General features: G+C 48.9%; 3 protein-coding genes and 2 pseudogenes across 4 annotated transcripts; 3 read left to right on the plus strand and 2 right to left on the minus strand.

The window, feature by feature from the left end:
• The first annotated feature begins 17,571 nt into the window (after positions 1-17,571).
• Positions 17,572-202,531, plus strand: GALNT10 (polypeptide N-acetylgalactosaminyltransferase 10). Its single transcript, XM_024576959.4, has 12 exons — positions 17,572-17,886; positions 101,438-101,540; positions 103,957-104,095; positions 126,485-126,651; positions 172,085-172,270; positions 175,194-175,377; positions 180,710-180,827; positions 192,875-192,982; positions 197,744-197,965; positions 199,390-199,506; positions 200,914-201,063; positions 201,590-202,531. Exons 1-12 carry the CDS (start codon positions 17,728-17,730, stop codon positions 201,746-201,748), a joined length of 1,812 nt encoding a protein of 603 aa, XP_024432727.2. The 5' UTR covers positions 17,572-17,727; the 3' UTR covers positions 201,749-202,531.
• On the plus strand, positions 50,247-52,858 carry LOC112319613 (5'-AMP-activated protein kinase subunit gamma-1 pseudogene; annotated as a pseudogene).
• An 11,513-nt stretch (positions 202,532-214,044) lies between the features above and the next one.
• Positions 214,045-214,590, minus strand: LOC112319742 (large ribosomal subunit protein eL33 pseudogene; annotated as a pseudogene).
• A 1,658-nt stretch (positions 214,591-216,248) lies between these two features.
• Positions 216,249-227,194, plus strand: SAP30L (SAP30 like). Of its 2 annotated transcripts, XM_053926676.2 has the most exons (5): positions 216,268-217,114; positions 220,765-220,887; positions 223,068-223,166; positions 224,032-224,207; positions 226,338-227,194. In XM_053926676.2, the coding sequence occupies exons 1-4, from the start codon at positions 216,917-216,919 to the stop codon at positions 224,158-224,160; spliced, it is 549 nt and encodes a 182-aa protein (XP_053782651.1). In that variant the 5' UTR covers positions 216,268-216,916; the 3' UTR covers positions 224,161-224,207; positions 226,338-227,194. The 2 variants fall into 2 exon arrangements, with proteins under 2 accessions (XP_024432793.3, XP_053782651.1); XM_024577025.3 differs by lacking the exon at positions 226,338-227,194 and having other exon boundaries at positions 216,249-217,114; positions 224,032-224,277.
• Positions 227,195-241,948: 14,754 nt separating this feature from the next.
• HAND1 (heart and neural crest derivatives expressed 1) lies at positions 241,949-244,229 on the minus strand. The gene is made up of 2 exons (XM_024576732.3): positions 243,693-244,229; positions 241,949-242,053 (listed from the first exon to the last, which is right to left on the minus strand). The coding sequence occupies exons 1-2, from the start codon at positions 244,227-244,229 to the stop codon at positions 241,949-241,951; spliced, it is 642 nt and encodes a 213-aa protein (XP_024432500.1).
• Between the last annotated feature and the right edge of the window lie 41,742 nt (positions 244,230-285,971).

The raw sequence follows: 285,971 nt of genomic DNA on the forward strand, positions 1-285,971 counted from the left end.
GAGAATCGAATGTCAGAGGCAGGGGCCTAGGAATCTGCACTGATAAGGATGCCTGGTCTGTGATATGAAAATGTGGGCCCCTGAAATGAACAGGCAAGCTACCCATAAACAAAAACTATCCAAAGGAAAAGCCAGGAACCTAGAGGACAGACTTCTCCAACACGTCAAACTCTGCCAAGGGTGGGGCTGATTGTGGAGGGAGCCCCATCAGATAAGGATGAACTAACCAGGAAAACACAAATAACAGCTGGCCTTACAAAGTACCCTACTGTGCAGACGCAGCCCTAAGGCTGGATAACCTCTTTATGTGCAGGCACTCCAATGATCTCCAGTTAACAAACAAGGACACTGAGGTCAAGGGAGGTGACTTGCCTAAGGAAACGGGTCTGGAAAGCGGCAGTGCTGATGTTTGTCTGAGTCCACACCCCTGATTACCACCCGACAGCTTGATGGGGACCCCGGATCCAAACCTCCGGAGATCCAGGCTTCTTCCTTCATCTCACTGAACAGACACAAAGTTGCTGTCATTTAACTGTGGAACCAGCTTTCACCCTGACTCCTAGGAGGAGAGAGATCTGTCTAGGCACTTTTGGGGAGTACTAACCCATCCCCAGCAAGGAGGGGCTACTTGGGGCTTCCAGGTGGTGATTCTGGTCCCAGGGAACCCTGCAGACCCTCAGGGATCAAGCAGTCTTGCTTCCCTAGGCTGCTCACTTCACCTGGTCACTCCCATGCTCAGGCCCGTGCCAAACATTTGCAGGCCTGAGCAAGAGTATGGATTTGAGGCCTACACATCACACATCTGAATAGAAGTTATAAATTAAGTAACAAAGTATTTTAAAAAATACATGTTCTATCTTATTATGTTGACAAATATTCTCTCATTGTGGCCTGAAAGGCCAAGTTCAAATTTAGAAATTGAAGGAGCTCCTCCTAACAGCATGGCAATGTGGAAGAGCTGGCCCCCAGCCCTGGCTCCTGGCATGACCTCCTTTTGCTCCACCCCCAGCCCTGCCATACACCCCAAAGGCACCATGTACATGTGTGGGGACACCCACAGCCTGCACATCCCAGCTCTGTCCACGTGACCTGAAACAGCTATACCTTGGCCCCCATGGGCTGGGCAGAGTCATTTTGGGGAGCTCTGTCTTGCCCAGCCTGCTCTGGTCATGGCCCTGTCTAGCTCTCTCTGCTCCCTGAATCCATTTGCTGCAGCAGCCAATCATAGGGGCTGGGCTGGAGGAGAGCTCAGGACACAGCAGCTCCTCAGGCCGCCTACATTAGTATGCCACTCAGCCACCTGGGGGCCTGCAGTCCATGCTCTTAGCCTGGCACCAGGCCTGGCAGAGGGGGCTGGGAAGCAGCCCCTCCCAGAGTAAATGAAGCAGCAAGCAAGGAAATAAAGTATTGAGCTATTGCTCCAGGCTGCAAATGAGAGAGAGAAAGAGGGGGGAGAAAGAATCTATACTTTAGGGAGGGAAGGAGGTCGCCTAGATCATGAGATCATATTTACTTCAAACCTCACCTGAAATTTGCTTATTAAATGTTATTGTCTTTGGAATTTAAAAATACTGCGATGCCTCTCCCTTGGGAATGATATCAGCTGCATCCTACGGGTCAGTGATTAGCAAAGTGCTGTCAGGACCAACTGCATCGGCTTCACCTGTTGTTAGACATTCAGGTTCTTGGGCCCCAGTCTGACCTGCTGAATCAGAAATTCTGGCAGGGTCCCAGCGCTCTGTGTTTAACAAGCCCCCCTAATGATTCCGGTGCTCACTGAAGTCGAGAGCCACCGATGTAGGCGATGCAGTCATTGATGGTTTCGGAGCAGAGTACCTGTTCCATGAGAGCCGCGCTCAGAGATTTGTACTCATTCAAGAAACACCTACTGAGAGCCAAACACTGTGTTAGGTGCTGGGAATTCAAAATACAGTCTCTGCCCTTTAACTGCTCTGAGTCAGCTCAGAAGCAGGCAAGTAAACAGATCACGAGGGTGGGACAATTGCTAACACAGGACAGGTGGAGGGCGCTGTGTGGCAGAGGAGTGTCTGATAAGACTTTCCAGAGGCAGCTCTGCCTTCACAGGAACTTGGAGAAGCAGGCATTATCAGAGGCAGAGTGGAGCATGGTAATATGTTCCTGGTGACAAAGACTCTGGCCTTGATCAAAGTTTAGGCAGGCTGCTCTGAGCCCTCTTCTCCGCTAGGCCTTGACCTTGGCCCCCATCTCATCTGCGGTCCACCCAGCCTAGTCTTAGTAAAGAATCCTGCTGAGTCATTCCCCTCACCCTTAAGATCTGATTAAATACCTCATCCCTGGCCCATGATGTTTAAGCTCAAGGCATGCCTTTAGCAAGAACCCTGTTAGGCCAGTTTAGCAAGAATCCCCTACACTTAAAGTTCCTCAATAATTTTCCACCACTGACTCCCTCATCCCGCTCACTGGCTATAAATCCCCAGCTGTCTTTGTGTATTGTGAGCTCAGCCCTATCGCTCTCTCCTATCACAACACCCTATTACAATAGTCCTGAATGAAGTCTTCTTTACCGATTTAACAAGTGTCAGAATAAATGTTTTTTAACACTGGACAAGGGAGCAGGTGCACAGGGGCTCAGAGGAAGGAAAGAACATGACCTGTCCACTTTAGGCCCTTAGTATGGCTCATGTGTTAGAGCTGAGTGAGGGTCAAGCAACGGGGTAGACCTTGCCAAGTCAACAGGGCTTGTGGGGGTTGGGGTTTGTCCTGAAGGTAGTGGGGAGTAGGAGGAAGTTTTAAGCAGAAGAATGTCATGATTAGGCTTGTGTTCTAGAAGGACCTCTCTGGCAGGCTGCCTCACAGTGAGTGGATTGGGCAGCCCCAAGAGACCAATGAGATTGCTGTGCCCAGGGGAGAAATAGCGGTAGACAGAACTCGAGTAGGGCAGACAGTTGGAGGGAGGTAGAGATCTTAGAGGTCAATGCAGAGAGGAGCGGCACATCAGATTCACCTGGGAGACTTTTTAAGCATAATACTTGCCCAGGTCTCCATCAGAATCCCTGCATCAGAAACGTAAGCATCTGTATGTTTAAAAAGCCTCCCTGGTCATTCAGTCATGGCCGAGGCTAAGAACCACTGAGGCAGGACGTGAGGAGACAGAGCTTGGTGACAGGATGGCAGGGGAGGGCAGGAATGATGGAGAGGAAGGAACGTGTATGTATTGGTGGGAGGTGTCCCCAAGAAGTCAGCGAGAGTCATCAGAGGTGCCAGGCACTGTTTTCCGAAGGTGAACCATGAGACTGGACTGGGCAGTCAGGGTCTGGAAGCTTCATCCTCTTCTTCCTAGGTGCACAGGAGATGCTCTGTGTGTGTGTGTGTGTGTGTGTGTGTGTGTGTTTAATTCCGGAGAGAGATGGAGGTAGGGGGAAGAGAGAGAGAGAGGGAGAAGCAACAATGTGAAAGAAACATTAATTGGTTGCCTCCTGTGGGGGCCCCAAGGAACCAAACCCGCAACCTAGGCATGTACCCTGACCAAGAATCAAACCCACTACCTTTCGGTGTATGAGCCAATGTTCCAACCAACTGAGCCACACTGGCCAGGGCATGGTGGGTTTTGAGAATAAATGCTACATCAATGATTAAAGGAGTTGAAGGGGTTAAAGGGTTTGATTAAAGGGGTTGAAATAAGACTCACTCATTCCCTTCTTTGTTCATTCAAGCAATGCCCCGTGAGCACCTACTATGTACTGGGTGCTGTGCTAGGCGATGGGGTACAGTGATGAGCAAAATTAGAGATGGTCCCAATCTAGTGGGCAAGACCAACTTTATAAATAGTAATGACTCTATAATTGTGCTAAGTGCCATGAAGGGGAAAAATTTGAAAACATATTGATATAATAGGGGATGTGACTCAGACTGGTCTGGAAGTCTTCTATTCTCTAAGACAGTACCACGTGACCAGAGGTGCAAAGGATGAGTGAGAATTAGCTAGGCTGAAAGGCAGGAGGGTGCTACAGACAGAAGGACAGTATGCAAGGACACTAGGCAGGTGGCATTTATCTTCACCTGTCCGGCCCTTCGCAGGTACGTGATCCCAGGTCCTCCCATCTATGGGAGAAGCCTCCTGAAGCAGCAGCCCCTGAGATCCCTTTCTAGGAAAGCCCACTTTGGAACTGGTGCTAAAAGAACACCCCAAGTTTCCCACCAGGGGGAGATGGCCAGAGGCCTGTGTGCCAGTGGTCTGTGGTGGCCTCCCCCAGGCTGGCAGGACAGGCCCAGGCGTGTGAGCCCGACAGCCTTGCTGCGAGGTCAGCCTGCTGTCTCCACAGCAGCAGCGGGAAGTGCTTCCCGACAGCTGCTCTGGAGCCGTTCTCCTTCAATTTCCATTTTATAGCTGCTTGTTCCCTCCTCAGCAGCGGAGGCTGTCTCCAAAGATGTCAGGCTGACATCGCAGGCTGCAATTACCGGGCCTTGGCTGGGCTGAGATTCCCTGGTCATCTCCCACCTTTGGGGCTGACCTGTCTCTGCATTTATTCCACTGCACAGATATTTATCCATTACCTGGTGGGTGCCCATCACAGAGCTGGGTGCTACCGTGCATGGGGATGGATAAGAAGAATATTCAGGATGGCTTTTTCATCACTCAACCTGTAGGTGACTCCACATAATCAATCAGCAAATGTTTATAAAGTAGAAATAAGGACTTGAGGTTTGTGGGTCTGATTTTAAGTCCCAACGTTACCCTCCAGGTGATTGCTGCAGAAAACTGGCCATCGACTGAACTTTTCTGGCTTTAGTATCCCCCTTCCTGCCACATTCAAAGTCCTCCTCCTCCCTGCCCCATTTCTATCCTCAGTCTCTACCCTTGACTTTTCAATTAAATAAAGTAGTGAATGTTTTTCCTTCTTTTTCTCTTCCTCTATTTATTTGGTTATTGCCCTAATCTCCGGGTTGCTTTGTTTAACTTGGAAAAATCTTGAACATGGTTTATCTTCGAGGATGCTGTGTTCCTTTTCTTTTCTTAGCAAACTCCTATACATCCTTCGAGATCCACCCAAACATCACCTCCCCGTGATCTCATCCATGTGGCCCTGGGCTCTCACGGCAGCCTGTACACACTGCATCTGTTCAGATCCCTGTGTTTAAATACTCGTTCATCTTTGAACCCCTAGTGCCTGTATCAGGGGCTGACACAGAGTTTGTGTTTGGTGAATGGGGGAATGGATGAATATATAACCTTCCTCCTCCTGCTGTGACATGAGCCCCTTTTTCGGCTGCTCAGAAAAAAATAGAAACCAATTTGTCACTCTGGGAGAAGCTGGGAGTTTAGTTTTTACATCAAATGCACACTTTGAAAAAGTGTTGTGTGGGCCTAGGCTGCGAAGAATCAAATGTTCTCATACTTCAGTGGTAGGAGCACAGAAAGATTTGACCTGATAGTAGGGAAAATCAGGCAATATCTTTCAAAACCAAAGGAGTGGTTATGCTTTGATCCTGCCGATCCTAACTTCTAGGAATTTCCCCCGTAGATTCTTCTCCAAATCACTGCCGAACAAGACACACACAAGGCTATTTGTGACAGCATTTTAATAGCCCAAAGTGAAAACAGCTCTAAATGTCCACCCACAGGGGACTGTTTGAATGTTGATTTATTCAAGCCATGGAGGACTTTGTGACTGGAAAAAAGAGTGGACAATCTCTGTGTATTTTTATGGAGTGATCTCCAGGGTCATTTATGTGGTCAAAGCGAAGTGCAGCATGGTGCGTGGCGAAGTGCTCTTCAAACTCGAGTCCCCCAGCTGAGGACAGAGGGGATGTGCAAAGGCCACTGCATTGGCTGTCTCTGAGGGAAGGACCAGTAGAGCTCCTGCTGCGTGTGCATGCATGTGTGTGCGTGTGTGTGTGTGTGTGTGTGTGTGTGTTAGCCAGTGTTCCGGCCTGCTACAGGAAGCGGCAGGGACTTGTTTACTGTAGACCTCCTCCAGGGACAAGCACTGCCCGGAGGGCCATGGGCAAGCCCAGCGGCTCATTGGAACAGCCTAGGTGAGTCTCACTAGTACGACTTTGCAGGAAGAGTGTCGGAGTTCGATTCCAACAGTATTAGGTTCCAATACCAGATCTGCCCCTGCCAGCTGTGAGGACCTTTCTTCTTCCTCCCACCTAACACAATTGTCATTTGTGTGTTCATTCTTAGAATGCCTTTTCCACCACTGGAACATGAGTTCTGTGAGACTGAATGATGTGTTTGCCCACCACTGAATGTAGCACATCCCATAGGGCCTGGCAATGGGGGGGATTCTTACAAAATATTTATTGAATGAATGACTACAATGAATAAATGGGCAATGTATTGAACGAATTTAATGTAGTGCCTAGGCATGGTTAAATGTTCGATTACAGCTAGTAGCAGTTTACTTAGTGGTAGGGTAGTGGTGTTTACAAGTTGTATGACCTGAGACAACTTAATGAAATCCCTGAGCCTTGCTTTCCTCACCTGTGTCATGGATGCAATAATTCCAGGTGGTGTTGTGAGCATTAATGAGATAGCACATGCAAATCACTCAGCGTATGTTTTGGCATATAAGAGACAATAAGTGGTGGTTATCATTAAAGAGACATAAGCAGGCGAATCTCTTGACTGATGTTAACACGTGAAGGCGCCGCCTGAAGAGGCTCTGCCTTGCACCTGCTGCTGCCTCTTGTGCCGGGTAGCCATCCACTCTTCAGCACGCGCGGGTTGAGCAATCCTCTGCGCTGGGCACCATACCAAGAGTAGCCTCAAAAAATGAGCAATTAAGAGGGATGCATTTCTTTGGGGGGTAATGAAAATGTCCCAAAATTGTGTGGCGATTGCGCACAACTCTGAATATACTAAAAACCATTGGCTTGGACACTTGAAGGGGGTGAATGAACTGTATGTCATGTAAACTCTACTCAGTAAGGTTGACATTGTAAGAAGAAGGGGAAGAAGGAAGAGGAGGAGGAGGAAGAGGAGGATAACAGACCTGTAACCACCCTACTTGTGTGACTTGGGGCAAGTCACTTCACCTCTCTGCTTCAGTTTTCTCTTCTGGAATACAGGAATAATAACAGAACCTATTTCATAGGGTTTTGATGAGGACTAAAAAGATGTTTTGAAAAGTACTAGTTTAGACTTTTGTGTGTAAAAAGAGCTCCGTAAATGTGGGCTAACATCATCACCATCATCTTTGTTAATATGTAGGTGCTGAGACAGAAATTACACAGTAATATGGGAAACAGAGGAAGGGGCTCTAACTTAGCTCCCCTAGGTGGGAGCAGGAAGGAGTCAGTGAGGGAGGGAGGAGGAGGTGACATCTAAGCTGGGTGAGAATTCGTACCCACAGAAGGATGTGAAGAGTATAAGCAAAGGTGTGGGTGAGAGACAACATGGTTAAGGTGGGGACCTACTAGCAGTTTGTCCTACAAAGGACAAGGCCAGCAGCTTAACCTTCATCGCAAAGACAATGCAGAGATGACCAGCAGAAAGCAACATGGCGGGTTTGCATACCAGGATAATCCCTTCAGTGGGGAAGGCGAATTTTAGGAGAAGGACTGAAGTGGCAGAGAAGTTGGGAGACTATTGCAACAATTCGAGTGAGAGATGACCAAGGCTTTAACTTGGACTTTGAGATTATCTCAGAGTACCGAGGCCAGGGCTTCTCTGATCGTAAGGGGCAGAGACTCCACTCATCACTCCAGAAAAAGGCTATTCAGCAGGAAACCTCACAGAAACCTCAGGGCACTGTTCTAGGCAGGCATCCCAGGGACCAGGACTGGAACGGGAAAACTAGGAGCCAAGGCTGTATCTTTCCTAGTTTCCTGTATCAGCATCTCTGCTCCGTTGTCTTTTGTTGACCGATGCACTTCCTGTGTGACTCACAGTTTTTGCTTTCTCCTAATTTCTCTTTGTGGGTGACCCAAGAGTAATCTCCACCCTGACGCTACCTCTAGGGACCACCACCAGCTGCCTTCTTTCCTCTGGGCCACTTGGTTCCAATTCAAGACAGGATCTGAGTGGCTCCGCTCAGGGGAGGAGCCCTCCATCCCTTTTTTTTTGATCCAGAGCAGGCACATCATAGGTCAAGGGTCAGCCCATAGATGAGGGTGGGGTTGGTCCACAAGGTGGAGGATTTGGCTACTTGGGGTAGCAGGGTTCTGATAAAGGACCCTCCTTGCAGGTACCTGAAATACATCTCATACAGTAGGCCTTCAGGGGAAGTGGTAACTTTTAAATTTATTGGGCAATAAAATCAGTGTTATTAGGTAATTGTTTGGATGTGGGATGTGAGTTGGACTGAAGATGACATCAGGGGTTGGCTTGGGTGACCGGGTGATCTCTCAGCCCCACTTTCTCCTGTGTCAGTGCTGCTCTCATGTTCTCGGGAAGCTTTTCCACTTCATTCAGTCAGGGGCTTGGCAGGGAATGGGTGGCTGTCTCACACCGGGAGACCGGAGGAGTCTGAGTCAGAGGGCAACAGCATGAGGTATAGGATAACCACAAGGGATAGCACAGTGCCTTAGGGATAGAAACAGCAGCATGCTGTGCAGTGTTAGGCCAGCAAAGAATGAGGAGAGGGAGGCCTGCCAGACACAGCCAGCCACGGTAATAGGAAGCTGGGAAGGCAACACCCTGCCCTGGCTCTCCAAGCACTACCTTCAACAGGGAGACAGACAAGGAAGCCCATTGATATATTCCATGCAGCCTCCCTGGGGCAGGAAGGAGAAGCGCTGGAGGAGAAAAGGAAAGATATCCAGTGCATGCCTCATGGTGGGGTTTATAGCCAACCTTCTCAGCAATACAAGCTGGAAGGGGCCACTACATCCTGATAGCCCTGACCTAAAAACCATCGTTCTGGTTTGTTTGAGTAGGTCAACTATCTACCCTTGGATGAGTCACTATATGAAAAAGGGAGAGTGTGCTCTGATCAGCTAAGCCAGAAGCTGCAGGTGGAGTCAGCTCTGATGCAACCTCCCAGCTGAGATGGGAGAAGGTAAATCCCCAAGGAAATCAGGGTGTTGTTAACTGACCTGATAAAAGGAAAAGATGTCCACTACTGTCCATAGAAGACCCTTCAAAGACTTTTACCTGGGGATTTGTAGTACCTGCTGGGTTGGTTGGGGGAAAGAGAACAGAGTGCAACTGGTGAATGAGTGAGCCCAGCCACAAGGGATGGAGGGACCCCTCCCCTAGCAGGGACGGACCTTAACATTGTGCGGCTTCAGTGCTCACCAGCAACTTGTTAACCAACTGGGTCAGCCTTCTCATCAAGAGTGAGGACCCCTCGTTGCCAGTAGAGACCACCAAGCCTTGTTTTTTTAAAATCCATTCCTTGCAGTTAGACCTAGGGGAGACTTCTCTGCACCCACTGAAGTTTGCTGGAAGGTGCCACCTAGTGGAACTTCAGATGACCTGACACAGATAACAAACAAACAAACAAACCGAACCCACAAAAACAAAAAATACCTTAGGAGGATTTTCGCACCCCAAAAGCCTTGAACAATGGTTCTCTCACCTGATTGGAGATTAGAATCACCTGGGGATGGCCAAGTCCCACCCCCAGAGGTTCTGACTTAATTGGTCTGGGCTGCAGGGAGGGCATCCAGAGTTTTAAAAGGTCCCCAGGTGATTCTGTGAGCAGTCGAGGTTGAGGCCACTGGGTTATAGAGTTCCCAGCCTTTTCTTTGACTGAGATGGGGATCACTTCCCAAAGAGTCTTAAGCTCCCAGGAAGCTCCCCTCCCCCTGCACCCCACTACCTATTTGTGTCTTTGTACAACTTTTTCCTTTCTGCAGAAATGAAAAGTCATTAACCAGGAAGCACTCTCATTCCCAAGCCCTGATATTTGTTTTAGTGGCAGTGTCAGGAGCGGGACGGCTCCCTACACACCTGGTATTTGCATCTGACCCTCTGACTAACACTCTGTTTGAGGCGTACCCACCCGATGACGTAGTATATTTACTCTTGGAGATTTCTGGCCTTCTCTGTTTGCTCTCTCAAAGTGTATCCTACTCAAGGCACCTTCCACGTCTACTGTCTTGATTCAACAGCATTGCCTTATAGTTGGCAGGATTGGTTTTAATTGGCATTTCACTGTGGAAATGACAAAGTAGACGCCAAGAGAGAGACAGGCAATTTTCTGTCTAGAGGTCATTTCAAATAGGCATCCTGCAAACCCTTTCTTTTTACTCAAACTAGGAATTGAAATGTCACTGAATGCGCACATTGGACTGAATCACCTGAGTGGTATTCTATGTCTGGCTCCCCTTCTCCCATCCTACCTTGCAAGATTGAGTCTTAGAATTTTAGACATAAAAAGACTGCAAAGAGCACCTGGTTCAACTGCTTTATTTAATGCAGCCATATTCTATATTTATTTAGACATTTGCAGTTCCTGCTACCACACACACTCATGACATACCTGCTGCCCAGAGAATCTGAGCAACCTGTCTGAAGCCACGCAGGAAGTTAGGGGCAAAGTCTAGACTGGTCAAGGCTGATCAGATCCAGGTGGGGAAATTTCAGCTCCAGGGCCTTTTTTTTTCTCTTCCTCTATATTAGAAGTGACAAACCTGGTAGAGATAGTAATTTGGGTCATTGTCACCAGTGTTAGTGAGTTTCCCAAGTGCAGGTTTTAAAGAGGTGAGTGCTTGCTTGCTTGATTGATTCATTTATCCAGTTCTCAAATGTTTGCTGAAAACCTGTTTTGGGCCAGTTGCTGTATAGGCATTGAGGATATGCAGGGGGGAAAATAGTCTCTGACCTCATGGGGGTTAAAGGCCAGGGGAGGAAACAGACATCGAGCAGTCATCTAATAACCATGAACTCTGCGACTGTTAAGGAAAGGCACTGATAAGAAGTCACATAACTGGGGGAGCTTAGTCTGTTCAGGGAGGTCCGACAGGCTTCTCTGAAAACGTGTGATTATCTTGATGATCTCCAAGGAGAGGAGAAGCAAGAGGCTTGTGGCTGCAGCAAACAGGGAAGTCCAACACCAATAGCTTCTCAGCCTTTGCTTAGGGTCAAGCATACCTCTCTCTCACCACCCAGGAATTATATCATTACAGAGTCACGATTATCCCCGTTTCACAGACGAGGGGTCTGAGACTCAGAGCAGCCAAGGGACTTGGCCAAGGTTAGACTGTTAAAGGTAGGCCGACATGCAGACCAACACCTCCTGACTTGCTGATCTGTTCTACTCTTACACCCCCTCGGCTCTGAGAGAGGCCCGATCAGGCTGGAGGTCTAGCCCTTGAAAAATGGGGTCAGCAACAAAGGACCCGCAGAAAGCCAAGGTGAGGACATCTGGTAGGAAAGGTTTTCATGTCCTCATCAGGAAAGCTAATGGCCTGCACTTGTCACCTATTGCCTCTCTTGTAGCGGACCCTTCTTGCTGAAGTGCCCTATTTTTTGGACTATAAGATGCACCGAACCATAAGATGCACCTAGGTTTTAGAGGAGGCAAATAGGGAAAAAAACTCGCCCTCCTGCGAGCCAGGTAAGCTACATTGGGACTATAAGACACACCCCCATTTCCCTCCCAAATTTGGGGTACGCGTCTTATAGTCCAAAAAATACAGTATGTCTCAGAGGATATTGAAAGATATGCCTGTTACTGATGACAATGGTGACAAGAGGGAGAGAATAAACAGCTCACCAAGAATGGAAGGAAGGGAGGGAGGGAGGGAAGGAGAGAGGAAGGAAGGAAGGAAGGAAGGAAGGAAAGAAAGAAAGAAATAGAAAAAGAAAGAAAGAAAAGAAAAGAAAAAGAAAGATAAGGAAGTAAAGATGGGGAAAGACAGAAGATGCTCATCATTCACCAAATGTATGTGTTAAATCCTTTATGTATACCAGAAAAACAAGTAGATAATCAAATATATAAGATTTTGGCCAAGAGGAATATGCACTATGAAGAATGGATAGCAAGATGTAAAGTATGGAAAATACTATATGATTCCACTTATTTGTGGAATCTAAAGAACAAAATAAACAAACAAACAAAATTGAAAAAGACTCATAGCCACAGAGAGTAAACTGCTGGTTGCCAGAGGGGTGGGGGGTGGGGGCCTGGGTGAAAGAGGCGAAGGGATTAAGAAGCACAAATTGCTAGTTACAAAATAGTGACGGGGATGTAAGTAAAGCATAGGGAATGTAGTCAATAATAGTGTGGTAACTACATACGGTATCAGTTGGGATACTGAAAATATCGAGGGGAACACTATGTTAAAGTATGTGATTGTCTTATCCACTAAGCTGTACACCTGAAATCAATGCATAATAAAATTGAAAGAACAAAAAAAGGATTGAGAGAGCACTTCAGGTGGGTCAGGGAGGGTCTCTGTGAGGAGGTGACGTTTAGGCTGAGATTTGAAGGGTGAGAAGGAGCAGCAGCAATAGAGGAAGATGCAGAGAAACAGCCTTCCTGGCTGAGACAGAGGCTAATTCAAAGGCCTTGGGGCTGGACTGGACATAGTGCCCGCAGTGCCCAGGAATTGCCTGTGGCTGGTTTGGAGTGAGTGACAGGCAGGTGATAGATGAGATTGGAGAGGCCTGGGCCACACCCAAAGGTTTTTGCCATGCAGCTGAAATTCCGTTCATCCCTCCTCAATATTCTTGTTGGTGTTTGGCTTTTATTTCGGCCACAGTTACCAGTTTCATTGGGCCAGCCTCTGTGGTATGCCCTTCATGTACATTATCCCATTTAATGCCCACCATGGGCCTAGGACAGCTCAGGCTGAAAGTAACATTTCTTGTTTAATTCAGTTGATGACCTGATCAGTTTTCCCAGAAAAACAGCCAGAGCTAATGGGCTGCCCACATGTCTCAGATGGCATTGTCTCAGTGAGTGGGATAAAGCCCCAGGAGTTTCCTCTCCCTGGCATCTCGCATTGTAGAAGGAGATCAAAGAGTCCAGGATTAAAGCTGGGTTAATGGGTTCGAGTTTCTATTGAGGGCTGACCAGGCTGGTGTGTAGTTTTGATTAACAAGTCACTCAGTAAGACACAAGAAAAAGCTCAAATTCAATTTTGCACAGAATCCTCTAGGGAGCTGGAAGAAGAGCTAGAGAGGAGAGAGACACTGAAGGTTTTTGTGTACCTGATCTCAGCTGCTAACTTCACTCCACCACAATTACTGAGCATCTACAGTGTTTCAGGCCTGGGAGGGGCCACAGCTTAGCTTCTGTGGTTAAGAATGAGACTGAGCTATACTGTGCATGTAAAAAAACACAAAGTTCCTTCTTGCTTAGAACTCACAATCTAGAGGAGGAAATAAAAAATGATACCTGTTCCAAAGAAAAATCAAGCAACTGGTGGTGATGGGGAGGCTCTTTGATATTTTAGATCAGTTGGCCAGGGAAGCTGTCTCGGAGGCAGAACCTTTGATTTAGTTCCTGAGAGATGGGAGGGAGAGAACCAGGCAAAGGTTTAGAGGAAGAGATTTCTAGACAATGGCACAGAAAATCTGCAAAGGCCCCCCCAGGCCATCTTCAGCTTGGTTCCTTTGAGAGATATAGCAAGAAGGGATATAGTAAGTAGAAGGGAAGGAGAGAAAGCAAAATCTAGAAGTCAGGTCAGGTCACGTAGGGCCTCATGGGCTGAGATAAGGATTCTCACAGATTATTGTACATAAAGGGAAGTCACAGGTGAGTTCCCAGGAGCAGAGTGAGCCTCCTGTTTGTAAAAGGGTCATCCTAGCTACTCCATTTTGCTCCTGGTGTGGAGGCACATTAAAGGGTTCTGCAACATCATCTTCCCCTCTAGGAACTTCCGCTTCTGTCAGAGAGACAGGATGGGAATTCAACTATATAAATACTGTATATTAGCTGCAGTATTTTTTAAAAAGAACTATTTATAGCAATATTATTCACAACAGCCAAAAGGTGTAAGTAATCCAAATATCTATAGATGGATGAATGGATAAACAAAATGTGGTATATACTTACAATGAAATATTATTCAATATTATCCCATCTTAAAAAGGGATGAGATTCTGATACATGATACAATATGGATGAGCCTTGAACACATTATGCTAAGTGAAATAAGCCAAACAGAAAAGGACAAATCTTGTAAGATTCCATTTATAAGAAGTACCTAGAATGGTCCAATTCATACAGACAGAAAGTGGAATGATGGTCACCAGGGTTTGAGAGGAGGGGCACTGGGGAGTCAGTGTTTAATGGGGACAGAGTTTCAGTTTCGGAAGATGAGAAGTTCTGGAGATGGATAGCTGTGGTGATTGCATAGCAATGTGAAAGTACTTACTGCCACTGAATGGTTAGAACGGTAAGTTTATGTTATGCATCGTTTGCCACAATAAAACAAATATTTTTAAAAGGCATAGGGTAAGGATTAGGGGTAGAAGAGTGGGCAGTATCTCTAGGCAGAGATAACAGCAGAGGCAAAGGCCCGGAGAGGGGAATGTGCCTGGTGTTCTCTGATGAACAGCAAGGAGGCCCATGGGTTGGGGCATAACGAAGAGAGTAAAGGGTGAGGGCCATCCATATGCAGCCTTGTGGGATCTTGTAGTTCCTCTTAGAAGTCCGGTGAGAGGTGGGAAGCCACGGGAGAGATTGCAACAGAGGGTGATGGTATCGGACCTTTGTTAAAACAAGATCATTCTGGCCTCTGCTTTCTTCACTTTGAGTCTCATTTGCAAAAGAAAATCAGAAAAGCGTTTATCTCACAGAGTAACTGTGAGCATTAAGAGAGGTAATGCATGTCAAGGCTTTAATGTGGTGCCTGACACAGCATTCAACAGAAGGTAGGCATTACTGTGACAGAGGTCCAAAGCAAGCAAGCAGCCCCCTGAGGAGTTTTGGAGGACTTCATGAAGGACATGAACGTTCGACTAGACATGGGAAGATGTACAAGAGTTCCACCGACATAGGTGGGAAAGTGGAGAGGGCTTTCTGGGTGAAAAGAACTAAGTGGTCAAGGAAAGCAGCCAGCAAGTAGTCAAGGCAGGGGAGGACAGAATGTCTGATCATCCCCAGCAGGTCACAGTGAGGAGTGCGGGCTCTAGAGCCCGGGTGATGGGAGCATTGCAGGTTTTGTGGCAGGTGTCAAGATCTATGTGTTTGGCCATAAAAATCCTAGAAGAAAACCTAGGCAGTAAAATCTTGGACATTTCTCGTAGCAATATTTTTTCTGCTATACCTCCCCAGGCAAGGGAAACAAAAGAAAAAAATAAACAAATGGGACTACAGCAAAGGAAACCATCAGCAAAATGAAAAAATAACACACTAAATGGGAAAACACATTTGCCAATGATACAGCTGATTAAGGGGTTAATGTCCAAAATTTATAAAGAACTTATAAAATTCAACACCAAAAAACCCCCCAATAATCCAACTTAAAAAATGGGCAAAGGACTTGGACACTTCTCCAAAGAGAGGACATACCGCTAATAGACATATGAAAACAGCTTGTCAGTAATCACCAGAGAAGCACAAATTAAAACCACAACAAGATATCACCGCATACCTGTCAGAATGGCTATCGTCAGCAAATCCATACGTGCCGAGTGTTGGCGAGGATGCGGATAAAGAGGAACCCTCATGCACTGTTCGTGGAATGCAGACTGGCACAGCCACTATGGAGAAGAGTATGGAGTTACCCCCCCAAATTAAAGACGGAACTGCTTTATGACCCAGTGATTCACTTCTGGGAATTTATCTGAAGAAATCTGAAACACTAATTGAAGAGAATATACATAGGCTACGTTTACTGCAACGTTATTTACGATAGCCAAGATGTGGAGGCAGCCCAAGTGCCCATCAGCAGATGAGTGGATAAAAAAGCTGTGGTACATTTACAGAATGGAATACTACTAGGCCATAAAAAGGAACCTTACCTTTTGTGACAGGACGGTTGAACGTGAAGAGCATTGTGCTAAGTAAAATTAGCCAATCAGAGTAAGTCAAATACCATATGATGGTATTCACTCATATGTGGAATCTAATGAACAAAATGAACTAACAAGCAAAATAGAGACAAACATAGAGAGCATGCTGACAGCTATGTGGGGTGGGAGGTTCTTGGGTAAAGGGGGTGGAGCAAAAAAAGAAAAAAGCTCATGGACAGGACAGCAGTGTGGTGATTGAGGGGGTAGGGGAGGGAATAGATAACGGTTATGGCTGGAGACTTCAGCTGGGGTGGTGAACACACAATACAGTGTACAGATGATGCATTGTAGAACTGTGCACCTGAAACCTGCATAATTTTGTTAACCAGAGTCACCCCAATAAACTCAATAAAAAAGTCTTAACATTTTTTTTTTTTAAGAATAGAAAGCAGAAAAAAAAAAAAGACCTATGAGTGTTGGTCTCAGAAAACTCAACCCCCATTGCTCAGCCTGGAGCTGGAAGAACTGGGAAGCAGAAGTCATTAGGACACTAGGGGCCCACGGCCGCTAGGCAGCGGCAGGGCTGGAGATGGAGAAAATCCAGAGGACGCTTCTGGCGTGGAAAGGAGGAAGGCAAGCAGGAGGGCCCGTGGCCCCTGAGCATCAGAGAGGAATCAATTAGGTGAAGTGCACTGAGGAGCGACAGGCATCACCGTCCAGCTCCTTGGCCCTCCAGAGTCCTCCCCGCGGTTACAGACACTTTCCATAGTCGGATGCGATTCTGTATTTAATGTTTCCACTCCCAGAGGTCAGGGCTCGAGTCTGTTTCCATTTCATCCTTGTGCCGAGCTGAAGGGCTACCCGGAGACAGACCCACAAGAGGTTTCAGAAAAAAAGGGCTCCGTGCGAGCTGATTGCCTAGAAGTACGCGTGGGACTGGAGGGCAGACCAACTCCAAGGACGTTGGGCTTGCGCGACTAAAGTCCCTACAGAGAGGCTCCGGCAACCTCCCCGCCGGTCTGCAAGGGGTGACAGACAGGCGGCAGACAGGCAGAGCTCCAGTTTACACAAGGCGTTCGCACCTAACGCCAGGAACTCCGAAAGGAAGAAAACGAGGGACGGCCAGCCGAAAAGTGCGCGTGGAGCCCGCTGCGGCCCCATTTCACAGGGGTGGCCTAGGGATACAGAGTCCCCGGAGTCACATTAAGTCCGCAGGTTCTCAGAGCCGAGGTGGGTGGGATGCCACAGTTCCGGCGACTGCAGGCACGGAGCGTCCGGCCTGGCTCTAGAACTATCTGCATATCCCCGCGGAGCTGGCAAGCTGTCGACGGGAACGCTGAGCGGAGGTTACGGGCCAGGGCTTTGGTATCCCCGCGCGTGTCCCAGCGCGCGAAGACACACTAGCGTCCAGCCCGCACCGGTGAGCGCCCAACTCGCCAACTCTCGGACTTTCGCAAAGCTCCCGCGGGCGGGGGAGCCTCCGAGGAGCGGACGGCACCATCGCGGCCCGAGAGGGGGAAGCGGTCTGCACCCGGACCCCGCCGCGCCCGGGCGGACCAGAAAGAGCTGCGAGAAGGCTGGGGTATGTACCACACGGAGCTCAGCAGATGATCTGCAGGAGGACGTCAGGGAGCGAGCGGCTCGCCTGGGATTGAGGCGACGGGGACGGCGGGATGCGTCCCCCGCGGCGGCGACGCGATGGCCGAGCCCGGCTCCCCGGCTGGCGAGCGGCGGAAGTGCCGCGGAGTAGGAGCGGGGCCGGCGCCGCGGCCGCTTCTCCTCGCCGAGCTGCTGCAGCCTCGGGGCGGGCTGGCGGACGGGTGGACGCTTGGAGCTGGGGGCCGCGCGGCGGGACCGGCGGGACGCCGCGGGGCTGACCGGCCCCGATGAGGCGGAAGGAGAAGCGGCTTCTGCAGGCGGTGGCGCTGGTGCTGGCGGCCCTGGTCCTTCTGCCCAACGTGGGACTCTGGGCGCTGTACCGCGAACGGCAGCCCGACGGCACCCCCGGGGAATTGGGGGCGGTGGTGCCCCCTGCAGCCGGACAGGTGAGTCCCCCAATTGTCGTGTGGTTGAGAACACTCTCTCCCCAAATTTACTTGGAGGTTTTGGTTCCTTTCTTCGCCTTCCCCTGCCTTCTCAGAGTCAGCGCCAGAGACTCTTCTGTTCTTTCCATTTTTGGGATGGGAAATTGAGGTTTGGAAAAGGACTGGGACTTGTCCAGGGTCCCACACCCGTCGGAGACAGAGCCAGAACTAGAATCCTGGACTCCTAGTACCCGGTCTGGAGGTCTGTTTCTTGCTGTAGGTTACCATCCTTTTTTCTGTCCATGTCCAGGCATCCCCTTTCCACTTCCAGGCTCTCTCTTCTGGAGGATCCTGTCTGCATACCTGTATCCCAGGATAACTCCTCCTTCTGGAGATCCCGGTGTTTCTGCTTGGTGTCCAGGTCTATTCTGTTTTCCCCCCACCTGCTGATCCTGGTGTTCCCTACTCAGGTCAGCCCCTTTCCTGTTTGCCCATCTGCCCAAAGAGACACCTGGGCCTCCCTGCTCTCCCTGTCTGTTCACCCTCCCTCCTTCCCAGCCTTATTTCTTTCCCAGATCCTGTGGTATCCTTGGAGGATGCAAAGATCATGTTCCCCTTGGAGCTTCAGGCCCTAGAGATGGGATAGGGGGTGAGCTTCTGGTCCTTGAGGGGCCTGCTGCCTCTGATCTTCTGGGGGTCCAGAAGTGAGGGCTCTGGTGGAGGGACTCACCAAATTTCCAAGGCTATTTGTGCCCAGTGCCCTGAAAATGGACTATCCATATGCCTTCCTCCTCCCTTCTCAGAGTACCCGTGACCCCTCTGAACTTGTCCAGTCTAATTTAGGTGTGGTGTTCCTTAGAACAAGGACTAGGATCTTAGTTGTTTCTGCCTCCTCTGAACTCACTCATGTATGCATGTGTTTGCGTGTACTGTGTGTTGCACACACATGTGCACTGATAGCAGAAGCTCTGTCTGATCACTGCTACGCCACCAGCCCCTGGCTCAGTAGGTGCCCGTGGACGTATGCATGGGCGAACTGTTTCACACAGTGGGGCATTTCAGATTCGTTCCAGGATTTCCTTGTCCCCATGGGAAGCGGATAGTTTGTGCATAGGAGTCAAATTTGACTGATTGTTGTTGGCAGGATGAGCAAAGAGGCTGACTTTTAAGCTGATGGTTTTCCTTTCTCTTCCCAATATCCGGCTGCCGTAGGGGCAGTGTGGCATCTCAAATACAGAGGGTGGGCTCCTTATGACGGGGCTGACCAATTTTGAGTGTAGCCTGTCCCTCTGGTTATTGTTGCAAACCATCCTGGAGGCCCTGATGATCCTTCTGCTAGAGCTCACTGTTTGACACTAAGGGGCCCAGCTCATTCCTAAATCCCTGGTTCGAACCCTGACAGCCGACTTAGACACTTCTCCCTTAAATACTGTATTCAGATGGGTTTTTCCTTCATGAGATCTTTCTTCTGTTCCCATCCTGTGCCAACATCAGGGTCAAGAGGTCAGAGTTCTGTCCTCTGCCCTACCGTTAACTTGCCATGTCTGTCCTTCAGCACCTCCCAGGTCCCTCTGTGAGCCTCCCTTTCTCCTTATGTACAATGTGGTTGTTGGTCCAGGTCCACCATTCTGTGATGCAGTCAATCAATCAATGAGGAGTACACTGACCACTTTTCTGCTGGGGTTGGAGCCCCTTGTAGTATCTCTAGCTGTGGGGACCCCATATTGGACACAGTCCCAGGTAAAGGGGGGAGACTGCCTTGCCCAAGTGCAAACTCTCCTTTGTAATAGCCCTAGCCAGTTCTAAAATAGCTTATAACATTCTGCCTCTGCCTGGAGAAAGCCCTCATATTTCATTTGCTGTGGATGCCAGAGACGTCCTGATTCTCATTTTCTATAGACCCAGATGTGTAGAGAGAAGGTCAAGGTTAACCGCCAGTTTGGCCTGAGCTTTCAAAGTAAATTACTCACTTGTGCAAGAGGGAGTTCACAGAGTAAGGCAGCCTTTTGGACAGAGAGAGAGGGAAGCAACAGCTTGGCGTTGCTCAGAGCCCTTAACTGAAATGGACAGATAGGCACATCTGGGAAGGTGTAGTTCTTGTTCATTTCTTTTGCTGTGCACTATCATGAAGAGGAGGAGGAAGAAGTGGTGAACTGGGTTCGGAGGGAATGGTAGGGGTTGCCAACTGATTATCCTTGCTTTAGAGGGAATCGCTTTGCTTCCTGGGAGCAGCAGAATGGAGTTGTTTCCCCAATGATAAGCTCTTCTAGGTGCTACAGGATTCTGCATTCATCTGCTGCCCTTCAGGAACGCCCTGCCAAATTTCCACACAGTCCCCCATTTGTTCCTCTCTCCTGCAGATGCACAGCACTGGGCTTGGCCCCCAGTCCTGTGTTTGAATGTCAGCTGGCCTTGAGGGAAGAGGCTGAGTTCTCACAGCGACAGTGCTTCGTCCCTCGTCCCAGTGCACTGGAATGTGCACGGAACACGCCAGGCTGCTGTCTGGGGAGTCTGGCATCTTGAGCTCACAGAGCTGCTTTCGACAGGGCTGACCAGTTCTGAGCTCAGCCTGCCACTCTTGTAATTGTTGAGAATTATCCCAGAGCACCTCGTTGATCTTTCTCACAGAAATAACTGCAGAGGCTCTGGAGGGAAGTCTGACAGGACTTTATCCAAATGAAAAATACATTCCTTGTGGGTTAGAGAGAAGTTTCTTTGAGGGTAACAAATGCACCATTTGAGCAGTCCTTTAACTCCTTGATTTCTCCACTGGATTGAAGAATACAGAGTTTTAAATGAACAGCATTTATCATCTGCCACAATCTGAAGTCTCCATAATTGTCACGTCGGCTCATTCTGGGTGCACCTCTGGAGCTGGGTAGGGCAGCTGATGTATAAGGGACACATCATGCTGGTAGGATTTCAACATTCATCTGGTCAGACAGCTCAGCTGGCTGCTTTGAAAGTTGCAAAACCAAGCAAGAAAGGCCAGTTTTGAAGCCGTCTTCACTGTAATTTGGGGTTCCCTCTCATTCCTAGCCCTCATCTGCTTGACATCTTGGTTTGATTCTGCAATCTATTTCATACTCCAGACATGGGAACTGGCCATTCAGATCCCATGCTAGGAAATAGGATGCAGTCCCTCCCCGTGTCTGAGCTATGATCTCTTGTGAGAAATGACTTCATTGGATAATAGTGACTGTGGAATAGAAATTGGTGGGATAATGGAATAACAATGACTTAGGGTTCAAGTGTCAAGAGTTTTTTTCATTGTGTCTTTATTTTTCATCGTAAACTTTCTTCTTAGAACATCCAGAAATCAATACTTTTTCCCCTTTGTCAGTCTTCCTGGTGGCAGAGCCTTACCAGTCTGAAAGTTAAGTGCCATGGAAATGGAGCCTTGAAATGATTTCCTTCATTTTCCACTGAGGGGCTGGGATCCTTTAGAGGGCTAATCACTTCTCTGTCTGCATGCTCAGCTGAAATCTGATGCCACAGGGGAAGGATTGTTGATTTACCTGAGCAAGCCTGGCAGCCTGCATTCTTTCTCTTATCCTGCCCAGCTGAGGAAGGCCTGGGAACAGAGGCCTGGGTTCTAGTTCTCTGTCCTTCCCTAAACTTACTGTGTGACCTTAGGAAAGTGGTTTAACCTCTCTGGGCCTTGGATTCCTTATCTGTGATGGGAGGGCTTAGGTTCAGAAGGGGAAAGGTAATTGTGTGTTACATGGTGCTGTCCCTTCCCTGGCTAGGGCAGACATCACTAAGCAATCTCTTTTCCATTAAGCCCAGACTTGGCCTCAGACTGTTTCTCAACACTGCTACTCAAGTAGCGCTAACGGCATGTTGAAACTCATTTGTGTTGTAGGGAATGGATCCTGTTAGGACTTTTCCAACTGTAACATCCTGGATTCTGTGAGTTTGTTTGGAAGCATGTGTTAGAAAGGCCTGGAGAGTAGCAGTGTGTTCGGCCAGGCTTCCGCATCTACCCTGTCATGAGGCCACTACTTAGGGACGTGTGTAGCCTGATGCCTTCTCTCAGGCTGTAGTCTAAGGATGTTCCGCTTCTAATCTGTTGGCTGCAGTGACACGATAAAAAAATAATGGAATCAGGAATGAAAAAGCAAAAGCCCATTTAAAAGATAACCATCTAGCTTGCTAATTGTACCTCGTCCACAGTCAACTTTTACACAGAGATGGCATCAGGATCTCATCACTTAAACACTCCTGGAGGCAAACTTGGCAGCCAAACTTGGATGCTGTGTGCAGTGTGTTTTTATTTTGCATATATCTGATGCTCTATTCCACAGATGTGTCAGAGCCCGTAAGGAGAGCTGCTGGATAAGGCTCTGCCCCCGGGAAGACAGAAATAAGAGTCTTGCTTCTCCGAAAACCACTGCCCTCATGCCCAGTGGAGTGGGGCAAGGAGGTAGCCTATACGTGCCTGAGTCCCTGGGGCCAAGGAGTGCATTGTGGCCTTCCCTCCCAGAACATCTTAAAGTAGGAACCACATCTTCTAGCACAGAGCATACGGCTTGGCACTCGGAAAACAGTCTGAACATGTTTGCTGAGTGATGAGACGTCTCAGAGCAGGAAGGGGACTCCAGGAGTCATCTGGTCCAGCCCCCTTGTTTTATTGGTATGGAAGCTGAGGCCCAGGAGAGGGGAAATCAGTTCACAGAGAGAGGCATGCAGAGCAGAACTCAGTTCTTCTCCAGATTCTTACTCTATTCTACTAGGAATATTTTTCCCTCCACATACTAAGACCCTTCTCCACCATCATTTCCCTCATGAGCCAAGATTATTACTCCCAGTTTTGGAAGCTGGTACTTACTGAGACCAACTCTCCACTGGAACTTAACTGGCTTTTAAATTTTCCTCCCCACATTTTATAGTTTTAAAGCAAGTAAAATGGATTAAATTTTGAGGTGGCAAAGCGATCCAGCAGGGAATTAGAGGAGTTCAAAGAACGGAGCTAATCTCAGTTTAAGAGCCGCCTCAGATTGTCTGTCAGTTGCAGGAAACAATGAACTAAGCCAGGTGGGCTGACAGGAGTATGGGAACTTATTTATTAGCTCCTGTTACTGCAGCTGACCGAAGGTATGGTGTGATCCAGAGGTCCATATCCTAGACTGAGCCCCCACGGTAGCAAAACACAGCCGCAGCTCTCTCTGATCTCATATCCACTCCCAGACCCTAGAAGTGAGTCTAGTCTGTCTTCCCCGATAGCTTCTGTAGGAGAGAGAGGAAGCTTTATTCCTACAAGTCCTACCAAGATCTCCTTAGGTATTATTGACCCCGTTTGGTTCTAATGTGCTCTCTGAATCCATTGCAGTTTATGCTGATAGATTTAACTTGCCCTGAAGCTAGGGGTCAGGTCAGGCCACCCAAATCATAGGAAGAGAAACTCCCCAGAGAAGAATCTGGGCGCTCTTGTGGGGAGGAAGGGAAATGGAATCCAGGCAAGAGGCCAACAAATGTCTTCTTCAGAATCCTGCCGACACAGTGTCCCGGGCAGCTACTGTTGAGGAATCAGACTTGGCCCTTTGCCATCCTGGACTCAGTTTTGGTCACTGAACCTGCAGTCTGGAGGTCTGATTCTCATCTCAGCTCTGCCCGTTCCCCCCTCCCCCACCCCCCCTTGGCTGTGATGGTTAACTCTATGGGTCTCAGTTTCCTTCTGTGGACAGCTTCGGTGCAAATGCTTGCCCAATCCTACACTCAGGGGTTGAGCTGAGGAGCAGTTGAAAGCGGCCTTTATTTCATCTTTCTTACGAGTTCTGTTGCCTCCTTTCTTCTCCCTCACAGACGCCCTAAGAGCTGCCTCCCGCTTCCCCGACACATACACATTAAGTCAATTCATTGAACATTTCTCTCCAGTTGAACAAGAACTTCTGTTTCTTCAGCTTTGACTTTTTTCCTGCCTGGCCCTCTGAGCTGGAGGAGGCGGAGTGTTCATACTTTGGGAGACTCGGGTGGGTGGGTGTGTATGTATGAGTGTGTAGCTTTCTCTCCCTGTGTCTCTCTTCTGTCTTATCTTTGGGTGGTTCCTGTTTGCTGCCCTCTGCTGCGTACAGATAGGAGAAGGAAGGGGAAAAGGCAGGCCCGTTTGTTTCCTTCCCTTCGGTTTTGAGAGAATTCTGAGTGTCAAATGCTGAATTTTCTTCGGGGTGGCGATAAAAGCCACGTCATAAAATGATACTAAGAACGACGATGCTGAACACGATAATGTTAATAATAATAGTGGCTACCATTTATTTAGCACTTGTTCTGCTAGGCAATGGATGAACTAGGCCCTTTACCTGTACAACTTGTCAAGGAGTAACAATGGTTCATGGGTAGGAACAGATGAGGGAGCCGATTCTCCTGGGCTGAGATGCTGTGGGGCAGTTTGTAGGGCTGTGGCAAGGTGGGGAGGGATGCTAGATTGTTGTGGTTTGAAGGGTGAGCAATCACAGCATGGCTGGTTGGCCTAGTGGCACAGGCTTCAGAAGTGGAGCAGGGCCAGGCAGCCTCTGATGCTTGGGTGTGGGGAGGAGACTGCACGCAGGCTGCTCCAGGAGCCCTGCTCCCTGATTCTTGGAAGTCTGGAGCAGTTGTCAGGGAGAGACAACTCCCTGAGTTGTCAAGAGAGCTTGCTGCTTCCTGCCCTGGGAGAGAACCCCCATCCTTTGCTTCCTTCTAGGAAGTATTCTTTGGTCCCTTCAGCCCTCGGGTTTCTAACAGGTCTTAGAGCCCCCAAGTGTTGAGTTTCTTACCTGCCTACCTCGATCAAAGACCCTTCCAGGGAGATCCAGCCTGGTCTTTTGTCCTGCTTCTCCCCTCCTGCACCTGCCAGTGTGTTCCTGGTGCCTCTAGGACTCCACATACTTGCTCCCTTGCCTCTGACATCCTTCTTCCCTGCTATCTCCCTCCTAACCTGGCTCACCCCTGCTGTGGCAGCCTGGGGTAGCAAGGGTGAGTCAGGCGTCTCAGAGTCCCTTCTATAAATATATCTTGCAGTGTAGTAATTGTTTTTAATCTGTCCAGACTGGCTGCTCCTGAAGGCAGGAGCTAACCTCTGTCTTGCTCGCCCACTCATTTGCCAAGGCAAGTGAGTGGATGATAGTGTCGGTACCCAGTAACTGCTGGCCTGGTGCAGGAATGGTTCTTCTCCACCTGCATGGTGCTTCAGAATCCCTGGGGAGCCTGTTAAGTTGGAGACTGCAAGGCCCCTGTGCCCAAGGGGCATGATCTGGCCATTGAGGGCTGGGCCGAGGAACCCTGTATTTAACAAAAGCTATTCAGAGTGCATTCGGGAATGCACTCTCTTCCCTCTGCCCACGTCCCCAACTTGCCAGCCCCCCCAAGAGGCAGACTTCGCCTTCCCCAAGGGCTCACACACCTCTCCCCAGGAGCACCTGGGGACCTACATTTGAACTTCTATTCCTGGGGAGTGGATTTATCTGCAGTTTCCTGAGTTGCCAGCCAGTGCTCCCAGGGGAGCCCTGTGGAGCCTGTTAGCAGTGGCACTGTGTCAGGGAAAGCAGCTCAGGGTTTGGATCTGAGATCTAGATCCGGGATGGGCAGTACACTTTCAGAATCCCTCTGCTGTGGGCTGCATGGTCTCGCGGGCCCTAAAGCTTCGTTTTCCTCTGAAGTCCTTGGTCTTCAAGGAAGGGAGCTCTGTGGTGGTGGGGGGAGCAGGGGTACTGAACTTGGGGCCTCCCTGGGAAGGGGTGGCATTATGCAGATCTTAAGAACAGCTCCCTTGAGCTGGAGAGAGTGTGGCATTGGGAACCAGGCCCACCTCTGCCCCTTGCGAGCTCTGTGTCCAACCTTTGGAGCTGCAGCCTTCTTCTCCGAAAATGAGCACAGCGACCGCTACTTCATAGTGCTGTGGGCATGATTAAATTACATTAAAGGTGAGAACGCTGAGGTGCAGAGGGTTCAGTGACATATCCACAGCTAGAAAGCAGCGGCAACAGGATCCCAACCCCAGTGTCTCATGCAGAGTGGAGCACAGAGCCTGAGGCTTCCTTCTGCTGCCTCGCCACCCACTGGCCCTGTGACCTCGTTGAGTCCCCCGTCTCCCCCTGGACATGAGACCACAGTGGGAGGTTATTGCCCAGGGCCCCGTGAGCCTTGGCTCTGGAAAGCTCTTCCCTCAGTTGCATGCCCGGGTGGCAGTGCCAGGGCAGGTTACAGCAGCCGCCCACGCCTCCTGGGAGCCTCCCTGGGCAGCCTCCGGAGAGCCCACTTCACAGCGCTGTGTGTTTGTGGGGTCTCCTCCATGGGTTACAATGTCGACCTCCTTGAAGAGACAGGCTACTGAGCAGAGGGGGCTGGCTCCTGAGCAGAGAGGGCTGACAGGGGCTGGAGGAAGGTGGTTTCTTAAAGGAACAGGTTGGAAACATCTGGCGGGGGAGTATGTGTGAAAATTACTTCCTGCTGCTAAAGCACATTGTATGTGCTCAACTGAAAACTGTTATTTTTGCAAGTTCCCTCCTGAGTATTGATCAGAGTCAGCTGCTGACAGTTAAAATGTGTATGTGTGTGCACATCTATTTGTGAAATAACCAGTTTCTAAATTTGGTGCCTAACTTTAGTGAAAAATTAGTGACTGTTGTTGGGGCATCAGGGTCTGTCGTCTGGATTCCTGGTTATTTTATTGATAATGAACCTTAAAGGCTGTCTTCTTTGGAAAGCTTCTTTTATTACTTTATTTGACCTTTATGTTACTTTTTAAAAACCTTATGTGTACACTTTAATGGAGATTGTAAACCAGCGGCCCGTGGGCAGGTGTGGCCCAAAGACAGGTTTTGTGGCTCACCTAGTGCCAGCCCCTAGATGGCTGGGTGTCTTTATTTTAAATGTTAGTAAGTTATCAGTATGTAAACATTGGAAAATATTTCACACTTAAAAAGAATTCTCCTTTCTGGCTTTTGGGGGAAAACTGAAAAGTCTAGTGTCAGGGCCCAGGTTCACAAAAAGTGGCTGGATCCTGGTAGCAGCTGCATCCCCCCACCCCCGTCCAGGCCCAGCGCCCCACTTGGCCATGGCCCTGATGTACTTTGTGGTCTCAGACCTGGATTATCTCATGGTGGAGGCAGGACGGGGCTTATGGCCCCCTCTCTGGAGATGGAAAAAACAGGGTTCAAAGAGCATAGGTGGTATGACTGTTCACAGAGCCAGTAAGCTGAGGCTGATCCTTCTCACTGCCAACTTAATGTATTTCTCAGGAGAGAAAAAAAAGATGGTTACTTGGAAATGTAAATACAGGGTCCAGCCTAAATAACTCCCCTTGTTTACTACAAAATCATAAGCATGTAATTCTGTAACATAACCATATCACACTCAAGCACACCATATGACATTTTAGGTGAAATGTTCAAACTAAAACTAAAAATTATTACACCCATATTACACTCAAGCAGGCTTTACTTCTGTCAGATCCTGTAAATAAACCTTAGGCTCTTGAACAGACTCACTTAAGTTTACATCCAATGTTCCTGCTCCGTCTGAGCCCAAGAAGAACTCACCTTGCTTCTCTGTGTCTGTAGGTACTCTGAGCTGGAGGTCCACCCTGCCTAAGAGTTTGTTCCAGCTGGGTCAGGGGCTGCTGTAGGTTTGGTAGAAGTGGAGTGAGCACAGGGTCCACTTTGTTTTCCACCTGTGCTTCCTGGCATGTCAGGAAACCTCAGAATGTGCATTTCTGTTCCTGGGGGGTAGGGGGGTTGCTAGGAGTCCATGAAAGGAGAGGAAAGATGGCTTTCCCAGCAGCAGTGGCACTGCCCACATTCCCTGGGTGAGGGGGCCTGAAAGGCACATGGGGGCGGCTCAGGAAAGGAGGGAGCCTGTGTGAGAGCAGTGCGGGCCCAGAGCTCACTGGGTGAGGCAGCGCAGCTGAACACAGCCACGTGTGTCTGAGGCCAGGGCCCTTTGCCAGGGCAGGAGTGGCTGCAGCTCCACCCCCCTTCAGGAACCTTCCCTTCGAGTTGCCCGTGGCTGCTGGTATGACAGTGGGTGTGGTGTGGGGCACAGTCCCAGGCCAAGAGCAAGGCTTTTCCTGAGTTCTGGCTCCACAGCAGTAATGATGACGACCATTAGTTTATTGAGCAGTTGCTGTGTGCCATGCACTGTGCCCAGCTCCCTGCACCAGGGTGATAACCCCGGGAGGTGAGTGCAAGATTACATTTGCATACAGGAAAAGTGAGGCTCAGGAAGCTTTAGTAAGTACCTTCCAGGGATGCAGAGGAAGTAAGCCGTGGGACTGAAACTCGGATTTCCGGCTCTCAAATTTGTGTTCTTAACTACCATGCTTTATCGATGCCTGTGCAAGTCATTTCACCTCTCTTGGCCTCCATGTCCTCTCCTGTAAAGTGGGAACAGTACCTTCCTGGCCTGAGCAGAGTGCAGATAACTCTCCCCTTCCCCCTGCACTTTGGGCCATTGTCAGATATCGCTGTCTGCTGTGAGGCTGCCAACGGCCCTGCCAGGGAACAATGGGCACATTAAGAAGGCTGCTAGGTGCCAAGCAGGAGGTAATTAAAGGGACATTTGATTAGTTTTAACCCTAATTGTCAGACTTTTGTCCTCTCTTTTTTCCTCTGTACCATTTAAGAGGGAAAAAAGCCTGGTGTGGATTTCCTGCCTCTGTGGTTGTCTGGCTCTCTCTGACTTCCGGCGAATGTCTCTTTCACTCCTCCCCTGTTCTCACCCCTTTTCTCTCCCCGTCTCCGTCTCCGTATGTCTCTCTGTCTCTCCCTCTACTCCCACCGCCTCTGCTGCATGTTGCCTCTCAGCAAATATGATGAGGGATGAGACTGAAGAAGCCGCAAGGTACCACTGTGGAATCCACAATTCCAAGGGACAGTCTTTCATCTTGTCCCATCTCCCCAACCTCATCCCTCCCACATAGTCAGCGGTCTTTGGCTTGAACACCTCAGCGATGGGGAACCCACTTCCTTTAGTTCAGCAGAGTGCTAGATAATCTCCACTCTGGCTCAGGGTGACATAGAGGACACCTCTTCTAGCTCCTCTCAAACTTTTCTCTCCCAGAAAGTCTTCTCTGATCTTCCCAGTGAGGACTAATTTCTGACTTGTAGAAGTGCGTATAGCATGTAATGTGTCCATTAGTGACATGGATGTTATAGTGCTGTGCTTTGCTGCTTCTCTAGGCAGAGGAGGTAATGTTGAAGGAGCCTTCTCAGCAGGACAGCCCCTTGGGTGAGGTTCCAGCTGAAGAGAAGAGACCCCAGACAACTGCCACGTGGGCCCAGGCTCCCTCCTTTTTCTAGAAGGTCCATATCCAAGAGTATTTTATCTGTTCTTTCAGTCGAGGGAATATCTTAGGTGTTGTGGACCACATGGGCTCTGCTGTGACTACTCAGCTCTGTCATTACAGTGTAAAAGCAGCCAGACAAGACCTGAATGAGTGAGCATGCTGAGTTCCAATAAAACTTTACTCGCAAAAAACAGGCAGCAGGCTGGAGTTAGGAAATAGGGTCACTGCAGATGTATCTAGTTAAGATGAGGACATCCTGGACCAGGGTAGGCCCTTAATCCTGCGTGACTGACTATGCCCTTGTAAGAGGACAGACCCAGAACCGAGGAATGCTTGGGGTAGCTGGAAGAGGCTTTGGAGGGAGTGTGGCCCTGCCAACACCTTGATTTCCAACTTGCAGCTTCCGAAACTGTAAGACCATATGTCTCTGTTGTTTTAAGCCCCTGATTTTGTGGTACTTTTTTAGGTGGCCTTAGGAAACCAACACACAGACCACCTTCCATTTTCATCAGATTGTTTTGTGTGTGCGCACACGAGTGTGTTTTTGTGTTGTATTTGGGCGGAGTGGATAAGACACTTTGCAAAGGCAGGATAATTGTCTTAATCTCTTCTAGGGATTTTGATTCCTTTTTAATTCATGAGAAAAATCTTCTCTTCCCATAGAGGATTAGCGTATTTCCCTGCATATATGCATTCTTTAACTAAAGCTACTCTCCTTGTTAGTTTATTTATTTTATTTTTTTTTAATTTAAACTTATCTATTAGCCTTGAGTACCAATGAATAAACACATGGTACATACTGCCTTTTACTTAACTTCTTTACCATATTTTGCCATATATAATTCGCAACTTTCGCCCAGTTTTTTGAGGGAAAAATAAGGATGCTCATCGTGCATGGGTTACAATCATTACATACCATGGGTGTAGCAACGGGCATAATAATCCCCTGGATAATGCGCACCGAAACGTGGGTGCACGATACGCATGGCAAAATACAGGATCTTTCTCTTTCTGAGTTCCAACTGCAGTTATTTCAACAATTTATTTTCATCCTGGGTCCCAACACAGTTGATTTGGGGGGCTACAGTGTGATAGGTATAGGAAACAGCCCTCGCCTTTAGAGAGCTCCTTGTCTGCAGGGGGACATGGACAAGTTCAAGGTGATGTAGTGCACAAGGCAGAGCATTCGTATACTGCAGGAGGAGTCAGCCTGGTGGTGTGGGTGTGAGGAGGAGCAGAACACACTGATTGAAGTCCGGGTGGACTTCTGAAAGGTGGTGGCCCTGAGAAAGGTTAGGAATTTGGAAAACTGTACACAGTAGGATCAGGGCCTCTCTGGTGGCAGAAAGGAACCCGTTCCAGGAGCAGGGAGTAACCCGGAGTCACTGAACCTTCAGATGTCTCTTAGGAAATAACTGCGGGGAGGTGGGGCCCTGGACTTCGGCACACGGGGAAGCCATCGACAGTTTTTGTGTGGAGAAGGACCTGGTCAGAGGGGTGCCTCAGAAGAGTGCATATGGCAATGCAGGGGACCTCCAGTGGAGGTCAGGGGACCAGTTCAGAGGCCATGGGAGTAGAGAGAGAGGGTGAGCCCACTCATTCACCCACTACGTCTGCTGTAGTCCAGACACCTTGTCAGGTGGTGAGGCCCCCAAATACATAATCTGCAGCCTCTCAGCTTCAGACACTCATAGTAGTAACTATTATGTAGGCTGCTTCTTCCAGTCACAGTGTTAAGTGCGTTGTATATGTCATTGTTCTTAATCCTCATAGCAAACACACTATAAATACCCCCATTTTAACACGAGGGCACAAAGCCCTGGGCAGAGGAAATGTTGCACCCAGGGTCACCCAGCTGTTCACTGATGGAGCTGTGACTGCCCTGCAGAGTTCTTAGCCTTTACTCCGCCCTTGGCTGCCCTCACCAGGCAGGTCGGGCAGAGTACAGGGGGATCTCTCCAGTAGCTGCAGGTTCTGTGAGAGTCCTTTCACCAGGTGGGCAGGGCAGGTGGAGGTTTCGGAGGGAGGGGATCCTTCCCTAAGGCTTTGAAGCTGAGTGGGCTGGTTTAGCCTGGCAGGATAAGGGCGGGGGGCAGGGTGAGGAGCACAGCCTCAAGCCCAAAATGGGGAAAACAGCATGGTGTGGGGAGGGTCTCCCAAGTGCGGTGTTGCTGGCTCCTACAGGGTAAAGCCAGGAGCAGGCCTGGGAGAGGCAGGAACGCTGGTGGGGCCAGATCCACAGGCCCAGCACCCTGCAGTTCTCACACGTGCTGGGCAGAGAAATCATGGGAACCGATTTGCTTTCTGATGGGTCCTGCAGTTCAAGAATTGAAAGAGACCCAGGAGGTCATTTTGTCAACACTGTCAGATGTCTGCTTGTGAGGCCAGGTGAGACAGAGGAGCTCCCAGGACAGGACTAGGGAGGCCGGAGTGCTCCAGGCAAAGGGATGCGACTGGAAGTCTCAGCCTGTTTAGCTGGCGTTTGTGTCTGAAGTTCTGCTTCCTTCAATATGTCCTTTAGCCAGCAGATTTTGACTGAATACTGAATGTGCCCAGGCTGGCTTTCTGCTAAGCACTTGACATTCCAGGAGGAAGGGACATGGTCTCTGCCCTTGAGGACCAGCTGGACTGCTAGGCAGATAGTTCCAGGGCAGTGGGGTGTGGGCAGTCAGTGGAGTGGGCACTGGGCACTGGGCTCTGAGAACATGGTGGGGGACGCACAGTAGCCTTCCAGCAATCTTCCTGCTGCTTCCTCTCTCCTCACCCCCTCCCCACCTCACCCCCAGGCTTGCAAGGCCACAGGTTTGCCTGAGTTTGAATCCAGCTCTGCCCTTTACTAACTGTTGGGAAAGTTCCTGAATATCTTTGTTTCCTCATTTCCTCCACTTCAAAATGGCCATGCTAGGAGCATTTAAGATCTTCCTCCCTGGCCTGTGTCTTGAGTTTGGCTCAAATAAACCAGAGTCGGGTTGTCTGTTTCTTCCCCTCATATTTTCGCCAGTGCCTTACACAGTGCCAGGCATATGGCATATTTGATCAAAGAAAACAATGAATGAACAACCTCGGATTAGGTTCTGAATCAGAAAAAAAAAAAAATAGCCATGAAGGATATTATAGGAACAACTGGCAAAATTTGGATATGCACTTATAGGTTGTGTAATAGTATTATATCAGTGTCAAATTTCTGATTTTGACGTCCTCTACACACTGAAGAATTTAGGAATAAAAGCTTATTGTGTCTTCAACTTTGTGTCAGATGTTTCAGGAAAAAATTACAGCTATAGATAGTTGGAGGAGATGGCGAGACAGATGATAAACGAAAGTGGAAAATGGTAGCATTGAACATGGAGGAAAGATACATAGGAGTTCCTTGTGCTATTCTTGCATCTTTCCTGCAAGTTTGGAATTATTCACTGTAAAAAGTTATTAAAAATTCAGTGAAATACATGAACAAAAGGGGAAAGGGATGCTAAGAGGAGGACCCCTTGCACCCAAGTGCACAGGCAGGAGGGTAGGAAGGGGCTTTGCCCCTGTGGGGCGCTCCGAGGAGGGCTGTGTGGCTGCCCTATGGCCCTGGGGCTGGGGCGGGAACAGCAGGACGGAGCTGCGGCCCTCCTGCTGCTGCGCTGAGGGCCCTCGCCTCGTTTGAGGGAGTGGAGTGCTGAGCTGTGCCGCCAGCCTCACTTAGCTGAAGAGTCCTCATCTCCACTCCCCGCCTCTCCTTCCCTACGGTGATTTCTGAGCCAAAGCCTGAATGCACGAAGCTTGCCCATCTCTAGACTTTCATCTGATTTCCCTTTTAGTTTAATAATAGGGAAGCTGTCATCCAAGTATGAGGATTGTTCCTTCTCCCCTAAAACTACAACTTTCCCATCGTCTGCTTGCTGTGAAACTCCCATGTGGTTCCTGCTTTGGCTATATATTGCTGTATAACAATTATCTCAAAATTCAGAAGCTTATTACAGCACACGTTTATTATCTCACAGTTTCTGTGGGTCAGGAATTCGGGCTCAGCTGGGTGCTTCTGGCTCGTGGTCTCTTGTGGGATTACAATCAAGATGAGGGCCAGGACTGTAGTCATCCGAGTCTCAACTTCCAAGGTGGCTCACTCACATGGCTGTCGGCAGGAGGCTTCGGTTTCTCAGTGCCCGGACCCTTCCATAGGAAGCTTGAGTGTCCCTTTCCTGTGGCAGTTAGCTTTTCCCAGAGCAGGTGGTCTGAGAGAGAGCAAGCCAGAAGCCACAAGTCCTTGTCTGAGCTAGTCTTCGAAGTGGCACAGTGTCATGGACACCTCTTGAAGGGAGGACTCTGGAAGAGCTATTGGACATCAAAAAACCACCGCAGCTCCCAAGGGCCTGCTGCGTGCTTGGCACTACAGGTGATCCAAGGGATGCAAGCCACGGAGCACTGCCCACCCTGCAGAAGTTTACATCTGCTTGGGGAAGCGAGACATGCTCTGATCTCGGTTATAAGAACCAAGGTAGCCCATAGAAAACTAAGTCATAATGGAGCACAAAGGGGAGCTTTCAGAGCGGTGGTCGGCCGTCATTATTGGCGCCGTCCGTACAATGATCGTGAGTCCTGACGGCCGCATTTGGGCATTTTCATTGTGGTGGGCGCTGTGCCAAGCAGTACTGCCTTGCACCACACCCCCATTTGTGAACAACACTCCTTAGAATTGTGCAATGGGCAGTCCCGATGCCAAGTGCTTCGTTTATGTTATCTCATTTATTGCTTTGAGCAGCCTTAAGGGGTTGCTATTATTATTCCCATTTTACGGATCACAAAAGTAAGGTTTAGAGCAATTAGATAACTTGTGCAAGATCACACAGCCAGTAAGTGGCAGAGGGGTTCAAACCACAGGCCCCTGTAGGTTGAAGTTCCAGCTTCTCTACTGAGCACTTTAGAGCCTTGAGCAAGTGATTTTAAGCTCTCTGCCTCGGTTTCCTCATCCGTAAAATGCATGTAAAACTGCTCAGCGTCCTCAGCACAGCGCCAGCCTGTGGTGAGCATTCGCTGCAACTGCTGTTGTCACCAGCTCAGAGTCAAACACACAGCTGTGCTGTCCTCAAGTTCTTTGTGTTTGGTTCTTACAGAGGTTTGAGACAGAGAAGCCCAGGCGGTGGCCACGCTGAGGCTTAGGAAGCAGAACTTGAGTTGGCAACTTTCTTTGGAAGTGCTTTTCCTTTCGAGAAGCAAGGAACACTGGACTGAGAATCAGCAGGATGTCCTTGAGCCAATTATTAAGCCCTTCTGGGCACTAAGGCCTCTTTTACAAAAGGGGCTTGGCAACACATCCCCTCCAGAGTTCTCCGTTAGAAAGATGGAGAGAGGGTGTGTTTTGAAAACCATAAAATTCTGGCAAAGAGCTTTGGGACTCTTCATTCCCTTCCAACCGAGGAATTGTGGCTTCTTAAGCGATTGGAATACAGAAAGGCTGTTTGATGGAAGTCACTCCTCCCTCCTCGTTGCCACCTACACCCTCTTTGCTAAAACATTTTTGAGAGAAATCAGTTTTGATCTGAATTTTGAGACTCAGAACAGCCTCCAAACACATCAAGAACCAGATAGTTCTTTTTGAACATTCAAATCTGATAACCAACTTGGAGGACATATCTTTTAGAATTAATCTTTTTTTCTTTCTTAATGAATTGGCATTTGTCTTCTGTGCTGGTTCATTGTGGAATTCACCCGAACGTTTCATTCACTGTGATCTCAGAAGCTGCGTGCACTTGGCCTCCACTCGTGAGAGTAACAGAACCTACTTTGCAAAAAGGGAAAAATAAAATCTTCCTCCTTTCGTTTTCTCACTTTAAAACGCTTCCTTTTTTAAATTTAAAAAAGGGACTGTTTTTTTTTCTTTTTAAAATTCGGATACACATGAGCCAATCTTTAAAAAAGTGATTGCACATCCCAGTATATCCCTTCCCCACCAAGGTTATGAGTAAGCCCTCCCTGAGTCACCTGGTGGCACAGAGTGATGGGGGGGTGGGGAGCCAGTCAATTACCTGTCTAGGAGGCTCCTTCTCTGTCTCTCCTCCATTTTCCCATTGTTAAACTGTAGTCACTGGAAGGCAAAAAGGGGAGAGGATAAAGGAAGAGGAGGAGGAGGAGGAGGAGGAGAGGTGTCAGAGCGGAGCCTGGAGCCCTCAGCGATTTCTGCTCTCAGCTGTCTGACCTCAGAGCAATTACTTAAACTCAGAGGCCCTGTCCCACCTCTAAAATGGGAATGCTGACAGTAACGGCCGTGTTGCAGGGCTGCCGGGATGATTACCTGCGAGAACACGTGGGGGGAAATGCTCTGTAAACGCCATTATACAGCCGTGGGTACTGAGATATGATCACGTACATGTGTAACTTGTGTGTTTTTTTAAAAAAATAAATTTTAAAGGGTCGCTTTTATTTTTAGAATCAGAGGTTGAGTTGGAAGAGAACCATAGGAATCATTCAGCACACCGTCTCGCCCTGGGGAGGCATCCTCTCTGCAGCAGCCTTCAAAGGCAGTCTGCTAGTCTTGCCTTGAATAGCTCCAGGGATGAGGAGGTCACCACCTCTCCCTCTTCTTTCTCCTAATCCCCCCAGCCCTTCAGTTCTTCTAGACAGAGGGTAGATCAGTGATTTTTCTTCTCCCGAAGATAGACAGCAAAGGAATAATGGCGTGGTTGAAAATAAAGGAGCGTGCCGTGGCATACGTTGTGCAGCTCTGCCTTCCACACATTACTGCAGGTGTGTTAGCTGCTCTCCGAAGTGTTTGAATTGCTTGTGCAGGGGGATCCGGTAGCTCTGTTCCAGAAACTCCTGAGTTACAGGGCCGAGGGTGCAGCCCCGGAGCAGGAGGAGGACCTGGCAGGACCCTCCCTCTTAGCTCTGGGCATCTGAGTACCTTTCTCTGTTTCAGCTGGTGGTTTTTCTAGCTCTAGGTTTGTGGACTTGTCTGAAAAGGTACAGTCTGTGGCAGTAATTATTACCTTCTCTCCTCCCGCTCCTCACTTCCTCCTCTGAAGTTGGGGAGGTGGGGAGGCCTGCATCTGCCACAGGGATTTTCCTTTCTTTCTGTTCAAGATATGATGGGGAGGCAGCGGGCCAGCGCTGGGAGGCCTCAGAGACCATCCCAGCCAGTGCTGTCTGTGGAGGTCCGAGTGGGTGCTTCAGGGACTCTGTAAACATTGTTTCAAATGCTGTTAACTCTTCTTAACGCTGCACCAATAAGAAAGAACATTTTTTAAAAACCACTTCTATGTGTTGTTATATGTCACATTTTTAAAAAAAGATTTTGTTTATTTATTTTTAGAGAGAGGGGAAGGGAGGGAGACAGAGAGAGAAAGAAACATCCAGCCTGAAACTCAGGCATGTGCCCTGCCTAGGAATTGAACCAGTGACCCTTAGGTTCTCAGGCCAGCACCTGGTCCACTGAGCCACACCAGCCAGGGCTCTATATCACATTTTTACATGTTGAAGGTCACCAGCTTATTCTTCCAGTGTCTGTTTAATTGACTAGAAGCCAGAGGTTGTAGGGCAAGCTGTGTTAAAAAAAAGAAATGCATCTACTTATTCATCAAAACATCAGAAAGGTTCTCAACATAAAGCAAAATAAAGAAATGGTACTTTGAGGCAGATGTAAGCTGGAAGCTCTGTTGTCTTTAATTCCTGAGGTTAAATTGTTTATGTCGATCAAAACAGCCTCATTGTCCTCACTGGTTAACTTACAGTAAAGAATGTTATTAATTTGAAAGTTTTAAATTTATAATAAAATGCAACTTTCTCCATTTAGACTGTACTTACTGAAAACCTACTAGCCTTTCAAAAAAACCAAAGGTGGCATCTCTTAGAGTAGTTCGTTACCCTCTTCTAGTCCACCCTGGCTTACTGATTAAACTGTGCCCCAGGCAGGATGGATAACAACATGGTACAGTATTTGCTTTCGAAGGCTTACCTACTGGCAACTCCATTTATATTTTCATGTTCATGTTCAAGCAGCTGCTTTTTACTTGTGAGTGGATCCTGGCAGACTTTTCCTGCTAGATTTTTGTTTGACCCATGGGGGGCGGAAGTGTCCCTCTCCTGTCATCATGAGTGAGAAATTGTCCCCTTTGCCCAACCACAGGTTGTCATGCTTTAATTATAAGATCACCATCTTTTACCTGCTGCCCACTGTCTCTCCCATGTGCGCAGAGGCCTGTTGGGTAGCTGGCCCATAAAAACCACCGCAGCAGCTACGCAGCACCTGCAGTGATGCACAGACCGCCCCAGGCTTCCTTGAGGCCCAGGAGCCGCCATCTCCTTCCTCTGCCTCCTCTCCCTGGACCTCTCTCCCACCTTCTCCCCAGTCTGGGCGATCTCACCGACTCTACTCCTGTCCTTCCCAGCCTCTGTGAACTACAATGGCTTCAGCCTAAACCCCTGTGAGGCTGATGGAGCCCAGGATTAGCACATTCTGTCACCTCTGGCAGGTCAGGTGGCCCTCCTGGAAAATGAGGCTATCACCTCCTGCCCCCTGCTCGCAGGATGTGTTGTGTGAGGGCAGGGAGGCGGAGGTAGCATGGGGCGCTTGAGTGCTTTGAGGATTGGAGGTTCTGTAGCCTCTTCCCTGGGTCTGCTCTTGTGTCTGTCCCTCCCTTTCTCATCTCAGGAATGCAGGTAGGAGAGGAGATGGAGAGAGGTCCAGCTTGCCTCCTAACTGAAATAAAATTAATGCAAGTTCCGTACATACATAGTTCCATACATACATACATACATAGTCAGAGCACCCCTCCTTCCCCCGTCATCCACCCCGACTTGGTGAGGGGGTCTCTCGCTTGCACCCCACCCCCTCCTCAAGCAGAACAACGGCCCAGCAGTCAGAAAGGCTTGGATTTGGACCTTGGCTCTGTCACTTGTCATAGTTGTTTGAACCTTAAGGAAGATGCTTAAACTTTCTGAGCTTCAGTTTTCCCACCTATAAAATGGAGATTATGGGCACCCACTTTATAGACTTATGCTAAAGATTCATTGCGAGACTTTACAGGCAGGGCTATTGCCTGGCATGTTGTAAGGTCTCAAAAATAGCTGTTTGTTTGTGATAACAGTGTTTGGAAACTGTTTTCCTTTCTACAAATGAACTATACAGTTTAACTCACCTGATTTGCCCTGGGTAGAAATGTTGGGGGTGGGGTGGAAGAAAGGGAAGCATTTGAGGCGATCTGTCCCTCTTTTCCTGCCAGCACCTTTCCCATCTCAGCCTGGACCCCCCTGTTCCATTGGGAGCAGGATTACCCCACCTCCCAAGAGCAGAGAAGGGCCTCAGCTGCACAGTCTCAGGCTTCTCGGAGTGGATGTTTCTCAGCCAGGGATGACGTTTCCTATCAGGCTTACAGCATCTTCTCCCTCCATGCCTGGTAGCTGGTCCCTCCCTCATTTCAGAAGCCCTCCCAGGACTTCAGGATGAAACACTTCCACACTGGGCAGATCGTTTTCATTGAATTCTCCAGTACACTGTCTCCAGTGCTGAGGAAAGACATTTTAATTAATTACAGTCCCCGTGGGCTCAAGGATCAATAGCAATAAAGAGCTGTGGAATGCATTCCTAGCCTCCGCTGTCTCCAGCTCTCTGTGTATATTTGCATCGGGTGCTGAAGCCCTCTGGGCCTCAGTTTCCTCCTCTCTAAAATGGGAGTGTCTGGTTCCCAGGAGTGTTGGGACCCTCCAAAAAGGTATGGTGATCGAAAGTGTTGTAAACTGTGGAATGCTGGCCAAGTAAATTGCTATTAAGAGTGCATTTCTGTTCCCAAACGCAAGCATGAGGGGTGTTTCTCTTCTGAGCTATTTCTGGAACCTTCTTGCCTTTTCTTCTTGATACTTTTAAGACCAACCTGCAGGCTCCATCTCCCTTCCAAAGACAGACAGAAGCAAACAGAAGGAAGCAAGCAGCCCAGAATTAAGCAGGTGGGTGTGTAGGTGAGGACTGGTTACTGCTTTCCCAGCCCCAAGTTTCTGTAGTGGGACCTGGGATAAGAAGCCAAAAGCTGGGCCCCCCTACTCACTGTGCTGAGCACCCCCAGCACTGAGCCTTTGCAGCCAAGAGCAGCCTCCTCCCGCTGCCTTGTTCCTGCAGTGTATTCAGCACGCAGCAGCTGAAACACAAGTCTGGTCATGTCTTTACCCTGCTCGTAGCCCTTGCCTTTAGGATAAAGTCCAGCATCCTTGGTGTGGCTGCCCAGGCTCTGCATGACCTGCCCCTGCCAGCCTCTCTAGTCAGCATCTCCTGGTTTCCCCCGCAGGCCCTGTGACTCCAGCTGTAGCCCACCCACTCCCCAGATGCAGGTTCTTAGGGTTCCCAGGCTTTGGACTTGCTCCCACCTTGGGCTTCCCCCAGCCAGGTCCTCTGCGTGCTTCAGGTCTGTGCTGAGTCCTCACCTTCCCCAGAAGACCCTCCCTTGACTACCCAGCTCTCCTCAGTTTGGGTGGGTCCCCATGGCACCCTGTGCCTGTGGGTGTCATGGTCCCAACCCCATCCTTGGTTGCCTCTCCTCACAACCTGCCTTCCTGGAGATGTGTGCACTTCTCTTCTCCAGAGCTGTGTCTGTGTGACTGGCTGATTGTCACAGCCCCAGGCTCCCAGCATACCTCCCACCACAGAGTGCATGCCACAGAATGGAGGGGAGGAATGGACTTAGATGGGAAGCCTGGGGGTGTCAGACTCTCCCGGCACCTGTCAGACACCTGCTTCCTGGCCCTACCGCAGCCCTCCAGAGGAAGGCTGTCTGCGGGTGTGCCCGAGCATGTGTGTGTTTAGCAGTGTGCACACGCGGCTGGACTTCTCGGTGGTCTGGCCCAAGCCTCCCACTTCACAGAACAGGAGAGTGACACCCAGAGACAGACAGTGAGTGACTTCTGCAAATTAGCGCTCTCTCTCGCTCTCTCTCTCTCTCTCTCTCTCTCTCTCTCACACACACACACACACACACACACACTTGTGTGAGATGAAATTAAGGCTGAACTTTTTCCCTTCTCAAAACATCAGTCTTCAAGAAAGCCATGGGAAGCGCAGGACAGAGAATGTCCTTGTTTTAACCTTAGGTCTGAACTGGGAAATCTGGCAATATTGTTTATTTCCTTTCCACAAAAAATACTTAACCTCAAAATATGCACTACTTTTAAAATTTGAAATAGTTACTTTCACTTACAAGACTTACATAATTTTTTAAAATGTGGGAAATCCCTGATGTTTTCAGGAATGATTTGTGAAGAGTGGGAATTATCCTGCCGTTTGTATCAATATGAGGCTGGTTAAGACTAAAGCCGACAGAACATTTCACTGTTGCTTGTAGCACTTGATGGCTGTGCCTCTGTTTAAAGCCCGTCGGAGGAGAGAAGCCATGTAGGAATGTGTGTTTGCGATTAATTCGACTTACTGGGCCAGAGTGTGCAGAGAAAATCCAGCCGCTCCGCGTGGGGCGGAGCTGAAGTAGAGCCCGTTCAGGGGAAAGCCAGGGGCTGAGGACCGTGTGTCTAAAGGGCAGGGTGAAAGAAACTGTGGGTTTTCATAGGAGAACCAACCAGTGGCTGTGAATGCCTCAAATGCTAGAATGGGGGGGGGGGGGGACGTGGAAAGAGGGCATTCAGGCAACACAGCACCTGGATCTGGGGGTGGGAAGACCTTCCACTGGAATGTAAGGAAGAACTTCCCGGCCCATGGATTTCTGCCAGTGTGTTCTCAAAGGGCGTGAGTTCCCCACATCAAGAGAAATGTTCAAGGCTGGGCTGTCTTATGGGCCTGTCGCAAAATGTCTGGACTGGATGAAGTCCAGGTGCCCTCCTCACTGACTCGAGAGCAGACCCCAATGCCCCCCAGGCCGGAGCAAGTGGCTGAGTGAGTGAAGGCTTCTCTGGTGGGCGCTGTGGGCGAGTAAAGAAGGGGGCTCCCGCTGATTGCTTGCAAATGTGGGTCCAGTGAGGCCAGATCTTTGGGTTTTTCAAGAAAAGACAGACGTCTGCGTTTTTTAATATAGTCTCTCCTGAGTTTTGAATATTGTGGGAGCCAAGTGAAGCCATCCATGCCCTCAGTCTTGGCCGTGGCCTGGCGGTTTTGTGACAGGAAAGCTAGACCCCATTTTAAGAAAGCCTTGCCGGGCCATAAGCCCCCACGCTAGCTTCCGCGTTCTGCTTCCGTGAGCGCCTGCTTCCCGCCTTGCACCGCGCTCGGCCCCACCTTTTCGCGCCCCTAGTAACGGGCAGCCCCTGCCTATATAAGCAGGCTTTCGTCTTGCCCCGGAGCCCAGAATTTGGGGACTGCGTCCTTTGGGTCCGCATGCGTGAATAAACTCCACTTCGCTACCCCACAACTTCGTCTGAGTCATTTTTCCGTAACATTTGGTTCCCTGACCGGGAAACGACTCACGCGAGCAGGCTATTGCCTCTGGTGAAGGCGACCGCGGGCGGCGGGTGGGGCCCAGCAGCGGAGAGGAAGCGCACGGCCCTGTGATTTCGGGTCCTCCGAACTCCGGGCTCCGCAGGCACGGCCCGCGACACTGCTCTTGACCGGGGCTGTTGGGGAGCGAACTGGACCTGGAATCTGGGAGGCGCCGCCCCGGTAAGTGCCCTGGGGACCAGAGCCCGAGACCAGGCCCACCCTTGCGGTGGAAGGAGAGACAGATCACCTCTCACGCCGAAAGGCCCCAGGCAGGGTTCCCCGTATCCGGAGGGGAACGAAATAACTTCTGGAACGTGGTGAGAGTGAGAGAGTGTGACTGTGGCTCTACTGGCGTCAGCCTACGGAGCATGCGTGGGCCCTCACCTGCGGTTCCTCGGCCTGTCGTGCGGCATAACAGCGGGGAGTTTAACCCGAACCCTACGCGGGCAGCCTTAGCCAAGACAGACCCAAGTCCTCGCGAGAGGAGAGGCCAAGCGGGCGACGTGAATCCCCCCGGCCCCTTGTCTGTCGCAGCCCCCGGGAGGCCTCACTATGGGAGGAGGGTCCTCCACTGTTCTAGACTGCGAGTGGTGGAACTTTCCCCAGTTCAGGGGACAGGACCCGAGCATGGACGTGGGTCGATTAGAAACATCCTGCACCTCAGAATGGCCGACATTTGGAGTAGGCTGGCCCCCTGAAGGGACCCTGAATTTAGGCATCATCTGGGCAGTACATCTAGTAGTTACAGGGAGGCCAGGTCACCCAGACCAGTTTATCCTCATAGACCGTGGGCAGGAATCAGCGCAGGACACGCCTGGCTGGCTCCGACGGTGCACCAGGCGCAGGGCCAGGGCTGTGGGGACCACGGGCAGCCAGCGGAGGGCAGGGCGGACTTGTTGCTCCCGGAACCCCAGAGAAAAGACCTCGGCCCAAGTCCTTGTAGCCCAGGCCCGCCGGCCACCCATTTTTTTTTTAAGGGGGAATCCTTTCTGTGACAATTTATTGTGAACCATCCCCCGCCTGCTCTGTAACAGTTTTTGGCAACCACAAAGGGATGATAATTGCCCGTGTCAGACCAACCCCCCCCCCCCCCCCAGGTATGGGAGAGTGACACTGCGGAATCTTCCCAGTCTCTGAGAATTTCTCTGCACCCCTCACGCCCGGAAAGGTGAAAAGGAAATGGAACGGGGGACAGAGCAGGGGAGTGAAATGGTTTGGTTGGTACGCTCCCGAGGAAAATAGCTGGGCTCACCAGGCAGGGTGTCAATGATCTCCCGGAGGAGAGTGGGGGCTGCCAGACGGGAGAATATATGTTCCCCGGGGACAAGCCAGCAGCCTGGTGAGACAGGGCCACGCCCTCACCCACATGGGCAAGACCTCATTAAAAACCTGCTCAGGAGGTACTTCTACTTCCCCAACCTGGCAAAACTCTGTGCCTCCGAATCTGCCCAGTGCTTAACCTGTGCCCGGAACAACGCTGCAGGGCACCCAGGAAGGGAACCAGGAAGGAGTACAGCATAGGGGGGAGCAACCACTTGAGGACTTACAAGTAGATTTCACTGAAGTCAAGCCCAGCCAGGGATACAAATATCTCCTAGTTATGGTATGCGCCTTCCCTGGCTGGGTGGAAGCCTTCCCCACCAAGACAGAAAAGAGCCCAGAAGTTACTCGAGCTCTCCTCAGGGAGATCATCCCTAGATACGGATTGCCCCGACCCTTGGGAGCGATAATGGGCCGGCCTTCGTTTCCAGTGTTGCACAAGAAGTGGCCAGGCTGTTAAATCACCCCCAGAGCTCAGGTTTGGGGAGGAAGCGCACCCCTAGGCTCTGTAAGCCGAGCCTGCATGAATGTTGGGGATTGGACAGCAAGCCATGTGGGTGCGTCACCATTTTGGGTAAATGGAGGATGAGCCACGTATCTTGGGTGGTGGGTCACCTGAGAGTTCCGCCATCTTGGGACTGGCGAGGTGGTGGCCTGAGGGTTCCCTTCAGGTCAGGTGCTGTGTGTTGCTGCTGTGTGGGCACTGCACCAGTCAGGTTCTCTGTGCAACTGGCTCTGATAGGGATAGCTCTGGTTCTGAAGGTCATGGACTGGGGTCCAAAGGATGTTGCTGCGAATCTAGGGACTTTTAGTGGAAGGTGCCTGCAGTGCTAGGGACTTCTGGCTGCCGGATACTGAGTTTAACTACTGAGTTTAAGTATAATCCTTCCCAGTGTGGGAAAGGAGCAGGGATAAAAGGGAATTGTGGTTAAATCTGGATGGGCAAAAATATGTAGAAAGGTTGTGAAAGTTTTAAACCTGGAGGAAAGGAAACCTCAACTACTTGTTTTCTGGTTTTATGGGAATGTGGTTTCATTTTGCTTCCGTTTCTGATCAGAAACCCCCTGTACCTGAAGACCTGTTTAGGGTCACCTGAAGCCTGTTTAGGGTCACCTGAAGACCTAGTTGGGGTCACCTGAAGACCTGTTTAGGGTCACCTGAAGACCTAGCGAAGGTTGCCTGTAACCGGTTGGGGAGCATGCCTTTGCCACTCGGGACCCAGGAAGGGTCATTTGGGCCTGATGTGTGTTTCAGCCTGAGGCAAAGGAGCATGTCTCTGCCGAGAGACCGGACCTGAACGGCCTGTCTCTGCGGAGGCCCCAGTGGACGCACTGGTGCAAGAGGATGCCTCTACCTGTGTACTGTTCTTATGGAACTCTGTCTGTGTTTTGGATTTTGTTCTGTATCTGCCCTGAAAAGAAAATTGAGGATTCCAGGGATGGTTAAAACTTCACACTCTGTAGGAAAGTGAACAAGGGAAAGTAGAAGTTATGTAAATGAAGAGGGTGTGTAAAAGGTTATAAAAGTTTGTGAAAGTTTTGGAAAGAAATTATGTGGGGTTAGTAATGGAAGGTATAAGGCACGGAGATGCAATCTTGGTGAATATCAGAAGGAAAAGGATTTTCCTTCGCACTTGGTATTTTTCTCCCTACCTGATCCCTCCATAATTTGGCATTCTGAAGGAGTGAGTGATGACATAAGGTTTCTCTGCATAAATCCATTAAGACCAGTCATTAATGGTGGTTTGTTAACTGGTACTTTGACTGGAATGTCATGCCTGAAGGAGGCATGTTTGGGTTCTGGTTGTCACCAGGAAGCCCTGAGGAACTGGGATTGACTTGTGAAGCTAGCAAAAGCCCACGAGAAGAAGCCTGGTACCTTGGTTGGTTGTGCGGTTCGTGGCAGTCTTTCCAGGGAAGGAACAAAGGTGGCTTTCCTGAAAGATGGCTAAAAAGGAACCTGTAGGCACCACAGAAGCCTCAAGGATTTGAGTGAAACAACTCGTACAGGCGAAGCCAGGTGGTGGATGTGTGGCTCTGCTTCTGTGCCCCGAGGGGCGGACTAAAAAGTCAGTCTAAAGGTTCCCTGTGTGAGTTCCAGGAAAGGGAACTTAAAGATCATAGGTGATCCAGGATGCTCTTGGTGTGTTTATGCAAACAGACAGGCAGAATTAAAAGTTGGACTCAAAGTAGTTGCTTTAATAACGATGAGGGTGATCTTAGGGAGAAAAATCATGGTCTGAGGAAAATCACATGCTCAGTGTTGGATATCAGAATCGTGCAGCTGTCTTGAAAGTTTGTTTTCATTTGAAAGTTGAAACTGGGTTTGTAATATCACCAAAGATGTTCAATTTACAGGCACAAAGGACCTGTCAAATTGCCATTGTTAGATGTCATCGCAGCAAGGGCCTTGCAACTGAATGTCTTCCCAAAAGACAGTCTCACTGCCATAGAGACTGGCTTGGGAGTGGTTGTGTGAATTAACCTGTGTGTTCCTCCTTCTGTTTTCAATAGGGCGTGGGACTATGGCCTCATTACCTGAGCGATTGGTTGCAATATAGGCCTCACTTAAGGAGCCCACCTTCATCATCGCCCCCTGAGACTCAACGGTTTGGTTAAACTAAGAGGTTGGGTTGGTGAAGGGTTTGGGTGGTCTGTGGGCTTCACTTCAGAGCTGATTTTCCCTTTTCTGTCCTAATGGCCTGGACAGAAAGGGCCCAGAAATCTGAAAGGAGGGAAACCCTGATATATTCCCCTCAGCCTGAGTGAAGTGTAGTGAGCCACAAGGGTTTTGGATAGGTGTAGCATGTCCCATACACCTTCCTCCAGATAAGCCATTCTTTACCTAGGTGCCTGCCTTTGTTATTCAGTGATTATGATTTAATTGTTCCTTCAGCTCTCTTGCCAAATCTGTCACCTCCAGAATACGGCGAGGATGCCAACTGTCCAGTAATGCCAGCCTTTGGACACCGAGCCTGCAACTTCCCAGTAACAGCCAACTGACTTGGATTCTATGAGGTCCTTCCCCTTACAGGAAAGGACTCCCTCCATGCTGCACCCCCTTTCAGGGCACCCCTGACTCAAGGTTAGGTAGGACGACGTCCATGTCCAGCCGGAAGTAGTTACAAGAAGATGAGACCTTCGTCCATTGTCCTTTATATGATTATAAAGGGGTTGTATATCTGAAAGGAGGGGTTGAAGCAGGGTGCAGCCAAGAGGAGGGCCCCGAGAAGGGGTTTGTGATAGGGTCCAGAACTCAAGGTGCCCAGGAAATATTAGAAAAATATATATAGGATGTCCTCACCCCCCACAAGCTTGAGCCCGGAAAATGGGACACATGGAACAGGGCCATTCAGAGCTGTTTTGGGGAGCAACAGCTTTGCAGCTAACCCCTGGCATGGTCATTTAACATATCTATAACCTTTAACTAGTTTCATAGACATGTTAAAAAGCTGTGGCCTTGCTTTGAGCCAGGAGGGTGGGAGCGAATTCCACCCAAGATGGGACTGGGAAGCAACTCCCCCTTGTTACAGGGCCTGCGAGAGAGCTTGGAGATGGTTGGCTCCATGCCATGGGGCCACACCTGCCTGGACTTACTATGGCAGCCCAGTAAAGCTGGAAGAATACGGGGATGCTGGCAGGTGTAACTGACTGGGAGAAGTCAGAAATGGGGCTCCAAAGGAAGATGGGCGCTGGGATTTAAACCTAGGCACGGCAGCCATAGAAGAGAGGACCATGTGGTTTTGGAGTGCTGCTTTTTTGCCACGCAGCTTAGGCAGCAGGAGAGACGGCTGGGACAAAACGGGAGGCACTTGGATGCTCCTTTGGGAATGCTGCTATTTTGTAAACCAGTCAGGCATGAACAATAAGGGTGAAGGAACTAGAAGATATAAAAAGGCAGACCCAAGAACTAGGAAGCTGGAATCTAGGAGTTGACCCACAGGTGTGGCTAAAATGGGTGCTACCATACCTGGGCCCCTTACTCATAGTCTTTCTAGAGATAAGCCTAGGGCCCTGTGTCCTGCGGACCCTAGTTCAGAATCTGGAAACCGCAGTCACTCGTAGGGCAGCAGCCAAGGTGCTAGCCCTTCAGAATTATCAGCATCAGCACCAGAAACTACGGCAGTTTACCGATACCCAGGACTATGGCCAGCTCTATGGTGATGCTAAAGGAGCCGAGAATGACTTAGCATCGAAAGGGGGGAATGTGACAGGAAAGCTAGACCCCATTTTAAGAATGTCCTGCCAAGCCATTAGCCGCCTCGCTAACTTCTGCATTCTGCTTCCCGCCTTGCACTGTGCTCCGCCCCCCATTTTCATGCCCATAGTAACGGTCAGCCCCTGCCTATATAAGCAGGCTTTTTTGTCTTGCCCCGGAGCCCAGAATTTGGAGACTGTCTCCTCTGGGTCCACATGCGTAAATAAACTCCACTTCGCTACCCCGCAACTTCGTCTGAGTCATTTTTCCGTAACAGTTTAACCCCTGTGTTCCAGGGTCCTCAGGGCTATGAGAGTCCAGTCCTTCAGTCGGGGTGGAATGAGTGAAGTGGGCAGGACAGAGACTGCCTCTCTGTCCTACAGGTGGGGACACCGGGACGCCTGAAGGGGAAGGGGCTTCCAGGGAGACCAGTGCAAGGTAGCAACAGGTGAGGGCTAGAAACACAGGAAGCAAGATGAATGGGCAAGATAAAGAATGCTGTCTCCTTCCAGCCTATTCCACTGACATCAATTGGAGGCTTTTCTCTTAAAATAAGGTTTGGTAAAGGGAGCGCTGGGTAGGCCTGGAGCAGGGTATTTGGCCTCCCAGGCACAGTGGAAGGAGGAGGGCTTCCTTTTCCCCTCCCTACACTGCGCCAGGGGCTCCACATGCTTCAGGGCGACTGAATGGCGCCCCCCTGGGGTTGTGCTGTGCTCAGTCTGCACATTGATGTCTGGAGCCATTTCAAAGCTCTGCCTCTCCTTTTCCCCAAGGATTCGTGTCTTTAGCCTCCAGGTATGCCTGAAATCACCCATTATAAATAACTCTGCTTTTTGGCGAAGGCTTCATGGCATCCAGGAATCTGTTTCGAAATGCACACAGGAAAAGAAAAAGGGCCGCAGGAATGCAACCTGACATCTGTCTCAGGCTCGAAGTATCCAAGAATTGGACTGCCAGGGATTTGGACACTGAATAAATTAGCTTTGCAGAAGCCAAACTCAAAAAGCCAGTCATATGCAAACCACATTTTTGGCACTCCCTGCGGGGATCTGAGGCCTGTCTGCCTAGCTTCCTGCCTCTTGGCCTTCCTGTCACTCTTTGTGCTGAGACTGCACTTTCAGACCAACTTTAAGCTTTGCTTACTTCACCAGTGAATGGCTTGCTTGCTTTGTTTTACTTTGTTTTAAAATAAGTTTTTTTTAAAAAAATATGAGTACTTTTTTTCATACAACTTTGTTGAGAGGTATTTGAAGTATAATAAACTGCACATTAAAAAAGTATGTAGCTTGATCAGTTTTAACATATGTATAAACCTATGAAACTATCATCAGAATCAGAATAATAAACATTTCCATCATCCCGCAAAGATTCTTTGTGCCTCTTCGTAACCCATTCTTCCCTCTGTCTCTGAAACCACGGGCCTGCCTTCTGTCTCCCTAGATGAGTTTTCACTGTCTAGAAATTTATGTAGAATTCATACAGTTTGTGTTCTTTTGCCTGCCTGTTTTTCCCAAGCAGGATGATTCTGAGGTTCATCCTGCGCTACTGTGTGTATCAATAGCTTGTTCCTTTTTATTGCTGAGTAGTATTCCCTGGCATGGCTATACCGTCATTTCTTTATCCACTCATGTTGATTGACCTTTGAGTTGTTTCTGGCTTTTGGCCCTTCCAAAAACAGTTGCTGTGAACATTTGAGTACAAGTCTTTGTGTGGTTATGTGTTTTTATTTTTCCTGGGTAAATGACTGGACTGTCTGGGTATATAGTAGGTACGTATTTCATTTTTTTAAGAAACTGCCAGGTTGTTTTTCTAAGTGGTGAGTTCCAGTTGCCCAACATTCTTGACAAGGCTTGCAATGATCAGTCTTTAATTTAGCTATCCTGCCACATTTAGAGAAATGAAATACACATTTCTCACAAGAAATTTACATGTGCTCACAAAGAGCATTTTTTGTATGTTTTATTGGCCATTTTGTATGTTTTGTGAAGCATCTTTTGGCAATGTTTAATTGGGTTGCTTATTGTATTATTGTTACAGAGCAAGGGGGGTGGTTCACGATAAATTATTACAGAAAGGATCCCCCTTTCTGTCTCTGGAGGTTCCTTCCCCCACGCCTACCTGCTAGGTTCGAAATGCCCACCGCCAGAGGAAAGACGTCTCTCAATGCCAGAGACTGGTGAAAAGGAAAGGAATTGTTTATTTAAAAGTTACACAGACTTAGAGTAATGGCTTAATGTCTTCAATAAGATACTAAAGTCCTCTAGAATACCCACAGATGCACAGTCCTTCCCTCTCCCTGTGCCCAGTCCGGGGTACCGTGTCTCAAGAAAAGAAGTAGAAGTCCGTAATTCAGGCTCCCGGCACCATCAGCTGTGTGGCTGCTGCAACCTCCAGTTAATCCAAAGCCATGTGGCACCTTCTCATGGCCCAGCAGCAAGAGTCCTTTCTCCCCTTTCTTCCTGGCAAAGTCTCTCCTGCTGCCTAAGCCGCGTGGCAAAAAGAAGCACTCCAAAACCTCTCTACTCTCCTTCAGAACCGTGTGGTCCTTTTCCCCATTTCAGAACCTTGTGGTTCTCTCTATTTACTTCAGAACCATGTGGCCCCCTATTTACTTCAGAGCCGCATGGTCTACTCTTTTTTACTTCAGAGCCACGTGGTCTACTCTCCTCTATGGTTTTAAATCCCAGTACCCATCTTCCTTTGCAGCCCCATTTCCGACTCCTCCTACAGTCAGCTACACCTGCCAGCATCCCCGTATTCTTCCAGCTTTACTGGGCTGCCATAGTAAGTCTGGGCAGGTGTGGCCCCATGGCGTGGAGCCAATCATCTCCACGCTCTCACGCAGGCCCTGTAACCAGGGGGAGTTGCTTCCCAGTCCCACCTTGGATGGAAGTCACTCCCATCTCCCTGGCTCAAAGCAGGGCCATAGCTATTTAACATATCTATGAAACCAGTTAAAGGTTATAGATATGTTAAATGACTGCCAGGGGTTAGCTACAAAGCTGTTGCTCCCCAAAACAGCTCTGAATGGCCCTGTTCCATGTGTCCCATTTTCCGGGCTCAAGCTTGTGGGGGGTGAGGACATCCTATATATATTTGTCTAATATTTCCTGGGCACCTTGAGTTCTGGACCCTATTACAAACCCCTTCTCGGGGCCCTACTCTTGGCTGCACCCTGCTTCATTATTACTGAGTTTTAAAAGTTTAAACAAACATGTTCTGCAATAATACGTCACTGATATGTGTTTTGCAAATATATTCTTCAGTCCCTGGCTGTGCCTTTTTGTTTTCCTAATAAGGTGTCAGTATCGTCTAGTTAAATCTGGAGCATTTGGGGTTTCCAGAGGTAAGAAAGACATGGAATATTTAACAAATGCAGTAAACTTAAATTCTGTAGACCCTGAAATGTGGTACCAACATGAATGAGAACATATTGATATCATATTAGCTCTTGATTTGGAAATTACGTAATACAATTTGAGAAAAACACTGTGTGAGGCAACATACTAGGTGCTGGAAGAGGTAGAAGCAAGGGTACAAACATCATCAGATGTGAAGAGTAGTGTTCTCAGGGGGCTCACATCTATGGACAGGGGGCAAAAAGCATGCATTCTGATCGTGGTTATTAGCTGTGATGTATGCTCTATTGGCATGATCTTACTTAATCTTCAGAGCAACTCTCTGATGTAGATTTCCCCCATTTTACAGATGAAGAAACTGAGGCTTAGAGAAGGTAGGTAACTTCCCCAGTTCATACCGCTAGGACATGGCAGAGTCCTAGCTCTATGACTCCAAAGTCCACGTACTTAATCTTTAAGTTAAATTGCTTCCTAAGCAGATTGTAGGATAGGATGTGTTAGGGATGATAAAAGAGTTGGAAACAGAGTGTTATGGAACAAGAAGTGAAAAGGTGAATTTTTTACTCTGTGCCTGAAAGCACCATGGAGGAGTTAGCATTTGAGCGGGGCCCCGAAGTATGTGTACAGCCTCAGTGACAAGGATGGCAGAGGGGCATGGCAGTCAAAGGGAACAGCATGAGCAAGGGTGCAACGGTGAGAACAGCCATAGCATCTGCTCACTAAAGCCCAGCGTTCTTCAGGGGGAATGGTGAGAAAAGGTGATTAAAATGAACTCTCAGAGAGCCTTGAATATCAGGCTAAGAAGGTCAAATCTGAAAAAAGCAGACGCACCCAACAGACGGACGCCTTCCGCAATGGAGATGGTCACTTCTTCAGATAGCTCCCCAGCTCTGGAAAATGAGCATCTTCAAGACCACCCAGAATCCAACAATAGCATGTATACAATAGCATGTATACTTCCTTCATGAAGTCTCATCGCTGCTACAACCTCATTCCCACAAGCTCCAAATGGGTTGTGCTCGATACTTCCCTGCAGGTAAAAGGAGCTTTCTTTGCTTTGGTGACTAATGGTGTACGAGCCGCCCCTTTGTGGGTTAGCAAGCAACAAAGTTTTGTGGGCATGCTGACCATCACTGATTTCATCAATATCCTACTCTGCTACTATAAATCAGCCTTGGCACAGATCTGTGAGCCAAAAGAACACAAGATAGAAACTTGGAGAGAGGTGTACCCGCAGGACTCCTTTAAGCCACTTGTCTGCATTTGTCCTGATGCCAGCTTGTTTGATGCTGTCTCTTCATTAATTCGAAACAAGATTCACAGGCTGCCAGTTATTGACCCAGAATCGGACAACACCTTGTACATCCTCACCCATAAGCACATCCTCAAGTTCCTCAAATTGTTTATCACTGAGTTCCCCAAGCCAGAGTTCATGTCCAAGTCTCTGGAAGAGCTACAGACTGGCCCCTATGCCAACATCGCTGTGGTCCGCACTACCACCCCTGTCTACGTGGCTCTGGGTATCTCCATACAGCACCGAGTCTCTGCCCTGCCTGTGGTGGATGAAAAAGGGCGCGTGGTGGACATCTCCTCCAAGTTTGATGTTAGTGATCTGGCAGCAGAAAAGACCTACAACAACCTAGATGTGCCTGTGACCAAAGCCCTGCAACATCGGTCACATTACTTTGAGGGCGTCCTCGAGTGCTACCTGCATGCAACGCTGGAGACCATCATCAACTGGCTGGTGGAGGCAGAGGTTCACCGACTTGTATGGCGGATGAGAATGATGTGGTCAAGGGGACTGTGTCGCTCTCAGACATCCTGCAGGCCCTGGTGCTCAGGGGCAGAGAAAAGCCCTGAGCTAGGGGGAAGGGCCAGGTGGCACCAGGGGTTATGCCCACTCACTGCCTGCACAAAGCCCTGGGAACCACTGGCGAAACCTTGAGAGAATTGTGACTCCCTAACCTTCTACCTGGGAGCCGGGGAAGGTGTGGAGGAAGGAAGAATGGATTTTTAGCTGTCCCATCCTCACACATACACTTGAGGAAACCTTGCAGCCTAGCCCATCCTAACCCCTGACCTCTTAGACATAGCCCCCATACTGGGTGAACTGTGGGCTCTCTGCCCCTTGGACAAGTTCTGATCTCTAAGAGATCTCAGACCTCACCCAGCCTTTGCCTCTGTGTCCTTCCCTGACTCCCTCCACCCTAAGATAATAGCACAACTCTTCATAAAAATATTTTTATTCATTCTGTTTCATGGTGTATGGAGGAGGCTGAGTCCATTTAGTGACGTGTCTTCCCATAATGGAAATGGGGAGGACTGTGGGGAGGAGGGCCTTTGGGTTCCTGTGCTATATTCAGTGAAGGGAGGCGGGGTTAGGTGGAGGATAGTAGCATGGTTAGCTGAAGTTACTGCTTTTCATGGCAAACCTAATTAAAATGACAGGAACCTCTTCAAAAAAAAAAAAAAAAGGTCAAATCTCCTTCCAGAAGGCAGCTGAGTAAGAGGGAGGGGTTTAATGACACGATGACTGTGTGTCCTGATGAGGTCGGGATGGACAGGGAAGTGGAGGAGGGGCAGGGAGCAGTCTGGGACCTTGTGGCCCCAGCTGTAGGTGTTGAGGGCCCCAGACAGGGCATTGGCCATAGGAATGGCCGGGAAAGGATTAATTCATAATTCAAAAGTAGACGCCACCCCTCGTCTATGACTTTTAGTGAGCTCTTCTATATCTGAGACTAATTCTACCCAGTGCCTGCTGCTCCTCCTTCATTGTCCATATTTCGCACACTTCATTGCTTCCAGGCAGTGGCCAGGGAGAAGAGAGGAATTCAGTTTGTCCAGCCTGTAATTTGTTGGCTAATTCAGATAAATGAAGTGGTGCCTGGAGAAGGCTGACTTTTGGCCAAAATAAAGCTTTATATTATTCATACATTCACTTACTCATTCAATTAACCAAATTTATTCATTTGCCCTTCTGACATGTTTTCCACCACCACCAAGCAATTCCCCAATTCTCAGCAGACAGACTGAACTCACTTCCGGCATCTGGAGTTAGTGTCGGATCCCACAGGTTAAGGGCTCAGTCCTATAAGAAGACCGTCTCTACTTCAGATGCCAATCACAAGTCCAGGTTGTCACCTGTATTTCTGAATGGTCTGCTGTAAGTCAGAGATTCCTACAACCTCCTCCTTGGGTTCAGTTAATTTGCTGAAGTGGCTCACAGAACTCTGAGAAACATCTACTTATATTTCCCAGTTGATGATAAAGGATATTGTGGAGGATACAAATGAACAGCCAGAGGAGGAGGTACACAGGGTGAGGTTCAGAAGGGTCCCTAGCACAAGAGCACAGGTCTCCATGGAACTGGGGTACACCACCCTGTCCTCTTGTTTACCAACCCCAGAGCTCACCAAATCTCCTTATTCAGGAGTTTTTATAGACCTTAATCTGCAGTACTTCCCCTCCTCTTCCCAGAGGTTGGTGGATGGTTTTTCTGGTGACTGGCCCCATCCTAAGGCTGTGGCGGGGGGCGGGGGGGGCACCCTAAGTCACTTACTTAGTATAAACTCAAGTATGTTCAAACGGGCTCCTTATGATTTGTCCTTGGGAGTGACAAAAGACACTTCTCTCACTCTGGATATTCTAATGGTTTTAGGGCCTTTGTGCCAGGAACCTGGGGCAAAGACTAAATATATGTCTTATTACACTGTCCTTTCGTTCAAACGTGTATGCATTCGGCAAACTCGGTCACTTGATACTGTCAAGTACCTAACGCCTGCTGGATACTATAGTAGCGCAGAAGGTACAGAGAGGGGCGTAACGCGATCTCTGTCCACAAGAAGTTCACGGTTTACAGAAGGATTGTGTCTGCCTTTTTCCGAGTTTTCTTTTTGTTCTTACCTTATGTTTCTTTCTCTTTTTTTCTTGCGTTCTTTTGGATTTTTTTTTTCTCATTTTATTTTCTCCCTCTCTGCTTCTAAAATTCAGTATTCTGTTTCTACACTTTGAATAGATAGCCAAGAAATTTTAACATGCATTCTTGAGTCTAATATTAATATTTTACGAGGAACTTAGCGAAGACCTTGCCTTTGATCACCCCCCTCGCCTGACTTACATGCTGCTGTTGTCGTGCATTTTAGTTATTTTTAATTCCATAAGGCTGTACTATTATTATTTTATGCAGGCTCTCCAAATGGAACCATGTTCCTTCTGCCTAAAGCATATCCTTTCAAGTTCTTTTGACCGAGTGTCTCTTGATAGCCAGCTCTCAGGTTTTGCTTGAGAATATCTTTATTTTGCTTCTGTTCTCGCTGGGTATACAATTCTAGTTTGACAGTTGTTTACCTTCAGCACATTCAATATGTTATTCTACTGCCTTCTGGATTCTATTATCACTGTTGAGAAGTCAGGGCTCATATAGTGATTATTTCTTTAAATCTGTCTTTTCTCTGGCTACTTTTAAGATTTTTATCTCTGCTTTTGATGTTCTGCAGTTTCACTTGATGTAGACTTACAAAAACAACTTTATTGAGGTATAATTGGCATGCAGGAAATTGCACGTGTTTAAAGGGCATCATTTTGGTAAGTTTCGATGTGTATATACCCGTGAAGCCATCACCACACCAGATAATGGACATATCCATCATCCCCTAGATGTCCCTTTGTATTTGTGACCCCTCCCTCCTGTCCCTCTTCCCACCTCCATTCCCCGGGCAACCACTGATCTGCTTTCTATCATTATAGATTTGGGGTTTTTTTAGAATTTTGTGCAAATGGAATCATACAGTATGTGCTCTTTTAAAAATCTGTTTTCTTTTACTGAGCATGATTAGTTTGAGGTTCACCCTTGTTGTAGCATGTATGAATACTTTATTCCTCTTTTATTGGTCAGTAGTATTCCTTTCTATGGGTTACAGTTACTTATTGATGGATTTTTGGATTATGTCCAGTGAACATTTGTGTACAAGTCTTTGTTTGGACATACGTTTTTATTTCTCTTGGGTAAATACCAAGGGGCGGAGTGACTAGATATGTTAGGTGTATGTTTAACTCTTTGAAAGCCATGGCGGTGCCCTCTTCTGTTACCAGCAGCGGTGTGTGAGTTCCAGCTTCTCGGGGTCCCAATTAGCACTGAGTATGATCAGTGTTTTTCATTTGAGCCATTCTAATTTGTGTTTTTCTGACAATTAGTGATGTTCAGCATATTTTCACATGCTCTTCCGCCCTCTGTATGTATATCTTGTCTGTGATGTGTCTGTTCAAATCATTTGCCCAGCCTTTAAAACTTGGGTTGTTTGTTTTCTCATTATTGAATTTTGAGAGTTTTTTATATTCCGGATACAAGTCCTTTCATGGATATGTGCTTTGCAGTATTTACTCCCAGTCTGTGACTTGTCTTTTTATTCTCTTAATGGTGACTTTTGAAAAGCAGTCATTTTAAAGTTTGGCGCTCTTTGATTGATCAGTTAGTTCTTTTATGGGTCATGCTTTTGGTTTCCTAGCTAAGAAATCTTTGCCTAACCCAAAGTCACAAGGAATTTTTTTCTTGTGTTTCCTTCTAGAAGTTTTATTGTTTTCGGTTTTACATTTAGATCTATGATTCATTTGGATTTAATATTTATGTGTAGTATAAAGTATGGCTCAGCATTGTTCTTTGCATATTAACGTCCAGTTGTTCGAATATCGTCAGATGAGCAGGCTGTCATTTCTCTACTTACATGCCTTTGCACAGCTGTCAGAAGTCAGTTGCCCATATACGGGTGAGTCTGTATTTGTACCCTGTCCTGTTCGTTGATCTATTTGTTCTGCTGCATTCTTCGTGGGATCACTTTTCGCTAAATTCTCAGTTTGAAGTTTTTCAGACCTCCCAGGTCCTCTCAAACCTGTACTGAGAGCTGGCTGAGGTAGCAACTCCTCAAGAGAGGTTCCCTCCCACCTCATTTACTCATTGCCATGATTTGAGCCATTGCTCTGGTGGGGTAGGTTTACTTCTAGTTTATTCTTGCGCTGAGGGTGTAGGGAGTTCCTTCTATACGTGAGTGGTGGTGTGAATGCCCATCACACTCCCCCCCTGCACCGTCCTCTGGCTCTGTCCTCAGGCTCTGTCCTCCGTCCTGTGTTCTGAGAGGGTGGGCACGTCCACACTTGTGTTCACCTTGTTTAGTAAATGCCTCAGGCAAAAGCCAGTTTCAGTTCTCTGGGTTCCTACCTTCACTTGGTTTTTGGTCTCTGATTATTTTTTACTTTCTTGAAAGCATATTGATGCATTAAAAATGTGTGATTGTTTTTTTTCTGTTGTTGCTTTTTATTTTGCCTTTTTAGTTGTTTTCAGTTTCTGGTGCGGTCAAGGTATCCAGCCTGCCACACTGTTGGGAAAAGAACTTGAGCCTCAGACTTTACGGTGTGGTTGTTAGAATCGGTTCCTTCTGTGGGATTGACTGCAGTGATGTCAGGTGTTCGTTCCCATGGCCCTTGGTGAGCCCTGGGAAGCCAGGGGAGGAGGGACTTTATTTTTCCTGTATTGGTGATGTCTTCACTGTGGTTTTACGACCACTTGATGAATCCCTGGGCTTTCTACCCTTCCCTTTTACAGCCCGTCTGTGCCAGCACAGCTGAGGTTTTGTTTCAGTGCGATTTAAATGCCTGCACTGGGCCACACCTAGAGTCCGTCCGTACTATACACTCTCATACTCTGCTCTGCCTCTCCTTCAGATGATCTGTTCCAGGGAAAGCAAGATGATGATTTGTATGACTGCCGGATCTCAGATCTCCCTCCTCTGCTAAGAACATGAGGTCCATGAGACCAGGGACCAGAACAGTCTTATGTCCCATGGTCTCACTGTTTTCTAGCATGGTGCTTGCATGGAAGAGCACTTGGTAAACAAAATGAATGAGCCAGTGACAGGTTTCGTCAGATAACACTGAGGAAGCAGCAGTTTGAGTAACCCAGGTTAGTCCCACAGCCATCGCCAGAGCCCCTGCGCTGTGTCAGGCCCCATGCCAGGCATGTTTGGGGGTTGCAGAGGTGAGCAGAAGCTGAGTCTCACCCTCCAGGAACCCACAGTCCCGTGGAGAAAAGGCAGCGTTTCCATGATTGGAATCTCCAAATTCAAATGATACATTCCTCATCTTGTGAGTGGACCATGTTGAGCTGTTACCTCGCTACTGACAAACTATCCAGGGTTTAAACACTGTATTCCTGTGTGCACACAGCTTTGTGTCCCCAAAACTGCCTGATGTGGACACCTTGTGCTGAGATGCCCAAACACCTGACTCAGCCCTCTTCTTAGTGCCATTAGTTACTGAGTGCTTGCTTCTCTGTGCCCAAGACTGCACCAAATAGTTTAGGGAATTACAAGTCTAAAATAATACATGGATTCCTCTCCTAAAGGAGTAAATTTGTTTGGGAAGATGGAGATCAGGGGCAGCAACTACTGGACCTGCTTCTAGAGGACCCAAATGGATATAAGTAGAAATTCCTAAGCCCTTAGCATAGGACACAAGTAAGGTGACCCTACCCTTGGAGCACAGCAAGACTTTCAAGGCCCCCGATCTGCACCTTAGGCCTCTGTGTCTGGCATGCCGAGGCGCAGGCTTATGGTCTTAGAGGTTGTTTTCTAGGTGTTGAGAAACTAGGTAACAAGTTCTCTGTTTCCCAGACCTGTGACTGTCTCTTGCATGGTGCCACCCAGATCCCTGGGTCCTAAATGTGCCTCTGGAAAGAAACAGGGTAGTGGACAACTGTGTGACCACTGCATCCTTTTCTCCCGTGGCCGCCTCTGCACTGCTTTTCAGTGGTTTCTGGGGCAAACCAAAGTTAGGTGACTCTGCACTCAATCCAGGTACGATTCTCACTCTTTCTGGAACCCAGTCCAGCCCGGGGTGTCTGGCTTAGCCCAGGAGGATAAGATGCAACATTTGGTAAGTAAAGGAAAGTCAAGCTCATTTGGCACAGCCTTTATGCACCTGTCTTCTAGGCACACACCAGGCAAGGCAGGCCTCGTGGTTCCTGAGGGCCTCTCACCAGCTTTGGATCTCGGGGTTGTCTTCTTGTTATTTGAACGTAAGAGGGATGGGCTGGATCCGTCATTCCCAGTCACTGGCCCACAGACTCGATCCAGCTGTGAAAGTTATCAGCAGTCCAAGGTAAAATGAAAGAGAAAATGAAGAGAGCAGGGAGTTTGTTAAAGAACTCCGTGAGTTACTGATCTTGAGTGGGTGTCTCTCCAACTTTGTATAATACATCCTTTATTTTATGTAGTATGTTCGTATGTCTTTTGTTTTATGAAGTGATAGTAGACGGTGGGTTGTTTGTCTTCTTGACTGGTTTGATTTGAACTTACGGAACAGAACACAAAGCTGACGACACTGCGCCTCTTCCCAACTTCTTTTTTTGCAGGGGCTGTGGGGAGCTCTTTTTAAGTTGGCTGAGTTCAGAAGTCGGGATTTCCAAGTTAGACTGCAGTTGAATACCCTCAGTTTTTCCAATGTGTGTATTATGTGGAAGGGGAGAGATGACCTTCTCGTGCTTCTTACTAGCTGTAAAGTTTGGGTTTGACTAGTGTAACTGTTGGGAATGAGAATGAAGCCTGCCTCTTGGGGTGAACGAGACCCTTGTGGGGCAGCCTCGTGGGTCGTCTCCTCAAGGTCGTACACGTGTTTCTAGGTCATGCATTTGGTAGGGGCCTTACTGCTGGCATATCTCTGCCTACCCCCTTTCCCTTTGTGGGGTACAGATGAGCCCTTTGACACTCGCAGGCTTGCCTTTGCTGAATCCTAGAACCCAGGTTCGAGTGCCAATCAGCTTTTCTGCCCAAAAGTGTATGTATGAAGGATTCTGGGTCCATCGGTGTGGATTAGCTTCACCCCAGAGAGCCCGCTAATTCATATTCCCTTGCAGTGTGTCAGCTCAAAGAACTGCAGCAGGCACAGGCGGTTGAGAGGGAGAGCCAGAGGGCTCAGCACGCAGCACAGCAACCTGTGGGAGCCTCTCAGGCAGGGGAAGAACCTGAAGGAAAAATATTTTTAGCAGATTTTTATAAAGTTCGACAGCATTAGAAAGCCGAGTCACAGGTGAGTTCAAGGTCCAGCCCCATCTCTTATCGCCGTGTGTCTTCAGGCAGGCCACTTAATTTCCCTTTATTAATTTCATCCTTAATAAAAGTAGAAGACTTATCTGTCCTTCTACATTTATTTGATTATTGTGAGGTTATTCGGCTATTGTATGTAATTTGGTTATGATAAATGAATACTGGGAGCTTTGACAATGGCAAATGCAAATGAGATTTATTTTTCTTATTCAGCGCACTTATTACTAAGTGCCCACTTACGTGCAAGGCACAGTTCTATGGAGTAGAGGTACCCTGGTCTGAAAACCAGACGCTGCCTTCAGGAAGCTTACATTGTAGTGAAAGAAACAGACAAGCAAGCTCTGGCTGGTGTGGCTCAGTGGGTTGTGCGTCATCCTGCAAACCAGAAGGTCACCGGTTTGAATCCCAGTCAGGGCACATGCCTGGGTTGCCGGCCATATTCCTGGTTGGAGGCGTGCAAGGGGCAACCACACATTGGTGTTTCTCTCCATCTCTTTCTCCCTCTCTTCCCCTCTCTCTAACAATAAATAAAATCTTTTTTTAAAAAAGGAAGAAGCAGACAGACAAACATATCAGGAAGACAGTGGTCATGGTGCTGTAATGAAATAAACAGGCTGGTGTAGGAGGGATTTAGAGGAAGTCTCTGTGAAGAATCGGTGGTCAAGCTGTGATCTGAAGGTTGAGGAGAAGCCAGGAGAAGAGTGTCCAGGCAGAGGGAACAGCAAGTGCAGGGACCCTGGAGCCACGGGAGCTGGCTCGCTTGAAGACTGGAAATGAGGGTCGTGCGGCTGGAGGCTGTGGCTTACAACAAACATATGGTTAATTTCTATGGGTGTGAAGTAGCTTCAGCTTCTTTCCATTGCATTTCTTCCTGTTCTTCAAGCTCATCTGTCTTGGGGAACAAAAATTAATTTACAGATATGTTCTGGATATTAAAATCTTTCTTACAAATAACTTTAGAATGTAGAAGGGAGAATACTATATAGTGGATAGTCTGTGGGCCCAGTAGTCAGTCCTGTATGTGTATGTGTATCTGTCTGTCTGTCTCTCCCCATCTCACCAGCTCTGCCACTGATGAGCTCTTCAACCTTGGACAAGTTACTCAGCCTTTCTGAGCCTCAGTTTCCTTATCTGTAAAACCAAGATAGTAAACCCTGCACTGCATCCCTCTGAGGATCGTTATGGAAATAAGGGTTTTCTTTTTAAAGGGAGCGTTATTAATGGGAAAGAGGATGCCTCCGCGCCACTGGCTCTTTGCCTCCTGGGCTTGTTTGGCTGTCGATAACTGGGTCCTGTTAGACAAGATTTGCCGTGTGGGTTCAGTCAGTGTTAGCTGGCAGCTGGGAAGCCTGTTCCAGGGCCATGTCCTTCACGTGCAGCAGCAGGGGTATTACAAGGAAATAAATGAATAATAAATGAAAGACTCCGAAGTCAGGCTGTTCCTGCAAGATTTCTGTGCTCAGGAACTCAGACTAAAGGAGGTGGCCTCATGGTGCCATCTGTCAGGGGAGGCAAGCTCTCTGCTGTGGCCCCAGCAGAGAAGAAGCTCTGGTCTCTGAAAACTGCATGGTTTCCAGGGGTAGAGGCTTTGTCCTGGATGGCCCATGGGTCAGTGGCAGTGCTGGGATGAGATTGTGGCTCTTCAAAGTGCCACCCCAGTGCTCGTGGTACCCTAGCTCTTGGCCTTAGCATCCTGAAACAGTCATTCAACAACACATGGTGTTGCTCCTGGTCCTGTGCTCACCCTGGGGATGCTGGGTAGACAGGGCTGCTCTTGTGGCGCTTACGGGCTAGGAGACAGACTGTAGTTTGTGATGTCAAGAAGGTGCTGGGAGTGCTTTCATGAAGCAGGTAGGGGATACAGTGGGAGCAATAGTAGGTACCAAAAATTTGTTTTCATTTGGGGGATCCAGGGAAAGCTTCTTGGGAGCAGTGCTATTTACATGAACATCCAAGGGCTAAATTAGCCAGGTTGGAGTATGGGGTGATGGGAGGGTGCCAGGCAGAGCATCCTGCAGAGGTATGGCTCGTCTGACTGGGGCTTGGTCTGAAAGGGCCAAATGGTGAGATTTGGGCCAAGACAGGATAGGCGGTCCTGGAAGAAGCCATGCTTCCTGGTGAGTAGTTTAGGTTTTATCCCAGTGGCAGTGGGGGGAGGGTTTACATGGTCAGGTTTGCGTTCCAGAAGGGTCACTGCATCTACTCTGTAGAGACTGGCTGGATGGGGACCGGGGTGTCAGTGGGACAGCCATCTGGGAGGCTGGGAGGCCCAGGCAGAGGACCCTGGGAAGAAGTAGACACATTCAAGGGTTAGCTTCCATTGGACTTGCAGCTGTGACTGCCTCCTTGGGCAGTTTAACTTTCCTGCTTAATATTTTATCCGGTCATCAGACCTCATGCACTATGGTGCTGGCCAGCGTCGAATTTCCACAAAGCTGCTGAGCCCCTCCCTTCTAAGGGCCTGAGAGGGGCCCTAGCAATATGTTCCATGGTCACATGTTCTCTTAAAATTTGCCAAAGTGAGGTGGGTTACTCACTCCCAGGTAGCGCTGCTGTCTCTCTCACCTCTGACTTCCCCTCTAGTCGAGTGGTGTGGGGGTGGCCACAGGCATTTTTTGGATCCTGCAGTGGGAAAGTTGAGTTGGGACTACATCAAGCAGCATATAAAAAATACTTTGCATGCATGCCTTAACTTCATCTTCTTTTCCTTACAGAGCCTCTCCTCTCCCCATCTCTACCCGCCATGCCCCAATACGTAAACTTCAGGTCTCATAAAACTGGGTCTGACCTTGATGAGATGGTGGCTGTGACTTTTCCTACCTGTGGCCTTAGTGGCTGGCAGTGGTGGCAGGAGCCAGCACCTTTGCTCCAGGTGAAGAGAAGCCTTATGAGGCGATAAGAGCCTTGGCAGGTGTCGAAAGGGCAGGCATGGAGATTGCTGCGTGTGCTTCTTTTCTGTCTGTGGTGTGCAGCTGGGGCCCAAATATGGTAGCGTTTACTCTGTGCCAGACGTTCTGCTGAGCACTAATCATAATGACACATTTCATTCTTAGAGACAAGTTTACCTCCCTTTTGCAGAGGAGACTAGTGCTGGTTAGTCAGGGGGATCCGAACCCATGGGGTCTTCCATCAGAATCAGGCCACACGGGCTGTGACCAGGGTAGTCGCTCGGGGCCTCGTGCCCAGAAGGGCCCTGCACTTGCTCCCCTGGTGCCATCTTGAAATTCTTAATAATTCTTGAACAAGGGTCCCTGCATTTTCATTTTTTAAAAGATTTTATTTATTTTTAAAGAGAAAGGATGGGAGGGAAAAAGAGAGACAGAGAGAAACATCGATGGGCCAGAGAGACATCACTCCATTGCCTCTCACACCCCCCCAAACGGGGGACCTGGCCCACAACCCAGGCTTGTGCCCTGACTGGGAATCAAACTGGCAGCCTTTCATTTTGTGGGACAATGGCCAACCCACTGAGCCACACCGGTCAGGGCCCTGCATTTTCATTTTGTGCTGGGTCCCACAAGGTGTGTCCTCAGTCCTGGTCAGGGTCTGTGCTCCAAACCTCTCGCTCCATTATTCTGACAATAAGCAGAATATGGAACTAGCTGCCTCAGGCAGTAGTGAGTTCCCCATCTTTGGGGGTGTTCAAGCAGAGCCTGGATGATCCCTTTGGCAGGAATAGTTTAGAGGGGACCTAAGTGTCAGATGGGAGGAAGGGGGAGGGGTGGGAGGTTGGAGTAGACAACTTTTAACACCTGACATGTTCTGAGCCCTGAGATTCTTTGATTCTGTAACTTGCCCTTCACCAGCTTTACAAAAGTCAGAAAACAGAGGAAACAGGGCTGGAGGGAAATAGTCCAGTGCATAGAATTTTGTGCAAAACTGGGACGGTTCCCAAAGGAAAGAAATCTGTGGAAGGACACAGAACCTGGAGACAGTTCCTTAGATAGATGGCAGTGGCACTGGGCTGTGGCCCCTTCACAGCCCGGCTCGAGGCCGCGCCTCCCTCCACTCTCATCAAAAATGTTTCTGACCAGCTGCAGCCAAATCAAGTGGGTATCAAACAGGGGCCTGTGGATCTTAGCAAGCCTGCAGTTTCCACCCCGGGTCACTGGCCACAGCAGCTGCTGGAAACACGGCGCTGAGGGCAGCACAGACCGGGCTCTCTCTGAAACCAGGAGGTCACTTGCCCCCGAAGCCACGCTCTTCGCAGTCTTTCCTTGCCACCTGGAGACTCGACACTGAGTTGAGCTCCAGCACTAGGAAGGGACCTTTGGTGATTTCCCAGGCATTCTCAAACTGTTAACTGGAGCACTAGTGGTGTGTGTGTGTGTGCACACGTGCGCATGTGTGCTGGGGACTGAGGGTAGGATTGAGAACAGGAGGGACCAGTGCCTCTTCAGACCCTCTGTTGTGACTGGCACTGACTCTCAGTTTTGCGACCCTGATAAGAGAATGCAGGTTTGCACTCAATTTCATACGTACTATCTAGGTATTTCCATTGCTAGCTCAATTGGACGGTGCCTTGCGGTTTGCAAGGAGCTTTTTGCATGTGTGATCTCACTAAATTATCTTAACAGCCAGAAGGTGGTATCGCCCTCATTTTATTGCCAAAGAAACAGACTAAAAAAGTCAGGCCTAACAGAGCATTTCACAATAATAGGGATCCTTTGTATTTTCTAAGTCTGTCCCTTTGTTCACTGTGCTGATGACAGGTTCCCCCAGTGTAACATTTTTGGGGTCCCCAGACCTCTCGGAGCGCACATGGACATTTTGCTGAGGTTTGGGGAGGCCAGCGAGGACATCTAGGTCCTGAGCTCTGAGGCCAGACCTCTCATATCCACAGTTCTGCTGTCTGTCACTCCCCAGCTCTGTGATCTGGGACAAATGACCTAACGTCTCGGGACCTGCACTACCTCATGTCCCCGAACAAGGACAATCGCAGCACCTACTACATGGACCTGCCAGGAGTATTCAGTGAGATGACCCCTGTAAAATGCCGATTAGCCCAGTTCCTGGCCCCAGCTTCGCTGCCATCCCTCCCACGGCTGCAGTTGTTAGCACTTTCACACCGAATGCGCCATCTTCGTTCAGATGGGCCACTTCCTGTGTTTTGGCCGTTGTACATTGTAATGAACTGGTTTTAGGCTTGGAGTTGTGGGCTCTTCTGGTTTTCTTTTTAGCATGTCTTAGAAGTATTTTTCAAAGCTCTGCCAGAATTCATGGGGAGCCCCTGTAAATCCACTTGAAAGCAGATCTCATCACTAAAAACCCACAAAACACCTCAGTGAGAGTGGAGGAGTCGGGCTGTAATTTATGGCGTTCACTTCGCGCTGCCATTTGGCATTTTGCAAACTGCCACTGCCATTAGCCGTCACTTCTGAGTATTTATGATTCTGCGGTTGGAGCGCTTTGATTCTCATAACAGAAACAGGGTCACGTTTAGAAAACGTACCCTACACCGAGCTGGAAAATGAGATCCCCCAGGGGGGCTGATGGATGGGGCCGCGCAAGGAAGTGTGTCCTGCCATCCAGGCTGAGATGTGCCCTCTCCACGTGCTCCACCTGGAAGCTGGCCTTGTGTCTCAGGCCTCAGCCTGCCAGGCCTGGACTTGCTGCTTGGCAGTGGCAATGGGCTAGGGCAAAAGATGTGTCACTAAACACCAAACCATTTTCCACATGGGTGCCTTTCACTGCCACAAGGTTGGCAACGATAGAGCTAGGATTTGGCAGGAATTCCTCCGTGATCCTAAACTGGTTCTTTGCATCCCTGGTAGCGGGAGAGTTTTGGGTACTGCAGATTAGGAGGTGGGAATTAAGTGTGGCACCAGCCTCCTACAGTGGCATTAGGCATGGCACGGTCTCCTGCTTTGGGCCTCAGTTTTTACTGCACTCGGTGGAAGGATTTGGGATGGTGAGCTCTGAGGACCATTCTTCCGGCAGCCCAGTGAATCTCTTGATTGCCATGAGGCACTTGGCTACCAAATTATACAGGATTTTTGGTCAGTAGAAGCTGAGGGTTTTCATAGGAGGAAGGAAACTGTATCCAAGTTGCAAGAGACACGTGTGAAAAGGAACACCATCTCCATCGTTCTGTAACGCATCAGCTTGCTGGTGTGAGTCTTGTCTACCAGGAGGCTCTGCCGGAGCTCGGGCTGGTCTTTTCTCTTCCTGAACCCATCCCTCCCTCAGTAAACCCCTGCAGGATGCCGCTGACATCAAGTCACCATGTCTCCTTAGGCTCCTGTTGGCCGGAACAGTTCCTCAGACTTTCCTTGTTTCCGATGACCTTGACAGTTTGGAGGAGAACAGGTTGTGTGTTTTGTAGAGTCTCTTGGGGTATGGTTGACATTTTCCTGATGTTTAGATGGGGGTATGGATTTCCGGGAAGAAGACTACAGACCTAAAGTGCCATTTTCATCATATTATATCAAGGCTGCACACTGTTAACGTGACTCACCACCGTTGGCGTTGACCTGGATTACCTGGCTGAGGTAGCGTTTGTCAGATTGCTCCACTGTGAAGTTACTCCTTTTTCCCCTTTTCACACTGCACTCTCCGAGGGAAAGTCACTACGTCCTCCTCCTTTTATTACCCTGTACCGGCTGCTCCCTACATGCCTGGCAGATATGGAGCCCCGTAGAACATGGCCTCTGCCCTCAGGGAATTGGGGGTCTAGAAGGCAGAACAAGGAAGTCGCTTTCAGCCACCAGGCCCTGTGGGACAGCGCAGTCAGCACAGAGCAGGTCCCCTCACACCAGGCTTTCTGTGCTTCAAGTGAATTTTCCAAGTGCTCTTCATTTCTTTCAACTATAAAATTTTAAATGTTAAAAGCAAAACAAGGCTAGCTTATTTCCTGTCCACAGACTCCTGGATGTTATTGTTTTCTAAAATACTTGCATAGCACTTTCCATGGGGTAAGCATTTTTTTTTTTTTTTAGTCATTAGTAATCCACATTAATATGCAGATTGAATTAATCTATTTCAGGCAGAAGTTGGTCTTGAGGAAACAAAATCGCTTCAGTGTTATTCCTGCCCACCTGCTTCTCTTTCTCCCCTGCACTTTCCCCGGGTCATTATTAGGATTATTGCCGTGATAATTAAACGCTGATTGAGCACCACAAGTGTCTGCGGTGCTTCCGAGAACTCAGGGGAGGCCACGTCCCTGCACTGTGGACTCGGAGCTGCACAGGAGCTGCCATGGGGGATTCATTAGCGCTCGGAGACTGAAATTGGCCTCATAAATAGTCATCCTCAGGAAACAGTCTGACTCTCCTGTTTTTATTTTAGTTGCACTAAGCTGAATGCCTTTTTGGCTGTGTTATTGTCTGAGGAAGTTGGCCTCTCCCTTAAGAAGTGTGTCCTCCATAATATAACTGCCATGTATATTACTACAGCAGTTACTATGCTCTTACTATGTCCTGGGTGCTCAGCATACCTTATATCGGATTCACAACAGCCTCCTGGGGAAGGCCCTGTTGTTTTCCTTCCTGTGGATGAGGCAGCTGAGGCTCAATGAGATGGAATCTCAAGGCTGGGAAGTGTCAGAGCTGGAGTCTGAACCCTTATCTATATGGCTCCAAAGCCTTCCCTCCTGATGCCTGTCTTTGGTCCGTCGTTCAGGGCCTTCCCAGCCTCGCGGATCCCTCTTCCCCTCAACCACCCCATCTCCCCTCCTCTTCTCATCAGTCTCCAAGGGTGTTTCATTTCTGCCTCATTTCTGCAGGGTAGGTCCTGTCTCATCTCTGTTTTAGAGGCGAGGCAGGCTCAGGAGCCCTCTGCTGCTCAGCTCAGAGTTGCCATTCTGGGCAGGGAAGGTCTCCGGCATCACCAGCCATTTGTTAAACACCATTTGTTGTCTGGTGCTGGGGTCACAGGTGTAAACATTCATCCCTGCCCCCAGTGAGTTCACATTTTATTGGAGGAAGAGAACAACGGTGAGTTCTAGGTATCCTGTTAATTGGGGACTTGGGTTTCTGGCCATGTAGTAATAGATATCTATGTTTTAACAAGCACTTACTATGTGCCAGACCTCCTGCTCAGAGATTGATATCCCTGACTCTTGTTCATTTCTCAGACCCTGCCCAAGAGGTGAGGTTGTTGGAATCCCTACATAACAGGTGAGGAAAGTGAAGCTCAGAGAAGACTGAATTGCCTGAAGGACAGACACTGAGGAAGTGGCAGAGCTGATATTCAAACCCAGGCCCATCTGCATCCAGAGGCTCCTTTCTGAGTTACCCAGACGGCTTCCCTCCAGAATTGCCCCGTGTCTGTGTGTGCGTGCACACGTGCAGATGCAAGCTAACGCTTACCGTGTATCAGTCTCAGGACTCGGTCAGTGAGAGACACAGTCCTGACCAGGACGCCTCCCCTGTCCGTATGGGCCTGAAGGCTGATGGGGTGACATCAACACAAAATAGCCCTCATATAACGACCGAGTGTGCTAGGTGCTACAGGGCAATTTCTGGTTCTGGGTGACCTTGAGCAAGAGTCCTAACTTCCCTCAGCCTCAGTTTCCTTTCCTATTAAACAGCGGGGAGGCCCTGGCCAGGTAGCTCAGTTGGTTAGAGAGTGGTCCTGATGCACCAAGGTTCAGGTACGATCCACAGTCAGGGCACATGCAAGAATCAACCAATGAATGCATCAGTCAGTGGAACAACATATCAATGTTTCTTTCTCTCTTCTTTCTCTTTCTCAAATCAATAAATAAAATCTTAATTTTTTTTTAAAAAGGTGAGGACTATCTCTCAGGGTTACCATAAGGAGTAGAAGAGAGAAAGTGCGTAGAGTACTCAGTACATAACGGGTCCAACAGTTACTGTATTTCTCACTTGTCTGTCTCCTGTGTATGCTGCACAGTGCGCAGCGGGAAGTGGGGTAAAAGCAGAACTGTCCCTGCTCTCTTTCTATAAGTGGCATTTAAATTTCTGAAATGTTTTTTCCTGATTCAGCTAATTTGAGTCTCTCTTTTTTCTTAGTCAGTCCACCTAAAGTTTTATCAGTTTTGCTGAACTTTTCAAAGAACTAACTTTTGACTTCATGATTTTCTCTATTTTTTCATTACTTTTATTCTAATTTTCTCTAATAATTGGCTTGTCTAATTTACTCTCTTCCTACTCCTTAACGTGAGTAAATTTCTGAAGTGTTTGAGCTCTGAGTTCTAAGGGGCACTCAGAGAGTTTCAGAGACCCAAGCAGGAAGGGGCTTGTTTGCTGGGAACCGCCCTGCCTGGTTTCAGAGACTGTAACCCCCATGGCTAAGGCTGAGTGAGAGACCTTGAGACCCTAAGCCACCTAGGAGACAAGCGTATCTCCCTGGCAGGAGATACGCCCACTTTACTACACCCTGCCTGGCCCCCCAGTGCATGACTGGTTAGCCAATGACAGGTAAGATTCCTCAAGGGAGGGGTGACCTAAGACAGACATGGTCACGAGGGGGCCCTCAGGGAAGGACTTGGGGGACTATGGAGAAAGGGGGTGATGGACCTTCGCCCCTTGGCTTTGACATGGCCTGAGTCCTCATTCTATCTGCAAGAAGTCTCCTAATCTCTTGGCTGCCTTACTTCCCCTGCTCGACCTAAGCCCGAAACAATGCCGGACATGGGTGTGGCCCTGTGCTGGAAAGGGCGGGTTCCCCAGGGCGATCAGGCCTGAGAAAGAATGCATAAAATCCTGTGAAACCTCAATTTACCCTTAATTTAATACCCTCAATTTATTTATATGTTTTTAATATATTTATTGATTATGCTATTACAATGTCCCATTTCCCCCCTTCACTCCACTCCATCGCGCCCACTCCCTATCTCCCACATCCCCCCCGTAGTTCATGTCCATGGGTTATACTTATAAGTTCTTTGGCTTCTACATTTCCTATACTATTCTTACCCTCCCCCTGTCTATTTTCTACCTACCATTTATGCTACTTATTCTCCGTACCTTTCCCCCCTGTCTCCCCCTCCCGCTCCCCTGTTGATAACCCTCCATGTGATCTCTGTTTCTGTGGTTCTGTTCCTGTTCTAGTTGTTGGCTTAGTTTGCTTTTGTTTTTGTTTTAGGTGTGGTTGTTAATAACTGTGAGTTTGCTATCATTTTTACTGTTCCTATTTTTTATCTTCTTTTTCTCAGATAAATCCCTTTAACATTTCATATAATAAGGGCTTGGTGATGATGAACTCCTTTAACTTGACCTTATCTGAGACTTTATCTGCCCTTCCATTCTAAATGAAAGCTTTGCAGGATAAATTAATCTTGGATGTAGGTCCTTGCCTTTCATGACTTGGAATACTTCTTGCCGGCCCCTTCTTGCCTGTTAGGTCTCTTTTGAGAAGTCAGCTGACAGTCTTATGGGAACTCCTTTGTGGGTAACTGTGTCCTTTTCTCTTGCTGCTTCTAAGATTCTCTCCTTCTGTTTCATCTTGGGTAATGTAAATATGATGTGCCTTGGTGTGTTCCTCCTTGGGTCCAGCTTCTTTGGGACTCTCTGAGCTTCCTGAACTTCCTGGAAGTCTATTTCCTGTGCCAGATTAGGGAAGTTCTCCTTCATTATTTGTTCAAATAAGTTTTCAATTTTTTGTTCTTCCTCTTCTCCTTCTGGCACCCCTATAATTCGGATGTTGGAACGTTTCAAGATGTCCTGGAGGTTCCTAAGCCTCTCCTCATTTTTCTGAATTCTTGTTGCCTCATTCTTTTCTGGTTGGATGTTTCTTTCTTCCTTCTGGTCTACACCGTTGATTTGAGTCCCAGTTTCCTTCCCATCACTATTGGTTCCCTATACATTTTCCTTTGTCTCTCTTAGCATAGCCTTCATTTTTTCATCTAATTTGCGACCAAATTCAACCAATTCTGTGAGCATCTTGATAACCAGTGTTTTGAACTGTGCATCTGATAGGTTGGCTATCTCTTCGTTGCTTAGCTGTATTATTTCTGGAGCTTTGATCTGTTCTTTCATTTGGGCCATTTTTTTTTGTGTCTCTGCATGCCTGTTACGGAAAGGGGCGGAGCCTTAGGTGTTCACCAGGGCAGGGTAATGCTAGTAGCTGCCCTGTATGTAGGGGAGGGGCCGAGAGGGAGCAATGGCGCTTGCTCCACTCTCTGCTGGATTTCAGTCACTCCTTCTGCTACCCACAATCAACCTGGGCCCCTCTAATGCTGATTCCCGAGAGGGTGGGTTTGTGCACGCTCTAGGCTCCTGTGGGTCTCTCCAATGAGCTCTCCTGTGAGGCTGGGGGTTTCTCCTGCTGCCGCCTCAACCCCCACGGTTGTTTTCAATCAGAGGTTTGAGGCTTTATTTCCCTGCGTTGAGGCCCTGGGTTGCGCAGTCTGTTTCGCTCCCCTGCCGGTCCTCCCGGTTTATCTATGCGCGAATGTGGGGCCGCGGGGTCTGCTAGCAGTTGCATTGCCTGCCCCGTTCGTTCCACAATCCGCCACCTCGCTGGGTCCGGCTGCCCGTCTCCACCCCTCCTACCGGTCTGGATGAATGTTTCTTCTTTATCTCCTTGGTTGTGGGACTTCCGTGCGGTTCCATTTTCTGTCAGTTCTAGTTGTTTTTCGTTTTTAAATTGTTGTTGTCCTTCTTTTGGTTGTGCGAGGAGGCGCAGTGTGTCTACCTACTCCTCCATCCTGGCCGGAACCCAATTTACCCTCAATTTAAATGATAAGGGTCCAAGCATGAAATAAGTTTGTTTCCCCAAAGTTTTATGGTCCTTTAACTATCTGACCCTGACTCAGAATAAGCCCTCAGAGTTCTTTGAATGTTTGATCATTACTGCCTGACAGTGATTGATGAGATTTCCATATACGCCCTGTATTCCTGTGTAAATTAAGCCAATAAAAGCCTGTCAAGGCAAGGGTTGGGGCGCTCTCCACTTGAGACAGTGGCCTGGCTGTGCCATCCCTTTTCCTCCACAGGACTCGGTGGTCCGTGTGAATTTGTCCCGTCTCAGCCACAACGCTGTAGACTCTGCTTGCCGATGTCCGCAACACTTGCCCAGGCCCCTCTGAGAGTGAGTGGCAGTGCCAGAAACCAGAAGCCGCCTCCAGCCTGCCAGTCGGATCGTGGCAGCAGGCCCTTAGTTTTCGTTGCCATGTTTCACACCAGTTGGGGATGAGCAGGCTCATTTTCTCCTAAACCGGGGGCTTTGCCCAGGCTGGAAACTGCATGAGCACCTGGTGATGGAGGCGTTACGTAGTCAGGTATCAGTCATGTGGCCTGCTTTGCTCACTGCATAATCACAGCTGCATTTGTATGAGAATCAGTGCAACCTGCTTCAAAAGGAAATGAGATTCCAGCCCCAAAAGGCGGTTCCAGAGAGTACCAGAGCAGCTTTGTTCTGTGAGCCCAGAGGGCAGCACTGGGACTGGTGATTCGGGGAGTTCAGTGTTTATTCACTTAATAAAGAAGTTCAGAATGTGTTCTCTGTGCCAGGGAGGGTGATAATCCACCAGACAGCAAGGGCTGGGCAGATGTGAGAACACAGAAGCCCAGTAAAGTGGAACAGGTGCTGGGAGAAGCAGGTGCAGCAGCCTTAGGGGGGCAGTCACTTCCACCTGAGAACAGGACTTCTAGGAAGCACCAGGTCTGGGCTGTGCCTGGAAAGTGAATGTGGATTTACCAGGCAGATGGGGGTCAGGCACTCCTGGCAGAGGGAAAAGGCCAGCATGTTGGTAGTTCCAAAGGTCTTAGATGTAGACCATGGGGTCAGGTTGGGGGAGGCAACCAAATGTCAAGTAAAGATAGATGGGGTTGCTGACCACCGGGGTCCCTGTGGATTCTGCCCAGGTGCTGGCTGGACCCTGAAAACTGGGGAGGTACTGCTGGCATTCAGGAAGCTCGCACAGCAGAATGAGCAGCTCAGCCGTGCACTTAAGAGAGCTCACAGGGCTATAAGCCTGCAGAGCAGCCTGGAGGCCCGTGTGAAGGCCTGTGTGAAGGCCTGTGTGCTGGTGCTGGGGGACGAGATGAGGCCCAGTCCTGCTCATGGTAGTGGAGATGAACCTGCAAAGATGGAGATCAGAGACTGGCTGTGGGAACAGTCAAAGAGGTACAGGTAACACGACTTGGTCACCTGTTGGCTATGGGGAGGAGAGGGGCAAGGAGATGTTGAGGAGAGCAATGATAAGTGACATGCAGTGAGCACATAGCTCTGTGCCCCTGGAATTGTGCTTCAGTTGGCCTGGGATGGGACTAAGAATTTGCATTCTTACCAGTCTCTGGGAAATGCTGATGTGGCTGGACGGGGGCTGCACTTCCAGCACCGCTGCCCTGGGTGCTCTGTTCTCTCTGGGTTTCGGGCTCCATGGCTGTGGGCGGGGACACACAAGTCAAATTGCACTCCAGTATCAGCGCCAGAGCACATTCAGCCCAAAAGACAGCTTTCAGCCCATGAAAGGGTACAGTCACCCTGCCCTTCCATCCTCTTCTACCCTTTTCTATCCTTTCCCCACCGCCAGTGACCCTGAGTCCAGACCCTTCCCCCAGACAACTTGTTTCCCTGTCTGGTTGGTGTTCAGGATGGCTGGGTCAGTGGAGGAACCCTACGTACCAGCTATTGTCAGGACCAAGGCTCTTGCCTTGAGCAGGTGATGGATTAAAGAGACCCAGGACAGGCACCAAATCCCTGGAACGCAGGAACTCACCAGCTTGAGAGATGAAATTTCCAGTAGAGTAGCCGGTAGGCTAACTTCCCACCTTGGCTGCAGCGGCCATAGCCTGAGTATGGCCATGGGGGCAAGGAGAAGAAGAGCATCTCTCTTCTTGCTCTCCCCCAGATCGCCTGGCTCCGCCGTCTTGGCTTTCAGGCGCATATAAGGTCATGTGTTTTCCCGACCCCACTCCACACATGAGTGGCATCGTGCCTCTCTGTGACCCTGCGCTAGAGACCTGGTAAAAGAATTCTAGGGAGACAGATGGAGATTACATGGAAATCAATCACACACAGCTGACGTTTTCTGCAGGCAACTGTTCAATTTTATTTCCTTTTCATTTTTCTCTCTGTTCCCTGGGATCAACTCCTTTAAGAGCTTGACACCAGCTAGACTTGTGAGATTAAGTAGTAAACTTAAGCTGGCTGCTGGAACCTTCTCTGTGTTTCTACGGAACTGGGAAATTGATCAGGGCAACCAAAGATCATGAGTCCTCTGGGCCACTGAGTGCATGTGGCATTTCTTGGAGTCTTACCTATCGGTGGTTAGGTGGGTTTTTAAATTATTTTCCCTAAAAATCCATTTATAATTTTGGCTGCTTTGAGCTGCAAGTAATAGAAGACCCAGATCATTTAAATGATGTGGAGATTTATTATCTCCTATAACAAGAACACTAGCAGAAGGGCAGTTGTGAGATTAATTAATTCAGTGGCTCAGCAACATCACCTGAGATTTGTATTCCTGCTGTCTTTCTGCCGTAGTGCTGCCATATTCAGTATGTTCTCCCCAAGTTCAAGTTCCTCATTGCACAAAATGGTTGCCATAGCTCCAGACATTACATGTAGACACATAAACCAGTAGGATGGATAACTGAACAAAATCAGAGTTCTGTTAAGAAGGAGGAAGGGATTGCAGTGAAAAGTGACCACTGGGTGGCTTGATCCAGGTGTCAGTTCTTGTTAAAAAACCTTTACCCTTTCTCTTGTACCAAAGACATTAAGTGCAAACATCTTGTCCAGGCATGGTGAGACTTCCATAGTATGCCCTGAACCTACCCTTAGCAGTTATATCTCCCCCTAATCTCGGGGTGGGGCCATTGGGTAGCCAAATTGGAATGAGGAGTTTGACAGAAGAGCCTGCTGATAGCTTCCTGAGGTCCCAGATCTACTCCCTACTCATGGGTAACAGATGCAGATCCCTAAAGGGGCCACTTGCATGAGTGATGCCTGTCTGGGTTAGAGAATGGGGTGAATTGGGGAGGCAAGTTGGAGAACTTGTCTCCCCCAAATCTAGAGGGTCATCTGCTGGCAACCTAGTTGCTGCCAGTTGCTGCCGTGCCGGAACACAGGGCCAGGCTGCCAGGTCTTCTGGTCATTCATGAGAGGCTGAACATTTGGCTCTTTAAGAGAACTTTCTAGTAGCTAACGACTATTTTTAGTAGTTACCAATACTTGTTTTGTTTCATTTCCACAAAGCACTGTGCATGTGGCCCCTTGTAGATTGGAGGTGACCTCAGCCCTCCTGATTGAGACCTCTTTTCATTGATTTGACTTATCTCATTTGATTTTATCTATTTTCATTCATTTCTTTCATTTATTTATTATTTCAGATCACCAAGTGAGTGAGGTTTTCCTGGTGTGTTGCAGGAGCCAGCTTTTAAAACCTAGTACCAGATAAGCCCCCAGAAGTTCCATTAGTTGAATGTAATTGTGTTGCTAAACGTTAGGAATAAACAGTTCCATGAAAGAGGGGGGGTTTGTGATGAGGTTAATAATCAGGTATCTGGTTCACATAGTTGTCCTCCCATAGTGGCGCCCTGTTTGAGTGAGATTGCTTATTTCATATTCACCACAGTTGATGTGAGTGCTTCTACACAGGCCCCAACTGCTGCTTCCCCAAACCTAGCTGCTCACCTCGTCTCCTCCCGTCTGACCTTGTACCCAGCAAAGGGAAGAGATGACCCTACTTGATGGCTCAATGCTTCACTGTTCCATTCATTGTCTCTTCCGCTTTTCTGTGAAGCGTGTGAAGTTACCACTCCCATTTCCAACAAGTCGAAACCGAGGCTCAGAGGAATTCAGCACTTGCCCAAGGCTCTGTTTCTGGCAAGTTGCAGAGTCAATTTTGAGTCCCATTTGCTGGCCTCAAAACCAACGTTCTATTGACTTCTCATGCTTTTTTTTTTTTTTTAAGATTTTATTTATTTTTTAGAGAGAGGTGAAGGGAGGGAGAACGAGAGGGATAGAAATATTGCCGTGAAAGAGAAACATGTGCGCCCTCATACACGCCCTGACTAGGGGCTGAACTGCAACCCAGGCCCACACCGTGACCAGGAATCAAACTAGCAACCTTTCCCTTGTGGCACAATGCCCAACCAACTGAGCCACACTGGTCAGGGCTTTTTATGCTTTCTTGCCCTTATGACTGTATTTTACCTGTGTGGGATTGCCTGCATCCTGGATCTTAAAGTTGAATTTTAGAGGTTAGAAAACCCCACTTTATATCTGCTTCCTAGCATTTTCTTTCTTTCTTTTTTTTTTTTTAAATTTATTTGTCTTAAGATGCTTTCAGCTACAAGTTACGAACTTCTCACACTGACTTAAGCAAGAAGGGAATGTATTGGATTATGTAACTGAAAAGACTGGGGATGCACTGCCTTCAGGCATGGCCGGATCCTGGTTTAGATGTATGTCTTCAGGGATCTCTGCTCAGAGCCGCTGTCCCCTTCCTGGCACCCGAGGCCTCCTGCAGCCCCAGGCAGCCCCAGCCAGCCTTCCTACAGCTTACAGCTCCTGCAGAAAGAGAAAGGCTTTCTCCTGATCCTGCAGTCAGGGTCACTGAACCAATCTTCTAGGTCTGCTTTGAGCTGAGTACTTGCCTCTAACCCTTTCGTTATGGTCAAGAGAACGCCATCCTCTTGGGGTCAACTTCCCATTTATGAAACTGAGGGAGAGGCCAGTCCCCCAAACATCATGTACTGACAGTGGGAGAAGGCTGGTTCCCCAAGATCAGGGTGAGGGTTCTCGAAAAAAAGGGATGAAAGCCGAGCATTCAGTTGCCTGCTTTTACATTAGAACAACAGACATCTTAATGTTCATTATGTGTCTCAAGGACCAAGTAAACACCCTTAGTCAAGATCCTGGCTTTCCAAGAAAAAAGGACCGAATGCAGAATTTTAATACCATTTCAATCTCTTATCAGCGGTTGAGATATTCTCTTTAAAAAATGAAAGGACTGTTGGGACATTTGCCAAAGTGACACTTTTCATAATAGAAAAAGAAGGGGCAAGCTTTATTTTCTCATGCATAACTAATATACGTACAATATGAATTTCCTAGGGTCTTAACCCAACTTCCTACCAGAGCAGCGCCTCATTTATCTGACATCATTAGGGAGCTAGGTTTCCTGGATGAGTGGATTTTGCGGATATGTTTGTGTTTTTGAGATTTAAATGTGTAAAAAAAAAATCTTTCTTAAAGCACTTGCTTGTCCTAACAGAATACACTGATGTTGTGAACCTAAATGAACAGTTTTAAAGCCATTTTGCTCCATGCTTCTAGAAGTCAGGATATGTGACACAGAACCCATAGTTATGAGAATCCATAGAGTAAAGATGACCCTTCTTTTCTGGACGTGACTTATGGGTGGGTGGGTGGGGAGGGCGGGTGACCATCCTCAGGAATCTTTCAGATGAAACCTGAGCTGATTTCATTACTAACTGGATTCCATCTCTCGCGCCTCTCCCATCCCGTGCCTCCCGTTCATGTTCATGTGCCTTTAGGAAGAAGCAGACCTTCCACTCATTCAGAGGCTCCTTTCCTTAGGCCCTTGGCCTCTTCACCAGGATCTCTCAGCTGCGGTGCTTTTTCCTGCTTTAGTGTATATTGACTTGAGCTGTTCTCCAGCACTGCTTGGTCTTTTCTTTATTCTAGAGAATAATTGAGCCTTGCCAGGAGAAACCAGAGAGTCAAGCTTTTTAAAATGAATTGCATAAAATTCATTTTATGGCCCAGTGTGCCAGTCACTGGGCTAGAACTAGGAAATACAAAATTCAGAAGACACAATCCCTGCCCATTAGCCCTCTGTCTTTTCTTTCGGAACAGAGAGGACTTCATCATCTAGACCCAAGGAAGAAACATGAGCAAAACCCCCCAAAATTGACTTTTGGGGGAGAGATACTTGAGGATATTTGGTTTGTGTTTTGAGCGAGTGCATCGGCCGCTTTAACCTAAGTAGCCATCGTGTGTTGCTCCAAAGCAGTTCCTTTTCCTCTGAGAAGCGTAGGTGCTTTAGAGGAAAAAACAGAGGCAGAGAGACCGTGGCAACCACTCCTGCCCAAAGAAAGAGCCACCCTTTGGTGTCTTTGATTCTCCTTCCCAAGGCCGAAAGACTCCAAATTCTCGTCCTTCATGGATGAGGTGTTCGAGCTGTCCGCAGTCCCATTGTTATTCCAGACACTCGCCACCTGCAGGCCTCACGCCCAGGAGGGAGGCTAGGCCGAGCAGGCTGGAGCTCGCTCAGCCAGGCATCTGCCTGCTCCTGGCAAAGGAGATTATGCCTCTGGAACAGAATTTTCTGGCTGAGGCTTTGTTACTTAATTAGTCTCCTGTCTCTTTTCCCTTCGGGACCGTGGAAGGATCCAGGACGCACCCCTCACCCCACATTTAGATGAATGCAAATATCTCTAACGAAGTTTTTTAATCATTCATTTCAAACAAATCAGAAAATTGTCAAAACTGCTGTAGTCACAGGGAATACAGGGGTAGAAATAACTTTTCAAGGCCTATGTTTCTCAAGGGAGTAAAGTAGCAAATACCATCTCTTTAAATTCTGTTTAGCATGAAGCCTTTATTGACTTCTCATGATGGTTCTGCACAATTTAATGCTCCTTTAAGTGAATATTATTCAGCTTCTTCACTCAAGTCAATGCGGCCTTGTGGATCTGTAAATTTAAATGCTGATCACAACCAGAAGTCAATGTATAAAACGGTTACAATTTAATTAACTGATAATAGATCTTATCCAATGTCAGGTTAAAGGGAATGTATAAATATTGCTTTATGAACCGGCCTTAGCAGAAAGTGCAGACACCGGCCACTCTTCTCTCTCTCTCATGGGATGAGTTATGGGATGGCCCTATTAACTGCAAAGCAGTGTGAGGTGTGCTGGAGGAGGGGAGGGCATTCTTAAATGGCTGTGTCCAGCCAATCGGCCTCGAAGAACTTGACTTCAGGGGTCAATAAAGCTTCCTGACACTGTGAATTTCATTTTATGAGGCACCATTGAAAGGCATCAACTCATGGTTTGTCTTTGGCTTAGAGAGAATGTTTTGAAGGTTCATATGTGCATTTGAGCTAAAGAGCAAGTATTATTTCAACCTAGTCACCTTACGGGAAGGAGGGAAGACCAGGAAACTGAGGCCCAAGAGAGAGGGACCTAGCTCTTGGCCCTGTCCATCAGCACCACATACCGCCAGTAAAGTCCACTCGTGGAGTTTACTCAAAGCCAAAAGTCCCTTGGAAGTCTCGCGCTAACTTCTTGGCTCTTTAGGAGCTGAGGCCCTAGGGCACTGGAGTTCCTTCGTTCTGGAGCTCTGATTTAGCACCAAGGAAAAAAATGTTCCATTGCCCTTCTCCAGCCAGGTAGGCTCCAGGAAAGAGTTTGATTCTTACTGCCTGAAGCATATATCTGCCACAACCCTGGTAGACTAGGAAGAGCCCTGGGCTGGGAGTCATGCCCTCTGTGAATGATACCTTAGGCAAAACCCTAGCACAGGGTTTTAGGGGTCCCTGCATGGGCTCCCTGCAATTCCCTCGGCCTAGCGCTGCTTGCGTTTTATTGTCACTTATTTGTGTTTCCTGCCCGACTGAAAGCTCAAAAGGGAAAATTCCTACCTATCTAGCTCCACGTAGTGCCCCCAGGGCCTAGCACAGCACCTGGCACGGTGGTGGATGCTTCATGATTATTGTTCAAGAATGAATGAGATGCCCTGGGCAACTCACTTGGTTGGAGCGTCATTCCGATGCACCGAGGTTGCGGGTTTGATCCCCCATCGGGGCACATGCAGATGCAGGAGGCAGCCAGTGAATGCGTGGATGTGCGGAACAACAAATCAGTCTCTCTCGCTCTCAAATCAATAAATAAAAACAGTCTTTAAAGAATGAATGAGTGAGCCTCAGATCTGTGAACCTTCACCAGCAAAATGAGAATGATGACTTGACCCTTTCTGCCCCGTGTGGGGCCGAGGGGGTAACCTCTGCAGAAGAGCCATGGGGTGTTGTTACATGAGTGTGACGAGGTAGTTCCTGTGAGTCACTAGTAGTGTGGTGACCTTGGAGGCATTAGCTGTGTTGCATTTAGCTCTTCCTCTGACTTCCCTTTGATGAGAATGCATCTGATGCATTCTAGGCAGGAACTGACAGCATCCTGCCTAGAATGAGAGACATGCCTTGATGTTCACAGAAACCTCACATGTCCCTCTACCCCCGCGTTATAGATTAGGGAGGAGCCCAGAGACATTGACTTAGCTGCCCAGCGCATCCTGGAGGGAATCTGCAGCTAAGCCAGGAGTAGGTCCCTGGTTCCCTGGCTGTGTCCCCCCCCAGCTCCGTGCTTTATCTTCATTCCTGTGAGAGAGGCTCTGGAGGATTTAATTAGCCGCAGTCTGAGATGTGATACATGTCAGAGCTTGTTACTGTGGTGGGGCTGGTGGGCTTTATTCTCCAGTGCCACCCCTTGTAGTTCAGCGACCCCAATTAACTCTAACACTCAAAACACCCTAGCTAGGCAGGTGTCACCAAGGGCTATCATGAGGCTGGCCCCCGGGTTCCCCAGTGCCCCTCAGACATGGCCTCCTCTACCTCAGCCTGACCCACTGTCCTTCCCCAGACCCCCCTATGGGTGCCAATGTTGGGAAACATTTTTCAGTTCAAAGGCACGACATCATTTTGTTTGGCACCAAGCTGGGCTCCAGCCAGAGCTCTTACAAAGCTAGGCTGTCCCCTCCCTGCAGGCTACACCCTTGGGGCTCCCAAAGAGCCAGTACGACGCACAGGAGATGGGGCCTCAGGACCCACCGTAGTCAAGGGTGATTCTCTTCTCTGGACTAGGTTCTTTTTGTTACTTTCATGTTAACATCCGAAAAGGTGAAAGAAGGTTGGGGAACTGGTCCAGATTAAAGAAAATGGACATAACAAGTAAATATAGTACAGAATCCCTGGTTGGGTTCTGGTTGGAGGGGAAAACAGCTGTGAAAGCAGTTAGGAGACAGTCAATGACCAGTGTTGGGGAGGGTCAGGAGAAGTCAGAACTCACTACCGTGCAGACGAGCCTGTAGAGTAGTACAGCTGCTTTGAGAAATGGCCTGCAGTTCCTCTAAAGGTAAAACTTGGAGTTACCGTATGACCCAGCGATTCCTCTCCTAGGTACACGCCCAAGGGAAGTGAAAACATCCACCCACGTCCTCACTGGTGTGGCTCAGTGGGGTGGGCATCGTCCCACAAACCTAACCAACGGTCACCAGTTTGATTCTGGTCAGCGCACATGCCTGGGTAGTGTGCCGGGTCCCCGGTTGAGGATGTGCGAGAGGCAACCAGTCGATGTTTCTCTCGCACGTTGTTTTTCTCCCTCTCTATCTTCCCTCCCTTCTCCTCTCTGTTAAAAATAAATAAAATATTTTTTAAAAACACATCCATGTATAAATTTCTACATGAATGTTCATAGCAGCAGCATTATTCATAGTAGACAAGAGGTAGAAACAACCCAAATGTTTATCAAATTACGAATGAACATACTAAATGTGGTATAACCATACCATAGAATACTAATCGCCTATAAGAAGGAATGCAGCGCTGGTTCGCGCTACAGTCTGGATGAACCTTGGAATATTATGCTACCCAGAAGAAGCTAGATACAAAAGGCCGCATATTATTTGATTCCATTTGTATGAAATGTCCAGAACAGGCAAATCCATAGAGACAGGAGCATAGATTAGTGGCTTCCCGGGCCTACGGGAGGGAGAGAGGGGCAGTGACAGATCCTGGTCTGTCACGTGAGCGGGGTTTCTTTTTGCAGTGGTGACAGTGATTTGGAATTAGTGGTGAAGATTGCACAACTTTCTGAAAACACTAAAAGCCACTGAATTGTACATTTTAAAAGGGTGAATTTTATGTTATCTGAGTCATGTCAATTTTAAAAACAAATAAAAAGTAATTTGGGGGACAGGAAGGGAATTTGAACATGGAGTGCGTGTTAGATAATAGTTGAAACCGATGTGGAAATGGGCGTGTGGCTGTTTAGGAGAGAGGCGTGCCTCGTGGTCCAGCGTCATGACATCTGTAATTTACTTTCATGGGATTCGGTAAAAACGTGTTTAGATAGGTTTGTGGGCAAATGTGAGATATTAATAATTGGTAAAACCTAGGTGAAGAGTTTCCTTGTTTTTACTATTCTTACAACTTTTCTATTGAAATTGTTCAAAAGAGTAGGTTGGTAAATAAAAGAGAGGGAGGTGGTGAATGGGGTTCCTGGTCCCAGTTCCTCTGTGTGTGTGTGTGTGTGTGTGTGTGTAAGCAGTGGCCTGAGTGAGCATTCTGGTTCCCAACAAAGAAACTCTTTGAAAAAAGGGCTGAGCTGTCCCCAGGGTTTTTATGGAGGCTTTACTAAGTAGGCATGATTGACTGAGTCATTGGCCATTGGTGATTGATTCAACGTCAAGCCCCCATCTCCTGTCCCCAGAAATCAGGGGTGGGATTGAAAGGTCAGATCCTCTAACCACTTGGCAGTTCACTGTCCACCAATCCCCTTCTGTGGATGGGACCCTAAAGTCACCTCATTAACATAACAAGAGACACTGTGTGTTCTCAGCACGTAGGAAATTCCCAGGGGGTAGGGAGCTGTGAGCCAGGAACTGTGGCTGAAGACCAAATACATGTAAGACATCTGTATCCGTCATCCGAATGAACATACATATATATAGTCTTCTATATTTCACAGGTGGAAATGTTAGAATACCAAGGGACAGCGACAAGTCAAAAGTCTTTCCAGCTTTCCAGCTTGACCCGTTAGTCTCAGTCAGGATGAGACTAAACGAACTCTCGTTTCAGCCTCCCTCAGAGGGAGCCCATTCCATTCCATTCCATTCCGGGCCGAACAGAGCCCACTCACCCGTTCCCAGGGAGTGCCTGGAACCACAACCACACACGTGGGCCGGTGTGTGCAAGGTCAAAGGGGAGGGTTGGTTCTGATCTCCAGTGAGCCTGAAGTGACACCAGGGGGCTGCCAGTCACGGCTGCCTGCTGACCTCACTCCTAGGGTGGGGAGGAGGCATGGCAGGGGAAATGTTTTTTCTCTCTTCTGCAAGGGAAACACTACAATAGCAAACATGATTTCTGAGGAGAAAGAGTTTCCAGGGTTAATTTTCTAAACCTTCCGTGCTCTTCCCTGGTTGGCAGGATCTGTGTTTGGGGTGGGGTTGTACAGAGCCTCGAGGTAACTTGCCAAGATCCTTGTTTCTTGTCCCACTCCTCCAAGTGTGGGAAAATCAGCAAGATCTCAGGCAGTCTTGAGACATGAAGAAGGACTGAGCCACATTCCTTCCAGAACACATGGTAGAACCAGTCATCAAGAATGTCCGACCTAGAAGGGACCTCAGATCTGCCTCGTTTTCCCAACGCAGACGAGGCCTTCCGCAAGAAACCCACTGTTCTCACACCTCGTGCCCGCCCAGGAAACAGAGTCAGGGGCATTGGCAGAAGCACTTACACCAACTGCTTTTACAGTCTGCAGGCTGATTTTTCAATGTGCAGATTTGCTATGAATTTATAGAGTGTTTTGATTCTAAATTCACAATGTGCATCTTTAATGGCTCCAAGTTTGGATAATTTCATGCTGTTTATATCCTGGCAGCCATGGTTTATGCATATTTCCCAAGTTATTACCCTCCTAGGAGAAGAGTGAACAACCTCCTTTTACAAAAGACAGTCCCATATGTCCTGGTTTAGTGCGTCTCTTTCCAGGGGCCGTTTCGCATGGAGATGTGAGGAGAGCCTGACAGCTGGAGGAGGCCCCGCTCGGGTTTGCAGGCAGGTGGGTGTCCAGGCTTCCTGGACCCTGTTGCCTGGCTCCCAGATGGTCCTGCATTTGGAAATTACCAATTAGGTACTTTGCAGTTTCCTGGAGTTCTGCTTTTGAGACATTTTTCAACCTCATTTACCAACAACAAGAAAATGTTGCCCACCTTGATTTCCCATCAGGAAAGAATTTTGTTAAGGTGCAATGACAGCCTCAAGAAAAAACGGTCCAGGTATTTTCTTTCTGAGAGTCCTGCCTGAGGAGGGAATCAGAGATGAGAGATGTACAGGATATTTTTTGAAAGTTAAAAAAATATTCTTACTGTATTAAAATATATGTAATATGAAAAAAATTAATAATGGAAAATTGGATGCAATTAAACATCCAGCAGTTGGGGATATGATTCATCCATGTATTAGAATATAATACACCCTTTGAAAATACTTTCAAAGAACTTCTAATAACAGAAAATTTCTCTTGACACAATGATAGGTGTAGAAAGCCAGTTCCAAGACCCCCAATTAGGCCTTCGAATTTCAGACATGTACGTTGAAACAAGATAAAAGGGGTCACCACATAATTATTAACAGTGCTTATTATTGGGTTGGTGGGATTATGACAGGTTTTTTAGAAATTTTTTATTTTAAGATAACTGCAGATTTCACATGCCATGGTAAAAATATTACAAAAAGATCATGTTTACCCTTTACCCAGTTTCCTGTGGGGGGTTTAAATGTTCTTTTCTGTGCTTTTCTCTTTTCCAAAATCTATAGCCAGGGAATAAAAGGATAAGGACTGTCATATTAAACAAAAACAAAATAAAGAAAAAAACAAAACAAAACAAGCCCTACCCGTTTTTTTGGAGAACCTCGCTCCAAATTGTGTGTGATCTCCGCTTTCCCTGTGCTGGCCTTGCTGGGCCTGTTAGGCCACTGTTCTGCGTTTAGCACCTGCTCATACTGTAGTTGATGGGATCTTTCCCTGTGTTCGGGCTTCCGTACAGTGAGTTTATGTTAAAGAAACCAGGCACAACTTCCAGAAGCAATGGGTTCACTCAAACTCTTTGGGAACAACAGAAAAGAAACACTTCTACATTAAAATAAAGTTAAAGTAAGACATACATATATCAAAGTAGAAAGTAAGATTTGAGATAAGAGCTGAATATTTCAGATTAAGCACAGTGCTGTTTGAGAAGCATGCTAGTAGATGTCGAAGAAATGCTTCTCGAATTGAATTATGCCGTCTGCTGCTTCAGCTGGCTTCTTGTTCCAGGGGGTGGTGTCAGGGAAACACACAGCGCTGTAGGGAATCACCAGGGAAGGGGATGACTGGAGTCGCTCTCCTTAACTTTAAAAAAAGCCATTTAGATTTTCTCTCTGCCCTAGGGCCACAGGTTGCCTGAATGCACACTGCCAGGGAGTCAGGGTCTCCGGGTTGGAATCTTGACCCCCGTGCTGACCTCTGTGGGAACCTGGCAGGATATCTCATCTCCAGGCCTTTTTTTTCCTTGCCAGCCCTGGAAGCCGATCAGACCAAGATCATCATCGCTCAGGGCCCTCTAACTCTTAAGACGCTAAAGGTCAGTCAGCCCAAAGCATGTGTCATTCACAGGCTTTCCAACTCCTCATACCTAATTGGAAGTGCACAGGGAACTTGCAAGGAAGAATTTAAGCATCCTTAGAAGTCAGTCTTCATTGATTTGGGTATTTCTCTGCCTCCTAGGTGAACCTTCCTGTCAGCACCTCTCTTTTGTCATTTAAAAGAAAGGCCCCAGAGAAAGAAGGTTGTAGAAGCAATTAAGAGGATACCCCTCTCTTAATCACCCCTTTCTTTCTTTCTCTTTTTCTTTCCCCTCAAGATTATCTTGGGATGTCAAAAGCAATTTTTATAGGCAGGTTGGTCTTTTACAAGAGATGTGTTTACCAAGCATGAAATTAACATTTTTGCAGAGAGCCAAATAATTGCTTATAAGATGGTGACTTTAGTAGGAAGTTTGCAGCTTGAGCAGTTATTAGCGAGGTCAGCTGGCACATGCAATAATGCCATAAGCAGACTCTTCCATCACCAAAGCCAAGTTAGCACCTTGTGAGGGCATAGGTTCCTCCCCCTGAGGATTTCACTCATGAGGGCGTTTCAGATGTTGGGAGCAGTGCGGTTTATTGGCATTGCAGCCCACCGAACACTTCAGACTTCCATCTAGCTGCAGGCTAGTGTGTGACTGGATAACCCGTGATAGACTTAACTGAACTTAGCATCATTTTGTCTCAGAACAAGGGTCAGGCCAGGCTGGAGATGGGTGGGATCCACAGACTCAATAGGCTTTTTACAGACAAGATGGGCAAAGCGATTTCACATCTGCAGCAGAACAACATGAGATCGCTGGTTTTGTGGGCGACCCAGCTCGGAAGGTGGTGATGATGGCTCCTGCATTCTGGCCCTTCATCGTTACAGAATGCTTTCATGTTCATGCTCTTTTCTGAGCCTCTGTACAGCTGGCGAAGTAGCCTGGGGAGCCATTATCTTCCCCCTTCTTCAGATGAAGAAACTGAGGCCTGGCCATTAAAGTGTCAAGCTCAGCAGGTGGTCAGTGGGGATTAACCTGCTGGGAACAACTTATGTTGCTCACTCTATGCCTTGAGTAAGAGAGAGAGAGAGAGAGAACTTGGACTAGTGATGTGTTTGAAGGAACAGTAGCCTGAGCAAATATTTAATTCCTGTAAAGGAGGGTGAGGCTTTTTGTAGAGAAAATACTGCTCAGTGTGCTTAGTGTGGGATGTAACAATAGAGTCATGGGCTTCTTTAGACCATTTCGCTACATTTTAGCCTTCCGAGGCCAAGGGTGTATGTGGGTGTGTCTGACTGTCCTACGTGTCCATTTCTATCCGGTGGAAAGCTGAAGTTAATCTGTCTATAAATTTTGTGTTCTTTGAGCCCTGACATTTCAGACAATGACCCAGTAAGTGCCATGTGCCCGGTCATCTGTGACTCCTTTAGGAAACTAAAATGCAGTCTGAGAGGAAGGGGTTGAAAGCCAGGAATGCATGTAGAGTCCATGTGCAGATGCAGGTCAGCTGACAGAGCGTGTTACCTAGGAGTTAAGCCCTCTGCAGTAGGAAGACAGAGGCTTCCACCCTCCTGTGCCTCCTCGTATAATATTTGAAAGCATGAAATATGAAATGGAGTCATTCACAGATGAGACGGCTGTTTTCTCAGGTCTCACGCCTTCCTTTTGAGTAGCCCGTGTAATACGATGTATAATTATTCCCTGCCTAGGGGCATATTTTTGCCTTCTGAGTGATAGTTGAAATTTCTTCTTTTTTTTAATTTTTATTATTGATTTTTTAAAAGAGCAGACAGACACTGATTTGTCTTTCCACGTATTTATGCATTCATTGGTTGATTTTTGTATTTGCCCTGACTGGGGATCAAACCCTCAACCTTGGAGTATCAGGATAATGCTCTAACCAGCTGAAGCTTCCCAGCCAGAGCTGATAGTTGAAATTTCTTGGCAAGTGAATGCCATCAACAGGGAGCCTCTCTTTTCACACCTCGGTTCCAGGTGGCCCCTCTGTGGCCATCTTCCTGGCCACACTGGCCTGCAGGGCTGGCTGCCTGCAGTAAGTACTTCACTCATTTCACCATGAAAGGGCTTCCCAACCTCGGTGCTTATCCCAGGAGAACAGGGAGGGCTGTGCACCTCTCCGAAGGGAGCCAGGCCAATCTGATTAATTAAGGTAAATAGGGGAGTGATCGGCAGTGGCTTAAGCTCCAGGCAGGTAACCTAGGCAACGGCAGGGAGTCTGCACTTCGGCTGACAAGTAATGTGGGATTAATTTCTTCACAGATCTAGGGCCTTCTCTTATGCTCAGAGTCCACTTCAAGAGCCTTGAGAGGGAAGAGAATTGCTACTAGTCTTCCGGGGGCACTGGAGGTGTTTTGTCCCTTTCAGGAACACGATGTGGGCAGTGTAATGGGCAGATGTGACATCAGAGGCCTTAGAGTCAAGAGCAACTCCTCAGCTGTAGTGACTTGAAGAGTTCCCTCCTGAGTCTTGGGTTAGCCAGCTCCATGTTCCCATGCCAGCTACCACGTCCTAGTCAATATTCTCATCTATAAAATAGGACATCAGTAGTGCCCCTTTCTAGACTTGTGAGGACAAGGCCTGTAAATTGCCTAGCATAGCCTGGCACATAGGAAGCCCAATGAATGTTGGCTCTCTGGGTTTTTTCTACGAGAGAAAGAGGCTCTGGCTGCTCTGTCCTCTTTGCTACGAGGCAGTAAATGGGCTCAGCCTGGAGACGGGTGCAGAATGGAAGGCAGGTGGGAAAGGGGGCTGCAGATAGGGAATGCTAGGAGAACAGGGGTACAGCAAGTAGGCAGGGAGGTTGGGAATGGGGGCAGCAGCCTGAGGGCCAGGGACCAGGGAGAAGTGGGCAGCGTACCCAGAGAGGAACCAAGGCTGCTGGAGGGTCTTTTGAGGCTGAGGATACAAAAGTGTTGCCCCTTCCGGGACTTTGGTTCCAGCCTGGGTCCCGTGCCCTGGCCCAGACCACTTGCTGAGCATGCACTGTTACAGCTGCCACTCCTGGCTTGAACACTGCCCAGCTGAGACGCAGTTCTAGTGGTTTCTCCACCCTATGATGCAAAGGCCATGGGGAAATACGGTCACACGAAAAAGGCCTGAGATTTTCCTGTTCAGTGAGTAAGGCCAGAAGATGCATAATGTGCGGTTTCCGAAGCTGCAGATGGATTGGGGAGAGAGTTTGCAATCTGTGGAAACATGAAAGACTTGCAAGTTACAAAGGAAGAGAGAAATGTCTGGAGTGTAACATCCAGTAAACAGCCCTGGCTGAATTATCTCAGACAGGCCAACCTCAGGGGCTCAGTTTCCTTATTAAAAATTCTGGAAAGAACACTCAAGAAACTGTTGAAAGTGGTTGTCTCTAGGGAGTGGGACTAAGGGTTGGGAGTGGGGAAACATTTATTTTTCATTGTATGCTTTTTTGACTTTTTGTATCTTTCACCATGTGCCTTTATTATCTTTAAAATTGCAAATCAAATTATAGGTTTGCCTTTACAAAGTGCAAGGAAGGGGATGGCTTAAATCATTGGTTTTCAAATTTGGTTTGTGTTTTTGTTTTCTTAGCATCGGAACACTTGTCATATAATCTTACTTGAAAGCCTAATGAATGTATGACGAAGAGGAGATTGGAGCTCCTCCTGCCAGGACTCCCCCCGCCCCCAGTTTCCATGCAGCATCCGGAAGGGATCCATTGAACACAGCTGGAAAATAACGGAATTAAATGTTTTCTCTCAGGCCCCTCCCACCTCTCTAGTCCCAGTGTGCAGGCTGCTGCCTCCGCAGCAGATCTGCCCTGCCCTTCCGTGGAGCGGCAGTGCGCAGGCTGGGTGTCACTCAGACTCTGGGAGGCAGGAAACAGCTCACCCTTGGATTGCTTTTTCTGGGTTGAAATGATAGGGAAATGTTTAAAGGTGGATTTTGCAGCCGTTTAAGGTAAAACTGACCCTGGGGCTTTGATAGGCAGGATGCTAATGGGACAGTGCAATGGTATGACATGGGAGAAGACCATTCACCTTGTAAAGGTGTGGTTGTGAACACAGGCCCACTGCCTATCCACACTATGATCTTCGCAAGTCACTTAGCTTCTCTGTGTCTCTTGCTGAATCAATGGAAAAGGGGAGATGCTGGTGCCTGGTATTCCTACAACTGTCCCATCGTATTCCTACAACTGTCCCATCCTATTCACAAGTTCCACCCACACTCGAGGGGGAAGGGAATGTAAGAGGATGAGGGTCACTGGGAGTCATTCGTAGAATCGTGCCTACCACAGATGGTTTGGTTCACAATGAGTGGGAAATTAAAGCAAAGTGGTTCTTCCTCGCAGATAGTCTGAAAGCATTGGTTTAGAAGCCAGTAGAAAGGAATGGCATGGATACAGATGGCTATAATTTGAGACATTAAGTGCTGACTTCCAAAAAGAGAAGGGGAGAGAAAATGCAGTGAGTGGTCAACAGGAGGAAAGATTATTATTTAAGTGGAGGGGAATAGAATTAGGGTTTCTTGAGGCTATTGTACTTGAACTAAGCTTTGAAAGACAGGTGTGAATTGGATATTTAAAAAATGAAGCAGGAGGACTGGATTCCAAGTTATAGTTCTGTGTTGGCTCCTTTGTGTGCAAAAACAGAGCTGAACTGAATTCTCTGGCTCCTAAGGTCATTTTCGTCACTTCTCATCACCACAAACAGTGCTGCGTAACAAAGCACCTCAGTACTCGGTGACTTCAAGCAACAACCATCTACTGTTGTTCACGGGTCTGTAGATTGGTTGGGTGGTGTCTGTGGTCTGGCTGTGTTCTCTGCTGCACCTCTGGTCAGCCATGGTGGGCCAGAGGGCCCTGCTGGCCTTGGCTGGGTTCTCTCACGTCTGTCAGCTGGTCTAGGATGACCTTGGTTCTCCACGTGCCTCATCTTCCACTTGCCTCGCACATCTTCCACTTGCCTCGCACATCTTCCTTGCAAAGCAGCCTAGGCCGGTCCCCTTAGAGGAGGCAGAAGAATGAAAAACGGAGTGAAAGAGTCCAAGCTTCTCATTTTTTAGCCAAAGCAAGTCACATTGTTTTGACCAAAACGAGTCACAAAGCCTGCCCAGATTCAGAAGGTGGGGAAATAGACCCCAACTCTTCTTAATGGGAGGAGCGCATGAGTCCACAGCAAAGGGTACTGTCAATCAACCTACCACAGCCGTCCTGAGAAATCTTCCTAAACTCTCTAGAATAAAAAAAGAGCCTCTCTCCCAATTTTAAATGCATTGTTTCTCAAGCTAAGCAAGGGTTTGGGGGAGAAATTTACATACGGGAAGCCATTCAGAAAATATAAAGTGACCTGTGACCAGAGCTATAAGAAGCAAGGCTTATAAAACAGTCTGTAGTCTTCTGTGTGGCTAGAAGACAAAAGAGCAATATTCCTGGGCAACCTTATCACCTTTACTTCTGTGGTACCTTGACCAGCCCACATTATACTCATGAGTCAATGCCCAGCCCCAAAGCCCTCTGCAGAATTGTTCCCAGAACAATTATTCAAGGAGAATAATTCATGCTGCTTCTCCCAGATCCCAATAGCAATTTTTAGAATGAAATGATCTCAAACCTGGCCTGTAACATAGAAACAGTATATTTTATGATATTCTCTAACGCACCTAACCCAAGGCTAACCAACAGTAGCTGCACAATAAACACTTACTGGGTGAATGACTAGCTAGATGAATGGAGGGGTGAGTAGACAGGTAGATGGCCTATGCTTTCGCAGTTGACCAGTGCCTGCCTTTAGAAAAATATTAACATAAAATTTATTTCTCTCCTTTCACATTAGCATGTCTGCTTGAAATCTTTGTGTAATTATTCCACGTCTATATGCTTCAAAGAAAACAGACAAAACAGTTGCGCGTCACAGAGGGGAGGAACTGTGTTGTGTTCTCCCTCTTAAACCTTGTTGTTATTAGTGCACTTTTCAAAACGAGGTCCCTGAGTTCCCTAGGATGTTAATCATTCTCCAGAGGGTGGGGGCGCTTCTCAAATAAATGTGTGAAATGCTGGATTAAACAAAGTTAAGCAGCTTTCTTTTCTGTGCGACTTCACAGACTGTAAATATGTTAATATACTTTGTGAATCTCCAAGAGGGCGTGAGAATGTGTAAGGGTTGAAAATTGGAAGGATTAGCTTTCTGGTGGGTGAGGGACATCTTAACAATCTCAAATCTTCTGATCCATAAACATGATGTATCTCTCTATTTATTTAAATGTTTGGTTTCTCTCAGCAGCATTCTGCACGTTTTTGTTAAATTTATCCATCAAATATTTAACTTTTTTGATGCCATTGTAAATGGTGTGTTTTATTTCAATTGTCAAGTTTCACTAGAAATACAGTTGATTTTCATATGTCAACCTTGTGTTCTGTGCCACTGCTAAACTCACTAATTATACTAGCTTTTGTGTAGATTTCTTAGCATTTTTTTTATAGATAATCATGTCACGGACAGATACTGTTTTGACCTGCATTGTCCAGTCCGAGAGTGTAAGGCAGGACCCGCCTCCTGTTCCATTCTTCCTAAAGGCAGAGTCAGCAGTCTGAAGCCTGGGTCTCCAGATCCCCCCTTTCAAGGTCCTCTCCACCACACCAAATTGCTTCTCAGGCTTTCGGGCTTCACGAGAAGCTCGTATCGGTTAAGATTAGGTTTGAACGGCTTAAATACAGTAGGAGTGTGTTTTCCACTCACATAGAAGTCCAGAGGTTTGCAGTCCAGGGCTGATGTGAAAGTTCTGCTCCATAAAGTCCTTGGGGACTTAGGCTCCTTCCACTAGTGGCTTCACCACCTCAAGAGCATGGACCCCCACCTTGTAATTCAACATGGTGGCGTTTGCATTCCAGGCAGTAACATAGACGGAATAAAGAACAGCAGCGAGGTGTACACATATGCCTATGGTTTTTTTTTCAGGTAGGTCCCATGGACTTCCTCAACACCTGTACTCACAGCTCATTGGCTAGAACCTAGTCTGACCACATCCAGCTGCAAAACTCTCTGGGAGATGGCATCTCCGTTCCGAGAGGTCCAATTCCCAGCTAAAATTTCCATTACTGTGGGAGACAAAGAGAACAACTCCTGGGGGATGCACAGCAATTTCTGCACAAACCTTAAGGTTAGGAATGCAGGCAGGAAACAGCTTGAAAATGAGGGGAGGAGGAAGGTGGAAGAGTTCAAAGTCTGTTGCATCTTTTAGAAATCTTTTTGGGACCAAGTGAACCAGTTCTCTCTAGAGTTTTGCAGCTCATTAAGTCGACCTGAGGCCATTTAGTAGGAGGGTGAAGTTAATCCTGAGAGCCCCTTTATGCTCTTAAATCCTTGTGACTGTATGAGACATGTCCAACCATGGATGACTTTCTTTCATCTAGAAAAGATAAAACAAAAGATGTCTCTGCTCATTCATTTCATTCAACACAAATTGCTGTCTCCTGCCCTTATGGAGCTCACAGTTTGGGGAGAGACAGACGATAATGAAATAATCACTCAAATGAATGTGGAATCACAGAGGAGCGGTAAGGATGCCGTAAGGGCACACTCGGGGACGTTGTCTAGTCAGGGAGGTCAGGGAGGCTTGCCCGAGAGTTTGGAGTCCTCCCTGCAGGAGGGTCTACTTTCAGGGCAGAGAGGTGCGCTCAGAGAAGACCATCCGGTGTGCTCTGGCGGTTGCACCTTGGATATCCTGCCTGGGGCACCACACGTCTAAGAGACCCTTATGCGAGAACAAGAATGTGTGGTGGGGGCAGCGGGCAGCATCAGAGCGGGGGATGCCATCAGTCACCTTCTGCTTCCCCACCCTGCCTCACCCCACCTTAGGGGACCTTAGGAAGCAGGGAACAGCCTGCCAGCTTAAAGATCTAAGGTTGTAAAAATCAACCAATGGATCACAACCTGGCAGGTGTACCTGGGAGTTCACTCTTCCAGCTCAGACAGATGTGGCAGATGGGTCCTGTCCTCTGGCCAATGCTGGCTAACTGGCGAGGGCCACAGGGAGCACAGGGTTGAGAGGAATTCTGAGTCTGGGACCTGCAAGGAAGAATATTATGCTAGGTCGGTGGTGCCTGCCTTCACCCAGTGTGACTGTAGTGAAGAAAGGGGATAATACAAGTCAAAATGCTTGTAAATTGCAAAGTACTATTCAAACAATAGCTAAGAATGGTAGCTATGGTTTTTACTCCTCCCTAAATCCAAATGCTGCTAAGAACTTTCACTTGCCGTATCTCATTTAATCCTCACAGTAACCTTTGTACTGGATACTGAGCTGTGGTACAAGGTCAGTCTCTCTGACTCCAAAGCAAGGGCTCTCTTACACTTTTCGCCATCTTCAGAAAGCAGGGGGTGATGATTGATGATTACTATTGAGAGAACAACTACTCTATCACTTGTGGGCTCAGTCCTAATTCCCCAGCTAGAAGACTAATTGGATGTGTTTGCAGTCATTTTTCGGTTCTTGAAAGGCTTGGAACGTGCCTTCTACTCAGCTTGCCAATTTTGTCTGCATCTGTCTTTACCCGTAATAACCCTCTTTTATGGTCAGTTTGCCGAGCCTCCAGAAAGAACACTTGTTAGAGGGTTTCCTGTGGTTGATTGTACATCTGATTCACATAGACTTTCAAGACCCCTTGTGGACAAGGTGAAGGCGAGTGATTCATTTCAGCCAATTTTCCTTTCCTGGAATGGACTACGTGCCTGGCGTCTTTCTAGACACCGAGCAGACGTGTGAGGTAGGAACTGTTAGCTGTGAGGATCACAGTCAGGTGGCCGGCACCTTGCAAAACACTGTTCATACCTGTTTTCTCCCCAAGCCTCAGTTTGGTCATCTGTGAACTGGATAGATAATATAGTCAGGTTTCACCTTATGAAAGGGTTGGGTTATAATAAACACACCACTTTAGGGGAAAATAACATAAAGTCAGAACTGGCCTCGATGATCGCCCATGGAATGTAAAGACAAACCACCTCTCTGAAGTCCAGTTTAGGTAGTTTCTCCTCCACCATTAAAGCTGATGACTTTCTTTGGTTGAAGTCATCACAGTGCCTTCTGTGGTCATGAAAATCCTTATCTCCCAAGAGTAGGCTCACTCAGCCCCCAAATACCCACACTCAGAGGCCACAGAGAACTAGACCTCTGGGGATACCCTCCAGGGCACAGGCTCACTGAGCATGGGGATCGGAGGATCGCCAGACCCTCCCCCACTTTCCGACTTCTTTCTTTTCTTTTTGTCCATGTGTCATTTAATTCCCAAAGGTTAAATATATGTCTGATACAATTCTGTTAGGTCTGACTTGCCCTCTGTGAACAGGATTAAAACTTGAAAGTAACACGTGATGAAACAAACACCAGGCTAGGTGAGGGGAGATCGGGGCTCAGTCCCCAGGTCAGCTGAACCTGCATCCATGGGACCTTGAACTTCCAGACCTTAAAGATGAAGTTATCACCCACATGTTCAAGTTCTCAGGCTGCATTTCTTGACTGCAGACCTAGACAACCCTCATGCCTATTTTAAAAAAGAAAACAATCGATGTATGTCTATCCCCACTTCTGCCTTCCAAGCCCAAGTTGGTACCATCTCTGCCTTTGCAGCTGTGATAGCCTCCGCCCTGGGTTTACCCTCCCTTGTGGCCTCATAATCCCTTCCCCACCTGGCTACCAGAGAGCTGTCCACATGCAGCCTGTTCTTGCCACCTCCTTATATAAAATAAGTGGATTTCCAAGTGCTTCAGGGAGAAAGAAAAAAATCCACATCCCTGCCCACCTCTCATCCCCACCAGGCTTCCCCTGCTTCTCTGTGCACCACACACTCCTCTCTTGTTTCAGGCCCACCTATGTGTCCTATTCCCCCAGCCACAGGGCCTTTGCACAGCCATGCTTTTCCTTCTGACTGGTATGCTCTGTTCTCTCTCTGCTGAATTAACTCCTAATTATACTGTATCCATTTCCTCAGGGAAGCCGTTACTGACCTCCCTGAATAGATCAAATCACCTTTACCAGATCTGAAAGAAAGGGACTTTCCTTGCACCAGGTACCTTTCTTTTCTGCACATGCCCCTGTAACTGCTGTTTGTGGTTCTGTGTTGAAGTCTGTATCCCTATGCCACACACAGTCATGTAAGGTCTGTGAGAGCAAGGCCCTTGTCTGTCTCGCTCACCAGTGTATCCTGGTCACTTCGCACAGAGCCTGGCGTGTGTGTGTACTCATTGTGCAGTTAAGTGGGCGGAGGTACTGACTGATGAATGGGTGGGTTGAGAGACTCAACTGAACCTTGTCAAATGACATTATCAAATGGTCGAGCAGAGTATATCTGTTTTTTCACCCGGCGATAAAACATTTGGGAACTTCCTCAAGAAAATGGTTCAAGTTGCAATTGTCATTTTAAAATGGTAAAGTTATTATATGTTTCATTTGCCCTTTAGGTAACAGACATTACAAAATGTCTTGGCTTTTTTTCCCCTCTGCTGTTTAAAAAAAGTATTTTAATGAGTATTCACACCTTAAGTAGCATGCTAATGACCTTGTCTAGAGCCGTCTGTACAAAAAGAGAGGGTGAATTGGATGAGTGGTACAGTTCTACCCTTGGAAGTACAGCAGGTCCTTAAATAATGTTTCACTCAACATTATTTCTCTCTTTTTTTAAAGATTTTATTTATCTAATTTTACAGAGGGAAGGGAGGGAGAAAGAGAGGGAGAGAAACATCAATGTGTGATTGCCTCACGAGTGCCCCCTAGTGGGGACCTGGCCCGCAACCCAGGCAGGTACCTGACTGGGAATGGAACCAGCGACCTTTTGGTTCACAGGCCAGCACTCAATCCATTGAGCCACACCAGCGGGGGCCAACATTGTTTCATTATAATGTTTATGAGCGGGAAAATGGGCTCTATAGCACTTGCACGTTGTCCCCATGTCCGTGTGGGTTTTGTCCAGCCCCCGGTTTCCTCCCACGTCCCAACGATGTACACGTTGGGCGCCCTGGCGTGTCTGCATCACCCAGTCCGAATGAGTGCGTGTGTGTCAGCGGCCCTGCGACAGGAGGGCGTCCTGTCCAGGGTTGGCTCCTGCCTTGTGCCCCGAGCTGCTAGGATTGGCTCCCACCACACACGACTCTGAACGGGAATGAACAGGTTGGGAAATAGTGATCTTACTTGTTTTTATTATTAATCTTTCTTAAATGTATATATATATATAGCTCACATTTATTCCAGTGCTTAATATTAGAAGTGTTTTGGTGATGCTTTTTGTGACTAGAAATATGCTGTAGGAACTTAACTCCAGCCTGTGGTAACATTGGTTTCATTGTACAGCTTTTCACGTGAAGTCCGTCTTTAGGAACCCATCGATGACGTTAAGTGAGGACTTACTCTACAGGATCAGCCTTTTTAAACAACGGTTCCCATCTGTGAATGACCTTGCCCTCTTAGGGAATGAGGCCCTGCCCAGAGTTCCACTCCCAGCGTCCTGGTGTTAAGACGACAGAGTTACTGGTACGAGGGAAATCGACACCCCGACTGCCAGGTGGAACAGAAGGACTTGCCTGGCCTGGGCCCAGCAGACACAGGCAGTCTCGTGGTTACTGAGTTAGTGTGTCTGCTCACTCATAAATGGTACCCTTTAGGTCTGATGGTTTTCTCATACAGCGTGGCCCTGGTTGTAGTGAAAGGTAGGTTTTCTCAGAATAGCAGCCTGCTGGGTAGGGGCTGGGGTTAGGTCAGCTTGTCTTTAGTCTGACTTGTGGAATGCCAGAATGAGAGAGGTCCTCAGCCTGCAAAGAGGGAACATTTCTTCTGAATGAAAACCAAATTGTCTTTCTCCCTGAGTCTCTCCTGAGAAGAGGGGATTAATTGCAAGTGGATAGGTAACTACACTGTATTTTTGGAATTCTACTCCAGCCTGTTCCTTGCTCAAACACCTCTTGGGGCTCCCACCTGCCGCCAAATGGCTCAGACGTAAGGCCCTTGGATTGTGGTCCAGGCTCCTGCCCTCGATGCCCATGAGTCTTCTGTGCCCCACTCCCGCCAGCCAGATCAGGCTCCTCGCTGTCCGGTAAACATGCCCCTTACTTTCTAACCTCCACCTCTTCGTCCATGCGTTCTCTCCAGCTGGATTCCGCCCTTCCATTGCTAACAGTCGAAATCCCACCTATCCTTTCACGCAACTCTCACGGACCCTGCTTCTACAAGATTCTTCCCTGACCATTTCAGGTAGAGTCTCTTTGGCTCCTGTGAAGCTTATCCGTACAACTTGCAAGGCACTTATGTTACAGCGTTGTGTGTTTTCCCTTTCTTATGTATTAATACTTGTATCCTATCTACGATCTTTGTTGAGACCAGGGACTATCTTATTTACCTTTGTCTCCCCACAATTCTTTAGACATAGGAAGCCCTCAGTTCATCAATGAAGTTATCCTTATTTGTGGAATGAAAGAATAAATACATCAAAACAATCCAGCTTATGTCCTCAGAATTCATGAAGAGCGTACATTTATCCAACTGTCCAAACTCCTTTGTTTAAAGTAACTTTCACTTTGGCCAGCCAAGTCCTACCTGGCCCTCTTTGAAGTACAACCTTGAAGGCAACCTTAAAGGGAATGCTATGTTGGGAGTGTGCGTGCGCATGTATGTGTGTGAGTATAGGCAGGATATTAGAATAATCTACTTAGCAGATGAGCAAACGTTTGGAGTTATACAGAGTCATTTCAACCCCCAACAAAATGATTCCAGCCCTCTGTAGGGCTAGCTGAGAGGAGGGCCGGGTGGAAGCCATCCTGAAATTGGCAGCAGAATCTGGCCTGTGAGGCGCCTTCAGACCCTGAATAACACCAATGATCTCCTCGGCTTTCCTCTCAGCGGTGCCGTTTGAGAGGGTACAGCTCTTCCCCCTTTGTTGTGAAGACACTAGCCAGCTCGCCTAGGGACGCCAGTGTCCTCTGGGCATGCACTTGAATAGGTCTTTCTTCTTGGGCAGAATACAGTTGACTCGCTTCACCACCTCCCTTCCCGCCTTCCAAAGGGTGCTAGGCATGCTAAATAGTGATTATACAAAAGATTAAAATTCTATTTGTGTGTGTGAGTTTGTGGCTGTTTGAACACTAATCAGTTCTTCCAGGGGAACATTAAATAAAAGCACACAGATACCAGGAGCAGTTATTTAGAGGAGCCAGTCAAAATCCATTTCCAATGTATTATTTACTGTGATTTCCATACCCATTCTGCCTGCCCCCTCCACCCACTCTCCGTCGCCTCTCTGGCCATGCTCCTTGCCAGCCCCTTTGCCTCCTGTAGCAAAGGGGCACCTGCAAACCGAGGGCCAGGAAAGTGGCAAGAGGGAGCTGCTGAAGGAAAATAAGCACTGCTTTTACAGACAGATCTTGGAGTCTGCGAAATTAAAGAAACTTAAAATGACCTGTGGACTGCAATTCCAGATGTGCTTTTTTGCATAATATTAAATGATTGTTATTGCATAAGAGTTGCTGTCTTTTGAGAAGCATTGTCTGAGCCGTTCTGGTTGCTAAAGGTCTTGTGGCATTTGTTTCTATTATAGAATGCCACTATTAATTAAGAGCATTTTTTTCCCCCGAAGAACACTGGATTTCTACATGGGCATACGACCTCCTGTTAATGAGGAAACTCTCTAAATTCTGTTTTCAGCAATAGCCAGTTGAATTGGCTCAGGTGTTAATAGGTTGCCTCTGCAGGTCTCACAGTTTTATTAGAAGTTTCCCATCCATTTCCTATTGCCCCTAAATCGCCATTGCAAACATCATATTGTAACCTTTCTCTAAAAATAATGTATTAGTACTAGCATTCCTTTTCTGAGAGGGTCTAACTTCGTGCCAGACACTAAGCTAGGTGCTTAGTGTAGATTAGTGCAGTTCATCCTCCCAACAACAGAATAACAGGTTATTCTGTTTTCCCTGACTATCAGTCAAGGAACCTGGGGTCCATCTGCCCAGGAAGCGAAACCTAGGTTTTTCCAACTCTGGAAGCAGAATATCTTGAGTCATTAAACTAGACTGTCCCATCAATGAGCGCTTGTTCATTCATTCACCCGTTCTGCCGATATTTGTTGAGGGCCTAAGGTGAGCCAAGTATTGGCCTAGGAGAGCACAGTGATGGACCAAAACAGACATGTCCCTGCCTTCAAGAAGCTCACAGTCTATCGCAGAGAGAGAACAGCTAGATCTGGTTTGGTTTTGCAGGCTAACAAGATGGGATTTAGGGCAAGTCTGTTCTACTCTGTTAGTCTCAGATTTCATATCTGTAAAATGCGGCAGCTGGATTTAGACAAATGTTTTCCACCATTATTGTGAATCAGAATCATATGGGAAGTAGGTTTTAAAACACATCATTCTGGCCTCCTATCTTGACATACTTTGACTTAATTGGTTCAGTGTGGGGCCCAGGAATTTACATCTATAGTGAGGGCCCAGGTCTCCCCAGAGCCACCCTTTGAGAGAAACTGATCTGGCTATAACCTCCATTAGCACCTACACAGGGTCTGTGTTGTCCCACCTGTACCTGCCGGAGGTGGGGCAGGTGCTGCTCTTTCAGGGACTGCGCTCTGCGAACCACTTCAGATTGGCACCTTCCGCCAAGGCAATCTCCGTCTGCAGAGCCTCTTTAGTTCCACCAGTGACTCAAAGTAACCGAAGCTCCCAATCTTTGGGTAGCAGAAAAGGGAAAAGGTCTCGGGAGGGAGGGCTGGAGAAAAGATCGCTAAACAGCTCATGATCAGTCAATCCCGACATTGAAATGTGCTTGCTTGGGCAGGTCCCTGCCCCACCCCGAGGCTCAGTTTCCCTCACTGTGAAATCAGGAAGGGGCCCTAGCTCTGTTTCCCGGTATATGTACATGTATTTGTTCACTTGTTTAGAGATTTGATTGTCATTTTGTTTTTAGCAGAGGACCTTTTCAAAATGAAATCCCCCCCGGAACCCCAGTACAGAAAACAGACAGATGCGTTGTTGGTCTGATTGAAGGGGGGTCCAGCTCCGACTCTCAGCCTCCCCCTTCCCCAGACAGCACTGCCTAGCCTCCTGTAGAAACATAGCTCAACCCAGTCGGAATCCACCGAAGCAGGCGCTTCCAGCTCAGCTTGATTTCTGTGAATGCTGGAAACTGTTTGTGGGCACATTGCCTTTGTTTTCCCAGTTTTCTCTCCCTCTCTGACCAAGACATCCAGCACGCTGACTTTCAGAATTTTCTTCTTGCCAGTCGGGGAGGAGCCACAAAGGGCTGTTCTTATTACTAGATCTGTGTAAGGATACCGCGCCGTTGTGGAAAGTCTGCGAACTTGAGAATCAGCCAGAGACTTAACAAATAGGCATGTGGATGATTTTATCCTGGTGGCTTCTTTCTCTTGCTAATGTTCCAGCATGTCACGCATTCAGGGTGTTTGTAGTTAATTACATGGGAAATAGAGCTGTGGATTCTCTGTGCCACAGTGGCAAGCACTGCAGGTCTGCAGGATCTTCAATGGGCAAGGTGATGTGCGAAGCCATTCTCACCCGCAGGAACACTGGAGATGCCTAAACAGTGTTACCTTGGGAGGTTCTGACTGAGTCTTCAGATTGACTGGGTGTGGGAGAGCATCTGGTACCTTCGGACAACCCCAGACACTGGAATGCAGCCTCGTTTAATTAGGGAAACTGGTTCCTAATGGGCCCACCAGGATGGGCTCACCTCCCCAGCTATGCAATGAACACCTTCCGAGCCAGGCCCTGGGGGCTGCTCTCTTGGGGGTATTGTATAGTCCTCCCCCCGCCCCCAGCCATCCAATTGCTTGTTCATACATTCCACACACAATTGCCAAATGTCCACCTTCTTTGAGATTGGCGCCCTTGGGAACTGTAGAGATGGCCAAGGCTAAGCCTGGTTCTGCCACTTTATCAGACCTGGAAGTCTGTGCTCAGGACATTCGTCTTGCCTGCCTCTCATGTCTGCTCCTCTGAAGCTCATCCCAAATGCCCTCCTGTCCACAAAACTCTCCAGTTCTCCCAGGTGGACATGAACTTCTGTAGCAATTTCTTGAGGATCACTTACCTGCCCAATCCTGTAGCTGTTGAGCACCTGAAGGGGGTCTGGATTGAAATGAACACAAGGGTAAAATACACACTGGATTTTGAAGACTTAGTACAGAAAAAAAAGTAAAATATGTCAATGAATTTTTATGCAAATGAAAATATGCATCGTGAAATATTTTACATAGAGTATATTGGGTTAAATAAAATACGTTAGCTAAACTAACTTTACCTGTCTCTTTTCCCTCCCAGCGTGCACACTAGAAAATGTGAAGGCACAGACGTGGCACGCATTTGTGGCTCGCTGCCTTACATTTCTGTTTGGCAGCGGCACACTTCCTGCTTTTTCTCTTGAGAAAAGAATGTTTATCCATCTGGGTTTTTTTATTTCCTTCTGCTGGCTCTTGGGTTCCGAGAGGGTGGGCAGTGTGTGCCTGTCATCTCCCTGACCTTTGCATACCTGGGTGGCACATGGCAGGCACTAACAGAGTTCTGTCAATGGAACTAATAAGTGAACACTTGATGGACGTTCAGTCAACACCAAAAGCTCCCTTAGGCAGCGTCATTTCTGGGTCTCTGTTATTAAACTTATTTTCCCTTTTCTTTTTCACAGTTTTTGTCTTTTTTTTTTTTAAGGGATCACACAATCAGCAAAAGAAGATATTATTCTTGGGCGATGGGCAGAAGCTGAAGGACTGGCATGACAAAGAAGCCATCAGAAGGGATGCTCAGCGTGTAGGTACGTCCACGGGCAGGTCCCGTGGGGAGGGCTCACACGTGTGTGTGTGCGCGCGCGTGTGCGGGCACATTTCATGGGGTGTCCGGACCTCCTGTTGGCTCGTCTCTGTCTGCCGCCATGCCTTCTGACTCTGGAATCCCCCGCTTCACCTGTGTGCTGACCCCTTCCTTTCTCTACTCACATCACCAGAGCCACTGTCTTCAGGAATTTGCCCTGCCTCCTCTGATGGGCGATAGAAGGTATCTCCCCCTTAGGAGATATTTTACCACTAAAATGAGAAGCAGTAAGAGTGGGGGCTAATATTCATGAATAACTACCAGGAGCAACGCCCATGATGCACACTGCATGTTTTCACGGCAACCCCCCAAATCAATCTCTATGGCCCATGGGGTGAGAAGGGACCTGTAGTTCAGAGGGGTGGGCAAATCTGCCCACAGCCACACAGTGAGAAAGAGAAAGGCTTGGAATCTGAACCCAGGTCTGCGTGCAAAGTGGATCCGTACCCAGCACTACAGTCACGAGGGTAAATGAGTTCAGTGGGCTTCGGCTAACGTTTTCTTTGGCTAATTAGTCTGTGGAGCAGTTTCTATTACACTGGGGAGTTGGAAAGGGAGATGTTGTGGGGAATCATTTGTAGAGAGCCTGGGCTAGGAGTTCAGGACAGCAGCCCTAACACTTCCTATCCGCTGTGTGACCATCACCTAAATCCCATAATCCTTGAGCCTCACTTTTCCCATCTGTCAGTGGGGCTCATGCTTCCTAACCTTAGGGCTTTGATGTGAAGTAGTTTTATACTAGAAAGCACTGTAGAAATACAAGGGATTCATATTTTATTCATTTTTATCTTAGTAAAGGCACCCACTATTGATTTTTGTTAAATTACATTATGCCACAATGAGATTACAACAAGGCTTTGAATTGAGCTGAAATGATAACTTAACTGAAGTTCAGGGAAATCTGAAGACCTGACATGCATTTTTCCGTATGCCAGTAATTTACAATGAAAGAGGGGGGTGCTGAAATTAAAAAAGGAAACATTTGAAAAGAGCTGATTTGCCAGACCATTATGCCAGGATTATTAGAACATTGGCCTAACTAGCATGAAAAGAGTAAGCAGAGGAGAAATCATTCAGAATAATCATGATCAGGGCCGACTAGGTGCCAGGCACCTTGCCCTGCATTACCTCCTTGGTTACCATGCTGCATCTCCGTATCCCAGTTAGTGCAAGGGCAAGATCCAAGACATAGACGGACTAAAGGCGTGCCCCAGATGACCGAGACGGGGAGCAGCAGGACTGGACCGCAAATTCCACTCTGCCCGGCTCCAGGGCCTGAATCCCTCGCCCCGTGTACCGCCTTCCTGAGGCTTCCCGCCCAAGGGAGATGCTCTTGCTGCATCGTTGTCCCTTGTGGAATCTGTCCTGTTCTCAGGCTCTACCTCTCAGCTTGCACCTTCCCATCAAGCTGATGTTGTCACAGTTTACTTTACGAACTGAATGGGGTGACTGATGCTCAGACCACAGGCTCCAGAAGATGAGATCATTTCTGACCAATGACTCCATTGCCATTTCTTCAGGCCCCTCGCCAGTGGCAGACTTCTGGGCTGTTATTGCAGAGCTTGGTGTGGGCATTCCCACTCGCCATCTGCACCCCGAGAACCCAGGGAACAATTTCCCAGAGCATCAGGGACTCTCTCCCCAGCTGGATTATGCAGAGAAAAGAAAGAACAGCACTTTATCCAACCAACTCTGCGATTCCAAGCAGCACTTTTCAGGCAGCCCCAGCTGAGGCTAAGCAGATCTTAATTCATTTACTGGTTTTAAAAAAATCAAAGCATCTTTTATCACCTGTGGCAATTTTGATTCATGTATAAAGTTTACTCTGCTTTGAGAGTGATCATGATATTTCCTCACCTTTATGTAGTTACAAAGAGCTCTCATCTACACAGCATCTCATTTGACTCTCTCAACATTCGTGGGCACCAGAAGGGAGCCGCTGTAGCTCAGAGAGGCCATGTGACTGGCCCGGGGTGGATCAGCTCGTGTGTGGTGGACCTGGTCTCCTGGGCAGACGTGTTTAGGGCTCCTGGCAGACTGGAGGGATCGTGGGCTTTGGAACCCGCAGCCCTGGTTTCATAACCCTTCTGAGCCCCGTTTATCCTGCTGCAGGTTGAAGGCGCTCACGTCCACCCCGCGTGCTTGCTGTGGTGGTTATGTGAGGACAAGGTTTATGAGGTGTGTGACTCAGCTGTGACTGAATGCTCATTCCTCCTCCCCTCCGTGCACTTGCCCCTGCCAAATCTGGATGTACACTCTGTATCAAGCCTCAAGTTTTATCTTTGTGGTTGATCATACTTTTCATCCTCCTTCCCCCACTCCATTCAGTTAGCAGCATTGACTTTGCTCTTTGCCCCTAGGAAATGGAGAACAAGGGAGACCTTACCCCATGACCGATGCTGAGAGAGTGGATCAGGCGTACCGAGAAAATGGATTTAACATCTACGTCAGTGATAAAATCTCCCTGAACCGCTCTCTCCCTGATATTCGGCACCCAAAGTAAGTGTAACATTGCTCATCCCCTGGGATGTAAGGATTTTGCCCTTGGCCCTTGTTGAGAATTAATTAAAGAAACAGGGACACGAAGCGCTGCCGGAGGAGAGGCCCTCCTGGTACATGGGGCCTTTGTGCAAAGGTTCGTGCGAGCAGATGCTTCTAGAGTGCAGAGCTGGTGTGTCGAAGGGACAATGATGCCTCCCCGAAAGAGCCAGTCACCCTTCCCTGTTCAGACAGTGGGAACATGGAACTCCCTCCATTTCCTTTTTGCTCTGTGCCCCACCCCCCACCCCGGGGAAGTTCACACCTCAATTTAGAAGACAGTTGCAGTGGCACTTTCAACCCTCACTCCCCCCACTTTCTATGTGTGACGTTTCTGTTTTTTTAATCTTTATGTTAGCTATCCTGTGTGCCTGAGCATTCATGTCTTTGTTATAAGCTGTCTCAGGTCATTTGAGAGAGGACATATTGTAATGATTAAACTGTGACAGCTAACACCCTTTGAATAGGCATCTTGTGCTGGACACTTTGCATCATCTCAGGTGGGTCGGCCCTAAATGGCGCCAGTTTTACAGACGAGGAAACTGAAGGCTAAAGTCATAAGTCACATAAGGTGATTACAGATCTGAGCCAGGCGTTAGGCTCCAGTTCACCCCAAAGCTTTATGCTGGACCTGAAGCCATCCTGCCTCCTGGACACGCTCAGCAGGGTTGCTGTGGCGGTCACGGTGATTTTCTAATAGAGCTATTGTCCTAAGGCTGACATTAGAATCGTCAGCTGTTGGAACAGGGTGTCGAGCTTCACCCCTGTAACTCCCGACTCAGTATATCTGGGTCGAGACTGAAGAGCTGGCACCGGAAATCAGCGCCCAGGGGTGTTTGTGCAGCTTGCCTTTGCTCGCACTTCGGGAGCCACAGCAGGTGGATTTCCAAGTGTCTGCACCCGAGGACAGCGCTGAGCAGCACCAGAGTGCGAAGTGTTCTGTTAAGGGGCTAAAAAGTAGAGCCCAGGAAAAGGTAACAGCTAACACTTATTAGGTGCTTCCTGTATGCAAGGTATTATTCTAAGCCAGTGGATCTCAAAGCATGGCTCCCAAACCGGCACACCAGCGTCCCCTAGGAGCTTGTTAGCATGCAGATTCTCAGATCCCAGTCCAGATCTGCCGAACCCAAAACTCTGGGATGGGGTGCAGCACTCTGTGTTTTAACAAGCCCTCCCTCCTGATGCTTCCGATGCCCACTTAAGTTTTATGTTCTGGAAACATTCAGTGCATGAGCTCAGCCAAACTTTCCAAGAACTCAGTGAGGGAGGTACCTTTATTATCACTGTCTTACAGATGGGGAAGAGGCACAAGAAGGTTAAATAATTTGCACAAAATGACACAGCTGGTAAGGGGTGGCACCAGAATTTACATGCAGAAATTCTGACTCTGGAATCTGTGTTTGTAATCACTGAACCGTAAGCCCTCTCCACCTATAAGAGCTCAGTTGGTAGAATGCAGTAATCAAGAATTAATCTTAGTAGTGTGTTTGACTATTCCCAAAATGCTTTCAGCCCCGTTACATCTGTCAGCTCCTGCAACAGCTCTTTGAGTCGGCAGTACCGTTATCATCTCCACTTGGTAGGTGAGGAAACCACACAGCTACAGGGTGCACTGCCTGCCCAGGACTGGCCCTGTCTATGGGGGTTTCTTGCAGGGAGGGGAGGGAACAGGGGGACCTCGGTGTGCTCGCCTGTGGGGTTTGCAATTTGCTCCATGGTCTTCCCTGTCAGGCCTGAGAGTTTTTTCCTCTGATCTGAGAGTGTAGTTCAGATATTACAGATGTCTCTGGATTCGGAGCTGCGACATGACTCTGAGGGTCAGGAACTCGATTTATGCATTTAGCCCCTTGCAGAGTTCAGCGTTCTGCACTCAAGTCACCTCTCTGGGTCTGGGAGAGAGGCTCCTCTGGGACCGTACACCCTCCCCTCAGCTGTCGAGTGGCGCTGTGGGCTCTCAACTCAGGCTGTGACTGGAGTGCTTTTAAGAACCTACAAAGGCCAGGACACCACCCCAAGCCACTGGAATCTCCATCTCTGGGGGCGCGGCCTGGGTCTCAGTATTTTCTCCCATCCAAGCACTAAGCGAGCCCGACCCTGCTCAGCTTCCGAGATCAGATAAGATCCAGCGCGTTCAGGGTGGTATGGCCATAGACTCAGTGTTTTCTAAAATTCTTAAAAGCCATTCTCACATGTGACCAGGGTTGAGAACTGCTGCTATGAATTAGGAATATTTTTACAACGAGAGAGAGCAGCTGAGTGTGGTCACGGCTCTTTCCTCTACCCATCCATCTGTTCATTTACTAAACACAGGATGGGGCAAATGTAGGTTCACAGGTATTCATGTGGAAAATCATAGAGTATTAATAAGTAACAGTACAAGAACAACTCTGTGTTTCATGTACTCACAACTGTAAAGCTACTTTTGCCCCAGCCTGTATATAAGTAACGTGCCAAGCCCGGTGCTGGACACCAAGAACCCAGCGGTAAATGAGCCATAATTACTGCTTCGTGCAAGGGGTGGGACAGAGACGCGAGGAGGCCAGTAGGCCACAGTGAGGCCAGTCATGGTGTAGGCAGAGCATGCTCGGGACCTCGGGATCCCCCCACCAGCCCTCAGGGGAGGACACTGCAGGGAGAGAGCTGCCTGGGGAAAGGCCTCGGGCAAGTCAGTGCACAGTCTTAGGCTTTCCAATGACCAGGGTGAGTCTTCAACTGGCCAGAAGTGGAGCCAGGACAGGGGCCCGGCCCCCTTGCTCCCAGGGCGGTGCTCCTTCTTCGATTAGATGTGCAGCCGAGGAAAGGAAAGGTCTTTTTAATCTAGGAGTCCTGCAGTCCATGGGGAAAACTCAGGAGGCTTTATAAACTTGGAGAAAAAAAAGTTGCCTTTTTATTTTAACCTCTAACTGAATGTGGTGGTCCCTGCAGTGATGACTGTGGGCGGCAAAGCAGCTGTGATACAGTCACCAAAAGAAATCATGTACCTTCCCATCACTTCACAGGTATCTCAGAATGTCCTGGACACCCGTCACTCCTTTGAAGCGAAGGTAGTTTTTAGAACTACTGCTACATCTTGTGGTTTAATGTGTTCCTGAAGAAGCACATTTATTACTGTATTACAATTTTTTTATTATTTCCATAACTATATTTCAGTCCAGTTGGGTTCCTTTATAATCTTGTCTGTTTTATTTTATGAATTATAAGCACTGTTCTCAGAAGCATCCATGTATTTTACCAGCCTGGCAGAGGGGTCCAGGACATCGATAAGGCAAGGAACCCCTGCTCTGGGTGGATGGGAATTGAGCCCAAGCACAGCACAGACCCCTCTGTTACCAGCCCACCCACCCAGCCAGCATCCAACTTACAGCAAAAGATGTTGCCAAACCCAGAGCTCCTGACAACACCCCCACCCCCACTTTTTTAGAATCCCCAGTGGTGGAAGCTGACTTTTGAGAAATGAGTTGACAGATGTCTTGAAGAGCTTTCCCTTTTTTCCAGGGGGGAACTTTCCTGCAGTTTGACAGCAGCAATGTGTGAATAAATTAGAGCAGTTGAGCTGCTCATTCCCTCCCGTTTCTTTTAGCTTAAACAACTTCCCCAGCAGGAGCTGAGGTTTATGTTGCCTTTATTCCTCCGAGCTGAATTTTGGCAGCAGCACGTCAAGAACAGGGTCGAGGGGCTGTTTGTTTGTGCCAGCTGCATTTGCTTCCACCAGAAGCCTCACTGGAGAGCGTGCAGCCACAGAGAATGGAAACGAGAAAGTTCGGCCTGCCTTGCTGGGCTTGCCTGTGGGAGGCAGCCAGCTGGCTCTGAGCTGGTCTGCCCTCTGCACCTCCTGCCAAGGGAGCAAAACAGAGGTTGGCTGGTGGGCTGGCCCGCTTTCCTGGCTCCCTGGTGGGCTCTGTGGGCTGCCTGACAACCACCCGTACTTGGAGGCCCCTCTAGGGCACAGAGCTGATGGCAGTGGAGCCCTAGCAGCCGAAGTGACCTGAGTCTGAAGGTTCCTGTGCAAAGCCCTCTGTTGGTGATCAGTTTCTACCATGTAAAGACTGTCCCCAGGGGAGCGAAAACAGTCACAACCCCGACTGCTCCCCCCAGTCCGTGGGGCTAGCTAGCTTCCAGAAATGAATGAACCCCGAATGGGCTCTTTGTTGCAATAAAAGGCCCAAGTCTCCCAGACTCCTGGGTCCATGCTCCTTTTTGCTTTTTCCTTTTTGTTAAATTAACCTTGTTAATTTATGGTACATGCTGAATTTCCTGAAAAGAACTTACAAGCTCGTATTACTGTAACATTCTATTGAGCACCTTTACGCCCCCAACAGTTTATAAGAGCCACAGTGGAGGAAGGTATAGCCTGTTAAGGTTTGACAAACATTTATTAAATATGATCTCACCTTTAACTGGAACATAATAAATAGAAAAAAAAAGGAAACAAAATATAACCAGAGACATTGAAGTTAAGAACAATCTAACAAAGGACAGGGGTAGTGGGGAGGGGACAGTGAGGAGAGGGGATTACAGGAACTACTATAAAGGACACATGGACAAAATCAAGGGGGAGGGTGGAGGTGGGGGAGGGAGGGGGGAGAAAAGGCACACAACTGTAATTGAATAACAATAAAAAACTAAAATTAAAAAATATATATGTACTCTGAACAAAAAAAGATAATTTGGAAGTACAGGAAGTTAAAGCCAACCACATTTGTAGTTGTTATAATAATAATATTGGTGCCCCAATACGAATGTAAACATAGACATTACAAATGCTATTTAGGGGCCAAGATGGAGTAACAGGGACCAGATTTACTCGCCTGCCTGAAACAACTGAAAACAATAAAAAGACACTGGACACCAGGATGTGAAGGACAGTAATCCCAAAGAGATGAGAAGCAAATGAGGAGAGCAATACATGGTCTGCGCTTATTGCCTTGAGAGAGTTTTCAAGACATGATGCAAGGTGCTCGGCTGACCCAGGTAGAGCCCTGAGGACTTCCTGAGTTGAGTTGATGGGGCTGGGAGTCCAGAGAGACCAGAGGCAAAGCGTTCACAGGGCGATGTACTGAAGAGGGGAGAGCTGCATGGAGATTGAGCTGCAGCGACCTGCAGAAAGTTCCCTGTGTACTCAGCAGAGTACTGATGAGCTCCTTCCTGCAGGGAAGCTACCTGAGGGTGGGAGAGGGACCATCCAAAGGGATTCAGGGGAACACTGCCAAGCTCTCACGCAGGCCAGGAAGCGTGCCTCTTCCCTCGTCATTCATCACTCGTGGAGAATTGCATTGAGTACTTAGAAGAGTTTTACCTCGGTGGGATTAATTAGTCCTAGACTGGACAGTTCTCTGGACCAGACTAAAAAAGCATCAGTTATAACCCAGAAGGATCAAACTGTTTCTAAGTCACTTCACTGCATCCCAGGACAAACCTCAAAAATTCTTATACAAAACAAAAATATTCAGCAACAACTGAGGTAAATCCAACCAAAGATTATCGAGCCTGCAAAGAAATAGAGAAACATGACGAATAATGAGGAAAATAATCAAAGCCAACTCAGAGGTGACACAGGTGCCAGAATTAGTACAGGACGCTAAAACAGATATTATAACTGTGTTCCCTGTGTTCAGAAAGTTAGAGACATGGAAGATATGAAATGACCCAAACTGAACTTCTAGAAAAGAAACCAACTGTGTGTAAGATGAAAAATACAATATAATGGGATTGGTGGTAGAATAGATATTACAGAAAAAAAAAAAAAGATTAGTGAATCCGATGTTATAAAAAAAAGAAACTACTTGAAACACAGGAAGAAAAAATAATTTTAAAAAATGGAGAGTATTAATAAACTGTTTAAATAGTTGAATATTCACGTAATTGGAGTCCATAAGGAGAGGAGGAAAAATAGCCAAACGTTTTTCACATTGAGTGACAACTATACACCACAGATCCAAGAAGCACAGTGAAACCGAATCTCAAGGGACATGAATAAAACACCAAGGCACATCATAATCAAATTACTGAAAACCAGTGATGAAGAGAGAAAATTTTAAAGCAGATAGAGAAATAAAGCATATTATTGACAGAGGACCAAAAGTAAGGATAACAGAATTTTCATTGGAAACAATGCAAGCAAGAACACAATGTAGCAACATTTTAACTACTAAAAGTAAAATCTTTGCCAATCTACAATTCTGTATCCCATGAAAATATCTTTTAAAAATAAAGGCAAAAAAAATACTCTTCAGACATCAAAAAAAGCTGAAAGAATTAATCACAGCTGTGATGTAATGTAAGAAATGTTAAAGGAAGTTCTTTCAGGGAAAATAAAAAAGATACCAGATGGAAATAAGGATCTTTATTCACAAAGAATGAAGATCACTGGAAATAGGAATTATATAGGTAATATATGCCATTTCTCTTATTGTTTAAATCTTTTAAAAAGATATTTGACTGTAACCAAAAATAATAGCATATTGTTGGGTTTAAAACATGTAAAAGTAAAATGTATCCCAACATAAAAATTAGAAGGGAGAAATAATAATACACTATTGTAAGGTTCCTGTACTACTTGTGACGTGGTGAAGATAGACTTTATAATTTAAAAGTATAGGCTATAAATCCTAAAACCAAGCACTGAAATAGCAAAACAAAGAGCTACTGCTAATAAGCCAATAAAGGAGATAAAATGGAATCATGAAAAATATTCAGTAATCCAAAGGAAGGCAGAAAAAAAAGGAAAAGGGAACACAGATCAGAACAGAAAAATTGAAAGCACGTACCAAGGTGATGGAATTTAACCTAGCCACATCAGTAATCACGCTAAATGTAAAAGCTCTAATCATTTCTGTTAAAAGGCAGAGATTGTCATCTTTGATAAGAAAGCCAGGTGCAGCTGCATGCCGCCTGCAGGAAACCCACTTTCAATAGAAATATACAAGCAAATTAAAAGGAAAAGGATAGAAAAGGTCTACCGTGCTAACACTACTTAAAAGAAAGCTAGAGTGGCTGTGTATTAATATCAAAGTAGATTTCATAACAAAGAATATTACACGGGATAAAGAAGGTCATTTCATAGTAATAAAGGGATCATTCATCACGAGGACATAGCATTCCTAAATGTTCATGCACCGAAAATAGAACTTAAAAGTACAAGAAGCAAAAACGCATAGAACTGCAGGGAGTTGCAGACATAGCCACAATATGGAATTGCAACACTTCTTTCTCGATAATTCATGGAACGAGATGACAGAAAATCAGCAAGGATGTAGTAGACCTGAACAGCACCATCAACCACTGTGACCCAATTGACATTGACAGAACGCTCCATCCCCTCGGTTCATTAACAGCAGAATATACAGTCTCTTCAAGTGCACAGGGAATGTTCACCAAGATTGGCCGTATTCTAGAGCAGAAAACGAGTCTCCATGAATTTAAAAAGTTTCAAGTGCTACCAAATGTGTTCGCTGACTACAGTGGAATAAAATTTAGAAACCAGTAACAGACAGTCTTAAAATTTCTAAATGTTTGGAAACTGTATAACTAATTTATGAATAACAGATGGGTGAGAGAAGAAATCAAAAGGAAAATTAGAAGGTATTTTGAACTGAATGACAATGAAAACAGAATAATACCAGAATTTGTGGGATGTCACCCAAGCAGTACCTTAGGGAAATTTGTGGCATCAAAGGCTATGTTAGAAAAGAGTGGCCCCAAATGGATGACACCAGCTTCTACTTTAAGAAACTCGAAAAAGAAGAGTAAGTTAATCCAAAATAAATAGAAGGAAGGAAATAAAAAAGATCAAAACAGAGATCAATGAAATAGAGAGTAAAAAAACAATGGAGAAAAATCGATGAAACCAAAAGCTGTTTGTTTGAGATGGTCGATTAAATTGATTAACTTCTAACCAGACTGATAAGGAGGAAAAAAAGAGAGAAAGAACAAATTACCAATAAGAACAAAAGAGATGATACAACTACAGATTCTGTGACTATTAACAGAATGATAAAAGAATATTCTTAACAACTTTATGCCTATCAATTCAACAACTTAAATGACAGATTCCTTGAAAGATGCAAACTACCAAACCTTACTCAAGAAGAGATGATTAATTTGAATAGCCCTATATCTAGCAAAGAAATAGATATGGTACTTAAGAACCACCCTGCCCCAGATGGGTTCACTGGTGAATTCTACCAAAAATTTAAGAAATAACACAAATTCCATACACTCTTCCGAAAAATTAAAGAGTACCTTCCAACTCATTGTGAAGCCAGCATTACCCTGATACCCAAACCAGACAAAATGCAAAAAATTGTACAAGAAAAGAATGTCACAGATCAACATCATGAAGAGATTAGTTAGGTGCTGTTATTACCATCATTGTTCACTTTTTTTCAGATCAGCAAATAGAATCAAGGGGTGTGGTGTGGTATGTGTGAAGGGTGACCTGTGGCCAAAGTCACACAGGTGCACCTTCAGCAGGTTGTACCTGGAGCTCAGTGGGAAATGGATTTGTTGTTATGGTTTGGCAACCACTGCAGCATCTAGATCACCTGGATCCAAGGGCCAGGATTCAGAGGAGCAAGATCACTCAGAGGCAATCGCTCCCTGAGCCCAGGAGAGCTGGTGGCCGAGGTTCTATTTAGGGACCACCACCTTCCCCCAGGCTCATGTGGCCTTGGTGATGCTGAGGGCTTGAGACCTAGGAAAGCCTGATGTTTCCATATATGCCCAGAAGCATAGGGGGAATCTTCAGGAATGGTGATGGAAGCCTGCGCAAGAGAGGCCGGCGGTGTAACAGAAATTGAGCTCGAAGGCATCGCCAGCCATGCGTCCGTGTTGGGGACACTGGGGACCAAAGGAAGCTGTTGGCAGAGCTGCTGCCTATGTCCTTAGGCTCCTGCCCTGCATGGCCACTTCATGTATATGTCCAGGGCCAATTAAACTGGGAACTTAACCTAAGGCCACTGTGTACTTGTGTTAGAGTGTCCTTTCCCACTCCACCCCCAAGCTGTAGCCTACCTGACACGCAGCCGTCCTCTACTCATTTGCACTAAAATGACATGGTGTCAGTCTCTGCGTTGAAGAGACCTCAAGCTCTCAAACCTACTAGTTGTTTGAAACTGTCTCTGCAAGTCATTCATTCAGCAAATATTTATTGTGTGCCCACCATGGGTGCTCACGGTGTGGACTAGGCCCAGGGGAACAGCACTGAATAGGCAAAATGCCCTTTCCTCTTTGAGCCTACAGCCCACTGGGGGGGTCATAAACAAACAATACATATGTTAGTTTTTCAGATTATGATAAGTAATCTAGGAAAAAAAGACATACAGTAAGGGGTAGAGAAAATGATGGGAACGGGGTGTGTGGTCCCTACCACCTCCGTCCAAAGGTCAGGGAATACCTCTCTGATAAGAGAGATAAGAAGAAATGAGGGATTTAGCAGGGCACTTCACTGGGGGAAGAGCCCTGCAGGCAGAGGAAACCAGTGCAAAGGCCCTGAGGTCAGCGAACTGGACTTATCTTACAGAAACCAGTAAGCCAGGAGGAGAATGATGAGAAGCAGCACTAGAAAGGTGTTTGGGGTGGTCAGGGCCATGGTGTGCTTTGTCTTTTACCAAAGTGAAGGAGATGGGAAGCCCCGGGGGGCTTTGAGCACAGAGCGACATGATCTGATTTTCATTTTCAAAGAACTTTGGTTGCTATGTTAAGTATAGACTGTAGGCAGCCAGGGGTGGAGGCAGGGGAAGAGTTAGGGCGTATATACAGCAGGGCAGGGAGGTGGCAGTGACTCAGACCACGGTGGCAGACACAGAGTAGTAGGGGCCACCTTCTAGAAGTTAGACACAACAAGATTGACTTCCAGGCAGTGTGGATATGTGAAAAAAGAGAGGAGTCAAAGGATAACAGCAAGGTTTTTGCCAGAGCCACTGGGAGACGCCGTTTACAGGAATGAAGTCTTTGGGAAGACTAGGTTTGGGGGAAATCAAGATTTTCCCTTCAGTCAAGTTTAAGACGTTATTAAACATCCAAGTGATTATGTCAAGTAGGCAGTTGAATGAATGGTGCCATTTGTGAAAAATGGAAATGGTGACAGGATCCTTTGCTGATTGCTGTGTTTTTATTGTGGTTTTAATTAACTCGCTTTCCTCAAATAGCAAGAAATGCCTGAGGCATAACAGACGTAAATCTGAGCAAGTCCCAAGATCAGCCATGGTCTGTGGCATGGCCGGTGGCATTTGTGTGCCGTGTTCCGGGCAAGGCGAGGGTGGTGCCCACCATCTGCAGTGAAGACGGATGGCGGGAGCCTCGGGCCCGCCCCTCCCCCACTGCACGCCCACAGTGCCCAAAGGTTTGTCAGACCCTCCGGAGAGCAGCAATAGGCTGGGAAGACATGTTTTGTACATATTAGCAGTTTTCGCCCTTTTTACCATAAGTCATGTGGTGGAGTGAGCTTGCTGGACACTTTTTGAATGGAGTACTTCAGGGTAAGATTAGCGGCCAGAGCTGCCCAGGACGTGGTTGATGCAGACTACCTCGTTTGAGAAGTTGTTAGCCAGGCAGTTGTGTGGGGAGAGGGAAGGGGAGGAAAGAGGGGCTTGGAGCCTGAATGATCAGTGAGCTGTGAAAGGAAAAAGTCCACGTCTCTTTGGAGCATCCCTGGTTTTTCAGGAGCCTGAAATCGGCTCTCTGAAATTGCATGACTCCTTTCTGAACAACGGTCTTTCTTTCAAGACAACAGTTATCGATCCTTCGGACCCAATGTTGGGATTTAAAGGTGCTCATAAGCCTTAAAATAAAATGGCAGCCACTAAAATTTCTCAAATCACGTTCTTTTCTGTAATTTTAAAAATGGATTTCACTGAATTCAGCCTTTGGGTTGAAATTGGCTTACCAGCAAAAATGGCTACCTGTCGACTAAGAATCAAATGGGCATGTGTCCCAGCGATTTATGTGGGTAGAAACCACCCAGCACCCACATACGCTGATATGTGGTTTGAGGTTTCTGTCGTTTCTGCAAACAGATGCATTTTCTTAGTCTAACAGAAATGGATGCTGTGCTCGCCATTAATAGTAACGTTTCCCATTTATCGTGTGTTCATGAGTCAGGCATCGTGCTGAGTGCTTTACCAGCCCCGGCTCACTTGTTCCCACTTCGAGGTTTTGTGTGATGATCCCTTTCATCCTCTGTGTCTCAACATTATCTCCTCGTTTACCAAAACATTATCACAGCTCTCGGTGACTCCAGCCTGTCTGAAATGTATCAAATGGGGTTCGCTAGCTCCATTTTCCAGATGCACACACTGAACCTGGGAAAAGTTCAGCTCTTTGCTCCAGTTCACACAGCAGTAGAAGGCAAAGAGGACTCAAACCTTGATCCAGGCATGTGCTCTTTGTACTGCATCGTGCCCAGATTGAGACCCATTCCTCACAGAGAAGGAGGGAGATGGGTTTTGGTTTTTTGTTTTGCTTTGTAGTCAATATATTTCTTTAAAAAAAAATGTATTGTTGACACTGTTACAAATGTCCCCCATTTTCAAGGGAGAGACGTTTTTAAATTCTCATCCTTTGTGCATGAAAGTTCTTGCAGGCAGGAACGGCTGGATAAATGGACACAGCCAGCAGACTGCTCATGTTGCATTTCCTTTACCTTGCTGAAGGTAATAGATGCTTGCCCAGGAGCAGATACATAGCACTCAGTAAAACTGGCTACAGAGATGAGTTTGATTGGTGAGTGCTATTGGCCTTGAAAGGGTTTAAGTAAAGAAAGAATGATGACTGGAAGATAAAGGTGATTATCAGTTCTCTCACTTCGTTAAGATGGTATCAAGGGCAACATAAGATGAGCAGCTTAGTTTAGAAACAGTCTTACCTGGAGCAGAACCTAATTCCCTCCTAACTGGAAGCCTCCTTTTCCAGGAATGGAGAGGGGTGTGTATATGGTGGGGGGAGAAATCAGTAGTCCCCCCACCATATACATACCCCTCTCCATTCGTAGATCTGCCCAGGTAGTCAGTGGTAACAGTTTAGCTTTCTGTAGTTTTTCCTTTGTTTATGCAACATAGATAGACATGTGAAGAGGTTTGGGGGTGGGGTTTGTTTCACAAAAATGGGGCTTTTTACTTTATTCTATAAATAGCTTTTTATTCCATAAGTAGCTTTGTTTAGTATGGTGGCCACGTTTCTAAGGTGTCTCTAGCAGCTGTGTAATATTCCACAGGACTGCAATCTACTCCACCATTCTTCTGTTGACGGGCAGACAGGTACAGCAGGCAGGTTGTTTCTCGGCCTTTGCTTCAGGAAACAGCGGTGAAAGCATCCTTGAACACATATCTTTACATCTTTGTTGCTTCTTTTCTCCTCTTTCGCGAATCATTAAGAAGCTTGATATGAAAGCCCATTTCTCCTAACATTTGCCTGGCAGCTGACGTCTAACTGAGATCCGAGGTGTGGTCGTCACAGTTACCATTTCATCCTGGCAATTCCAGGCAGACCGTGTTGATTCCCGGAGTCCCTCCTTCCTGCTGTCAGCCTATGGTTAAAGTTTGAGCAAGTGGGATGCATTGCCTGTTGGATCTGCAGGAGGACCAGTTTTATCACGTGGGACAGCTGGGTGAAGAAACTTGTCAGATTTTGCTGTGGGCTTCTTAACATTTTTTTGTTGTTGTTTTTTCACCTGTCTTAAAGATAGATGTGATCTGAACAAAGGGGTTTCCAAAATGTGAGTTCAAAGGGGAAGAAAAGACAGCACAACCAAGATCCTTTAAAAACTGCTTGATCTGAAGTCCCTGGTGCAGGTAAGGGGGTGAGAAACTGATGATGAACTGCTGGTGCAGAGGTGCCTAATTAATATTAATAAACCTCTGTTATTCTCTTACCTGTCTGTTGAGAAGAGGGAAGAGCAGCTGAGTGCAGCAGGCTCTCGGCAAAACCTCCCCTGATTGGAACAGGACCTTCGCAAAGATGTCAGCCCAGGTTCAAACTGTCACACTCATCATCCAGTCCCTCTGACTCCAGCCAGACGGTGTTAAAGAGAACCCAGCGCCTGTCTCATCCCCTTGCTAAGCCTTACCCCCTCATTTGGAAAACAGAGGGGTTGGGCTAGACCCTTCTAACTCCAAACCAACCCAGCAACCGTTCTTCCTCTGTTCGCATCTGTTAGGCACAGGGCTGGGCATGTGGGTGCGCCACTCACAACGCCTTCACTCTTCATCTTTCCAGGCCGTTTTCATTCTATTTTCACCTCACACTCATATGCAAAGAGGGAAAATTATCATAATTTATTACTGCTTATATTATTTGTTTGCTCCTCCATTCAACTCTGCATCCCATGGGCGAGGGACAACGGCTTGTTCCTCACCATTGTAATCCCAGGGCGTACGTAGTACAGAGTGTGTCACATAGTAGGTGCTCAGTAAACATGCCCTGAATACACCAGTGATTGCGGGCATAAGCAAATGAGAATAATTTGAGCCGTGAGCTGGCTGAAGCCTGGGGGCTGAGAGTGGGATACGTGTTTGCAAGAGCAGAACTCTTATCTGAGCCTCACTGAGGCCATGTGCCCTTTCCTGGGACGGCTGTCCCTGAGTCCCAGAGAGCTGAAGTCAGGAGCACTCTCTGCTGTGAGTTCTCCCCCTTGACCCCTCTCCAAGGACACAGCTAGCTACTTCTGCCTCCACAGGACTGTTTTAAACGTATAGCCTCACCTAGTTCTCATGACATTCTTATGGTGTTACCATCCCCGTCCACAAATAAGGAAACTGAGGCTTGGCAAGGGGTAGAACCCTGCTGTGGTCTCACAGCTACAGAGTGGCAGTCAGGATTTGAACCCAGGTCCAGAGCACTCTTAGTTCTTTAGGCATGTACAGTGTCGGGTTTGTTCATTCGGTTGACTTGCATTTCAGTTTGGCCTGTGGATGGTGTCCCATCCTAGGGAGCTTATAGTTCCCTTCAAAGTGGTTGGATTGTTCTATCACAAAGTTGACTCTGAGAGAAGGTTTTTGCCATGCTTCCCTTTGGTTTTGACTTCTTGTATATTCTAGCTTGCCATCAGGAAGCCCTGAGGGCGCATCTTAAGGGCCTGTATATGAGGTTCATCTTTGTGTCCCGAGAGCTCAGAATCCTTTAGGGAACAGTAAATTGGGGGCTGCTCTGTCACAAATGAGCTCAGTCATCTAGCCCTCCTGCTGCCTCCTGTCCCCCACCACAGCCCGGAGCCCAGGCCACTTTCTCCCAGTCGGTGACTGAGCAAAGTTCTGGTCCTGCAGCAGGAAAGAGCGGCTGCGCCCTTCAGGCTGAGATAACTCCTGGGTAACAGTAGTTTCTGCCTCTGGCCTTCAGAAGCCATCATTAGGTCCCAAACAGATTCATTGGACTGAAAGGGCTTAAAGACCATCCAGTTACAGCAGCAGGGGTTCTATTAGTTACAAGTGATGGAAACCTAACTCAAACTGACTTAAGAAAAGAAAATATACTGGTTCATGTGGCTGAAAAGGCCAGGAGTAGACCTTGGCTTCAGCCTCAGCTGGATTCAGGTCCCTAAATCATGCCAGCAGGAGCCTCTCTCTCCAGCTTCTGGCTCTGTTTTCTATTCTGTTAACCATTTTAAGACAGGGAAGAGTCCACATGGGGGCCCCAGGCAGGCCAGACTTGTACCCTCCCATGTTGGGTTTCAGCAGAAAAGAGCCTGCCTCTCTCCCAGTTGTCTCGGCAAAGATTTACCCTGACTTACAGATGCCCAGCCCTGAACCCATCACTGTGGCTGGGGACCTGCAATGCTCTGATTGGCTGAGCCAGGCTCCCTTGCCCACCCTCAAGAAAAGGCAGGCACCTCCCCACAAATCTTCCGGAAACGAGGGGTGGGAGACTCCCTAAGGAAAATCGGAATGCTGTTACCAAAAGAACGGGAATACAGGACTAGGAGAAGGAGTTCAAAGCAGGCACGCAAGACTTGCCCATCACATCCGTCCAGCCCCTCACTGACATAAGATCCAGTGAGAAGAGGGGACTTGCTTTGTTACATGGCAGAGCAGGAGCTAGAAGCCAGGGCTTCAGACTCCTACTTAGTTCCCTCAGTTTTTGTTTTTGAGCTATTTGTTCTTCTTTTTGCTTATGTAATTACTAGCATGGATACATTATCCTTGTGAAAATATAATATGTATAAAGGGCAGATGCTGTTGACCAGCCCTTACCAGCTATTTGACCTTAACAGCTTACTCAACTTCTCTCTACCCCCGTTTCCTCTTGGTACTGACGGCAATGATAGTCCCTGCTCCTAAGAGCAGTGGGACAATTAAGTGACTTAATGCATCTAAAGTGCTTAGAGCATCCCCGGGCATAATGGACATCCTTTACAGATGTTTTCCGTTATCATCATGGTCATCTTCTACCTTATTTTTTAACTGCTTACCAGTGTTCTATAGATTGCATTTTTCACATTTATGTAAGCTTTCCCTATTGACAGGTATTGTTTGCACCCCTGTCACTGTTTCAGCGTGTGTCACACCTCTTTGTCCTCAGGCTGCATGCCTCTGACTCAACTTTGCCCTGTTGGGAAGGGACCTCATCAGGCCGTGAAGCCGGGAGTACGTGTGCAAAGGGTAGAATGTTTCTCCCTCAAGTCTTAGTTGGAAGGTTTGAAACTCCACAGGTGTTTCTTCTATGGTGCCATCTGGGGCCAGAAACAGTGAGCTGAGGGGTCCTTGAGATGGATGTGTGCTGGAAGCGTCACCGTGTCCCTGCTGTGACCTCTGGGAGGGCATCGCTCTGTCTGATCCTGCCCGCCGGGGTGTCTTCCAGGCGTCTCAGGAAGCCGTGCTGCACCTGGGAAGGCACAAAGATTTGGATGCTGGGTTGTAGAAACAGATACATGTTCAGAGAAAAGCGCAGAGGCCAGCCCGGGTGTCCTCTTTGGGCAGGTGCCGCTGTCAGTATCACTTGTCCTTCAGTCTCTCTGTGTTTTCTAGACTTTTTTTACACTGAGCAACTACCACTTCTGTCATCAAGAAATACACACACACAAATGTTATTTTAAATAGATAATATCTAGATTTGAGTCCTGGATCCAAGCCACTCACCTTTCTGGGCTCTGTTTTCCTTATGTGGAAAACGGGGGGAGCACTCCCTGGGTCCTCTCCCTCCCAGGGGTTGGTGTGGATGAGAGGAGGGAGAGAGAAGAGTGCTTTGTATGCCGTCAGGCACAGTGAAGTGCGGGGAGGGGGAGGTGGTTATTGTCGGGTCAGAGCCAAGCCAGCCTCTTTCACTGGGAGCAGTGCCCTAGTTTCCCCTTCCTGGAGACCACAGTCCTCTGGAGGCATTGGCAAGGGGACGCTTTGTGTTTACTGTACACACAGGAACTGGGCATATGCCACTGTCCAGTGTTGTCATCTCAAGACACAACAGGCAGGCAGGTCTTAAAGGGCACTGCTCAGATGGGGAGGTCTCTGTGTTGGGTGGTGGCCTTCCATCCACCACCCCCAGGCCTCCTCTGTCTGCTGGGATCCGAGGCCTAATAAGGGGCGGAGAAATGGGGCCTTTTGCACAAACTCCCAACAGGAAGATGGCGTGTAGGCAGGTCTGCAGAACCTGGTGTCCTGGATACTGGAAGGGTTCATTTTAGCACGTCACACATTTTTCTTTTTTTCCATTTAAGCAAAGAGCCTCTGCTAAACTGGGATCAAATTACTAGCTGGTGCACACGGCAAAAGTCAAAATGCCGTTTTGTGCTTGTTTAGTAAATAAGTGGATAGATGAATAGAAGAGGGAGAAAAAGAGAGGAGACCAAAAGAAGAAAAAGGCACACGTTCAGGGTTGTGATTCAAGCCAAACCTTTTATTCGAGTTCTGAATAATCTCTAATTCTATGATTGGGTTAAATTAGAAGTGAATTTAGTCTATTTAGTCTACTGTGGCATTGTTTAACTCCCTCACTATGTGATGGTGTTGACGCGTTACCTACTGGCAGGCTCTGGGGTCCAGCTCTGGGGTTTCAGAGAGCCTGGGCTCTCTGCTGCGCAATAGCTCTATTGTATTTCACCCCTTGGACTCCAGGCAATTTATTACAGCTAACCACACCCCACCCCCACCCCAGTGCAGCTTCAAGCAAGCAAGCCTCCTGTGAAATTGGATGGAAGGCAGGACTTCTTGTAGAAAGCTAAATGTTGCCTATTTTTCTTGGCCACAGAGGACTCAATTGAGTTAAGGGGAAGAGATTTTTAAGAAGAGGTGCTTTCATTTATTTGTGAGGGCTGATATAATGAAGCTGGAGAAGGCTGGCTGAAATGACCAAAGGGGTAAGAGCAGTGAGGAAAGGGGCGGAGAAGAGCTGTATGAAGCCTGAATAAAAACAGTGCAGCCAGATGGATGAGCAAGAGAGGACATGCGAGAATTCCAGAGGTCCCGAGGGGAAAGAGAGAGACTGACTTGTCCATCAGAACTGGACTGCCAGAATTAGAGGAGTCTGCTTCACTCAGCTGGAACTGAGCTCACTGCCAGAATCCCCCCAGAGTTTTAATCCTCTACCCCAGCTTCTGTTGGTGCTAGCAGAGAGAATTTGACACTCAGGTGACCATAAACCCTGACCCAATTTTTCCACCAATATTTCTTTTTTTTTAAATCTTTTATTTTATTTTTTAAAGATTTTATATATTTAATTTAAGAGAGAGGGGAAGGGAGAGAAAAAGAGAGGGAGAGAAACATCCATATGTGGTTCCCTCTTGAGCAACCCTAGTGGGGACCTGGCCCGCAACCCAGGCATGTGCCCTGACTGGGAATCGAACCAGTGACCCTTTGATTTGCAGGCTGGCACTCAATCCACTGAGCCACACCAGCCAGGGCCAATATTTCTTTCTGAAAATTATCAAACATACAGAAAAGTTGAAAGAATTGTACCCTGAAAGTTCATCTTCCCACCATTTAGATTCTGCAATTGACATTCCTCTACATTTGATCACGTCTATCCATCCCTCTTTCCCTCCATCAATCCATTTTATTTTTGATACATTTCAAAGTAAGTTGCCAAGAGACCTGGGCACCTTCTGACAGTTAAACAGTGAATTGCAGTGCCATACAAAAGGAGAGATTCTGTTACGTTCATTGCCCCAGATGTCACAAATTTGCCCCCCAGACTTCTTACCATTCTTGTGGAGCTCCCACCCATGATGCCTTTTATTTCTGGGCTCTCAACTTCAAATGTCTCCAGGCGCCCGGAGGTAGCAAGAGTAGGGGAAGCAGCCCTGGCATACAACTGGGGAGTGTAGGGAGCTGAGGGCCCAAGAGCACCTGCTGTCAACTCCAGCCCATTGCTGCCATGTGAGACTCATGGGGGTTTCCATGTCAAATCTTTCCCTTTTTAAATGTTTTCAAATGATGTTTACATACGAGGCGAAGGGTATCTAGGATGACTCCTTGTGTGTGAGTTTTCTAACAGCCATAACACATTACCATAAACTTAGCAGCTTAATCAACACAAAATCATTCTCACGGTTCTGTAAGTCAGAAGTCCAACTTGGGTTTCATTGGACCAACATCACAGCGTTGGCTGGATGTTCCTTTCTGGGGGCTCTAGGGAAATCTTGATCTTCTGCATTGTTAGCAGAATTTAGTTCTGTGGAGTGAGAATCCCATTTTCTTGCCAGCTATCAGCTGAGGACCATTTCCAGCTTCTAAAGGCCACCCACCTTCCTTGGCTCACAATGCCTTCCTCCATCTTCAAAGCCAGCAGGGCTGGGTCGAGTCCTTCTCACACTTAAAATCTTTATTCCTTCCTTCTCACTGTTCTAACCAAGCCAGAAATGTTCTCTGCTCTGAAGGATTCCTGAGTTTGCATTAGACCCACCTGGATAATTCAGGTTTCTCAAAATCATCATCTCAAGGTTCTTAACCTTAGTCACGTCTGCAAAGTCCCTTTTGCCATGTGAGGTAATGTGTTCACAGCCTCTGTGCATTAAGGCTTGGACATATTCAGGGACTGCTACTCTACCTACCTCAACTGACTTCTGGATACAAGGGTGACAGTTTTCTTATTCCCTTTGAGTCTGCCTGGTCCTCAGATTGCCTCTTCTGGGCCCTTGGGAAACCTCCTAATATCCCTAATGAAATAGATTCCACAGATAGAGAGAAATGAAGGACAAAAGGAATCTTATATTTTTTATAATCATTGTTAGCAATAATATTGATATTATTTTGCTGAAACTTATATATTGTAGGGAAAAAAGTAAGTAACTATGTTCATGTTAAAAACCTAGATTTTTAGCGAAAGAGATAAAATATTTAAAACCAGACTGACATTACAAGAAAACTACACACCAATATCCCTGATGAATATAGGTGCAAAAATCCTCAACAAAATATTAGCAAACAAAATTCAGCAACAGATAAGAAGGAGTATACACCATGACCAAATAGAACTTAGAAATGCAAGGCTGGTTCAACATATAAAACTTAATCAATGTAATATACCCAATACTATATTCATAGAATAAAGAACAAAACCCATATATGGTCATCTCAGTAGACACAGAAAGCACAGGGCAAAACCCAACACTTTTCATGATAAAAGCATTCGACAAACTAGGAATAAAAGGGAACTTCCTCAACCCAGTAAAGAGCATCTGTGAAACTTCCATACTGACATTTACTTAACGGTGAAAGACTGAAAGCTTTTCCTCTGAAGATTAGGAACAAAATAAAGATGTCCGCTCTTGCTACTTCTGTTCAACATTGTACTGGAGTTTCTAGCCATAGCAATTAGACAAGAAAAAGGGCATCTCAATTGGAAAGAAAGAAGCAGAACTATCTCTATTTGGAGATGACACTCTCTTGTATATGGAAAATCCTAAGAAATCCACACACACAAAAATTAGAATTAATAAATGCGTTCAGCAAGATTGTAAGCTCATTTCTACACACAAGCGAGGAACAACTTAAAAGTGAAATACGTATTTACTAGACATTTCTCCAAAGAAGAATACAATTAGAAAACTGCAATAACGAGATACTACTTCATGCCCACTAGGATGCCTATAATTATAAGAATGGACAATAACAAGAGTTGGTAAGCATATGTGGAGAAACTGGAACCCTCATAATTGCTGACAGGAATGTAAAATGGTGCTTCTGCTTTAGAAGACAGTTTGGTAGTTTTTTTAAGGGTAATCGTGGAGTTACTTTATGATCCAGTAATTCTAGTCCTTAGTATCTACCCAAGAGAATTGAAAACATATGTCTACACAACAACTTGTACATGGATATTCATAGCAGCATATTTATAATAACCAAAAGGAGAAACAACCTAAATGTCTATCCAGTAATGAATGCAGTATATCCATACAGTGGAATAGTATTGTGCCATGAAAAAGAATAAAGGGAAAGAAACCAGACACAAAGACCACATACTATATGATTCCATTTATATAAAATGTGCAGGATAGGCAAATATGTGAAAACAGAAAGCGCATTAATGGTTGCCGAGGACAAGGGAAAGGGAATAATGGGTAGTGACTGCTCCTGTGGGTGGACTTGCTTTTAGTGGTAATGAAAATGTCCTAGAGTCGGAAAATGGTGGTAGTTGTACAACTTTGTGATTATATTAAATACTACTAAATTGTATACTTTAAAAGGGTGAATTTTGTGGTATGTGAATCATATCTCAACAAAAGGAGATGCAATATAAAATTGAAGTTTAGTAAAACTTTAATCCTAAATATTAAATATAAAATCTCAGCATAAACTCATGATGTGTCTATTAAAGTATATTTCTAGCTCCGGCCGCTGTGAAGATGTAGAAACCACAACCAAGCCAGCAGTACTGAGTGCCCTTCGTGCCCAGGGTCTGAGTGGGGGTGTTGATGGTATTCAGGAGCCAGGGCTCCTTGGCAGAATGGCTGGTTCCAAGATAGGGCAGGAGGTGTTCAAGCTAAGCCTGGAGAATCTTCTGGTGTCTTTTATCAGAAAGTAGAGAAGCTATCAGTACTCTGTGGTTATCTTCAAAGGACGAGGGGCCAACTTGAGAAGACTCCCTTGGGCTAAAATGGGCTTATTTGAGAACCAGTAAGAATAATACTTACACTGAATTGAGACATACTACTTATGTTAAAATTTATGAATTCATAATGAAAACCACTAATTGCCATCTTTGGGGGATTCTGGGAAACCAAGTCATTCTAAAAACTGGGAAACAAAGAATCAAGAATTTACGCCGTCTTTCCTATACTTTGGGATAACTAAATAGTTGGTGTGGTCGTTTTGCATGATAAAGGTATCCCAGCTAGTAAATGAAGAATGATTGAATTAGGATATCATCATTTTTGCAAACCCCCCATGAAATAAAGGGTTCATCAATGGCCACCAACATCACAAAAGGAAAGACAACTGGCTATTGCATATTTCCCATGGGATACTCACACCTATGAAGAGGTTGGTAGAATGTCTCATCCAGTTAGGTCAAGCCTCGAGATCTAACTCCCAGTTTATAGGAACTGGGGGTTGGAGGGTGGACAGAGAAACGTTCAGAGAACCACAACGAGGCAAGCAGCAAAATGCAGACTGTGGGAAATCCAATAGGACAAATGACCCCGTTTCTTCAACAAATAAATTGTAAGAAAAAAAGAGATTTAGGAGACATATCAGCTAAAGGCAGTGTATGAGCCTCGTCTTGATCCTGATTTATACAGACCAACTATAAGAAGACACAAGAAGATCCAGGAAATTTGAACACCAACTAGATGCTCCGTGATAATAAGGCATTGCGGTAATTCTTTTTGGTGTTGCAATGATATGAAAGGCCCGCAGGCGCAGGGCCTCCCACCCTGAGGCTTACATGGGGCTGGTGGAGAGCGGAGGAGAAAACGTGCCCTTTGTTGGAAGAGCCCGGAGAGGGAAAGAGGGGGGGGGGGCTGAGCCAGTGAAGCCTAGTTTATACTTCCAAACTCATAGATAAATGGTTTCTCCTCCACTGGAAAGGAATGTGCAGGGGTGGTGGGAGAGGCCAGAGTTGCTGAAGGGCTGTCCTCCACATGGGGTCGTGAGGATGGGCACCCATGTTCCTATCACGACTGAGGCTTAAACAAGGTAATGCATGTGAAGCATGGAACCCCCGTGCAGCTCCATCAGCACTGGCTGCCCTTGTTTTGGGTCTTGTGTACTTATCCCCGTGTACTGTGTGTACAGGGGTTGGAGGCAGGACTTCAGGATGCCAAGTAGAAGAAGGTTCTGGAGTGATGGAAGTGTCTCCAGCTTTCACTCATTCCCTAAATGCTAGAGAGGAAGTGGGATTTGCATTTGACCAAAACATGTGCCTGAGTTCTCTTGGCAAGATGAGAGCTGAACCTTTCCTCTCCCTGTCCCCCGTGTCTCCCTCTAGCTGCAACAGAAAACGCTACCTCGAGACGCTCCCCAACACCAGCATCATCATCCCCTTCCACAATGAGGGTTGGTCCTCCCTCCTCCGCACCGTCCACAGTGTGCTGAACCGCTCACCCCCGGAACTGATTGCCGAGATTGTGCTGGTTGATGACTTCAGTGATCGAGGTAGGGCCCGTTCCACCCTGTTCTTGCCCTCAGTGTTCCATCCTGGGACTTCCTTGCCAAAGAGGTGGCAGGTTTTCCCTTCTTCAGCAGCACCAACATAGGGGCCACCATTTACTGATGCTTGCTCTGTGCCCGGCCATGAACCTGACACTGTATACACATTGTCTTGTTTAGTCCTCACAGCAACCCATGAAGTAGGTTTTATTTTTATCCCATTTTTATCTCTACAGAAATGCATTATACTGTAACAGAAAACTTGATAAACAATAGCTCAGACAGGTAAGGGTTTATTTATTTATTTAATCATTCATTTTATAATAAGATTCGGGATTGGTACAGCTACTCAAGGCTATCATCAAAGAACAAATCAGGCTTCTTTTTTTCTGCTGCCTCATCTTCATGGTCACAGAATGGCTGCTGTGGCTCAGGAAGAAGGAAGAAGGGCAAAGAGAACAAAACTTCTTTCTTTCAAGACTTTGTCTTATTCACGAAAGACTTTTGGCCACAATTCTGCCATCTGGGCACCTGTATCTGCCAGGGTGGCTGGGCCATAGGAGTGTTTTGATTTTAGTAGAAGTAGGAAGGTGGATTAGAGAAGGTGTTCAGTGAGTAATATCTGCCACGCTGTTCAAAGATAAGGAAACTGAGACTCAGAGGAAGAGTGTCTTAGCCTTATGTGATGCTGTGGTGACCAAACCTTGTCTGTCTGTCCCCAGGCATGTGATCTTAGTGACTGTACCACACTGCCTTGCAGCCAGTAGCTTCAACCTTTGCATCAAAGGTTTTACCAGTTGCAAAAAAATCAAGAAAAATCCTCTCCGCTGCTCACATTCTGTAGAGGCACTGATCAAGAGTGAAGGGAGGGAGTCTAAGTGCACTCCAGAGCCATCAAAGCTGACCTCCCTGTTGACCCATTTTAAGACCACGTTCTCAATTACATGCCTTTAGTCAGAGGCCTCAGTGGTGTGTGTGTGTGTGTGTGTGTACACATACTCTCTCATACACACACACACACACAACTTTAGTTCCTACTACCTCTAAAATCCTTCCCTAACTCTTGACCTACACTCATTGTCATGAAACCCTTTGTTTTTCCTTCTTAGCACTTATCACAGGCGGAATTAACATACAAAGACATATAATGTGTGAACATTATGTGTGTTAACATTGGCTGGGTTGCATGTCTCCCCTACCAGACCGTACCTTCCAAGATTAGGGGCCACCACATTGGTCTCGTTCACTCATCAAACACATGTGTCCGATGAGTGAATGATCAGAGTTCTTTCCCTCTGTCCCCTTAACACTTGGTCGCCATGGTTATGTAGCATCTAGCACCTTATATGAGATGTATTTGTGTCCTTGAAGTGAGGTCCGTGAGCCCACTGAAGCCAGGGTGGTGTCTCCTGGCCTCCACAGCCCTGCTCTTCAGTAGAGAGTCTGGCAGTAGTTACATCTTTGACGCTGGGGCTGCCACGTACCAGACCCAGTCACCTGACCTCTGTGCTCCAGTGCCGTCCTCTGAAAAATGGGGCCACAACAGTACTTACCTCTTAGGCAGCTGTGACTGTTAAAAGAGTTTCGTGTAAAGTGCTTAGGACAGAGCCTGGCACATAGTGAACATTAGAAGTGAACACTGGGGCTTGGTGTTACTGTCATTATTATTGATATTACTTGTGACTGGTGGTAGGAGGGGAGTCAGGGTAAATAGACAGACATGGAGGTGCAGGTACAGCCTTCCCATTTCTGTGGGTGAAAGGGCTTTGTGAATCATCAGACACTAAACAAATGTTCTGCTGCCTCACCTCCCACCTAAATTGTCTCCTGCCCATTCACCGTGTAGGCGGTCATTTGAATGCGCCAGGCCCATACGTTGTCCCATTTGTTCTTGACAGTGACCTCAGAGGAAGGCCTTGGGATCCTTGGGTCTCTGATGAGGAGCTGAGGTTAAGTGACTTACCCAGAGTCACGCAGCCAGTGAGTGGCACACCCAGGCCGGGGGATTCAAAGCCCGGGACCATTGCTCTGTGTGTTTGCGTGTGCCGTTGAGTCAGCTCTGACTCCTGGTGACCCTATAACGAGCGGTGTCCACCCTGCCCTGTCCTCAGCAGCCCTGCTCAGCTCCTGTAGACTCACGCCTAGGGCTCCTTTTATGGGGTCTGTCAGGCCCATATTTCATCTTCCTCTTCCCCTGCCGCCTTCTATTTTCCCAGCATTATTGTCTTTTCCAAAGAGTCCTGCCTTTTCTTGATATGCCCGAAGTAGGACAGCTTCAGCTTTGTCATTGTTGCCTCCAGTGATATTTCAGGCTTAATTTGCTCTGGGACCCACTTGTTATCTTTCTGGCAGTCCAGGATATTCGTAAAGCTCTCCTCTAACATCATATTCCAAAGGAAGCCATTTTTTTTCCTCCTTGCCTTCTTCACTGTTAATTTTCGCTTCTGTACATAGTAATTGGGAGTACGAGGGTGTGGATGATCTCTACCACTGCCTTTTTCTCCCTCTTCTGCTTCCCTTTTCCAGTCTCCTCTCCCAGTGTCAGCCTGCTTCCAGGTTGGGCCCACCACCCATGGGCTCGCAGCCGGACCGTGAAAAGGAACATAAATGGGCGCATTGCCCATGTGATTACTGGATTCCCATGTACTGCGCTGCAGCAGAAACAGCCTCTGCTCCTTGGGGCAAACAGTCAAGGTTCTCCGTACCCCTTGGGGAGCACTGTGCAGGGTATGGAGAACCTTACAGGTGCAGGTGGGGTTCAGGTGTCTCTCCTGGCATGGTCTGTATTCGGTTTCTGAGAAATTGGTCCACTGCTTAGAAATGTACGGAAACCACAGGCGTATCTCAACCTGCTCGTTTTACAAGTGGGGCCCAAGGCCTGGAGCAGTGGGCACAGCTAGCTGCTAGCAGAGGAGACAGGAAACCCATCTCCAGGCTCTGAAAACAGTCTTGTCCTTCCTCGCCTCAGCTGGCTGTGTGAAACATCTGCAGAAGTGCATTTGTGACTCCTTTCTGTCCCCAGGGACACTTCTCAGTAAATTACTTTTCTGTTGTATTAAAGAGCAAACTTCCTGCTTAAAGAGCTCATTATCAAGGACGGCCAGTCCTATACCCTAATGGTTTGTACCTCTAATATCCCAGTTTCCTTAAAGTTATATTCAGGGATAAAAATAAAATGACCCCCCACCCCTACTCGCTCCCATAAAAAAAAAAAAAGTAACAATCTTGAGAAAGAAAAGGTCAATTTATAAGAATGACACTCTTCAAGTGCATCTGTTTCTCCAGAGAGCAAAAATGTTAATGCAGTGTGGTGCCACACCCACACCCCAATAAGATAGAGGGGAGACTAACTGTTCCATTTCTCAGGTGACAATGAAAACCAGTGTCCCTGATCATTGCCCCGTTCTCTCGATGAATCACATGTAGAACCCAGAGGAGAACTCTCACCTCACCGCCTCCTGTCCTGCACATCAGCCGTCAGAGTTGGCAACTGGCATTTTTCAGAAGAACAATCATCATTCCTGTTTCAAGAAGCAATTCTCAAGGTGGCTTTGGAAGAAAACTTACTCCACAGTGATTGCTTTAAAAATGAGATGTGGGGGTAGTGGTTTCAGCACTACAGAGAGGCCTGTCTCAAGCCCAGCAAATGTGGGCCTTTGCAGAAGGCATTTCTCTGGGCCACGAGCAAGTGGCAGTTCTCAGAGTTGAAATTCATAGGCGCTAATAACTAGAGGCTGCATTGGCACTGCCTAGCTGAAGGCATTTTCCTCTGAAATGAGTCTCCTCCAGGATCCTCAGGGCAACTAATTGAAATTCAGCAAAGGGTCGAGACCTTGGGTAGGAGACAAAATTGGAGCAGGCGAGTTCCTGAAATAAGATCCAGAGCTCTGTGCAGGCAGCACCAGGGACTAGAGGGGAGGCAGACGCTGACACCGGAAGAGCCCTGGCGTGCTTACAAATAGGCCACTGCAGGTCCAGGGGTCTCCAGAAGTTCTTCAAATGTGCGAGCTTTGCTTGAGGATTAGGAGGTCAGGGGGCTGTTTCTACACTTGGGAGAGATCTGTGAGGTGTCAGGCAGCAGACCTGCCTCCGTGTTTCACTGCCCGGGTAGGAGATTTTTATTAGGAAACACAGAAAGCCCTTTGTTCATTTGTTTCCGTCTATTGCTCTTCTCCTTCCCCTTCCCACTTTTTAACAGGGTTGATTTTCTAGAAGAATTGGATATGTAGTCCATGGGAAGGATTATCTTCGGGTGAACTATAGGGGGCCTGGAATGATGAGATACAGAAAGGAAAGGCCGTGGTATAAGCTCACTGATAGCATGTTCCCCACCCCAACTTTCTGTCAGCAAATAAACAAACAAAAATGTGCACAGGGCCCTAGCAGGTGTGGCTCAGTTAGTTGGAGCATCGTCCCGCAAAGCAAAAGGTCGTGGGTTTGATTCCCAGTCAGGGCACATGCCTGGGTTGCAGGTTTGGTCCTCAGTCAGGGTGCATACAAGAGGCAGCCTGTCGCTGTTTCTCTCTCTCATTGTTTCTCTCCCTCTCTCTCTCTTCCCCTCCCCCTCTCTCTCAAAATCAATAAGCACATCCTCAGGTGAGGATTAAAACAAATTTTTTTTACATGTATCCAGGGAGAGTTTCCCTAAAGGGAACTCCTTAAGCAAGTACTTGCAGAGCCCTTGGTAGTTGTTGGCAGTGAGTAGTGCTGGAAGCAATATGGACATGACAGGGCCCATAGGTTCACGTGGGAGAGACGCTCAGCGAGCCCGGGTCAGAGGTCCTCTTTCCACGATGGGCTTAGTAACTCAGCACTCTCACACCACGCCAGTCGTGGGACACGTCACGGAAATCTGTGTGCCCTGACCCGATCTTCATTTCAGCATGCTCTTGGCACTGCCCCATAAGCATCCATTCTTCAGTTTTTGCCATCTCTCTCACGGCCTTAGTTTGCTCCCGTTATCCCCATCACGTGGGGTGGCCGTCCTCCATGTTCATCGTATTGCTTGAGTTCTTTCAACTTAAGGTTGCTTGTTTCCTCTACATTTGTCCTGCTTTAATTCATACCCATGTATTCAACAAAATTCATGCAGTGACTCTGCTGGACTCTGTACTGGGTGCTGGGGATACAACAGAAATGAAGTAGACTCCCCTTTGAAGGCTTACTTCCAGCAGGGCAGACAGACATGGGGAGGGGTGGCCACTTGGGGGAGGCCCAGGTGCTGCGGGCACAGAGAAGATCAGGGAGGACTTCCCCGAGAAAATCCTCGTCAACTCAATCCTCAGGGATAAGCAGATGTTACTCCTTGGGGTGGGGCGGGGGAAGAAGGTTCCAGGCAGAGGGAATGGCACACAGGCTAGGAATCCAGGAGAAAACGTGGAAAATGTAGGAAGAGCCGTCTGTAATCTCCTCACTTGAGCAATTACTGTTAACATTTAGCGCCCACCCATGTTTGTTTGTTTGTTTTAGAGACTTGATTTTTAGAGTAATTTTAGTCCTCCACTCCACACACACACACAGCCACTCCCACACTGCCCCCTCCGCGCCCTCAGTGTCCTATACCTGCACCAGACTGGGTGGTACTTTTGTTACAACGGATGAACCTATGTTGACACATCATGATCACTCAGAATTCATAGTTTATATTAGGATTTACTCTTGGTGGTCTACATTCTGTGGGTTTGGACAAACGTATAATGACGTATAGCCACCAGTATAGTATCGCACGAAATAGTTTCACTGCCCCCCAAATCCTCTGTGCTCTGCCTGTTCGTCTTCCTCCTTCCCATAACCCCTGCCAACCGTTTGCCTTTTTTTCTGTCTCCATAGTTTTGTCTTTCCCAGAATGCTTAATATAACTGAAATCACACAGTGTGTAGCCTTCTCGGATTGGCTCTCACTCAGGAATATGCATTTAAGGTTCCCTCATGTCTTTTTATGACTTACAGCTCATTTCTTTTTAATGCTGAATCATATTTTGTTGTCTAGATGTCCCACAGTTTATCTGTCCACTCTTCTGCTAAAGGGCATCTTGGTTGCTTCCAAGTTTTGGCAGTTATGAATAAAGCTGCACTAAATATCTGTGCATGTTTTTGTGTGGACATAAGTTTTCAGGTCACTTAGATAAATACCAGGGAGTACAACTGCTAGATTAGAGCGTATTTAGTTGCATGAGAAACTGTCAGACTGCTTCCAAAGTAGCTGTACCATTTTGCATTCCCATCAGCAATGAACAAGAGTACTTGTTGCTCTGCATCCTCGTCAGCACTTGGTGTTGTCAATATTTTGGACTTTTGCCATTTTAACAGGTGTTTAGTTGTATCTTATCAATGTCTTAATTTACAGTTCCGTAACGACATTAGTTGTTGGACATTTTTTCATGTGCTTATCTGCCATTTGTATATCTTCTTTGGTTTCCAATGTCTTTTTATTTCCATTTTCTTTTTACACTCTCCCAACCCCCCTCTAGTTTCACCCCAAATGAGGTGACTACCTTTAACAGTCTGGTGTGTATAATAATACTGACATGTAACAGCATGTAACAACAGCTAATACTTACTGAGCATTTACTGTGTGTCAAATACATTGACTCATTCATTGTCACAGCCCGATCCTGAGTTCGTTCCATCATTCCCAGTGTGAAGACCACTGGACTCGATCTCAATGCCTTTTTTCTACTTAAAATAAAAAAGAGGTAATAATGTCTTTATCCCCGTTTACAGATGACAAAACTGAGATACAGAGGTTAGGTAAGTGGCCAGTGTGGACTTAGCTCAAAGAGGCAGACCTCTGATTTAAAAACATGCATTCTGATCCTAGAACCTTAACCCCTAATCTTTACATGGTATTTTCCCCTTTTAATGGGATCAGACCATACACATTACTTTTTCTTTCCTGCTAATGTATAACAGATATCTCTTGGGTCAATGGAAAGCTAACTTACCTGTTTTTTAATAGATAATATTCCATAATGTGAATCCCATTTAATCCCTTTACATTGCACTTTGTGTAGCAGACATCCAATCGTATGTAACTTTATACCCCTGGTTTCTTTCATTTGACTCTCAACAATCATTTCCCTTGTCATTATAAAGTGATGATCACGTCTTTCCTCCTGAGTCAGTGGTGAAACAGAAAAAGGAGTCAGATGACCCAGAATGTTAACTGTGTTGTTAGACTGACCCAGCGAACACGACACGGATCTGTTCCAACCACTTCCCTCCTGAACTAACCGACCCAGGGAGAGGCCCAGCAGCGGAGGACCTGTGGGCCCCCCGGCGGGGAAGAGTCTGCACAAGGAGAGCATCCCAGGAAGGAAAGGATAAAGTGGGCCATGCAGATAGAATGACAGTCCATACATCACCTGCCCTGCACATCCTCCCAGCCATCCGAGACGTGAAACACTGTTGCCCAGGAGTGAAATTTGAGGGCAGCGGAAGCAGGTCCATCTTACAGGTCTCAGAGAGAGTGGTGGTAGGTAGTCTAAACTGCTCGCTTGCCTTAGCGTAGGCTCCTCCTCGTCAGTCATCCCGTCTGATGGAAGGGATTGGGCTGCCCACAATGGGTTCTATAATTTTAAGAATCCCACGTCTTCAGGATCACTCTGTTGGGTGTCTTCCCACTAAGAAAATTCGTAGGTTTCTTGAGTCTCTTCTTTAGTATCTTTGACATCGTCAGGCTTCCCTCTCCGACTCCAAAGGAGAGAACTGCTAAGAAGATTTAAGCTGTTACTGAATATCAGTTATATAGTTTCTAATGAGGGAAATCGACAAGCGTTTTGGTGGATATCTGGCAGGCACACACAGAATGCAGGGGGCGTCGGTATGTTTATAGGATATTTTGTGCATCTTATAAAAACTCAGGATTTTGTGACTCAAGCACTGTATAAATGACTTACTGGGATAGCAAAAAAAAAAAAATCAAACAAATCGCTCAGATTGCATCTGAAGCATCAAAAGCTCTGATATTTGGGAAAGAATCGTTTCTGTTGTGGAAAATAGCTGCGTTGTATTTTCAGAAAGGTGATGCTTCTATTGAGGCAAGTGAGCCTTCTACATTTTAAGAACTTGGCACAGCAAAACTGCTAAATTACTGATATTCTCCTGATTTTCTCGTGAGGATTACAATCTCACCTTTTCTTTTGTGTTATTGTTTCCTTAAAAACATAGTGGCAGGAAGCAGAAACCCAGTGGGGCAGGTTTTGGAGGCCCTTGGAATAAGGTCCCCAGGGAAAGAGTCTCAGAGCTGCGCCCTCCTGTCATCGTCAAAGGCTCCTGGGCCTTTCTCTTGGCTCAGGTCGGATTGAATTGCTATTTACTCAGGGTCTGGAGGGAGAAGAGGTTTGAAACTGAAGTAGAAGTAAGATCTAGTATGAACCAGCCGAGCCCCTTTCCTGTCATTCACATTTCACTCTGTAAGTGGGGAGCTGAAAGGCTGATTTTTTCCGAATCTCAGAGGGGGATAGACGTAGCAGCAATAATGACACCACCTGACACAGTGCTTACTATGTGCCAGACACTGGTGTAAGCAATTGAAACGTAGATCTGATTCTATGGGAAGCCTCTTGTAGCCAACATTCACCTAAAGGAAAAAATCACATTTAGCAGAAAGTTTAAACCAAACCGAAGTACAAGAAATTCACCTCCCCTCCACACCCCACTGCCTAAATAAAACAACTTTGAGGTAAAAACAAACAAAACTTTTAGGTGAAGATACGAAGTGCTTGGCCATGACATCGGATACATGCTCATATCTCTAACAGGTGTGTTCCGCTGCTTTCATTCCCTATAAAGATTAGCCAGAACCTCTAAATGCGGTTGGTTCTAGAAGGCTAATGAAGCACATCTGCTCAAAAGTAGGCATTACTTGTAACCTGCCCAGCACCCAGCCCACGGGCAGCTGCAGAATGGCGCATCGCACACTTACCCTGCCCTTGTCTGTAAGAGGCAACCAACTTCCAGAGCCAATTTTGGTTTGATTTGAATCCACAGACACCTTCAGATGTCTCAGTGTAAACACCGGAGGCTTAAAATGTTACCAGTGTTCATAGCCAAAAATAGGAAATGCTCACAGCTCTCAAGATCAAAAAGGCCACATCCACACGTTTGTGTATCAGGTACTTGTTCCAAAAATCGAAAGGAGGAAACCATAGCAGTCAAGCAATATAGTGTTTATGGGCATTGAAAGTTTAGCTTCCCTTTTCTCTTTTTATTCTCTGGCTTTACTATCTCAAGTAGAAAAATCTCGTGTACTTTTTGCATCATTATATAGAATACAGCGAATAAGCAAACACGTGTGAAAGACATAGTGACTAACACCCTTTCCTCTCGTGTGATGTAGGAACGTTGGCTCCTATTAAGTGTTAACAGATGCACACTGCCTTTTCCAACCTTTGGGGTCCTTCTCCTGAAAGACAAAAATGCTCATCCCTCCCAGAATAATTAAAAAAAAATAATTTTGTTTGCTTCATAAATGCAGACCTCTTCCAAGATGCCCACATTATTTATGAGCAACCAGGAGCCACAAATAACCAATAACTCCCACCATCTCCTGTTCGTCCTCCGCTCCTGTGCGTGGTAGTGAATGGGGTTATTGGGCATTGCTAATAATCTGCAGTGAGAGGGGAAATAGGTGGGATTACAAGGCTATGTTTTCTGCCCAGAGTTCTCAGAACCTGTTAGGTTTTTTTGGTCTGTATGCTGTCAAAATATATGGTCTAGAATATTCTAAATAATAACTGCACTCCAGCCTCTGTTAATGGAAAACTCAAACTAACAATTACCTTCCCAGAACCTCCGCATCAGCCAGCACAACTGTTGCAACCAGGCGGGAGGAAAGAGCAGCTCCAACCTTTCTCAGAAAACACGTCCCTGCTGCCATAGGACAGAAGCGGCGCTCATTCACGAGTGGAGGAAATGACTTATAGATAGACCCTCTTCCTGAGCAGAGGTTACTCTGAATGGTCTCTGTAGTAGATGCAAACTGTCTCCCCCTTTTTTGGCTGAGGGAAAATGGGGGACATAGTCAGTTCGGTGAACGGCTCCTCGTCTATCACCTGTCTCTTGTGATCCCTGGGGGAACAGGCAGTCGGTAATGCTGCCCAGCTGTGAGGTGGCTCCAGCTGTCTGGCCAGTGGTATCCCATCTTCATAGCCATGGTGATTCACCCAGGGGGCTGACCTGTGGTGCCGGCCAAGCCCACCCTAAATCCAGATGTACTTCAGGCCAGCTCCACCCCTGTCCTGTCCTTTCCCCATCCCATAAACTGATGCCTTCCCTGCTGGGTAAGCTAATTGGCGCTGCTTTCCATCACTCAGGCACATGGTCGAAGTTCAGTAAACAGTCCTTGTTAATGATGCTGTGATGGCAGCTGTTATTATTACTATTAACAGAAACACGGGATGATGAGCACTGAGCTGCCCCATCTACCTCAAAGTCTTGTTATGGTGATTAGATGAAATTGGAAATGTGAAAGAGCCTAATGAGCCAAAAAGTGCAATAGGATGCTGTCAGCTGCAAGAGGGTGCTGATTTCCATGGAAGGAAAGAACCCTGGGGAGAACCCTCTAGTCTGGTGGCCAAGAAGAAAGGGACCTCAAAGGCAGACAGTGCACACCTGACGTGTGTCCCCCAGTCTCCAGTTCCAACTGGCTTCATGCAGTGGTTCTGAGCTCTCATCCATGTCCACATCAACCGAGGAGTTTGTTAAAATGCAGGGACCGGGGCTCACCCACAGCCATTCTGATGCAGCGGTTCTGGGATAGACCCAGTGATCTGCATCCTTGACTCGGCAGACACTGGATGATGGGAACAGCAGGCCTTGTATCACACGGCGTCGTGGGACCCGCTAAGTTAAGATGCCTTTAGCCTCGGCCAGACCCTGTTTTCCAGGATGCCTTGTCATAAATACTTGTCACACGGTAACAGGCCTGTGTAGATTTATGGCCCCACGTTTAATTTCAACTGCTTTTCATTAATCCTGATGATCTCACTTAAATTATTAAACAGTCATATTCCATTTTCGAGGGCACTAATTACATCCTCGAGAGGCTGTTATTATCTGGATGATCACATACACTGAGCTGCCACCAGACTGTTTTCTCCCTGCTCATCAGAATTTTACCCTTTTTCAGGAATTGCTCTAGTTGCTGAATGTGCATGCTGCGTACAACAGGATCTTGGAGCTGAGGAGTTATGAAGTACTAGAACAGGGGTTCTCAGATGTTGGTGTGCCTGAGAAGCACCTGGAAAGTGTGTTTAACACGCAGGTTCCCGGGCCCTTGTGAACAAGGGTCCAGGTTCTCAGTCGTGGGGGAGCCCGGGAATGTGTGTGATGATGACCAGCTCCCTGGGAATTTTGGTACAAGGGGTCCTGGGAGCCCCCGAGGGAAACTGAAGCCCAGGGAGGGAAAAGCTCCCGTTCGAGCCCCACAGCTGAGCCACAGCCTGCATCTCCGCCCTATTGTAGGGATCAAATGAGATAATAGATGAGAGAGCACTTTGGAAAGTATTCAGCACGATAAATACGAAGAGGCACTATTATTTTCAAGCCAGAACGTCCTTGTGACAGAAATGGCCGGTACTTTCTCTCTAAATTACCATAATCACCTGTTTGAGGCCCCAACCAAGCCCATAACTCTGAATTCACCAGGCATGGAATATATTCCTCCTGAAATGTCCAATAAAAAAATATTTTTGATGTGAAAATGTGCTTGGGTCTCTGCCTGGTCCTCAGTCAAGAGCTCCCCACCTTCTCTGTTACTGGTCCCGCCTAGTGTGGGGTAGACCAGGATCTCCTGAAACCTGGGGGTACCTGATGTAAAAGCCCTGCTCTTCAGCACACAGATTTCTGGCCTTTCAGGGGACATTTAAAACTCCCCTGTGAACATTTTTGCCCCCCAAATGCTTCCTCCATGTGAACCCACTTCGACCACTTCCATGGCTTAGGCAATGGAAAAGCTCGAATCAGGGCAGTCCGGGCTCTGGTTCTTCCAGCTCAGGGTCCTCACCTGCTCACCTTTGCTGCCGAGTTTCCTGTGAGGCGAGACAGGCAATAATGATGGACAGCTCTCAGGAGAGTTTTTCCTGATACTGAATTAAAATCATCCTCTTTGCCACGCCCATCAGTAGGGTCTTTTTCTGCCCTTATCTTTCCATGATTCCCTCCAGGTTTCGGATGACCCTGTTTGCATCCCCACCCCCAACTTCCTTCCATTGCAAAGTATATTTCAAAAAAAACATGGTAGAGTAAGTTCAAGAACAGACACTTGGTTCTATTCACATTTCAACCTTTCTTTTTAAATATTTCTGCCACACTCCCATGGATCCTGTGTCTTAGCAGACTCTCCACATCCAAGAGCTCAGGTTCAGTCATTTGCAAGTTACCCACATGCGAAGCCTGTTTTTAAACCTGGAAGAAATCAAGGCTTTCCGCTGATGGCAGGAAGCCTCAAGTTCCCCGTGGCGTGGCTCCAGACCTCAGGGGATTTCTGCAGCATCGTCAGGGACCTGTACCCCGCCCGCGCATTTTAGAGAAGAGAAATGAAGAGAGCCATCTCAGTCACACATCTGGTTGATGACAGTCCTGCCCCCACTCAGGGAGCACTGTTGCTGGGCAGGCACAGCCCCTCCAGCAGTCAGGTCCCCAGGAACACGGTTGTGTGCGCTGGTCCAGGGTGTCCCCAGTGGGTGCCGTGCTGCTGGTGGGACCATCCGCTGTGCTCGAAGGGCAAGGCTGCAGCAGTGGGCAGAGACACCTGACTATGTCCTCTTTTTGTAAATCTTGGCTGACTTCCTATATGGGCCAAAGATAGTCCTTGAGTATATCCCCCAACGAGTACAGTCAGATATCTACCCCATTCTAGCATTTTAGCCAATCAGCGACACAGCGCATGCCGTACACTCAACAGGACTGAACAGCATTTTTAGTCATCTGACAAAGGCGTTTGCTCTCGATGGTTTCTCTGGGTGTTTGCCAATGCCTGCAGCCAGCTTCATTGCAGAAGCCCACCATGGCAGTACCAGGGGCCAAATTCTATGACCACCAATCCCTCTGTAGATCCTACTGTTTTTATAACAGCATAAAATTATGCATGTGCAAATTATGTTTTAAAACCTAAATGCAAAACTTAAACCTCAAGTTGTCTGAGCTTTGAATCCTTGGCTTCTAAGAGCCCTAGCTTTAGAGTCAGGCAGTAGAGTGACAGACATTGAACTAGTACGTAACCTCTCTGTGCCTTGGTGAGTAAACTTGGGCTACTGCCTTAAAGAATTGTGTGGATTAATTGAGAAATTGCATGTGGAGGGCTTAGAACAGTAGCTGGCTCCGAGTGACCATGGCTTAGCCATACCATAAGCATTGACTTGGATTCCGTAACATTCCTCAGTATGAAACTCTGTGTTCCTTTGTCCCCTTTTCCTTCCCCACCACTTCAACTCCCTTTGTAACTATACCTCGAAGACCCCAAAACTTAAACTATCATTATTAATAATGGATGAAAATAATATATGCCACCATTTATTAACACTTATTATATGCTAGGAACTGTTGATTGATCTCACTGGATCCTATGAGACTGGCATTATTGTTCTGATACTACAGATCATGAAACAGAACCAGAAAGACCCAGTTCACACAGCAGGCAAGTGGTAGAGTCAAGATCCAAACTCAAGTTTATTTGGCTCCAGAGTAATATATTGGGTTGACCAAAGTTTGTTTGGTTTTTTCCATACGATGGCTCTAATAGTGCTTAATTGTCTTTAACTTCATTGAAAACAATTTTGTTAGATTGTATTGTAACAGCTGTCATATCAGTGTACATTTAAAAAAAACTTAAAATTGGTGAATTTTTGTGCAGCCATTTTAATATTGAAGATGGAAGAAAATACGCAACATTTTCGGCGTGTTATGCTTTTTTATTTCAAGAAAGGTAAAATGCAATTGAAATGGAAAAAAAAGATTTGTGCAGTGTATGGAGAAGGTGCTGTGACTGATCGAACATGTCAAAAGTGGTTTGCAAGGTTTCTTGGTTTGCTGTGGGGCTGTCTTATGCATTGGGAAATGTTTAGCAGCACCCCTGGCCTCTGCCCACTAGAAGCCAGTAGTGGGAGATAGCCGACATACTCAAAATATGCAAATTGATATAAAGTTATTGGTGATCATGGAAAAATGTGTCTTTTACGAAAAAATTAAACGGACTTTTTGGCCAACCCAATATTATTATGTATCACCTCCTCTGTGATGGTAGGAACAACATGTAAGGATTTTAATGCCTCTTACTTTCCTCGGTTATTTCTCATAGATCCATTCACTGCTCGCTCTTTGGCTTTGAAAATCAGAGGCGAGGTTGGACTGGAACGAAACATCCACTTATCGGGACAACGAGTGAAAAACTGGGTATTTTTCTGCCAGAATTCCCACAGTTGATTTGCTGAGGATTTTTTCTCCCTCTAAAGCCGAGTGTGATTTTCTTTGCCTTCAACCTTCATGCTGCTGGAAAATTTTAAATTATTCAAGACATTGAAGGTTTATTATCTGCTGGAAGGCTGTAATGTAATTGCAAGGTGTCATTTAAAGAGCTGCCTGTCTGTGTGAACCACCTTGTTCCGAATACCTGCTCCTGCATAGAGTGAGATGTATATTTGTCTACCAGTGGTGGCTTATAACTGCCTTAGATCAATCCTATTATTCTTCCTCCATGGTCCAGGCCCCAAAATAAGTGTCTGGTGATGTGCAGAGCGTTGAAATCATTTGTGTATCATCAGTCGTTTATTTCTCTTCTGTCATTTGCATCATGATGGACAGCCAGGTGTTGGGGGATATCATTTTTATCACAGTCTGTGATCCCATTGTCTGTGTGCCATACCGCCTTGGGTACTAATCACTCCAATTAAAGAATGCCCTTTCAAATATTGTACCACCCCCAAGCCGCGCTGCTCACACCGTGTTTGTCAGGAAGATATAAATGCCAGCTCCTGTTTTCTTCTTCCTTTTGACACCTGTCTTGACACAGAGAGGGATCCCTTCCCAGTGTTTATCTTCAGTGACAAGAGAAAATATCTTCATGAAGGGGCGTGGGGAAGATCCATTACCCTTTCCTCCATCAATGCCTCAGCAGTTCTCCGGCACTGTGGAGTGAGCAGCTCATCGAGTACCTTTTTCCAGGTATTGGTATGAGGACAAGGGGCCAGTTCTGGTTTCAGCCCTGCCAGGAGTTAGCTTTGTGCAGACCTGCAGCAGATCGCATCATGTCCTGGGCTTCAGCGTCTGCATCTGTAAAGTGTGGGTGGCTTCTGAAACCCCACCAAGCTTTACGTCCTCAAACCTGAGGAGGGATCGTCTCACTTCTTCCCCCAGGCTTTCAGGTTAGAATATGATGCATAATGGTTGTGTTCGTGAGTATCAGTTACTCTCAAGAACCACGGAGGTCTGAAAGAGTATCGCCCGGGCACAAAATGACCTAATGGCTCTGTTTTCCGAAGCCCAGGATTGGCGTTTATACTTCCTTTCTCAGCCTTTTCCTTTGTTGTATTACTCTTGTCACCTCCCCTGTGTCTGTCCCCAGGAGCCCTTTTCCTCTTCAGCTTTGGGATAAGAAATCCAGTATTCAAGTTATGCTAACAGAGGTTGTTTTATCTAAAATTCAGGGTATCAGTTTTAGATAAATGAATAATCAAGGAGGGCTTTCTAGAGGAGGTGTTATTGCCTAATGAAGGATGTTCCCTGGGCTAAGGGAGCAGCATGGGCAAAAGCACAGAGGCAGGGTGGTTTATCAGAGACAGATTGATAGTAGTGATTTGGGGGAGCCTGTACCCCTTGAGTGACTGATCTCTGTGCTTCTCTAATGAGCTGGGAGCACAGTATCTCCCAGTCCTTAAGGGGACGTAACCTGACAAAGGATTCTAGGCAGGAAATGCAGTCTGGGAGAATGTAGTTTAAATTCTGCAATATCAGAATTTCCAGAAGGGGAAAGTTAATGTGTATGGATCAGTGGGAACAGAATATTTGAAATCCAAGCTGGTGCACAAAATGCAGGGCCTCCGATCACCACGATTAGCAACTGTAGAAGCACCTTAAACCTCAGTCCCTCCGAACCCCTGGAGCTGTCTAATACAGTAGCCACCAGCCACTTGTGGCTCTCTAAACTTAAATTAATTAAAATCCAATACAATTAAAAGCTCAGTTTCTCAGGCGCCCAAGATACATTTCATGTGTTTGAATGCCTCATGTGACTAGGGGCTACCACGTAGGACAACACGGAGTATTCTGTGGGCTAGCACAACTCCCTAAGGCCAAGTGTGAAACTCGTGAAACAGCAGTTAACATTTGGTCCCCACAGAGCTTAGGTGGGGGGAAGGGGAGGCTGGGAGGGGCGCTTGGTATGAAATGTCAGCATTTGCCCTGGTCTTCAGCATGGCTGGGTCCTGGTGCAGGATCCTGGGCCCACAGTCCATAGCTCAGAAGTCCGCAGTAACCCACCCAGTGAAACAAGCTTACCCTACTCTGCTGGTGGGAGTGTAAGTTGCCAGTATTATCAGAACTCCTTAAAACTACCCTTTAATCAAGCAATTCCATCTCTAGAAATTCTTTTAAGGAAACAAGCAAAGGTAAGCAAATAGCTGTTCGCTGTGGTATTGTTTATAATAGCAAAACCAAGAAAATAACCAGTGCTGTGCTGTGAACGTTAACAACAAGCTGGGCTGGAGGTGGGGACTTCTGATTCGTAGCATTTGCGGGTTCCTGTGCTGTAACACCTCCCTCAGTGGCTGATTGGAAGTAACACAGAGTCAGGAAGAGATGCTTACAGTTGCTTCTGCTGAGCCTGTCCTCGCTGCCGCAGCATCCCAGTAGCAAGGAGTCTGACTGTCTGAAAAGAGGAGATACTGAGTGAATCATGGTCAAAGATGCTGTGAAGCCATTGAAACCAGGGGTTCTCGGGTGTGAGTGTGCGTGAGAATCACCAGCAGGGCTTGGGCCCCACGCTTAGACTTTCTGATCCTCTAGGTCAAGGTCTGAGAATGTGTATTACTAGCAAGTTCCCAAGGAAGACTGACTGACCCCGCTTGCCCTGAGTCCATACTTGGAGTACTATTATTGGAGAAAATTTGATGACATAGTTGTTGCCAAAAAGGTCCATTTTATGAGTAAAAGTGTTGTGAGTTATGTACATGTATAGTAATAACAAGAATTACACCAATAGCTGCATCTATTGAGTCCTTCTGATGTGATAAACACCGCGCCATGCATTTAACATGCATTAGCTTATGTAACCCTCATGACTGTTCTACGAGGAAAGTAATGTTAATACTGTCCTCTTTTTTCGTACAAGGAAACTGAGACTTCCAAAACTGAGGAGTGTTCCCTGGGGTCACACATCCGGCGGGAGGTGGGCCTGGAGGCGTGACTTGGCCCACTCCAGCAGGCTGCCTCACACAGCCCCACCTGCGCCTCACTGGTGGCCACGCAACACTGAACACGCCCCAGGACCCATGGTTATTTTTGATGATGGGGTCATAGGCAATTTCTGTGTTTTTCTGTGCACTCTCACGTGTTTTCAAAACTCTCTGCACTGCAATATTGTTGCAATCAGAAAAAACTAACAACATAGTAAACCGAAATAAGAAGGGCCATTGTACTCTTGATTACAATGCATGCCTTGCCCTCGGGAGCCTTTGGGAGAGAGGCTTCCGGACTTCTGTTGCCCACAGTCAGCGGGGCTCTGCTCAGCCACCAGCATTTGTTGACTGACCGCTGCACACAGAGCTCTCACTCTGGGTAGCTTGCCTGACCCTCACGACAGTCCTGTGGGTTAGGTCACCGACTGCTCCATTTCATAGATGAGGCAACTGAGGCTTTATCAGGTGAAATGATTTGTCTGACACCTAAACAGAATGGTTTTCCCTTTGGTTATGACCCGTCCATGTTCCGGCTCCCTCTGCTGATTGGCAGCGTAAGTCAGAAGTTACCACGCATTGAACACTGCCATTGTGCCAGGTGGTCTGCTTCCAGGACTGCACCGACTTCACAACAGCCCTGAAGGGAAGACAGTGCCACCTTTTTAGAGAAGAAAGTGAGACTCCGAGAGGCTAAGTGGCATGCACCAGGATACCCAGGCAGTTAGGATTCCGAAGCTCATTGATTCATTTGGAGAACATTTGTAAAACACCTGCTGTGTATCTGTTCACCTGATCCCTGAATTTCTGACATCAGCCATTCATGACCTGACTCTGCACCCAGCACCCCCACCAGGCCCCATGGACTCAGATGAGGAGGGAGAAAGGGTGGGGAATCCGAGGTGTGGGTCTGAGGGAGGGAGACCCAGCCTCCTGGGAACCCCAAGTCCTCCCTGCCCCTCTGGCCTGCCAGCAAGCCCTGCCCCGCTCTGACCATAGTTTTACCATCTGTAAAATGAGGAAAATGGCCCACATGCATGATTTTTCAGTCTTTTCTCTTTTGTCCATAGTGAAAACTTTGTTCAAAAGAAATCTTACCCTAGAGGCTGATGTCAAAAATAAAGCATGCTTCTCTCCCGAAGGTGGGAGGAGAGGCAGGTTCGGCTCCACAGCCCCAGGGGGCATAGGTGGAGCCCAGTGCCACCATGGTTTCCGAGCCCTGGGCCTGGGGGAAGGAGAGGCCATGGGGTGGTCTCAGGTAAAAAGGGGCTTCACAGGCTGCGCCCAGGAACACTTTGGGTTCTAGGGACCTGTTGTTGTTCCTTAGACCAGTGTTGTCAGATTGGAGCTCAACAGATCCAACAGTTAGCTAGCACTTTTTAAATTTACCTTTTGGTTTTGATGTTTAATCTTTTAAAAAAAACTCTTTACCAACCTAAAAGACTTCTCTTTGCCATGAAAATTCGCACTTGGAAGTCAGAAGCGTGGCTTCCTTGGTTAATGTTTCTGAGATAAATCCATAGATGTGTGCATGGAAGGGGCCGCGGTAGTGTTTTTCTTTTAAGGGGGACTGTTCTTACTTAAATTTGAGAAACGCTGGCTCAGTCCATCCCAGAAAAACCGCCGAATGAGCACATTTTGACAGAGCAAAGGGTTTGGCATTAAGAGAGCCACCTGGGAAGTACAGCACGTCGAGATTAGTAAAATTTAGGGGTCAGTGCAGGGAAACAAAGGCCACAGATTGGTATGCACATCTGGGCCCAGTCCTGTGAAATACAGAAACTGAGCAAAACATCTGCAGCCACAGGTATATTTGTAAATGCTTAGAAGTGTATAGAGCAAAATGTTAGTAGTGGGGTGGTGGAATCCCACATGGTGTTTATTGCTATCTTTCTTCTGATCCATTAAACTCCTTTGGTCCTAGAGCACTCCATTTGGTAAATTACTCCCTCTTTGCTCTAGGTCATAAACTTCTGGCTTTGAAGAGTTTGTGTTCCAAAGTGCTGGATACAGCCCCTTGTTTGGCCTTCGAAATGATTTGTAAAATCTGATTGAATTGCCGGTATTTGAAGTTGAGAGAATTCCCATAAAAATCGGTACTCTGGTTCTCCTGTTATCATCTCTGGGCCCGCATGCCCATGAGGCCCCAGTTGGGTTTGTGAGTTTCTGTCTGGCCCATTTCACACTGCCCTCAGCTGCCCGGTCCCAGGAGCATATGGGCACCGCCCCCCTCCATTTGCTCCCATCCTGAGGCCTTTTGAGCATCCCTTAGGGTCTGCTTCTCCTTTGAGCTGAGGCCAAACTTACATGAGGCCCAGGGGCTTCCAAATTTAGGGTTTAGGCCTCACAATTGGGTTGGAGAAGAAAGCTTCAAGACCCTTTTTGCACAGCACTTTTCATAAAATAAATGGGAGAAGAATAAAAGAGTTGGGGGAGCCTCCTCTGACTATATACTCATTAACTACTGAATACTAGACCAAAATTAGCCTCAGTGAAGTGTTGCTACCGCTGTTACAGAACAGACCCAGGGTGGGGGAGGGAGTGAACAATATACTATTACCAAAAGGACTCCCCCTTTTTCTCCGGGGCTTCCCCCCCCACCTACTAGGTTCGCTTTGCCCCCAGTGAGAGGAAAGACGCCTTGCAATGCCAGAGATTGGTGGAAAGGAAAGGAATTATTTATTTAAAAGTTATACAGATTTAGAGTAATTGTAACAGGGTGCAGCCAAGAGGAGGGCCTCAAATAGGGATTTGTAATGGGGTCCAGAATTCAAGGTGTCCAGGAAATATTAGAAAAATATATATAGGATGTCCTGACCCCCACAAGCCTGAGCTAGGGGAAGGGACACGTGGAGCAGGGCCAGTCAGAGCTGTTTTGTACAGCAACAGCTGTGCAGCTAACCTCTGGCATGGTCATTTAACATATTTATAGAGGTGGGGAGAAAATGCAGACAACTGTAATTGAACAAAATAAAATAATTTTTTCAAAATCTATAATCTTTAACTGGTTTCATGGATATGTTAAACAGCTGTGGCCATGCTTCCAGCCAGGGACATGGGAGTGACTTCCACTCAAGATGTAGCTGGGAGGCAACTCCCTCTGGTTACAGCACCTGTGTGAGAGCTTGGAGAAGACTGGCTCCACGCCATGGGGCCACACCTGCCCAGACTTACTATATCAGCCCAGTAAAGCTGGAAGAATACAGGAATGCTGGCAGGTGTAGCTGATTGTAGGAGGAGTCGGAAACGGGGCTGCAGAGGAAGACTGGCGCTGGGATTTAAACCCAGGCACGGCAGCCATACCTGGGAGAGGACCACGTTGCTTTGGCGGAGTGGGGACCCCGTGGCAACAACAGGGTGGTGCCAGGAGCCTGAATCACGGACTTCTTCTTCTTTTCCTGAGATACGGTACCCCAGACTGGGCACAGGGAGAAGGAAGGACTGTGTGCATCTGTGGGTATTCCAAAGGACTTTAGTATTTTAATGAAGACATTAAGTCATTACTCTTAAGTCTGTATAACTTTTAAATAAATAATTTCTTTCCTTTTCACCAGTCTCTGGCATTGAGAAATGTCTTTCCTCTGGCGGCGGGCAAGGTGAACCTAGTAGGTGTTGGGGGGACCCCCAGAGAGAAAAAAGGGGGGATCCTTTCCATAATAGTATATTGTCCACCCCCCCAGGTCTGTTCTGTAACATAATGACTTACTGTCTTCATTAAAATACTAAAGTCCTTTAGAATACCCACAGATGCACACAGTCCTTCCTTCTCCCTCTGACCAGTCCGGGGTACCTTATCTCAGGAGAAGTAGAAGTCCATGGTTCAGGCAGCCCCTTGGTTCCAGCACCATCCGCTGTGTCGCCGCCACGATCTCCAGTTAATCCAGAGCCATGTGGCACCTTCTCATGGCCCACCAGCAAGAGTCCTTTCTCCCCTTTTCTTCCAGGCAAAGTCTCTCCTGCTGCCCAAGCCACATAGCAAAAGGGAGCACCCCAAAGCTGCGTGGCCCTCTCTGGTATGGCTGCCTCGCCTGGGTTTAAATCCTCGTGCCAATCTTCCTCTGCAGCCCCATTTCCGACCCCTCCCACAATCAGTTACCCCCGCCAGCATTCTGGTATTCTTCCAGCTTTACTGTGCTGCCGTAGTCAGTCTGGGTAGGCATGGCCTCATGGTGTGGAGCCAATCATCTCCAAGCTCTCACTCAGGTGCTGTAACCAGGGGGAGTTGCTTCCCAGTCACATCCTGGGTTGAAGTCACTCCCATCCCCCTGGCTCAAAGCATGCCCACAGCTATTTAACGTATCCATGAAACCAGTTAAAGGTTATAGATACGTTAAATGATCATGCCAGGGGTTGTCTGCAAAGCTGTTGCTGTACAAACCAGTTCTGAATGGCCCCGCTCCATGTGTCCCATCCCCCAGATCAGACTGGTGGGGGTGAGGACATCATATATATATTCTTCTTTAATATTTCTTGAACACCCTGAGTTCTGGACCCCATTACAAACCCCTATTTGGGTCCCACCCTTGGCTACACCCTGTTACACTGCTACCCAGCAGTTCATATTTTTAAATAGGCCAGATGGAAGACCGTCTTTACCACTTTTCTCCCTAAACACTCATGGAGCACTGGGAAGTTCTGTTTAGGACAGCCAGGTGCCCTCTCTGGCCCTGACTGAGCAGAAGAAATGGAATGTGAAGTGTTCTGTCTGGGGTGGGGGTGGGGTGTCTTTAGAAAATGTGAATTGAGGAGGTAGGGTTTTCTTGGGGGCCCCAAGATTGATGTCATTCTTTCTGGCGTGGTATAGCAACAAGACACTGGCCTTGCTGAGCGCTCGGTCCACATCATCTCGTTTCATCCCAGTAGCTAAGAAAGGGGGCTCTCTATTCTCCCTATTTTTTCAGCTGAGGAAACTGAGGGTTGGAGAAATGTAAGTCACTTGCCAGAACCGGTCTGTAGAAAGCGAGACATTGGACCTAAGTCTGCCTGGTTTTGGAGCCTTGCCCTTCACCACTGCCGCTCTCTGAGTCCTATCCCCGTGAAGATGATGATAACGATGTTCCCATTCCCTGCAGCTTTAAGCACCCTCCTGCACCACTGTGCTTCCTGGCAAGCAGGAAAGGAGCTGCCATCCCCATTTGACAGGAAGGAAAGAAACGGAGACCCAGAGAGGGAAGGTGACTTGGGTGGGGTCACTCCACTATCTAATCTTAAGTCCCCGGAGCCTTCCCAGGACGCCCCCCCCCCCCACCCCGTAGTGGCAGTGCCCTCCCAGTCACCGTCCTTCAGAACCTGTTTTCGCAAACCTCTGCCTCATTAGATGTGCAGTCGTCAGCGTTGGGTTTTTCCCCCCGTTTTCCGCCTCCGCATGTATGAGCCTTGCCACAAGAGCCTTATTAATCATTTGGAGTTGAAGGTTACCAAGAAAAATATGCCAGAGTGTGACAGGCCATTAGTATTTGTGTTGTAAGGAAACCAGTAATCATCCTAATTGGTGCACACTTTGGAGCAGAGCGGGGCTGCGTTCTGAAGGGTTGTCTTCCCCCATGTACCACTGACGCGTTAAAAGCCACGGTAACCGCTGCTGTCTGCGGAGGCGTTTTGCCCCTGGGTTTCCGGGCCATCTAGTTAGATAAGCCTCTATACTCAGAACAGCTGGGCAGGAGTGTTTGGCCCCAGGAGAGATTTATGAGGGCAGTGGAGTGGCCCTGCCTCTGGCCCCAGGAAATCCGTGTCCAGTGCCGGGGTTTTGATAGTGACCAGATTTGCCTCCTAAAACCTAAGTGGCCCCCAAGGCCAGGAGCAGCCTGGGGGAAAAAAGAGTGTGGTCCTCCTACCCCACCCCTGTTCACTGACCCTCACCCAAATCCTAACAGGGCTCTATTTTTTCCTTCTCCTTTTTTAAGCATTTACTTCCCTTCTGAAAAGTTGCAAGTTCTGTTCTTTCCCTCCCCGTCACCAGGGATTCTTGGAGAGGTGGAGCCTGGCCCGCTCTTTGGAAGCTCTTGGTGACGTGTCACCCCAAGCCAAGACTTTGTCCACCCCTATCTAGCTTGTATCATGAAAACAGTGGCTATTTTTAAAAATAGTTTATTATATCAAATGTGCCGTGTAAAATATATCTTCTCTCCACCCTTCACCCCCTCTCCCTTCCTTCCACGATCCTCACAGAAACTGCTGTGCTGGGGAGACTAAAAATTAGGAATCCTTCTTTGGAAGTCATTTTGGCAGTATCCAAAAAATCTTAATGTGCGTATCCTGTAACCCAGGAGTTCCGTTTTTCAGAGTTTCTCCCAGAGAATTTCTCACCAAATACCACCTGAGGCACAGGTGAGGATGCTCACAGCAGCACCGGAGCAGCACCAGCTCAGAAGAAGCAGCGTCCGTCAGCAGGGGGAGGGGCATAAACCACAAATAAATACGGTGCAGCTATCAAAAACAAGGCATTGGCCCGAAACGACGAAAACAGAACCCTAAGATCTATTATAAAGTGTAAAAAGCAAACTGCAGAACCGTTTGTGCGAATGCACACACGAACAAAAGCAGTACTTTATGTTTTCAGTGTGTGTGCTAATGTGCAGGTAAACGTGTGCAAAAAGGCATGGAAGGATATACTCCGAACCACTAACAGTGATTACCTATCAGACAGGAGAGTGAGCCAGGATTAAGGATCGCGGCAAAAGAAACTTTACCCTCTCTTGTGTTTGTAGTTTGGGTGTTTGATTTTTTAAAAGAGAGAAATGTGTATTATTTCTATTTAATTAAAAAAGAATACTGTTTTGAAGCAAAGAAGAGGATTGGCCCAATAATTTATTTTTATGCAAGGTTTTAGAGATCTTTCATGTTTCTTTTGCGGGGACATATTTGTGTCTTAATTAACAGGATATATTTTTGTTTCTTAGCAAAGCCTTTATTTGATACTCGTATATACTTAAGAAATGCCCCTTTCCATTGAAAGAAATCATGAATTACTTCTTCACTGTTTAACAAGATTTATCGTCGGTGAGAAGACATTGGACTCTGTCTAGTTTTCTGGATACTCCACTGTTTTAAGGCTGTTTCCTTTCCACGGGTTGTTCTTTCTGCCTAGAATGTCCTTCCCTACCTGACCACCCTGATGATGCCATTGAAATTCCCCTTGGTCCCCTCCCCAAAGTTAATTTGGTCCCTGAGTCCTGCTGCTGGTTTTTGCATATTCTTCCGCTGTTGAAGGAAAGCATAGCAGTCAGGAGCAAAAAGCAACCTGGACTCAAGTCCCTGCCCTGCTACTTACTAGCAATGTGTAAGATCCTCCAACTCTCCAAGCCTGCGTTTTCTCATCTAAAACGAGATGATGGTCTCACCTTGTAGGACCATTGCGGACATTAAGGTAATACTCGTAGGCTGCTTAGCACCGTGTCTGGTACACAGTCACTCTTGCCGTGTGTCAGCTGTTCATGTGTTTCTTGTAGCAGAAATAGCTTCCTCAATAGACCTGGGGCTGAGCTTGGTCATCCTGGTTCCTGATCGGCTCGCACCATGCCTGGCAGATAACGGAGGCACAGTTAAGTATTATTTTGCACTGACCTGTGCAGTAAGGAATATGGAAGGATGACCTTTGGGACCATGGTGGTTTTCTACGAAGGGACTTAGTAACCCCAGCAGACCATAGAGTGGGTTAACTGGTGATGTTTCACTTACTTTTTCGTATCTTATTTATAAGAATTTCCAAAATAAGCATGTGTTATTATTTGTGTAATTTTTTAAATGCCCATCCCCTAAGAGGGAGGCAGTGCTAACTCACAGGGACGGTGTCACTAATGGGAGAAAGTCAAGGACTATGACAGACCCGAATAGAAAAGGTACTGAGGAGCCAGGGGGCATTACTGGCATGCCTGAGACCCCCCACCTGATTTCTGGGTGATGCCAGTTGTCTGTGGCTCCACAACCCAGACAGCCCCCAAGGTTCCCACATGGGAACAGGCTTCCTCTCCAGGGCTGAGAGCCCCTCATCACAGCAGGCCTCAGCAGGTGCTTTTTGTCTGGTTCTAAGCTTCCGATAACCCCAGCTATGAGCAGCTCCTTCTGTCCTCACAGGGTGTCCTGGCAGTGGGCATTAGAGGGTGTGTGTGTATGTGTGTGTGTGATCTGAATACATGGACGTCACGTGATACATGCACAGCCAGAGGGCTGGAAGACTGCTCAGTACTGCCCTGGGTTTCATGCCCAGAACTCCAGCCCATGTCACCTCACACGGGCCCACAATGTGGAGTCCCCTTGCTGGCAGCACTTCATGTGTTTTCTGGCCCTTGACAAATAAAACAAACACAACGTTGAAAAGTAAAAGATGCACACAGTTGAGGCAGGGATAAAATTACAGGGGTAGATAAAATAACCCAGAGCTTATGAAAAGAAAACCACATTCTCTGTGTGCTAATTACTTTAAAAGCATCTCAGAAGGTGCTACCGGGTTAAAGAATTAGGTCCTCAGAGCTGGATTTTCACCATTCTTAGAGACAGTTCATGGGCGGGCATATCATCTCAGAACTGTGGAATCGCACAGTCCCAGGCCTGGAGGGGGGCCTTCGTGCAGTCTAACGAACATTTCTCCCACGTTGGAGTCTTTCCTTGGTGTGCATACGTTCTGCCTCTTACCGAATCCTTCCAGTGATTCACAGCTCGCTGCCTTATGAGATACCCCATTTCTTTGCTGGGCAGCTCCTGTTATTAGAAGGTTCTTACGTTAAGCTGAACTATAACATCCTGCAAATTTTGGCTTCTGGTTCTACTCCTTTCTTCTGACGGCAGACAGACTGATACCAGAGACGGCACACGAGCTGCCGAGTTGGAGAGCCCGGTCTGCTGATCTGCCAGTTGCTGACTTTGGACAAAGTACTTCACCTTTCCCAGTCTCGCTCCTGTGTCAGGCAAAATGGAGCTGCTGCCCTCAGTTGCGTTAACTGGAGGATCGAGTGAGGCAGCGGGAAAGAAAGGACATGCCAGGCCTACATGTATGGATACAGAAAGAAGGCTGTGACATACTGTTAGATGGGGAAAAGCAGATTTCAGAAGAAATAAATAAGCACAGAGACATTGGACAATTGGGCAAGAAATACACCAGACTACTAACATCAGCCGTCCCTAGTACATGAAACTAGATGGCTTTTGTCACTCAGGCGTTACATTCTTCCATGCTGGTTAAAAAAGTGTTTTTTTACAACAAATGCATCACATTGAGAATCATTAAAAATAGAAAAGACTTTTCCATTTTAGAAAGAAGAGTGTTAAATACCTGGAACACTTTATATCTAAAAACGGAGTCCACTTGTATCAGTTGTGGTTTCTTCCTCTGCAAGCCGTCTGAACCTTTGAAGCGTGTTCTAATAGGATTTTGTGCGAGTGTCCACCTACAAAAAATGGCTTTAAATGTCTAACCAAAAAAAACAGTACCTACGTTAGGCCCTGCCCCATCTACCTCAGGACCTTTGCATTTGCTCTTCCCTCTGCAGCAACTTGTAATCAGAATCAGTCTGTGTTATACTGCTGGATAGTCACGTCCGAAACACAGCCATCTCACAAACTTGGATGTGATAGGCAGAGGTAGACCTTCTGTTAAGTGGGGAGTGATGTCCGAGTGGGAAGTTCATGAGTTGCCATTTCATTGATCAATATCCTGCTGTGAAGGTGACTTTTGCTTCTCGACGCTGCCTCCTATGTTTAGAGGCTCACGAGTGAATACCTGGATGACAGGCCCCCCCACCCCACATGCTTGACATCTTCCCTGGGGTGACATGTTGAGTCCTCTGGAAGAACATTGTGTGTGTAGACTTTAAAAAATAAAAGCAGCAAATGACAGGCAAAATTTATCAAGTCAGGATCGGTCACCAGACATCTGTGAGCATCTGCCTTCTGCCAGAGGCTATGAGAGACTGGAAAATGAATCACTCTCAGTCCTGTCCTCAAGAAGCGTGCTGCTGGGTCACTGGACACAGTCCTGAACCAGAATGCGCAGGGAATCCATAAGAGCTGTGCCCTGAGCCTGTGCTACATTTAGTGGGCATCAGAGGAGAGCATCCTTCACACACAGGGCAACTCAGGGGTGCTCAGAGCTGAGCCTGGATGGAAAAATAAGATTCTCTGGGCTAGAGAATCAGAGAAGGATGCTCTGAGCTCAGGGACTTGCAAGAGAAAAGGAGCAAAGGCAAGAAATGTAGTTAGTTGGTGTCTGCAGAGAGAGGGTCATTCACCTCTCTCCAAGGTTGCAGAGGGGGAATCAGGTGAAGAGTTGAGATGAAAGGTGGATCTGGAAAGTTGGGCTCTGGATATTGCTGAGAGGCCTGAAATGTCATCAGATGACATCAATAGGCCTGTGCTGTGGCAACCGTGTGGATAGGATGATAGGATGAGGGATTAGAGACCAGAAGACCTGTGTATCCAGGTTAATTCCTGATGTGGGAGTTTCTGTGAATAGCTGAAAGTCCCACAGTTCCTGCTCTGGCACTAACCAATGGGGAAGCAGAGGGAAGAGGCCCAGATGAGAAGACTGCAGGGCCCCACACAGCACAGGTTTCCAGATAGTTAAGGTTGGGTTGGGTTGAGTTGGGCTGTGTTGAGTTGAGCTGGGTTGGGTTGAGTTGGGCAGGATTGGGTTGGGTTGGGTTGAGCTGTGTTAAGTTGGGCTGTGTTGGGTTGGATTGGGCGGGACTGAATTGGGTTGGGTTCGGGGTGGCAGTAAGGAAAGCTCTGACACAGGTTCAGCTTTCTGTTCCTGTGCACCTAGCAGGAAAATCCCCCAGGAGAATACCTTTGCCCTTTAACAAATACGAAACTGAGAGGTTGACACCGTTGCTGAAGTGGAAGGCTTTTTTTACACTTTCTTAACAACACCTTCATGGAAGCCGGCCTCCTAAATGAAACACATGTTGCTCTCCAACACCTGACAGCCTGACATAATTTAAGAGCAGCTACCAGGAGCCCACAACTGGAATTGCCCATGAATCTGTGCCCCTGGATGGGCTCCAGCTGGGTGGAAAAATGGGGTAGACCAAGCCCAAGTGACCAGGGCTTCTCTCCCCATTTGTAGCTGATCTGGCGGTGTGGGGGTCCCTTTCAAAAACAGGGACAGCTATAATTAACTTGGTAGTGCTGGTTTCTGGAGTGTTTTTATTTGTCGCCTGATTACTAAACAGATTTATGGCCCTGCCCACCCACTGAAAAGGGACCAAGGCATTTAGTTGAAATTAAAAGTGCAGATAAGACTGCCTGTTTAGATAGTAGCATATTTTTAATAGATTACTCATCTTCTGCGAAATAAGGGAGAGGAGTTCATTTGTGTGATGAAGTGCTTTCTATTTCTGGGAGCTGGCGGGTGGGTGTGATTGCCCGAGGAAGGAGCGTAACTCATTCTTAAAATCACCAGAGGCTTGTGCAGGCCAAATACGTGCACTCCAAGGAGAGGGGTAATTTGTAATGTGATGCCAAAGAACAGAGGGGCTTGTGGTTTCAAAGCAAATGTTTGGGGAAGGTGTACAATTTGTCTTTAGTTTAGATGGAAGGTCAGACTCCCATTCGTTCTCAGAGAAGTGCCAGACAAATAAACGTAACATGTTCATCTGAGGCCGCTGATTATAAGGGATGATGAAAAGAGACAGACCCGGGCTGGAATTTTAGAGAAACCACCACTAGCTACGTAACCATGGGCAGTGATGGACCCTGCTGAGTCTCAGTTTCTGCCTCTGTAAAATAGAGTAAACCCCCTATAGGGTGGCAGCGAAGGTTGTGTGTGGCATGGAGTCAGCCAAGTGCCTGGGACAGTGCCTGGCACCCAGTAGGTGTAAGCCAGAGTCGGCTGCCCCGCTGGCTTCTGCTCCAGGGTCTCTTTCCCCACTGTGTCCACCCTGGATGGAGAGCCCCCTGCAAGAATCTACGTGTGTGCAAGTATCAGCGATACATTCTACTGAACACGTGATGGAAGAGGCCAAGGAAGGGGCTTTATGTCACATACTCCATGGCAACCCACTGACAGCTCTCCCTAGACAGTCCTAATTTTCCCCAGCCTCTGGGCCACACACACAACGCCCAGCCTTCCTGGTTCTGCTCTCCTCCTCCCTAAAGTTCCCTCCAGAAAAGTATTGTTACTGGAACATGCCCATGAGCATTTGCCCCAACCTCCTCCTTTCTCACCTCCCCCACCACCAGCCACCACTCAGAACAGCTCACAAACACGGACAGTGTCTGCCCAGGGTGAGTCCTCCCGCCTCCCCAGGTAAGCCTCTGTGCTGCCTTCTCCAGGAATACGTGTATATCAAGGGAAGATTGTGCTTGCTGGGCTTGGAACTCCCAGAAGTGCAGTTTTAGGGAATTACATCAACAGCAGTGCTGCTTGTGGTACCCGAGCTGCCAGCCCTCGGGCCTGTACCAGTCTGTAAGGTGAGCTCATAGGTATTCCTGTGCAGTGTGTAAGTTCATGCATTTGACCGCCTCTCCGTCTTTGTGTGGTCCTCCCAAGCATTTACATATTGAAACGTGTGTTATTCTGTTATTTCTCCTTTACGCTATAGTTGGGCATTGTGTAGAATTTTTTTTCAAATTGGATGTTAATCAGGTTTGATTGTTTACGATTTTATTTTAGAACATTAAGGGGGGAACATACAAAATAGCTGTTACTTGAAGGGGCATTGAGTAGGATATGGTTAAAACCCCTGAAATAGAAAGTGAGTCAGCCAGATGTTAGAGCTGTGTTGGCCCTGAACTTAGGCTCTGTTCCCTCTGATCTGCTGTGTCCGTGGTGTTTTCCAGCTGCTGGGACAATAGGCCCATAGATACATAAGCCCCAATGCACACGTTGTCCTGGCAGCTCTTAGGGTGAAAGGAGAGATTCCTCATATATGCTCCCTGGAGTCTTTGGTGGAAGGACATTGGCCATTTGGAGTGATGGCTTTCTCCACCCATGCAGTATCCCAGAGATCTGCAGTCGACATACAGGAATCCCATTAACGATCGTTGAGGTGAGCAGTGTAGCTGCAGGCCTGTTTATAGAACGGGGCCTGGGTCGATTTCCCTGTGTTCTCAGAAGCCCGATAACAGTAACAGTCCCAACAGTGGGGTGTCGTGGGAGAAGAGCTATCCTCGGGTCAGGGCCCGTGGCAGAGGAGCTCCGGTTCAAGCAGGGCATGTTTTAACACTGTAGGTTCCAGGCTGTGCCCTGGGCCAGGGATTTTCCGAGTGTAGTGGGCCCCTTAGAGGGTTAGGGAATCAGTTTCTGGGGTCACGACTAGCTGCTGCTTTTTTTTTTAATTTTTATTGTTATTCAATTACAGTTGTCTGCATTTTCTCCCCATCCCTCCACCCCACCCCAGACCAGCTTCTTAACAAAAATGAAATACAAGAGGATAGAATAGAAAAAACCATCTAAGCGCATCAGCCCTTACATTGCAGTTATATATGTGTGTGCCAGGTCATGATGTAAAATGTATTTCTTTTTATGCGTCATAGTCGAAAGATGGAAAACCACTATTCCCCAGTGTATAGAAGTCAGACTCTGAGACTTCCCAGGCGCGTGTGAAAACTAGTTCCCCTGAGGATTTTTAGGGCTAAGGTTTGAGTAGTCGAACTGTGAGCCTGTCAGGAGTTGCACTAGTCTGTAAGACCTTTTCTCCCTTGCAGATGAGAGGAGCACCGGGGAGGGAGGTAAAAGAGAGGCCAGGCCAGGTGGGGAAGCTGTGAATCTGAGGGGGAGGATGGGAGGGCACCTGAGCTGTCACCCATCCCCTTCACAGGTTGGCTGGGGGCCCCCAAATAGGCTTGGAATCCTTGGAGAACTTCATTGTTTCTATTTTTCTATCAGGAAACGTGGGGTTTTATTTCTAATCATTTAGAGTCTAATATGGTCACAGTGGCTTCGGTTCATTTCTCTGAGCTCACCTCCTACACTAAGTCAGATCAGTGTTTCTCGAATGCTAGCACGTATCAGAATCAGTTGGAGAGCTTAATAAAATCCAGGTTAACAGGCCTCGCCCATCTGAGTCAGTAGGTGTGGGGTGAGGCCTAGGAATCGACATTTCTAACAAGGTCCTGGATGATGCTGATGGCACTGGTCTAGGGACCACACTTTGAAAACCACCGTGTTAGAGCAACAGGAAGGACTGTGCCCAGCGCAGTTCCTGACACACTGCAGGAGTGCAGCAAATGCGTTCTTGATTACACTGGACTGAGTTCTCCCCGGCAGGAATGCCTTTGCTAGGGTACAGTTGATTTCACTACTTTTAACAGTGCAAGAAGAAAGGGCTGGTTGACATTGAATTGTATGCTTTAAATGGGTGAATTGTTTGATATGTGAATTACATCTCAATAAAGCTATTATCAAGAAGATAATAGGAGGGTGAGGAGGGTGAGGAGGAGGAAGGGGAATGGGAAGGGGAAAAGAAATGTCAGGTTTTTCAAAACCACGTGTCAAAAGTGTCTGTTATGCCTTAGATTGTCTTACAGGGAGAACCGATGTCAGAGGAGAATGGGAAAGGTCTTCTAGCTGAACTCTGAGGCCCCTTTCAGCTCTGCCACTCTCTGAAGTTCCTTCCTGGGACTCAGGGCCAGAAAAAGTGTGTCTCTCCTGAAGGGCTGGTCGGATTTCCTTCTCCAAACAGGAAATGATAACTTAAATGCCTGTGCATCTCACCTGCCAAAAGCCTGTCCTGGTGCAATCATAGCTTTCCTTCTCGACCTCACTCTCTAATTTTCCTGCTATTTTATCTTTACTTGTCATTCAGTTTTTCAAGCAAGGGAAAGCCCTGGACATCCCAGGGGTGGGGGATAAGGCTGAGCTTGTGGGACTGAAGATCGGTACCCACCGGCAGAATGAGGACACTGGGCCATTGAGGGATAGGACAGTGTCACAGTTCATAATGCCGGTTTTGAGATCCAAATCACCTGCTGTGACTCCTGGCTTCCACCCACCAGCTGTCTGAACATGGATTAGCATAGAACCTTTCTGAGCCTCAGGTTCCCCTAACAGAGTGATCATGGTGATGAAATGAGACCTCACGGGTAAACAACAGCATTTAGCACAGGGCCCGGGCACACAGTGAACACTCCACAGACACCCTGACAATGACACTGCTAATGGAGGTGAGGGTCCAGCCCATCTCACCAATTTTCTTTGGGCTAGAAACACCTGAGTCACGAAGCAGGACACAGGGTGGCACTTCTGACTGCCACGTGCCCTCTCTCTTGCAAATGAGTGGGCAGTCCTTTAGAATACTCTTTAAGACTTGCAAGTAAATAAATCAGTCTGGAAACACAGGAGCTATGAGCGTCTAATAGCCAGAAGCCCAGCAGAGCTGAGACATAACAAGACCCAGAACATCTACAGCTCCCAGAAAGTGACCTGCCTGTGCGGAGGGCAGCCTCTCCCACCTCAGCCTCTGCTTTCGTAACAACACCCTGGAGGCCATTCAACCAACAGTGACACGGGGACGATGCTGATTTGTCTGGACTGTGACTTCCTCCTCTTCCCTCGCTGGGCTGTCCATGGGCCCTCTCCCACACGCTCGGGGTCCTGCCAGAGCGTGGGGCGCACGGGGCTCCTTTATCTCTGGTGCTCCTGAGCAGGCGTGTCTGCAGGTCTCAATGGCAGCAGAGATTGAGACTATGGTGTTCTACTTGGGAATTAATTTGATTACACACAGCAGTAGAGCAAAGATTTCTGAACAGAACAAACTGAATTTGAGTCCTGTCTTCCTACTTAACTTACTGGCTGTGTAGCCTTGGACCAGAACAACATCTTTGGAACTTGACATCCTGCATCTGGAAATGAGGATGATGAACCGTGACCTGCTTCCCTGACAGGGAAGTGAAATTGAAGGAAACCACAGAGGAAGAAGGTGCATGGTGTGGCAGATTCCCGTAGGTGCCTCTGCCTCTGCACAAGGCGCGAGGGATATGCTGGCGCATAGACTGTATCCTGGAACTGAGAGTTAGGGGAAGACAAAGTAGTACTGCAAATACAGAAGGATGACCTGAGCTGAGTGATGTAAAGGGCAAGTTCCAGGGCTCTGCAATGATCTGCTCTCAACACCTGCTGTGGTCTGGGGGCCAGGAAAGGCTTTAGTGACAAGCCGAAGCTTGAACCGAGGTCTGAGGGATGAGCAGTGGTTCACTAGGGCTTGGAGTGGAGGGGCTTGGAATCTGGGGAGGCCAGGCAGAAGAGCCAGCAGTGATGGAAGGAGACATCATGGGCCTTTGGACACCTAAAAGAAGACGGAGGGGAAGGAAGAGAGTGGTAAGAAGGAAGGGAAGGGCAAGATGAGGCTGGAGAGGGGGCGGGGCCAAGCATTCCCGGCCTTATTGTTCCTGGTAAGAATTCTGGGTCTTCTTCCAAGAGCCATGGGAAGCCATGGAAGGATTTTAAGCAAGAGAGTGGAAAGGTGACAAGATTACTTTTACTGCTCTTTTAATAGACCACCTGAACTGTTATGCACAAGCCAGGCCGAAGAGGGACAGAGCGGAAGCAGGGACAGCAGTCATAGCTGCTGCAGTTGGCTGTAGACTACCATGGTCCAGACAGGGACAGCAGGGGCCTGGACCGGGGCCGTGTTCTTGCTGTGTCGCTGTTACAGTGCCCATGAGTGAGAACTCCGCCCCTCCCCCTTCTATCTTAGTGTCCCAGGGCTGCCACCATAAGGCACTGCAAACGGGGTGGCTTAAAACAGCCAAACATGATTCTTTCACGGTTCTGGAGCCTAGAGGTCAGCAGTCAGGGTTTTGGCTGGGCCACGCTCTCTCTGAAGGCTCTAGGGGAGGAGCCTTCCTTGCCTCTTCTGAGATTTTGGTGTTACCAGCAATCCTTGGCGTTTCTTGGCCTGTAAACGCATCACTCCAATGTCTGCCTCTGTCGTCACGTGGCATTCTCCTTGTGTGTCCCAATCTCCCTCTTCTTTCAAGGATACCAGTCATTGGACGAGGGTCCACCCTAAGCCAGAATGACCTCATCTTAACTTGAGTACGTCTCCATGGACCTTGTTTCCAAATAAGGTTGCATTCCCAGGTCCTGAGGTTAGGACTTCACAGACCTTTTTGGGGGACACAGGTCAGCTCACAACAACCCCTTGGAATGCACCAACCTGGGCTACAACCCTCGAGGTAGAGCCGTCCTCAGAGTCCTAAGTGCCCTCTGACCAGGCAGGAGGGAGAGGCTGCGTTTCAGTACAGGCCCCAGGGAAGCCTTGGGGTGCTCACGCATGTCTGCATGAGTGCATCATGAGTGCATGTGTGTGTGCGTACAGGTGGGACATACCAGGAGGACTGGGGAAGCGTGGGGTCCAGGCTCTGGTCCTCACTCAGACCTCACCAGCTGAGAGACGTGGGGCAAGGCCTTCTTTTCTCTGGGCCTCAGTTTCCTCTCTCGTGACTCCGGAGTTGATGATACCTGCCTCGCCCTCCTTGTAGTGACCTGTAGGGAGCCCGCTGAGATAATCAGCAAGTGTTTCCTGAGATACTCTGTGTCCGGCATGGAGATAACTCACCAGGAGTGTTCTGGGGAGGGACAAGTGCCAGTCCAGCGGTGTGTCACGTCCTTCCTCATTAACCCCCTGCTTTTCTCCTCTTAGAGCATCAGGGATACGAGCACAGACTCCATCAGCTCCAGCATCCTCCAGCAGGCAGGGGCAGCTTCCGAAGCTCAGCGATGGGTCCGTGGGGGGTTCGTAATTCTATCCTGCTTTTTAAAGTATGTTTGAAATGATTCTTAATTTTTGGAAACATTAAACAAAGAAGGCTGCAGACTCTGGAGCCAGACTGACTGGGTTCAAATCCAAGACCTGCCACTTAGAAACTGGACCTGGGAAAAGTTACTGAACCCCTCTGTGCCCCTAGGTCCTCGCCAGTAAAACGGGGACACCAATCACGACCTGCCTCGTGGAGTGTCGGTGAGGATTAGGCGAGTAGACACGTGTGAAGTCCTTGGGTGAGGGCCTGGGGTGGGTGCGTGCCAAACACGCCATAACCATTATTCATAGGAATTGGGCAAACAATGGGACAACGCGTTGCTGAGCTGAAGTCATGAAGTCATAGAGTCAGGCTCACAGATCCTCTAAGTCATACCTACCACCTGAGATTTGTCTTGGTTTGAGTTTCCTAAAGCAGATCCTAAGACAGGGTTTGAGTGCACGTAGTTGTTTTGGGAGGAGATTTGAGGAAATACCAGCAAGAGAGCGTGGAAGTGAGAACAGGAAAGGGGAGGCAGCCACCAAGGGTGCCTGTCACAGGTACTATGGCGGCAACTCCACATGGTCCCTCCAGGAGCTCTGGGAGCCAGCCCCGCACACATGCCCAAGTTAGCCCCCCGGAGGGCTGAAAACCCTGGGGTGACTATCCACCGGCACCACAGTGCTTGGCTGAGGTCCAGCACATGGGTGCAGAGAGCCCCTGTCAGAGGCAGGTGCTGTGGGGGGGGCATCAGGCAGGCAGAGAACAAGTGCTGAGGAGGGGTTGCGAGGGGCACCCACCTGTGAGCTCTCTGGTAAGTGCTCTTCTAACATCTGCTTAGTCTCACAGTGATGGGGCGCACCTTCAGAGCCAGCCTCCTCCTTGTTGGATGACTGGGGCTCATCCTTAAATTAGAGGGGTAATAAGGGCAAAAGAAACTGTATTGCTTTTACAACCCGAGCAGAGCAGAGCGGCCATTGGGGCAGGAGTGGTGCACATTTGACATCAGGGCAGCTACTCCCCACTGCTTCCGGGCAGGCGTGTGTTCTCTGCCCCGGCACTTCCATGCCGAGACAGGACATAGCCGCGGAATCTTTCTTAACACAGCTTTATAATGGGTCTAAACCCTTGAGTACAAGCACTTGGATGAAGGCTGCTTTGTCCCTACCCTAGTGTTCTGAAGATGGGGGCAGACGGCACTGTGTCACAGACTCACTGTGTGGTTCTGGGGAAGACATTTAACTTCTCTGGCCCTCCCGATCCCCTCCGGGTAGGATGAAAGGACTGGCCCAAGTGGGGCAGAGACAGGGTTGGTGCGTCAGGAAGAGTCTGCGAGTTTGCAGTCAGGGACCTTGGCTTCAGCATTTATAAACTGTGTCCCTTGGGCAGGTTGCATCACCTGCCCTAAGCCTCATGGTAACCCCATCTGTAAAATGGGGCCATAATACCCCATTTGTAGATGTCAGAGATTATGTATCAACATATGAAGCAGGGAGCCCTGTGTGTGAACATAATTGTCATTATCAAAACATCATCATCTTCATCTAAAGTCCCTTTCAGCTCTAAAATTCCATGACTATGAAGTGGCCTCATCCAAGTGACAAAATAAGGCAACAATCCTGATTTTGTGTAAATGCACTTTCTAATAAGGACAGGAGGAGCATAATTGTCCCTAAATAATGGCTCCGACTTTACCACAAGCTGTCAGAGGACCGTAATTGCCTGATGGGTAATGATGCAGCCATCTGCGTTCGGGGTGATTTAGCGGTGGGGCTCTGCCCGAGTGGGGCCCTCGACGATCAGAGCGGGGCCGGGCGATATTTCCAATTCGGATGGGAGTTGTGGCGTGTAGATGGGCGATTATCTCATCCTCAAGTTAATGACCTATCAGTTGAACCCAGCCAAGAGGAAGCACTGTTCACGGTGACTGGATTTTTTTTTTTTTTAGGTAGTGTTCCTGCCCAAACAACAGCCTATCGGAGCGTGATCGTGCCTCTTGCTATCTTGTCTCGATGCCCAAGAAAGTCTCTTTTGGAAAGATTTAGTCTCTCAATTAGGGAAAATTGATTTCTGTTTTCTACAGAGTCACTGTTCCAGAGATAAGTGGGAAAGGGCGGGAGAAGCCGTATTAATCTTTGCGAGCAGCAAGAAGGCAACCTGGGGTGTTTTTCAGCTTTCCGGCCTCAGCCGTGTATGCGTAGATCGTCGTTTCTGTGTTTGTCTTTTCATTGCTCTCCCTACAAGGTGCTAGGCAACACCGTGTGGCACGCACGTCCCCTCACGTGTTTACCTAAGTGTGCCAGTACAGAAGGGACTGGACGTGGCACCTGAGATGGTCTCAGGGGCTCAGAGACTCTGCGTTGAGTAACACGGACTCATGTGGAGAGAACGCTTTCTCCTCTCAGTGCTCTTTCGCTTCTCCTGGTTTCCTGCGACAGAGAGTCGGAGAGTCGCATCTGGTGGCCCGTGTCTCCCTCCCTGACAGAGAGAGACGACCTTAAGATCCCTGTCATGGGTTTGGGCTTTTTTTATTACCTCTTCATCACAAGTGGTATTGATCTTCCATTTATGGTGTTTAACGTTTCCTTTTGAAATAAACAATTAAATAATTTTAATTTTAAAAAAGTGAGCTGATTTTTTAAAATCTAGGTAAATCGTGGCAGGGTAGGTAGAAGACACAAAAATCTGCAGTAGTGTAGGGCTGTCAGACTCGGGAAGGCGTGACTACAAGGGGAAAGCGTCGTGTTTCTACGGACAGGGAGCCCAGCGGCTCACCGGCTCTGCGGCCTTGGGCAAGTTCTTAGCTTCTCTGAGCACCGAGTTTTTTCTTTTCTTTCTCTCTCTCTCTTTTTCTTTTTTTTGGTGTGTATGTGTGTTTGTGTGTGTGTGTGTGGAATTATGGGTTCTTTTTATTCTCTATGGTTTGTTTTCCATGTTCTTAACAATAGACAGAAACATTCCTTCATAAACATAAAATTATTGTTGAAGATTTATTAAAAATTAATTACTATTTAGAATTTGCCTCATGCCCATGGTGAGTTGGTTTGTTGCAGAACACTGAGATAAAACTCTCCTTGATCTTAAAAAGTAATACTTTTTAAGTTGAGTTTATTGGGAAGACATTGTTAATAAAATTATATAAATTTCAGGTGTACCATTTTATCACTATAATACATCAATTGTATATCGTATTGTGTGTTCACCACCCCAAGTCAAGTCTCCTTCCATCACCATTTATCCCCCCTTATACCTTCTTCTACCTTCCCCCCACCCCTCTTCCCTCTGATAATCAGTATACTGTTTTCTGTGTCTATGAGGGTTTTTTTTTTTTTACTTAATCCTTTCGCATTTTTCATCCAGCTCCCAACCCTCCACCCTCCGACAGCTGGTAGTCCGTTCTCTTATCTATGAGTCTGTTTCTATTTTGCTTGTTAGTTTATTTTGTTCAGTAGATTCCACATATGAGAGATCATATGGTATTTGTCTTTCTCTGACTGACTTATCTCACTTAGCATAATGCTCTCCAGGTCCATCCGTGCCGTTGCAAAGGGTAAGGTTTCCTTCTTTTTTACGGCCGATGATCATCAGTTCTCTCACCTGTCAAATGCAGAATGGGATTTCATGAACCAAGGGAGATAAAATATGTGAAGGTACTTTGCCAGTTGTAACCTTCCTTACCAGTGAAAGTGATTCATTTCCTTACAGACTTAGAAAAATAAAAGGTTCAGTAGGTTCCTGGGCCAAGCAGCCAGGGAATCCTGGCGTGAAATGCAGCTCTACTTTTCACCATGCCAGAGGTAGGCCCTTCCCTTCCTTATCCGGACCTCAGCTTTTGACTGTAAAATGAAGAGACCGAACTACCCCATTGGGTCCCAGGCCTGGCTGTGCATCACAACCCCCTGATTGTGGTCAAGTAAAACTCAAGCTGCTGGGGGCTACCCTTAGTAGCTACCAAATCACCATCACCTGGGGTGATGCCCGCCCCCAACTTTATTTATGGCCAGCTCACCAGGTGACTTGGATATACCCCCTGATTTAGGAGGGCCTTTCCTGTCTAACCCCTGATGGAGTGAATTCAGACCAGAGTCTGGACTTCGGGTAGGGAAGGTGATCACCCCAGAGGCTGGCAAGGCCAGAAAGCCCACCAGCTCTGGTCATATGCTATCTGGGCTTCTGCAAGGCCTGGGCCTGGGGCCATGGAAGGGCTTCTGGTCTGAACTGATTTCGGAGATGGCGCTGAGACCCAGAGGAAGTAAGTGATGGGCTCACTGGGCCAGGTAGGGGAGCATGGCCCAATTCTCCCGGGCCCCAGTTCAGCGACACCTCCACGACATTCCATCTTCCCCAATTAAGAGAATGTGTGTTTTGATCAGTATTTTTTTAATTGAGCTCAAAGTTACAAACAGTAAAAAAATGTACAGATATCGTAAGTAACAATTCCATGAGGTTTAACAAATGCGTACAGCTGGGAAACCAGCACCCTAGTCAAGATACAGAAATTGCCTCACCCCATAAAGTCCACTCGAGGTCCCTTCCGGTCAGTCCCCGTACCCCAAGGGCAAACACTGTTCTTTCTTTGGTCTTCGTAGACCATTTGGACTGTTGATGAACTTCAGATGAATCATATGCTGAGTTCTATTTGTGTCTGGCTTCTTTGGTTCAGTATAATAATTTTGAAATTCATCCACGTGGTCAGATGTATCATAAATTTCTCCCTTTCATCGCTTTGTAGGACTGTTGTGTGACTGTGCCATGATTCGTTTATCCATTCACCTGTTGCTAGACATGGAAATTATTTCTATTTTGGGGTTATTATAATAAACTTACATTATTACATAATAAAATTACATAACATCCTCATTCTTTTTGTGGGTGTATGTTTTCATTTCTCTTGAGTAAATCCGTAGGAGTGAAATTCCTGGGCATGGAATAGTTTCATGTCTCCTTCATAAAAAGCAGTCACACAGCTTTCCAAAGTGGTTGTACCAGCAATGAGTGAGTGTTCCAATCACTCACCTCTTCCCCATACCTGACGTCGTTCCTGCTTTTAATTTTGCCATTCAGGGAGTGTGTAGCGAATGATGTCTCACGCTTTGAGTTTGTGTTTCTGTGACAGGAAATGATGTTAACACCTTTTCATATGCTTATTGGCCATTCGTATATCAATTCTTTTGTGAAATGCCTTTGCAGGGTTTTGCCCTTTTTTAATTGGTTATATTTTTGTTATTGACTTTGTAGTAATTCTTTATATATTCTGGACTGTTGCCTATCTTGTCATTTTCTAATTGGTGTCTTTTGATGAACAAGTTTTGAAGAGCAAGTTCTTAGTATTAATCAAGTCCAACCTACCATTTTTTTAATGAGTTAGAGCTTTTATATCCTAAGAACTTTTTTCCTACCCCAAGTTCACAAAGATATTCCTCTATATTTTCTTCAAGAAGATTTATAGCTTTAGCCTTTATGTTTAAGTCTGTGATCCATCTAAAAGTATTTCTTGTGTATGGTATGAGGTAGGCAGTTGAGGTTCATCTTTTCTCATACTTGTATCCAGGCGTTCTAGCAGAAGCTGTAGAAATTTCTTTTAATTCCTCGTTGAATTGCCTCGGTGCCTTTGTCAAAAATCACTCAACAACATGTATATGGGGCCTCCCTCTGACCTCTCCATTGTGTTCTCTTGACCCCTTTCCTTTGCTTATTCTTTGCCGGTACCACACGAGTGTGACTGGGCCTTAGAATGAGTTTTTGAAATCAGTGTCAGTCCTCAAACTTTGTTCTTCCTTTTCAAGATTATGTAGACTACTGTAGGTTCTTTGCATTTCCACAGAAATCGTAGAACCAAGTTGTCAATTTAAAAAAAGTATGCTGTGATTTTATTGGGGTTGCATTGAATCTATAGATCAGTTTGGGAACAGGCTCTTTTTTAAATTTTTATTGAATGTATTGGAGCAACATTGGTTAATAAAGTCATATAGGTTTCAAGTGTACAGTTCTATGATACATCATCTGTACACTGTATTGTGTGTTCTCCACCCAAAGTCAGATCTCCTTCCGTCACCATTTATCCCCCTTTACCCTCTTTTACCTCCCCCCACCCCTTCCCTCTGGTAGTCTGTTGTCTGTGTCTAAATTTGTTTTTTTCTTTGCTGAATCCTTTCACTTTTTTCACCCAATTCCCCCAAACCCCTGCCCTCTGACAATTGTCAGTCTCTTCTCTGTACCTGTGAGTCTGCTTCTATTTTGTTTGTTAGTTTATTTTGTTCATTAGCTTCCACATGTAAGTGAAGTCATATAGTACTTTTTTCTCTGACTGGCTTATTTCACTTAGCTTCATACTCTCCCGGTCCATTGATGCTGTGGCAATAGGTAAGAGTTCTCCTTTTTTATGTCTGGTAGTGTTCCATTGTGTGAATGTACCACAGCTTTGTTATCCACTCATCTACTGGTGGGCACTCGGGCTGCTTCCAAATTTTGGCTGTTGTAAATAACGCAACAATGAACATAAGGGTGCATATATTCTTTCAAAGTAGTGTTTTGGGGTTTCTTTGGATATATCCCCAGAAGGAGAATCACTGGATCATAAGGCAGTTCCACTTCTCATTTTTTGAGGCAACTCCATACTGCTTTCCACAGTGGCTGCACCAGTCTGCATTCCCACCAACAGTGCACAGGGGTCCCCCTTTTCACTGCATCCTCACCAGCACTTGTTGTTTGTTGATTTATTGATGACAGCCATTCTGACTGGTGTGAGGTGATATGCCATTGTGATTTTAATTTGCATTTCTCTGATAATTGGTGACATCAAGCATCTTTTCATGTGTCTGGAATCTGTATGTCCTCTGGACAAGTGTCTATTCCAGTGCTTTGCCCATTTTTTAATTGGATTGTTTGGTTTTTAGTGTTGAGTTGTAAGAGTCCATTATAAATTTTGGATATTAACCCCTTATCAGATGTATCATTAGCAAATATGCTTTCACATTTGGTGTGTTGTTATCTTTTCATTTTGTTGATTTCCTTTGCTGCGCAAAAACGTTGCGGTTTGATATAGTCTCATTTGTTTATTTTTTCTTTTGTTTCCCTTGCCCAAGGCGATATATCAGAAAAAATACTGCTATGAGAAATGTTCGAGATTTTACTGCCTGTGTTTTTTTCTAGGATGTTTATGGGTTCGATCTAACATTTAAGTCTTTTATCCATTTGAGTTTATTCTTGTGTGGTATATAGGAAGATGGTCTAGTTCCATTTTTTTTGCGGGTTTCTGTACAGTTTTCCCAGCACCATTTATTGACTAGATTGTCTTTACCCCCTTGTATGTTTTTGCCTCCTTGGCAAATATTAATTGGGCATGGGTTTATTTCTGGGCTGCAACCGGCTCTTACATGGAGTCTGATACCTATAGGTATTATTTATCACTCCATTTATTTGGGTCTTTGTATATGAGACTATTACAGATGCTATTTTTGTTGTACTTTCCAGTTGTATGTTGCCAGTTTATACAAATACAATTGATATTTTTTTCTTTAGAATTTAACAGCCTCATAGTGGTATAATTTACATATCATAAAAATCACCCATTTTAAGTCTGTAGTCAGTGTGTTTTTAAGTGAATTTATACAGTTGTGAAACTATCACCGTAATCCAGTTTCAGAATATTTCCATCACTCCCGAAAGTTCTCTTGTGCCTGTTTAAAATCAGTCTCAACCCAGCTTCAGACAACCACCAATTTCCTTGCTGTCTCTGTAGTTTTACCTTTCTAGAAATTTCACATAAATAGAGTCATATAATATCTAGTCTTATATGTCTGACTTCTTTAGGCTAGCATAATATTTTTATGGCTCGTCCATATTATTGCAATTGCTTGCTCCTATTTTATTGCAGAATAGCATCCTATTATATGGCCATACTGTTGTACATTTTGTTTATCCATTCATCATTTGATGGACATTTGGACCACTTTCAGTGTTTTGCTACTACGCATATCGCTGCTGCGAACATGAGTATACAAGCTTTTGTGTGGGCTCATGTTTTCATTTCTCTTAGGGACATACCTAGGAGGGGAATTGCTGGGTTATAAATGTGTTGAAACTGTTTGGAAAACTGCCAGACCTTTTATTGCACCATTTTTACATTCCCACCAACAATGTATGAAGATTCTCATTTCCCCACATCCTTGTCAATGCTTGTTGTCATCTGACTTTCTGACTGTATCAGTCCTGGTGGATGTGACGTGGTACGGTACCCCCCTGCGGTTTTGCTTTGCATTTCCCTGGTGTCTAATGATGGTAAGCATTTTTTCACATGCTTATTGGTCATTTATATCCTTTATCCATTTTTTTCATTGAGGTAAAATTCACATAACATTAACCATGTTCAAATATACAAGTAATTGGCATTTAGAATGTTCGCAGTGTTGTGTCTCCATGGCCACCATCTAGTTTCAAAATATTTTTATCATCCCAGGAGGAAACCCCATGTGCGTTAAATAGTCACTCCCCATTCGCCCGGCCCCAGCCCCTGCCCCTGCCAATCACCAATCTGCTTTCTGTCCTTACGGATTGCCTAGTCTGGAATTTCTTACAGATGGAATCATACAATATGTAACCTTTTGTGTCTGGCTTCTTCTCCTTAGTATACTGTTTTTGAGATTTATCCATGGTGTAGCATGTATCACTTCTTTATTCCTTTTTATGGCTGAGTAATAGTCCATTGTATGGACATATTCTATATTTGTTTATACATTCATGAGGCGTTGGAAACTTGGTTTGTTTTCACCATCTGGCTATAGTAAATAGTGTTTCTATAAACATTCATGTATAAATAATCAAAAGATTGTTTTAGCTATTCTGGATCCCTTCATCCCTTGCGTTTTCATAAATTTTAGGATCAGCTATCAATGGTCAATTTCTGCAAAGATACCAGCTGTGATTTTAATCATAAATCTGTAGATCAATATGGGGGGTATTATTACCATCTGAACAGTATTAAGTCATCCAATCCAAGAATGTGAACTATCTGTCCATTTACTTTGGTCTTTAATTCCTTTCAACAATGTTTTGTAGTTTTCTAAATACACAATTTGTACTTCTTTGGGTAAATTGTAAAAGGTATTTTTACCATTTTTAATTGTATTTTCCAATTGGTTCTTATTTGCCAGTGCATAGAAATAGAATTGGTCTGAAAATGTTGACCCATATCCTGAAGCCAGGTTAAGTTTACCTATTAGTTCTACTTTTTGTAGATTCCTCAGAATTTTCTATGTAAACACCCATGTCATTTACAGTTAAAGACATGACTACCTTTTTCTTTGCAATCTTTATGCCTTTTATTTCTTTGTCTTACCGATGGTACCAGCTAGGAATTCTCGTACCATGCTGACTAAGAGTGAGAGAAAGCATACATCTTAAATATGATGTAAACTATAGCTTTTTATAGTTCTACTAGAGTTTTCATACCGCGCTCAAACTCTGAAAGTAAAAGACACCAGCATTTAGTAGAAGAGACTATTTTTCAGATTTATTCTAAACAACTTTTCACACACGGGGCAGAAATGCATCGGACATTAGAATAAGTAAAAAGGGGGATTTGCTGTCGTCTGTAATGAGGACATCTAGAAATCTCTCTGTGTCGTGCACGGGGGGGCCTGAGAAGTCAGAATGTCATCAGGGTAATGACTCTTCATCTCTTGACTCTTGTTTTACACATTGGCTTCGGCTCAGCAGGTCTCCCCAGTACCTCTTATTACCTCATTTTGCCAAAGACGTCACCAGCAGCTCCAGACTTATGGCCAACAGTAACTAACTCTAACAAAAAGAAAGGACCTTGTTTTTTTTGTTTTGGGGGGTTTTTTAGTAGTTCTGAAAAAAACCCTCAATTTATTATTTGAGCAAATCAGGTCACTTGGCCATCCACTGGACCAATCACTGAGGCCAAGGGACTGGAATGTCCTGATTGGTCAGGCCCAAGCCACATGCTCCTCCCCTTGGAACCAGTAGATGGAGCCAGCCCCACCCAAGTCTGATGGGCTCAGAAGGAGAGGAGCAGTTTCCCAAAGAAAAATCGGAGTATTATTACCAGAAAATGAGGGAGTGGGGTCCCAGCCAGTCCTAAACCACAGCCGCTCACAGAAGATCTCTGTGCTCCAGGTCTGGCGCTGTCACTGGACCTCTCTGAGCTTCGGTTTCCCCATTTGTAGAGCACAGGTGGCGATCCCTGCCCTTCCTGGCCCTATCTGAAAGGTGCGATGAGGCCGTGTAGCAGAAAGATGTGTCTAAACTCTGAGGTGCAGTGCACGTGTAAGGGGCAGGAGGCCACAAGAATGGTTCCTAAGCAGCTCTTCTTACCCATTGTCCATCTGTCCTCTTCTGTCTCCCTCCCAGAGCACCTGAAGAAGCCACTTGAAGACTACATGGCCCATTTCCCCAGCGTGAGGATTCTCCGAACCAAGAAACGGGAAGGGCTGATACGGACCCGGATGCTAGGGGCCTCAGCAGCAATCGGGGATGTCATCACATTCTTGGACTCACACTGTGAAGCCAATGTCAATTGGCTCCCACCCTTGCTCGGTAAGAGACCCTCCCAAGGCAAGGTAGGCGGCCTGGAATGAGCCAGCCGCCACTGGCCTCAGCCTTCTGCCGGGAGTCACCCCCAAGCGCTCCCTTACCCTCCTGAGTTACATCCAGCATGATGCCAGGTGCCACGAGAGGCGCAGAAGTTCAGAGTGCTCAGAGAGACCTTAAAAACCCATTCAGTCCTGTCCCTTCATTTTACAGGAGGAAGCTGAGACTCAGAGCGGGCAAGTGACTGCCTGAAGTCATATAGCACATTAGTTGCTAGTGGCATGAATGCTCCCCCAAAAAGTCCTGTGTACTGTTAAGAGTCGAACCATGGGGCGACATCATCCTATCAACTTAGAACAATTACCATTCACTGCACTGCTACTGTGAGCCAGGAAGGTTGCAAGCATTTTCGCTAATTCTTACAAAAGTCTGCTGGGTCAAAAAGTACCCCTTTTTTATAGTAGAAGAAACTGAAGTTCATAGCTCTTTCTATGGAAATATATGAGAGTGATTTTCATAATCTGCAGGCATCCTTGGAAGAAAGTATTGAGTGACTCACTTATTCCCTTGGGCCATAAATGGCACAGTCGCCATCTGTCTGGCTCCAAAGTCTCTCATGATTCCACACGGCCTCCCTAAATTCACTTGCTCTCTGGAGTTGCTGGGACGGAGGGCAGCACGCTCCAGGAGTCGTCCACCTTAGCCCTGACGACAGCGGGCGGCACGAGGATTGGATGCTGCTGTCCCGTAGCTGGTTGGAGAGCTGGGCCCGAACCCTGGAGAATTCAGCTTTGATAAAGGCAGTGAGCTGGCACTGATAGTTTGATGTTAAAGAGGAAATGTCCCATTGAGACTGGCGGTCAGGCAAGGGAATGCGATAGAGACAGATTGGAGAAGAGTTACTCGGTTGAAAAGGGAACCCCTCAGAAGTGGGTGTGTGTGCTTTCCATAACAATGCTGAGGGAGCAGAGAGGACTGAGGTTTAGGGCGAACTTGAGTGTGCTTCAGAATCACCTAAAAGACTTGGTAAAACAGTGCCAGGCCCCACTTCAGAGTTTTTGATTCCAGGCGTCCAGGCTCTGGGGCCTGAGAAGCTGCATTTCTAACCAGCTCCTGGCTGATGCCAGTGCTGCTGGCCCAAGGGCCACACTTTGAGGAGCACTGGCTAGGCCACCATCCAGAGGTGAGGACAGAAAGCAAAGTCCACACAGTCAGGTGGGAGAGCCCGGCAAGCTGTGCTCCAACCCAGATCAGCGCAGCACCTAAGTGTGCCGCTGCCCCCCCATGGTCCAGGATCCCACAGGGTTAGAGAAAGGATAAAACCAAGAGGTCTGCATCTGCCTCTCACTACGGAAAAAGAACAAAAAAGAAAAAAAAAAGCCTCACCATAAATAGGCTAATTTATAGTCCTGAAGGAACAACCCATTTGTTGGGTCATTCAGTGGCTCATAAAGAGAATGGAGTGGTGGGGCAGGAAGCTGAGCGGGGCGTCTGCATGGCCCTTAGCTCTGTCTATGGAAATATATGAGGGTGATTTTCATAATCTGCAGGCATCCTTGGAAGAAGCATTCTCCCTCTTTTCTTTTTTTCTTTCTGCAATAGAAATGGGAACCAGTGGTATAGATTTAAAAGTCTGCCCTGCTCATGTGATCAGCAGACAGAGCACATTACGGTGTTTGTCTCTGAAACCATTAACACCTCTATACACAGCTCCTTCTGCCTTCTCTGGAGAGCGAGCATTTCTGAGTGAGAATGATTTAGCCCCACCCAAGGACAACCGCTGTTGATTATCATTTCCTCCTCCATCATCATCATCATCATCATCATCATCATCATCATCATCATCATCCTGGCTCTGCTAGTCTCCTAGCTTTTTAGGCCACATCCACATTTGAATTTAATGGGTACGTGGTAGAACAGGCAGGCCAGGCATTATCATCCACAGCCTGCAAATGAGAAAACTGAGGGGCAAAGAGAACGAGGGGGATGCTCAGCCTTCCAGTGCCTGCTCCTGAGCTTCTTTCAGCAATCCTGGTCACGGAGGATGTCAGGGGTGCTGATCACGTGCTAAGCCTCTTGGCCCCACTCAGCCTTCAGAGCCCCCATGAGATAGGTGCTGTCTTCCTCCATTTGGTCAGCCAGGAAATTGAGACTCAGAGGCAGCAGATAACCTTCTCCAAGGTTACACTGCTTGCAGGTGACAAAACCAGGATTCGAACCTGGACGTGCTATCCCCAGAGGAGCAAGCACTGAATGCTGCCTCTCCGATGCAGCGCTTGGCCTCATGCCTCTCACAGTTAGCCAGCACCCTGCAGGGCATTCTGCCCTCAGCCCGCAGCTGCCCTGGAAGGGTAATCCCCTGAATGGGTGTGAATAATTAGGAAGGGAGGCCCTTCTCTAGCTTTTTCCCTGGAGAAGTTCTTCTGCTTCATTAATTCCAAGGGAGCCTGTCACAAGGCTGGTGCACCTCCACCCCCAGAGACTCTGATTCAGTGGGCCGGGGTGAGGGGTGGTTAAACAGTGCAGCTGCCAACTTTCTCTGACCCTACCAGGCTCCCCTTTCCAAGTCTTGAGCTTGACTCCTGGCCCAAAGCTGCTAGGCACCCCAGCACAGCGCACTTGCTCCTCATGGCACATCACGTGCCCTAACAGCTCACTGACAGCCCCAGAGGAGAATGCTGGGGCTTGGAGACATCAGTTTTGTAGCAAGGCCAGGGTCCCTGTCTTAGGTGTCAGGACTGGGATAGGAGCCATGGTCCACCTTGCTTAAAGCCTGTGCCCTCCCTTCCTCTCCAGGATTCTCAAGCTCAAGTGTTCAGAAAAATCACCCAGGGAACATGTTAAAAATGCAAATAAGCTGCAAAACAGGTTGTGCACTTAGCTGCCCCTGCAGCCTGCCTCCCTAATGGGCATCTCTTGGCTTCTTCAGACCGCATCGCTCGGAACCGCAAGACCATTGTGTGCCCAATGATTGATGTGATTGACCACGACGACTTCCGGTATGAGACACAGGCAGGGGATGCCATGCGGGGCGCCTTTGACTGGGAGATGTACTATAAGCGGATCCCCATCCCTCCAGAACTACAGAAGGCTGACCCCAGCGACCCATTTGAGTAAGTACGAGCGACCCAGGCTGGTCCCAGTGGCTCACCCAGTAACCTCTTCCCCAACACACATAACTCAGAGTCATCACCTCCCCCAAAAGTCCAGTGCAGAGGGGCCAGGGCAGATGTCCCCAACCAGAAGCACAGCCCATCCCAGCTTGTTACAGAGCCTCAGCTCATGGACCACCAAGCAAGTCACCTCTTCCTTGCCCACCTTTGCACAGTTTGTCACAGTTGCCAGCCAGGGCTCAGCAGAGTTGCTCATGCTCCCTCCCTTAAGCCTGGCACCCAGTTGTAATCATCATCATCACCATCACCATCACCATCATCATCGCCACCACCACCACTACCACCATTTACGAATACTTTCTAAGTGCCAGGCACTGTGTGCTGTGTGCATTACACCTGATCGTCTTTAACTCTCTCGATTGTTATTTAAATTATTATCCATGCTTTCCAATGTGGACACTAAGGTTCCAAGAGGTTTAGCGACTTGCCTCGGTCACACAATGATGATGTGGCAAAGGCTGGATACACGTTCAGGTCTGTCTGTCCCAGGAGCCAGGTCTCCCATTCCATTACACCCTTGTGGAAATGCTAGGGAAGCAACAGCACACCCCACCAGGGAAGTTTGGGGGTGTGGAATAGCCTCCCAGCATCTCAAATGTGGAAGCTAGAAGGAACCTATAGGCTGTGGACTCTGAGCCCTCTCAGGGGCGAAGTCTGAGGTGCCCCCAGGGAGCACAGTGAGTGAGTAGCTGAGCCAGAAGCAGAGCCCAGTCCCTTTCTGGTACTTGCAGCTCTGGAAAGGGCCTCTCCTTGCACTGCGGTCCCCCCGCCATCCTGCAGGCGCCTCTCCTGCTGGAGACGTGGAGAAGATCTTTGGGTACAAAGCCAAAGTCCAGGCTCTCCTGCTGGATTAGTTTCCCAGCTGCTGCAGTAATAAATTACCACAAACTCACTGGCTTCTAAAAGAAAGCCACAAATTTATTATTTTAAGGTCCTGGAGGTCCAAAGCCTGAAATGATTCTTCCTGGCCTAAAATCTCAGTGTCAGCAGGACTGCATTCCCTCTGGATGCCCCAGAGGAGAGTCCATTTCCTTGCTTTTTCCAGCTTCTGGAGGCTGCTCGCGTTCCTTGGCTCACAGCCCCTTCCTTCGTCCTCAAAGCCAGCAAGCAGCGCAGCAGCTTCAAGTCTCCCGGTCTTTTCCTCTCAACACCGCCCCACCCCCCCCCCCCCCCCCCGCCCCCGCCCCCTTCCTCCCTACCCCTTACCATTTTGTCCCTATCCCTCTCTCTCTCTCCCCGCCTTCCTCCACCCCTCCCCCAACTCTCTCTCCCTCTCTCCACACCCCTCCCTCTCTCCTTATCTTCTACTTCCATCATCACTTCTCCTTCTTGGACTCTGCCTCCCGCTTTCACTTATAAGGACCCTGGTGATCACATTGGCCCACCAGATAGTCTCCCCATCTCCAGGCCCTTAGTCACATTTGGAAAGTCCCTTTGCTGTGTAAGGTAACATACTCACAGGTTTTGGGAATTAGGACATTGACTTCTTGGGGGGAGCATTTTCTGTCCACCACACCTCCCAGTGAAACCCAGTTTCTGTGTGCCCTCACCCTCCCCACCTCAGAAAGGGGGCTGGTGGCAGCTGAGCCATCTTCATGGGCACAGTGCGCACCCAAGGTTCCTGAAGGGGCCCCTAACGCGGTGGGCCCCAGTGCAGGCTCAGAGGTGGGCTTCCTTCAAGAAATGGAAGGCAGCCGGGATGATGGAGCAGCGTGAGCCCAGAGCAGAGGGCACGAGTGGAGCCCCGTGCCTCAGCAGGTCAGACGCTTGTCCTCCACATGGTCCAACACCGCTATGCGAGGCCTTCCTCGCCAGTTCAAAGAGGAAACAGCATTGCCCAAGACAACACGTAATGGAGGTTGAGGTCAGAATGGGCTGCCCCAGAAAACGGGGTTTTCAGGACAACCAGAATCCCCATTATGTTCTGACCCTCTGCCATGAGCTGATCCACAGGCCCTAAGACTTGAAAGGTGCACAGGTGCTCCCAGGCCCACATCCTCCTCCCAGCAGGGTGAGGAAGGGTGCCTTAAGGTGCGCAGTCGGTTAGTAACAGAGGCCCAGCCAGCTCCCTCCGGGGCCTCCGTCCCCTCATCTGGGTGTTGCAGGGGTTGGCTCGGCCCCAGGGCAGAAGCACTCACCCCTGGGTGCCCATTGGCATCACGAGGGCATTCATTAGAAAACGAAACAAAAAACCCACCCTGGTCACCCCCAGACCAATGACACCAGAGTCTGGGGGTGAGATCCGGACACTGCTGTTTTTTGAAGCTCCCGGGTGATACTGATGTGTGGCCAAGGTGGAGAGCCACTGGCCTAGATGCTTCGTGAGGGTTGTCTCCCCCACCTTTGTGTGCTCTGATGCCGTCCAGAAGTCTCTCTTCTGTCACTAGGACAAAACCAAGGGGAGGGGCCGCAGGAGAAACCCTGGTCATTTTCTGTGCGCGTCCCCCCAGTGCCAGTAAATGGGCGGTCTAGAGGCACGGCACCGTGTGACGATGTTGGAAAAACTCGGGCTTTGGTGGCAGACCCTGGTGTGAATCACAGCTCATCCACTTACTATGTGCCCTTGAGCAGAGCATGTGGCATTTCTGAATTTCAAATTCCTCCATCTGAAAAGGGGGCTAGTAAGGGGGTGTTTCGAGAGCTGGAGGCAATGTTGGTAACATGAGTGGCACACACCAGAACTCAGAATAGTTGTTAGTGTTAGTGCTGCACACGGCAGAAAACAGACCAGACTGAAGGAGAGGCCTCCCTCTGGAGTCAGAGCCTGGAGCATCCCAAACACCTTAAGGCTAATAGCCACCTGTCGTGAGGCAGCTCCTCAGCCCCTGCCCCTGGCTTCCACGCCGGCTGATTTTCATGTGCAGAGGCTTGGGTTTGCTTTCTCATGAAGCACAGAGTCAGAAACACTCTGCCCCTCTGAGCAGTGGATTTAAGGCTCCAAACCCCACAACCTTCAGAAGACAAAGGAGAGTTGATACCATTGACTCCTTATTTTCTTATAGTCCTAGATACTTTAGGAAATGTCCTAGCGAGGGAGCAAGGAAGTGTCACTATAGGCCCGTTGTGTAGATGGGAAGCAGGCTCAGAGAGGTTAACTCAGCACCGACCAGCAGAAATGTAATGCAAGTCACATGGACTTTTCAATTTCTGAGTAGCCACATGACAAAGCTGAAGAGAAGCCAAACAGAGACAGACTCATAGATGAGGAGCAGGATGACAGCTCTTGGGGCAGGGGGAGGTGGTGAGCGGGGGGATTCGAGCAAAAAGGAAAAAGGACTCGTGAACGTGGACAGCAGTGTGGTGGTTGTAGGGGGAGGAAGGTTAAATGGTAATGGAAAAAAACAATAAATGTTGTAAATAAAAGACAAAATAAAATCTCTTTTCAAAAGCTAAAGAGAAGCAGGTAAAATTCATTTTGCTAATATATTTTAGCTAACCCAGTACACCTGAAATATTCTCATTTTACCATGTAACCAACACTTTGAAATGACTAATGAGACCCTGTCCGTGCCTTCTTCATACTGAGCCTTAGACACCCGGAGCGTGCCTTGCACTGCAGTGCATCCGGTCCCACCAGCCACGTTGCAAGCGCACAGTCGCCATGTGGACCAGTGGCTGCTGTGGTGGGCAGCACGGGCTCAACAGTTAAACCCTTCATCGCAGGTCACACCGCAGGTTAGGGAGAGCCAGGGTCGCAGTCAGAGTTCCCCCATTTCTGATCCCCTGTCCTTGTGCTCGTCACATGCTTCTCGATTGTTCCTCCCTGTCAGGAGGCAGTGTACTGTGGCCGTGACAGGTGTGGACCGTGGCTTAGATTTGAGGTTTCCATCCTGGCTAGTAGCTGCAAGGCCTTGAGCAAGGTACCTGTCTGTGCCCTGGTTTCTGCATGCATAACATGGGGTGGTTCTGGTGAGGCGTACCTCATAAGGCCAGCGTGAGGGATGAAGTCGTTTCATTAATAAATTAGTTCAGTACAGCCCCTGGGATACTCAATCCCTCAGGAAATAGCGGAATCCCCTTTTAAAGGAGTCCCCTCCAGTGCTGTGAGGGCTCATCTGCTATAGGAAGCTTGGGGTGCATGTGGGTTGACTAAGTTCCTTTTAAATCAATCAGTCTGCTTGCTGTAAGCTTGCAGTTCCAGGGGCCCAGAGGGGACGTGGAGGGTGCAGCTGGAGTGCCTTTTGGTTTGAAGGTTTGGGGTTTGCCAGTGGAGCCGGACAAGGACACGGCCTCTTGAGAGGTCTGCACACAGCACACAGTGCTGGCCCCGCGTGAGGCGCCGTGGGAGGCTGGGGCAGGTCCCTCCCAGCAGGTGTCCCCTCGAGCCTGGCATGGCGCCATGCTGACTGCCTGCTCCATCCCCATGGCACCCCGAGTTCCCACTTATCCAGACCCACCTCGAATGCCACCCTCTCTGAGCATCCTTCCTTGACTCCTCCCCCAGCCTCCCTCCTTGCCCCCAAAACCCAGAGGCAGACAGTCCCCCCTTTCCTGCTCCTATAGTGCTGTCTGTACCCCCGGGGGCCCTTCTTACACCCCACCTGTCTTCTGGGTCCTTCCATCCTGAGGTAGCTGTCCTGCCACATGGCATCCCCTGAAGTCCCGGCCCGGCTCTGATTACCTCCACCTTCCTCCCACCTCTGCATCCCAGCCGGCACTCTGCGAGTACACCGAGGAGGGAGTGAACGCGTGCGGTTCATCTTAGCCCAGTGTAACTGAAAGACCGGACTGTGGCTCCTCTCAGCTCAGCAGAACAACTGCCTGTGCTGAGCTCACTCAGAAGCCTCAGAGGAGTGTGTCTGAAGCACAGGTTCCGGGGCTCCGCCCCCGGGAGAGTGTTGTGCAGGGCTGGGGCAGGGCCCAGGGAGCTGTTGGTTTCCCACTTCTGAGACATCCTTCAGCCCGGTCAGGCCTGGGGGGGCCTGAGTCAGACCATGGAACTAGTGGGAGGACTGGAGAGAGACACATGATGTGTCTACGAGGCCCATGGGGGAAAGTACTGTGATTTCATTTCACAACTGTTCTTTCGTGTTAGCGCGTAAAGGAACTTTGGGCCCACTTGGTTAAACTGTAGCATTTATGAAGGGAAGGGTAGGTAAGGAAGAAAAAAGCCTGGGCCTCGCTCAGAGGGCCTTGGATTCCCTGCTACACACGTGGGTTGTGTGCCCGGGGCAGCAAGGAGCACACCGCAGGGGAGCGGCGGTGTCAGAGTGCCCTTGCAGTACGTGGCCATCAGGTCCCCGCTTCACACCACGCTCTTCTTCCCTGGCAGGTCTCCTGTGATGGCCGGTGGGCTCTTTGCCGTGGATCGGAAGTGGTTCTGGGAGCTGGGCGGGTACGACCCAGGCCTGGAGATCTGGGGAGGCGAGCAGTATGAAATCTCGTTCAAGGTGAGCCAGCTCTCCAGAAGCCCCCGTGGCCCCTGTCCCGGCAGGCTGCCTGCCTGGTGCCTGTCTGAGCCTGGAAAGACTGGAGGCCTTGGGCTCCTGAGGTGAAGAAGTCACGGTCTTCCTTTATTTGTGGGGCCCTGTGTTTATCTCAGGCGAAGAACGGGTCCCTCTGAGGGGAAGGTTAGCCTGTCCTGTACCCTTGCGGTCAGCAGGGGATTCATTCTCGCGTTCCCCGCTCATGAGGGCTGACCAGCGGCACTGTTACTGGGCCAAGCCCTGTGAATACACAACTCTGAATCAGGCATCATTTTTTAATGCCAAGGGCCATTGTCACACACAGCAATGAAGACATCAGTGCTGGGGTCAGATTGCCTGTCAGATGCTAGCTCTGCCACTTCCTGTGTGATCTTGGACAAGAACCCTCACCCACTGACTTTCACATTCTGCTTCCATAAAACGGGTTTAATGGTGCTTTAATCCTCATGGGGATGTTGAGAGGATTCCATGAGACCATGTTTGTTAGAGGCTTCTCAATAGATATCTTAAAAGGTTACATTCATTATCGTGATTGTCACTGGTTGGGCAGTTCAGAACTGGGGAACATAAATTCTTTTTTTTTAATTACTTTATTGTTGTTCAGTTACAGTTGTCTGCATTTTCTCCCCACCCCTCCCCCTATAAATTTTTTATTAACAATGGTGATGTGTCTGTTCCACCCCCAGAGTTCTGAAGTTGTCTCCCAACAGGAGACCAGCCCCTAAATAAAACTAATGTTAATATCCAGGGGTGACACTCAAAACATTTAACAACTCTGATGACAGGACCAGTCGGAGCAGGTGCCAGCTGTAAGCAGCTGTGCATCCACTCTGGTGCGCCACAGCTGGGCTTCCGACAGGCCCCTGTGCCAAGCCCTGCTAACCCATTGGCAAATAGAATCCTCGCCCCGACCTTAGAAGGGGGGTATCATTATCACACCCATCGCACAGGAAGGCAAGTGGGGCTCTGACCAAGGGCCGGAACAGGTGGAAGTCACAGAGCCAGGCCCTGAGCCCAGGTCTGCCTGACCACGGGGCCCGGGCTCCGACCTGCTGGGTTCTGTAGGCCTCTGCAGGGACATCAGAGCAGAACACTTGAAAAAAACTAGCCTGAGAAATTGGCTGCCGTCTCTCACCTTATCTTCTCAGTTTTTGCCTCTTCCTGGTGTTATTATTAATTTACTGGAGTATTCTGCAGCCTCTCGGTGCAGTGAATTAGTAACAGTCTAAGGCGGAAATAGCAGATAGGTTTCCTCGCCCAGCTCCGCTGGTCCATTGGTAGGGGCTGCCCCAGTTACGTGTTGATATGTGTTCTGAGCTGCAGCCCAGCTTATCAGAACAAGAGTGGTGATTGATCAGTGATGTCTGCCGTGGGTACAGGGTTCGTGAGTGATGGCATATATGTCATTGTCATAGTGTCCCTCACCCATGCAATCTAGTCTTCCAAATGGCACATGTTTACCTGTACAGTGAAACCACAAACGAGTCAGAAGACTTTTAACTTCACAGTTCCTCGATCATCAGCTAAACAAATTGATTTATGAAGCTTGTTGCCAAGTTTGTTTCCAGAAATGGGCACATCTGTGTTCTGACTTCTCGCCAGAACATGAACTTCATTAGGGCAGGGGTCTGTGTGTTTCGCTTACTGCTGTAGTCCAGGTACCAGAAGGACTGTCTGACACAGAGAAGACGCTTAATACTTCTTTGTTGGTTTTAGTGTCTGGCTGGCCAGAACCAGCCTCCTTGGTCGAGGAGCCCCCTTCAGAAACCCACCCTTTGTGGAGAACAGTGAATGGAGAAGGGTTTGCACAGAGCTGTTCCTAAACCCAAAGTGACTTCATTCTGTGCATTTTTTAAAGACCCATCTAATGAGGCTCATCCGGCAGCTACAGCACTACAAATGGCATTTTTCTCCACACAGTTTATTTACAAAAAACTCCGTAATGAAGCCATTTTGGAAGCCTCTCATCTGGGAGGGGGAGTGAGGCTGGTTCCGGTTTCCATTTGATCCAATTATGTCCCTCACTCTCGAGGGGAAAGAAGACGGTGTAATGAGGAGGCTCCCATCTGAAAGGGAGACTTGTCCCCCTCGCCTTCTCCCTCCCGGCTTTGAGAACGTGCCTTCCCAGAGCCCCTAACAGCCCATCTGCCAATGCATTGTCTCCGAGGCCCCCGTGGGCAGCCTGTCACCGCACTGAGGGGACGGGACAGCTCACTCATCTGCTGGCAACGCCTCTCTGAAATGCCAGGTGTTCTAGTTCAGCCAGAGTGGGGCATTCACAAAGGGCCAAATTCCCTCTGATTCATCTCTGCTAAGATCCCTTTTCTTCTCAGTAATGGAGAAGAGAGACTGGTCTGAAAAGCTGAGTGTATTTTCAGAAATTAAGATAAATTGATACATGCCATCAGCACCAATGGACTAATAATGTGGCTCCGATTTCAGAGTAGGCCATCTATCCCTATGAGAAAACCCCAGAAAAGATGTCCTAAAGGCTCTGAAATTTCTAGAAGAGTCATTGACCCCTGCCCCCTCTCTCATTCTCTCTCTCGCTCTCCTTGCCAGCAGAGATTTTCTTTCCGAAAGGCACTATCGAACTCCTGCTTGGCGGTTAGGATCTTCCCAGTTGTGGTGGGTGGATAAATGTTTAACTCCGTAACCTGGCTGACACCTAAGTCTATGAGCTGACCCCTACTCATCTCTCCACCCTCCTCCTTGTCCTGTTATCCTATTGAATTAGTCTGGACTTTTAGATACAGGTGACCAAAATTCTGGTCAACCTGATTTAAGCAAAAACTCAGAACTGATTGGCCCACACAACTGAAGTTCCAGGATAGACCTCCAGGCCCAGCTGGGTCCAGAAACTAAGTCATCTCAGTCAGTCTCTGTCTCTCTCAGCCCCTTGGCTCTGCTTTCATGTGGGATGGCTTCCTGCTCAGGCAGGCCTTCTCTCTGTGGAAATACTCAGCAGCCCATTGGAGAGTTTTTTCCCTCCCATCGTTCCTATACAACTTCCCACGTTGTGTCTCACTGGCCTGCTTGTTCCTTGCCTATCCCTGAGCAGTATTCTCATTGGTCAGCTGCAGTCACATGTCCATCCTGGAACCAGGAAGATGGACAAGGGCTGGCTCCACAGAGGAAAGTCCAGTCACTGTACGCAGAAGGGGGAAAGGATATGGAGCAAGGCAAACCATAGATGTCCACCTCCCCCAGCCAAATAGGACTGCTCACAAACCACAGGCTTATCTTTGGAGGCATGCACTGTCCACTGTTTCTGAAATGCCTTTCCTTCCGCACTCATCCTTCTGGGCTCAGCGCAGATCCATGGCCTCTGCTCAGCCTTAGCTGTGCCGATTAGAGCCAGACCAACCTCACTCTCAGCATGGCTTCAGATGCCTCGTGCTGACAGGACCCAAGGGTTGGCCATCTTCCCCACTGGACTCTGAAGTCCCTAGAGGCAGGGAGTGGGTCTTGTCCCATCTTTATACCCCAGTGTCTCACCCATAATAGGTGTCTTAAATAACTAACTATTAGTGGAATTCATTCCTATCTGATAGAACTTCCCTCCCCCTGCTCTTCCCAGACTTACATCACCATGCTAGGAAAGGGACTCGGTGAGAAGGCAGGACACTGGCTCCTCATCTCTGCTCTCCATCTCCCTGGGGACCCTGGACCAATTGCCTGACCTCTCAGACCCTCACATCCCAGATGGTGCTGATATTTTTTCTCCCTTCCCCATGAAACACAATTATATAAGATGCCACGGGGAGAGTGTTTTGACTTACACAGGTATGAGCATAACGTGCATTAGAGGTGGCAGCAGCAGGGAGCAGAATGGGGACTACCCAGTGTCTCCTGGAGGCCAGGTTAGAAGAGCTTCCACTCCGACATCTGGAAGAGAGGAAGTATCCCAGGACACATGGCCGAGCTGGCGTGAGAAAGATGTGCGCTGTGGGGTGATCTAAATGGATGTCTCTCTTGTTACTAGCAGTTGGGCAAAATCCGTTACACTTCACAGCAAGCACATTCTTTCACCCAAAATTCCATGCCCAGGAGTTTATCTGAGAGACAGCGCATAGATGAGCAAAGATTCGGATAGGAGCTATTTATTGAAGCATTATTTACAACAGGGGAAGACAGCAGATGACCCAAATGTCCATCCTTGGGGGACACATAACGTAGAGCACCTGCCAGCTATGGAATGGTATGAAGACAGCGGCTTATGATGGTTCCACTTTAACTCAAGGATAGTGCAAGAGCAATAAGCATTCAGTAGGAACTGTATTTCAGGTTTTTGCAATTTGAACTTTTCTCAGGCCGGTGATGAGCTGTACAATACCCTCCCGTGATGCTGCGTGGGGGGCAGCCACAGCTCCCCATTAGCCATGCACGTGATCATGAGGGTAACGCCCAGTACTCTGCATGTGTTCACTGTGTTAGGTGACTGTGCCCAAGGGCAGGCGAATGTCAGTGTCCTGGGCGTGTTTACGGTAGGCCAGGCCGAGCTATGGCGTGTGGCATACCAGCTTCTGTAGCACTGAACACGTTCGTCATAAGAATGTATCACTTCTATAATCAAAAAAAGTTGTTTTTGTTTTTTAACTAAGCAGAAGGGAAAAATGCAGGTCTTTCGGCTCTCTGGGCTCATCCCCTCTCCATGTATATCCCAACACTTTGGGCCATTGGCAAGTTCAGGGCTGAGATTCCCCAGAGGGCAGGCCTACGGAGAAGGGAGTCCTGGGAGAGACTGAACCCTGTGGGGGCACCCCTGCGGGTGGGCTCTGGGAGGCAGAGGTGTGGGCCAGTGCCCTTGGGAGATGGGGATGGTCTGAGGGTCCCGTGGGGCAGGCTTGTGAGAGCAAGGTAGTGATGGAAAGCCACATGAGGGGACAAGGGAGACCCATCCTATCCGAGTAAACTTAGAGGCCTCGCGGGGAGTGGGGTTTGTATTGTTTGACACGGATAGTCTTACCAAAAGCCAAACAAGTCCCAGGCTGTCTGGGCAGATTTAAAAAAACAGAAGCTCTCAGGTTTTTTTCTTCATAAAACTCACTGCACCCTCAGGAGGACAACCTGAAAATCAAGGGTGTGAAAGAAGGTTGGGTGTACCCCAGAACCTGGTAAAGTGAGACCTGATGCCCTGAGAGGTCAGGTGACTAGGCCAGGGTCCCTCAGCTAGAGGGGGCAGAGCCAGAGCTGAATCCCAGATGTCCTAACTCTGAGGCCGTGCTCACCTGGTGGGAGGGTGGAGAAAAGGCAGCCCAGCCCAGAGGTCACTGCTGCAAGTAGGACCTGGAAGTCAGGACCAGCCCCGAGGGCTGCTGAATTGCCACACATGGGGAGAAATGACCTCCAAAGGCCAGCTCGAGGGGCAGAGGGCAATCTGGGGCCTTTGTCCAAGCACCTGCACAGCCGGGCCTTCCCCTCCCTTTCACTGCTTCTCCCAGCCCCCTGGGCCTCGCGCCAGCTGCAGCGTTGCTGCCGGGAACCTGGTGTGCCCCCTTATCTGGGTTATCGGAGGATGCCGGGAACATCTCTGCTGCAGGCCGCGTTTTCCTCTCTGCCACATGTGCCCAGACTTTCCGAGAGCCATCTGCCGGGAACAGGGAAGGCAATCTGCTCATGACTCTCAACAAGCCATTTGAAATTCCAGGGCTGTCTCTGCGGGAGCCTGCCTCTCCCACCATTCCTCTGGGAAGGGGGCGCCAAGGCGGAGGGTTGCCCCTGCCACGGCACGCCCTAACTAGCACACACCTGTCTCTCCGTGCCTCCATCTTTCATCACTAAAGATGACGATAATAACTTCTTCGGGGATTTGTCGTGAGAACTAAACAGGAGAAAACGTGTATTTGGCCTGGAGCCAGGCAGAGAGGAGGCGCTCAGTAAGTGGGAGCTGCCCTCGTCGGAGCCCTCCTGTTAGGAGGCACAGCATGGGGTGCTGTGCCTGTGCTTCATAACCAGGTCGTCTGTGACCTTAGGAGAGAGGCCAGCTCTCTGTACTCCTTCATCTGTGAAAGGGGCGTGGAATAGCCCTTAGTTCACAGTGTGGGTGTGAGCACACTAGACTGCGTTGAAACCTTAGCTCGGGGCCTGGCACACCATAAACGATCACTGAGTGGCAGCTGCCCGTGTAGGCGGTGTGGTTGATGTGCTCGGGCTGCGGGTTGCAGGAAGTGGGTGGAAAGAGCTTTGAGGCTGGCCAGACCGAGGCCAAAGGCCTTGGTGCCAGGCCTAGCTCTGGAACAAACTCTGGGGGAGAGCTGGGACAACTCACCTGCCCTTTCTGCTGACCCTTCCTCTCCTCATCTACAAGGGCACTAATAACCACAAGCTCTTAGGGGTGCCGAGAGATACAGTGTGACCCGGCAGGCACCAGTTCTCAAAGTGTGGCCCCCAGATCAGCCGTATCAATGTCACCTGGGAACCTGTTAGAAACACGCGTTCTCAGGCCCCACCGCAGACCGGCACAGCCTGACACTCTAGGGGTGGGGCCCAGTGATCTTCGTTTCAACCAGCTCTGCAGAGGTTCTGATGCTCGCCCAAGGTTGGAAATCATGGCTGCAATGAATAGGTGGGGCCCTGCACAGAGAGGGGGCTCAGTTTGGGTGTTGAAGGGCAGAGAAAACAGGAGGGTGGTCAGCAGATTGGCCAGCAGGTCCCAATACCTTCACCCAGCTTTCAAGACTCTGTATCATGGGGTCATTGGTCCACACTTGGCAGGCCATGTTTATTCCACTTCTTCCAGCAGGGTCTAGAGCAAGGCTGGCCAATGACTAGGCCATGTGTGAGTGAGTGAGTGAGTGAGTGGGTGAATGAATGGACTACATCATTCATGCAAAGAAAAGCACAAGTGCCCGGCAAAGTAGGAGAGTGAATGGCTGCAGCCAGTTTGCGGCAGCAGCCACACATGGAGTCCAGGCGTGTGGAGAGTGTCGGTGGTGACCAGAACAGGTGGCCGGGGACCTTGATTGTGAGCCAGGGGTGACTCTTAGTTCTGCAGGCAGTACAAGGGCTGACAGGAGTCCTTGTGGAATACCCTGATAGGGTTAGGACCAAGCTTTGGAAAGATTGAACCAGGGCAGTGCAGTCTCCCTGGCGATGCAGTCTCCCTAGCAACCTCCAACATGCCTAGGTCTGGAGACCCAACCCCGATCCCACCCCGGGCTCTGCTATTTGTGAGCTCAGGAACCGCTGGGACCGCACTTCCCCTCACTGGGCCTCTGGGTCCCTGGTTCCAACGCCATTCCTTCTGCCCTGAAGGGAAGGGTGTGGCGTGCACCCAGTGCCCCCACCAGTAGTGACAGCCGTTGTGAGCCCAGGCGCATTGCTCCCAGTTCTCTGTGCTCCAGAATTACCTCCTTTCAGCCTCATCACAGCCCTAGGAGGTGGGCACAGCAATTCATCCTGTCGTACAGATGAGGAAACTGAGGCTTTCAGACTCACAAAAACTGCTTAGGAGCTTGGCTTAGACCTCAATTCGGTCAAACTCTGGAACCGATCCCCAGCGGCTACCCTGTGTTCCTCCTAGGCAAACAGATAATGCAGGCTAATCAGTGGCGATTATTGTCGTGTTATTTCCCCAAAGTGCAACTGAATAGAGTTTGAACTCCATAGGGGTCCTCAGCCAAGATGCCAACAGCAGAAGACCGGGCTGGCTGCCGTCTCATTCCTGGTGGGTTTCCAGGCAGCCGCTCCCTGATGGAGAGAGGTTCCTCCCCCACCCCAGCCTGTTCACACTTTCCTCCCCTGGACCGGCCCTCCTCCGCTCCCTCTCTCTCCGGGCCCCATTGTGTCTTCCTGATGCACATCACCACTCCTCTCTTTCCTCCTCGGTTTAGGAGATAAGAGCAAGTAATTGTCTTTTATAGACACTGTAATGAAGCCTGTCATCACACAAAAGAAGTTTGCTAATAAAATAAATCAAAGCAGCAATGAAAATGAATAGGGAGCAAGCTTTTACAATTAGATTTGTACTTGTCTAGTGGCATGGCGCTTCCAGGGAGAGACTGCTCCTGGGGGAGGCACCAGTGCCCCGCTGGCAGGCCGTGTGGAAACTCCTCAGGGTGGACCGGCAAGGCTGCTGGAGCAGGCCAGGGAGGGCGGGGTTGCATGGGGGGTGCAGAACTCTGACAGCAGAGAGGGACTGCAGAAATGTCATCTCAGTGGCCTGTGTTTGTGTCCATCAAATAAGATGGGGCCCAACCAAACGTGATTCTGGCTGAGGCCAGCACTGCGACCCCCCTTCTCTACCACCAGTGGGACTCTTGTGCCAGCGTGTTACCTGGGGCGGACCCTGGCCCCCAAGGGTGCCCAGTGACTCTGCCCTCCTCCCGTCTTGGCCCTGTCATTCTCCTGGCTGGTTGCAGAGTCTGCCACCAACTCCATTAGAAAAACCACTTCCCCTCTCTGAGCCTCAGTTTCTCCATTTGGGAAATTGGGCCATAGGAGAAAAATGATGGTGCCGGGTCAAAGGGCAAGCGCCAGGTGAGGAGAGGGAGGCTCCCCAGCTGAATGCTTGCATGATGCCCCAGGGCTGCACGAGGTAGTGTTGGGACTGGAGAATGGTGTGTGCTCGTCACCCCCGTGCTGTGGTCTTTGTAGGTCTTGAGTGGCTGCTGCCTCAGCTGTGAAGGAAGTGGGGGAGGGCCCTGAAGGTACACAGGTAGGTGACCTGGAATCCAGGACCAGCTCTGACCAGCTCCCCAGCCCAGGGGGAATCAGGACACTGTTCTTTGCCTCCAGCTCTCATCCTGTCCTTGGAAGGAGAGCCCCCCCACCCCACCCCCAGGCCTGAGATCCTGCCTGTAACCAACGACCACCTTGGGGGCGTTGACTGCCAAGATGCCTTCTGGGTGGCAGAGGGAGTTCTGAAGGGCTGGGTGTGCCTCGCACTGGGCCCCTCCCAGGCTGCTCAGGTGCTCCCAAAGGACTCAGAGGTTGGCAACGGCTTTAGCTGAACAGGTGTGTCTGTCCCTTTAAAAGCAGTTCCCATTCTGAGTCGTCCATCAGTGCATCCTGTCCAGAGCAGAACAGGGCAGCCAGGACTCCTCAGGGCTCCAGACATCCCTCCCAGCAGATCAAGGTCACCCTAGTCCCTCGGGAACCTTCAGGCTGATGGCAGCATGGTCAGCGCCAACGAAACCTGAGGTCACAGCAGAGAAGAGGGTTTGGAAATTGATCATGTGTCTGCATTACGGAAGGTTCTCTGCCAGGCAGAGCTGGAGACGCAGCCGTGTTAGCTAATGTGAGTTTAATATGGAGCTGCGAGAGTGGGCCGCCAGCCTAGCCAACTGACTAGGAGACGTTCAAAAATAGAGCAGGGTAAGGTGTCCCCCACCTGCTCAGCGTGCTCTACCTCCCAGAAGACAGGGGCAGCCCAGCAGCGTCCTGGGCAATATCCATCAGACAAAAGCATCACTTCCACATCAATCACTTTGTATAAAAGAAGAGTTATTGTTATGGGATCCTGGCGCCTGATCAATATCTCCTGCTTTGAAAATAAACTTCTTGGCTTGGCCTTGACATTAATCTACCATCAGGAACCCATTATCTCAAGACCAATGTTCTGTTCTATTGACTTACTTGATTTTTTTTTCTCCCCCAAGATCAGAATAGAATTGCATTTCTCCAAGGCAGCACTTTCACTAATTGCAGCCCCACACACCCAGATCCCCTTGCAGAAAGCCCGGGACAGAGGGCATCTAGGGTGGGATGGGGAGAGTGGCTGGCAGGGCGTCACAGGGGACTGAGAACCCTCAGGTGCATGAGGTAGAAAGAGTGGCCCCTTCATGAGCCCCTCACTTAATTGAGACAGTAACCAAATCCCCAGGCCCCATCGAGTGGTTCAAGCTGGAAAGGCTCTTGTGCACAGAATGGGCATTGAGGGTGTCCCCACTCCTACCCCTCACTCCACAAATGAGAACCTAGGTAACAGGATGGAACATAATGTCCCGAACCCAGCTGTGTCCCACCGTCGCCACTGCCAGGACTGCCTCGCACCGGCAGGAGCCTCCAGGCCTTCCCTCCCCGAAGCCTGCCGCCTGCTGACTGTCCCCGGCACAGGCAGGCAGTCACTTTGGTGAAACCAAAATTGAGTGATGTCATCTCCCTCACTGAGGACTTTCAGCGAAGACTCGCTGTTCGGCCCTGAACGACCCTTGTGATTGTCGCCACTCACCTCTCTGGCCTCCTCTCCCATCACTTCTCCCTCTGCTCCAGGCCTCTGGCTTGCTTTGTTCAGGGATCATGCCAGGGCGCTACCTCAGGGCCTTTGCACCTGCTCTTCTCTCCACCTGCTCTCTCGCCCCTCAGACTGTTAATGTTACTTCTACTTCTCATCATGTAAGACTTGCCCCAGCCATTCCCGGCTGGAGGGGGCTTTCCCTGACAGGTGTGGGTGGCAGCAGCCCACACACCCCCACAGTGAGCCTATCCTGGGACCTCATTGTGGTACCTTGAGGCACATGTCACCATCTGAAACTGTCCCCCTAAACATAGCATCTTAAAACAGTTGTTATCGGAAAGTCTGTGTGGGTCAGGGGTTTGAGGGTGGCTTAGCAGGATGCATCTGCCTGGGTCTGTCTTGAAGTCGAGTTCACGTGTCAGCCGGGGCTGCAGTCACCTGACAACTTGGCCGGGGCTGGGGCCTCAGCTTCTAAGCTGGCTCATTCACGTGGCTGGCTTGTTAGCCAGAGGTCTCAGCTCCCCCTGACCTGGACATCTCCATAGGGCTGCTTGCATGCCCCAAAACAATGATTCCCTGGGAGTAAGGTGGGAGCCCTGTCATTTATGCAGTATCCTGTTGGTTGCCCGGGTCAGTCCTCAGGTGACCCATTTGGGAGGGAAGGAGTGAGGGTGCAGACACCAGGAGGCGAGGACCCCGGGGAGGCCATGCATCACACCCCCTCTGTGAGAGCGGGAGGCCTTGGCCGACTTCTTCGCCGCTCTGTGTGCTAGGCCCAGTGTTTGGCACATAGCAGACACTCCATAAACATGTCAAATGTGTGCGTGAACCGCTGCGGCACGGAACACCGCTGTGTCTGTGTGCCATGCCTTGTGCTAAGCACTTTCCACGCAGTATCTCTTTCCCCAGGCCCACCTCCCTGAATCCTTTGCAGGTGAGGGAACTGAGCCTCAGAGGAATTAGCACCTTGATCAAAGTCGCAAAACGCAGAAGTGGCTGGGGCGGGATTTGAACTCAGAACTGTCGAGGAGGGTCTGTGCAGCCCGGGCCCCTGAGTGGGTGTGAGCCAGCGTTGATTGTACAGTGCTTATTAAGGACTCTCAGATGCTGTCAGACCAGCATGCAGTCAAACTCAGGAGCTCTTCGTAAGGCCAAATGTGGAGGGAGACTCAAGGAGAAGCATCGGGTCCCCTGCAGGGTCCCCAGCAGCCACGGCTTGGCGAGCCAGACTGCAGAGAAGTCACTGCTCAGGAGGACCCAGCAAGATACACGCAGATGCAGGAGGAGCCTCCAGAGTCTGACGCCACACTCAGGAAACAGCCCATGTGCTGCCCAACCCCTAATACCAGTGGCAGATCTCACGAAGCAATCACCTGGTCTTCCCCACAGAGGTCCCGATTCCCCGAGAGTTAGCACAGCACGCAGCATCCACAGCAGTCTAGGCCTCGGGCTCTGGAGTCGGCTACAGCTGAGTGGGAGTTCTGGCTCCCCCACTTACTAGCCCTGTGGCCTTAGACAAGCTTCTGAGCTGCTCTGAGTCTCAGGTTCTTCATCTGTAAAACAGCACTGTGTCCCCCTCCTTCATGGGCGTGCTGACGCGGCTAAACTGCAGTTGCGCACGGGAAACTCACGGCACAGAACCTGGCACCCAGCGAGCACCTGATGCCGTCGCTGTCAGCACTGCTGCCGGCACCACTGTGCTTTCCTCCGCCCCTCATTCTGTGAACAGGTTTTTACCAGACAATCCAAGCTGGTGCTTTTGATGAATGCACCGAGGAGGGGATGATGAACTGGACACAGAAATGTCACCTCTCTCCCTTCTTCCCTTCAGGTGTGGATGTGTGGGGGCCGCATGGAGGATATCCCCTGCTCCAGGGTGGGCCATATCTACAGGAAGTATGTGCCCTACAAGGTCCCTGCTGGAGTCAGCCTGGCCAGGGTAAGCTGGTGGCTTCCCCTGGGGGGGGGGGGAGGGTTGTCACCCAGAACCCCAGGCCAAATGACTCCTAGGTGTACCCCCCCCAACCATCCAGGTGAACCCAGGGTAAAAGAACATAAAGCCCTGTTTGCCTGTGTATTACCTGTGGGAGCCTGTGTTTCTGCCTCTGTTGAAAGGAAGCTGATTTTTCCCAGCTCTTAGCTTTGCCAGGAGATCTGAGGAGATGGCACCACTTTCCTGAGTGTGACAGACAAGATGATTTGAGCTGGTAGACATAGGAACGTTTTTATTTACATGTGATTAAATTTCGTGGATTAGAAATTAACGTGGGTTAGTGTAGCAAACTTGTGACTTCACAGACATCATTAATTAGGATAAAGCTAAAGCAGGTGGGAAGTTTGACCAAGGTGATTTAAAGGAACGTGTTACATAAATATTAATGCAGGTTGAGTGGTGTGTTTGGGAAAGCCTGAGACAAGGTACTTAAAAGTTCCCGGCACAGGGGCAGTTAATAAACGTCAATGTCTTTCCGTTCCCCTCACCCCTCCCCACTTTTATTGCCAACAATTCTGTGTCAAACTGTTTCATGCCTTCAAATGGTTTGTATTCATCATTGCTTGAATTAAATTGGCTGCTGGCTACAAATGGCAATCTGTTGGCCAGAGGTTTGTTTTTTTGTTTTTTGGGGGGTTGAGGGGGAGGTTGCATAAGTGATATTTCACTGAACTTTAATAAATTTTAAAATATTAAGTGTTTCGAGAAGAAAAAATCAAGGTGACCACTAAAGAAAACCGAAGAGAAGAGAGTGTCCCCAGAGGGTAGAAGAGGGTCACAGGGAGGTTTGGTCACCCACACAGCTTTGCTCACAGGGAACACCCCACCCCAGGCCTCCAGCACCCCGACAGAGCCCCCCTTGTAAGCCTGTTGGCGTCTGCCTCCTCGGCCCAGGCTGCTGCCCACCCCTCCTTTATCGCCTGACAGTGGACGACTTGCAGGAGTATAGCCCCTGGGTCCTGGAAGAGCCCCCCTATCCTGCGATTTACAAGAAGACAGAGACACGAGAGGCAGTGGGTCTCCCGCTCCTTCCGAGGACGAGGACGAGGAGGAGCTTTTTCGGGAGGCGGCTTGCAGCGGGGCTCTGGAGCTGGCTGGAAGGAAAAGAGGGCCGGCAGTGCCCTCTAGTGGCTTAGGGCTGCAGCAACAGCCGCACCGGCTATCTGCGCTTTGGACAGCTCCAGCCGACCCGGGGGTGGGTTCCAGATTCAGCCGGAGAGGCAGAAACGGCGATTCATCTGAAATACCATTTGCAGTCTCAGAGGTGTCAAGCAGGAAAGCAGGGCAAAGTGGCTCAGTAAGCCAAGACCAGCTTCCAGCTATGAGGGACGTGGGACCATGGGGGCACCTCTGAGGCCTGAAGAGAACCATTCCCAAAACGTCCCCTCCCTCTCCAGAGCTGTCATTTACAAGATCGGCCTGGCAAAGAGGCACCGCCTCCTGTTCATGGAACCATAGATGGATTCAGGGGGTAACAGCTAACTGTAGTAGCACACAGAAACTTCTGTGAGCTAGCAAACATCTTACGTACTTACCTCACTCAATCCTCGCTCGCTTTTAATCCCCATTTTAGAGATGAGCAAAGCGAAGCTTAGAGACAGGAAGTACAGAGAGTCCGAATTTAAACCCACTGAGGTCTGCTGGTGCCTGGGACGGAGCAGTTGTCCCTTAAATAGTGACTGCTGGTCTGAGTACCAGTATCCATGTTGGCGTCAACATTAGCAAGCCTGGGACGTTTGTTCCCGTGTCTCATCTGATTTCTGTGTTCACCTCTCTTGTCTACATTGACTCGGTCTCCTGTGCCTTGGAACCAGCTGCCAGTCCGAGGGGCGCCCCGCGCAAGTTTGCAGGACCACGGAGCCACCAGATGGACGCTCCCCAGCATCCAATCTTCGTGTCTTGCCTGCCCTCCGTAGTTGCAGATCAGACTTTAAATGTTTGCTCCGTCCTGAACAGCCAGTTCCTTCTAGAGCATTATCTCTGGGAACATCGTTTTGGTAGATTTAAGGAAAGGGAATGGTCTCAAAGCCTGGAGAGGGCCCCGTAAAGAGGGCAGCTGAGGCCTTACTGAAACCTTGCCGACTGCAGAAGGAGAAGCCGCCAGACGGCAGTGAAGTAGCGACGCGGGAAGGAGGAGCTGCCCCCCAGCGTGCCTGCCCCCAAAACAAGCAGCCAGTGGTCACTGTTTCGATCAGTGTGCTGAAATCCTTACCTCTGCCTCTGGGAAAGGCGTCTTAGGGAAGGCAGTAGCAGCAACCCACTCAAACCTGGCAAAACAAAACGGGAGACTCACTCCAAGAATCGGGCAAGTCTCTGTAATCCACACACAAGAAGAGCAGTTCTGGGACCCAGAACTGGAAAAGTATTTGGAGGAATGAGAGGACTGCACAGCCCCCTGAAATCCCAGGCTCCTCTTCATGACTCTCCCAAGGGGAGAAGTAGTAGAAATAAACGTAAAGTCCTTTACGTTGCTCCAGACAGCTGACTGCAAAAGTTCACGATCCGGGAGAAATGGCTTATTAAGTCATAACTAGAAAATGGAATATTCATTAAAGTAGCCATATAAATATCAACTAAGATTTAAAATACTGTGCGATTTGATCCTTTGAGAATAGCACTGGAGAGTTTGGGCACCTCTCCTTGGTCAGACTGGCCACCTTTGCGGGTGGCATGAGCAGATCAGACAGCAAGCCAAAGGACCTGGGCAGGCGGCCTGGGAAAGGCCGTTCAGGCTCATTAGGCCTGCAGCCTCCTCTGGGCACCATTTTAATTTAAACCCAGCCTTTGTCGTGCAGGGGCCTGTTGGGGATAACACTGTTCTTGAACTATTTTCTAACCCACTGTTGACCTCTTCAGCACTGAGGAAGAAGGAAGTGGTGGCAAGGAAGTCCCTTAGTTTCCTGATCCCAAACTCAGAGCCAACACGATTGAGGAGTTGGTGAATTTTGTCACTGGTACCAGGGCCTCCCTCCTGTTGGCTTCCTTCCTCACTCAGGAGTCACCAAACTGTTTTTGTGTAGCCCGTGAGCTAAGAAGATTATTTTGTGACGCATAAAAGTCAAATTCTCTTTTTTTTTATTTTTTTTAATTGATTTGAGAGAGAAAGAGAGAGATTTGTTGTTCCACTTATTAATGCATTCATTGGTTCTCTCTTGTATGTGCCCTGACTGGGGATCGAACTCGCAGCCTTGGTGTATCAGGACAATGCTCTAACCAACTAAGCTGGCCAGCCAGGGCATGAAAATCAGATTTCAATGTCCACATAGTTTTATCGGAACACAACCACATGCACTCATGTACATAGTGTCTAGGGCTGCTTTATTGTTAAATCATCAGAGTTGAGATCATATGGTCTGCAAAGTCTAAAATATTTACTATCTGGCCCTTTACAGAAAACATTTGTGTTAGAGCAGTCGTTTACACTGAGGTGTGAATGACTGATAGCAGTCTAAGTGCTGGCTCCCTTTCACCCTTCAGAAGAACATTTGGATTGCAGTAAGAAAAAAAAAAATTTATGATAGAGAGAAAGCCTGGAGACTTAAATGTGTGCGTTGTGGGGAGGGTGGGTTTCTGGCAACAGCCAGGGTGAGAGGGCGGTGTCTCGGTGTTTCGGTTTCTGTGTGGTTCACAGCGGGAACTTCCGCTGAGCCCTGGGGTCGTGTTCTTCCAGAGCCAGAGCCAGCTCGGTGCTCGCAGCAGATGGTGTCTACAGGGCAGAGGGAGGAGGGATGTTCACCTCAATGACAGAGTTAACTCTTCCTCCACCTCTAGGTCTGCACACAAACAGGACATTTCCTCACCAGTGCCTCTACTTGCCAATAATGTGGTTGCCATTTTTTTTTTAATTATTGATTATCCTTGTGCTTCATAATAAAAACAGCAGCAACTGTCCCACCTCAAAAAAGTATTTAACACTCCAGCTGGGGATGGAATTCTACTTTTGGCTGCAAAATAGGATTTATTTTACCATGCAACTTGGTCAGCCGTCTCGGTTGAAAATAACAGAAACCCAAAGTGGCTTAAGTAGAAAGGGATGTTACCAACTCCTGCAGGTGGAAAATCCTGAGGTGGCTCAGGCTTTGGGCAGGGCTGGATTCGGGTACTAAAAGGAGGAAGGCATTCCTCCCTCCAGCCTTAGCTCTGCTTCACTCTGGTTCAACTTTGGCCGTGGACAGGTTTCCATAAAGCCCAGCTGCACTGGCTGGCACCCTCCCCATCACAGCGCGCCCAGCAATCCAAGTAGAAACGCAGCAGTTCTGCCCTACTGCGCCCGCAAAAATTCCAGGGCTTGTAACTGCCTGTTGATTCTGATTGGTTTGGGTAAGATCACGTGCTCACTGACCAGTCCCTGTACCCAGGGCTGTCTGTATTCCCAATAGCCAGGCTGAGTCCTGTGCCACTTACCGTGAGGCAGAGGTGGGTCTGCAAAGGAAAGCCAGTGGGAGGCTGTCACGAGAAACAGAGGAGATGGAAAGTGTGCAGGGGAAGCAACAGCAGCCTGTTACCCAAATGCACTTGTAGAGTCTTTAAAACACGCATAAATATTAGACGCAAAGAAGGCCTAAAACCACGGTGGGGCTAGGGGAGCTGATGCAACCACGTAAAATGAGAAAGATTGACCGCAGTCTCCAGAACCCTTTGCCCCCCACACCCAGGCCTCAGCCCCTCAGAGCGCCTGACCCTTGGACCCGCCTGTCGCCCCTCCAGAACCTGAAGCGAGTGGCGGAAGTATGGATGGACGAGTTCGCGGAGCACATCTACCAGCGCCGGCCTGAGTACCGCCACCTCTCTGCCGGGGACGTAGCCGCCCAGAAGAAGCTCCGCAGCTCCCTGAACTGCAAGAGTTTCAAGTGGTTTATGACCAAGATCGCCTGGGACCTGCCCAAATTCTACCCACCCGTGGAGCCTCCGGCCGCAGCTTGGGGAGAGGTGAGTCTGGAGGAGGGGCCAGCTACCTTATCGGGGCGCAGTGCACAATGCGCAGGGGGGCTGTATTCACGAGACAGGCAAGAAAAAGTGCTGCTAAAGGTATAAAATGTAAAGCTTCTTCTCATCTTTCCTGGTTTCTCTCTAGCCTTGTTGTGGTTTTTGTTGTTTGGGGGAGGGGGGGGGTTGTTTTTGTTTGTGTTTTTGCTGTTTAATGACCCAAGTAGAGAAAAATAAAACTTCAAGTGATTAGCCTGAATTTTACCACTTGCCTTTACATCATGCACTGCGGGTTTTAAGTGCACATAGAGCGACATTTAACGCACGTGCAGATTCGGTGACACTTCCCCGTTTGTATTTCAGACCTTGCACACGCGTGTGTATTTCTTACCAAAACAGGGGAAACACTGCACAAAATGAACTAAGCTGCTTTTATCTCACTGCCTGCCTTGGGCTTACTGCTGAGTGAGGTACACGTGAAGGAAAAGGAACTGGGGGTGGCCCCGCCCTTCCCTCTCCTTCCGGGTAATCCTCTGCTGAAGTGGGTGGCTGCTGTAGGGAGGAGCACAGGTTACGAAAGGACTAGATGGAGCTCCTGGTCCATCCTGTGTCTGAGAGAGCAGTTCTGGTTGGGAAGAAAAGCGTGGCCTCCTTTCCAACCCCCACTTCATCAGCACCCCCGCTTACTCCTAGATGGACCGCACACACTCGCTTTGAGCCTTGCCGAACTCTCCCCGCCATGTGGGACCCCCCGGAATTCTGGGCACTGCCGACTCTGTAGGCAGACGCAGCAGAAAGGAACACGGATGCTTGTATTGTATAGCCTGTGTCACCTCTGCTCACAGGCCTGCTCCCTCGTCCCATCAGATTTCACTTGCAAGTGCAAAGATAAATTATTAAAAATTCTAAGACAGAGACAGCAAGCTTTAATCCAGCACAGGCCCTTCTGAGCGAGGGACCCTGGCGACTGCTCCTGTCACACGCCTGTGAAGCCAGCCCTGCTGGAGGAGGCAGACAGTCTACCCTGCAGAAAAGTGCTCAGTCATGGGCTCCTGGCTCCTGGGTCTTCAGGCTCCGAGGACCCGCTCACTTGTACGTGGATGTAATGGGGAGAGGGACCAAATTCTCTGAGAGTGGGGTGGCAGAGTCCTCCTCCTAACACCTGCTCACCTCCAGACCTGGTCCCGAGCCGCCTGCTCTGAGACAGGCGGGGTGTAGACGAGCTCCTCCCTGTGGGCTGAGCATCCCTTCACTGCGGGCTCCAGGCACTGCACCTAGCCGCAGGCAGGCTTCATTCGGACAGTTCAGAGCTCAACCTGTCAGGTGTCTCTGCTTTGGTTCCCTCCCCTGCCCCACACCACCCGCAGGGGCCCCAGAGGGAATCTTGAGGTGCCTCACCATGCACTCTCTCCCCCTTCCTTGTCCAGATCCGCAACGTGGGCACCGGGCTGTGTGCAGACACAAAGCACGGGGCCCTGGGCTCCCCGCTGAGGCTGGAGAGCTGTGTCCGGGGCCGCGGAGAGGCCGCCTGGAACAACATGCAGGTGAGGGCCGCTCCCAGGGGGCTGGCAGCCAGATTCTCTGTGCTCCGGTGCGAGGGACAGGCCACAGTCAATGCTGAGTGACGAAAGTCAGCCCAGGGGGCGAGTTATAAAAGCTTCCTGAACACTTTGGAAAAAGGAACCCCCACACTGCGATAAAGCCACCAATGTGCACTGCTGGTCACAAACGTAGACACGGTGCATGTGGCCTTCGGCAACAAGGGGGAGTTACTGGCTCGAGTCACCCAAGTCTAGATGACGTGTTGGGGTCTCTCCAGGGTCCCAACTCTGGTTCCCTCTCTGTCGGCCCCATTCGCAGCCTGCCTCTTCCCACGTGGTGGCAGGCATGATGCCAGAGCCTCTGGGGGGAATGCATGCCCCTTCCCAGAGCTTTGGAGAAGCTCTCACATGTTGGCTTCCTGAGCCGGTTACAGTGCGGATATGACACATTCTGCATATTGATCAGCCCAAAGTCGCGTGCTCACTCCGCAGCCTGGGGTAGGGTCAGCCTCACCTGGAGGAGAAGGGGAAGAGAGGCGGGGCTGGCTCCCCGAGGGATGTTCTCAGAAGCACGAGTGCAACCCAGCCTTGCCGGAACAGCCGCCACTCTCGGGAACTTGACTTCTGGTGATTCTGTCCTCCGGGCAGTTAACCCCAATATCAAATCACACGACACACTCTGAATCTTGGCTCAAAGAAACACTTTCACAGCCACCTTACTGTAGATTTGCTGGCACTTTGGAAGTTACACTGAGATTAGCCTATCCGGCGGGTCCTGTGCAAAAACAGAAGTTGGGAGGTCACAGCAGACTCACCGAGAAAGGCCAGTGCCACCTCTCGTGGGGGCACAGAGCCCAGCCCGCCCATCTCTGCCCTCCCTCTGAAGTGCTTGCCGCTCCTCCTCTTTTTTTTTTTTTTTTCCAAGATTTTATTTATTTTTAGAGACAGGAGAAGGGAAGGAGAGAGGGAGAGAGACATCAATGTGTGGTTGCCTCTCATGCACCCCCTACTGGGGACCTGGTCTGCAACCCAGGCATGTGCCCTGACTAGGAACTGAACCGGCGACCTTTCTGTTCTCAGGCCGGCACTCAATCCACTGAGCCACACCAGCCAGGGTCCCCCTCATCCTTTCTTCATAACAATTCTCACTGGAGTGATTCTCCTTGACTAATTCTTCGGAATTCCCCAAGGCCATGATATGTCAGATTTGCTTCCAGATAAGGTAGGGGTAGGGGTGAAGCCGGAACGAGATGCACCACAAGCTGGTAATTGTTGCAGCTGGGTGGTGGCGACAGATGTGGTCAGTATACCCTGTTTCTGGACCTCTGCATTTAAATTTTTCCATAATTACCAAAAAAAAGCAAGTCCCCTCACATGGCCATCCCTCTCACGATGGCCCTGTGTGTGCAGGTGTTCACCTTCACCTGGAGAGAGGACATCCGGCCCGGGGACCCCCAGCACACCAAGAAGTTCTGCTTTGACGCCGTCTCCCACAGCAGCCCAGTCACCCTGTATGACTGCCACAGCATGAAGGGCAACCAGCTGTGGAAATACCGAAAAGTAAGACACGACGTGGGGGGAGGGATTGGGGTGACCCGCTTGATTTTAAAAAAAGAAAGAAAGCAGGGTAGCGCCTCCTCCCCCCAACAGAGCGCGCTCACGCCTGCAAGTGCCCCACTACCCTGCCATGCCCGAGTTCCTAGACGTGCAAGAAAAGCCAGAAATCCAGAGTTTTGTGTAAAATCTCTAGAATCTTAAATGTTGGCAACTGAGCCCGTTAAACACCCACCCCCCCCCCAACACACACAGTGAGGACCAGTGGAGTCTGGACCGGCAGTGACCAAGGTGCAGGCCCAGCAGTGGCAGGCTGCGCTTAGCCCACGCCCCAGGGGGCGGGACGACTCGGGCACATGGCAGGGCCCACGGTGAGGGCGGCAGTCAGTGTCTTGCTGCGCACTCCCAAGGAAGGCCACTCAGGTCTGCAAGCAACTGGCCAGTGCCTGCCTCGCTGCCTCGTGGCCATTCCTGCGCTGCTGTTGCTCCCGATCCCCAGCGCCGCCCGGCTGGTAACCTTGGTGTTTTGCAGGACAAGACCCTGTACCACCCAGTCAGCGGCAGCTGCATGGACTGCAGCGAGAGCGACCGCAGGGTCTTCATGAACGCCTGCCACCCCTCCTCCCCCACCCAGCAGTGGCTGTTTGAACACACCAACGCGACAGTCCTGGAACAGTTCAACAGGAACTGAGCCCACGTCTCCACGGCAGGCCTGGCGGGGTCCTCCCTGCCACTCACCACGGGGCTTCCGTGGGCACCGGGACGGAAGGGTGCTGGCCAGCCAGTTCAGGGCAAAGCTGGCTCTTGAAGCTGGAGCCAGGCGACTGACTGCCTGCTGTTGGAGGCCCTGAGCTGTGGGGCAGTGTGGAGAGCAGACCCCACAAGAGGCCCCACGCGGGTGCAGAGCCTGCGGTAACCCGTGATTACATTGTGGAAATACAGGCGGGCCTGCTCAACTTTGTCACCTTGTCCCCTTGAGCGTTACGCGGGAGAAATGCCAGGGCAGCCCTAGACCACCCAGAAATGAGGCGTGTATATGGCCATCCTTTAGAAAGAGAAGCCAACGTAGCCTGTTTGGGGCCCCTGTTAGCTCGTTGCCATCCCTCTGCAGGCGAAGAGAAGCAAGTGCTGGGGACACTGGTGTCAGCCTTTTAATGTCTGCCTGTCGTGGGGGTAAGTGCAGTTACTGCCCAGCTTCTGTCCTCTGTCACAGCCCCAGGGAATGCAGTCGAAGGCCACCCCTGGGGTCCTCAGAGAGTTCAGCACTCAACACAGGCCAGCTGCCAGGCCCGGGGTCAGAAGCTGGACCCTCAGACGTTCCTTTACGGCCGAGGACATACATACAGGGTGTTTCCGCTTGCTCTCCGGTTACCTGCAAGGCCCGTTCTAGTGTCCTCCAGGCACAAGGCCAGCGCAGCCACCAGCTCTCCCAGACTGTGTTTCAGATGGCCGTGGGTGCGTGGGGAAGGCTGAATAGAAGATCTCCAAGCTAGGAATTCTGACTGAATGTCCTTGGTCAGTGCTTCCATTTCCTCTCCTCCCCTCCCCTCTCCTCTCTCTTCCTCTCTCATCTCTCCCTTCCTCCCTCTTTCTCTCTCTCTCCCTCTCTCTGGAGAGAGCAGCAGAGGCATGAAGTGCTCACCTCACGAGGTCTGGAGGCCACCAGGGTAGTCCTTGGCCAAGACACCTAGTCTCTGACCTCATCATGGTCCTGGTTCTCATGGTGAGCTCTAGAGTTTTAAAGAAGTCTGTAATTTGATCACACATGAGAGTTCCACACAGGATTCCTAGAACACTGTCATTCAACGAGCCAGCCGGGTATAATACCGTCCAGTCTGTGAAACCCCAGGGTGGTGGCACTGGGGACTATGACCTGAAGCGCTGCAGCCTCCCACCACCGTAGCCGCAGTGGAGAGAAGAACCCAATGTCCCAGGAACAGGTGCACACCCAGCTCCATGCCGGTCTGTCCTGTTTACCTTTTGCTCTGTTAATTACATGTCAGGCTCCCAGAGGGCTCCCAAACTAATAGGAAGCGTTTCTGTAACCAGCCCGCCACCCACTGATTCAGAAATGGAAACCACGTTCTACAACCTATGGCTTCCATCAGCTAGCCCAGGAAATACTTGACGTCAGTATTCCAATTAGAGTTGGGTCTCTCGATTGTATCATTCGCCAATTAAATAACTGAGACATAAATCTGGGAACAGAGCCACAAATCTGGCTTTGAGATGCTGGCTGATCTCAAGGCCATCAGTGATCTTGGGGAGGGAGGACTAAACATTCCCGGTCACATCAACCCCAATTAAGCACGCAGCTGGCAAAGCATCACTTCTCCCCCCACGTCCCCTCCTCTGCAAGCCCAGCTCTGGCCACCTCTCTGCAGGAGAGGCTGCCCCTGTACTTGCAAAGCTTGCTGGTTGAGCCCTCGCGTCTTTTCCAAATGAGTGTTACATCTCTAGCAGTGGTCCTCAGGAAGGAGTCACGATGAGGCCCCTTCCGGAATCTTGGATCGCAGCAGTGTTGCGGTGTGGAGAGCTGAGTTAGGATGCATCGTCAGAGAGTAATGCAGCATCATTAAAATAAAAACTGTGCCTTTTAAAAAGAAAAAATGCAACTGTACAGCAAATCCCTAAACTTGAACCATTTCCTAGTGCCTTGCTAGACAAACGTAAAGAGACGGGTTGGGGCGGGGAGTGTTTCGGGCGGCGTGTGCAGTCCCTGTTGGGTGAGTGTGTGTTTCTTCATGTCAGATTCCAAGCAGGAGACGTTGGGCCCAGAGCAGAGTCTGAGGCGGAGGTGCCCCACAAGGGCAGAGTCCAGGAGTCATTCCGCTTAGGGTGACACTCCAGACTGAAAGGACAACTGGACAGCTCGGGTAGCCTGTGGCCTAGAAGGACCTCAGCAGCCCCTGGGGGAGGGCCCTGTGTGGATGCCCTGCCTGCAGCCCCCCAACCCAGCCCCCAGATAGAGTGCAGAGCACCGGCTGCGTTCCCACATGGTCCCACTGCGGGTGGGGGACGGTGTTCTCCGCAGGACCGGGATTCATGTGGGAAGCGGGAGCAGCCCCAAGCAGTCCCCCGCCTTGCTCTCTCCCACCCTTTGGGTCTTCTTTTGAGGCTGGTTCTGCCCCCTCAACAAGGGACGGGCAGGTCCTCCGAGCACCGTGGCCTTTGTCATTGCTGAGCCCACGTATGGTGGTGCCACAGTGACAAAGTGTGGGGTGGGGATGACAGGAAGCAAGGTCATTGGCTGACCAACTGACTGGTTGCAGATACTGACCACTCATTGTTTTGGCCTCATTTTTTAAATTTGGTTTTATGTGTTTGTTTTTTTAAACTATCCACACTAAGGATTCAGATTCCTGCTCACACCCCCAGCTGATGCCCAAATGTAACAGCCTGCAGGCTGTGGAGAGGCTGTGAGCCAGGTAAGGAGTGAGGACGTGGGCCCCTTTCCCTCCAGAACCAGTATTCTGAGCATGAGGGCACAAAACGAATGAGTGGCTGCTGTGTGGCCCACCAGCAGCCTTTCCAAAGGGGCTCCAGAAACATTTTGAAATACAAAGAGCATCTTTGCTCTAAGTACAGGGCCATTGGAGGTGGCCGACTGGGCAGGCACGAGTGTGGAAAGCCACCGCACTCTATGCCTCCAACTGGAGCTTGTTACAACCTTAAAACCAGTCCAGAAACGGTCAACAGCCCCCTTTGGGAAGCAATAGCTCAGAGGCAGGAGGGGGTGCATGTTGAAAGGATCTGACGTGAGGGTCGGGGGAGGGAGCAGTTGTTGAAGATGGAGCACGTGGATTCCCAAAGTCCACATTATACTTACTTTTCACACCTCCTACCTGTTGAATTTCTTTTTCTCCCCGAGAAATCGGCAACCTGCTTGAAAATGGCTCTGTATTTCTTTCTGTGCGTCTCCATTTCTCTAGTCTCTGGAGTCTCAAGAGTGGCAAAGCACTTTGCAGGTGCAACTGCGATATCTGGAGTCCTTGCCTCTGTGACCCCTACTGTGTACAGATTGGGCCACCTTTTCTAATTCCTAGCAAACTGTGCGTTTTTAATGCTTTCTGAAGATTTCCAAGTGTGGGACAGGGGCACGGAGTTAGTTCTGTTCTGGAACTCCTTTCTGCTTTCAACTGATGTTCTCTTTGAAAATCCAAGTAGTAATATTTTAGCTCCCATTTGATCTTGAGCCAAGGCCCACTGCCTCCCTCGGGGTGAGTATTGGACCTACATTCCAATGGACAAGGTCCTGTTAACATCTGCTCCCAAAATGGCTTTGATTCCACTGTGCCAGACGACAGGGGCAGGCTCCTGCTCTGTTCGGGCGCACAGACTGGGGTTCCGAGGGGACTACAGGCGGGGGGGGGGGGGGGGGGGGGGGGGCGGTATTCGAGAAGTCAGACGGGGACTCCATAGAGAGAGCTCAAGACCGCCAGCCTCTCTTCTCCTGCCTGGAAAAGTGAGCCTTTGTGAAGAACTGACATACATGTACAATTGTGATTGTTGTTGAGTAAACCTCCAGACTTTCTCTAACGTGGTCTCTGCTTTGTCCCTGGTCATGCGCCGTTCTCCATTCCGTCATTCCTACTCAGTGCCCAGACCCTCTACTGGGTGCTGAACAAATTCAACAGCCATCCTTCCGGAGAGGAAGGCAGACCTAAAACAACTAACCAAGATGCTTTCAGATGTGCATAGGGCTATGGAGGATGTAAAGCAAGATATTTTAGAGACTGGAGTCGCACACTTCTTCAGAAACAGATTTAGAGAACTTGGCAATTTGCTCGACACTAGGGAGGAGGGTCAGGAAATGCCTCTCAGCAAGGGCTGAAAGATGTGAGGGCGTGCCAGCCGAGAGGCAATGCAGGGGCGGGGTTGGGGGTGGGGGAAGTTCTAGGCAAAGAGAAAGCGAATGCAAAGGCCCTGAGGCAGCGAGGCCTTCCCATGTTGGAAGCTCACAGGAGAGTTAGGCAGGTCTGACAGAGTACACCCAGTGTGGAGGGTTTCAGGGGGACAATAGGAAACAAGCTGAGCTCGTTTCTAATGGGCACCCTTCAGCCACAAGTCCCTATTTACCAAAACATTTTGGATGCTTTTGAGTATTAGATTTGAGTAATACGTGGTGGAAAGAGCACTGGCCGGCCCAGCTCTGCAACAGACTCCACAAGATCTTGTGCAAAACCTGCCCCCTTTCTGGACTCGGTCTTCCTCAGTAAAAATGAGAAGTTTTTGGATGATGCTTCCAGCTCCTCCTATGTTCCTGTGGTTGAGTCTTGGTGTGGTGCTGCCCGTGACTAGCAGCAGAAGCTGCCTGCTGTGCTGTCACTCAGGGCCCACCAGAGGGCGCTGTGGACCACAGTCTGGAGAAGGCCGATGAATGGGAAGGAGGAGTGTTTGCAGGCCACTGGCAGGTTGGAGACCTGAGAGGGTCTTTATCTCCTTTTGTAGCTTCCGTTGTTTTTTGAAAAATCTTTTACCACCCACAAACAAGATAATTTTCTTCTAAAAATTATAATGGTTTCTTTTAAAAGCTTAAACCCTTACTAGGAAAAAAAAGGAGAGAGAACATTCCAGGTATTGTGGGACAGCAGATACGAAGACACTGCTGAGGGAGGTGGCAGGTATGAAGGTCAGTGAGGCTGGAGCAGCGGGAGAAAGACAAGAAGCAGGAGGTGGGCAGCACCCAGACCTGTCGGGCAGTGTTGAGGAGTCTCTGATCTTTGTTTTAAAAGCAGTAGGGGCTATTATAGGGTTGGTTGGTTTTTAAATGTGTTGTGTATGTGTTTTTTAAGAGAGGGAGAGAGATATTGATGCAAGAGAAACGCTGATCAGTTGCCTCTCGCACCACACGCCCCGACTGCAGACTGAACCGGCAACCCCAGCATGTGCCTTTACTAGGAATCAAACCCGTGACCCTTCACCTTGTGGGACGATGCCCAACCACCTGAGCCACACACAGCCAGGGCCGTTAACGGGCTTTAAACTGGGCAGAGTGAGGGCACGTGCCATCAGCCGATTCTAGAGCCAGGAAGGACCTGCTCCAGGAGCTGGGCGCAAAAGCACTCAGGGCCCACAGGGTGAGACACAAATCCAAGGCAGCTGGCCCGTGGTGCCTCCTCAGAGTCCCTGACGGCCGGGAAGACAGGTCTGCCTTCCCTGGAGCAGGTGAGCAGACAGGGTGAGGCTCCATTTCTCATCCTCCGGGAGCTACACCTGAGAGTAGAAGCCAGGCGTCAACAGGACTTGGCTGCACACAGAGGGGGAGCTCTGGTGTCCTTATTCAGAAATGGACCTAGAGAAGTGGCAATTTGCTCAAAGTTTTGAAACCTCTTTTTCTCTGGACTTAGTTGCGATGAGGGCTCTGAGGCTCCTAGGAGGAGCCCAATAAGTAGTTGGTGAATGGACGGACGCTGAACAATATTGCCTATTTCACTTCAGGCCTTTTCTCCCTACACTCCCAGCCCCCCACCCCAGATCCTCTCCTGATAGAGACCCGCCCACATTTGTTCTATGTGCCCTTGAGAAAGTCCCTTCCTGCCCCAGGCCTCAGATTCTCCGTATGGCCATGGGAGAAGGGAAGCAAGTTAGATCGAGGTCAGCCCGGACTCAGTGCCACAAATCTTGCATTTCTTTTGCAATGACTCTGATCTTAGGGATTATTTTCCAAGTTCAGCAAGGGGTGGGAGTGGAACCTTCAGGCCTTTTGCTGAAGTGGGTCTGGGATTCAGCATCCGAAGTGTCCTTCCTGCTTGTGGCTCTGCCAACCTCTGGCCTCAGGCAGCTGCCCCCTGTTTTGTTCACACTCAAGGCCTGGGCTGCCTGGCCTGGCAATACCTGGGCTCCGCGATGGTGCCCCAGGGCAGCCTGCAGTTCTTACCCTCGAGACAGACCTGACTCACTCAGGGTTGGTGGGGTGGCGGCCCTTGGTGCCACACTAACAGGCACAGTGCCGGCGAAACCAAAGACCACTCCAGGAACCGGCAGGAAAAGCAGGTTTCTTGGCAACTTTGCAGCTTTTGTTCGTGAGCTGCTTTGAATTGTAGTGTCTGATCTCCTGCCAGCTCCTGCCTGGGGATGGGAGAAGTGGTAGTGGGGCTGCCTTCACTGGAACGGATAGCTAAGGGCCCCCCCCCCCCCCTCGGCCCTGCATTGCTCTATACTGAATGTAGATCAGTAATTCATTAACACTGAACTCAGGGCCAACAGCGCCATAACTAGTGACTCGATGAAACCTGCCTAACACGTGTATTTTCTCCGTGAGTCACATCTTCGTGCTTACCAACACTGGGCAGCACCTCAGCACTGTGCTTGAGGGGCATTTGAAACCAAAACCACCAACCGAAAGTACAAACATAGGAAAAACGTGACACCAGATAGACCACAAAAAGGACACGTGTTTACAGCATGAGAGTGGAATGGGCCTCAGCGGGAACACACGTGTTAGGTGGCTCGAACACTGCCCCACTGCATGTATGATACATGCATGTGTCTGCAGGTGACCTCGCAGGCGCCAGCAGTGTTCATGTTGAGGCTACAGATACACTTTAGTGAGTCACAAGTCACAAGCAGTCTCAAGTACAAACTCACTGAATCATGAGAATCTCGTTATTTCATTCACTCGCTCGTTGATTTCATGTCTTTCTCCTCCACCTAACTTCTGGAGGGTGAGGCTCCTGTGCGGTCCGCCATCCTGTCCCCAGCTCGCAGCGGAACTGGCCTGGCCCTCAGAAATCGTTGAGCTTCTGATGCACCACCGCCTAACTCCGGAATTTTAGTTTTGCAAATACAATCCTTAGTTTTTATGTTACCATTAGCTACGTATTTAGTTAAGGCCAAAATAAAACATCTTTCCAGGGCCGCCTTTTCCTAACCCAACTCACAAAAGGCTGATAAATAAATGAAAAGTTGTTAATTTTTTCATGGGCATTAGAATTTTCCAGTGACCCACATACTTACGTGCAGGCTGCTAGTATCTGCTGAATTATAACTTAGAAGCTCGCTTGGTGATCTAGCATCAAGGGAAGGGGAAGCAGAGAGGGCGAAGGGGTCTCTGCCTTCCTGGGACGGAGTTGACACCTGCCGCCACTTCCACACAGAACTGGTTTCTGAACATGAGGCTAACGTCGAAAGAAGAAAAGTCAAACAACAAATTTGTTCTGTCAACAAGGCACATCTGTTCCTGGGGAATAAAAAGTGGTATATAACATTTCCAATCACAACTGCATTTTTGACACAATCTTTGGTGATGTATTTCCTTCCTTTCCTATTATATCTTCAATGTGATTATTTTCCTTCACTAATCCAAAAACAGGCTTAAGAACATCAAATGAAGGCTAAAGATTCTTTCCTTTCTTCAAATCTAGTGATTTCTCCTTACATCAATTATAAAGTTAAGGATACACATACTTCCTTTATTGAGATATAATTCACCCATTTAGAGTGTATAGTGCTCTTAGCATATTCACAAGGCTATACGACCATCACCACTTCCTAACTCCGGAACATTTCTATTGCCCCAGAAAGAAACCTGTACTTTAGCATCACTAAAAGCATCACTCCCAACCCCCTCGCCCGTCCCTCAGCCACTGGTCACTGTTAACCTGTTCTGTATGGGTTTGCCTTTTCTGGACAGTTCACACAAATGGAATCACGATCGGTATGTGGTGTTTGTGTCTGGCTTTCACTTTCCGTATTTTCAGGACTCACCCGCACCATTGCAGGTGTCAGCACTTCGCTCCTTTCCCCTGCAGGATACTATTCCGTCGTCCACTCACCAGCTGACAGACGTTTGGGTTATTTCCTCCTTTTGGCTATTACAAATATTCTGCTACTAGGAGCGTTCATTTACAGGTTTTTGTTGGGCGTGTTTCCATTTCTCTTGGGTAGACACCTAATGGTGGCATTGCTAGGTCATATGGCGACTCTGTTCCACATTTGGAGAAACTGCTGGACTGGTTTCCAAAGTGGCTGCACCATTTTTGCATTCCTAGCGGCACTATGCGGGTTTCCTTTCTCCTACACACCCTCACCAGTACTTGCTATTCCCCACCTTACTGACGACAGCCCTCCTAGTGGGTATGAAGTAACATCTCACTGTGGTTTTGATTTACATTTCCCTAATGACTAGTGGTGTTGAGCATCTTGTCACGTGCCTGCGGGCCATTTGCATATCTCGTTTAGAGAAATGCCCATGAGATCCTTTGCCCACTTTTTCATTGGCTTATCATTTTATTATTGAAGTATAATAAAAATCCTGATATATATTATATATTATATATTCAGGATATATAAGTATGATATATATCCTGAATGCAAGTCCCTTATCAGATAGGATTCACAAACATTTTCTCCCATTCTGTAGTTTCAATCTCTTGCTGCTTATCACTACTCTCGGTACTTCCATTTTTCCATTCACACAACTTCATAAGGTGAAGATGAAATAAAATAATTTATCATTGCTATGCAGACAGAAATAGAGACTGCCTGGGTGGACATCAAACATTGACAGGAAAAACAGTGCCACCCTATCATGTTGCAATATGACGTCTTCTTCCCTAACATGCAGAAATCTGAACTGGGGTACAACGGCAACTGTAGGGTGTCAGCCAGTAATGGATGGACCGACTGCTATTTATTGAACATTTACTACATGCCAGACACTGTGCTAAGTGCTTGACATGATCACATTTGATGCTCACAACAGCCCTACACGAGAAGTACTATTATCATCCCATTTTGAAGATGACAACTGAGGCTCATACGGTTTCAGAATGTTGTCAGTGGTCCCATAGCTAGTGAAGAGGCGGAGCTGGGATTCAAACCAAGTGCTTCTGAGTCCAGAGCCTTTCCTCTTATCCTTATCCACAGAGCCAATAACTACAACACCTGCCAGGGGCCAGGATGCAGGCCAGGGCCAGGGCCAGAGGAAGCTTTCCCAGCTCCTCAGTGAAATGCGGAAAAGAAGGGCAATGTGGCCTTTTCATGAAACTAAATTCATTCCACTGAAATGACTGTCTTTTGTTCTGAGGTTCTTCCTGCGTTTTTGGCATTCCATGTTTCCTACTTACTAACAGCACCAAAAGGTGGCATTTTTCTTATTATTACAAAGGAAATGTAGGCATATAGGAAAATACCCAAATAGGAAAAAAGGTTATAAAATTCAAGTTCTTCCTACCTTTCCTCCCTTGCCCTGCCATCTCCCCATAGAAGCAACCACAGCTACTGGTTTCTCATGTATGTTTAATGCGTGTGTGTGAAACGTTAAAGAAACGCAAATGGAATTAACACTCTACATATGCCTTTGCATCTTTTTTAACTTAATAAGTATCCTGGGATAACTGGGTATAGTTAGTTATTGGAGGGGGCGGGGGGAAACCCTACGAGCCTGTGCTCAGAGAGCTACCAGAGCCGGAGAACTAGTGTTTATGCACCGCAGCTGCTACAATAAACAAGGCAGCCTTGGTGCCTGCCTTCGCGGATCTCATATTGTAATGGAGAGGCAGTCACACAACAACAACAAAAAACAGAATAATTACATATTGTGATGAATGTTGATTAAAAAAAAAAGACACTTATAAAGACAGTGAGGAGCAGGGCTGGGGGAGACTCTCTGGGGAGGTGATATTTAAATTAAGACTTAGCCCTGGCCGGGGTGGCTCAATGGATTGAGCGCTGGCCTGCGAACCAAAGGGTTCCGGTTGGATTCCCAGTCAGGGCACACACCTGAGTTGAGGGCCAGGTCCCCAGTAGGGGGCGTGCAAGAGACAACCATACTGATGTTTCTCTCCCTTTCTCCTCCCTTTCCCCTCTAAAAATAAATAAATTAAATTAAATTTAAAAAGACTTAAAAGGATAGAGCCAGCCCAGCAATAGGAGGAACAGGTGGAACACCATTTCAGGCAGAAGGAACTGCAAATGCAAAGACCTCAAGGAAGGAAGGAACTTGGCTCATTTGAGGAACTCCAGGAAGAATGATAAAGGTGAAGAGAAGGCAGAGGCGCTGTTAGAATGCCCTGGGAAACTGCTGAGGGGCCCGAGGGGGTGTGGGCTGTTCTGGTTGGTGTGGACACTTCCTAACGAGTGCTTTAGGGACCCACTCAGAGGCCAGTGTAGCACTTAGGGCAAAAGAATGTGGTCTGGGCTGGGCTGCTGACTGAAGAGAGCAGACTATCTATTGGAAGTAGAAGAAAGTGCTTCAGCGATGGGTCAGCTTGGAGCGGGGTGAGAGGGCAGGTGCAGGTCGCGCAATTTATGGATGCAGCTGTCAGAGAAGATTTTCACTTATTCATTGTGGTTAGCTGTGCCTCTGGAGTATTCCAAGGAAAGAGCTAAGTAAAGAGCTGAATGCTGCTCTCTGGAGAACAGAGGAGAGACCTCAGCTACAACTGTAAAGGTAGGAGTTACAGACCTGCAATTTCAAATATCTGGGGGTAGGTTTGTGTATGGAAAAGAATGTTATGTTACAGTTACTGATTCAAAATGTCCATTTTAAAACCTAGCCTTTTTTAAAAGGCTTTAAGTTCAACTTACAAATTGTATTATTCCATAAATCTAGTAATTTTTCATATAAAAATAAATACGATCACTTGTTCTCTGATTATGGTTGAATTAATTCTTAAGTTTAGTAGAATTAAATGTTTAAGATTCAGTCTTCAAACATTTAAGACTTACATGCCTTAACCAACTTTCCTTAGACATTTGAGGCTACAGTAACAAAATTAATGTCCCCGATTGTCTCATTTTAAATGCCTGACAGGGCAGACTTACAAATCTAAAAAACAACTTTTTAAGCACTTCAAGCAGCTACTACCTAGACTTATAAATGTAGCAAATCATATTCTCTGGGCCATTTCAAGAATCTTAAATCCAACGCAAAACAGAACAAGGGTCACAGAAGCTTCTCTCCTGTGTTCATTTCTTCTTTATCTGAATATTTATATTTTCCTTCTGAAGTTACAGATTTACTCTACCGGCAAAGGGATCAGATTTTTTTCCCAATTGTTACTATTTGGAACCAATCTACCTAATAACCTGAAGAGAACTTAGGATAAAATGTTCCTTGAAGACTACAAAATTGCAGATAAAGGGGAGCAAAAAGGCATGTGTCCCTGCCCCCTCCAAAAAATATACAGAGGCTGGGGTTATCACTCTGGGTCCAGTTAGGAGAAACCACACAATAATCTGGACAGGGAAAGATTAATATAGTGATGTCCTAACTATAACAGGGGGCTGTAGTAAGAAGTGAAGAGAACTCTAAAGAATACCGGTATGGCATAGAGAAGCCAGGACCCTCAGGGCTGAGATGGAGTGGGCCCCTGAGGAACGGGCCCCATCCCCTCCCCCACCTGCCCCAGGAGTGTGTTGTCAGGGGAAGCTGATGCTGAAGAAGCAGCAGGTAGGGCAGCAGTCCGGCACTGGGTACCACTGCTGTTTGAAAAATACCTAAGTGCAAAGCTGACGTGGAAAATGTAGAGCTCTTACCCATACCAGCCAACTTGGGAACCAATATCGCACGCTGACTTGCACAGATACCCAGCTGTGTTCCGTGTATATGTCTGCGCTTCCCTGCTACCAAATATCCCCCTCAAGGACAAGGGTGGTTTCGTCCTCCTCCTGTGGCCAACCCTGAAGTAAGTATGCACGATATGGTCAATAATATACTTTTCAATATACGAACTCTGAGGGAGGAGTGCTATTAAACTGTGCCTTTTTTCCCCATTAACTTTTATTCTATTTTTCCTACTGTAAAAGCTATAAATATTTATTGGGGACAATGCAAACATAGAACAACAGGAGAAAAATTATCAATCCTATTTCAACCACCCAGAAATAACTTCTATTAGTACTTTGATATATTTCTTATGTACAAATAGTTTTTCTTTTTTCTTATATTTTATTTTTTATTTACTCTTTAAAATAGATTTTGTTATTTGAGAGGGGAGGAAGGGAGAAAAAGAAGATGAGAACCACAGACTTGTGAGAGAAACATTCATTAGTTGGCTCCCCTTTGCATCTTGACCAGGGACTGAACCTGCAACCCATGTCCCCCAACCCAGAATCCTTTGCTTTGCCAGAGGGCCCCCAACCAAGCCACACAGTCAGGGTTGTTATTTATTTATCAATAAGTTTAAATCCTGGAAGGGTACAGCATTACACAGATTCTGTGTCCAATGGCCTTAGCAGGAAGGTTGCTTCGGAATTTAGCATGAACCGTGCCACTGTTTCCATGAGCACGAGTGACCTTTCCCCAGATGACTCTGGTTTTGTTTGGCTTACCACCAGGAGTCACTGTTGTTTTTTGCTTTGGACACATAAGCACGTCTCTTTCCTAGATAGAATTCAGTTTCATCTCGAGCATAAACACCTTCAATTTTAAGAAGAGCTGTGTGCTCCCTCTGGTTCCGGAGACCCCGTTTATAGCCAGCAAAAATGGCCGTGGACCACAGCCTCCCAGACATATTTGTTGTTGTAGAAGTCCTGCTCCTGGCAGGCACCACAGGCTTCAAGATGGCGAAAAAGCTTTTTCTTATATGTTAAAACATAGACGTACATACATCATACCTCATAAGCAATTTTATATCCTGCATTTTTAACAACAGAAAGCATTTCTCCAACTCATCGACTCTTTGTTGAAGAGTCACCGCTGAATTATTATATATAGAAAATGTTTACACTGATGTTGAAACTGCCACAAATGCTGAAAACATCATGAGTGACTGCAGAATATCTCATTTTGAAGATGTTAGGTAGTTTACTTAACCACTTCCCTTGCGGAAGTTCTAGGTGGTTTTTCCTATTATAAATAATCCCTTTTGGGGTTAAAATTTTCTCTGGTAGGCCAATTTCCTAAACTGGCTGCCCCCCATGTGAAATTACTCCTCGATGGAACAAATACATTTAGGGCCACTGAGGAAAATTTAAGATCACAGGGCATCTGTGTCGAAACAGAGACTAGAAGCTTTCCCTTCTTCAACACAACAGAACCAGAAGCCTCTTCACTGGCAACTACTACTACCAAAATAGGTACATGTGCTCACCTAACACTCCCTGACCCCTCTAAGTCCCCCCCCCCAAAATGATACCCAGCCTTAAATGATGGCATGACAGCATGACCCTGGCTAGTCCCTTTGGGCCTTCGGCCCTCTCTTGTCCCCAGGCTGCCCAATGGAGAGGTGGCCTGACTGCAGGTACTAGGTTAGAGAATTTGGCGGCCCTTCTGCGTCTGTGTGACATCCTAGGCACCAAACCCCAAGCTCGGGGGCTTGGCAGGGCGCGGTCACCTTGCAGGTAGACCGGGAGGCTTAAAGCAATAGAAGCTGCAGCTTGCAGAGCTCCAGAGAGGTCCCAAGACACCCGCAAGCCCTCACCCACGCCGAGATCGGCCCTTGGTCCTCCACCCCACCCCGCCCAACATTTTCTCCATCTGCTCTGCAGTCCCTCCTCTTCCCTGCGGCCCACTTAGTCCAACCTCCAGACCTTATCCCGACTTCCGATTCTTCTCAGTGGAGGGATCATCCAAGCCCCTGGGGGTCGCCTTCCTCCCTCCCCTTCTCTGTCCGCGCGGACCAAGCCAATCCCAGTCGCCACAGACTGGGGACTCCGCCACCCTCAAGCATCCTACTACCTAGCAAGACCCGCCATCAGACAATTATCATCTCCTCTGCACGTCTTTCCATGTATCTCTACGAGTTTGTCCTCTACCTTTCTCATCACGACTGGCTTTCGGTCCTGTTTCGCCCACCCTGCCTCCCACCGGTCTGCGGGGCCTCTGGCCCTAGTCTTTCCGTTTCACCCAGTCGGTCCCTCTCTTCACGGTACCTCGATCCTCTTTAGGTGCCCCTCATAGGCCCCTCCCCATGTCAGTTCTCTGCGCCCCCCCCCCCCCGCCCACGTCTGTACTTCTGTCCGTCCCCTAAAGTGATCTTCTGTTCCTGGAGTGTGGCCTTCCGTCCAGCTAGGTCCCTGGTCACCCTTTGTCCCTGGGCCACGACAGTCTGCGGCTCCGTTCCCCTCCCTCAACCTGGGAACTCTTCCTGCTCCCACTTTCTCTACTTTGAATCCATCCCAGCAGAGTCCAGGAAGTAGCCAGGCGCCGGAGACTGGCGGCTATGGGGCCCAATGAGAAGCACTAGCGGCGACGGCGGCCCCGCCCAGACAGCAAACCCTACCAATGGACGAGTGGAGGCGGGACTTCCGCTGTAGCGGGGAGGGCGGGGGCAGCGAACTGTTGTGGTGCGGAGCGTTGGGCTGGTGGCGGCTGGGTGGCCCAGGGGCTGCCGCTGGACTCGGGGCGCAGCGGAGCTGCTGCAGGGGTGGGGCGGACCCCACGCCCTGCGGGGCTCGGGCGCCGCGGGTTCGAGGCTGGGCCCCGCGCGCAGGAGGCCGCGCCACCCCCGGGGAGCTGCCCGGCGGTGAGTTTGCCCAGCAGCTGAAATAAGGCGGGAGCCGGCGGGGGCCCTCGAAACCTTCTGGCAATCCGGCCCGGAGTCTCCGGGGAGCTGCCGCTTCCTGGGACGCCCTCCTGGACGTCCCCACCAAAGGGTAACGGTTCTGGGCCCCCGGCAAAAGGAGCCTTCAGGTGACCCCCGGCGGGGCCCTGCAAGCCGCGGGAGCCAACCTCGGGGCCTGGAGCCGGGGAGGAAGGGGGCTTTCCAGAGACGTGGGGCCAGGCTCCGAGGAGCCGTAGCGCAGCGGAGCGGAGCCGGGCCTCCCGGGCACGGGGCAGGGCAGCGCGTGCTCTGGAGACAGACTCTGGGACCCTCGGGTGCGGGGCCTCAGCGACTGCCCCGCGGGGATCGCGGCCGCGGAGTGGCCTACAGGGGAGCCTACCCTCGAGAGGCCGGCCCGGGACGGGGAGATGAACGGCTTTAGCACAGAGGAGGACAGCCGCGAAGGGCCCCCCGCTGCCCCCGCCGCCGCCCCGGGCTACGGCCAGAGCTGCTGCCTCATCGAGGACGGCGAGCGCTGCGTCCGGCCGGCGGGCAACGCCTCCTTCAGCAAGAGGGTCCAGAAGAGCATCTCGCAGAAGAAACTCAAGCTGGACATCGACAAGAGCGTGAGTCCTCCCGCCTCTGGCTGGGTCCCCGATCCAGCCGCTCCCGGGCCGCTGCCTGCCGAACTACGGGCGGGACTCCGGGGCCCTCCCCGCCCTGGGCCTCGCTGCCCTTTATCTGAAAACCAAGGAGTTGGACTCGCGATTTCAAAGGCCGCTTCAGCGCGGACCTGCTCTCGCTAGAATTCTGCCCCAATCCGGGAGGTTGGGGCCGGGGTGCGCCTAGGACCCTTCCTGCCGGGGAAGATTGACAAGTTTTTAGCTCGTTTTATTGGTTTAGCTATTGGAGCTGGGAGAGGAGGGTTCATCGCGTTGACCCACGGAGGAGCAAGTCTTAGGGAGCTGGTGAGAAAGGGAGCCGGCTCTTCTCCAACTTCTCAGAGTCCTGCTATTCCTTCGGAAAAGGAAAGGTGGCAGTTACTTCCTTTTCTGCCGCGGCCTCAGCTTCTGTAAAGGGCCACCGAGCTCACTGCTTCGCAGGCAGCTGTAGGGAAATGGGCTTTCCCAGAATGTGGCAGAAATAAGGCCAAGACCAGGTCTTGGAAGGTGACTCTTGCTGTCCAAGTGACTGGAAGGAAGAAAATCAATTTTCTTAGGGGTAACTTCTTTAGAAATGCCCAGTAGGAAGGGGTTTACGTTTGAGTAGAATTGCCCTGTGGGTTGTACCTAACTCTAGGAAAACGTTTCCTGTGTGATTTCACCTCTTCTAGGTAACAATTCCCAAAAGGTGCCTATTGTCTACTAACTAGGAACTTTTTTAGTTTGACATCTGTTGCTGCAGCATCTTGATTAGGAATTGGAAGTGAGTTATGGGGGTATTTAATACTCAGGGAGACTAGCTAACACTCATTTTTAGGACTGAAATTTCTCCACTGTTGGTGGAAATCAGAGAGTGCTAGTTAAACTGAAAGGGCTCCCACTTTTCCATTTCTGATTTTACGGTTGAAACTGAGGCCCAGAGACAGGCAGTGACGGTGCCAAAGTCACACAGCACCTAACAGGCTGGTTAATTTCTTAAACCCATTATCTGACTTACTTTCAAGCCCCATGCATAAGTCTTTAATAAATATAAAATCAGCCCTGTGCTTTCTTCCAGGCTCTGCCCTCCCACCCCAATTTTTTAAGTTAATTGTAATACTGCATTTACAACTCTCTTTTAAAATGGTTAGGGGTAGGTTAATGGCTTTCTTACTACAAACCTCTATGAATGAATGGAAGAAATTCATCTGAGCACAAACCACTGGCTAGACACTAAGGGAGCCCCGATTAGGACACATGGGTTTAAGTGAAACGCTGAATACTGAGACAGTAATGAATTCAGCCTACCTTCTGTGTAGGTTGTTGGGAGCCTTTACTTAAGTAGCTTATAATAATAATATTTTCCAGTACTTTAAAATAAAGAAAGGAAGGAGTTTACCATTCTTTTAAACCCTTGGATGCTGTCACAACTGAGTGGCTGTGATGTCACAGCTGGGGTTCCACTGACCCAGTGAGTCTGCTGGAGAACCTGTTCTGATCCACGATGACCGTGTCCCACACACACTGTCTGGAAGAGACACAGCCTGAGACCAGCACTGGAGTTCCCACAAGGCAATGCTTCTGAAGGAGTAGGGTTCGTGGTGGAATCACTCACAATTTGTTTCAAGGCGGTGTTGTAGAGTCATTATTTCTGAGAGGGATTCTATTTCATTCTCACAGGTTTGGGCAGGAATTCAGTTCTAAGGAACTGCTGCATTGTAAGAATTTTTAGCTGTTGTAGAAAATGAAACAGGAAAAGTTCTATGATTTATTAAGATATAACATGCTTTCAAAGAACCCTCCAATGGACATATTTCAGCTTTGTTTTTTCTTCTGGGGAAAGTGGAAGTCGAGAATAGTGTAAGGAAAATGTTGGGATAGGAAAGGACACGGGCTGGAGTTCAAAAGTCCTGAGTGACCTTGGCCTTGGCCAGGTCATTTCCCTGCTCTGGGAGGCTTCAGTTTATCCCTCTAGAAAATGAGATTGGGGCCAGTGAGGTTGCGCAGGTGGTTGCTACGTTTTCGTCCATCTAGCATTCCATGATTCCGGAGTCTTGACCTGAAATCTCCCAGCCCCAGCTTTAGGAAATCACCTCTTCTGCCTGTTCTCCTACCAAGTTTGTCACTCTGTGAATCGGAGGAGCAGCTTAATCCCTCAGGGCTGACAACTGGAACTGGCTAACAGGAGGGCCAGCTTCCTAGCAGGGAAGTAGAGTATGCTGTGAGCGTGCCCTCTCCCCTGATAAAGGGTGTCCAGCGGTGTACACATCAGCTGGGCGGGATTCTTTGGGACAGTGACCCATGCTGTGCCTGATAGTCCTTTAACAGAGTTGAATCTGGCGAAGCTGGCCCAGTTTGTAACCATATGCACGTGGTGGCTTTTACTGGCCTAAACTGCTTTCAGATGCCAGGGATGCGGATGCCGATGCCGCAGCCCTTACAGAGCACCCGCTGTCCGCGAGGCACTCTCATAGTGCGGAAACGACTCACGGCTCACTACTCGAACCACGTGAAAGTGGTGGTTCCTCTGAATAAAAAGCAGTTTTCGTCACCTCCATGAAAAGGCCTGGATTAATGGATGCTGCTTTCCTATCAGCTTACTTTTTTCTTTAAGAATTTAAGGAATTAAACTCAAATTCAGAAGCCTCTCGAGAACATTTGTGCAACATCTGTTTCTGTGTCAACAGCCCCAGCCATTCACACAGGCACTCAGTTTCTGTTGGGTTTTTTGAATGGCTCCTCTAGTCAACCCTGATACCAACATTCCTAAACAAAAACCTGTTTTTCACGTCTCAGCTGCTGTTGCCACCTTCCCTTCCTATTCTGCCTCCAACCTGTGAGAAAATCAGCAGTAGCATGCAGCTGCTTCTCTGTGGGTCCACTCGTGAGAATGTCTGCTTCTGTCTCCACTCTCTTTGTGGATCGGATGTGAGGCGGTACAGTCATTAGAAATGGATGCTCAGAAACCAAGTCTTTCAGAGAAGGGTCATCCTCCTTTAGTACCTGTTACCAACGTAAAAACCATGTGTCCTGGATATCAGTACCCCAGTCCCTTTCCTGCTCTTCTAAGCTCATGACTGCGGCAGGTCTCAAATGTCACGTCACTCCCAGCCTCAGAAACCTTGGGGGACTGTGGCTTGTCTGAAAGAAAGGCAAAGCTGTTCCCATGTGCACCCCAAGTCCCAAATTCCTCTTTATGCTCTTACATGAGTAGTCACCTCCACCTAACACTGTCTACCCTGGGGCTCCCTCCCTCACGCCTTCTGTCACCTGCATCTGAAGCTCCAAATCATAGTTCTTCTTCCTACGTGGAATGCTTCCCGTCTACAAGTAAGCCCTCCCCTGCGGTAAGGGACCTCCACCCTGACCGTCCGCAGTGCTGCTCTCACCTTGCTGAGTCTGGGCCATTGTTTTTCAATGAGGACTTGGTTTATACTACACTCCCAGTGTGATGTTCATGTTCTCTTTGTGGGTTTCTTGTTATGCAAACCAGTAGTGAACTTCTGGAAAAGATGGCCCACACTTGGTTGTTCCTTCTCTCTCTCCACTGCCTTGAAGAGGAAAAAAGCCAATTAATTTGACAGGTGCTGTGTCCATGGAATTGGCAACTCTGACTTTAATTTGCTTCCCATCAGGTAAGGCACCTGTATATCTGTGATTTCCACAAGAATTTCATCCAGAGTGTACGGAATAAAAGGAAGAGGAAGACGAGTGACGATGGCGGAGATTCTCCTGAGCACGACACGGACATTCCTGAGGTAACGGTCACAAAAACCCACCTGAGAAAGCTGGAAGAGGGGCTCTAATCTGATCCTTCCCTCTGGCCTGGTCTTCTTTTTCTGCCAAGAGGAAATTTTAGTCCCTTCGTTTTCCGTGGTTTATTTGAAAAGTGAATCATAGAATCAGAGTATATAGAATTTAAAAGCTTAGAAATCGACTGTTCTGCCTGCCCCATCATTTTACAGACAGGCACAGGGACCCAGGGTCACACATACGGTTTGGGGCTCCAGTCCAGGGCCCTTTTCAATAAGCCATGCTGCCTTTTCTTCAAGAAAACCCTGACAAATGGTGAAATACAGTCACGGTGTCAAGTGTGTTAAAACTTTGTTTTTGCCTTTAAAGTTGGAGACTGAGTTTGTATGGTTTGGGGGAAGTGACTTCCCCTCTGTTTTCTTGTCTACAAAATGAAGATATAAGTTGTCATTCATACCAGCTCTGATTTTCTATCACTCTCTGATGCTGCTCCAGGCTCGTTCCAAGTCCATTATACTGGACCCCAGGGGTTCTCGACTCTGGCACTAGTGACACTGGCGGCCAGATAATTCTTTGTTGTGGGGCTGTCCTGCGAACTGTAGGATGTTACCTGCATCCTTGTAGGATGCACCCTGCACCCACTGGGTGCCAGTCACACTGCTCCCTGAGCCATGCTCTTCAGAAAATGTCTCCAGGCACTGCTGGATGTCGTGGGGGCTGGGAGGAGGCAAAGCACCCCATGTTGGGAGCCACTGCACCAGACCAGGAGACCGCGGCTTCTCACGGCAGAGGGCCGCCTTTCCTTCAGGGAGCCTGTGTCTATTAAGCAAGGCTACAGGAAGGAACATTGGATTTTTTTCTATTTAAGTTGTTTTCATTTAAGACTCAGCAAAGAAGAACCGTTTATAGTGTACATTGAACATTTGACGCATGAATATTTCATAAGGCAACTGCCTGTTAGCACTCAGGGAAAACGACTGTAGGAAGAGAAAGAGTAGGCGGGCCTTTGTGTGCAGATGAGGAAACCTTTGAAAATACAGCCCTTTCCCTCTGCCTCTCCCTGTGTCCCCTTTTTAAGCATTGGTTTAAAGTATCTTTCGATTGCCTTTAGCATTATTATATTTTATTTTATAAAGAAATGGATTATTAAATTTCTAAATGCTTTTCCAAAAAAATAAGGTTTGAGGAATGTTTTGAAAAGAAGGAAGGACTTTGGTCCCTCATGTTGATCATTCATTTTGTTTTTAAGTGCTCTCCACCTGCCTGAAGCAAGAACATCTCTTTTAGAGGCAGGTAAAGGCAGCCCAACTTTCTGGGCCTTCAATGTTTCATGACTGTGCAGCTTTCCTCTCTTCCTGTGTTAGAAGAAAAAGGGGGGGTCCTTTCCCCTCTCTCATCCAGCCACCTGCAGAGACCCTGGCCCTAACCTGCTGACTTGTACACTCACCACAGTAGCTTTTGAGCTTTCTATGGAGGGTCGTTAAGGATTCTAATACCTGAAGGCTGAGCCTAGGAAAGAACTATTTGAGAATAACAGCACTTCTCACTGTTCTTCACGCCCCTCTATCCAGTCTTCTGCCAAGCTTGGGCCTGCCGTCCTCCAGGATGTCTGTCTGGTTCTACCTTTGCTCTCCATGCCTGGTGTACCCCTCTGGCATCTCCACCCCTCCAAAGCTTCACTTCATCATCTCACTCTAGATCGTTGCTATAGCATTTCCCTCTGCCTGCCCTCCCCACCCCCCCACCCATCAGGCCACCGCTAGATCCATCTTCCTGGAACAGCACCCGACATGCTACCATCCAGTCTCACTGTTTAACCCATCGGGATTACCTGGGACCCCCTAGCCCGTCTATTCATCTCCTGGCTTTCTGTGCTCATGATCTTCTCCCTCACTCCCTGCTCTTGCTCTGTTCCTCACTGCCTTCCTTGATCCTGCCTCTCCTTAGCTTAAGCTTCACCACCTCCATCAGCCTTCTGGGGCCACCCTCCCCAGCCAGAACTCTTCTTCCACTATTATTTTTGTCCTCCCCGCTAGTTATTAGTCCTCAATAGACCATTTCTAAGACTTCTTTGTAGTCCTCCCCATCCCCACCCCTACCTAGGGTAGCGCCAGGCATATAGTGGGCTCTCGGTGAGTGGTGGCTGGGCAGGTGATGGATAACGTGTTTCTCCTCTTCTCTCTAGGTTGATCTGTTCCAGCTACAGGTGAACACTCTACGACGTTATAAACGACACTACAAATTGCAGACCAGACCAGGCTTCAATAAGGCCCAGTTAGCAGAAGTAGGTAGACAAAATTGCACTCTAAAAAGAGAGCCAGCGTTGTGCTTCTGATGGTGACCTTGAGCCTCTCTCCCGCTCTGTGTGCCTGTTGATCATAAGCCCCTCCATAGCTGGGCAAGCACCTTTCTGTTCCCTCTTTTGCACAATTTAGAGTCCCACAGCTTTAGATCTGGAAAGGCTCTGATGTTCATAAAAGAAACCATGGCACAAAGAGAGGAAAAGGCTTGCAAAGGGGTGTGATTCCAGAATGGAGCCTGGACCCTCAGGTCTCCTGATTCTAAGTCCTGAGTGTTCTTTTGTTTGTTTGTTTGAATCTTGTTTTTTCAAGATTCTTTATGGATGTGTTCCTTCCTGCACATCAGGTTTGTGAGATTAATCATTCCAAAACCTTCCCTTGTGTTCTATAAGAGCTATTTTTCTTTGTTTTTTGTTGTTTTTTTTTTTACTTGATTTATTCTACTCTGACATTGCTAATGGAAATATGCATCAGAATGAATGGACCCCAAGAGAGTCTCCTCCTGCCCGGAGTTCTCAGCATAGTGTGGAGGGCGGGAAATGCCCCCGTGGCCATTGCTGTGATACACGGACAGCCTGGCCTGATGTTTCTCTCCTGTTGGCGCTGGTGTGGGTGCCCTTGAGATCGTGCCGTGATGGGCAGGTGGACCAACTGCCACTAACACAAAACTGCACCTTGGGAATGAGAGCAGTCGGGGCCCTGCCGCTCTGCAGGGAGTTCTATAGCGGCCACAGCCTCCTCCCCAGCTCTGGGCGCAGCTTCCTGGCTCCTCTTGTGCAGAGCTGGGGGTCCGCAGCCCTGACTTACGCGTGTTTCTTGTGTGTGCTGTTGTTCTTTACCCTCATGTAGACTGTCAGTCGACACTTCAGGAACATCCCTGTGAATGAGAAAGAGACCCTTGCCTACTTCATCTACATGGTGAAGAGTAACAAGAGTAGACTGGACCAGAAATCAGAGGGCAGCAAGCAGCTGGAGTGAGGAGGAAGCACATCCTCCAGGGATGAAGTGTGATGCTTGATGCACAGGTGATATCTGCTACATTTAAGCCCATAAAGACTTCTAAGTTTTATTATAAATAAAAAAGTTTGAATGATACATACTGTAAATCTTTTTGGTCAGGAGGATTACATTCTCCTGATTCAGCATGTGTATACAAAGACTTGAAGGTGACTGCTGGGCTGAGAACAAACAAGACCATAGAAAGAATTAAAGAAAAACTATGTGTTGCAGCATTCAGAAAGGCATGAAGTCGATGCTACTGGAAATGGGGGGTAACAGATATTTTGGGAGTCACCTTCTAATCCCGTTCTGCCACGTGTGAGATGTAGCCCTGTGATAACAGCAGGGTACCAGTGATGGAGGAGGTGCATGAGCAGGCCCCACCTTGTCACAGGCTTCGTTGGTCAACAAATCAGTTCGACCCCCGCCCCTTAGCTGGCCCTGTGCCTTACACACAGTAGGCACTCAATCAGCATTTGTTGGCTAATTGAGCTGTCACTAACAGTGCCAGCCTTGTAACACCTGCTTCACACTTCCAGTTAATGAGACCTCTGCAGCTTCTGTGGTTTCCCACTTAACTCCTAGAGTGTGGAGGAAGTCCTGATGGACCAACAAGAGGTTTCCCGTCAAATGAGCACCTCGGGACAGTCACGTGTGCCAAGCTGTATTTGTGGAGGTTCCAGAACCACAGGCGCAGAGAGACCTCGCAGGAGCTGTGGTCCTTTGCACACCCTTCTACGCTTCATTCTTTGGGGTGAAGTTGTGTGTTAAGACTTCAGCCATTCTCCTGGGCCGTAAATGCTTTGGCAAATGGAGATACTTAGAGGTTTGAGGGCCGTGTTCTCAGAAGTGCTAATCTGTAGTTCATGACCACCAAGAAAGCTGCCAAGGACCATGTGATTCCTGCTCACAAGTGCAGCTCTGGGCAGAAGTCTTGCTGGCCTCGACGCCCTGGGCCCAGGGGTCAGCAACAAACCATGGGTGTGAGCAACAAAGATCAGTGCCATCCGATGCACTCATTTTTATGAGCAATTCGCCTCCCTTTTCGGGAGAAAGATTGCTAAAATGATTTTTTAAGTATTAATTATCCAATTTTTTTTATGTTCAAAAACTCAGCTTCCTCTTTAATTATGTCATAGCCAAAGTATCCTTTGAAAACAAAGCTTTATATCCAAAAGTCTGCTTTTCCAAAATTTTCTAATCAGTGTGTTGGGGACAGAGGGTGTGGACAGGGAATGGGAGAAAAAGAGAAGGATGTGGATGCTGATCTCTGACCATCTTGACATACACTGGTCAAACATACCGTTTTTTTACTCGGTTTTAAATCTGAGTTCTTTCTTAAGCCTTAAGTACTAAAAGGAGCCGTGGGCAGCCTGGCCTGGCACAGCTGTAGTGTCTCACAGCAGACAGCTGTGAGTACAGCACGGAGAAGTCAGAGTGGAAGCCCCCGCTGAGCCGGGGGGTGGGTTCGGTTCTGTGGAGCCGAGTGCCACACTTCTGGTGGACTGGGGACAGGGCCACCACTCTCCCTAAAACGCAGCGTGTTCCATTGCAGCAAAGCTTCCTCCTGTGTCCAAAATGCATGCCTAGCAGATTGCATTTTCTAAATATGTATAAATGAATGTACATAGAACATACTCTAGACTATGAGAGGGTCTGATTTCAATACGCCTGGCTGTGGATGGCACGTCAGGGCACTCTCTGAGTGTTTAGTCATTCGGATCCAGTATGTATTTAGAGGTTGTCTCAGTACTTATAGCTGAAGGGTGTGTAGGCATCAAGAAGGCTCAGAGGTGTGTGGATTATCTAGGTTTCATTTCTGAGAGGCCGAATTAGAAAGGTCAATGGTGTTCAACACCAGGTCCCCACTTTCAGGGGCTTTTTTTTTCTCATCAGACTGGAGCCTGGGGGCAGCCGGACCTGTGAGCTAAAGCATTGGAAACCCGCTCTCTGGAAATGTCCCTATCTTATTGAGAGAGAGAGTGTGTCTTTCTGATGTTTAAACCAAAATGATGACTGTGTAGGTCATGTCACTGTTTTTCCAACAGCAAGTCTGTTTTCCCAGTTGAGAGAGACAGTGGTACATTTCCGTAGGAGAATACGGTGTTAGGATCCCTCTGTGCCAGTGTGTCTGTAAGAACGCTTTTGTTCCAAAGGGAAGCCTGGGGAAACTTGCCACCTTCAGCCAGATGCTGTGTACACTTGAGTCGCATGCCGTCTTTCCTCTAAAGAGAGCTGCTTTTGGAAAGTGGAGATTGTGGGCATCTTTTTTCACCTTTGGAAACACATGAGGTGAGAGAAAAGACAAAGCTTCCCGAACTTACTTTTGTCTTGTGTGCAGAAGTCTGTTCTTTCATCAAACCACTAAACCACTTGCCTTAGTCTCTTCTGCAGTTTCCCAAGGCTTGATCTGCGGGCAGGAGACTCCTGCCTGTCGGAAATGGCCAGGCCCTCCAAAGCAGCTGGGTCAGGCCTCAGGGAGCAGCGGGGCTTGGGGAAGCAGTGTCCATCTCGGCTGCCTGCATTTTTGTGCCACCTGTCAAGGACTCTTGTGCTTCTCTCCACCTGTAACATTGCAACATTGCCTTTTCTCCTCTTGGTGCTCCTGGGCAAAACTGGAATTTGAAATAGAACTGGTGTCGTCTTCTTAAAAATTACAGTCCCTGCCTCAGTTCCGGCCTCGTATGGTTCTCCATACGCCCTGAAGGTCGCCGCGTGGACGTGCCAGTATCCCTGCTCTTCATATTGCTTCGTTTTAAGATTTTTAAAAAACAAGTGGACAGACTTCTTATTTCAATGAACAAACTCTTACGTTGGCAACAGCACCTGAAAACAATTGTAACTGAATCTCACGAAAGACTGGCACTGAGGATCCGAGACTGGTAGTGTAAAGTGAGGAGGGATTGCACGTGTGTTACAGCCGCCGTGGGGTCAGAGGCCCCTGTCACGGCCACATACGCACTGCTGGCTTCCGCAGCAGGTGCCGATACGTGTTTGCAGTCGTAACGCAGCATGCAACCTCGGCATTTCAGCTATTTGTTTTCTGGGGACTTTTGTGTTAATACCCTACAGGACAACGGTCTGGTGGAAGGGAGCAGGCAGGAAAAGCAGCTTACTCTGGGGGCCTTGCCTATTGCAATAGGCTGTGCCAAGCCAGAGGAATTGCTTCACGGAAACCACCGGAAGGCCCTCAATCAGTACAATGACAAGATCTAAAAGTTGGGAAAGGGGCTTTAAGTCACCCAATCCAGTCTCCCCATAGGTGCTGACATTCTTCCTACAACCATCCCACCAAGGGTTTGAGCAGTCTGGGCTTAAAAACCTCTGAGGACAGAGAACTCACTACCTCCCAGGGGTGTCTGTTTCTATCTTTGTAAACCTCTGGCTTTTCTATGTTCTCTGTGACTTCCATCTGAGTCTCTGCCCAATGAGAGCCACACGGAACAAGTTGCTCATCTTGGCCAAGGACCTAGTTGCTTGCTGACACTGTCCCGGGGCATAACAATTGATTTATTAAAAGAAGTAGCTAGCAAATGACACGCTGGTGTCCTGACTGTCCAGCCCTCCGAGTACTGGTGCATTTAGTTCCTTGTGGAGAATGCTGGGGAGACCCCATCAGCCTGGTTGCGCTCACCTGTGCTTGCTGACACTGACGGAGGACGTCAGCAAAGGCCGGGATGCTATTGGCCTGATGGGAAAAACCCAGCACAGAGGAGGCCTTAGTGCTGTATTCGTCCCACAAAAACCGATGCTCATATCACTTAGGAAAAACTTGAGCTAGAAAATTTTAAAATGTTGCTCTGTGTAGAGTTTGAAGTTTCCATGGCTGCTGAAGGCTTGCACCTTAAGATTCCTGAAAGTACTTCACACACTACTTTTACCAAGAAAACGGAGCTTGGGGACTTGAGCAAGTCAGGGAACCACAGGCTCAGTGTCAGAGAAGTGCCATGTTTTCAAGCTAGAAAGTCCCATAAGGTTGCTGTTGTCCAGTTCATCTTTAGAGATGGGGAAACTAAAATTCAGAAAGAACTTCCCTGAGTCCCGTGGCATTATTCGGACTCACCGCTGTCCTCCAGGCTCACTTTCTGACCTTCAGTGTGACTTAATTCAGTCTAAAGTGACCTGCCTCAGTTTCTCAAGACCTTGAAACTGAGCTGAGGTTTCCAAGACCAACCTGCAAACTCAAGGCTGAGTGAGTGATTAAAAAAGCAATCAGCTGAGTTTTGCAGAACAAATGAAAGGAGCAAACAGAACTCATAACTTAATACCAGCACTCAAAAGTGCCAGCGGGGTATTCAGTGTTGTCCTAGAACCTAAATTCCCATGAAACGGGCTTGCCCGTGAGACCTGTTGGTCAGACCCCCGCCTTTCAGGTCATCCTCAGAGTGCGTGTGACTCAGTTGGCCCTGACTGGACAGACACAGCTCTGTGGACTTGAGCTTCGCAGCCTTCCAGCCCCTGTTACTGAGCCAAGCGGTTGAACGGAAGGACAGGTGAGCTCGAGATCGTGCCCTGGGAAGCACGGTGCTCTAGGGGTGCCTTTTTATTCCTTTCCTTTTATTGCCGACTGTTTCCCCATTTGCAGTTAGGACGGTAATGGTGTTCTGTTGCTTTCAGGTAGAACGCAGACTGGGGCAAGGTGGAATCTTTTCTTAAGGTAGAAATGCCTACGATCAGTTCTTTCATCTAGCTTGCATCTTAAAACACACGCTTCAGTTGCTTTCACTTAACAAACACATCTTTGCCAATGACAGGGTTGTACAGGGTCCCTGTCTTACATTCATGCCCATCAGAGTGTTTGGGGGGTGTGGGTCTTTCCATTTTGTAACTGCCTTACTGAAAAGCAAGTGCCCTTCCATTCCAGGCCTCCTCATACTGTACGTTTCCTGCCAAACTTGGGGGATCATTTGTATTTTAATTTTGTAATCTATGGCTCTGTACTGTTGAAAGGCTCTCGATTCTGTGGGGTCTCCTTAGTAATGTATGTGACTTTTCATGTTGCAATACCACACAGATGGGACGGCCCGACTTCCGCTCTTAATAAACGATCTGAATGAATAACAAGAGACACTCTGTTCTCTTTGAATGTCCACGTGGAATTCGGTGCTTTCACTCTCTACTTGGCCCTTGGCGGCGTAGGCGTAGTACAGTGATTGATGACAGCGGTCTCTCCTCCGGCCCCTCCACTCCCCCGTTGGGTCCCAGCACACACCGAGTGAGTTTCAGTCACAGGCGTCGGGCCCTGGCTCCAGACTTGCTCTCGCGCTCACTCGCATGGACAGAGACTGTGGCCCAACGGCCTGAGTCTGAGGCCTGAACGCTGCATAGCATACCAGGCACCCTGGGCAAGTAGCTGCACTCTCTGGGTCTTCGGTGAGCCATCCAGAAAGCGAGAGTCCTGAGTTAACCAGATGAACAACTGCAAAGAAATTAGGCAGGGGGTGCGCTGCAAACTGGAACACTCGGTCCCTCCGGAGGGCAGCCGCTGCTCGGCACCAGCCTGTGGTTGCCATGTGGGAATGCCTGTTCTGTGTGGCCAGTTCTTACAGTTTGACAAGAGGAGCTGGAACGACCTTTAAGTAAATATCCCAATGTCTCAAAAAAATATGTAACAGTTGGCACATCAGCTGAGTGCTCGTTAGAAATCTCTGCTCCCCCCTCACCTGCCAAGCCATCTGCTGAATCAGAATCTGCCTTTCAACCAAGCCCCCAGGCTTGACGGGGCTATCTGACTGAGCTTTATTGGTGGAGGTCCCTGGGGCCCGGAGGGATGAAGCCCCTTGCGCAGCCAAACCTCGGACTGAGGTTTTCACTTTGGCTCTGCCACTTCGGCATGCCTCTGTCCTCAGCAGAATGAACAGAAAGAAACGCAATAAATGTTTTTGTCAGATTAACTAGAAGTAATACATGCTAGCTCTAAAACGGCAAGTAGCACCAAAACTTACAAAGTGCCCTTCCTCCTCCCGTCCCTCCCCCTCCCGTCCTCCTCCCCTCTCAGGAGTGTGGAAGGGGACTCCTCAGGAGGTGAGTGGGGGCACAGAGGGCGGGGATTAATTTCAGATTGTCTCTGAAGACTGCCATCACTCTTTGAGGCTCCCTGAGTTGACTGCCTTTAGAAAGCAGAGGAAGTTCCAGTTTCCTTTAGGTATAACAGAAGTCATTCCCGCTGCCTTCCATCCCTTCGTGTCTAACCGCCGAGGGATGCCCTGTCCTCTGGCCCATTACACACGGGACCCCAAAGACGTGCTTGCCCCCACGCTTTCCCAAACAGGCCGGTCCCTGCTGAAGCCGACCTCCTTTGAGGGTCCACAGACATCAGCTGTCATGGGCAGATGAACCCACGTCTTAACGTGCCATTAGAACAGAAGTTTCCCTGGGAACCACACACCCTTTTTTTGAAAAGAGACCTTTAGAATATAGAATATCAGATCATCTGAGGTTCAGCGTTCCTTGAAGTGTGGCACTTGCCAACCCCCCCCCATCAGAATCTCCTAAGAACCCATTTACAGTGGGACCCCCATCCCAGATTCTCAGAATGGAAAGCTGGGAGGCTGAACTCCAGGAATGCAAATGTGATTTCCCCAGTTAAGACTCCAGCCCAAAAAGTCGAGAAGCACTAATCGGGTCCAGAGGCTTCCCAATCCAGCAGCTCCTACTGAACGAGAATCTCCTCAAGGGGGGCCCAGGGAACTATTTTTACAAACTCTGGGGAATTTGTACGCACATCCAGGTTTAGAAAGCACTGAGTCCAACCCCCTACGACCCAGGGAGAGAAAGTAGCTACGTTCGAGCTCAAACAGCTCAGAAGTGCCAGAGCCTGAGCAAATACAGTGACATGCACAGCCACAAAGACTCTATTAAGATGAATCATTCAAATGGATGGATGACCTTCAGTCTGCATAACACCAGAGTGAAAATCATGCACAGTTGCTAGCACAGTGCCTGGCACGCAGGAGGACACACAATGTCTGAACTGAACAGTTTTTTAGTTTGTAAGTACCATATGCAGAAATAATAATAGCTACAAGTGCAGCATGCATGCCAGGCATGTTATTAGTTTTCCAGTTTGCATGGAGTCATTCAGTCACACTACAATCATATAAAGTAGGAACTATTACTAACTCCAATTCACAGAGGTGTAAATGCAGAGAGGCTGAGGAACTGACCCAAGTTCATCTGGTCCTAGAGACACTGGTCAAGCCACCACCAAAGAATGCAGGAATGTCACGCTTTTGAAGCAGAGCAGCCACAACAGTTACCCTTGTCCCCATCAACTGGATTTACGAAACTTTAATGAGGGATTCCTAGAAGTCACTAAGACTATAGTTAGGAAATTTAATAGGGTTTAATGGAGGTTAACAAGGTACATCCAACTTCCCAGGCAGGTTTTAACTCACCAGAGCTGCACAGAGATTAACAAGCCCAGGAGGTGTAAAGGCACCTGCGTGATTTAATGGGGTTAATGAAACTGTCAGAGGTTGGCCGAAAGGGACAGAGCTGGAGCATGCCGCTGTTAACGAGTCGATCTGGCTGAAGTCAGCAGACGTTTACGAAACAGCTGAAGCTTGCCCTACCCTGCCCTGCCCTGCCCTGGGCACACAAGGGCAGCAAATAAGAGAAGGCCACAACAGACATGCCAACCATGGTTAGTCCTGGTTGATGGGATTTGGAGTTTTACTTTCTCCTCTGTGCTTTTTTTGGTATTGTCTAAATTGTTTATAATGGGCCTGAACTATTTCCACCAAATCTACAAAAGAGCAAAGCAATTTTTTAATACTTTTTTAAAAAGATTTTATTTATTGTTAGAGGGGAAGGAAGAGAGAAACAGGGAGAGAAACATCAATGTGTGGTTGCCTCTCACATGGCCCCTACTGGGAACGTGGCCTGCAACCCAGGCACGTGCCCTGACTGGGAATTGAACCAGCACCCCTTGGCTTCACAGGCCAGCACTCAATCCACTGAGCCACACCAGCCAGGGTACAAAGCAATTTTTTTTAAGTGCCCTTAATACATGTACTCTTTGCTTGCATAGTTGAAGTTACATATTCCTAAAACCTGTAAAAACAACAATACAATCTTAAATTTGAGCAGCACTTAAATGTTGCAAAGGGCCATCACTCATTATCTCCAGGGGCGTTGTCACACAGGACGAAACAGTGACACACAGGTCACCCTGGCGGGTGGGGAAGCCAAAGCAAATCCCCGTCTTCTGCTTCCCAGGTTGCGGCTGTTTCTTCACTGAGCATTTACTACGTGACGGCTCCAATGTTGAGCGCTTCACACGCCTTAGGGCCTTATGAATACGATTATTCTCTCTGTATTATAGACAAAGAAACAGAAGTTTAGGAGGTGAAGCGGCTTATCCAAGGTCACCAGAAAAAAGTGGTAGGAATGAGAGTCAGACACAGGTCTATCTGATCCCAGAATCCATGTGCCCTGCTGCTGCCTACTCATTGGATAGGCTAATGCCTGCCAGGAGTATTGTTTAGGAAAGGGAAGAACTGGAAACAATCTATACGTCAAACAATTGAGGACTGGCTTTAAAAAGATCATACTTTTATATTACATACTGATAATAATTATATATGTTATATATTAGCATCAATAGACATATCCAAATTGTAAAATATCTAATGACAACATTCATCAGTTTAGAAATACTAGGTATATATAATGTATATGCATACAAATTTTATGAATATGAATATATACAGTGTGGATGTGCATAGTTATGTATCATATATATGCATACTACAGAAGTGTGTATATATGTACACACACACCTGTATTTGTGACTGTGCCCATATATGTAGGCATATCAAAGCATCTATGTACCAACTCCGTGTATGGCCATACTGTATCTGTATCTGCAGGATGCAGAGTAAGGGTAAAATAAGATGGGAAAAAGGCTTCCTGAAAATCAAGGAGCTTCCTGGAAGAAGAGGCTCCTTAGCAGGCCCTTTGAGGAAATGGAAGGTTCGGCAGGAGACTGAGGGTGAGCGGACGTCCACTGCGGAGCAGAAAGCCTCAGCTGCCAGAGTGAGGAGCTTGAACTTGGGAGTCACCAAACTTGGTATTATTAAAAACCAAGCCAAATAACAAAATGTGGTCAGAAAAATGCGTTTCTGCAGTGAAGGAATCTGGAATTGGATTCTGTCCTCCAGGAGCCTGGAACTCCAGAAGAGTGCATACCCCGACAGTGCTGGAAACCAGCGCTCCCACGGCTAAAAATGCTATAATCCCGAGGAAGTCTCTCTCGGAGCCCAGCGCACAGAGGAGCCACGCGCGCGTGCGTGCGTGAGTGCGTGCGTGCACGCGTAGGTAGCAGGCTCTTGCCCTCTTAGGGAAGCCAACGAGGCTTAGCAAGCGTAATGAGCTTAATTAAGCTAAGGTGGCTAAGGAGACTCCCTGAGGGCCGCTGGGCAGCAGCAAGATGGGACTCTGCAAAGGGATCCGTAGGGGGACACCTGTGCCCAACCAGACCCCTCTGACGCACCTGTTGAAGAGCTGTCCCAGGCTCTAGGGGCAGCAGGGTGGTCAGCTGGAGCAGGGCGGTCAGCTGGTCAGACTCAGCCATGCCAACAAGCAACAGCCTGAAGTGGAACTGGATCTGAGAAAACTTAGCAAAGCCCAGAGAGTGAGGATGTGGGGAAGCAGTTACTGACACGCCCCCAGCCTGCCAGTAGGGTTTATCTCGACTAGCAGAGGTTGACCTCAGCTGAGCCCATTTTAGCAGTTCTAAGGAGGTTCCTTCATCTTCTACGGTAAGGGTGTTTTATTTCTGATTTCTAATACCATTTTTAAATGCATTCTATTCATGTTGCCCTCTAGGAATATTTCCAAAGCTGAATGTGGAAGAAAGTGGTCAGGATGACACACCGGCGGAAATAACCGCTATTATTTGTTAAACACCTACTCGGTGCTTGACACTGTGCTAGAATATTTTTTCTACTCTGTTCTGTTTCTGGCTGTAATCCTCACACAAACCTGCAAAGAAGCCATTACCCCTAATTTTCAGGTGGGGGAAATGAAGCTCAGAGAAGTTAGATGGCTTACTTAGCGTCTTGTGGGAGCCAGCACTTGAACCCATGGCAGTCTGACTCCTCCGTGTACTGTGCAACCTCCACGCAGAGAGAAGTGGAATAATGACAGAATGGGGGGGGGGGGTAGTATCAGTAAAAGCTGTTAGATCTCTGGGTGCCAGCGGTCTGAGGGATTCAGTGTAGGGGGCAGCAGCTCTCTGCATGCCATTAGCACAGTGCAATAGTGGGAGAAGGGTTTTGTGTTCCTGGGAGATTGTTTTGCTCAGTGGCTCCAACCAAAGAAACAGAAGAAAAGGTGTGCCTTTTAGACTTTCCGTGATAGGGAAACATGGACCTCCGCCCCAAGGTGCCTTTAGGGACAAAAGCCTTAGAGAGCTTGGATTGTAAACCACCACCGTCTCTCAGGAGTTAGCCGCCTGCCCAGGACTCCTGGTTCTGTGAGCTTTCTGGGTCCCCTCTCTGTTTCCCTGAACTGCCAAGGAAGTTAGAAAAAGTGTGCCCTGGGCCTCCAGGGTCATCCCACATAGGGGAGTCCAGAGTCCTCCTTGGTTTCTCTCCCCAGAACACAGAGGAGCGAGTTTGGCCACCAGGTGGCACCCTCCTCTTAGTCAGTGGTAGCCCCAGGTGCAGGGGAAGAAGGCTCAGGGGCATTTTCTGTCCCCCTCACAGATGCAATGTTTGATGAGTGCATTGATTCACACTATTATAAGAATCTAGATGGTAAAAGCAGAAAGGAACTTAGATCTCTGGTAACACCTTGTTTTACAGATACCCCCAAGGTTCAGCAGAGGCAAGGAAATGCCCAAGGTCACACAGCAGGCTGAACCTCCTTCTCTGGACCCCTGGGTCCAGTGCTTTTTCCACCACCCTAACTGTTCTAACAGTCCCACAAACATCTCCCACACCCCGCCACTGGACTGCCAGGATACTGCCCTGAGCCCAGAGCTGGGTCTCAGGGGCCTGGGGGAGGCCCTGTTCCCTTCCCCGTCATTCCCTGTTGCTTCCAAATCAGGCCCTGCAGCCCAGCCCCGACTACAACAGCAGCAGTGATGACATCCGTAGCTCATGTGTACCACCGGGGCAGGCTAGGAGCTATTGGATCTTCACATCTCTGCGAGCCATTCTGCTTTCCCGTTTACAGAAGAGGGCTCAGAGAGGTTAACTGTCCTGCCCAGCGCCACACGGCTCACCTAACGAGCTCATCCAGGTGCCAGTCTAGACCTCCCTGTTGACGTTGGCCCCTTCTCTTGTGCTGTATTATCTATGCTTCAAAACACTTTCAAAAACTCTCCCATTTTAGCCAGACAGGAGTCCTGTGGGTGAGGAAAGGTATCCTTAGCCCATCTTAGAGATTGGAAAACTGAGGCCCGAGAGGATGATAGGCCCGAGGTCACCTTGCTCATGCTAGACTTGGATCTGGAATGCAGGGCCCCACCCACCAGCGGACCCTCCGCATCTCACTGCCCAACTAGGGTTCCCAGATGTCCGGGGAAGTCACGGGACTCAGCAGCTGAAATGGCAGGTTTGGAAGATGGACGGCTCTGGGTCTCCTCGCCAGCCCTGCCACTTAGTAGTTATGTGACCATGAGTCAGTGACCCTCCGTGGTGTTAGGAGGGGTCAGGGAGCCCGTACGTGTTGAGCACTGCTGCCTGGTACCCAGTGCTTAGCAAATGTTGGCTACTCATTGATATGATTAACTATAGCTATGTGTTTAATATTCCTGCTACTGAGCCTTAAGACCTGTGTTGCTCAGTATGGCAGTCATTAGCCGCAGGTGGCTATTGAGTGCTTGCGGTGTGGTGCAAACTGACATGTGCGGTAAGCATATAACACCCCCCGATTTTGAAGGCTTCGTATGAAAAAAGGAGTGAAGTATCTCATTACCCATTTTATATTGACTGCATGTTAAAATTATACTTTAGGCATATAAAGTAAAATATATAATATATAAATAATATCATAAAATATATTGTTACATTTAATTTCATCTGTTTCTCTTTACCTTCTTAATGTGGCTACTAAAAAATTGTAATTACATACATAGCTCGCATTTGCGGCTTGCACTGCAGTTCTACCGTATGGTGCTGCCATATATGGTTTCAGTAATTCGACCGCGACTGCCCGCCCGCCCCTCAGTTTACCTTAATGACTTGGAATGCAAGGCCTTTGGACCAGGAATCCACTCACTGGCTGTGTGCCCTTGGGTAGGTCACTGCAACCTTCCATGCCTGTCAGAAATATGTCCTACCTTTCCAAAACAAGCAAAGAAACAAACTGGAGTGAGTCCTTAATGCTTCGCGAGGTGATTGTGATGAAATAAAGTAAGAGAAGTAGGTCTGTGGTGGACAGCATGCTACGTACTTTGCACACCTTATCTCGTTCAGTCTTCACAAACCCCAGGAAGTCGAGGCGGGGATCTCTCCCATTTCATAGATGAGAAAAGTGAGGCTCAGTGACTTGTGCAGGGTCCCTCGGCCACTGTGTTGTTCTTTATCCTGCCCTGGAAGTCAAAGGTGTTAGGTAGACAAAGGGAAAAGAAGAGGACCCCCCACCCCACCCCCGTGTGACCTTGAGCAAGGTCCTCCCCCTTTTGGGCCTCAGTTTCCCCTTCTGTAAAATGAAGGCACTGTTTGGGTGGTGAGTAAGGATCTTGGAAGCCCCAGTGTCATGGGGTGCTTCTAACATTTCAGGGAACATAAGACTTGTAGAACTCCTCGAAAGTCTGATGCCTTCCACTGTCCATTCTGTGGGGATAAATGTGTATTTGTTTGTTTTAATAACATTTGTAGGAGCTTTATATAGTGTCTATGTCCGCTTACATCAGACGCTGTGTATTGTAGTTGAGAGTCTTTCACTATTTCCCATATAAACCTTGTTTTTATGGGTTTGGGAGAGCTCAGCTGTAAAAACTCTCTCAGCTAAAAAAAATTTTTTTCAAGCAAATTAGGTTTAAATCAGGAGACTGGTTTCAGACACTTTAGAGCCTGCATATTTTTTCTTCCCAGTCACTTTTCATTTAAAAATGAGATTGGCTGATTTCTTAGTTTCGTTTCTTTTATGAGGATTCAGCAAGACCATAAGCTTAGCGGCTAGTTACATGAAATGGGTCCATAGCCTTTTCCAAGGGAGTCCTGGCCCTGAAGTCCAGGCCACCTTCTTACCCCTTGACCGGCTGTATGACCCTGAGCTGGTTGCTACATCTCTCTGGGTTTTCCTTTCTCCTTCCATCCATGAGGAGCCATAATCCCTGCCCTTCTTCCTTCTAGTTTCTGGGGAGGAAAACATGCTTAGAAAAGCGAAAGTACAGAGGAAAGGTGAATGCGCTATACAATCATCGGAGCATCAGAGGCTGGCTCAGAGGGGAACAGGCTGAGTTTTTCACTAGCAGAACGTGGATTTCCTAGAGTCAGTGTTACAACCAGGAAGGAACCTGGAGGTGGAGGAGCAGATGGGATCCAGTCCGGGTGGGGACCGAGGAAGTGGGCTCCAGGCGAAGGCTGGAGGAAGAATCCCAGATCCCTTCACACCCCCCTTGTTTCTGTCTCTACCTTACTGCCCCGAGGAAGATCAGCCTGAGAGGCTGGGTCTGTACACACGGGCACACCCTGGAGGTGCTCTGACACGTGGGGGAAAGCGGATCTCAGGAGACTGCCAGACCTGCCCTTCAATCCAAGCTCCATCAGCCTTTGGCATCTCTGTGACCTTGAACAGTCCTTCACCTCACTGAGCCTCAGCTGCCTCAGTATTAACCTCATACTATCCTCATCAGGTTTCCAAGAAAGAATCCTCATTAGGCGTAAATGAAATAATGCATGCCAAGGGTTTGGATAATTCCCTTAACAAATTTTAGCTGTTGTTATTTCATGCATTTATAGGTTTTCAGTGTGAGAAAAAGACTATTTACTGTGTAGAAGGAAGAGTCAGCTATTCAAGACAGACATTTGTTCATTGGTGGCGATGATATGGATTCTTTCTGGCTCATTATATTTATGCCCACAGCCAGGCACTGTGGGTACAAATTAAGTGGGCACTCAATTAATGTATTTAGTTTAGTACACAGTTTAGTACAACTAAACAGGGTACTGAGAGTACACTGGCTACAGGAGAAATTAGAAGGAAATTGCAGCTTAATTTGTTATTGTAGAAGTAATACTCACTGTTGCAAAACGTAGAAAAATAGCTAAGCAGGAGGAAAAGTCAAAACCATCCTTATTCCTCCAACTCAGAGCTAGAGGCGTAAACATCGTGATATATATTCTTCTACTTTTCCTCCATGAATGATATATACCCGTCCACTCACTTATTTTTACAGAAAGCAGGTAGGTCAGGGCGGCCGGCCTTCCGTGGTAGCCTGGGAGGGGGGTTCCTCCCACTTCATGTATGAGGAACAGTCTCCATGTCAACCCCACATTTTCTTCCAGTGGCTGTGTCGCGCCCCACTGTCCTGATGGGTGTCCTGAACCAGCTATGATTCTGTAACTGCAGCACATCTGGGCCCTTTCCTATGTTTCACTCCTCAGAGGACAGGTCCTGCAGTTAATGGTTTGGAACACCAATGAGTAGTTCCTTACGAGAAATTCCTGGAATTTACTTTTAAGTTCGTAACCATTCCATTTTCCCCCTAGATTAAAAAAAAAAAAAAAAGTAATGCTTTTAAAAATAATAATAACGGCACTGCTTCTGCCACAGCCAGGTGCAGGTCGATTTCTGACAAACCGCGCTAAACCCTGGGAGAGAGTAAGAAAGTGAACGCCAGGCTCCAAAGCCGGTGCCCAGCAAGGGAAGACTAGGGACGCGGGAGAGGCTCGACAGCCGGCGGCAGCGAGAGAGCCAGGAGACCCCGCGCAGACGGGTGTGTGAATCCTGGAGCTGCTGGTCCCCGCCAGGGGTTCCGCTTTTCCGGCCGGGAAGTGGGGGCTGGGAATGTGGCCCTGGCATTCTAAGCGCCCCCCCTTCCCCATAAGGCTTGGGTGAGGTGGGAGGGCATCCCGGTGACCCCTCAATGGGCACAGCCAGGTCAGAGCTCCCAGGCCCGGAGTCTGAGATTGGGACGCGAGGTGGCTGGGGCTGAATTCCAGCTTCCACCCACTCGGTGGGGGGGTCTGCGCCCCGCTCCGGGGGTTTTCTGAGCAGGCCTAGTTAGGCCCAACGTGGCTCGGGCTGTGCAGGCAGCACCCCTCAGTACCCTCTCTCCTTTCCCTGGCCGGGGATACAAGAAAGCGAACCTGGTGCGCATTCTTCCCGCGCCTAGGATACTTCAGGTGCTAAAAATAGTCCCCACGCTCTGTGTGCAGACAGAGGATGGTCTGAAAAGCAAGCTAGAGTCCTGGGTTCGAATCCCAGTAAGACCTCCTCTGTGCTGGGGCCCCTCGATCAGCCGGCTTGCTCCCTGAGTCTCAGTGTCCCCGTTCATACCAGGATTTCTAAGGGGCTTCCTAGCTCTTGGAAAGAAAGAGGGGGGGGAAATCGATTTTCCTTTACTGCTCCTGCCCGAGGGGCCTTGGGGCCTGGGGCTGGGGCTGGGAACTGAGGCGAGGGGGGGTGGGGGGGCGGTGTGCCAGGACGGCTCATTACCGTGAGGTGTTGCCCTAGTTAAATCACCGGCCTGTTTGATCTGGAGGCGGGTGGCGAGAGGGGAAAAAAGAAAAAAGTAGGGGGGTAGGAGTGGAGAGAAGCTCACACCTCCCCCACCATTTCCTCACGTCCATAAAACACCTTTTATTAACTCCTTCGTGTCCGGAAAGGCCCGAGTGGCCGCTCGGCCCCTGCCACGGTGTTTACAGCCAAGACTAATGGGGCCCCATATTCACCCCCGTGCCAGGACGGAGCACCTGGACACGCCTGGCCCCGGAGCTGCAGGGGGTCTCCTTTCTCCGTCCCAAGTCAAGGGTCCTCAGCTCAGGGAATGGAGCTCAAAAGCCGCCGTGTGCGGCGCGTATCCTTGCATGTCCCTTGTAGGAGCCCCGGAGACCTGCACAGCACTGCAGACCCTGCGACCTTCAGCCAATCGTGGGAGCTGTTCAGAGGCATAAAAGCACATAGCCCAGCGCCTAGCACACAGTTGCATGCAAGCAAAACAAGTTGTCTGTAGTCTATTATTCAGGGACACATAAACGCCTTCGTTTGCCCGCCCCAGTTTAGTCCAGCACGCGCCACTGCTTGGCTAACGCATCCGCTTTTATTCACCCCCACGCCCAGCCACGGGTGCGCATGTGGGAGTGCAAAGACCGCTCCCCTGTACAAGTGGCAGAATTAGCATACACATACCCCCACGCCTAAGCACAAATCCACATGCCCTCACAATTAATTGCTGAGTGTGTTGTTGCTAGAGAGAAACCTAAATGTCTCGACCTAACCGTAAGCATTCACGACTGTTCGAGTTCTTACTGTGTGCTGGGAACTATGCTAAGCAGACCCTCGTTGGCCCCAGCCCCAGCCTTTGTTAGAGTCCCTATGACCACAGCTACTTGTTCATCATTTCATATGCACGAACACAGTATTCTTGAGCACATCCTTCCCCTCCCAGCTACACAGCCCTTGGGGTGACGCCCTTTCCTGATAACCCTGGACCAATGTCTGCAGACACTGGTATGCATAGCCCGGAGATAGACCCGCCCAAATGTGACCCACCTAAATTCTAGCATGATAATATGGGATTAACTGCTTTCCAGTTTTGCTTTCAAAGTTATCCTGTCCAACTTTGTATTCTAAGGAGAACTTTGTTCCTCATTCCAGGAATAAGTCCTTTATCTGTCCCCTCCCCTTGACTTGATTTGCAATTTGGTTTGGCATTTATCAAAAGAAAGGAGGAACAAGAGGCCCTCCACCTAGCAGAAACAATGAAGCCAAGGACAGATAGCCATCAAGACATCACACGGGCTTCCTCCAATTTCAGAAAATATTTTATTAGTCAAGAGCATAGATACTGCTTTGGCAAAGGGCGGGGCGGTGAGTGGTCACACAGATTTGAGGTAGAAAAAGGGTGGGGATGGGAATATAAACGGAACAGCAAACACCTGAGCGCAGCAGGCACTGTAGGTAGTTTAAAAACATAAAAACTTCTCAACACAGGGAAAAGCTTTTATTTAGAAAGGAAGCAAGAAAAAGAAGGGAGAAAAAAAGGGGGGGAAAGTGTTTCCCTTGGAACTAAGTAGGAAGTGCAGCGACAAAAAATAAAAACACCACTGTTTGAGGGAGTTCAGCGACAGAAGGCTGCCCTCCATCTTCCTGATCTGGTCCTCTGTCCCCGCAGTAACCTATTGATTCCTCCTATTGCATTTTATTTAGGGAATTGCCGGCTGGAGGGTTTTGACTGGAAGCAGAGAGGGGATGAGAAAGAAGAACCAGATAGCACAGTGGGGAAGGTGCGGGGGGCTCCAAGTTCGCCCCAGAAGGGTTGGAATTAGCGTCTTAGCCCACTCAGGTCCTGCAGTCCCTCCCTCCCACATAGTGTCGCCGCCAAGAGCCGCCCTCTCCATTATGGGGGTGGATATATATATATTTCCTTTTTTCTTAATGTATTAAAAACAATTTCAAATGACATTGCACGTGCGATCCAAGTGTGTTGTTGCAGCCAGTGACCTGCCAGATTGCAGCAGAGGCTCAGCAGGATGCACCCCCATAAGCCGCTGGCACCCAGAGCCTGGCACTTGCCACCACCTTCCTCTCCTCCTGGGCCTCCGGGTCGGCCGCCGTGGCGGGGTCCTCCGGCGTGGGCCTCGGCTCACTGGTTTAACTCCAGCGCCCAGACTTGCTGTGGCCAGCCTGTGCGCCCTTTAATCCGCTTCTCGCCTGGGCCCAGGGCAGGAGGAAAGCCTTCGTGCTGCTGCTGCCAGAGGACACACACAAGGAAAGGGGCGAGAGAGACAGGTTTAAATCCTTCTGCTCCGGTCACGGGGGCGTAGAGTGGGCTGTGGGGGGAAGGTGTCGGGAGCAGTGACTAGGAACCTTTAAACAAGTGACAGATTTCTGTTTGTGCAATAGGCAAACAAGCTCATAAAATTTGCCTTTATGTGCCGAGCTCCTGGGGGCAGGATGGGCCGGGCAGCTGCTATAGAGTTTCGGTAATGAGAATTTTTTACATCTAGTGAAACTGATGCGCCTAGGTTCGGCGTGATGGTGCCCAAGAGAGAATGCAGGGATTGGAATGGAGGGGGTGGGAATCAACGGTTTTCCCCGCTGGCCAGGACCTGCTCTCCCCTACACATCTCACAGGCTTCCCAACCTGGTTTCGCTCTTGGGCTTGGATGTTGAGTTGGGTCTCCTCCAGCCTGCACTGGGAAGCTGCAGAGGCTAAGCAAAGGGCAACCGGTCTAGCCTAGCAACCCCCTTCCCGGCTCTCGAGAAACCAAGCAGTGCTGCTTGAAGGAGGCTGAGACGCGTAGAAGGTAGGAATACGCCCAATAATAACTTTCACCCAGGCACCACCCTGGGCCTGCATCTCCTCTAGCCCAAAACGGTGGTTTAGAGACTCGATCTGCCTTTCCCAGTCTCCCCATATGAGCTTTCCCTCATTGACAACAGCCCCTGCGAGTCCAATCAAACCCGGAGAAGCTCTCTAGTTAGCTTCCACAGGCAGCACGCCTGAGCGCGCCAACCGAGAGAAGGTAGTTCTGTCCAGCCTAGAAATCCCCGCCCTCTGAGGTTCCACAGTCCTGGGCCCGCTGAACCGGGCTTCAGAAAGTGTCGCCTGCACTAGAGAGGATCGAGAAAAGACGAGCAGAGCCTGTGATCTCCAAAGCCAAAGAAGCGAGTGAGACTCGGGCTCTCGCTTGTAGGCGTCGACACACCAAACTATCAAGGTCGCCCTTGGAACTAGACCGTAGTTAGTGGCGCGCGGTGCCGTGCGCCGCGCTCTGGACTAAGAGTAGAAGACGTGACTTGTGATCAACCTCTCCCTGGTTGTACTGCACCTCTGACGCTTCGGGTAGGTGGACTTCAGGTCCCGTCCCACTCTGGGCCTCAGTTTTCCTATCTGTACGACGTTAGAAGTAGACAAGCCTCTCCAGTAAAGGCCATTTGAAAACCCTAACTAAACCCATATGCATAAATCCACACTCAGGCACATTAAAGTCAGGATTCCCACAGCGTCCTTAAGCGGGATTCCAGGAGAGCCCAGGCATGGCTAAGGACCCCTTGAAATTGGAAGCAAAACATAGGACGTGTGCATTTTCCAGGGGTTTCAAGCTTCCAGTGGATTCTTAAAAGGGACACCATGACCCCCCCTTCCGAAAAGGTTAAAATTCCGTCTTCATTCACAACTTCACAAACACTATCCCACATTACAAATTAAGTTCAAATATGAATCTCCCTCATTCACAAAATCCCACATTTTGACCATCTCAGAACTCTCCACAGCCTCGCAAAGCCTCGCGCACGGCAACGCAAATTCCTTCCATTGTGCGCTCACCCGGCGGGTGCTCACCGCTCGTGCCCTTGGCTGGAGCTCGCAGGCCCCCCGAACTTACCAGCTCCCTTTTCCGCTTGCTTTCACGACCACCATCTACCTTCTTGATTTCCGCCTTGAAGGCCTCGGGGTCGCCGGCCTGTGCGTCCTTGGCCAACACGTCCATCAGATAGGCGATGTAGCTGGTGGCCAGGCGCAGGGTCTTGATCTTGGAAAGTTTGGTGTCGGCCGGCACGTTGGGAATGCATTCGCGCAGCTCCGCAAACGCGCTGTTAATGCTCTCCGTGCGTTTCCTCTCCTTTTTGGGTCCTGATCCTTTCCGCCGGCCCAGGCGGCCGCTGAGGGGCTCCAGATGCCCGGAACTCTGGCCGGAGCTGGAGTCTTGACTGTAAGCCGCAGAGGTTGAGGCCACCACTGCTGCGGGTGGCCCAGCGATGGCGAAGTCCGGAGCGGCGTCAGGGGGATTGAGAAGCCAGCTCTGGAAGTAGGGCCGCTCCTGATGACAGCGCGAAGCCGGACCGAAGAGGAAGGGATCGTGGAGCACGGGGTGCGCGGGGTGCGGGAGGTGATGGTGTGCGAGGCTACCCACGATATTCATGTTGGAGCGGCACTTGGCTTGCACCGCCAGCCCAATTAGTACTGCCGCATGCGGTACTAATAGGACCCGGGCCACCCGTGGGCAGCGCTCGGATGAGCGCGGGCTGTGGGAGAGCCCGGGGCAAGGCTAACGAAGAGACGCACAGTCTGCCACTTTCTGTCGCTTTGTTGCGGGCTCCGTCGCCGGCGAGTATCTCCAGACGCGGCAGCAGCGAAGATTTCGCGATGCGGAGGAGGACGACGACGATTCCCGACTCGGGTCCAGCCGTTGCAGGGAGACCTGTTTAACCCTTCTGCGGCCTCCCCTTCGGGGTCTGGCTTATATAAGGCCACGGCTTTGATGTCAACCTCTCCCTGGAGCCAATGGCAGGGGGGTGGGGAGGAGGGAAGGGGGTGGCCGTCCCTGTTTTTAAACTAAGCTTGCGCCACTCGCCTCCAGGCAGCCTGCAGGGACAGGGAGGCGGCCCCGCCTCCCCCCTCCCCCCATCCTGTTCCCGGCTGGGGAGGGAGAGGCGGAGGCTACATACTGGTTAACGCCCTGGAGGGTGGTTGCCACCTTCCCCCCCCAACCCCGGAAAGAAATCTGGAGTCATCTAATTTCACACAGGGAAACTGAGAAAGAAAGGTTCTTGTTCTAGACCCTCCAGAATTTAAAATCGGGATTGCCGCGGTCCCCAGGCCCGAACTCCACGGCTCCCACTGGGCGCAGCAGACGAGAGGGCACTGCTCGCTCCCTCTGACGCTCTTCCCCGAACACCCCTGGCCCTTGGGCATCAGCCACATTCCGCCCGGGTGGGAGCAGTTCCTGCAACTCCTGCCAAGTCGCGTGTACTACCGGGCTGACTGCCGCCGCCGAGGCAGCCTCCTCTCCGAGGGCCTCGGACAACGGAACGGGCCCGCGGTGCGGTGCGGCTCGGCTCGCAGTGGTGTGCTCCACCAAGTCATTGCCGCTTGAGGACGCACGATTCGATTAAAGACACTCGCACCAAAGCTCGCCGCGCGAAAAATCAGCGGTGGGTGGTAACACATACGGATGGTACCGTGACCTCCACACTAGCCGCCGGGATCGCTCAGTGGGAAAAACGAACCGCTGGGTGAAATGTTTCGCGGGGCATCTCGCCCCCGCCGGCACAGAGACTAAACTGAGACCTCGTCCCGGCTTCCTGGACCTCTGCTGTTCCTCCTCCCGCCAGGGTCCTTCCCTGCTTGTCAGAATCTCTCCACAGGGAGCTTTTCCTGGGCTTCTCTTGGGACCCGAAATTCGCAGGGTGACTGCTTCTGGCTGGGGTTCCCTGTCTTACGTCCCATTGCAGTAGCTCCCCAGCTGATGCCCTCATACCTGGGTCCCTCCATCTCACCAACCTTTCCCAGCACCCCTTCCCTGGGTGGGGTGGAGGGAGTGTGCCCTGCTCTCAAAAGTGTGGAGGTAAGGAAGGGGAAGAGCAATATGTGGCTGCTCTTTTTAGAGGGCAAATTCGTTCCTTTACCCAACGCCACTATGCGCATACCACGCTTGTTCCAAAGGTAGAGGGAGAAGGGCCAGCTCTTTCCTTGTACAGACCCAGAGAAGGGGTCCGGAGAAGATGCATGATTTTCCTTGGGTCCCCTAACCAGTGGATACTGTTATTATTTTCTCTCCCGAACAAGGGAGTAAATGGAAAGAGTGGGGTGACACCACAGGAGAGAATAGACAAATGCCTAGTCCTGGGCTGGCCAGTCCCCCACAGGGGACTTATGCTGGGTTGTGGGCCCTAGAGGTGCATGGAGGGAGGGAGGTCCTGGTTTCCTGCCTGAGGCAAGCTGGAAACCCGCCGCTCTCCGGGCGCCTGGCGCCAGCAGCGCTGGGGTTGGGCCCAGCAGAGCCGGAGGTTCAAGGGGAGGGAGTGCCTGGCGCCCAGTTCCCCCGTGGCTCTGCAGGGTCCCGCACCTCCCCGGCCTGGAGGCTCTCCTGAGTGAGTGTCGGATAGGGAAAGTAATTACTATGTTGAGAAGGACCTCATTCCTCAACACACACCCAGCCTTTGTCCTAATCCAGGCCCAATCTTCACCCGTAGGCTCTCAGAGTGGCCACGATTACACATGCACAGCAGCTCCACAAACTCACCACGTACACCAAGTCCATATATTCACATGTTCAAAAGTATGTGTATTCTCAGGATAACACATGTACAGCCACATGAGACAGCGTTTGAACATTCATGCATTCCTGGGATTTTACACATTGTCTCTCTGCTGCCCACAGGGCACACATCCCAATACAGATGTGTTGCAGCTAAGCCACTCCAAAGCCTATGCATGGGCCTGCAGAAGGTTCCGTCTCCCAGTAGAGTAGAGGCACACACATTCTACATAAATGTCCCACCACCGTAGAGTTCTACACTCCATCTTATGCCACAGTTGTGCACGGGTACAGCCGGTTTGTATTTCCTCACAACTCCCCACAGCTGGATTCCCAGCACACACATTCAAAAACTGCATCACGCATTCTGTGTGTTCTCAGTGTCACAGCTAAGGCCACAGCACAAGGCAAGTACCTAGCCAGGATGACTACTGTGTGTGCACAGGTGCTCAGAACTAGATGTTTGCACATTACACACGGGCACACAAACCCAGACAGTGTGACGTACATTCTGCCTTACCTCTAGGGTCACATTCCCACGTGGATGAAATGAAGTTGAACAGTAGTACGTCATTATCGCAGCACCCCCCTGAATGAGGAGACTCACATAGGCACACGCAGTTATCCACACACTCACAAATTCACCCTCCAGTACCCGCCCACACGTCCCGATCTTTTTCCCACCCCCCCCACCCCCTTATCCAGCCTGCTTAGTGTGGTGGGGAACGCATTATCCGTACTGGGTGGTGAGTCCCAGTTCCACCAGACCCCTTGAGGGCCTGAGATTGCCAGGCTTCCTCACCCCACCCCCCACATCTGTGGGTGGTTAAAGAGCAGGGTGCTCCCCGGCCCCCACTTCCCACAAAGATTGTGAAGGATTGGAAGTCTTCAGATGAGTGGTGCCTGCTCTGCAAGTGAGGCCCTAGGGAACCCGCTGGGACTCCAGGCTGGGCGGTCTCCTGCAGGACCAATGCCAGGGAGATCTCAGGTGCCTGCGTAGACCCCAGGGCACCGAGGCTCCAGACCCGGCCTTCTGGGAGCCCCCCAAGGTGCTTTTTTTTTCACCTAAAGATGATAATTTATTGTTTTACCATGACCCCGAGAGAAACAGCATAAAGAGCATATTTATTACAAATCCCCACAATTTTCCTCCCCAAGCTCACTGCTCTAATTTCTTTGTCAGATACCACCAGCCTCCTAAAATGGACCATTGACTATACATGTGTACACATTTTACTGTGCTGCCATTTCTCTTGACTGCAACGACAGTAAACTAGGGTTTAAAATTACTTTCAGTGGCGTTCCCTTACTTAAAAAAAAACACTGCTAAGACTCCATTATTTACTGAAAGAAGTCTTTCTAGAAATGTTCATGAGGATGTTAAAAGAACAAATTCAATTTCAAAATAATTTATTGAACATCTACCAAGCACCTGGACTCTTCAAAGACTAGTGAAATGAAAAGGCCAGGTTTTAACAGCAATAACTTAATTCTGTGGCGCTCTTAATTCTAGCCTTGGCTCAGGTGCGTTTAGACCCTTGAGGGTGTCCTGTCTGCCCCAGGTTGCTCGGCATGTTTGTGGGTGTGGTGGTGGTGGGGTGGGGGTGGAGGTCTGGAACCCAGGAGGTTGACAGACATGGCTTTGGGCTGAGAGCAAGAGAGTTCTGGCTCTACCTAGCATCTCACTGTGTTCCTTTCCCTCTCAGAGCTCCACGCCTCCATTTTCAGGAGATAGGATCGATAGTCTGGAGTTCTGCAATTCCCCACCCTGGTTCCCCCCGCCCCCTCAGCACACTCAGATTTAGCTCTTGGCTCAGGGGAGGAATCCGGTGTGCCTGGGCCCACATCCGCAGACCAAGGACCAGGAACCAGGGACTCCGGGGTTCTACCCACCAGTCCCGCACTCCCCAGCCCCGCCTCCCCCGGGGAACCCTTTGGTGTTCACCCAGGTGGCACTTTTAGAAGGGCTGGCACTCAGAGCCTGTTCAAACGCATTCTTCCTCCTCCCATTGTGCCGGCGAGGTTGGGCGGGTAAGAGTTCTCACCCGTTTGACCTGTTAGTGAGCTTACGCACTTAGAGGTTGGAAGTTGTACGGAAGGAGTGCCTAAGAAAGTCCAGCGGTGGACTCGGGCCCACCTGGGTTGAAACCCGGAGAGAACGTAGCTCCTCTGGTGTGAGCTTCCCCATCCTCAGTTTCCTCCTCCGTAGGTTGGGGGGTGGGAGCAGAACACCCGTCCAGAGGGCTGACTTAACGCGGGAGGAAGCAATACAAATGAAGCTCTTCGCACGGGCACAGGAGGCTGGATGCCTGGCGGCTCTGCTCTTGGGCCTGTCCGCTTCGCAGGGGAGAGCTGGCCTCAGGCCTCCACACGCCGCCGCAGCCCCGGGCAGCGGGGCAGCGACGGTGCGGTGCTCCGTTCCGACCGCCGCGGCGCCGTCACAGAGGGCATTGCGGCCTCCTCTTTCCCGTTACAGGCTGGCGGGCGGGGGGGGGGGCGGGGGGAGACCAAGCATCGCCAGGTGTGGGGATGATGTTGCCAGAGGCCTGAATTCCAGTTCCAGATCCCACCCGCTTCCATCTCATTCGCTGCGGGGTTTGGGGGGGACGGGGCGGGGGCGCGGTTCCTGCCTCCTCCCTCGCTCCGTGCCCCATCCGTAGAGAGGACCGGCTTCACCCGAGTCTCAGCCCTCCGGAGTGACGGCGGCCTCGGCTTCGGGGCCCCTCTCCTGCTCCCTCCCGCCCGAGGGCCTGGCAGGCCTCGGAGAGCCCGCTCCGCTGGGGCGCCTACCGCAAACCTTCTCCCCGCCGCGTCTTCTGACCTTGACGCCACCGGCAATCCCCGCACTGGACCCCTTATCTAAATAGGGCCGTAAATCAAGGACCTGTCAGGGCGCGGGTAATTACAGGAACTCCATAAAAAGGACCCGGCCGCCCGCCTGTTTATATTAGCGCGGTGTAAAATATTCTCGCTGTCTTGGGGGATCGCGTCGCGCAGTAACGCGCCATAAATCAGCCTGCGGGCCATTTACCCCGCAGCTTGAGCGCGCAAATCCCTTAAACATTTCTCTGCCGCATCTAAAGAGCGTCTAGGACTTTCCAGTCGGACCCAACCTGCTCCCCGAGGCTGAGGCCGGGGAACAGTCGGGCGGCGAAGAGATAGAAAGCGGCTTGATGTCTCCTCTTCGAAGCTCCTCGAGCGAGGCCTGGTTGCCTTGGCCGGTGTGGGATAGTAGCGAGTCCACTGAGAGATCCTGCCAGGACCGCGGGGAATGCCGCCCGGAAAGGGCAAGGAGCTTCCCCGGGGCACACGGCCAGTGTCCAGACCTCTAGGGGAGACGTGTTCAATGGTGGCCTCTGTCTTTCCCTTATTCCCTCCTTTCCTGGGATGAGAGGTGGTCTTGCCAGAGAAGATCCAAGCTACAAGGTGACGCCGTCTACCTTTTACCTTCCGGGGTTGCTGAGCTTCCTGCAGCTGTGCACAGAATTGTGCACCGAATGTGTGTGAATGTTCTTGTGTGCAACAGGGGCCTCTGAACCTAGTCTGGTCCCCTTGTTCTGCAGGTGGCACAGGACAGGCCCAGAGCGTGGAGCACACAGCTGGAAATCGAACACCTCCACTGCTAAAATAATCTATTCTGGCTTATCTCCCTCACGCTCTTCCCTAAAGGAAGACTAAGGGGGTGAGGGGGACGGACTCTATCCATTCCTAGGTTTGTAACAGCCACAAAAAATGCAAAATCTATTTAAGGGAAACCTAATGCTGCCCACTGTCTAATGAGTAGCAAGCACGCAGGCGCTTAGGGAGAAAGAATGTTACATTTTCCGTGTCTTCCCAGGGGGCGGGGCCTGAGGACTCAAGGGAGAATTAAACATCTTCCTCCCCCACTCCCTTTCTCTCCCGAAGTCCGTAAATGACAACGTGTTTACACAAGTTTTTATGTCGTCTGAGCCTTGTCCCGGCTCCGTTTCCTCCTCTGTGTATTTTCCGCATGGAGAGATGTCTGCTTCGGGACGCGTTCAACCTAAACAGAACCCGTCTGATTGGAAAATGTATTTATTTGAAAAATCGTAACTCACAGTTTTGGTGGAAACGGCCCCCAAATTTATGGGATCGCTTGGGGCACGGCGGTTGTAAATCAAAAAGCACTGGACAACCCCTCCCCCGCCGAGCCCCACAGCAGCTCCAGTGCGTTTGGGAGCACCCGGGGACCAGCCCCCTCCCTGTCCACCCCGAGGCCCTCCTGCAGAGCTCCCTGCTTTAATCCCTGGCAGTGCTTAGTTGCATGCTAGCTGGCAGGTGGATTTCATTCTGGCTGCCTTCGCCCAGTCCCGTTGCTTTCCAGACAACTTCTTCTGGTCAGACTCACCGCCATCAGTTTCAGGTGGTCAGTGGCCCGTGTTCTGCTGCCTCCTACTCTGTTTTAGGCACGTCTGGTTTTTTCGTTCATTGCCTGCTGGCTAGTCCTGTGGCGCTTGGTTGCACCACGAGTCACTTGCCATTGGGTGCTAACCCACTGATGAGTTGTGTGATGCGCTGTTTTATGCCAAGAGGCTTATCTCTGGCCAGTGTCACGAAGGTCAGTTTCACTGCCTGCCTGTTGCTTCCCTGGTCAGGGATTTTTTTTTTTTTTTTTTCCCCTTCCTGAGTACAGTCTGGATTCTGGGGAGGACGGGATCAACCGACCCCTCTATCTCCTGGATCCTCCTGTTATCTGACCCCAGCTGAGGACTGGGGAAGGCTGGGGTTGGGGACTGTCCCCAAAGACAGCTGCTGCAAGCCCCACAGGCTGGGGAGCCCCGCAGTCCCGGCAGAGCTGCACTCACTGGGCCTTCACAAGGAATTGCGGGTCGTCTTTTGTAAATGCAAGGGCCGGACCACTTCCCGCCCCCCGTTTTTTAAGGATCATGCACTTCTCTGTCAGCGTCCCTCCTGGGAACAGGGCAAGCTGCCTGCTCCAGGCTGGTCGTCCAAGCGCGCTCTCAGGAAGAAGGTTTAAGGACTCGCTCAAAACTTCTGTGCTCCTTTGTCCACCGTGGGCAAAGGTGCGAGCCGGCCCTGGGCGGTTCTACGCAAGAATGGTGGCGAGGCAGTGCGGGGATCCCAGGTGGTGCGGCGGCTCATCCCAACCCTTCTGCTCTGCTCAGGCTGCGCCGGCCGAACACAAAGTCCTGCTCCGGTTCGGCCACTCCAGCGGAGAGTGACCCATGTGCGGTAGCATTTGGTTCCAAAAAATACAGTCAATTTCGATGGAGAAAACGTAGTTGGATCCACCTAATCCATGCTGTGAGATTAAGAACTGGTGTGAGGTAGAATGGGTCAGAACTGGTAAGGGGACAGAGGGCTCCTCTCCCCCGGTTGGCCCTTAAAGCTTGGGGCTGGGAGTAGCGGAGAGTCCCTCCTTCTAGGACCTCAGTTCTCCCAATCTGAAATGGCCCTGCTCTCAGGGGCTCTGGGACCCACACCTTCTTACTCGGGTAACAGGAGGGGGGCAAGATGTGGAGGCAGAGGTATTACTCTTGGGATATTTGTTCTTATCTAACCAGAAGCCTAAGCATTTGTGCACTAGGTTGGGGGGCGGGTGGGAATCTGCGGCCCCGGCTGCACTTACTGGTGAATATTCTGGGCTCCTCAGCGCTTCCCTTCTGTGTGAAGGCATTCAGAAACTGAGACGGGGTAAGAAACTGAATCAGCATCAGTCTTAATAGTTTAAACAGGGCCAGGCTACATCTGTCATCTTTCCCGGAATGGTCCATCGTAAACCCACTTTAAAATTGAAAAACAAAACAAAAAAAAAGGATTTAATGTTGACACTGGGAAAATGCTTAGCTCTGGCATTGCTGGGGAATTGGCAGGCTCTGCTGTCCTCTGGGAGAGACATTAAGTGCTCCGTGTTTTCTGCTTTTTTCCACTGAATTTCCAAATCTCTCAGGGGTCTTCTTTGTCTCTTTACTTCAACGAGGGATGGCCTACCTTAAAAAGTCAGGGGTGGCTGAAAGGGCCTTGGCCGGGGAAAGGAGAAGTGTCAGAACACTGACAACGAGGCCGGTTGAGTCTCGTCCTTTTCACTGTCGCCTCGACCTCTTCACGGCACCTTCCTCTCAGTGTTAGCTTCCTGCTGCCCTCCTGGCCCCTTTCTGAAGCAGAATTTTGCTCTGGAGGGGAGAGACAAGAAGACACGTCACTGATGGAAAAACCCAGGAATCAGAAAGGAGAGGTGCGGGGCCTGAATGGTGACTTTTCAGGAAGGGAAAGCACACTTTGTTTTTACTTCATTATCAAATATCGGAGCGGGTTCCCGTCCAGCAAGCCTGGGTTTGACCGGCTCGTCCTGGTGTGAACACGGCTCCCCAGCTGCGTGGACACCTCTGCACTACACCCACACCACAGGACATGGGAAAGATTGTTCATACTCGCTTGCCCACACCATCCAGAGCATGGAGCAAAAAAACAAGAAAGCCAGAGTAGAACCCAGCCCCAAACTCAAACCAACTGCTGGCAATTATTAAATTCGTTTTCATTCATGCAAGCAAGGTTCCTAAAAAGTCTGTAAAAAAAAAAAAAAAAAAAAAGAACAACAAAGGTGGCAGAAGACAGAACAGAAAAGGAGAGCCTAGAAACCACAGCAGAAATTAATGCAATTACCTCTTCTCCCCGGCCATAAAGTCCGCAGAGGAAATCAAATCTTTCTGTGCATGTGTATGAAAACCAATCAGTGTCCCGAGCTCGCCAAAACCCATTATGTCTCAAACTGGGTATCCTAATTGAATGAATCTGAAAGTACCAGGCGGCCAGGCATCAACTGAGCCAGGTTTTTCCAAGGGCGTTTGCCACAGAGCCCGAGAGGGTAAACATTGGTTGGAACCACACGCTAATCAGCCTGCTTGTGGAGAAGGGGAGCCTTTCTGGGCGGGGTGCAGGCAGATGCATCCTAATACTTTGTATCAAACTGTGATGGAATATTTCTCAGAAACAGCCAAGTGTCTCTCCCAGCCACTCACCTGACATGGTTCTTGTTGTTTAACTTCAGATCTGACAGATGACGATAACCTGGGAAAGAGAGAGGTTACAAATGCTGAGGCTGGGCAGTGTAAAGGGTGCGTAATCAAGAACTGGGACAGGGCTGTGATTTGTAGGGCCCGGAAAAGGCTGTGACGCAAACCCCCGGCCAGCGGGGAGTCTGGGAATGGGGACCAGCTTGTGGGAAGGGAGAAGCCCTTAGAATGCAGAGCTTTGGGCTGCTTGCTCGAAGGCAGCATTTTTGACCTTTTCCATCTCATGGCACACATAGACTAATTACGAAAATTCTGTGGCATACCAAAAAAATTATTTTATATTTATTTACTTATTTATTTATTTGCCAAGCCGACCAAAAATAGGTATAATTTTGATTCCCTCACACCAAATGGCCGTCGTCGTGCTGGCTGTCGTCATTTTTTCATTTGACAGTCTCCAGGAGAAGAGGTCAGTGGCCCTGTCTGAGTAGTCCGGTGGTGAGCGTTTTAGAAGTTCTCGTGGCCCAGTGTGCCGCGGCACCCCTGCTGAAAATCACCGCTCTGAGGAAGTGTGCCACTTGGTGTGTCGTATTTCATGTGTGAGCTGGAGGAGGCCCCTCCCCCCTTTCACGCCTGCTCTCACGGGCACACTCCCAGGGGCACCCCTGTTACAGACACGTAACGGCTGCAGTTAGCTGCGGCACTGGAGGGGAACAGGGAGGAGTTGACTTGATTCCAATAAAAGATGAATGTGCTTGTTTTCATGGACTTAGGGCATTAATTTAAATTTCTGGGGCCATTAAAAAAAAAATCGTTGCCACATTCTCCACTGCGTGGGAAGCACTGTAGTAGGCATTCATTCTCAAAGTTCAGTGGGTATCACCATCCCCTCGCTGAACATGTTTCCAGGGCAGGGAACCCTGTAGGAGAGGGGTGGGCACGGGACCTGCATATTCAGTAGAGCTCACTAGCAGATTCTGATGCAGGAATCATGCTGAGAATGTGACTTGTATGGATATAGTGGAGACTCAAGAGTAACCTATTTCTGACATAAGTCTTTGTCTTGTTATCTATGTGACTCCAGTATATAAGTGTACACACACACACACACAGAGTTAAATGTGATACATGTTTGCTGCAGAAAATGTAGAAAAACATACGAAGAAAATTACAAATTCTTTGACCCTACTTAGGCTCTCTGGGCTGTAGCTTTCCCCGCTGAATCCTATAGATTCCAAAAGGGAGCAAGGCTCTTGTTCCCATCAGTCCTACCCTTAGTAAGCACCCAGCACACCTCTGGCACATAGTAGGGTCTCCAAAAAATATTCACTGAAAGAAATAATTGGCTAAATGAAACCGTGGGTTTAGGTGATCTCTGAAGTCACCTTCAACCCTCACATTCCAGTTTTCATTCTCTGCCCCAGGCAGAAAAAAAAAATGCAATTGCATAAAATCAGATATATTTGTTCCTGGAACCCTTGACATTTAAACACGGGTATGTTTCTTCTCCATGTCTTGTCACTTGATCTGACAGATTTCTGCTTGTTCTATCTGATATTAGTTTAGGGTTGTTTTTGCCTGAGGCAGCCCAGCCACCACCACGAGCTGGAATTGAGTGGGGCGGACCCCACCTTCTACGAAAGGGAATCATCAGAGTAGATTTTTGAAGGCTCCCGAAAAATTGCACATACAGCCCCAGAAATGGGAGGGTGGTGTCTTTGCAGTTCACAAGTGTGTGATTCTTTCCTGAAACTGTGAGGCAGATCCCCACCCCTCTGTCACGGCACACTAACAACAATGACGGCTGCGTTGAACTCTTACTGTATGCCACACACTGTACACACATGTCCCGTTTAGTCCTCGCAGTGACACTGTCAACTCCATTTTATATCCACAGGGCTCATGCCCAAAGTCACTCAGCTAGGACGTTGGAGAAGTAGGACTCAAACCTAAGTCTCCCAGACTCCAAAGTCCTGATTTGTGTGTTGGGGAGGAAGGGTAGTTAAAATGTTAAAAACATTTTTGTTTCTCCAACAATATTTTGTCAATAATGTACTCTCTTTAATAGAAAACTATGAATAATGCAGCTTTGGTTCACTTCCTCACCCCAGACACTGTGTACTAAGACTTCTTCCTGGTACATGGAGGTCATGTTCATGGTTTTAATCGTAGCATCAGATGCTCATCAGCTCGCAGGTAAACTGATGACTTGTTATAATGAGGCAGTAAACCCTGTGAGGGAAGGAGCTGACTCTGTTCTATTCACTAATGTATTCTCAGCACTTAGCATAGTACCTACACATAGAAATCATTCAACAAATAGTTGTTGAATAAATGAATCATAACTTGCTTAATGGAGACAACTCAGGGACAGCACCTCTGGTGATGGGATCGTCCAGAAGTTGATCCTGCAGTACAGCCCCGTCACATGTTGGGTGCTTAGGAAGACACGGTTGAAAGAACGATCTTTTAGGAGGAGAGGTAGCATGTGGAATTTTTAAAATAAAGTCTCACCTGAATTAGGAAAATGGGACAAAAGTACATTCTCCACCTTAGTTAAGTCTCTTGCTGCCTCCTTCATCAGGAAGACTATGGTTTCTGCTCTTAGCTCTGTGCCCCCTCATTGTGTGACCCCAAACCCCGGGTCTCTCCCTAGGGACCACTCAGTCCCAAAGGTCTGTGTGTTTGTATGGCCCTAAGTTGCGTGTCCAGTGCCAGGGCTAGACTGCATCTGGCACAGAGTCAGACCTCAGCCAAGTTCATTGGAAGGATTTGAGGTATGTGTTCAGTCCTTGGTCCAAAGTTATACTTCGCACCTATTTCCATTGACACTGCTAGAATGAATTTCTAGGGAAAAAGTGAATATGATTAATGTTGAGTAAAAAGAGCAGGACATAAAAATAAACATATTAGGTTTTTTAAAAAAATAAGAAAGTCTTTATTATTTAAGACAAAGCAATAATATGAACCCACATCCAAATGCAAGTAAGAGATTTCACTGAGTTCCCTACCAGCTGCACACAGGAGGCTGCTAGACACTGAAACCTACAAACAGGCACGTGTTAGAAAACATCCCAAAACGACCATAGCTGGTGGAATCATTGGTGGGATTATGCATGATATTTTTTGCCAACTTGGCAATAAACATAATACTCTCGACATTTATTTGTCACTAACAATGTAGAAGGCAGTGTATTAAGTACTTTGCAGGGATTATCTCATTCAACTCAAAAGTATGCCATCGGAAAAGGACAGCTGTTATTTTCCATGGAGACACCCCAGCTGGGGAGAGGTAGAGCTGTGGTTAGAACCCCACTGATTCTCTAAGCACATCTATGAAAGGGGCGGGGGGGGGGGGAAGAGAGAGGGAGAAGGGAAGGGAAGACAGGGCAGGAGGGGGGAGGTAACATCTCATTGGTAAGAACAGTCAGACCGAAGAAGTGGAAAGCATGAGTTACCTGTTGTCTAACCTACCATCAGAATGACCTGGCGGCTACTTAGAAATGTAGAATCTTGCCTCCATCTCAGAATTAAGGAACCAGAATCTGCCTTTTGAAAACATTTCAAGGAATTTTCATGGGCATGCAAGTTTCAGAAGTCCTGCAGTGGAAAATAGTTAACATAGCATCCATTTGAAAAAAACAGAACCCATTTGTGTTTGCCTGGGCTGGTGTTGCCTTATCAGAAATAGGGGCATAGTGGTATCAGTCAGTGTTTTTCAAAGTATGAACGATGCCTGTTTCATGGACTGGGAAAATATCTTAGTGGATTGCAATCAGAAAAAAAAATTTTAATTTTTTGATTGTTGTTCTATTATATTTGTCCCAATTTTCCCATGTTGCTCTCCCCTGTCCCATCCATCCCCCTGCTGCCACATTCAATCCCCACCCTGGGGTCCATGTCCACGGGTCATTTGTACTTGTTCTTTAACTAGGCCCTTCGCCTTCAGAAAAAAATTTTAAATGAACACAGAAAATATCAGAATACATGTAATAAAGGAGGGGTATTAGTGCACGAAACTTTTATTTGTAGTATGTAGGTGTGTGTTCTGGGTCTTGAGGTACAATGTCTGTCTTATGTACACTGTGCCAAAAAAAAAAAAAAGTTTCAGCCACTGGCCTTCACACTGGGGCTGGAGCAGCCGTGAAATTCCAGGCTGACGTTTAGAGGTGTGTTGAGTCTACTTTCTACTTCTGATAAATGTAGGCACCCTGAACGAAATCAGAGCTGGGTGGGTGTGAGGGGAGATGCACGTCTCAGAAATTACCCATCTGCTGTCCAATTGTCAGACACGTAGACCCAGAGAGGGGAAAGGCTTACCCAAGGTCACACAGCAACACTGAGACTTTTGCCTTTGGAAAGAGGAGCCTCACAATGTCAGGTCTCTCTTTCCCTTTTTGTCCCCACCGTGAAGGACTTGGGAAGCTGGGGTGGGGGTGGGGGGTGGGGGGTCTGGGCAGGAGGCCACGCAGTCGGGGGGACATGACTCTGGAATGTGTCGGGGAAACAAGATGCCTTCTCTTCCAGGCCCAACAAGCCAACAGGCCTACGTGTGGCCAGAAAGGACTCTGGTTATCTGCCGTCCGCCTCTGTTTCGTTTGGTCTGTCAACTCCACCAACAAAGTGCCCGAAACGTGTGAGGCTTGATAAAGGTGGGAAGGTAGGAGGGTGGAGGTGGCAGGACATCAGGGACCAGAGCTTGAGAGATGTCCCAGAACCTCTGCTTCTATGTTTCCTCTCCAACTGGCTGGGAAAGCCAGTGGGGACCTCCTATCTCCCTTCACAGCCTCACCTTCCTGGGGGCCGTGGCTGAGACCCCCACCTTCTCTGGTGACTGGGTCTTCTCCATCTCAAGATGGAGCAGGATAAACTCTTGAAACTTGGATGCAGAGCTAGAGGATTTAGACTTAAAAAGAACTCTACCCTTCTCCCTTTCGTATTATTTTTAGTGCTAAAAGTAATACTACAGAGAACTTGGGAAAGAGGAAACACTTACAGCCCTGTCACCCGTGACTGTGTTCCCGTCGAGACGGAAATGTTTTCCGGGATGAGGCCAGAGACGCCGTCCTGTTTCACTTTCCTCACTTAGCACTGGGTTGTGGGCATGTTTTTTTTTCTGATGAGGAATTCTTGTCAGGTTTTAAAACTTTAGGTGTGACAATGACATTGTACCTATTCTTTTTTTAAAAAATAGTCCTTTTGAGATACATTCTAAGCATTTTCTGAGTCAAATGCTGTTTGGGGTCCCTTCAGAATAATACAGGCGGGGGGCTGGTTGGGAGGGGACAAGGCCAGGTGGATGCAAGTTGGTCATTGTTGATAGCCCTCCATCTACATTTTTAAATACAATGTTTTGTGTACTTTTTAAATTTAAAACTTTCTTTTCGATTACAGTTGACGTTCAGTATTATTTTGTATTAGTTCCGGGTGTACGGCATGGTGGTTAGACAGTCACACACTTTACAAAGTGTTGCCCCTGGGATTTCTAGTGGATGCTAGAAACCTAGCCCCATGCAGAGTTATTACAATGCTCTTGACTATATTTCCTATGCTGTACTTTGTCAATAAAAGGGTTTTCCAATATTTTTCTGAAAGAGTAGTTTTTCCCTCCCCGACAAATTCATCTCCTCCTAGAGCCCTCCGGAGGGAAGTCCAGGGTTCCAGCCCCCTCGTGCCTGAGTCCAGACTGACTGAGCTTGGTGTCCCTGGCTATACGTGGGTCTCAGGGCCGGGGGGAGACTAGATGGTGTCTCAGGGCCTCCCAGCTCTCGACAGCTTGCTGGTTTCAGAATAAGACCTGGAAGGTGATTTCCTTGGCTTCTCCTTTCACTGACACACACTTTGCATCTACCCTGCTGATGTGCCACGTGGCACCCCAGCAACCCGCCCCGCACACCAAACCCACACACCTCACATGTAGCCTCCTGCGTCAGTGCCACTGGGAGCCTTCATGTCGTGGCTGGAATGTGAGAATCTAGGGTCAGGAGCCTGTGGGGCCAGAAACCTCTGCCACCCAGATGGAGACAGGCTGATTAATACACATCATGGCCTCTTCAGTCAGCTTCCCCTCTCTTTCCTGGGCGTGGGGCGTGCGTCCTAAGCACTGAGCCCTTGGACATGGCATTATGCAGATCCGGGGCTGTTGAGCCCAAGTTGGACCCCAAGTCTCATGACAGGGCGACCTTGGGTTCAGGGTCACTGAACCCCAAAGTGATGGGGTCTGGCTTTCCTAAGAGACCTGCAGGCCTAACATTCAGGCCCCAATCTGCCAAGGCCACATGTTTGAAATGTGATTTCCAATGCCTGTCCTCACACAGCTATTATGGGGACACACAGAACATGCAGATTTAAATGTGGGAGGAACTTGAATGTTGCCCCTTCTGTCTGTTTATTCTGGGAAGCTAGTTATCCTGCCCCTTGGGTGAAAACTTGGGCAAAGTCATGAGTTTTCTGGTCACTTCAGGTAGTAAAAATTCCTACCACCACTTCTAGTCACCAAGTGTAGTCTCAGTTCAGTCTCCCCAAATCGTCACACCTTCAGACTGGACTGAAAGCTGAGCCTTCTGCCTGTGACCCCCTCCACACCCCCAGCTCCTGTTTGCCTCAGGTCCGTATGAAGCCATAGTCGGGAAGGGAACAGAGTTGGCTTCTCTCTTTATCTTCTGCTTTGTGCGTCTACTGGAAGAACTTGTCACAGAGGTCACCTGGAACATAGTTTAGCCAGGGAAGGGCCAGAGGAGGCCCGGGGCTCCCAGTGTTCTCTCAGGCCTCTGTCCTCACCCCAGGGGCACTGGTGATGAATCCTCCCGAGGGCTACAGAGCAGTGCAGGCCTGCAGAGGCCGGGGAGGTAACCTGGAGTGGGCCAGGCGGGAGCCGTGTCACACTGGGGGGCAGTAGGTTGTGGCCATTCAGGAATTTGGGCCCAGAGACGCCAAATCCTGGAGTTTTCAAGAAAAGCAGAGAAATCTAGATTGTTATGTGAAATTACCCAGTTCTAAAATGCTTTTTTAAGTTAAAACACATTTTTTATGATGATTGAGCCAAACCAAACCCATCTGGGGCTGGAGGTGGCCTCAGTTTGCCACTCTGGGCTACAGGCCTCGGTGGATGGTGGTGCCAAAATAAAGCCACCCCCCCACCTCCCCCCAGCCCACAGTCAGCAGACTCCACCTTCAGAGCCTGAATATGGGGCTGGTTCCGGGGCTGTCTCTACCCTTGGCCGCGACTGGTTTCAGAGGCTCACTTAGAAGGAGGGTGTGACCTCAAACTGGGAGTTGGGCCCAGGTGAGTAAGATCTGCTCACTGCTCTTGAAAGAGGCAAGGGTTCATGGGTGAGATTGTGTGTTCGCCAACAGTACAAGGAGAGGGAAGAAGGCGGCGCGTGCACGTATTACACGGATGCACATGCCTTGTGTACGCGTGTGCACGTGTGTGCATGTATTGGAAGGGCATGAGTATGGAGTGGTTCAGCTTGAAGCTCAACACTGGAACCCAGAAGTTTCAGAGTTGCTTTCATTTTCATTTATTTCCATTTGGAGAGGCAAGAAAGGACGTGAAATATGATCAATGTGAAGAGAAGTGAAGTGGAGGTAGTTTTGTCTCCTAAGGGTGCCCATGATGTTGTCAAGAGAGACGAACAAGTTGCAGGGTCCTGTGCAGGAGGATGACTTGATTTCTGTAAAGGCAACAACGAAAACAACAGATCGCAAACAGGCCGTGACCAGGGCGTTGGCTTCTGTGTGTGAGCCAGAGGACAGCACCGTGGATGCCCTCCGGCAGCAACATTGCTTACCTCCGTTTCTTTTGTATTGTTCTACTTGTGTTACTTGTTTTGGGAAGCCTGCACTCCTGTTGTCATCTGAAAGCAATAATTAAGGAAAAAGCTTAAATACAATTACATGAGCACCTGCCAAGAAGACTGACAATAATCTAAACTATAGAGCCATTTCATCCCCCCCCCAAATTATTTTTGTCAATTACACAGCTATAAATGTTCACTGTAGAAAAATCAAGTGTTCAAGGGTAAAAAAAAAAAAAAAAGGAAAAAATTGAAATCACTAGCTTTATACCACGCATTAACATTAGCATCCTGGCACACACCCTAGCCACATCCAGCTCCCAAGGACAGCTGGCCCTTCCCACATGCCAGACCTGTGCTGACAGCAGGGGACTTCAGCTCTAATTCTCTCCCAGGTCAGGACGCAACAGTTCACAGGCCTCTTCCCTCGGACACTCTGGGTCAGTGGAGCTGCACGGGGCCTGGGACTCAGAATTGAATGGGCTCCCTGGGAAATCCTGATGCAGGTGATTTTTGGACCAGGCTTGGCGTCAGCAAGCTGCAGGCCATCCACAGAGAAGGGACTTGCCCGGCATCACCCAGCCCACGAAGCAGAGCCCAGACTGCAGACTGCCCCCCACCTCCCTGAGGACTCTCCCCACAGGGCTCCTGCAGCCTTCCTCATGCCGACAGATGTTATTATTTTCTTATGCCTCCAATTAAACACAAAATCCTGTCAGCAGGCGACAGGCCTAATGCACAGAGGCATTAACCAGACCCGCAACCCGACCCGAGCCTGCTCCTGTGGGTAGAGCATACATTCCCTCCGCAGGCAACGTTTGTGGGGGGCTCTCTCCCAAGGAAGGGCCCCAACGAGGCAGTGCCACCCTGCATGCTGAGCACCCTGGCCTCTGCAGAGGCCTCTGGGAGCAGGAGCTGCTCAGTCTGTCACCATGCAACCCTGCTTCAGCCTTTAGGTGCACTGAGGGGACACCAGGAAGGTCAGAGCCAGGGAAACTGAGACCCAGAGAGGTGAAGGGCCCACCTGAAGTTACCCGTCAGGTCTGGGCACAGCCTCCCGCCAGCTTCGTTTCGGCTTCAGGCTGTTAGGGAAAGGAAGAGGATGGGCAGCCCTGGCGAAGGTTCTCCAGGACCAGGGCCTGTGGGAAATGGGGCCGTTGCCAACATCGGGGCTGGGGTCCCTCCTGCATCCCTGCTCCTTGTTTCAGGCAGGCACTGAGGCTCTGGCTGCTGAGGTTGCAGTGGCTTCCCCAGTCCTCCTGATGCCACTCTCAGAGTGGGGAGGCAAGGACGGGCATCTCAGCCCTGGGAAAGCCTTAGTGAGCCCTTAGTGAGCACCTGGTACACACCAGGCTGGGCCTTGACAGGACCAGACCTCAGTCATAAGGAGTGTTCAGGCCATCAGGGGAACAGACAGACAAAATGGCAAATACAGTACAAAAAGAGACAGTGGATGCGCAGGGACTCCTGGTGTGCCTGCTGTACCTGAGGCTCCTGGAGGTGAGGGAAAGGTAAGCCGAGCCCTAGAGGCACAGGGGAACACAACAAATGTTCCAGGCAAAGAGAACAGAGTGTGCAGAGAACAGCTGCAGGGTGGAGGGCTCTGAGTTCAAAGACCTAGAGGAGTTCACGAGGCTGGAGCTCAGTTGCCTCGGGGAGGGTGGGCGGAGCCAGGCCAGGAGCAGCTCTGAGGTTTATCCTGAGAGTGGCGGGGAACCCCTGAAGAGTCTCACAGAGGGTCTGTGCAACTCAGAGCTGCTTCTGCAGAAAGGTTACCCTGCTGTGCGGAGGGAAGAGGGAGTCCAGTTAGGTGGGATCTTGTCAAGGTGGGGACACAGAGGACAGAAGGAGCAGAGTCCTACAGGAGGCCTTCCTTCATGGGTCTGGGCAGGACGGAGTGGTGGGAGGAACGAGAGAGGGAGGCAGATGGATTACAAAGAGAGAGATACCCTAAAATTTTGGCTCCAAGATGCTGAAAAGGCATCATTTAGGTGGGATACAACTGGTGGGCAACCTCATAAATGACCAGGCTGGGTCATGAGTTACCATCATATTTTTAAAACACAAGAAATAAATTCATTTTTTATTTTACACTTTACAGTGCATAACAAATTCTTTTTACAGATATAATAATAGCATGGCTAACTCTTATACAGCATTTACCACGTGCTGTGTGTGTGTGGGGGGTAAGGTGCAAATGGAAATCTGCCCAAATCCAAAGGCGTTAACCACGCCCCATCCTGCCATATTCTGCCTCTCCTTTTTGTTTTTGATTGTGGGGAGATACGCATAACATAAAATTTACCATCTGAGCCATTTTTAAGTACACAGTCCCCTAGTGTTAAGTATATTCACATTGTTGTACAAGCAAACTCCAGAGCTCTTTTCACCTGGCAAAGCCGGAACTTCATAGCCACCAAACCCTAACTCTCCTTCCCACCTCCCTGCACCCCCTGGCTCCCACCATTGTATTTCCTGTGTCTGTGACCCTGACTACCCCGGGCACCTCATCTGAGTGGAATCATACAGCCTCTGTCGTGTGGTGACAGACTATTTTACTTCATATGATGTCCTCAAGGTTCATCCATGTTCTGGCACGTGTCAGAATGTCCTTCCTTTTCAAGGCTGAGTAATACTCCATTGTATGGGTACCACGTTTTGCGATCCTTTCATCTGCCGGTGGACACTCAGGTTGCTTTCACTCATGGCTGCTGTGAGCAGTGCCCCCGCTGCCCCCTTCCTGGTGGCTGCACAGTGTTCCCCTGGGTTAGAGTGGCTGGGTTAGGAGCACAGGCTTTGGAGCCAGAGGGACCCAGGTTGGAGACCTGCCTCCACCCTGGGGACACACTGCGGGACCTGGGGCACATAGTAAGTGTTCAGTGAAGAAGTGTCACCCTCACTGTGGCCATCTCTTGGAGAGTTCTCACCTGTTGGCTCATCCCATTCTCAGCAGCCCTAGGGCTCCCCATCACTTCCTGGTCCTGGTGCTCCAGTCCCCCCCTACCTGCTTCAGACTCTGTCGGCCTTCACATTCTCACGGAACAGACTTTTCTCCATCATTCATCTCAGCACAGACTGCCACGTGCGCATGCCTCTCTGCCTTCCGTACTGAGGGTACATCAGGGCCAGGTCACCTATAGAGTCACTTGCCTCCATAAGGGATCATCCAAAGGCATAGGGGTGGGTACAGCTGTGGCCTCGAGCCCCAGAACCTCCAGCAGCAAAAGCAGAGTTTTCTCGGCATGACTATTCTCTTGTTTGTTTTTCACATCCCTTGGTTCAGAGCACTGGACTGGGAGTCCACACACCCAGTCTTTCATCTGTCACCCTGCGCCAGCCCACTGTGTGGATGCAGGCAAGCCCCTTCCCTCGGTGAAATGCAGGAGTTCGCCAGATGGTCTCACAACGCTCCCCTGGGCTCCGATTTTCATCCTGCTCCTCAGTCCACATTCATTTATCCTCCTACCCATTCATCAGCCAATGACTTTATTTTTTCATCTTTATTAGTGTTACTTCTCATTTCAATGTGCTGTGTGTGCTCATGGCAAAATTTTCAGTGTAGGACTTAGAAAGCGGATGTCCCTCTTGTAAGGTCTTCTTTTCACCGGGGTTGTGGGGAGGGGTAGACATTTGGGAATGTCTGGAGACATTGTCACAGCCTGGCAGTGCTAAACTGGCATCTAATGGACCGAGGCCAGGGATGCTGCTCGACATCCAGCGATGCACAGGACAGCCCCCGTGCCCCCCCCCACAAAGAGTGAGCCGGCCTGTGGTGACAGTGCCGGGGTGGAGAAACCCCGTTCCAGATGTTAACGGGGTTAATATTCGCATGTACATTTTTCAAAAAATGTCTATGAACACAGAAGCATAAATGTATTTTTATAACTGAAATGGGCCCTAATTGCCCTTTGCTTTGTTCCTTTGATGAAATTGTCACTGACTTTCAGGAAGTTAAGAGGCCACCACTAGAATCAGGTTGCCGACATTTGAACCACTTAGTAGCTGTATGGCCTAACCCCTTCATGCCTCAGTTTCTTTATCTGTAAACTGGGGCTTAGAATGCTACCTACTTCACAGCATTAGCACAGTATTTGGTGTTTATTATTATTGGTGTCCTTTGCATTTTCGGGGACGGAGGGAAAGGCATCCCCACGCCCCCTGCCCAGATGAGGAAACTGAGAGTCAGGGTCAGGCAGCCACTTGATGCAGCGGCCCAGTGCGTCAGCGGCAGGGAGGAGAGACCGGGCCGGTGCTAGGCCAGGGCTGGTCCAACTTACGCGGCACTTCTGATAAAAGTATGTTTTATTTGTTTGTTTGTTTACTTTAGTCTGACTTGTTTTGGGGGAGGGGGGGACAGGTCCAGAAGAAGGGAAGGCACTGATCTGTGCTACGGGGTGGCAGAAGGAGTGTGCTACCAGCCCCCCAGCCCTCTCTGCCTGAGTCACCCTGAGTTCCCTACCTCCCTGCCCCCTCCCCACCAAAGCTGGCCTGGCCCTCCACTAGGCTGTGAGCAGTCCCTGCCTTATCTCCAGACGTCTGTTATCTGCACACCCATCTGTGGACAAATGGCCAGCTGGCTGGCTCCTGGTCACCCCTGCCTGGAGGGGGGCCCTCCTCTCAGGCCTGTGTCTGGCAGTTTGGGCTGGAGCCCAAGGTGGGGGGTCTCACAGTGGAGGAGGCCCAGCCTGGTCCCACCCCATGGGGCTTTCAAACCCAGAACGACCTGCTTGGACATCCCACTCCCTGCACAGGAATCCAGGCCAGGCAACAGGATGTCCCACCAGCCCTGCACTCACAAGGTTTTAGAGCAGGCTTTATAATGCGGGCAAGGGCTGCAGTTGTCCTTCCCATTGAGCAGAGAGGGCAACTGAGGCTCAGAGAGGGGATGTGACTTGTCTCAGGGCACACAGCAGCAAGGCAGTGGCATTGCTGTGGGGAGAGGGGGAACCAGGTCCCCAGCTCCTTTCCTGGCCTCTGAAAAGGACAGCCCACAGGCCCTATTCCAGGACCCACTCTACCTGGAAGTCAGGTCCTGGGACATAGTCCCTTCTCTCCTTGGGGCCTCAGTTTCTTCACTTCTCACACAGAGACAAAGTGAGGGAGAGAAAAGGGCCTGCTCTTCACTCCCAGGAGGCCAGTAGAGTGAGGCGGGGTGTAGGGGAGTGCTGAGGCAGAGGGGCTCTGGGCTCGCCCTGCCCGGGGTCAGGTCCCGCCGTCCCACTGACTTTGGGCAGGACTTGAGGCAATCACTTGCCCTCCCTCTCTGTGCCTTGGCTTCCATATGTGAAAAATGGGAAAATAAGAACCTTTATATTATAGGATTGTTGTGGGGATTAAATGAGTTCATCTACATAAAGCACTTAGAATAGTGCTTGGCACATAGTGAGTACTCATAACTAAATGTGAGTAACTGAACTGTTATTTTATTAACAGTATAGTAGGAAAATACAGTGATAGTGCTGGGTCGGCTGTGTGACCTTGGACAACTGACTTAACATCTCTGAGCCTCTGTTTTCTTACCTATAAAGTGGGGTGGGGGACAGGGTGTCTTTGAGGCTCTGGAGAAGGTCTGGGCACAGAGCACGGCCCAATGGCCAGGGTGAGGCAGGGGGCTGCCAGGGGCCTGCGGGGAGAGGTGTCTGCCTGGAGGATGGAGACAGCCTGTGGGCCTTTGTTTACAGAGCCCATCTCTCCCCTGATGGATGCAGCCAGCAGAAGTCTGTTTGCAAGTTCCTCCTGGAAACATGAATCAAGGTCTGTTTGGAGAACACGTGCACTCCTCTGTCAAACATTCCGCCCGAGCTGGGGCCGCGGAGCCCCGCAGAGCCCAGAGCAGAGTGTGTCCCAGATTGTCCCCAGGGACAGAGCACAAGCCAGAAGGCCATATCCCCATCCCCGGCCAGGCCTGGGACCTTCAGCCTAGGCTCGGTGACCTTCAAGAAACACACCCTCCCTGGCCTCAAGGAGCTCTGTAGCTTAGGCTAGGTGACCTTCAAGACAGGCACCCTCCCTGGCCTCAAGGAGTTCTCTAAAAAGCAAGATAAGACAGGACTCCACCCGAAAACTGGGAGGGAGAGATAAGGGCCCATCTGCTTCCACTCTTGTCCCCTCTGATCTTCCGCAGCAGCACCAGAGAGACCCTTTAAACACGTAAGCTTCGTAGGCTCTCTCCTGTCACAGCCCTCCGGTGGCTTCCTTTGCAGTTGAGCAAAGATGAGATTCCATAAAAATGGCTTCCAAGGCCCCATGGGATCCAACCCTGCCAGTCTCTAGCTGGGACCTTGGCTGACAGCACCTCCAACCCCTAGCGAACTGGTTTTCCTCCAGCCCCACAAGCAAGCGACTGCACACCCATCCCAGCTCTGTCCGTGCCGCTCCTGTCTGCCCCAGAGGCCTCCCTGACCACCCTGCTGTCCCTCCTTGATGGCCCCTATCAAATCTGGGGTGGTGTGTGTGTATTTCTCTGCTTTCCCCGTTCAATCGTTCAGTCGGGGGCGCCACAGGGTGGGGACAGCGTCTGTTCTGTACATCAGCCCGTCCCCATCAAGCATCAGCATGATGCCTGCCACATGGAAGGCTCTGGACAGATATTTCTTTAGTGATCGGATGACTGACCATGAGGAGAAGGAGATTGATCTCATGGTCAATCATGGTCAATCCTGAAGACAGACAGTAGGGCACTGGGCTGAGGACAGCTGGAGGGACGGTGGTACGATGAGGCAGTGAGCCCTAGGGCTGCCATTCAGCCACTTACTTCACCTCAACCCTGTCAACCTCAGTTTCTCCATCTGAAAAGTGGGGCTGTTGATACCTGCTTCACAGAGCATGTGCAAAGTAAGTGGGGTGACACAGGAAAGCCCTTAGCACTCAGATTTTCACTTCACCTCCATTCCAATCTGAAGGAGACATTACCGTCTGCATAATTTTTTTGCTGTAATAAATTCACTGTTTTATGTATTGATTTTAGAGAGAGAGGAAGGGACAGAAAGAGAGAGACACACACATTGATTTGTAGTTCCCCTTATTTATGCATTTATTGGTTGATTCCTGTATGTGCCTTGACCAGGGATTGAACCCGCAGCCTTTTGGTGTAGAGGACGACTCTCCAACCAACTGAGCCACACCAGCAAGGGCCCACCTGAACACTTTTGTGTTTATTGCCAACACACATGGACAGTTTCCTACAAACCTTAATACAGCCTCACCCTCCGGAAATTAACATCGACACTTTCCTACCACAGGCGCCTCAGACCCCTTAGAGATTCTACACTGGGTCAGAGAATGACATGTGGCCTTTAGTTGTTACATCTCCACGGTCTCCCTCAGCCTGGAAGGATCTTGAGACTTGCTCTGACTTGCATGACCTTGACGCTTTTGAAGATGACATTTATTAGCATGTCCCTTCCCTCCATCTTGCCTGATGAGCAGATTCAGGTTATGCATCTTTGGCAGGAAGACCACAGAAGGGATGCTGTTTCTTCTGTCTGCCTCTTTTGAAAGGAGGGAAACCCAGTAGGAAATACTGAGGTGTGAGTGTATGTGACATATTCTACTTTCATTAGATGTTTTTTGAAGCTGAGCTTGGCCAGAACCCTCCTGGCATCAGGTAAGAGACTGGAAGAGGGTAGGAGGGATCTTAGAGATGGCGGGGTGGGCACTGCTCCCCTTGGCCCCTCCCCAGGGGATGAGGGTGCTGGCTCCCCGCTCCCTCTAGGAGGCGTACAACCAAGTGGCGAAAGGAGGGGGACCCAGGACGGATTCATTCCAAGGGAAGGAGGGATGGGTTTAGAGGGGCTGAGCCTTGCCTCTCCAGGTGGGGTCCCTTAGAGGGGTCAGCACCCTCATGTGCCCCCTAGAGGAAGGACAAGTATTAACTTATTCACTTATTCATTCATATCAAGACAAGTATTTTTCAGTGCCTCTTGTCTGCTGATAGCTAAGGCTCTTGTCACCTGAAGGTCACAGCACAAAGCAGGGGAGGGTCAGGTTGTTGGATTTGAAACTCAGGAGACCCAGGTTTTGCCCCTGACTTACTAGGAGACTTGGAACGTCTTATTGGGTTCCAACAACTTTAAAAATGAGGGTGTCAGCTTGGCTAGATTAGGATCCTGTTTCAGCACCTTCGGGGATGGGGTGTGGGGGGAGGGTTAAAGTCATTCACCAGCCCAGGAAAATGGAGCTTGAAAGGGCCTGGGGCATTTGCGTGGCTAGGGAGGGGCTGACAACACAGAAATCTCTGGCCCCTGAGAAGGGGTGGGGTGGAAGGAGCTGGAAGGCAGTGAGGCCTTTCTTCCCCCACCCCATCCCCAGAATAAAACAGTACCTTGCCCCCATTCTTCAAGTGCTGGCCTGTGCTGTCCCACCCACTTGGAAGCTACATGGGGGGTGTCCAGGCAGTGTCCAGGGACCATCTGCTTTCAGGTTCTCCCTGAGCCACAAACTGTATCCCCCCAGGCAAATGACTTAACCTCACTGTGCCTCAGTTTCTTTATTTGTTAAATGGAGGCCAACAACACTTTTCTCGTAGGGAGGTGGGATCCACAGTGCTGGTCAGATTCTGCTCCTAAGGGCAGGACAGAAGTAAGGAAGGCCTGAGGATACTCAGCGCCTGACTCAAAGGAAGATCCTGGTGGGGGTGCTGGGGAGAGGGCCCACAGAATTCTCATCACAGATGAGGAGCCCGTGGTCTTTCTGCATCCCCTGCACTAACAATCCTTCAGCCACAGACAGCAGCTTGCAATGTTCCAAGCACTCCTATATCCATGACGTCACGTGAGCCTCACCTCTACCGTGGTGGGTAGGGAACCTGAGGCTTGGAAGGGAAGTGTGACTTGCCCGAGCTCACACATCCAGCTAGCCACAGAGTCCAGCTGTAGGAGGGGAGAATCAGACAGTCCTGAGTTTGAGTCCTGGCTCTGCCACGTCCAAGCTGTGTGAACCACTTCAGCTCTCTGAGCCTCAATTTCTTCACTTGCCTCATGGCGGTAACGGTTTTGAGGGTTGAACAAACTTGAATGAGATAAAGAGTCCCATCCTGGTTTTGGTCACTTTTAGAGCAAGAGCACACCTTTCTTGGTTCTAAGCAACTGTCTTTGGAGAGTGGGGTTTTTCTTTTACTCACCTCACTTCTCATCTCACTGGTGTTTTCTGTGGCTCCCCCCCTCCTCCGCCATGTCATGGCATAGTCCATGCCCAGTGTCCCCCGCCTCAACTGGCAGCACCGGGAGGTCAGGGGTTGGCTGTGCCTCTGTCTTAGCTGTTCTGCTCAGGCTCCTCTAACAAGTGCCTCAGAGTGGGTGGCTTACAAGGAACAGAAATTCGTTCCTCACAGTTTGGGAGACCAGGAGTCCGAGGTCAGGATGCCACAAGGTCGGGCTTTGGTGAGTGCCCTCTCCACAGTTGCAGATGGTGGCCTTTGCCCCCTCACGTGACAGGGCTCACTGTTAAGGGCCCTATCCTGTTCAGGAGGGCCCCCCTCATGACCTAACCACCTCCATCACCCTGGGGATTAGGGTTTCAATATATGCGGTGTCTGTAACATTCACGCCTGGAAGCCCAGCCCCGAGCACACCGCACCTCACCCTGAGCCGAGCAGCAGCTGGCATTCTCAGTGCTCACTGGGCGCCGGCCCTGTGCTGACCACTTTCTCTGCCTCCTCACTTCCTCCTTACAACCACTGAGGTCGAAGCCGTTGTCCTCACCCCCACCACTGGGGGGATGGAACTGGAGTTCAGAAAGGGAACATAACCTACCCAGTGCCGCTGGATCCAGGGTGAGACAAGAGAGGCATCCCAGGTGCAAAAATTTAGGGGCCACTCAGTCTCAGAGATGTGTCTCCTTAAATTTTGTATCCTGGGTGCCTCGCCCTAGTTCAGCCCTGCTGCCCAGGGTCACACAGCTAGGAAGCCGTGACTCTAGGACTTAAACCCCGGCCTGTGACTGCGGCACGCTTAGCCACACAGGGGGCTCGGCCACCTTTTTTGTGGCTCTGGGAACGCTGGCCACACTAAACCCATGGTGGTGATTATGTGACTGTCATTACCCCCTTCTGACTCTCTGTCCCTCTCAACATCCAGCTTTGGATGGCCTCTACCTTTGTCTCACCAAGGCCAGCCCCGTGGGGCTTTCTCCGAACTAGGTGGAGGACTCTGGAAAACATTTCCCAAGCTCTGTTGTTCAGCTCTTATCTGCACCGTCAGTGAGTCACTGGCCACCTCTAGCGTGTGGTCCATACCTGCATTCGCTTAGACCTGTTTGACTGCTTACGGGAGGCCGGTTGTTTTTCTAAGTGCCATTTCTGTTACTGTGGCCAACGTCTCGGCCAGCCCTACACGAAAGCTGCAGAAACCTTCCATCTTGTCCAGGGAGGCTCAAGAAATTGTGTCTGTGTCCACAGATTTTTAAGAAAGCAAACAGCTTTTAGGGGAATGGTGAGGTTAAGCTCACCCCCCACTTCCCTGCCCACCTCTCGGCCCCTCATGATCTGGACACCAACAGCTCCGATCACTGAGAGCATTCCCACAGGCCCCAGCGAGCACCAAGATTATGCAGCAGGGTAGTAATTAGCCTGGTAAGGGGATGAGCTCTCCCTCCCGCCTCTGGCCAGAGCAGAGAGACTGGTCAGCTGGAGCTTGTCTCTGCAGGACCTCTTCTGGGGGCCCTCCCTTGCTGGACTCAGAGTCAAGACCCTGGTTCAAGGCCTTGAGTGAGTCCGTGTTCCTCTCTGGGCCTCTGACTTCCCACTTGTAAAACAGAGCATGTTCTGACCTTCATGGGCTTGTGGGGAAGTGGCAGTGGAAGCATAAGTGAGCAATTGCTTTGGACTGCTGACCGCAGACAACCATAGAGCTAGGACTTTTCTGGAATATTCCTGAAGGAACAAAGAGAAGTGGTTCCTATTTATTAGGGAGCCCAAGGGTCCTGGGGCTCTGAGTCCTGGCTCCTGTGTTCACCAGCTATGCCTCCCCAGGGAAGTTGCCTGTTCCCTCCTCCATGAGGTGGGGGGACAAGTGAGGCAGGAAAGACTGGTGGTTAAGATCACAGGCTTTAGGTCAGGCAGACTAGTTCAAGTGCTACATCAGCCACTTCTAGCTGTGTGCCCAAGGGCAAGTTGCTTAACCTCTCTGAGCCTCTGTTTCCCGAGCTATAAAATGGGTGAATAGTGGTTCCTACTTAGAAGATTGTGGTGAGGAAAACACAGCAGGTAAAGTACTCGGCATGGCATTTGGCCAATGGTGAGGGGACCGGAGGGCAGCTGTGTGATCTCAAGCACGTACGTGGCCCTTCCTCCGTCAAGTTGGTCTCTCCCCTGAGAAGGGACGCCAGGCGGCAGAGGCAAAGCTGGAAGCAGCACCTTAGGCTTCAGAACCTGCTGTAGAGGAACAGAAGGCAGCAGCCATTCGCAGCTCAGAGGCACATGGATAAAGGGGTCTTTCTGTCCCCAGGCCTCTCCCCATTCTCCCTTCCTCTGCTTAATGCAGAAGCAAAGAGTGTTGGCCACAAAGCCAACTTAGCAGCTCTGTGACCCTGGTCAGGTTAGGGAACCCCTCTGTGCCTCGCTTTCCTCATCTGGAAAATGGAATGATAATAGTGGCATTATCTATTCACCTCATAAAATTGTTAGAGGAACTAAATGTGTCAGTGTACTGAAGTGCCTAAAACAGCGCCTGGCACCCAGGGAGTGCTCGGCACACATGGGCATTTATTTGCATTCTGTAGAAGCACTGGTTTTCTCCTCATGTAGAGTCATCTTTGCAGCTGCCAGTGCTTGGCTGGTGCCCTGTGAGGCATGGAGCATGTGCAGGGGTCAGGAGACTCTGCCACTTTCATGCTCAGTGTCTGCGGCAAGTCCTCGCCCCAGCTGGAGCCTGTTCTCCACTGACAGGCCTACAGGGAAGACTAGGAGCATTCCAGAATTCTAGGTCCAGGGTGGCGTAGTCCCCAGTGAGGACTCCTAAGGGGCCCACTTGGCTTCCTGGCCTCCAGGAAATCAGACGGGCCTGAAGTGCCCACTTTGGTGGCCCCCATCTCCCTCACTCCATTGCTCTGGCCCTGAGAGAAAGCAGACCCGCCTGCGGCAGTCACAGGGGCTGACCGCAGGCTGGGGCAGGTAGGAAGGGCCTGGTATGTGCACAAAATCCCATGTACTCTCACATGGACAGATACACACACAGACACACACTGACCTTGACACACGTGTGGCCACACATGCCGTGCCACAGGCACGCAGTCGGTCAGCATGCAGCTGCACCCCCATCACCTCCCGGGGACAGGGGGCACCGGTGCTGTCACACGGTGGCTTGAAGCGGGTGTGTGTTGATTGACTAAACAAGTGGAAGCTTCATGGGGGTGGGTGGAGGGTGCCTGTGTTCAAGCAACCCCCGCAGACCCGTTTCCCGAAGCCCTGAATCTCAGCCGCTGCAGGAACAGGAGGATTTTGGCTCCCAGATGTGCCATTCTAAGTCTAGTAGGTACAAACTAACACGTGTCTCAGATAAAATGCAACCTGTGGTAACAATGAAATGACAGAAGTAATCATTTTTGTTCCTTTTTAAGTTTCTCTTAGAGAAATAAATTTTAAAATAAAGGCAATTACATTTGTTTTCAGGTCCTTTAAAGAAAAGATTTAAGTCAATGATAATACAGGTGGAGCCCACATATGACAACCTCTTGGATGCCTGAGGTTTGTGACACTGTCGAAACCATCCCATCAATCCCCCTTCCCCATTTTGCAAGTGGGGAAACTGAGGGCCCACTCAGGAAAGGCTCAGATGAGCATTTACTTGGGGGCCAGGAGTACAGGGCTCTTGGCTGTGCCTCTGACTGATTATGTCGCCCTGGACAAGTCACTGCTTCCCTGGCCTCAGCTTTCTCAGCTGTAAAGCAACAGGGAAAATGTATCCCTGCACTGCTTACCTCCCACGGTGGCTGTGAGGGTTGAGAGATCAGAGGTAAGGTGTGGAAAGTACTTTGCAGGCAGGCAGATTTAAAGCATTGCCTCCGTTGGAACGCAGGCCTCCTAATGTCCCAGTGAGGGCTTCCTGCACAGCAACACACAGAATGAGGGAAGGGAGGGGGTAGATTTGGGAGCCAGGCAGACAGGTGCCTGCATTTGACATCTGTTTATTCACTCCTTCAACGTTTTTTTGAGTGGCACACAGTGCTAAATACAGGGAAGGCAACAGGGAGCTGGAGGAGGCAGACACTACTCAAAAAGTCGTACAAATAAGTGTGAGATCACAAATGCAGTAAATGAAACACAGCACAGGCGCACGATGTGGGGAAGTGGATCTGCTCTGGTGGGGAAGGGTCAGCATAGGCTTCCCCCAGGAGCGATGATCAGGCCGAGGCTGAAGAGGAGAGCAGTTCAGCAGACAAAAGGAAAGGCAAAGCATTCCAGGCAGAGGACACAGCCAGTGCAAAAGTCCTGGGGCAGGAGGAGGCAGGAGCACTTGAGTAACTTCAGCATGCCTGAAGTAGAGTCCCAGGTGAAGTGTCCTCATCCAAGTGAAGCTGGAGAGCCGGCAGGGCCACGCAGGCAGCGTTCAAGGCCATCAGGATGTGGGCCATCGTGGTAAGAGCAGTGAGAATCCATTAAAAGGCTTTTAAGCAGGGAGTGATATCCATTTCGATAAGCTCACTGGCTGCAAGTCAAGTGTGAAAGAAAAGAACATGAGGGGGGACTTCCTTTACAGAAACCAGAACATACAATAAAGTCACTAAAGTCAGATCATGTGGTATTGGGAAAGGCATAGACAAATAGATTCCTGGAACGTGATAAATACTCCAGAATTAGATCCCAGGTTATAAATGTGAGTATTTGACAAAAGAGACCCCGCATCTTGGGAAAAGTGGGTAGTTTATTTCAAATGGTACAGGCCCCACAATGTAAGCCTCTGGAATAAATAAGAATGAACGCCCAATCCATACTATCCAATACCAAGTTGCACATGGATCACAAATTCGAATGTAAGAATTAAAACAACACAGGTCCAAAATGTGAGAGATTCGAGGAGGCTGCATGTGTGAAACAGCGCGGGGGTCGGCGCACTACTGCCCCTGGGCCAAATCCAGCCGCTGTCTTTTTAGTTTTTAAATAGCAACTTTTTTGAGATATAATTTGCATACCATGTAATTCACCCATTTAAAACATACACTTTTTAGTATAATATATTCACAATATATCCCTATGTGCAACAAGCACCACAGTGAATTTCAGAACATTTTCATAGTCTCAGGAAAAAAAAAAAGTACTCTCTAGCCACTGAGCCCCTTATCCCCGCCCCTCCCCAGCCCTGAGCTACCACCGGTCTACTTCCCGTCACTGTGGCGTTGCCTACGGGGGACATTCCACAGGAGTGGAATGATACAGTATGTGGCCTTTCGTGTCGCCTCCTCTCACGTAGCAGAATGTCTTCAAGGCCCACCCGTGTTGCGTCACGCATCAGTACTTGGTTCCTTTTGTAGGCGAACAATGCAGGCGTCCTCCCTGCCCCCGCCCCTCCACCTTATTCACGGGTTCGCTTTCCGAGGTTTCGGTTCCCTGTTGTCCACCAAGGTCCAAAAAATATCAAATAAAAATTTCTAGAAATAAACAAGTCATACATTTTAAATTGTGGGCCATTCTTAACCTCATGCCATCTCGTGTGAATTCTCCCTTTATCCACCATCTCCGCACAGCGGCTCCCGGCTCATTGGTCCCTCAGTAGCCACCTGGGTTTTCAAGTCAGCTGTTGGGGTTTTGCAGTGTTCGTGCCCACACAACCCTTATTTATTTTACTTCACAACGGCGCCAAAATGCAAACACAGCGACGCTGGCAATTCGGAGATGCCAAGGAGAAACCACCAAGTGCTTCCTCTCAGTGAGGAGGCGAGTAGAGTACGAGGAGGTATTTTGTGAGAGAGAGACCACGCTCACAGAACTTCTATTACAGTGCATTGCTATCATCGTCCACTTTATCATTAGCTGTTGCTGTTCATTGCTTACTGTGCCTACATAAACTTTATCATAGCTGTGTATGTGTAGGAGAAAACGTAGTATAGATAGGGTTCGGTACTATTCGTGCTCTCAAGTCTGAGGGTCTTGGACCGTGTCTCCTGCAGGCAAGGGGCCGTGTGGACGTATGCTTTCATTTCTCCTGGGTGGGCACCTAGGAGAGGAACGGCCGGCTGTTTCTGTGAATAACGTTTCACTGGATCAGGTTTGTTGACATAGTGTCTAAGGCTGCTTCCTTACCACAGCAGCCGTGTGGAATTGTCCCACCAGAGGCCCTACACCCCCAGACTCTGCAATGTGTACTAGTGGCCTTGGACAGAAAAGGTTCACCAACTTCGGATCTGGAGGCAGGGAAGACCTTCTCATTTCAAGGCTGAAAACTAAGAAGCTATAAAAGAAAAGAGAGGCATTTAAAAACTAAACAAACATGTGTGTGTGTGTGCACACATGCATATATGTGTACATACATATGTGTATGTATACACATATGTCCACACATATATTTATATATGTACATACATACATTTGTACATACATGCATTTATATATATGTAAATTTTAGTATGGCAAAATTACTAAAACCAAAGTCATGGGGGGAAAAAAAGACCTTGGAAAAAGCAACTGTAACACTGATGATAAAGAATTCCTATCCTGTGCCAGCAAGGTCCTGGCAGGAGGTGAGTGGCACCCCAAGTGGGTAGTTTAAGATGTAATGAAGGGACTATGCAGAGAACTATTCTCAAAGGGTTCAGGAGATGCACCCCGGGAGGTGCACAACGGCCAGTACCTAGGACCCATGGTGCCCAGAGAGAGAACGTGAAGGGCTTGGGAATACATACCCCCACCTCTCTTCCTCCTGCCCAGAGGCCTCCAGCTGTACCTCCCACCTGAGGCTTGGGGACTTGCTCCAGTCACTACAGTGTAAGGAAGGGGCTAAGAGCTGGCAGAGAAAGTCAGAGCATGGATCTGGAGGGGCAGACAGGAGATAGCCAGTATGTAGCTTCCAAGGAGAGGGCATCCCAAGGAGAGAATGGGCAAAAACGATGACTAGACAGCCATGACTGAGCAAACCGAATAGCCAGCAAGCTTCTGAAAAAGGTACTCGCCCTGACTGGTGTGGCTCAGTTGGTTGGAGCATCGTCCTGTAAATTGAAAGATCACAGGTTTGGTTCCCAGTCGGGGCACATGCCTGGGTTATAGGTTCAGTCCCTGGTTGGGGTGCATGCAAGAGGCAACTAATCGATGTTTCTCTCCCTCTCTCTCTCTTCCTTCTTTCCCCTCTCTCTAAAGTCAATTTTTTTAAACCTTTTTAAAAAGAAGATGAAGTAGATACATCTATTCATAGCTGTTTGTCATCTTTTGAATAGTCTTTCTCTATAGTTAGGGAAATACCTGTGCTGGAGCCCACCTCCCCGATTTAGGAATGTCAAACTCAAGTTTGCTGCTAGAACGGGGCCACCCCCCTGGGCTCTGCCAACCAGATGCGATGTGTGAGACTTCCCCCATTTTGGCTGGCGTGGGGGCAAGCAGAGAGCCAGGAGCTGGTGGCTGCAGACCAGGGGCACTTTGCCAGGGGCTGCAAGGTGGAATTTCAGGTGCAGAAGTAGCACAGGACAGAGCAGCCAGGGGCTTGGGGGCTTGGTGGGGCCACAACTTGGTGAACTCGCCAGGCTACTCCGTGGGGTGGTTTGGGGATTTGATCCTAGAAACTGAGCCTCCAGCCCCATCAGGATCAGCTTCTATTTCTCCTAAGAACCCGACCACTCACTCACGGCAGCAGGGTTCCCTGCGGTAAAAACCTGCAGGCAGAGCAAGGTGACAACAGAATAAACTGACGTGTCCACGCGGTGGAATATTGGGCAGCCATTAACCAGAGGCAATTAGAGCTGTACCAGCCTCCTTGGACAGATGTTGATGAAGGGGTGTAGGGTGAAAAAGGCAAGGGGAGGAGCACTGAAATGTGGTCCCACTTTTTAAAAAAGAAACAATGACAAATAGGCAAATGTGAATACAAATATGTGCATAGGATTGAATGGGAACAGGTTGTTGGCATGGAGTGTGGGGTGCTTAGTGAGGGGAGGAGGTGGAAAACAGGGAACCGACCAAAAAAGAAAGAAAACTGTACAGATAAATAAAGTGTATTTCTGATAATTTTTAGGTATTTGTGTCAAATTACATGTATGTGTATACGGATGTATTATGTGAGTATATGTATGAAGAAATTAAGTTTAAAAGATTTTTTTAGGCAAAAAGTCACTGGCTACCATCTTGAGGGCAGGCTGGTGGCACAGAGGTCAGGGGAGGCTGTGGAGTTTACACAGCCAAGAGGAGATGGTGGCTTGGGCCAGGGCGGTGGCAGTGGGCTGGAGAGAAATGACGGGTTTGAGAAACACCCCGCAGATCCCATGGCCTGGACTGGGGAGGGGCTGATTTGTGAGGTGGTGACAGCAAGGGAAGCATCGAGGTTCCCGGGTTCCTAATTGGGTGATCTTGAACTCCTAAACGAGGCAACGTGACTCCAGCCATTTCACAGTGTTGTGAGGGTGAAATGAAGGAACACAGGATGTGCCCAGCCAAGGGTGCGCCCTTCACTCCCTTTCACTCCCAAGTAACTCAGCCAGAAGGCGGTCACCTAGAGGCCAGAGCCTGCCTCATGGGGCCTCACGGCCGCCCCAAAGGCCATGTGTTCTGTGGGTTCCCCCAGGGGATGCTGAGGCCCTGGGATGCTCTGACCATCAAGGCAAGGTGGGGTGTGGAGAAGGTCCAGGGCTGGGTGGGAGATGATGCTCAGCATCTTCTGTTACTGTAGAACCCGAGCCTCTGCCCAGGGGGCCTGAGACCAGAGCAGGTGTAGGTGGGAACCTCGATCACAGGGGCCCACGGCACCCCCTTTGGTCTCAGTGCCCTGATTTGGCCACTACAACTGCACCTGCCTATTCAGTTCACTTCAGCAATTGAGCCCTCACTCCGTGCACCAAAGGCCCACAAAGAGTTTTCTTTAAAAAAAAAAAAACAGATAAGGAAAAGAATCCCAGAAATACGTAAATACGGTGATAAGGGCCAATGAACTAGGCAGATAAAAGGATTTCAAAAGAAGAGGGAGGGTGCCCCTGGAGGGCCTTTGGGAAGAAGTAGCTTTTGAGAATGGGTGGAATTTGGACACATAGATGCTGGTAGATGTTTTTAACATTTTTTTTAAAGGAAATTCTTTCCATTCTTAAAGGATCAACTCAAAGCTGCCTTCCTGTTTACCGGACCCTGCTGGTTGAAATCGTGGATGTTTCCCCAGCACCCCCAATAACGCAGCTTTATGAACAATTCGGGCTACACTGTTTGCCTTGGTCTCCCGTGTAGCCGGGAAGTTTGGGCAGCTTGCGGGTGGGGCAGCGTCCGAGGTCTCCCTGTCCCGGAACCAGGCAGCGCACCTTCAGGGAGCTTTCAAACAACTGTGAGTTGAACGAGGCAAGTGTGACCGATATCTTGTAGCAAGTATCTGACCATCCAAATTTTGGGTGAAATGCACATGTGTATTTTCCTCTGTTCGAGAACCCAGCAAGCATTTCCCAGTAACCTTATTTGCTAAATCAGGCCACGAAAATATGTTCCTCAGAAGGAAGGAATAACAGTTGGTATATTAAGCCTTTGCCATACGTCAGGCCCTATCCAAAGAACCCTGCACATGTCATCCATATAAGGCCCAAAACAGTTTTTTACGAAGAGGCTTTTGACTGTGCCCACTTCAGACCTGGGGAAACTGAGGCTGAACAAGGCCAGCAATTTCTGTGGTCACGGGAGAGGGTAAGATCAAGCCCCGAGCACGCGTAGGACTCAGTGTGTGTGCCCATGCGCGTGCATGAAGAGTCCTCAAATGTGTAAAATTAGGGATTGGCCTCAATGACCTTAGAGAGCGCCTAACAAGCCAAGGACTCGATACTGTGAATGTAAAGACGATCATTTAAATCTGAGGCCCAGGCAGGCAATCCTCCGTCCAGCAGCTGAGAGAGCAGGCTCAGCAAGGCCCTGTGACTGGCACGGGAACATGGCCTCTTGGTGGTGGAGCGGCTGCAGGGCCGGCCTTCTCTGCTCTTCCTCTCCACACCCCCTCACTGTGGACTCTCTGGGCCTGGAGGAGGTGGGAGTCATTCCTGTGGCCCCCCTACCCTGTGGTCCCTTTTTCTTTTTAAAGAATACTAAGCACCACGTCCCAGGCACTATGCTAAGTACTTACACAAAGTGGCGCTTTTACCGTCACTAAACTCCCACGAAGTAGGCACAAACATTATTCCCACGCAGGGACCTGAGGCTCAGAGAGATTGTGTGGCTGGTGCAGTTCACTTAATTAGGGGACAGAGGCGTGGCACTTGACCTTCAAGCTGCCTGATCCAAAGCCCGCCTTTCCCAAGTGTAGGGGCAGCAGCCACAAGCACAGCTCAGCCAGGGCCTCTGCAGGGAGTGTGAGTGGGGAAGACCATCTTCCTGTGAATCACACGGGGGCCTTGGAGTTTAAACATCTATTTTTGTGCCCAAAGACTTGGGGATGAGACACTGTTCTTTGTGGCAACTCTAGGCTCTGGTGAGGATTTTATGGGACAAGCATACTGGATGGGTGAGCAGAGAAGGATATAAACATAAGCCACAGACAAAGTTGCCAGCATTTTAACAATATTCTGTTCCTTCTTCTCTTCCTCTCTCCCCTCCCTCTTTCCCTTCAATGCCTGAGAGCCAAACTTTGAGGTCAGGCAGGCCTGAGTTTAAATGCCGGATGAAGAACTAACTAGCTGTGTGGCCTTGGACAAGCCCCTCAACCTCTCTGGGCTTCAGCAACCTCATCTGCAAAATTAGGATAGTGACAGACACTATCTCACTGTTGTGTGAACTGGGAAATGTGCACGAAGGGCTTAGCGCTGTGCTGATGCAGAGTAAAAGCCGCTCAAATCAGGTAGCTGTTGTTATTAATCCATGTCTGCTCCCTGAAAAGCTCAGTGGCCTTAGGGAAGACCCCTCCTCTGTGGGCCTCAGCTTCCCCATTTGTCCAGGGAGACGTTTGACTAGGTCCGTGTTCTCCATAGTGTGGTCCACCGGTGGTAAGCCAGATGATCTTGCATGGTACGAGTGGGCACTTGTTAATTTGAAGTTATGAATATATTTTAATGTGTAAGAGATAAAAACTTAATGTAAAAGAGCTAATATATAAGATAGAAAGCACATGAATTCATGGCACTAGTTTGGAACGAAGCTGAGTAAAACAGTAGTGACTGAAAACAAAAATGATGTAGTGAATAATAGGTCAGGTGGTCCATGGATACAGCAGACATGGAGAAGGTAGTCACTGAGCAGCCAGACTCGGAATTCTGGGCTGGATGATCTGGCTTTGATTATATGGCTGCCCAGAAAAACGCTGGCTCGTGAGGGACCCCTTCTTCCCCCCTATATTTTTAAGTGGCCAGGTTCCTGTGAGCCCCATTGCTAGGTGTCTGGGCTAATGTCCTTTCAGTACACATTGCAAACATGACATAAATAACTCATCCTAGACCTTCAAACATGCCACCTCAGATGTATGGGGGGAGATTACACGTTCCCACCACGCAGCCCCTCCATCATTCCCGTGGCTTAGAGGCTTGCTCTGAGCCGAGATCAATGCTTTGGTTTTATGGGCAGCTCAGCCACGTGACCAGGCCCCAAATCCTTTGCTTTATGGGTTGTTTACACATTCCTGGTGAGAAATGGTTTACATTCTGGGCCCTGAGCACACTCCTAAATCAGCTGCCGGGTGCTTGCAGTCGGAGGTGAAAGAGATCTGTGTGTCAGTGGGCACCAGGAGGCCAGGGGAAGAACAGAGAAGTGGGCTAGAGGAAGGCTGGGGAGGGAGCCCCCTCAGGGCCCCTCAGTTTCCTGTCTGTGGCACCTGGAACCTATTTCTGAGTCAGTGGGGGGCGCTGTGCAGGGCCTGAAGTGGGTCGGACCCCGAGGGGTTGCATACATATGATTACTCCAGGTGTGCTGGGCTCTCCCTCCATGTGGGTGCTTGGTGCGCATTAGCTCACGGAGTTTCTATAACAGCCGGAGAGTTGGAATCGATTCTCATTTTCAGATGAGGAGCCAGAAGCTCAGACAAGTGGCTTGTTCCCTATTACGCAGCTGGGGAGTGTCAGAAAAGGATTCAAACCCACTCTGACAGAGGCAAAGACTGAGGTCTTACCACTATGCTTTCTCATCACTGGGGCCCCAGAGAAGCCATGTGGGCTGGAATTTAGGAGGTGTCTCCTAGTTTGGGGAGTGAGGATTAGGAGATGGTGATTTCTGTCTGGGCCAAGTCACCGTCTGAGAATCCCACGTCAGAGTTGATCTTAGGGATCCAAGACATAAGATGCCCTGGGAATCTTCCAGAAGCCCCTGAATGCCCCTCCTGTCCCCACCCCTCTTCCTCCTGCCTTTCTCCTCTTTGTCCCAGCCCCTTTCCCTCCCTATCCCCCTCCACCCTGAGAGGGTCCTCACTGTCCCTTTGTTTTTCTCGCATCTGTCTCCTTGTGGTTTGTTCCATTGGTCCCAGCCCTGCCTTGTGCAGCTGCGTGGACTTCTCCTAGGAAGGAGCTCTGACCCTGGGGCAGCTCTCAGCCCCAGGTCTTCTCCGAGCCATGTCAGAGTCCTCAGCCATTCCCCAAAAGCCACAGTCTCCAGCCCCCTCCTCATCCTGGCTGCTGCCCCCTCAGGCCAAGTCGGGGCAGGGAGATGACCCAGAGCTGGGGAGGGGGGTTGGCAAGCAGCCTGGGGTAAGGAATCTTATCCCGCTCAGGACTGAGCAGCAGCTCGGTCTCCTGGAAAGGGCGCAGCCTCAGGGGCGAGGCAGACGTGCTTTACAGCCCAGTGTTTCGACACTGGGTTACCTCGCTGAAGGCACTTAACCTTTCAGCATCTCTGTTTTCTCCTCGGTAAGACAGAAGTCATGATGGTAGTGGACAGCCGGGCTTTTGCTGCTCAGCAGCCTTTCACATACTACCTGGTATCCCCAACTTCCTGTAGGGCGCCCTTCCTCTTCTTCCTTCAGCCCACATGGTTTGGAGGTAAAATCCTACCCTTGGCTCAGGGACTCAGGGACTCAGCCCTGACCCCTCCTAGCCCCTTCTTACCCCTGCCTCCAGTGTTCTGTTCAGGGGTGCCCACGTCCATGCCCATGACCCAATTCCAGCATTCCAGCCAATGAGGGCCTAGCTGTGAGGGACAGATGCTGACACCTTTTAGTAAGTGTAAAGCTTTGAGATGAGTAATAGGAAGTCCCTTTGTTGTTTTGCTATTATGACAGAAAAGCATTTCAGAGAAGGAAGCAACCCACAGAGCAGAGCCAAGCCAGGACATACGATAATATTTGAGTGCCTGCATTAAGCTGTGCCTTCAGCCAGCCTCTTTGGACTCTGCAGATACACAAACAAATACATTCCTTGTGGAAGATTATTTACAAAATATGGCTGCACTTCTTTTCCCCTTCCTGAATCCATATGCTTGCGGTAGGGCTTTAGAGTAACTTCCATCAAGAGGTGGAATCTATTCCCTCACTCCTTGGATCTGGGTTGGTCTTGTGACTTGCTTTGGCCGACAGAACATGGCAGAAGTGACAGGTCTCAGTGGGACTTGTGCACTTTTCCTCAGTCTCTTAGGCCCATAAGTAAGCCTGGGCTAGACTGCTGGAGGACAAGAGACATGTGGAAGGGAGTCCAGTTGTCCTAGACGAAGCCGTCCTGGGCCAGCCTGCAGCCTGCTGGCAGCAAATGTATGACTGAGCCCAGCCAAGATCAGCCCAGCAAGACCAGAAGACCCGCCCAGCTACCTATAGACCCATAAGCCATAAAAGTGCTTATTGTTCTCAGCCTCACATTTAGGAGCAATTTATCACACAGCAATAGCTGATAGTGTCCCTTGTTTTGCTTCAATTAGTCCCAACTGGTTTCTCTGTAATTTTCCATCAGAAAATCCCAAATGCTACAACTATCATAGCGACCTCATAGGACTGCTATGAAGATTAGAAACGATGTTGGCAGAGTGCCTGGCACCCCAAACAAGAGCTGTTGACACGAGCCCCTGGCATCCTCCCAGATGCGTCCCATCCACACTCTCCCACCAGAGGCAGAGAGTTCCCTCTGCCAGTGTGGAGAGCAGAGGCAGGGAAGCAGACAGAGGGGTGCCACAGGCAGCCAGGCTGTGTGGTTCCCCAATTCCTTGGCTATGAGCGTGAGCCTTTTCCCCATCATGGAAGTATTTAGACCAACTGCAGGCTCCCTTGCCTGGAACAGACACGTCAAGGTGACTCATCTCTGTTGGGAAGGAGCTTGAAACTCAGCCCTCAGCACTGGTGCTCTGTTACCTAGAAAAAGGAGCCACTCCTCACCATCACCGCCATTGCGGGTGCGTGTTCGACATGCATGGGTGTTATGTCTTCTGTATACATACAGCGAGTGTATACTTCTTACCTTAAAAGTGAGCTATGTATTTAATAAGTAGATAGGGAGCCCCTGTTATTTGAATATTTATTATCCAAAGTCCCTAGGGTACAAGTTAGGAGAGGGAAGCAAAAGGCATTGAAACATGAAACAATTCATTAAGAGAAAGGATACCTTTAAAAATGAGTCCTCCCTCCCTCCCACCCAACATGCCTCTTTAATGCAAACTTCTGTCCCCACCCATCACATCAACTCAGTTTCTCCCTGGTTATTATAAAGAGGCAAACTGACCACAGAATGAAACTGTTAGTATTGTAAAAACACACATATGTGGCTCTCACAGGGCCCATGAAAACGACGCTCCTGAACTGCAGAGACCCGTACAGCGTCTTGTCCACGTGGGAACACAGCAGAGTTAGCCCAGTAGCTACTGTAGAAGAGGTGATGGCAAGGGGTTTCTGGAGAAAGCAGTTTGGAAATGGATAAAAACCCCAGAATATTTTTGCAATAATGGTTTTCTTTTTTTTTTAGAAATCATGCTGAGACAAAATGAAGTGAAAGATATTATACCCTTTGATTTGATTAGAAAAAATGTGGCACAAACCTAAAACAAGCAGCACTTGATTCCTGTGTTCATTCCAAGAATTAACACGTAGTCACAGTTATTAAATTTTTTCTTAAAACGATTTCTGCAATGTCTTGTTTCATTTTCAAGCAAAGGTCCCAATCCCGGCCTCTCCTCGACAGGCATGCACACGCCGGTGTGAAATTTCGGTCCCCTCAGTCAGAGCACTCACACTAAGTAACTCCTTCATATCCGCGTGTCCCCCTTTACCTCTGAAAGAGTGGGGGGAGGCCAAACAGTGTCCGGGCAAATGGGACCGCGGAGAAGCAAGCAGAGCACATGCAACAACTGGCCGAAAGGGGGCCCCACTGTGGGCTGGAAGCTGACCCACAGCCCAGCCACTTAGGAGGAGACCAAGGGACCCAGGTTCTATTCCCGACCTGGAGGAGAACTGCTAAGGGTCCCCACTGGTGAGAATAAGATGCTACTTCACGGTTGAGCTCTAGTGCTCTTTAAAAAGCCTCAGTAAGATTTCCCCATGACACAGCAACTCTACTTCCTAGCTGTGTATCCTTGGGCAAATTACTTCATCTACCCTAAACTTCCATCTCCTCACTTATAAAACAGGGATTAAAAATAGCAACTACTGCAGAGGGTGTGGTGATGGTCAAACTGGACAGCTCAAGAAGAGGGGATCCCAGGGCCTGACACAGGGCGAAGGCACAGAAAGGTGAGCAATCGCTGGTAGCATGTTGTTGATTGCAGTTTGGTTTTTGTTGGTTTAGCAATCACTTTTTTATGATTACGAAAGCCATGAGTGTTTACTATTCATCTAATT

Source organism: Desmodus rotundus, chromosome 6 (assembly GCF_022682495.2).
Source record: "Desmodus rotundus isolate HL8 chromosome 6, HLdesRot8A.1, whole genome shotgun sequence".
NCBI classification, from domain to species: domain Eukaryota; kingdom Metazoa; phylum Chordata; class Mammalia; order Chiroptera; family Phyllostomidae; genus Desmodus; species Desmodus rotundus.

Bases quoted from the DNA above. Each gene is read 5' to 3' on its own strand.
- GALNT10 (XM_024576959.4), top strand. From the start codon at position 17,728: ATGAGGCGGAAGGAGAAGCGGCTTCTGCAGGCGGTGGCGCTGGTGCTG. The intron at 101,541-103,956 runs GTACGTCCACGG...CTTTGCCCCTAG, and splicing joins AAGGGATGCTCAGCGTGTAG to GAAATGGAGAACAAGGGAGA. The intron at 126,652-172,084 runs GTAGGGCCCGTT...TCTCCCTCCCAG, and splicing joins TGATGACTTCAGTGATCGAG to AGCACCTGAAGAAGCCACTT.
- SAP30L (XM_024577025.3), top strand. From the start codon at position 216,917: ATGAACGGCTTTAGCACAGAGGAGGACAGCCGCGAAGGGCCCCCCGCT. The intron at 217,115-220,764 runs GTGAGTCCTCCC...GCTTCCCATCAG, and splicing joins AGCTGGACATCGACAAGAGC to GTAAGGCACCTGTATATCTG. The intron at 220,888-223,067 runs GTAACGGTCACA...TCTTCTCTCTAG, and splicing joins ACGACACGGACATTCCTGAG to GTTGATCTGTTCCAGCTACA.
- HAND1 (XM_024576732.3), bottom strand. From the start codon at position 244,229: ATGAATATCGTGGGTAGCCTCGCACACCATCACCTCCCGCACCCCGCG. The intron at 242,054-243,692 runs GTAAGTTCGGGG...GTCCTCTGGCAG, and splicing joins GCAAGCGGAAAAGGGAGCTG to CAGCAGCACGAAGGCTTTCC.